At 45.0% G+C, this 274,682-nt stretch overlaps 22 protein-coding genes and 1 long non-coding RNA gene across 40 annotated transcripts; 8 read left to right on the forward strand and 15 right to left on the reverse strand.

Annotated features, from left to right (window-relative positions):
* Nucleotides 1-44,930: 44,930 nt before the first annotated feature.
* On the reverse strand, nt 44,931-70,270 carry pi4kab (phosphatidylinositol 4-kinase, catalytic, alpha b). 2 transcript variants are annotated; one of them, XM_076033274.1, is made up of 54 exons: nt 70,087-70,270; nt 68,888-69,004; nt 68,246-68,339; nt 68,028-68,116; nt 67,867-67,939; nt 67,517-67,779; nt 67,368-67,431; nt 66,957-67,093; nt 66,756-66,821; nt 66,571-66,667; nt 65,779-65,970; nt 65,559-65,659; nt 64,931-65,060; nt 64,395-64,524; nt 64,202-64,297; nt 63,930-64,113; nt 63,210-63,313; nt 62,639-62,807; nt 62,506-62,556; nt 58,507-58,615; nt 58,161-58,297; nt 57,938-58,071; nt 57,476-57,558; nt 57,313-57,383; nt 57,088-57,212; nt 56,909-56,990; nt 56,638-56,721; nt 56,319-56,408; nt 55,720-55,839; nt 54,037-54,120; nt 53,806-53,962; nt 53,554-53,681; nt 53,302-53,460; nt 52,981-53,132; nt 52,604-52,711; nt 52,384-52,511; nt 52,049-52,207; nt 51,875-51,954; nt 51,564-51,763; nt 51,098-51,188; nt 50,110-50,277; nt 49,678-49,731; nt 49,465-49,585; nt 49,238-49,367; nt 48,324-48,467; nt 48,169-48,239; nt 47,962-48,068; nt 47,755-47,859; nt 47,177-47,302; nt 46,940-47,060; nt 46,404-46,563; nt 46,224-46,313; nt 46,055-46,138; nt 44,931-45,960 (listed from the first exon to the last, which is right to left on the reverse strand). In XM_076033274.1, exons 1-54 carry the CDS (start codon nt 70,183-70,185, stop codon nt 45,909-45,911), a joined length of 6,270 nt encoding a protein of 2,089 aa, XP_075889389.1. In that variant the 5' UTR covers nt 70,186-70,270; the 3' UTR covers nt 44,931-45,908. The 2 variants fall into 2 exon arrangements, with proteins under 2 accessions (XP_075889389.1, XP_075889388.1); XM_076033273.1 differs by having other exon boundaries at nt 54,037-54,129.
* serpind1 (serpin peptidase inhibitor, clade D (heparin cofactor), member 1) lies at nt 58,917-62,097 on the forward strand. Its single transcript, XM_076033275.1, has 7 exons — nt 58,917-59,017; nt 59,187-59,457; nt 60,126-60,769; nt 60,933-61,081; nt 61,383-61,507; nt 61,586-61,730; nt 61,819-62,097. Exons 2-7 carry the CDS (start codon nt 59,195-59,197, stop codon nt 62,008-62,010), a joined length of 1,518 nt encoding a protein of 505 aa, XP_075889390.1. The 5' UTR covers nt 58,917-59,017; nt 59,187-59,194; the 3' UTR covers nt 62,011-62,097.
* A 181-nt stretch (nt 70,271-70,451) lies between the features above and the next one.
* On the forward strand, nt 70,452-73,683 carry snap29 (synaptosome associated protein 29). 2 transcript variants are annotated; one of them, XM_076033276.1, is made up of 6 exons: nt 70,452-70,578; nt 71,212-71,451; nt 71,589-71,785; nt 72,139-72,224; nt 72,321-72,422; nt 72,801-73,683. In XM_076033276.1, exons 2-6 carry the CDS (start codon nt 71,212-71,214, stop codon nt 72,956-72,958), a joined length of 783 nt encoding a protein of 260 aa, XP_075889391.1. In that variant the 5' UTR covers nt 70,452-70,578; the 3' UTR covers nt 72,959-73,683. The 2 variants fall into 2 exon arrangements, with proteins under 2 accessions (XP_075889391.1, XP_075889392.1); XM_076033277.1 differs by lacking the exon at nt 70,452-70,578 and adding an exon at nt 70,715-70,866.
* Nucleotides 73,684-76,639: 2,956 nt separating this feature from the next.
* LOC142893047 (somatomedin-B and thrombospondin type-1 domain-containing protein) lies at nt 76,640-88,785 on the reverse strand. Of its 2 annotated transcripts, none has more exons than XM_076033279.1 (5): nt 88,280-88,785; nt 81,105-81,287; nt 80,544-80,634; nt 78,630-78,788; nt 76,640-77,968 (listed from the first exon to the last, which is right to left on the reverse strand). In XM_076033279.1, the coding sequence occupies exons 1-5, from the start codon at nt 88,527-88,529 to the stop codon at nt 77,863-77,865; spliced, it is 789 nt and encodes a 262-aa protein (XP_075889394.1). In that variant the 5' UTR covers nt 88,530-88,785; the 3' UTR covers nt 76,640-77,862. The 2 variants fall into 2 exon arrangements, with proteins under 2 accessions (XP_075889394.1, XP_075889393.1); XM_076033278.1 differs by having other exon boundaries at nt 81,105-81,290; nt 88,280-88,783.
* Nucleotides 88,786-91,301: 2,516 nt separating this feature from the next.
* On the reverse strand, nt 91,302-107,227 carry LOC142893048 (tricarboxylate transport protein B, mitochondrial). Its single transcript, XM_076033281.1, has 9 exons — nt 106,646-107,227; nt 98,527-98,634; nt 97,375-97,474; nt 93,545-93,683; nt 92,856-92,940; nt 92,645-92,749; nt 92,407-92,522; nt 92,206-92,279; nt 91,302-92,040 (listed from the first exon to the last, which is right to left on the reverse strand). Exons 1-9 carry the CDS (start codon nt 106,758-106,760, stop codon nt 91,926-91,928), a joined length of 957 nt encoding a protein of 318 aa, XP_075889396.1. The 5' UTR covers nt 106,761-107,227; the 3' UTR covers nt 91,302-91,925.
* Nucleotides 107,228-108,082: 855 nt separating this feature from the next.
* cltcl1 (clathrin, heavy chain-like 1) lies at nt 108,083-135,293 on the reverse strand. 2 transcript variants are annotated; one of them, XM_076033282.1, is made up of 33 exons: nt 134,834-135,293; nt 126,374-126,581; nt 123,409-123,677; nt 122,886-123,047; nt 122,687-122,800; nt 122,417-122,590; nt 122,110-122,307; nt 121,265-121,465; nt 121,036-121,188; nt 120,822-120,944; nt 120,312-120,449; nt 120,062-120,226; nt 119,760-119,940; nt 119,472-119,635; nt 119,255-119,380; nt 119,001-119,143; nt 117,811-118,045; nt 117,590-117,712; nt 117,350-117,495; nt 117,055-117,238; nt 116,498-116,690; nt 116,233-116,390; nt 115,538-115,702; nt 115,116-115,391; nt 114,534-114,683; nt 114,315-114,446; nt 114,112-114,222; nt 112,985-113,155; nt 112,632-112,853; nt 112,391-112,417; nt 110,321-110,396; nt 109,206-109,777; nt 108,083-109,114 (listed from the first exon to the last, which is right to left on the reverse strand). In XM_076033282.1, exons 1-32 carry the CDS (start codon nt 134,873-134,875, stop codon nt 109,593-109,595), a joined length of 5,115 nt encoding a protein of 1,704 aa, XP_075889397.1. In that variant the 5' UTR covers nt 134,876-135,293; the 3' UTR covers nt 108,083-109,114; nt 109,206-109,592. The 2 variants fall into 2 exon arrangements, with proteins under 2 accessions (XP_075889397.1, XP_075889398.1); XM_076033283.1 differs by lacking the exon at nt 112,391-112,417 and having other exon boundaries at nt 134,834-135,292.
* A 980-nt stretch (nt 135,294-136,273) lies between these two features.
* LOC142893051 (SH2 domain-containing protein 6) lies at nt 136,274-143,509 on the reverse strand. 5 transcript variants are annotated; one of them, XM_076033288.1, is made up of 18 exons: nt 143,337-143,506; nt 142,059-142,084; nt 141,925-141,959; nt 141,753-141,817; nt 141,587-141,680; nt 141,394-141,486; nt 141,027-141,131; nt 140,247-140,275; nt 139,907-139,943; nt 139,708-139,789; nt 139,499-139,529; nt 139,365-139,401; nt 139,150-139,255; nt 138,830-138,867; nt 138,695-138,738; nt 138,541-138,609; nt 137,322-137,480; nt 136,274-137,211 (listed from the first exon to the last, which is right to left on the reverse strand). In XM_076033288.1, exons 1-18 carry the CDS (start codon nt 143,343-143,345, stop codon nt 137,095-137,097), a joined length of 1,176 nt encoding a protein of 391 aa, XP_075889403.1. In that variant the 5' UTR covers nt 143,346-143,506; the 3' UTR covers nt 136,274-137,094. The 5 variants fall into 5 exon arrangements, with proteins under 5 accessions (XP_075889403.1, XP_075889404.1, XP_075889407.1 ...); XM_076033289.1 differs by having other exon boundaries at nt 141,753-141,784; nt 143,337-143,504; XM_076033292.1 differs by lacking the exon at nt 141,394-141,486 and having other exon boundaries at nt 143,337-143,509.
* Nucleotides 143,510-144,219: 710 nt separating this feature from the next.
* Nucleotides 144,220-156,202, reverse strand: plat (plasminogen activator, tissue). Of its 3 annotated transcripts, none has more exons than XM_076033286.1 (15): nt 155,829-156,202; nt 150,931-151,015; nt 150,643-150,685; nt 150,213-150,347; nt 149,359-149,469; nt 148,522-148,696; nt 148,055-148,146; nt 147,779-147,953; nt 147,604-147,689; nt 147,130-147,195; nt 146,840-147,044; nt 146,562-146,710; nt 146,136-146,276; nt 145,810-145,958; nt 144,220-145,641 (listed from the first exon to the last, which is right to left on the reverse strand). In XM_076033286.1, the coding sequence occupies exons 1-15, from the start codon at nt 156,173-156,175 to the stop codon at nt 145,474-145,476; spliced, it is 2,127 nt and encodes a 708-aa protein (XP_075889401.1). In that variant the 5' UTR covers nt 156,176-156,202; the 3' UTR covers nt 144,220-145,473. The 3 variants fall into 3 exon arrangements, with proteins under 3 accessions (XP_075889401.1, XP_075889400.1, XP_075889402.1); XM_076033285.1 differs by having other exon boundaries at nt 150,559-150,685; XM_076033287.1 differs by lacking the exon at nt 155,829-156,202 and adding an exon at nt 152,552-152,828 and having other exon boundaries at nt 150,559-150,685.
* A 3,666-nt stretch (nt 156,203-159,868) lies between these two features.
* Nucleotides 159,869-176,817, forward strand: ikbkb (inhibitor of nuclear factor kappa B kinase subunit beta). 2 transcript variants are annotated; one of them, XM_076033296.1, is made up of 22 exons: nt 159,869-160,054; nt 161,912-162,036; nt 164,568-164,662; nt 167,104-167,224; nt 168,040-168,109; nt 169,585-169,673; nt 170,169-170,258; nt 170,353-170,477; nt 170,822-170,929; nt 171,034-171,163; nt 171,639-171,833; nt 171,915-172,029; nt 172,148-172,271; nt 172,381-172,532; nt 172,658-172,719; nt 172,821-172,921; nt 173,714-173,763; nt 173,871-173,970; nt 174,989-175,136; nt 175,534-175,610; nt 175,700-175,793; nt 175,899-176,817. In XM_076033296.1, the coding sequence occupies exons 2-22, from the start codon at nt 161,929-161,931 to the stop codon at nt 175,956-175,958; spliced, it is 2,214 nt and encodes a 737-aa protein (XP_075889411.1). In that variant the 5' UTR covers nt 159,869-160,054; nt 161,912-161,928; the 3' UTR covers nt 175,959-176,817. The 2 variants fall into 2 exon arrangements, with proteins under 2 accessions (XP_075889411.1, XP_075889412.1); XM_076033297.1 differs by lacking the exons at nt 159,869-160,054; nt 174,989-175,136; nt 175,534-175,610; nt 175,700-175,793; nt 175,899-176,817 and adding an exon at nt 174,425-174,982 and having other exon boundaries at nt 161,918-162,036.
* A 104-nt stretch (nt 176,818-176,921) lies between these two features.
* On the reverse strand, nt 176,922-186,418 carry vdac3 (voltage-dependent anion channel 3). 2 transcript variants are annotated; one of them, XM_076033298.1, is made up of 10 exons: nt 186,284-186,402; nt 183,269-183,400; nt 181,889-181,960; nt 180,704-180,753; nt 179,160-179,312; nt 178,995-179,047; nt 178,586-178,813; nt 178,319-178,469; nt 177,769-177,826; nt 176,922-177,668 (listed from the first exon to the last, which is right to left on the reverse strand). In XM_076033298.1, exons 2-10 carry the CDS (start codon nt 183,393-183,395, stop codon nt 177,577-177,579), a joined length of 984 nt encoding a protein of 327 aa, XP_075889413.1. In that variant the 5' UTR covers nt 183,396-183,400; nt 186,284-186,402; the 3' UTR covers nt 176,922-177,576. The 2 variants fall into 2 exon arrangements, with proteins under 2 accessions (XP_075889413.1, XP_075889414.1); XM_076033299.1 differs by lacking the exon at nt 183,269-183,400 and having other exon boundaries at nt 186,284-186,418.
* A 702-nt stretch (nt 186,419-187,120) lies between these two features.
* enkd1 (enkurin domain containing 1) lies at nt 187,121-190,334 on the forward strand. The gene is made up of 8 exons (XM_076033294.1): nt 187,121-187,256; nt 187,717-187,801; nt 187,969-188,193; nt 188,333-188,505; nt 188,592-188,732; nt 188,878-189,014; nt 189,322-189,458; nt 189,587-190,334. The coding sequence occupies exons 2-8, from the start codon at nt 187,717-187,719 to the stop codon at nt 189,745-189,747; spliced, it is 1,059 nt and encodes a 352-aa protein (XP_075889409.1). The 5' UTR covers nt 187,121-187,256; the 3' UTR covers nt 189,748-190,334.
* Nucleotides 190,335-190,726: 392 nt separating this feature from the next.
* Nucleotides 190,727-195,325, forward strand: polb (polymerase (DNA directed), beta). The gene is made up of 14 exons (XM_076033295.1): nt 190,727-190,928; nt 191,241-191,298; nt 191,467-191,533; nt 191,622-191,696; nt 191,779-191,837; nt 191,943-191,992; nt 192,092-192,143; nt 192,249-192,303; nt 192,405-192,477; nt 192,564-192,634; nt 192,796-192,882; nt 193,155-193,222; nt 194,106-194,245; nt 194,357-195,325. The coding sequence occupies exons 1-14, from the start codon at nt 190,868-190,870 to the stop codon at nt 194,449-194,451; spliced, it is 1,011 nt and encodes a 336-aa protein (XP_075889410.1). The 5' UTR covers nt 190,727-190,867; the 3' UTR covers nt 194,452-195,325.
* A 908-nt stretch (nt 195,326-196,233) lies between these two features.
* Nucleotides 196,234-198,522, forward strand: dynll1 (dynein, light chain, LC8-type 1). Its single transcript, XM_076033301.1, has 3 exons — nt 196,234-196,391; nt 197,340-197,478; nt 198,132-198,522. Exons 2-3 carry the CDS (start codon nt 197,347-197,349, stop codon nt 198,267-198,269), a joined length of 270 nt encoding a protein of 89 aa, XP_075889416.1. The 5' UTR covers nt 196,234-196,391; nt 197,340-197,346; the 3' UTR covers nt 198,270-198,522.
* A 713-nt stretch (nt 198,523-199,235) lies between these two features.
* rpl6 (ribosomal protein L6) lies at nt 199,236-201,949 on the reverse strand. The gene is made up of 6 exons (XM_076033300.1): nt 201,782-201,949; nt 201,452-201,550; nt 201,221-201,364; nt 199,833-199,881; nt 199,544-199,728; nt 199,236-199,421 (listed from the first exon to the last, which is right to left on the reverse strand). The coding sequence occupies exons 1-6, from the start codon at nt 201,926-201,928 to the stop codon at nt 199,269-199,271; spliced, it is 777 nt and encodes a 258-aa protein (XP_075889415.1). The 5' UTR covers nt 201,929-201,949; the 3' UTR covers nt 199,236-199,268.
* A 1,397-nt stretch (nt 201,950-203,346) lies between these two features.
* Nucleotides 203,347-207,795, reverse strand: acaa2 (acetyl-CoA acyltransferase 2). Its single transcript, XM_076033305.1, has 10 exons — nt 207,522-207,795; nt 206,721-206,887; nt 206,477-206,605; nt 206,150-206,266; nt 205,488-205,635; nt 205,216-205,391; nt 204,879-205,008; nt 204,714-204,784; nt 203,953-204,107; nt 203,347-203,866 (listed from the first exon to the last, which is right to left on the reverse strand). Exons 1-10 carry the CDS (start codon nt 207,535-207,537, stop codon nt 203,785-203,787), a joined length of 1,191 nt encoding a protein of 396 aa, XP_075889420.1. The 5' UTR covers nt 207,538-207,795; the 3' UTR covers nt 203,347-203,784.
* A 360-nt stretch (nt 207,796-208,155) lies between these two features.
* On the forward strand, nt 208,156-210,230 carry mrpl40 (mitochondrial ribosomal protein L40). The gene is made up of 5 exons (XM_076033309.1): nt 208,156-208,328; nt 208,499-208,585; nt 209,000-209,155; nt 209,500-209,581; nt 209,748-210,230. The coding sequence occupies exons 1-5, from the start codon at nt 208,267-208,269 to the stop codon at nt 209,973-209,975; spliced, it is 615 nt and encodes a 204-aa protein (XP_075889424.1). The 5' UTR covers nt 208,156-208,266; the 3' UTR covers nt 209,976-210,230.
* Nucleotides 210,141-210,675, reverse strand: LOC142893066 (uncharacterized). The gene is made up of 2 exons (XR_012927639.1): nt 210,501-210,675; nt 210,141-210,430 (listed from the first exon to the last, which is right to left on the reverse strand). It is a non-coding gene; the product is annotated as an uncharacterized LOC142893066 (long non-coding RNA).
* A 3,422-nt stretch (nt 210,676-214,097) lies between these two features.
* On the reverse strand, nt 214,098-217,043 carry ufd1l (ubiquitin recognition factor in ER associated degradation 1). Its single transcript, XM_076033308.1, has 12 exons — nt 216,891-217,043; nt 216,536-216,668; nt 216,222-216,254; nt 216,011-216,132; nt 215,724-215,854; nt 215,568-215,640; nt 215,413-215,481; nt 215,262-215,330; nt 215,138-215,188; nt 214,943-215,031; nt 214,765-214,849; nt 214,098-214,654 (listed from the first exon to the last, which is right to left on the reverse strand). Exons 1-12 carry the CDS (start codon nt 216,891-216,893, stop codon nt 214,580-214,582), a joined length of 933 nt encoding a protein of 310 aa, XP_075889423.1. The 5' UTR covers nt 216,894-217,043; the 3' UTR covers nt 214,098-214,579.
* A 934-nt stretch (nt 217,044-217,977) lies between these two features.
* dhx37 (DEAH (Asp-Glu-Ala-His) box polypeptide 37) lies at nt 217,978-226,488 on the reverse strand. Of its 2 annotated transcripts, none has more exons than XM_076033304.1 (26): nt 225,840-226,488; nt 225,588-225,757; nt 225,022-225,134; nt 224,565-224,940; nt 224,303-224,451; nt 224,091-224,183; nt 223,866-223,962; nt 223,533-223,646; nt 223,235-223,451; nt 223,026-223,124; nt 222,669-222,733; nt 222,423-222,564; nt 222,253-222,329; nt 221,903-222,135; nt 221,709-221,820; nt 221,187-221,293; nt 220,891-221,079; nt 220,674-220,798; nt 220,019-220,135; nt 219,748-219,920; nt 219,542-219,656; nt 219,077-219,214; nt 218,899-218,993; nt 218,611-218,684; nt 218,404-218,501; nt 217,978-218,320 (listed from the first exon to the last, which is right to left on the reverse strand). In XM_076033304.1, exons 1-26 carry the CDS (start codon nt 225,940-225,942, stop codon nt 218,244-218,246), a joined length of 3,468 nt encoding a protein of 1,155 aa, XP_075889419.1. In that variant the 5' UTR covers nt 225,943-226,488; the 3' UTR covers nt 217,978-218,243. The 2 variants fall into 2 exon arrangements, with proteins under 2 accessions (XP_075889419.1, XP_075889418.1); XM_076033303.1 differs by having other exon boundaries at nt 222,669-222,736.
* Nucleotides 226,489-226,632: 144 nt separating this feature from the next.
* gp1bb (glycoprotein Ib platelet subunit beta) lies at nt 226,633-227,934 on the reverse strand. The gene is made up of 2 exons (XM_076033310.1): nt 227,829-227,934; nt 226,633-227,439 (listed from the first exon to the last, which is right to left on the reverse strand). Exon 2 carries the CDS (start codon nt 227,435-227,437, stop codon nt 226,829-226,831), a length of 609 nt encoding a protein of 202 aa, XP_075889425.1. The 5' UTR covers nt 227,438-227,439; nt 227,829-227,934; the 3' UTR covers nt 226,633-226,828.
* A 684-nt stretch (nt 227,935-228,618) lies between these two features.
* Nucleotides 228,619-242,395, reverse strand: septin5a (septin 5a). Of its 2 annotated transcripts, XM_076033307.1 has the most exons (12): nt 242,267-242,395; nt 242,017-242,030; nt 232,921-233,011; nt 232,428-232,514; nt 231,786-231,909; nt 231,544-231,678; nt 231,288-231,405; nt 231,054-231,155; nt 230,456-230,552; nt 230,227-230,362; nt 230,039-230,141; nt 228,619-229,833 (listed from the first exon to the last, which is right to left on the reverse strand). In XM_076033307.1, exons 1-12 carry the CDS (start codon nt 242,310-242,312, stop codon nt 229,771-229,773), a joined length of 1,116 nt encoding a protein of 371 aa, XP_075889422.1. In that variant the 5' UTR covers nt 242,313-242,395; the 3' UTR covers nt 228,619-229,770. The 2 variants fall into 2 exon arrangements, with proteins under 2 accessions (XP_075889422.1, XP_075889421.1); XM_076033306.1 differs by lacking the exons at nt 242,017-242,030; nt 242,267-242,395 and adding an exon at nt 234,013-234,525.
* Nucleotides 242,396-243,417: 1,022 nt separating this feature from the next.
* LOC142893067 (septin-2) lies at nt 243,418-264,022 on the reverse strand. 4 transcript variants are annotated; one of them, XR_012927641.1, is made up of 13 exons: nt 263,894-264,022; nt 259,645-259,699; nt 259,412-259,511; nt 259,242-259,328; nt 258,699-258,822; nt 258,020-258,154; nt 257,421-257,538; nt 246,369-246,470; nt 246,070-246,215; nt 245,840-245,923; nt 245,678-245,735; nt 245,315-245,523; nt 243,418-244,791 (listed from the first exon to the last, which is right to left on the reverse strand). XR_012927641.1 is itself a non-coding variant. In XM_076033311.1 (12 exons), exons 2-12 carry the CDS (start codon nt 259,669-259,671, stop codon nt 244,726-244,728), a joined length of 1,047 nt encoding a protein of 348 aa, XP_075889426.1. In that variant the 5' UTR covers nt 259,672-259,699; nt 263,894-264,022; the 3' UTR covers nt 243,418-244,725. The 4 variants fall into 4 exon arrangements, 1 of the variants encoding a protein (XP_075889426.1); XR_012927642.1 differs by having other exon boundaries at nt 245,282-245,523; XR_012927640.1 differs by having other exon boundaries at nt 245,261-245,523.
* A 1,243-nt stretch (nt 264,023-265,265) lies between these two features.
* Nucleotides 265,266-267,178, forward strand: cldn5a (claudin 5a). The gene has a single exon (XM_076033313.1). It carries the CDS (start codon nt 265,508-265,510, stop codon nt 266,153-266,155), a length of 648 nt encoding a protein of 215 aa, XP_075889428.1. The 5' UTR covers nt 265,266-265,507; the 3' UTR covers nt 266,156-267,178.
* The last annotated feature ends 7,504 nt before the right edge of the window (nt 267,179-274,682 follow it).

Below are 274,682 nucleotides of genomic sequence, written 5' to 3' on the forward strand. Positions count from 1 at the left end.
AAGAAAAAGAAAGAAACATATGTATTTATCTCATTGTTTACATGAACTTTTACAGTTTTACAGACCTCAGTCAAGGCTCGGCCAGTCAGAGAGGTGGCTTTGTGTATTTTTTCATTTTATTTTTTTATTTTATTTTGAAAGATGCTTGATCCACAGAGGTTGCTGCCAAATCACCGTGAATCGTCAAGACGTGGGCTGGGGAGGGGGGGGACGAATTCTACATATTCATTGGAGGGGTGGGGTGTATATGGTTTAGGGGCCCACCCCCTCTGCCAGCTGGCTTTGGAGTGACCCTGTGGCCCGGTCCCCCTGCCCTCTGGCCTGTCTTCAGATGGGACTGCGACAATGGGCGGGGGGAGGGGGTGTTGCGCAGTTCGTCCTTGATGTATTAATCAGAAGGCATTGTTAAGCAGGGCTCTCCTTAGCTCGGCGTTGTCTCCGTGTTTACCCAGATCCACTTGAGGACTACCTTTGCCATTTGGGTCTTTTGATAAGGAGGAGTGGGTGGCTGATGCCAGTCTCCTCCTCCTCCTTCTTCTTCTTCTTCTTCTTCTTCTTCTTTAAACATGGTACATCTGTAATGCTGGTGGTTCCTGAAACCTTACTGGAGAATGTAGCTTTTTGTTCACTGCATGTAAACAGGCTTATCCGCTAGTCTTAACTGTGAATGTTATAGCCGTATTTCTGGTTTTATGATGTTTTTTTTTGTTTTTTGTTTTTTTAGCTGCTTGTATTCTGTGGGTAAAACCGACACAAACCTCTGGCTGGCCGGGCCTCATACAAAAGTTGTTGCAAACACTTATTGACAGTGTTCTTTTTTTTTTCTTTTTTTTTTTTTTCTTTTTTTTTTATCAAAATGTCTATTGTCAGTGATGAATGTATTTATTTCTGGTCCTGCCCTCACCTCTGCAGAGAATAATGCTCAGTGTGTGAGACTGAGGTGGTGGCAGGACCCCCTTTTTTTTCTGTTTTTGTTTTAAAGGATTTGAAGCTGAGAATCAAAAAAAAAAAAAAAAAAAAAAAGACACAAAACATAGCCATTAACCACAATCTGTGAAGGTGACATTTTTTTTTTTTTTTTTTTTTAAAGAGCAGAATTGATTTTTTTTCTCCTTTTCCCAACTTTCAGAAAATGGTCAATGGCATTTGGTATTTTTTTTCTCAGTTATACCCAAAAACTCTGTATATTTTTATTTCATGTAATTCTCTATGGGTGTTTTTGTTTTCTCCTGTGTCTTCTTGAGTTCTCACTAAATGACCACACACTAGAGGAAGTGAACTTTGACCTCATGTGTGTCTGTGGACAGGGGCTGGATGCTGTGACCTGCCTACTGTACTTTTTTCTTTTTTTTTAAGTTTTATTTGAAGCTCGCTCCGCCTGGGTGCTGCCACGCTGCTGCCATTCAGAAACACAAAGCAGAAACACGCACATCGCCAACATCTCCGCGCGCACAACAGCGTCCCCTCCGTGAGCTGTGTCGCATTATCGTCTCGAACCATCACCATTTCATCTCTTCTTGTCCTCTTTGTTCACGGCACTCAGTCCTGTGAAGGGTTTTTTAGAAACATTGGGTGAGATAGCTTTACTAAGTGCACTTTGTATGTTTTTTCGAAGCCTCTAGAAAGACCCAGGCGCTCTCATATCAGTTCCCGTTTCGGCTGATAGTTTACTCTTTGTCTTTCTCTTCTTACCTCATCACCACTTCCACGTGTGTCTCTGGAGTCTCATATCATTATGCAGTGTTACAAAAGCTTTAAAAATGAAATATACAAAAGCAGGAAACGCGACCGAGAGACTGTAGTCACTCCTACGCTGACCGCCTGCTGTATTTTGTTGGCATTTTGTACGGTGAAGGGGCTGGTCTGTCTAGTTATTACGAACATGCTCCTCCAGACCTCGGCAGACGAAACCAAAGCCAGTTTTAAATTGGCCTCCCTGGCCATTAAAGTGTGTCTAAGCTTTATCGTCCCTCGCTTTATCTCAGATGCACCAGACCCCCTGCTTTAGCCTTTTGACCCCTGTGTAATTATATTGTGCAGGCAACTGTATTCCATCTCACGTCAGTATTTACTGTACCGCCAGTGACGTTGGTCAGTAGTGAAATAAAAACATTTTTTACGAGAAAACACACACACAAACACACACACACACACACACACACACACACACACACACACACACACAATTACCTCAAACCTATCAGTGTTTACAGAAATGTTCTATCTTGCCATTACTTCCTACCAGTTGCACCTCCTCTCTGCCGTCCATCTGTAAGCGAATAACGTCTGAAATGGAGTCGGAAGCGTCACGTTTGTGACTTTGTTGTTGTTACTTTTTTCATTCCCATCTCTCGGCGAGTCACGGCCACCCGCTGTCGCGGCCACGTGCGCTGCACTCTTGCAAAGACTTAACTGCTAAAATGAAAAGTAGTGCTCGCAGAGTTGATTAGTGGGCTCGGTCCAGCTTCCTCTTTGGTTTGGCTCCCTTCAGGAAGAGCCTCTCAATAATGTATCAGGATCTGCGAGGGGCTCCGGAATGGACGTGTAGGGTCTTTACTGTTGAATAATTAAAAGGTCGACGACCCCTCCTCTTTTGCAAATACACTACACACGCTAAGGTGTACACACCCCAGGTGCAGTTTTGCCGCGATGTGTGTCTCCAGTTGTGCAAACGCCGCCGTCTAGACTCGGGAACCAAACTCTCCCCCACCTCGTGTGTTTCGGTGACCCTTTACGTGGCTTTGGGCAGCACCCGGGCTGGGCTTTCTCCTCTCTTTTTTTTTTTTTTTTTTTTTTAATCTCCACTCTGAGAACTCGAATTCAGGTCGGAGCCACCGCCGTGCATAGCAGAGGGGCTCGCAAACTCAAAGTGTCATAAAAGTGTAATACAGCTGACCTCAGCACTCACAACCTTGCAGTCTTAATGTACAGCAGTGAGGAAAAAAATAAACTGTTATTTTATGATCTTTTCATTAAAAGCTTGATTGAAAACCATGACTTTGTTTGACTCTCTTCTGTTGCCGCCCTAGAAACCAGCAGATGCAACTGGTATTTTTGCGCCGGGGATCCTGCTTACAGATAACCACTAATGCCAAGCCCGTCTCTTTTCTGGTATTACCACTCTTGCACAGTTCGCCTCCGGGCTTATTTGTGTGCATTCCATAAGCATGGCACATGCTATTTGCATTGCGGCTCTGTAAAATGAGGGGCCGTTGACAGTCGAAGCCAGCATGCAGGCAAGCTGCAGAAGAATAGACTTAAAGGTTGTTTGGTGGGTCTTTGTGAAATCTGTTAACCAGAAAGTATCAAAGCATAGTTGTAATGTATGAACACTACTGTATGTGATGTGTTATTGATTACTGAGGGCAAAGCAGTTAGCTGATAACTCTTTAGCTCTCTTTAAATCAATGAACCTGCTTGTAATGCCTCCAAAACATCTCCTTCGAGACCAAGTTTTTATGTCACAGAGTTTTGCAGGGCTGACGACTTACCAGCATTTACAATATGAAATTGTCATGGTTTTTATTTGAATTGGAATTTGCCGCCATTGCAGCTGTAGACTGATTGCGTTTGCCAAAGTAAGAAGATTAACGCCTTTTCAAAAAGTAAATCCAGTGAAAATCAGAGTCATTCGAATTTCTCAGTGCTTAAATTACAAAGTACTATTGAGCTTCATTACTTGAGTCAAATGATTTTCCCATTACCAACCACAGCAACTCATTGAGGGTTTTTTTTCCGAGCATATTCTCAGTTTAAAAGCTGGTCTTCACCTAAACGCTGCAGCGGCGACGGAAAGCAATTTCAGACTTTGATGTAAAAACCCACACGTGCAAAGGAATAGCGGATTTGGGTTAAATGAATTAAATATATATCCTGATGAGCTTTTCGCCCAGCTGTGTTATAATGGATTTCCTCTGCGGTCTCCACCTCCTGCAATTAGGGACAGACTCAGCTGTGGGAGTTGCAGGACCATCTTTTTTTCTTCCCTCCCTTCCTCCCTCCCAGCCTCTTTACAGTCCCCACCCCCCTCCGTCTCTTTCTCATATTCCTTTTGATGCCCAGGCTGGAATGCCCATGGCTACGGCCTCTCGAAGCTCCGGCCATCATTTCAAGTAAAAACACACGCTTGCACAGGTCTCGCATACTTGTGTTTAGACGCTCCTCGGGTAGATTGGTCCCACCCCGACCAGTTTTGGTGGCGTTCCTATACGTCAGCCCCCACCTACCCTCCGATAACCATTCGCAGATAACGCAATGACTTCTGCGTCTTTTCCTCTTGGACAGATTTTTTTAATCCGTTCAGTCCGTCCTGTCTCGTCCCCGTCACCGTGCCCTCCCTTCGGCCCCGGCTCCGGCCCCCGGCTCAGGGGTAAACTGGCACTCGGTGCCATTAGCGATGCACTGTGCCCCCAGAGGTGTCACATGCTAAACGACCCTGAATGGGGGGGAGGGAGGGTCAGCGAGAAAACAATGGCCGTGGTGCCGATAGCCCTACCCTGGCTGCTGCTGCTGCTGCCTTCCCCCACCCGAGCCCTGCTCCCCCCTCCACCATCAGCGCCACATCAACACAATGGCAGGAGAGTATGGGTGGGTCGGTACAGCGTGGTCAAAGATCTGCCCTGGTTGTGTGTGTGTGTGTGTGTGTGTGTGTGTGTGTGTCTACTCGTTTCAGGGAGGGACTCCTCCTTTATTGACGGTAAAGGGTTTGTTTTTGGTTCCAGCAGAAGAGCCACATTTAAATTCTTGGTGAAGAGCACAAAGGGGAGTGGGGGTGGAGGGGGGGACCTGCTCCCTGCTTTCTCCTCTTTCTTATTCCACTGGGTCTGAGAGCATGAGAGGAATTCACCAGGATCTGCCCAGGTGGGTCCAGGCTTGCCCCTGCTCGTCTCAGATAGCCCTCCATAATCTGAGGAATGTAGACGAGAGATGCCTGGCCTGCCCACGGTGGGCGAGGGAGATGGACAACGTCTGTTAGAAGCAAGCACGGTGTGCGCGTGCACACACACACACACACACACACACACACACACACACACACACACACACAGGCACGGACCCACGCCCACTTTTATCTTCAATGCCAGATGACCCTTCTTGTCTTTGTGATATTGAGCAGAGGAACGCTCGTCGCTGGCTCTGCTGTCCTATAGTTCGACATCTTTCTCACTGCACTTTTTGAACTTTAGAATGTTTCACATTCATGTACTCAGACTTTTACTGCCAAAGAAAATGTTGCACCTCTTGCATCTCTCTCTCTTGCACCAACATATTTGGATGAGATTTGTTCAAAGAATTGCAGTGGCCATAAACAAGGGTTGATCATACGGATACAGCGACCAATAGCACACATGCATCTTTCTGTCCAAAGCTTTCGGCACACGGACAGAAAGAAGTGTTTCTACTCGCACAAGACAAAATAAGCAGCAAAGTTTGACCTCATTTTCATTTGTTTGCAGTCAGCCAACCTGTTTGGCTGCTCTCCTCAGAAATCTTTATGGTCTTAGTTCCACCTTTCTGACTTTATCACTTTTTTTTTTCTTATAATCTTATTTTTCATTGAGCACTGGAATTAAACCAGATTTCGTTTCCTCAGTTTTAATTCGATTTAATTCAAGCTTCTTTTTTTTTTTTTTTTTTTAACACATTTTCACCCTCACAAACGTCTTGGGAGAACTGTTTCTCTTGGCACTGCCATTAGTGTGTGTGTGTGTGTGTGTGTGTGTGTGTGTGTGTGTGTGTGTGTGTGTGTGTTTATCCCTTCCACGCTCTCATCTTACTGCAGTGTACTTTACTGGTCCTGTGAAATATTCATGATCTGTGGCTTTGAGCACCGCTTGCCAACACGGTTTTATTAAGACCGAGACGCGAGGGGGTTGAGGAGATATGTGTAGTAGTAACAACCGAGAGCCCTGCTGTATTCTTTATGCTAACATTACACATGTTCGATGCTCATGTTGAGTTAAGAGTGGTAAATCTTTTTTAAAAAAGATTATAAAATGAACCGTAAAGATTTTTCTATTGGTCCAAAGTTTGCTGCAGGTTGATAAGCCCCTCCCTCCACCCAATCCTCCACCCCTGCCTCCCCCCAAGAGAGATCGAATCAGCCACAGGTGGAATTTTGCATTCTGACCATGTGTGCATATATCTTCAATGTTTTGATGCACATTAATTATTAACAATGTATTGCATTAATTCCTCAGAGCCCAAGGTTGTGCGTAACAAACCTTTATCCGATGCTGCTCCTGCTGGAGCGAGGAGGAGATCCGGGGGAAATGTTGATTCACTGCTGCAACCTCCTCCCCCCCTCCCTCAACACCCACCTCCCCCACCCCCCACCACCACCATGTGAAGCTCCGTCCTGTCCGTGCCCGGTCCCTGCACTTCATCTCGTCTTCATGCTTGCGTCGTTTCATCTCCCCGGTTCTGCCTGTGGGGGCTGCTCCTTCTATCCACATAGTTAACCGTGCGCACCCCACACACACACACACACACACACACACACACACACACACACACACACACTCACACTCCTTCTGCTTCTTCCTCGGCAAAGGGTGGGAAGGAGGATCCCATCCCACTGGGAAGACACGTGTGTTGGCACAAAAGTGGAACGCTCCAGGCAATGTGCATACTGAATCTCCATTTGTGGAGCATTTCATTGATTTTCTCTTTTTCCTCCCTTTTTTCGCCTTATGAGTGTATAGACGTATATATGTGACGCCTCGCTCTCACCTAGTTTCATAATTTTACCCCCCTGTGTGTGCGCACACACACACACACTGATGTAACCCTGACAGTACTCGTCTCATGATGGTGCAGTACAAGGATTCATCCACTTCATCAATAACCCATCAGTATTGATGGGGGAGAGGGAACACTCTGACCGTCAATACCTGATCTTAAATTCACAGGGTCTGCTCGTGGCGTGCAGGGAGTGGGATAGAGGGGCGGGGGGTGTGTGGAGGGAGTTGGAGGTTCTGTGTTTCGGAACAGCAACCCGGCAAGGCCAGAATCAACACGGGTGGAATTAATGTAAAACAAGCTGAATAACCTTGAGGTGCTCGGCCCGTTTTGCCTCTCTCTCTCTGAGGCGGAGCCCGACGAACCTTCTTCGTTCTTCTTCGCCACCCCTGAACATTTCGGTTTACACGGAGACAGATTTATTTTTTTGAAATCACACATTTTCGAAAACTCTCTCTCTCAAAAAACAATAACACGTTTACACGAAAAAAAAAAACCCAAAAAAACGCTGGTAACAACTGAAAACGATGTAGTACCTATGCCAGGCCTGGTGTGGCGCTGTAAGTTCACCCCCTGAAGGCGGAGGAAGAAGAACCCCTGGAGCACGCCGTGTTTAAAGAAGCAGCAGCTCGCTAACAGCATTAGCACCACAGAGAACATAGAGAAAGATAGCTCATGAACAGACGGTGTGGGTAAACAACAGAGTTGAACTTCTGCGTCAAATTATTTTAGAAAACAAGGCCCTAAAAGTTCAGGTTGCCTTGGAGTCGTGCCAGTAAAAGTTTTGCTAACATTTCAGTCGTTCAGGTTCCCTGCCTCAATATTCCAGTCCGACGACTCAAAAGAAAATGAATAAAAAATTAAAACAGTAGAAGAAAAGCAAAACTCCTGACCCCTCCTGCAGCCAGGTGCAGCTACCCCCCCCCCACACACACACACACACACAACCCTCTCAGTGCTCAGCAAGATACACTACCTATGTTTCCATCGTCTTCTTTCACTCTCCCACTCAAGAAATTAATCTTTTTTTTTTCCACCCGTCTTTTGTGCGCGTCTGTTTTATGCTTTCACTCGGCGAGGCCTCCAGCCTGAATTGAACCCAGACTGCTGAGTCACTCAGAGCGCTGCTGACAGTGAAAGGCAGAGAGAGAGAGAGAGAGAGAGAGAGAGAGAGAGAGAAAAGGAGAGCAGGCAGCCAAGAGGGAGAGATGAAGGAGAAAGGACTCGGCAGGTGGTGGGCACCGCTGCGGCTTCAGCCCGCGGAGCCTTTTCAGCTGGCACACAACCGCTCGGCTGCCACGGAGGCCCTGCTTTCCATCAGAATATTCCCCCTCTCTTCCCCCTCTTTAAACGATAAACGAGGAGAACAGGCTTGAGCCGGGATAATAGGATCTTTTCTCTCCGCCTCTGCCATGTGTGAGGGGGGCAACAATGGCGGCGGAGCGGGAGGAGAAATGATTCAAAGTGAGATTTTCACCTGCTCCCCTCGGCCCGGCGCTCCCCTCCTTTCAGAGCATGCTAATGCCAGTTCATTTACAAACTAGTACTGTAAGCTGCAGCGCACTGTTCTCGCGCTAAAGAGAGGGGAAAAAAAAGTGCCCTGTTTCTTTTCCCCCCTCCTTTGTGACGGACAGTTTGGATTATTGTGCTCCAGGAAATCCATTTCACTAATAATGCTCATTATCACCATTATCCCAATTTAAACACTAAATACGAACGAGGGACTGTGTGACTGGCTGTGTTTTGGGCAGTTGAAGGGGAGGATGGAGCGGTGGCGGCGGTGTGGGTTGGTATTCAGTTCGGGTGGCAGTTTCGAGGCTTTCTTGTCTATTCTGCAGGAATCAGAGCAGCTTTCGGGTAACTTTCCCTGTCATCTGGAAAGCACAATGCATTATTTATGAGTGCGTCCACTGATGCTCGGCTAGGGAAGACCCTTTTCTTTAGTACCAACTGTAGTCCACTAGTTTCACATGGGGCTGAAAAATTTAAATCTGAAAATACTTTTAAACAGGAAGTAAAGATTCATCTGTCTGTCTGTCTGTCTGTCTGTCTGTCTGTCTGTCTGTCTGATTAATTCAAGTTCTGTTCAAACAAGAATGTAATTCTCCTCTCCTGCTCCTCTCGTACTGCTTATTTTCACAGTGCTGTTATTACTTCGCCACTTCACCACTTCCCACATTGCCAGTCCTTGTATTTGCTGGATGCTTTAACGCTTTTCTTTTCTAGCGTTTCACTTGAATAGTTTTCGAGTGTTCAAAACTGCTGCTACTTGAGGATTGTGTGCGCGTTCTGCAGAGTTCCACCAGACCTCCACCCAGCCGTTTGAGAGCATCGTGATTATCACTGGGTTTAACGTTGTGGCAAAAAGTAAAATATTTTCTCACCTCAAATAAATGTTGTTTTTTTTTCTCTTGTTTTCCACTTTGTCGTCCAGTTCAGACCGAAGCATTTTGTGAAAACGCTTGAGGATTTTAGGTGTCTGTAAGATGAAAGCAAACAAGACGGGGACATTGTCACCTTAGAGGTGTTGTTCAAGGCCTTTCCTGTAGCATTTATGCTAATGGGGAGAAAACACTAACAGATCAAGGGATAATAATAACAAGTGCTACCTCACAACAGGCTGGAGACGCGGAGCCACTTTGTCGACACTCTGTCCTCTGAGCTGGAGGTCATTTTTTTCTGTTTGTTGTTGCCGTTTGTTATTTGGTGGCAACACACATCACAAGCCGAGTGAAAAGGAAGGTATCTGTCTGGGAGTAATCAGCGTCGTGGTGTATGGCTAACCTCATTTACTCTCTAATCTCCTCCTCCTTTGTACTAATTTGTTTATCTCGCTCTGTCTGTGTCTGTGTGTGTGTGTGTGTGTGTGTGTGTGCGCGCGCGCGTGTGCCTGTGTGCGGGTGCGTTGTGGTTTTAATTCCCCTCTGTGGTGGGCGAATTACGACTTGCGGGTAATTCATCATTCACCGGCCGACTCTGGGTGTTAATCAGAGTGTGCATATTAACGCTGGTGCGCGCTGAAACGTGCGCTTGGCGCTACGGCTACAGTCGCGCTGACTATCTACCGGGGGGGGCGGGTGGGGGTGGGGTGGGGGGGGCACAGCAATTAAATTAGCGACCGCTTCGCTGCCGCTGCTGCTGCTGCTGCTGCTGCGGCTGCGGCCTTCCTCAACGGGGGAACAAACATGTTCATTTAATGGCATGAGTGTGACAGTCATTACGCACTGCCGTGCGCATTCACAATCGGGAAGAAATATATATATATATATATATGTAAGCAGCACAATGTGCTTTGTGTGGCTCTGCCTGTGTCCCCCCGGTGCAACCGGCTCTCTCTGCCCTCTGACACCACACCTCGCTATCAAAGGGGAGGAGAAATAATGATGGGATTAAAGATAGCTGGAAGGTCCGACCCGGCCAGATGATCAAGAACCGGGAGTGGAGAGACGCAGGCCTTTCACTCCCAGAGAGTCGCTCTTCCTCTTCCCTTTCCCGCTAATTAGACGGCGGGTCGGCTAGCGACACGGGCGGCCGCCGCCGCCACTGATGAGACGAGAGATGAAACAAAGACTTTTTTTTTGCATTCTTCTCTCTCTCACCTGCAAACAAAGGTGACGGTTCCCTCCTGTAATTTGGAACGGCGCGGTGCAAAGTGTTGAACTGTTGCGGCAGGTTGGTTCCACGCCAACAGTCTTTACTTGATGTTAGCAGCAGACGCAGCGCGCTAATCGACCCCCCACCCCCACCCCCCACCCCTTCCTGACTGGCCGGCGTGCGGTTAAATGGCCAGCGAACGCCCTCCCTTTGCTCACTGTGTCAATGCACGCATCACTCCCTGTTGTAATTGGACAGAATTGAATCCCTTGAATCCTTGCCTTCCCCTCTGTATTTTGCTCTCACTCACTCTTAAAATCTGCCTGTTCTTCTGCTTTTATTTCTCAGCTGCTCTGTTCTGTTTGCTCGAAGACACAAGAGAATCTGGGGCAGGCAGGGCAGTGGCGACCTGCGCAATAAAGGTGAGGGCTTTGACACGACAGGATGAAAGCTACACCCCCCCGCTCCCCCCAGCCACCGCAGTGCATTGTGGGAGTGGTGGTGGATGGTCGCTTCTTGCCTTATTATCAATAAATGTTTTGTCGACCCAGGATTTGTGACGAGACATAGACAAAGTTCTCCAGCACGTGTATTAGTTAAAGTGCTTAATGTCCCCACTTGCTGTTACCTTAAACATTTTCTTGAAATTGTTTTCCAGCAAATTACCTTGAGGAGAACCGTTCCTGCGTCCGAACGCTCAGCGACCCGTGGCACATTTATCCTGATGGCTCTCAAAGTGTTCACAATTCATGAGCGCCACCGAACCTTCGGGGGTGGAAGCAAATCCACACGGACACATTAAATGGGGGCATTTTTCAGATTAAAAGCACCGGGAGTGGATTTCCTAAGCCGAGAGCCGTGCCAGACCGCCTTGATGAAGGCGCCATTACCATGCTGATGCTCACGCAGCAATTTTGCCTGCATTGTTAAGTACGGCCTTCCTTAAGAATGCATGCTTTTAAGAGGAAGGCTGGGCGGATGGGCGGGGTGTGAAGAAGCTGTGTGTAATGAATGCACTCGTGTGTGTGTGTGTGTGTGTGTGTGTGTGTGTGTGTGTACCATCCCCAGCTGGTGCCTTGTGGAATCAGATCTGTCCATGTCTGGTGCCTTCCAGGAGATAATGGAAGCCGCAGTGAGTGGATGAGTTGGCTGGAGCTTCTTGAGGAGGCCACGTTACCCGGACCCCCCCCCCCTCTCCCCGCCTACCCCCACCCCCTCACCACCTTCATATACATTAAGACAATAATCCTTATAAGGCGTTTACATTCGCAGCAGCTATAAGCCTGAGACGTGTCCTGCTGATGGTAGAGGTGAAACGCCGGTTGTTTGTTTTTCCGTTGCAAACTCCGCCTCCCTGCAAGACAATGAGAAAGTCTTTATTTTGTCTTGACGTCACCTCGCCCCATTTTTTGGGGGCCGTTCACGCAAATGCTCGACGATGGAAGATGAGGACATGGCAAGTAGAGGCATGAAACTTGCTTAACACACGCTACAGACACCCTAGTGCAACAGCCTTAAACCCGCGTCGGAAAATGTGCCACACGCTGAATGTGAAAGCCCCAGCAGGAATATTCCTCATGCGTTTCGGGAATTCCGAGTCCAGTTTGGGGAGCCTCCGCACGTGTACCTGCGGTTATTGCTGGTTGAGGTGGGTACAGAGTGCTGTTTACACGCCGTTGTCCCAACTGTAATATGATCTCAATCGAGTTCATATTGGAAATTTGCCCTGCATGTGAAGGTGGTCACAGGCTCCGAGGCCTGGGAGGATGTAACAGTGTATGAATAATGAAGGAGAAGGAGGGGAGAGAGACGTGTAAACTGACCCTCAGCCGTCTCCACTGCGGTGGTGGTGGTGGTGGTGGTGGTGGTGTGTGTGTGTGTGTGTGTGGGGGGGGGGGGGGGGGGGGGCACTGCAGGGTTAATGGAGATTCAGCAGCCATGGGAGTGAAGCTACAGATAAATGGAGTTGGACGGCGGTGGTGGCAGGAATAAAGGGCCTGAACGTCTATCATCTGTGTTGGTTGCTTGGTTGGTGGGTTGCTTGGTGGGCACCTTAACTCAATGGAAGGTCAGCTCGGGGTTGCGTTGCACTTACCCTTCCACTCCCCCCCCCACCCCCACCCCTCCCCCGAGAGCGTGCGAGCGTGTGTGAGACAGTGAATGAGTTTTATGCCCTCCTGGTTCCTTTTAAGGATCCCGCAGAGCCACAAAGGAAGAGGAGATTGTTGCCATGCAGGGTTGACCCTATTCATCTCCTGGAGGATGTGGAGTGGCTCCAGCGAGGGCAAGTGCAGTCAGTCAGGCTCTGTGCCGGCTGATGGGCACTGGAGATATTTAAAAGGCAGCAAAACACACTTCTTCTCTCTCTCTCTCACTTCTCACACACACACACACACACACACACACACACACACGCATGCAACAAGCGCACACTCGTTATAGCGGGTTGGGGTTGGTGGGGGGTTGCCATGGTTTCTGGGGAATGTTGTTGGGCAAGTTGAAGCACATCTCTGGTAATTCCTCCCTGCCTGGCAGCAATACACTGCGAGCAAGTAAAGGTGTGAGGACGTATGGCAGGGAGGCGGGACGAGGTGAAATAACAAACTGGTTTTTCACGCAAGCGACGGCCGTTGAGCTCTCTTTTGCGATCTAAGTGTCAATGCAAAGGCAGCAGCGGCGGAGCGCAGACGCAGGAAACGTCACGTGCGATCGATTAGGCCGAAAATTCCAACTTCTCCCCTTTTGTGACTCAGGGCCTCTCTTTGAAATGCTTCGTGTGTAATCAGCATTACATAGCCACGGTGTTAATGATTATTGATTTGGCGTGGCAGGGAGGTTGTCGGTCACCAGATCCTCTCCTGTGGCATTTCATTGTGTCGTGTCGTCGGTCCGGTCCCCCCCCCACCCACCTGAATGGCCCCTTATGACTCCTGTTCTCCGAGGCAGCCGTTTGCACAACATATAACGAGTGACCTTTATCCCACAGCTCATTACCTCCACTGACATGATTATTCCCTTTTCATATTGTAGCGTTTCAATGATGTCAATGGGGTTTCTGATATTCCAGACAGCTTTTCTCTTCCCAGGTAATCCGGTTTTTACAAACGCGTCGCTTGAAACCTGCCTGATTCGTCCCGTCGACGAGGCAAAGTTCTGACTCACCCGACACAAAGGCAGCGTTTGACATTCAAAAGGATCTGTTGGCAGGAAACAGAAATACAGTAATTACAATTATTTGCACACTTTTGTTCTGTTTTGTTTATACAGAAGGTAATTCCAAGAACTTCTGAAACAAAAGCAAAATTGAGAAAGAAAGAAGTTCCGATGGCAAGTAATAGAAAATAATAAATGCAAAGATAAGCAGAAATGGAAAGGGGGAAGAAAAAAAAAGTTTTTGGCAAATCAAGCGTTTATTTTCAGTGTACATAAAAAGACTCCATGCTAATGATGTGAATACAGTACAGAGAACACCGGCGTAGTCCTGCAAAGTTATATTCCAACACAGTGACCTCTTCCTGCTCTTATACAGCGCAACCCTCCCCCCTGTCACACACACACACACACACACACACACACACACACACACACACACACACACACCTCTTGGCCTTTTGACTTTGACTGTTAAACCAATAAAAGGCAACTTCATTATGGTCTCACCCCGAGCGATTGGACAGTTACGCCACAACAATAAGTACGGCGGGCAATAAAACCCGCCAGCCTCCTCGGGGGGACAGCGGAGGAGCAGCGCAACATGCACACCAAATGGATTTAATAACAGAGTAGATGCGCATCTGATAGAAGGTAAACTCAGCATTTTCCCCTCCCGTGTTTTCTTGACCAAAGCACATTTTCATTTGTTTTCTTCCCCCCCCCCCAACCCTCCATGACTGCGAACAACCCTCCTCCTCCCCCGACCGAGGAGTGAATCACTCCTGACACAGCGGCAGGACTCACTCCTGCCGTCTCCCGACGTTTTATAAAACAAGGTCGGACTTGGGTGCGAGCGACTGGCACTCTCGGCGAGCCCTTTCCACGACACGTTTCCTCAAAGACAAAGTGGGCCGTTTCCCTAATGAGCCTCCCTCTGTGGGCGTGCAGGGTCCGGCCAACGATTTAGCCTGGAATGGCTCCACTCGGCCCACCTCAGCAGTTCTCCCCTCTGGGGGGGGGCGCGGAGGGGGGTGGGGGGGCGCGGAGGGGGCGTCTCAGCGGCCCTCTCACTGCCGTCACTCTCCAATCCTCGACACCCACCTTTACTTTCCCTTAATCATAGTGACCCAGCCCACCTTGAGCCCCGTGTGCTTTAGCATGCTCAGCAGTCCTGCGGTAATCAGTAATCAGCCTATGGCTCTAAGCTTCTCTCCACAGCAGCAGCAGCCGGCGCTCCTCAGGCACCTCATCCCCGCAGGCCGAGCGACGCCGTGCCCACCCGCCCGCCCGCCCGCCTGCACGCCCACCCTGCCGCCGCCGGCTCTGGTAGCGGCAGCTACAATGCGACGACGTGGAGGAGCGTTTGATTGGCTTTCAAGCATTTTCACAATGGGGACAACAACAACATCCTTTACAGGATGTGAAATTGATTGGAATTCTATTCACTCAAGTGCCGTACGCAATTGACATAAAATGACGCACACAAACACACACACACACACACACACAAGGCATTTAATTAATGTCATGCATATGTATGAAATATATATATATATATATATAAAAAAGACTTTCTTTGTGTTTTGAAAACATGAGTTTTTGCGTGAGGACTAAACAGTAGCTTCACGCTCACGGGCGCTACTGTCTCTTTAATGCTATCACCAAACATACACAGTCACAGGGGCAAGATAGCACAAAACCACTCCGCAGCAAACTACACCTGTGAGTGACAATAACAAACAAATGAGGATAAAAGAAATGTAATCAAAAAAATAGAAAATGGTCAACTCATCATCCAGCTTGTTCGCTGCGTCAACGAGTAATTCAATCCAAAACACGTGGATTTCCACCTAAAAATCATATTGTAGGCGACATCTTTATCGTTTCTTCCAATATGTTTTGATGCTGTAAGTGTTCAACGCCAAACGGCTTGCCACCTTATTGCTGCCTTGACACGAATCACTGTCAGAGACATCAAACATTTGACCTCACAACACAGCAAAAGCGACAGATCAGAGGTTTTATTTTTGTTCACTTGCTTCGGCACTCGTAACTTCAAAAGGGCCAGGACGAACAGGACATGGGGCGGTGTCATTAGTGCTGCCATGGCAACACCAACCCCCCTCCACCCATCCCGCAGGCCCCAGCCCCCCTCACTAATCTAGCCCAGATACGGGGAAGCAGCAGCAAATGATTTATTAACAGGGTGATGGAATTATTTTGATCATCATTCATAGACATTAATCCTCAAGGTGCTCAAATGTGACACAGTACATGCATTCATTTGCTGCACAAATAGCAATTTACTGGCCAGGCATTGACCAGGGGTTATCATTATCATCTTATGCCTTGGTTCTCTTTCATTACAATGCTGGGTAAAGGAGCAGAACATTTGCAGCGGCTATCACATTTAATAATCTTGTCTTCACTTTTCTCAGTCAAGGCTGATCGGATCTCTGCCGTCGAGGGCTTTCCCACTAGATGGAACGAATCTGTGACCGTCTAACATTTACAGGGCAATTGCATTTTTTAACCTTTTATCCTAAAAAAAGAGAAATTGCGTAGATGTCATGTACACAGCGTCTGACCACCATTTTCTTCTCTCCCCATACCGCAGATAAGAGAGTATTGAGAAGCAAATGAAAACAGAAAAACACTTATATTGAGGAATAGTGACCGCCTCCCTAAATAAATGAATAAATAAATAAATAGGATGAGGGTTGAGGTTGGAGTTACGTTTGGGGTCAGTGTTGGCATTAGGATTAGGACAAGGGTTTTGGGGTTCCTTATGTACCAGAGGCCCCAAATTTGGCGTGGGCTTGGGGGCTCCTGATGAAAAAGCAAGTGGCCCCATGTCTCTAGGACAAAGCTGAAATTTGACCCCATTGACTTGTATGGCATTAGGGTTAGGGTTAAGTCTGAAACTAGGGTTAGGGTTAGGGTTAGGGTTAGGGTTAGGGTTTCAGGGTTCCTAGTGCTAGAAGCCCCAAATTTGGCGTGGGCGCTTCTTGGGGGCTCCTGATGAAAAAGCAAGTGGCCCCATGTCTCTAGGACAAAGCTGAAATTTGACCCCATTGACTTGTATGGCATTAGGGTTAGGGTTAAGTCTGAAACTAGGGTTAGGGTTAGGGTTAGGGTTAGGGTTTCAGGGTTCCTCATGTGCTAGAAGCCCCAAATTTGGCATGGGCGCTTCTTGGGGGCTCCTGATGAAAAAGCAAATGGCCCCATGTCTCTAGGACAAAGCTGAAATTTGACCCCATTGACTTGTATGGCATTAGGGTTAGGGTTAAGTCTGAAACTAGGGTTAGGGTTAGGGTTAGGGTTAGGGTTCCTCAAGTACTAGAAGCCCCAAATTTGCTGTGGGCGCTTCTTGGGGGCTCCTGATGAAAGAGCAAGTGGCCCCATGTCTCTAGGACAAAGCTGAAATTTGACCCCATTGACTTGTATGGCATTAGGGTTAGGGTTAAGTCTGAAACTAGGGTTAGGGTTAGGGTTAGGGTTTCAGGGTTCCTCATGTGCTAGAAGCCCCAAATTTGGCATGGGCGCTTCTTGGGGGCTCCTGATGAAAAAGCAAATGGCCCCATGTCTCTAGGACAAAGCTGAAATTTGACCCCATTGACTTGTATGGCATTAGGGTTAGGGTTAAGTCTGAAACTAGGGTTAGGGTTAGGGTTAGGGTTAGGGTTCCTCAAGTACTAGAAGCCCCAAATTTGCTGTGGGCGCTTCTTGGGGGCTCCTGATGAAAGAGCAAGTGGCCCCATGTCTCTAGGACAAAGTTGAAATTTCACCCCATAGACTTGCATTGAAATAAGGCTGAAGCTAGGGTTAGGGTTAGGGTTAGGGTTAGGGTTCCTCAAGGACTAGAAGCCCCAAATTTGGCGTGGGCGCTTCTTGGGGGCTCCTGATGAAAAAGCAAGTGGCCCCATGTCTCTAGGACAAAGCTGAAATTTGACCCCATTGACTTGTATGGCATTAGGGTTAGGGTTAAGTCTGAAACTAGGGTTAGGGTTAGGGTTAGGGTTTGGGTTCCTCAAGTACTAGAAGCCCCAAATTTGCTGTGGGCGCTTCTTGGGGGCTCCTGATGAAAGAGCAAGTGGCCCCATGTCTCTAGGACAAAGTTGAAATTTCACCCCATAGACTTGCATTGAAATAAGGCTGAAGCTAGGGTTAGGGTTAGGGTTAGGGTTAGGGTTCCTCAAGGACTAGAAGCCCCAAATTTGGCGTGGGCGCTTCTTGGGGGCTCCTAATGAAAAAGCAAGTGGCCCCATGTCTCTAGGACAAAGTTGAAATTTCACCCCATAGACTTGCATTGAAATAAGGCTGAAGCTATGGTTAGGGTTAGGGTTAGGGTTCCTCAAGGACTAGAAGCCCCAAATTTGCTGTGAGCGCTTCTTGGGGGCTCCTGATGAAAAAGCAAGTGGCCCCATGTCTCTAGGACAAAGCTGAAATTTGACCCCATTGACTTGTATGGCATTAGGGTTAGGGTTAAGTCTGAAACTAGGGTTAGGGTTAGGGTTAGGGTTAGGGTTTCAGGGTTCCTCATGTGCTAGAAGCCCCAAATTTGGCATGGGCGCTTCTTGGGGGCTCCTGATGAAAAAGCAAATGGCCCCATGTCTCTAGGACAAAGCTGAAATTTGACCCCATTGACTTGTATGGCATTAGGGTTAGGGTTAAGTCTGAAACTAGGGTTAGGGTTAGGGTTAGGGTTAGGGTTCCTCAAGTACTAGAAGCCCCAAATTTGCTGTGGGCGCTTCTTGGGGGCTCCTGATGAAAGAGCAAGTGGCCCCATGTCTCTAGGACAAAGTTGAAATTTCACCCCATAGACTTGCATTGAAATAAGGCTGAAGCTAGGGTTAGGGTTAGGGTTAGGGTTCCTCAAGGACTAGAAGCCCCAAATTTGGCGTGGGCGCTTCTTGGGGGCTCCTAATGAAAAAGCAAGTGGCCCCATGTCTCTAGGACAAAGTTGAAATTTCACCCCATAGACTTGCATTGAAATAAGGCTGAAGCTATGGTTAGGGTTAGGGTTAGGCTTAAGGTTCCTCAAGTACTAGAAGCCCCAAATTTGCTGTGAGCGCTTCTTGGGGGCTCCTGATGAAAAAGCAAGTGGCCCCATGTCTCTAGGACAAAGCTGAAATTTGACCCCATTGACTTGTATGGCATTAGGGTTAGGGTTAAGTCTGAAACTAGGGTTAGGGTTAGGGTTAGGGTTAGGGTTCCTCAAGTACTAGAAGCCCCAAATTTGCTGTGGGCGCTTCTTGGGGGCTCCTGATGAAAGAGCAAGTGGCCCCATGTCTCTAGGACAAAGTTGAAATTTCACCCCATAGACTTGCATTGAAATAAGGCTGAAGCTAGGGTTAGGGTTAGGGTTAGGGTTAGGGTTCCTCAAGGACTAGAAGCCCCAAATTTGGCGTGGGCGCTTCTTGGGGGCTCCTGATGAAAAAGCAAGTGGCCCCATGTCTCTAGGACAAAGCTGAAATTTGACCCCATTGACTTGTATGGCATTAGGGTTAGGGTTAAGTCTGAAACTAGGGTTAGGGTTAGGGTTAGGGTTAGGGTTCCTCAAGTACTAGAAGCCCCAAATTTGCTGTGGGCGCTTCTTGGGGGCTCCTGATGAAAGAGCAAGTGGCCCCATGTCTCTAGGACAAAGTTGAAATTTCACCCCATAGACTTGCATTGAAATAAGGCTGAAGCTAGGGTTAGGGTTAGGGTTAGGGTTAGGGTTCCTCAAGGACTAGAAGCCCCAAATTTGGCGTGGGCGCTTCTTGGGGGCTCCTAATGAAAAAGCAAGTGGCCCCATGTCTCTAGGACAAAGTTGAAATTTCACCCCATAGACTTGCATTGAAATAAGGCTGAAGCTATGGTTAGGGTTAGGGTTAGGGTTAGGGTTCCTCAAGTACTAGAAGCCCCAAATTTGCTGTGAGCGCTTCTTGGGGGCTCCTGATGAAAAAGCAAGTGGCCCCATGTCTCTAGGACAAAGCTGAAATTTGACCCCATTGACTTGTATGGCATTAGGGTTAGGGTTAAGTCTGAAACTAGGGTTAGGGTTAGGGTTAGGGTTAGGGTTTCAGGGTTCCTCATGTGCTAGAAGCCCCAAATTTGGCCTGGGCGCTTCTTGGGGGCTCCTGATGAAAAAGCAAATGGCCCCATGTCTCTAGGACAAAGCTGAAATTTGACCCCATTGACTTGTATGGCATTAGGGTTAGGGTTAAGTCTGAAACTAGGGTTAGGGTTAGGGTTAGGGTTAGGGTTCCTCAAGTACTAGAAGCCCCAAATTTGCTGTGGGCGCTTCTTGGGGGCTCCTGATGAAAGAGCAAGTGGCCCCATGTCTCTAGGACAAAGTTGAAATTTCACCCCATAGACTTGCATTGAAATAAGGCTGAAGCTAGGGTTAGGGTTAGGGTTAGGGTTAGGGTTCCTCAAGGACTAGAAGCCCCAAATTTGGCGTGGGCGCTTCTTGGGGGCTCCTGATGAAAAAGCAAGTGGCCCCATGTCTCTAGGACAAAGCTGAAATTTGACCCCATTGACTTGTATGGCATTAGGGTTAGGGTTAAGTCTGAAACTAGGGTTAGGGTTAGGGTTAGGGTTAGGGTTCCTCAAGTACTAGAAGCCCCAAATTTGCTGTGGGCGCTTCTTGGGGGCTCCTGATGAAAGAGCAAGTGGCCCCATGTCTCTAGGACAAAGTTGAAATTTCACCCCATAGACTTGCATTGAAATAAGGCTGAAGCTAGGGTTAGGGTTAGGGTTAGGGTTAGGGTTCCTCAAGGACTAGAAGCCCCAAATTTGGCGTGGGCGCTTCTTGGGGGCTCCTAATGAAAAAGCAAGTGGCCCCATGTCTCTAGGACAAAGTTGAAATTTCACCCCATAGACTTGCATTGAAATAAGGCTGAAGCTATGGTTAGGGTTAGGGTTAGGGTTAGGGTTCCTCAAGTACTAGAAGCCCCAAATTTGCTGTGAGCGCTTCTTGGGGGCTCCTGATGAAAAAGCAAGTGGCCCCATGTCTCTAGGACAAAGCTGAAATTTGACCCCATTGACTTGTATGGCATTAGGGTTAGGGTTAAGTCTGAAACTAGGGTTAGGGTTAGGGTTAGGGTTAGGGTTTCAGGGTTCCTCATGTGCTAGAAGCCCCAAATTTGGCCTGGGCGCTTCTTGGGGGCTCCTGATGAAAAAGCAAATGGCCCCATGTCTCTAGGACAAAGCTGAAATTTGACCCCATTGACTTGTATGGCATTAGGGTTAGGGTTAAGTCTGAAACTAGGGTTAGGGTTAGGGTTAGGGTTCCTCATGTACTAGAAGCCCCAAATTTGCTGTGGGCGCTTCTTGGGGGCTCCTGATGAAAGAGCAAGTGGCCCCATGTCTCTAGGACAAAGTTGAAATTTCACCCCATAGACTTGCATTGAAATAAGGCTGAAGCTAGGGTTAGGGTTAGGGTTAGGGTTAGGGTTCCTCAAGGACTAGAAGCCCCAAATTTGGCGTGGGCGCTTCTTGGGGGCTCCTGATGAAAAAGCAAGTGGCCCCATGTCTCTAGGACAAAGCTGAAATTTGACCCCATTGACTTGTATGGCATTAGGGTTAGGGTTAAGTCTGAAACTAGGGTTAGGGTTAGGGTTAGGGTTAGGGTTCCTCAAGTACTAGAAGCCCCAAATTTGCTGTGGGCGCTTCTTGGGGGCTCCTGATGAAAGAGCAAGTGGCCCCATGTCTCTAGGACAAAGTTGAAATTTCACCCCATAGACTTGCATTGAAATAAGGCTGAAGCTAGGGTTAGGGTTAGGGTTAGGGTTAGGGTTCCTCAAGGACTAGAAGCCCCAAATTTGGCGTGGGCGCTTCTTGGGGGCTCCTGATGAAAAAGCAAGTGGCCCCATGTCTCTAGGACAAAGCTGAAATTTGACCCCATTGACTTGTATGGCATTAGGGTTAGGGTTAAGTCTGAAACTAGGGTTAGGGTTAGGGTTAGGGTTTGGGTTCCTCAAGTACTAGAAGCCCCAAATTTGCTGTGGGCGCTTCTTGGGGGCTCCTGATGAAAGAGCAAGTGGCCCCATGTCTCTAGGACAAAGTTGAAATTTCACCCCATAGACTTGCATTGAAATAAGGCTGAAGCTAGGGTTAGGGTTAGGGTTAGGGTTAGGGTTCCTCAAGGACTAGAAGCCCCAAATTTGGCGTGGGCGCTTCTTGGGGGCTCCTAATGAAAAAGCAAGTGGCCCCATGTCTCTAGGACAAAGTTGAAATTTCACCCCATAGACTTGCATTGAAATAAGGCTGAAGCTATGGTTAGGGTTAGGGTTAGGGTTAGGGTTCCTCAAGTACTAGAAGCCCCAAATTTGCTGTGAGCGCTTCTTGGGGGCTCCTGATGAAAAAGCAAGTGGCCCCATGTCTCTAGGACAAAGCTGAAATTTGACCCCATTGACTTGTATGGCATTAGGGTTAGGGTTAAGTCTGAAACTAGGGTTAGGGTTAGGGTTAGGGTTAGGGTTTCAGGGTTCCTCATGTGCTAGAAGCCCCAAATTTGGCCTGGGCGCTTCTTGGGGGCTCCTGATGAAAAAGCAAATGGCCCCATGTCTCTAGGACAAAGCTGAAATTTGACCCCATTGACTTGTATGGCATTAGGGTTAGGGTTAAGTCTGAAACTAGGGTTAGGGTTAGGGTTAGGGTTCCTCAAGTACTAGAAGCCCCAAATTTGCTGTGGGCGCTTCTTGGGGGCTCCTGATGAAAGAGCAAGTGGCCCCATGTCTCTAGGACAAAGTTGAAATTTCACCCCATAGACTTGCATTGAAATAAGGCTGAAGCTAGGGTTAGGGTTAGGGTTAGGGTTAGGGTTCCTCAAGGACTAGAAGCCCCAAATTTGGCGTGGGCGCTTCTTGGGGGCTCCTGATGAAAAAGCAAGTGGCCCCATGTCTCTAGGACAAAGCTGAAATTTGACCCCATTGACTTGTATGGCATTAGGGTTAGGGTTAAGTCTGAAACTAGGGTTAGGGTTAGGGTTAGGGTTAGGGTTCCTCAAGTACTAGAAGCCCCAAATTTGCTGTGGGCGCTTCTTGGGGGCTCCTGATGAAAGAGCAAGTGGCCCCATGTCTCTAGGACAAAGTTGAAATTTCACCCCATAGACTTGCATTGAAATAAGGCTGAAGCTAGGGTTAGGGTTAGGGTTAGGGTTAGGGTTCCTCAAGGACTAGAAGCCCCAAATTTGGCGTGGGCGCTTCTTGGGGGCTCCTAATGAAAAAGCAAGTGGCCCCATGTCTCTAGGACAAAGTTGAAATTTCACCCCATAGACTTGCATTGAAATAAGGCTGAAGCTATGGTTAGGGTTAGGGTTAGGGTTAGGGTTCCTCAAGTACTAGAAGCCCCAAATTTGCTGTGAGCGCTTCTTGGGGGCTCCTGATGAAAAAGCAAGTGGCCCCATGTCTCTAGGACAAAGCTGAAATTTGACCCCATTGACTTGTATGGCATTAGGGTTAGGGTTAAGTCTGAAACTAGGGTTAGGGTTAGGGTTAGGGTTAGGGTTTCAGGGTTCCTCATGTGCTAGAAGCCCCAAATTTGGCCTGGGCGCTTCTTGGGGGCTCCTGATGAAAAAGCAAATGGCCCCATGTCTCTAGGACAAAGCTGAAATTTGACCCCATTGACTTGTATGGCATTAGGGTTAGGGTTAAGTCTGAAACTAGGGTTAGGGTTAGGGTTAGGGTTAGGGTTCCTCAAGTACTAGAAGCCCCAAATTTGCTGTGGGCGCTTCTTGGGGGCTCCTGATGAAAGAGCAAGTGGCCCCATGTCTCTAGGACAAAGTTGAAATTTCACCCCATAGACTTGCATTGAAATAAGGCTGAAGCTAGGGTTAGGGTTAGGGTTAGGGTTAGGGTTCCTCAAGGACTAGAAGCCCCAAATTTGGCGTGGGCGCTTCTTGGGGGCTCCTGATGAAAAAGCAAGTGGCCCCATGTCTCTAGGACAAAGCTGAAATTTGACCCCATTGACTTGTATGGCATTAGGGTTAGGGTTAAGTCTGAAACTAGGGTTAGGGTTAGGGTTAGGGTTTGGGTTCCTCAAGTACTAGAAGCCCCAAATTTGCTGTGGGCGCTTCTTGGGGGCTCCTGATGAAAGAGCAAGTGGCCCCATGTCTCTAGGACAAAGTTGAAATTTCACCCCATAGACTTGCATTGAAATAAGGCTGAAGCTAGGGTTAGGGTTAGGGTTAGGGTTAGGGTTCCTCAAGGACTAGAAGCCCCAAATTTGGCGTGGGCGCTTCTTGGGGGCTCCTAATGAAAAAGCAAGTGGCCCCATGTCTCTAGGACAAAGTTGAAATTTCACCCCATAGACTTGCATTGAAATAAGGCTGAAGCTATGGTTAGGGTTAGGGTTAGGGTTAGGGTTCCTCAAGTACTAGAAGCCCCAAATTTGCTGTGAGCGCTTCTTGGGGGCTCCTGATGAAAAAGCAAGTGGCCCCATGTCTCTAGGACAAAGCTGAAATTTGACCCCATTGACTTGTATGGCATTAGGGTTAGGGTTAAGTCTGAAACTAGGGTTAGGGTTAGGGTTAGGGTTAGGGTTTCAGGGTTCCTCATGTGCTAGAAGCCCCAAATTTGGCGTGGGCGCTTCTTGGGGGCTCCTGATGAAAAAGCAAGTGGCCCCATGTCTCTAGGACAAAGCTGAAATTTGACCCCATTGACTTGTATGGCATTAGGGTTAGGGTTAAGTCTGAAACTAGGGTTAGGGTTAGGGTTAGGGTTAGGGTTCCTCAAGTACTAGAAGCCCCAAATTTGCTGTGGGCGCTTCTTGGGGGCTCCTGATGAAAGAGCAAGTGGCCCCATGTCTCTAGGACAAAGTTGAAATTTCACCCCATAGACTTGCATTGAAATAAGGCTGAAGCTAGGGTTAGGGTTAGGGTTAGGGTTAGGGTTCCTCAAGGACTAGAAGCCCCAAATTTGGCGTGGGCGCTTCTTGGGGGCTCCTGATGAAAAAGCAAGTGGCCCCATGTCTCTAGGACAAAGCTGAAATTTGACCCCATTGACTTGTATGGCATTAGGGTTAGGGTTAAGTCTGAAACTAGGGTTAGGGTTAGGGTTAGGGTTTCAGGGTTCCTCATGTGCTAGAAGCCCCAAATTTGGCGTGGGCGCTTCTTGGGGGCTCCTGATGAAAAAGCAAGTGGCCCCATGTCTCTAGGACAAAGCTGAAATTTGACCCCATTGACTTGTATGGCATTAGGGTTAGGGTTAAGTCTGAAACTAGGGTTAGGGTTAGGGTTAGGGTTAGGGTTTCAGGGTTCCTCATGTGCTAGAAGCCCCAAATTTGGCCTGGGCGCTTCTTGGGGGCTCCTGATGAAAAAGCAAGTGGCCCCATGTCTCTAGGACAAAGCTGAAATTTGACCCCATTGACTTGTATGGCATTAGGGTTAGGGTTAAGTCTGAAACTAGGGTTAGGGTTAGGGTTAGGGTTAGGGTTTCAGGATTCCTCATGTGCTAGAAGCCCCAAATTTGCTGTGGGCGCTTCTTGGGGGCTCCTGATGAAAAAGCAAGTGACCCCATGTCTCTAGGACAAAGCTGAAATTTGACCCCATTGACATGTATGGCATTAGGGTTAGGGTTAAGTCTGAAACTAGGGTTAGGGTTAGGGTTAGGGTTTCAGGGTTCCTCATGTGCTAGAAGCCCCAAATTTGGCGTGGGCGCTTCTTGGGGGCTCCTGATGAAAAAGCAAGTGGCCCCATGTCTCTAGGACAAAGCTGAAATTTGACCCCATTGACTTGTATGGCATTAGGGTTAGGGTTAAGTCTGAAACTAGGGTTAGGGTTAGGGTTACAGGGTTCCTCATGTGCTAGAAGCCCCAAATTTGGCGTGGGCGCTTCTTGGGGGCTCCTGATGAAAAAGCAAGTGGCCCCATGTCTCTAGGACAAAGCTGAAATTTGACCCCATTGACTTGTATGGCATTAGGGTTAGGGTTAAGTCTGAAACTAGGGTTAGGGTTAGGGTTAGGGTTTCAGGGTTCCTCATGCGCTAGAAGCCCCAAATTTGGCGTGGGTGCTTCTTGGGGGCTCCTGATGAAAAAGCAAGTGGCCCCATGTCTCTAGGACAAAGCTGAAATTTGACCCAATAGACTTCATGCTAAACTCTCATACAACAGTTATCCCAGTTAGGGTTGGGGTTAGGGTTGGGGTTAGCGCTGCGGTTGGGCTTGGATTTGGGGTTACGGTTGGCTTAGGATGCTCCTGTCCTCACCCCAGGCCAACTTCTTCTGTCCCCTTGAATAAAAATGATTCTGATTGTTATAGAAATTGTCCTTGTGGTAGCAGCCATCACAGACTGTAGTCCACTGTTGTAGATCCACATACTAAAAAAAAAAAAAAAATCAAATACATTTCTATCAACCTTCAATAGCAACGTTGCAGTCCTCCATACACCTTCCCAGCTATCAAAAAACACCTCATCCCTTTTTAGCCCTTACAGCAAAAGTCAACCTGTACGTGTCCGATTCGAACACGTGGAGGAAAGACGAGAGTGTAATAAGTCTGGAATGCACAGCGTTTGATCCCGTCTGCGACTGCCTGTGGGGCACCTCATCATGTTTTCCTCGCAGGAAGGGCACCGCTTGATCATGTTTTATCTCCACAAGGGGCCAAAGTGGACCCATCGTCCACTGTCATAATAAAGCCTGGTGCACAGATCTGATAGCTGACTGTGTAAAATGACTTCCTCTCTGATCAGCCCTTTCTTCTGCAGCCCTCTGCCTCACTTGATTTCCTTATTAATATCCTCTCTTCTATCTTCACATCTGTCTCATTCCCCATCTTTCATAACGACCCCCTCATCCCCCCCCAACCCCCCACACCCCCACTCCTCGCCCCTTCCCTCAAGCTTTTCTGGCAGGTTCATTAGTGTGACGGCAGAGTGCTGTTAATCGTGGTAAACAAACAGAGGAGGGAGAATCTGGTGCACATGTGATTCACAAGCGCACGAGCACAGATTGCAAAAACAGTCCAGATTAATGACAGCATCAAGTGAGTGCCCTCCAAGACTATGAGGTGCATGACAGCAGATTCTGTTGTTTTGTTTTTTACCTCCAGGTTTGCCTTTTGTTTGCGGCTATTTTCAGTGCATTCCTGCTGCAGGTGATGCCCGGAGGAAGCTGCTGGAGATAGCTTCACATTGAGTTTCTAACTCCGAATGAATAACTCATCTTGGCCACTGAGGGAATCGCAGTTGTTTGTTTCATTATTTATAGACAACCTGAAGAATTTCTTAGGTGTTTACAAAGGGAAGCAGCCAGCGTCACAGGTGTTTTAACTACAGAGGATGTAGAGATGTTTTTGCAGAAAGCAGTAGACTCCTTTGACTTTCTTTTTTTTTTTTCTTTTTTTTTTTTTTTACTGCTTGGGACATGGAACTATAACATAACATAAGATAACATCTGCCAATCTGTGTTGGCAGCAATGATGAAGAACTTTGACGAAGGGATGCTGAGACGGAGCAGATTCAATCTGAGTGAAACCAGGCCCTCTGACTCTCGCCTGCTCGGGTGACAATCACGAGGACGACCCTTCTTATGAGGCCATCATTTGGAGGATTTGTCAGGACTGTTTGATTAACATGGATGGGCCCCGCCCCCGTTTCTCAACCCTGCACGCCATCTCCCCTCTTTGTCCTCTCCTTCATTTCCTGCCCATCACCACTATCTCTGCCCCATCTTCCTCCCGCCCCAGCCCCTCCCTGCCGTCATCGCCATCATCGTCGTCTCCCTTGTCTTTAGCCACCTTAACAATCACTTCATCATAAAGGAAGGGCTCCTGCCCTCCTCCCCCTCCTCCCCCTCCTCCCCCTCCTCTCCAGAGCTCCTTTGTCCCCCATCCAACACCTGCAAACCGCAACCCTGCAACTCTAGCGCCCCCTGTTTCCCTGGGCTCTGCTGATCTCTAGCAGGCTTGCCGGAGCTCCTCTCCTCTTCCTCCTCCTCCTCCGCTGCTCACCTGCAGCTTCTCCGTCTCCTCCCTGGTTGCCTTTTTATGCAGATAAGTGCTTCTGCTTGCTACTCTCAGGACTCCTCGCTGCTGAAACAGTGTGGTCCAGCTCCATTCATCTCTGTCACAGTGCATTAGTGCCACGAGGAGCAAGCACGCACACATGTGCACACACGCGCATGCACGCGCGCGCACACACACACACACACACACACACACAGACACAGACACACACACACACACACACACACGCACACTCAGGTCCCTGGTCTGCTCTTCCAATGGGGGGTAGGAAGGCCATGACAGCAGGCCTCTCCAAAGCTGGCCAATGAATATAGATCACCTTCCTATTCTCAACAACTGGGGCCCCGAGACCCTCACTGGCCCTCAGGGATTCAGAGCCCTCAGACTGGGTCAGACCAGCTCTATGTGGACTTGCAGATAGAGTTTAAAGCAGTGCCCGCTGTATGTCACACTTGAATTAGTGTATATATATTTTTTTCTTCCACAAGTATACCATTTAATTGAGTCGTATTTCTCAGAGAAGACTGAGGTGTTGCTGATCGTGTAGAGAACCAGAACAGACCTGGGAATAATGAAGGCAATAATAGCCAACAGCTATGTTTGTTTTGTTCCACTCAGCAGAGGGAATAATAGGAAGCGGTGGAAAACACTGAGAGGTGCTTTTCTCTTTTGGATGGATTCCATTAAGAAGCATATGGCCACTGCTAACGCTAAAAACCACAGTTTTGGCATGATAATGATAATAATAGAAATTCAAAGCTTATACTGCATCTTGAGTATGAATATGCAACTTTCATAAGCATTATTTGGTAACAAAATATAACCAATTTGTAATAAATTAAAACAATTTTCTGTCTTGAAAACTGAAGAAAATGAGAAAAATAACAATGGCAACAGTTTGATTCAGCAGGACAATATGTCAGAAATACAGAGGATTAACTCAATTGAGTTACTTCACGTTGACATTAATTGCAACATTTCAGTTTTATTCACAAAATTTCGCCTGGTTTACGTCAACTTTGTTCTTGAAATTTCGACTTTAATCTCGAAATTTCAACTTTATTTTTGAATTAATTGAGAATTGACACTTCTAAAAAAAAATTTAAAAAATTCTATCTCTTCCGTAGTTAAAACTGTTGCTGAACATTGTTGTCATTTGTGACTCCTCTTTCAGTGGCTGAACAGACACGGCCGTAAATGAGTCAGCCAGAGTTTCCTGTCGTTGCAAGTGCACCGCAGGGAGAGCATGTTTTGATTTAGAAGTGCTGTTGTGCTCAACTGTCTGATGGACCCTTCCGCTATTATTACCTTCCACATGTGGAACACGCACAGCTGACAGGCACTCTCAAGGACTCCCATTCAAAACACACTTTGAGCAGCGCTCAGAGCGCCACTGCACCCAAACTTTCACTCTGCTTGAACGCGTTTCCACTGTGCCTCCATAGGTGTTCTGGGAACTCTTCAGTGGAAATAAGGGCCTTGGGCTGCATTCATAGCAAATCACGCAAATACACACGCTGTTCAAAAATGTATGAACATTTGACACCGTATTCGTACACCCAGACGTGACGTGACCTTGTATTTCTGACAAATAATCATCACAATTTCAACCTTGTTTTGCATCTTTTTTTTCCTTTTTTTTTTTAAGTCTGACAAAAGTCACCTTTAGAGCAAGTTTGCTTTTTGCTGGGAATCACCAAACTTGCAGTTCAGTTGTTCTCAAGGCCTAATGATGGTCCTGTTGAATGAGATCTACTTAATCCTTTTGCCCCAAGTTAAATCAAGCAACACTTTAAAGTTTAAAAAAAATCTGTCCACTTACAACCAATGTGTCAAACCTGGGTTTACAGTTTATACATAAATGCGTCGAACCTTTGGAGCAAATATTTGGTAAATAGATACAAATTTATGACCTGCCGTTTTTTATGATTCAAAGATTTAAAGTAAAAAACAGAAGAAAACTTTCATATACACGAGAACTCATACTACTCCCAGTAAAAGGAGCCTAACACACTGAACCTTTCGCTGTGTCTTGGCCTGATAAGGAGTGATTTTGAGACATATCAGTGATTCATATCAGTGAATCAAGAAAAAAGGACTTAAAAAAATAGGGGGCGCTGTGGAGTCACCTTGACGTTTGCACTTTAATTTTTTTTTTTTTTTTTTAACATGTCATAATAATCTGAGTAGTTTTAAAATGATTCAAATTACATTTGCGTTGGTTTCCAAATATGCATATTTTTTAAATTCACTCTGAAATAACAAGACTCTTTTTTTCTTTTACCTTCAAATGAACAAATCAGATTATGTATCTGGCAGGAGGCCTTGTTGCATGCTTGTGGGCCCTAACATAATTGTTTTTGCAGATAATACCACGGCGAGGGATATAACATGACCTCTGCACAAACACCAGAGATCAGCGGCAGGTGATCAGGCTCAGTGTGCTGGTGTGTACAGGGTGTGCGCACAAGTGTGTTGCCGTCGGTATGTGTGCTGGCATGCCTGCTTTAGCACATGGGAGTTACGTGGCGTGCATGTGCGGCATATCTGAACGCTGCGCTGCGTGGCAATGTGTGCGTCTGTGTGTGTGTGTGTGTGTGCGAGCTTGCGTGCGTGTGAGCACAGATGCCTGAGTGGTTTTAAGTATAAGGCTGCAGCGGAAGACCTCAGCAGTAATAAGTCTTTCCTGGTGATGTGGCACTGCAGAAAGGTAATCTGTCTTGCGGTATTGTTGGACTCTGCGCTTGTGTGCCCAATCCCCTGCAAGCATGCAGTAGGCATCCTAATCTGCTTGGAGATTTACTAAACCAGCTCTGAGCTCAATTCTGCTGGTTCTTGAAAAACAACTCAGGGGGGAAATAAGGAGAGACGTGTTTCAGACCTAATTATAGTCATTTCTGGCCAATAACAACTCGGAACGCGGCCCGCCTGCAGCCTCGGAATACAAAACTTTCTACCCAGGAAAATGTCTGCATCAGATCACGGTACTTGAATATTTCACTTGAAGAAATGTTAACGTCCCTTGTTGGGGTAAAATGTGTCAACAAACATAAAATGTTGCAGGTGTGATCTCAAGCTCAAGATATTGGCTCACCTGCCCTTGATCTTATTAGGTTCAAATGACCCACTTCATGTAAGCAGATTGCTCTTGCATGGGTCACTTCCAGACTGCCTTTCAAGCCGTGTTGAAAAACACTGATATAGACACTGGACATGGGCTAAATGAGAAAAATTCTTCTTTGTTCCGCAGCTCAGTCACTATCTCTCACACGATAAAACATGACGAACATCAAAATGAAGATCACGCCGGCCAAGTTGTTCAGCAGCATTTTTTTTGAGAGCAAACCTCAACCATAAGGTCATAGTGGTCAAAGTCACAGCATTTGAGCGACATTAGTAGTAACGGGAGATCTTTTGCTCCCGTTACAGGGATCGTTGCTCTGTGCAGGCGGAGCTTCTATCACTCTCCTCACCCAATCAATCTCTCACTCTATCTACTCTGTCCAACCTAGCTCTCATTATGCGTTGTACAGTATGCTGGATATGCATGATACTGCCGCAGTCTCTGTGTCCCCGGCAGGTGATGACCACTGCGCCAGGAGCTGGATTGTGCTGTCCTGGGGGTCTTGGTGTCATCGCTTCGTCCCACCACCACGCCTAGGACCTGGACCTGTCCTATCGGCAGACTGTTCATCGAGCTAGGCTCTTGCCTTCCAAAGCATGGACACTTACACTCACAGGCCACACGGACAGCAGCCTTGAATTATTTCCTATTCTTTGTGTCTATATCCATTTTGTGAATGGCTGGTTGGTGTATCTGTTTTTCACTCTGTCCTGTCTGCCACCCTGGCTTTCTCTCTTTCTCTGTCTCTCCTCTATTATTGTATTTCACCCCAACTACTCATAGGCAGATGATGGCCCTCTGGAGTGTGGTTCTGCCCTAGGTTTCTTCCCACTGGGGAGTTTTTCCCAGCCACTTTCGCATCTTGCTTGCTCCGGGGGCCCGGTTGGTTCTCTCTGATTGTGTAAAGCGCTTTGAGACGCCATTGGTTGTGATTTAGCGCTGTACAAATAGAGTTTATTATATTATATTATATTATTTTGAGAAAAGTTCTGGCTTCATCTGACACATTTATCCGTGCCAAGAACATACTCTTTTTAAATGTTCCAATATTTCTAAAAGGTTTGAAAACATTTGGAGTCAGCTGGAGATTTTTTTTTTTTTTTTTTTTTTTTTAAAGGACATATGTTGACAGACAGGTTGTGTGTAAAAATCAGGTATTGGGGTTACATTTCAGTCACTGACTGGCTACGGATGACTTCATGTTGAAAATAACATTTATTTGCGAATTGGTTCCACAGGTTTCAGACATGAAAAACACAACTTACCCGCAGGTTTTTGAATATTGATTGTCTTTTAAAAGTATGTTTTTTGGAGAAATAAAGTATTTGTCTACTTGATGGTACAAATTCATGAATGTCTGAACTGATTCTTTTTTTGAAAGGTTCCTGCCACATATGAGTGTTATGTGTCATGGCTTTAAGAAGCCTTTAAAATGCAACTATGTGTGTCATGTGGTCAGCAAGGTTTTTTTTTTTTTTGGAGGAGAAAAAAACTCCAAACCACCAACACAGCCTGAGGGTTCAGAAGTTAAAATGACACAAGTTGACGTTCTGCCAGACACCAGGTGGCTGGGAAACAACAGGGCGTCGAGACACTCAATTGTGCACAACTATAAGTCAGTGTAGTGAAAGCAAGGTTGTTGTTTTTATCATTAGGACAAGGATTAGGACAATGAACACTAATCTACATGTCAGCAGAAGCATCAATGTAAATATCCCCGAGTTAGCATAAATGCTAGTTTTAATTTGTTGCCCCAAAGCCAGATGTTTAAAAACATAGAAACAATACATTATATACATACACACAATACACTGACAAATGGACAAAACACACAAAGGTCTTAGTTCCAATTCACATAGAAAAGATAAGAAGATTACTCATGAAAGCAGGTCTGATTTATTAATAACCACTAAATCTAATAAGCAATCAATTGTTATTAGAGGTGTGAGGAAGAGAGGGATCACTACTTTTATTTCTACCGTAAAGTTTGAACACCTGCGTGGCTTGTGTGCAGGTGAGATTGGGTGCCAACCTCAAAAGCGTAGCGTTTCTTCCCCCACCGCCATCGATATGAACGCACACCGTCATATAGACACAGACAAATACCCAGAAGGAGTGTATACACACACATAACCCCTTGAATAAAAGGCACTGCTGGTCCTGCAGCATTTCAGCGAGCACACAATAAGATTCCCAATATTAAATCCCACATGCTAATTGTGTTTGCACAGTTGAGGGCGTTTTATGAATTCTTCCTTGAGGGACAGTCACCGTGGCACGATGAGTCACACATCCCTGGGCTGTTTGACACTCTAAACAGACAGTTCAACTGCTCACACACCCTCACCTTACATGCAAATACAGAGCGAATGGCCTGCAGGCCCCCCTGGGTGTGGTGGGGTGGAGGAGGGGGTGGGGGTGGGTGATTGCAGGCAGGTGGCTTCAGAGGGCGGCTATTAGAGAGAAGACAAAAAAGAAATAACTGATTGCACGCTGGAAAGAGACAGAACGAGAGAGGGCATAATCCACATTCCTCCGTTCCAGCCGCTCGGCACCAGGAAGCCAAAGAAAACCTGTGGCGCAGGTTCGTCCGCTGGCTCTCATTGGTTGGCGGGAAGCTCGCTGGCATCACAGCTCAGCGCCTCTGCGCTCATTAAGCCGGTGTGTTATTCCACAGCTATGTGAGTGTTTCTTTTAATTGTGTGTGTGTGTGTGTGTGTGTGTGTGTGTGTGTGTGCATGTGTGCCTGGCTGGCGCGCTTGCTCATGTGTGTTTGTGTGCGTGCGAGAAAGCGCGTGCACGTTTCTGTGTGCGTGTACGTGTACGTGTGTCAGCATGCTTTTGTGTGAGAATGCGCGCGCGTGCACGCTCGTGTATGTGTGTGCGCGCGTGTGCACGCACACACAAAATTGTGCACAAAAGTGGACGCAAACACACGCGCGCACACACATACACAAGCGTGCACGCGCACGCATTCTCACACAAAAGCGTGCTCGCATGCACGTGTGTGCGTGCACGTGTGTGCCTGCCGCGCTTGCTCGTGTGTTTGTATGCGTGAGTGTGTGCGCTCGCACGCATGCGCGTACGTGTGTGTGTGTGTGAAAATGTGTGCGTGTGTGTCCGTGTGTGCCTGGCGAGCACGCTTTTGTGTGCACGTGTGCATGCGTGCATGGTTCTGTGTGTGTGTGTATGTCTTTGAAAATGTGTGTGTGTGTTTGTGCGTGTGCGTGTGTGTGTGTGTGTGTGTGTGTGTGTGTGTGTGTGTGTGTGTGTGAAAATGTGTGCGTGTGCTTGAAGTAAAAGTGAGAGAGTTCCTGCCTGCTCCCTGACCCCTCTCATGTAAACACGGACACACTCTGGCGAGGTGCTGAATGGCAGTGATTATGAGAGAGCTCTGTAACACACACACACACACACACACACACACACACACACACACACACACACACACACACACACACACACACACGATCTGGGAGCTCTGCCAAGGAGGGAAGACCTAGCGAGCAAGGCTTCCCCTGGCAGGCTGCCAGCGGTCCATTAACAAACAGAGGAGGAGAAGGGGAGCAGGGAGGAGGAGCAGAGGGGGACAGGAGGCTCGGCGGGAGGAAACGGGGGAGTTTAGGGGGGTGGGGGAGATTCGGGAGGAGGGGGGGAAATATTTGTCAATGGGAAATGGAGGACAGAATAAACTCTGGTGGTGATTGTACATTCCTGTTTAATCTGAGGATTAGAGCTGAGCAGACAGGATGAAGCTGACGGAGCAAACGACTTTAACAAGATTAAAGCACATTTGAAAACTTTTACCGCCGCCGCCGCTGTTGTCTTACATTACAGTAATCAGATTATCCGCAATTCATTTTATCCAAAGCCGACGTGACCTGCGGGTAATTGCTTCGAGCACGACTGAGAGAAAAAGAAACAACGTCCGCGGAATAACGTGACGAGCATTTTGTGTCGTCAAAGCAAGAGGAAAAAAGTTTCCAAAAAGTGTGGGGTTGATTCTCCGTGGTTTTCTTTTTAAATCAAGGATTCAAAAAAATTGAGATACAGGAAGCAAAGTGGGTGACAGTGTTTGATGTTGAAGACATATTTGTAGTTCCCCATGACGATGGATCTCTTCCTCAACCCTCGTCCAAGGTGATTGGACGAAACCATTCTACCAGACTTCTCGGTTTAGCTACGTCGCTACATCCGCTTCCTGCTCGGTGCAATTAGCCACGCGTCACGTGACCGGCTGCCGGGTTATTCTACGTGTAAAGCGAAACGCATCCAATCCATCCAGATCTGAGGAAACTGACGCAACGGAAACTCAACGATCAACAATCGGTCTTTGGGGGCGGCTCAGCAGCCGTTGCCTCCCGGTGTCATCACGGCCGAGGGGAAGCCCGCCGCTCGCCACATCCATACGATTTTTCTTACGGAGGGGTTGACGTTGTTTTTTTGGGTTGGCAAAGATGGACGATCGGCACTTTGGTCCGAATGATCCGGACGATCCCGTCTGCGTCAGCACTCCTGTAAGATTGCGCAATGTGAATGACGTAAGAAAAAAAAAAAGATAATGCGCGTCAAGAAAAGCAAACAAACAGCGTCCCAGTAGCGGGAAGAGCAGAGAGTAGAGAGCAGAGCAGAGAGTAGAGAGTAGAGAGCGGAGAGTAGAGAGTAGAGAGCGGAGAGTAGAGAGCGGAGAGTAGAGAGTAGAGAGCGGAGAGCAGAGAGCGGAGAGTAGAGCAGAGAGCAGAGAGCAGAGCAGAGAGTAGAGAGCGGAGAGTAGAGTAGAGAGCGGAGAGTAGAGAGCAGAGTAGAGAGCGGAGAGTAGAGAGTAGAGAGTAGAGAGCAGAGTAGAGAGCGGAGAGTAGAGAGCAGAGAGTAGAGAGCAGAGTAGAGAGCAGAGTAGAGAGCAGAGAGTAGACAGTAGAGAGTAGAGAGCAGAGAGTAGAGTAGAGAGCAGAGAGTAGACAGTAGAGAGTAGAGTAGAGAGCAGAGTAGAGAGCAGAGAGTAGAGTAGAGAGCAGAGAGTAGAGAGCAGAGTAGAGAGCAGAGTAGAGAGCAGAGAGTAGAGTAGAGAGCAGAGTAGAGAGCAGAGAGCAGGGCCTAGGGTTCTTCAAAACAGGCGGAGAGCAAAATGGATAAACAAGAACAAACAGATCAAGATAGATTGTGGGGGGTGGGGGTGGGGGGTGCAGGATGGGGGCGTCATGTGTTGTTTGCCAAGTCATGCTCTCCCTGTCCTTTGCCCGTCTGGCCTCTTATCACCGTGCAGCTCGGCCGGTCAGCTGACTGCAGATGGCCATGTGTTGACCCAGACAACCTTCAATCAAATCACAGGATGGCAGCTCCGGGCCGCAGACCCACAGGCAGCAGCGTCTCCACTCACCCCCCAGTGTAACAGGAGAACCTTTGAAAAAATAAAACCCTCCTCCAGGCGGAGACGCTCTCCTCTCTGCAGGCGCGAAAGTCCTCACTTCAGCCTCGACGCTTCGGCCAACACATAGAAACCTCAAAGTCTGGACGGAGTCGACTGATCGGCTCTGGTTCTGGTTCTGGTTCTGGTTCTGGCTCTGGCTCTGGCTCTGGCTCTGGTGGGACGTGATTGAGTGGCCCAGGAGTTCTGACAGGAAGTGACTGACTGCCCTCGGAAACATTGTTTGATTTGATTTACGTGTGCTGTGTGCAAGGAGTGAGTGGGCGATATATTGATCAGTGTTCCAGGTCTTTGTCCCAGTATTGATTATGGATCGCCTGCCTGCCCTTTTCGCCAACAGAGACGTGAGGGAGGTGTTTGGGAGGAATTTTACGCTTTCAAACTTTGAAAATGCCCCCAAATGAATTTTGCCTTAACTTTATACGTACAAATGATATAACAAATATATGTATGAATGTGTGCAATGTGTATATACACATGCAATAAATATATGTATGTATGTACATATATATGTTTATGTATATACACATACATATTCATATACATTCAGATGTATATATATATATACATACATCCATAGATGTATGCTGTATAAACACTGTGTATACTGCTGGAACCAATCCTGGCCTGCAATTCACGCTTCACATAGGTTTAAAATAAAATCAGACAAAAAAAAAAAGGTGGTGTTCACTTTTCTTCTTGATGATTTCTGAGCAGAACTGTTTTGCTCTGATGAAGCGCGTCTCCTCGCACAAACACACTCTTTGTTTTCTGCGACATCGTCGCAGCCGTTCTGTAATGCAAAACTAATACAACGCACGCCGTGACGCATGTGTTGTTTACAGCATTGTCTTGTGCTCGTCAAAACAACGGGAGGGGAACATGAGACGGGGAAATTCCCGTGTTATTATCAGCGAGCCTCCCACGTGCTTACAGTTGGGAAACGAAATGATTTGCACTGTAGCACCGTCTGCTCCGATAGCATCTCTTTTAGATTAGCATCACTTTTAAGTTGAGGACTGTTGCAAATGAAACACACTGCAGATCATCGCTTTCAATTGTGAAACGTGAACGGTGAATTAAAAAAAATAAAATTAAAAAAATCACTTCCACAAAAGGAAATGCATCGTGACACAGTTGTGGAGCACGATAACGCAAGCGCACACTGGCAGCGTCGTTTCCATGACGCCTAGAATTGTGCAAAACCTAAAGATCGTAATAAAAAAAGAGGCAATGAAAACGCCTACACTTGGAAAAACCTCTTTCATGTGGCTAATAAGGTTTTTACGCTCTCCTTTTTGCATTTACGCGTACGGGGTCACGTGACCAGTTCACGCCAAGAGAAAATGCCGTGTTATGTATGGACGGAGGAGACGGAATATTTTGTCCAAGTCATCAAAGAGGAAAATATAACAACCATTCTCGAAAGCAAAGAAACATAAACAAATAAAAGTAAAAAGTAATTCTTTTAAATCCCACGGGACGAGATTTTACGAGAAGTACAGCTTATAACGTTCCCCACCATCCAACGCAAACACCTGCAAATGGCAATTGTGCTTTGTCGAAATTTTCAAAATGTCGCTTTTATTCTACGAAAAAGTGCAATGGAAACACAACAACTGACAAAAATATAAGACTGAACCACAAACTAACAAGATACACGCTAGTGAACACATTTAGCCCTCTGTTTGAAGCCTCCTGCTGAAACTGACTTTGTCGGACCTTCCGTATGTATCTGTAGAAAACCAGGCCACTGCAGGTCGATCTCAGGAGAGCTCGGTAGGTAGCTGAAAGTTTTCTATTCCATTTCAACACAAAGACTTTGGGAATCTTGCTGGGGTTTTTTTTTTTTTTTTTTTCTCCTTCTGCTCGTTAAAAAGCGAGCGGCCTCCCTCTCCTGTCAGCCCCTCCGACAGTTCTGTGAGAACTTTGTGCCACTGGACGGTTCAATTAATATACAGTAACCAGTCTCTCTCTCTCTCTCTCTCTCTTTTTACCCTCCATTCTCCCTCCCTCCCCTGCTGAGGGGAAAAATGTGTCTCATTCCAATTTAATGCATGGCCAATTCCCACCTCGACCGAGCAGTAATTAAAATCCACACGCAAAGCCACACTCATCAGCAGCGACCACGGAGACACGGCGGCTGCCGAGAGACGGACAGACGGACAGACAGGTACAGGAACCAGGAGCTGAACCCATGAATTTAAGAACCCCCCAAAAAAAAGAAAAAGAACAACAGAGTAAATTTGAAACTGATTGGTTCCCGGGCGGATTTTTGTTTTAAACGAATAAAAAAGACCAGAAGTGAAAAATCGACAACAGAAAAAATTGCTCTGAATCGCGTTTCAGGTCACAGCCGTCCTGTCAGCCCTTTAAAGGCATTTATTTTTTTATATTGCGGTCTATGGGAAAAATGCTTTTTGGGCCTCATTGGATTTTTTTTTTGGCTGCAGTACCTCGAGTGGCCACTGGGGAAAACCGGCACGCCGCCACATTGCCAGTTCGGTATCAAGTTCTTATAATCCATGGCGCAGCCTTATCATTAGCATAAGCGTAGCAGCCACCCCATCAGGCTCCGCCCCTCTATTAGTCATTCTTGCCCTGCCTTATTGCCGGGACCCCCACCTTTTGCACCCCAGTGGCAGATTTTATGTTTTGACAGCAGGCCTGCTGTGAGCTCCGGGCTCCGTGCACGCGTGTGCATAACTAACACATGCACGCACTCACACACACACACACACACACAAACCCAGAGAGACACATGCACAAACTTCAAGACCCTCAGACGGCCCCTTGGGGTGTGTGTGTGTGTGTGTGTGTGTGTGTGCTGGGGTTGGGGGGGGGGGGTCAGGCTGGACACCAGAGGGGCTGTGGGAGGTTGACGGGTGTGTTGCGTGTCATTGTTTGCTGTCTGTGATTACGCGTGTTGCCACCCGGCAGCTGTTTGCATTTTAATCCCGCTGTCCATCCGCACAGGGCCGGGGGGGTGGATGTCTGGACATCGCCTCACTTGCATATATTTTTTTTTTTTCGTCTTTTTGTGGTCCAGTGTGTAAAATCTTTCAGGAAGGACAGCATTTAAGGGGGCGCCCGTCTCGGAGGGCGTTTCATATTTAGGGCACCGTCAAGGTGGGCTTCCTTAAAAATGGCGGCGCGTGATGGCAGCTAATTAATGCGCAAGACGTTATTGCTCTTTGTACCCTGGCGGTCCAACGTTTCCACACCTTCTAATGCAATCCTTTTTTTTTTTTTAAATCTTTACAACTTTCTAAACTTGCAGACAGATACTGGAGATATATGTAATGTTGCAGCAAAGAAAAACACGTTAAACAAATAACTCTAAAATGTGTGGTTGTTTTTTTTTTTTTATCCTGAAGATGGCCGGCCGCTCAAAGCCAAGGCCAGACTCTGCATTGCGGCCCGCAGGAACGTACGACGGCAGCATCATATGTCCAGGGCCTCTGTCTGTCTGTCTGTCTGTCTGTCTGTCTGCATGTTTTTTTTTCTTCTGTCCAGCAGCGGCCTGCACTTGAGCTTGAATGGAGGCCGAGCGGACAGGCAGCTGCTGTGGTCCCCGGGCTCCGCCGAGAGAAAAGAGGGGAGGCGAGAGTGGGGTGGGGTTGGGGGTGGGGGTGAGGTGAGGTGGGGGTGGGGGGTGAGCCGGAGAGACGCACAGATCTTAATGAGATGCGCAGTGTCAATGGCCACTCTCTCTGAAGAGGGCAAGAAGAAAAGGGTGCTCTCCCTGGCTGCCCCCCGCTCGCTCCTCTGTGCCCCTTCCTCCGGCTCCCGCTGCCCTCCTCCCCAGCTGGCGAGGCCCTTTGTTAGGCGCCAGATGATACCCCAGATGCCCCGGACCAGCCGCCCTTTTCAGCTACATTCACCAGCCTCCCCTCGGGTCAGAGGTCACCACCGGGCATCTGAATGGGTCTCCGTGGCAACAGTGGCCAATGGCGGTCGGAGAGAGAGTGGCAGAGGGCTTCTTTTTTCCTCCCTTTCTTTTCTTTTTTTTTTTTTTTTATTTTGTTTGTGTTGTCGTGGCTACAGAGTGGATCTGCAGCGTTGGGTTTTAGGTAGAGGTGGGGAGCAACAAATACTTTGTTACTCGACTTAAGTAGATTTGTCAGGTATCTGGACTTGATCTATTTTTCTGACAACTCTACTTTCTACTTCTTGCAAAATGGACAAGTGTTCAAAAGATACAAATCCTGTTCCATTTAATTCACATATAATTTATTGTAGTCGTTGCTTGTGGAGTGGAGCCATTGAACTCTGCTGTTTGTGGTTCAATATAAAAGTGCATCATATTTTAGAGGGAGATTACTTACCTCAGCTTTGTGGTCACAGTTTAGTGAGTTTTCAGTACAGAGAAGAAAAAAAAAACATGTAGAAAGTAACATTGGCCACTATTATTAAAAGTGTAAACACCCAATGAATGCAAAGCAAAACTGGAATGACTTCTGACCTCTGACTTCTGGTCAGTTCAGTTCAGATTCAGACACAACTTTTGTCAATCAATAAATGTGTTGCTTCATTAATGCCAAAAAATAATAATTTTTACTTTTTCCTAAAGTACATTTCAGAGCATGTACTTCCTTACATATACTACAGTGTAGTAGAGTTAAGGGCTTAAATAAGTACTTAGACCATTTTTTCTGTTTGTTATTTTACTCAGGCAGCCATACTTTTACTGTATGGAATGGTTAAGAATTTTAAGTACACAATTTGAATAACAACTCTAAATTTAGGTAGGAAACCCCACAGCATTGTGGCCTAAAGTGGTCATTACACCGTGAGAAACTACTGTCGTTTAGATGACAAAAGAAAGAATTTTAAACCGACAGAGCACTCGAAGAATTTTTACCCAAAAGGTTTTCACTTCCAGTTTGCTTCGGGTTTGGACGGTTTGCCCTCCTCTTCAGGTTTGTCACAGGTACAGCCCTCTGCTGGCCAAACACACCAACTGCACTCAAACTACCAGTGCTGCGCCTGCCAATGTACTGTGGTACAATGCTGAACGCACCAGATCCAATTTTACATTTGGAATTGGACAGTGTCTGTTGTCAATCGCTGGTGAGACTCTTTGAACAAAGACATCCCAAGTGTTCTTCACTCAAAAACAAAAACAGAAAAACAGAAATATGTATTTAAAGACATCAGAGAATGGTTGTTTAAGAGCCAGCAGAGGGCAAAGACATTACGCAGAAAACTGCGCACTCAGTGTTACTGTTGAATCAACGCTAACGAGCACAGGGTGAAAACAAAGCAGGATCCCACTTACTGGCCTGGATGAGCGACTGTGAAGTGAATGAAATTCATGTAATGACGACATTCTCTGGCTATAAACACGTACATTAAAACGAAAACACTTTTCAAAGTGCAACAGAAGGGGAAGAAAACTCCTTCAGTGTGTACAGAAGTGTTTGTGTCTCCTATGAATCACGCATTTGCTTCATTCGGAGGTCAATGCAGATTTTACAGCTCGCGGTGACGTTCGTGGCAGACAGACAACAGAACGGCGTGGATGGATCAAATTTTCATCTGTATGCCTGTTACATGCTCGCACTGGGCTTTACAGCCTGAACAATGGAATTGTGCCCGGTCTTTCCTCCGACGGGACTGAGATCCCTCCTGGCTTTCCTCTCTCTCCGGCGTCTGTTGGTCACGCTGTCCAAACAGATCAAAGGTCACATGATAAGGAGAGGGTGAACACTGGGGCCCTTTCAGCCGCCTCGACCAACAGCCAAACAGCACGCGGGCACCAAGAAACGCCCGAGAAAAGAAAAAAAGGGCGCTGGAAGAAAAAGTCTGGAAGCCGTTTTTTTTTTTTTTTGGCTTCGGCCGTCTGAGAAAAGAAAGAAAAAAAAAAAAAGAAAAAAAAGACGCGACAGCAAATTGTACCTCACCAGACGACATTGTGTATTGGGAGTCGTTTGAGTCGAGGAGCCGCCGTCCTCCCTTCTGTGAGTTTGCATACATTTGTTTTGTGTGTTTGACGGCGACTGCGGCCCAGTGGCCTTTAGCTCTCGGGCAAACAGTGAAACAAATGACAGCGGCTCCTCTGCGGCCCCTCCCTTCAGTCATCACAACATCAGATAACGCAACCGATCAACACAGGGGTCGAGCGGCTGGAGCCCACCGACACCCCGCCCACCGCATGCACACTGCAGCCGCCAGTCACCACATCAGCAGGAGCTCGGCAAAACGTGGCGTTGTGTGTATGTTTGAACATTTTGTTGCTTGTATTTGCATGAAAAGCGGGGCAACTTGCAAGGAGCAACTGCAGTGAACCCAGGATGTGGATCTGCTCATTGTTTCGACGCTGACCTCACAGCTGGCATGAGGAAGATCGCAAAACAGGGATAAACATTAAGGTTGCTTTGCAATACGTGACTCAGCCATTATATGGCACCAGAGCTTCTATACTTGGCTTTTAATGAAATGTAGATTTTTTTTGTTTTCTACTTCTCCAGGTATCAAAAGGAGACCGTTGGAGCAAAAAAAATGACACTGACTGCTGTCTACTTACCAATACTAACATTTTAAACACTGAGCTAAATCCAGCGGGCTGCAAACGCACGTTCCAACACAGTCATTTTCAAAAACCCACAGAAAATGTGTGCAGCAGCACAAATTCAAAACTGAAATCCGTCCTCTACCGTTTCACAGATGTGCTTTACTGCTCTAATGAGGTTTTCTGTCACTAACTTGCAAAGACAATCAGGTGATCAGACGCAGGTGAGACCTTCTGACGGAGAGCAAACTCCAGACTTTTGGTGACGCCCCACAAATAAAAGCACGCAGACTTGTTGCTCTGGTGCATCCAGAATCAAGATTCGCCATCGAAGAAATGTTTGTTGACGATAATCCATTGCAGCTGCGGTTGAACCAGATATGGACTTGCGTGTGTGTGTGTGTGTGTGTGCAGTTTCCATCCCCTAAGAAACACGTCAACACTGGTATTCGGAGCACAGTGGCCACTATTCCTGATTAGCCTCACAGCATATCATCAATAGGCCCGGCTGTCTGGCCTTTGGACAAATAGCCCTTTCAACTGCAGTCCTCTCGTCACAGCTTCTTAATGACTGCGACCGGCCGGAGAGGAGTTAATTATTGCACAGCACACTGCTGGCATACAGCAGCCGGGCCGCGCCACTTCACCCCCCGTTTGGTCCGCGTGTCACGTGACAGCACCGGCGCAGGCAGCAAAGCACACGGCGTGAACCAAAGTGTGTAAAGGAGTTGTGTGGGTGGGGGTGGGAGAGGGGGGGATTGATGAGGTAGTTTTCAATCAGTTACACAATTCACGCAGGAGCTGACACACAAACACAAACAGCAGAGTGTGCACATGGTGATTTATCAGTCATGTGTGATGATGATTGCCACACCACTGTCACACACATGCACACACGCATGGGCATGCTGCAAACGATGACGCCACTATTAGGTATTATAAACAGAGGACTAATTAGGTTCTGTTTTAACATTCTTGTGACATTATCTCACTATTTGATCGAATTAATGTGCACACTTAATCTTCATGTGCCGCTTTAAGCATGAAACACATTTGTACTTTTTGTTGAGCTTGTCACGACTGTTTTATTATCCAGATGACCAAATCACTGCAGGTGTCTTGGATATTTTCCAAAGAAAAGTCAAATATATCATTTGAAAAAACTTTCCAGGAATATTTTTTCTCTTCTAGTGACTTGTAGGCGCGTTATGTGACCTCCTTTCTTACATTTGTCCACCTGAAAGTATTTCAACACAATTTTTTTTTTTTTTTTTTTAGAAAAATGAAAGGTTTTTTGAGGTAATATTCATCGTGCAGCCCTAGTAGAACAGCCAAGTACGTGAAAAACACACCAGTGGGAAATGGTGATCAACAAAAGGCAAACATTTGAAATTTTAGACCCCGACTCCGTGGTCACGTTTTCAATTTGGCTACATTGGCTGGAGTCTCCCCTTCTACTGTGTGTGTGTGTGTGTGTGTGTGTGTGTGTGTGTGTGTGTGTGTGTGTGTGTGTGTGTGTGTGTGTGTGTGTGTGTGTGTGTGTGTGTGTGTGTGTGTGTGTGTGTGGCTATATGGATTAGACGAGGACACCTGCAGCACCACGGGGAGCAGCCGAGAACAGCCAGTGATCTGGTCTCGTCAAAAATACATCAAGGTGTTTCCCCCTCTGGGCAATCTGTATGCGCTGAAAAATTAATTAAAACAGTGTCTCGAAAATGTATCCACAGACAAGTAGCAGCATTTTTTTTTTTTTTTTTTTTTGTTCCCACTCTCGGCTGAGGTCTTTCCATCAAAAACCACCTCAGCCGAGAGGCGCGTGCGTGTTCTCCATGTGGCTGCGCTCCTCTCAGACGTCCGCTCCACGCCACTCATCTCCGGCCTTGAACACGCTCAGCTGGAGCTGTGGACGCTCTTCCCTCAAACTCTCACCAACTCTTTTCTTCTGGGTTGTTTTTCCTCCCCCGAGCCATTTCCCTGCATTAGCATACACTATTGAAAGTAACCTGCTTTTTCGAGGATACGTGTGCCACGAGGTCGCGGGTCAGGTTCGCGTGCTCAAGGTTTCGTTATTTTTGTTCTTATGATAATGTCTCAGAGCAACACAAACCTCCAAGAACCACAGTGACGGTCCGCCGAGGCCACCTTGAGTGACTGGCAGCTGGATCTCATGACCCGTGCTTCCGTGTGATGAGTTCCCTGCTGTTTCTCCGTGCTGGACACACGACGGAGGCTGCGTTCGTTTCACCACTTTAATTCACTTTGAACGATCTAAACTGGCAACCCGACTCCTGCGGCCAAATGAAAAGAAAAGCGGTGGATGCTGCCCTCTGGTGGATGATGCGAGACAATTTGCTCTCCGACGAACGCGCGCGCGCACACACACACGCGCACACACACACACGAAGTCTTTTTTTTTTTTTTTTTAAAGATCTTTATCCGAGTTCATATAACATTCTCTTTCAAAATGGCATAATAATAGAAAAGGGGACAGAAAATGGATTCATGAATATAAATATACAAATAGGCTTTACAATCAGTAACATTACATTTATGCTTAAGCTAGCCATAGGGACACTGGCCACAGCACTTTGGATTACTTAAATAACTTCCACCAAAAGCCACATTATGAGCATTCCCCACCTCCATTCATCAACGATAGAAAAAGAAAAAGAAAAAAAAAAATCTAAATTATAACAATAAAAATAATAATGCACATTGTCGTCATTGCCTAACCCCTTGGTAATGCTAAATATACAGCACTCGGGCCTGGTGTGTTCCACAGGTGCGAGCATGGTTCCAATATGAGGGGAGTACCATGCAACAGATGAAAGAGATGTGGTCAGTCTGGGAAAGGCTGCACAGTGTGGAAAACTGAGATTATAGTGGAGAACGTTGCCCTCATGCAGGAGCCTGGGATCCACTGTTGCACCGTATCGTGCCCATCAGGTTAGAACAGTCGAGTACGTGATCACACACACACACACATAGTAGGCCACATTGGTCTGAACTGAAACTTGTCTACTTTGTCCACTTCAAGTATCCAACCACGTTTCAGCCTCCGCCAGAAAGGAAAAGCTCAAACAATCCACATGCACAAACACTTGACGATATTTTTTTTTAAATTTGGCACAAAAACAATCGGCAATTACGTACTGAACGTGCAGATGATCAAGGTTTCGTTTTTCTGCTAAGTGCACTGAAGTCAAGATGCCTGTGCAATCATAAGTGTAATAAATAAAGAAACGGATACCGGCGCAAAGGAAACTTTGGGAGAGAGGAAGCAGGCGGCGGGTTGCAAACACAAAACAACGACATTCCAACAAAAAAAACAATCAGCCGCCACAATCTTCAATTTAAAAGCTGGCATTTGCACACGTAAAACCCGCACATGCTGAGGTACAGATGTTTAGTATGGGATCTGGTTCTGATAATACTGGATCATGTCATAGGTCTTGCTCCTGTAAGACAAAAAAAAGGGACAAATGTGTGTTTTGTGGAAGGCCAAGAGGGAGGTGGGGGGGGGCGTAGGACGGGCTTTGCTCTGCCACTCACCTGTTGCTGAGGAAACAATTCTGGATCACTTTGATGATGAAGGAAGCAGCGTCTTTTTCGCTCAAACCGGGGTTGAAGCGCTGCCTGAGTGGGAAAACGGATCGTCAGCAAGCGAGGGAGGGCCGACTGCGACGCTCATTTCTAATTACTCGCAACGCGCCACACTCACTTGAGCAGCTTAATCGTCTGTCCTCTGAAGCAGGGGAGGCCTGTGTCCAGCATGAGCGTCACCAAGGAGACCACAGCGTCCATGTAGGGTCTGCGGAGCCGCAGAAGGACAATCTCAATGTTTCGGGTCATTTCCCCCGAGGCCTCCGGCCATCAAGTGGGCGCTTTAAAAAGTACTTGCCTGACCGCCAAATATCCCCTCACACACATCTCCATGAACCATTTGAAGGGCGTCGCTTCCATTTTGCCGCCCATGATCATCACCATCTCATCGGTCAGCTTGATGTCCGGCTCCCAGCCCAGGTTGCCTCCGGGGGAGCTCTCGAACATGAAGCCAAAATCTGCATTTGCAACCACAGATGCGTCAGAATGTGCTGTATTATGCAAAAGACAATTTCAATTAAAATCTCTAAAAAATTATTTCTACCATTGAGTCCCTTGAGACCTGCTCTACTTTTCATTGAGCACTAAAAAAAAAAAACACACTGTGATGTCACAAAGGGCACCATCAAGACTTTTAAAGAGGCTTCAACAGACAAATGTAGATAGTGAACTGCTTACTTGGTTTGCATGATATCAAATCAAGCATGCAAGGTCTGCACGCACACACACACACACACACACACACACACACACACACACACACACACACACACACACACACACACACACACACACACACACACACACACACACACACACACACAGAGTGTTTACCGATGTGGATGAGGTGACCCTGGCTGTCCAGCATGATGTTGCCGTTGTGTCTGTCTTTAATCTGCAGCAGGAAGAGCAGCAGGCTGTACGCTGCCATGCTGCGGATGAAGTTGTAGCGCGCCTGCAGCGACGGGCGATGGAGGGAACACGGCGACTCCGTCAGTAGGAAACACGTGCACATTTTCAAAAAGAACTGCAGGGTTTTTTTTCTCTCTCTCTTTCTTTCTTTCTTCCCACCTTCTGGAAGGCCAGCGTGGATTCGTCGCCGTACTGGTTCCTGAAGTAGTCGTACATGCCAAAGTCCGTCTGTCTGCCCAGCTGGTCACGTGACTTGCAGTCTGGGATGCACTCGATCACTCCGCACTGGGACGGGAGAAAAAAAATGAAAACTTTTAGTTCATCATTTTATCCATCGATTCATGCATTTTCAATAGACGCCTCCTCCTGCACTGAGGGTCCTGGGGGTCTGCTGGAGCCTCTCCCAGCTGTCACAGGGCGAAAGCAGGCTGACACCCTGGACAAGTCGCCACTTCATCACAGGGCCACATGGAGACAAACAACCATTCACACTCACTCACACACAACGAGGTTCAATTTAGAGTCTTCAATTGACCTCACATGCATGTTTTTGGACTGTGGGAGGAAGCCGGAGAACCCGGAGAGAACCCACGCAGACACAGGGAGAACATGCAACCTCCACACAGAAAGACTCCAGGCTGGGAGTCGAACCCACAACCTTCACGCTGTGAGGCGGCAGCGCCACATCATTTTATCGCTGTTGTTAAAAAAAGAGAAAACCCTCAGAGTGAACCTACCCCCGGCGCTGTGGCCACCACCCTGTAAGGGAAGACGTAAAGGTCCAGGCCCACCATCTGGAAGATGTTTTTAAAGAGGCTGATGATCTGGAGAGCCAACATGTCCTGCAGTCACACAAAGCAGAGAGTGAGCGGACACGGGGAGGAGAAACGCTGGCGAGATGGAGGAGGACGAGGAGGAGGAGGAGGAGAAGGCGAGGCTCTCACCTGTCTGCAGTCGTCGCCCACTTTGAAGATGGCCGCCTGCCAGCAGATCCTCCTGGCCTCCTCCTCACTCTTGGCCTCGTCCAGGGAGTCCGAGCGACACCGCAGACCTGGCGGGGATCACACGTGGCCACACGCCGTTTGTCCCAGAACCACAGCGGTCGGCGAGCGCAATTTTTTAAAGATTTTATTTAGAGTTGCGTGCGGTACCTTCTTTCTCCAGCTCGCTGACGCCGCACCGCCGCACTTTGAACTTGGCCAGGTAGGGAGCTTTGGCGGCGCTGGGAGACGGACGCAACACATTGTTTGTCTTTCTCAGTTTTTATTTTAGCCCACAAACGGCGCTCCAGACTTTAGACACCAACCTTTGCATGGGGGTCCCAGACTTGTAGTCTATATCTAGAACAATGGCCTCAGGGTTGCTGGGGAGATAGCAGCCCGGCTGGACCTTGATCTGGGACATGGCTTCCAGGCAGGCCTTCTTCCTCTCCTCCCCTTTGGGAAAAGGCCTGACAAGAAGGACGGAGAAAAACAGAGTTGACTGACGTTCCGAGGGAGTATTGTGCGTCGGTATCTCACCGAATGACTTTGGATGCAAAGTGACACTCGGTCTCTGCTGTTATTCACAGAGGAGAGTCACCAGGGTGGAAAGTAATAGAGTGGAAAGCCTGGGGAGCTGCTCAAGTTTCTCCCGCGGAAAGTCGCAATTAGCGCTCTAATGAGAGCTGAGGGGAGCAGCGTCTTCCTCCAGTGGGCGGAGGAGCAAGAAATAATTGGGAGCTGTCAGAGGTGCGTCGGCAGATCCTTTGGACCGGGACGTAATCAGAGCGACGTTAGAAGAAACAAAAGGGCCAATGAGCAAACAACAAAGGGACCGTGGGAGTTGATGGCAGGAGGTCTGGGCCAGGGTTCGGAAAAGAAAGAGAAAACACATCAACAACATGCCGGCTCTGGAGGAAACTTGTTATCACTTCATCGACACTTCAAAGATCACCCAGAGGTTTCGGTCCGGCAGAAAAGTTCAGCTGTGGTCTCCTTTGGCACAGTTCAGTTCAGGCTGCGTAGAGGTTTCACTTTACTTTTGATGTTCCTACGAAACCTCTTTTTAAAACACATTTTTGGGTGATTTGTCACCATTTTAAAAGGGAGTGATTGAGCAAAAATGGTGAACAGACTGTGAACAGAACAAAAAATAAAGATGTATACTCTGAAATATACATATAGTAAAAGCAGCACATTTTGGCGCCATTGATGCAGAAGGGTGGAGCTGGGTTCATACTTGATGAGGGCCGAGACATTGGTGATCTTGTTGAAGAAGTCAAACTCTCGCTGGTAAAAGCCTTTGGCCGGGCCAGAGAGCGAGCCGGTGATCTCCTCCACCATCTGCTCCAGCAGCTCGCCGATGTCGGCTGCACACACAGACAGCAATTTGTGTGCATTTGTGAAATCAGCGCACGCGTTAAAATCCGAGAGGCAGGACGGAGCCGAGATGAAACTGCGTCTCACGATCTTTCTGATTTCCCTCCTCATCCAGGTACACGTTGGTCTTCATGTTCCAGATGAACTGATGCGCCAGGAGCTGAGACTTCTGAGCAGCCCACAGGATGTATTCTCTCACATAGCCCATCTACACAACAGTGTGACAGACACATGTCGGCAGCGGTCCAACAGATGTTGTGTCGACAACGCATCAACGAACCACAATGTGCTGATTATCACCTTGTCGTAACGAAGCGCCTGGACAATCTGAGGGATATAAAACAGGATGGCGTCCTAGAACAGGAGAGAAGAAGACTTGTGAGGAACAAAAGAGCAAATGCCATGAATGTGTGTGTTTTTAACGCTCCCAAACAACTGGTATCTATTCTATAAACCCTTTCATCACAGTATCTGAACCATAGGTGTCAAACTCACAGCTAGAGCTGGCCCACTGGCATTATGCAGCACATGTACTGTTAATACAACAAACCCCAGATTGCCCACAGAAAAAGATTACTGTTGAAATTCAAATTAGCTGGCTGGAAACAAAAAAGAGGCATATAATTATAATTTACATTTTGTTTATTTAGATCTTCTTTTTTTTTGTTGAAATTTGATTTTGCATGTGTGCAATATTCATTTATTTTTAGGCCTAAAGAATTTGGATCATACCGGAGGAAAGGAGCGCAGAACTTTGACCCCGTACTGGGCTGTGAGAGGGTGTGGGGGGTACAGCGAGGAGAAGTAGGAGAGTCCAGTGGGAGGGTCTGCTGGTGCCCAGGACAGGATGTAACTCAGCTCTGGAGAGTCGGCATCGATGGTGTGCCACGTCACCAGAAACTGCAGAAAAGAAATAATAGTACAACTTAAAAAAACGGATGACCTCCGTTTGCTTTGTTCAAATCACGTGATCCACATAGCCGCATCAAACAACAAGGAGATCTGATGCAAGCTTCATCAATCAATGGAAGGTGAGCTAACTAGGCTCCAGAGTGCGCTGTGTTTACTGGTTGCTAAAGTGACTGGAATTGACGAGGATCCTGTTCGGAACCGTGCCGGCCTTTGGGGAAACCCCCGTCAGCCCCCCGTGGTTCTTTATTAGAAAGATATTAAAGAGTAAATAGGGAGGGAACAAGAAAACATGTCAGATCATATGATACCTTTGAAAAGTTGAAGGGGGGTGGGGAGCGGGCGGAGGGGGAATAGGAGAACTTCTAGCCAATGAGAAAGCAAGTGTGTTAAATAGCAGCATCTAGTGGTAGGACCATAGAGGTATTATAAGAACTGGATACCGAACAGGCAATGTGAGGGCTAGCCGATTTTTCCAAGTGGCCACTCAAAGTACTGCAGCAATGTCACAACGTCGTACGCGCTGCTGTGTCTCAGCTCGTTCTGATTGGCTGCGTCCTGGCGTGTCTGTAAGTGACGTTCTCCAGGATCGTTCTGATTGGCCAAATAGATCATGTGAGTTACAGAGGCATGATGGGAAGTGACACTACTGCACGTGCTCTAAGGGCCAATTAGTGTGGAAGTCCAAAACCTTTTCAGCATATGCGCTGGGAGAGCAACTCCATTCAAATCAATGGGCCGCCATCTAGGACTCTGAGGGCCTGGTGCAGGGCCAGTGCAAAAATAATGAACACCCAGCAGAGGAACCAACCTTGACGGCTTCTGGAACGTCACACACAGCGGCAGGATCCATCCGCACCAGACGAGTCACCTCGGAGACGATGGCCTCTGTGTTTTTAAACCTGAAAGACAGGAAAGTCCAGACTGAGTTCACTATTTTATACAGTAGTTTGTGCAAAGTGCACTGTTAAAAAAATGAAGCGCAGCAAAAGTCCTTTACTTTAGACAGCGTTCGTGACTATTATATGTATGAGTTTTTCACATTTCAACACCTGCAGCGAACAGAAAACTAAGAATGGGATCACAAGCCACAAGAACCCAATGTTTACATTAACTAAATTACTAACTTATCACAAAGGACCATATTGTGCTATATTTTGGGATGTATTTAGAAAATGACCCCAGTGCCATTAATTGACACAGAGGAAGTAAATGGACAATATTTGTGGAAGCATCCCTTTAGCGATGTAAGCAGCCTGGTGGGGGTTTCTGAGTACCTGGCAGGCAGCTGCAGAGCCAGGTACGGTGCGATGGTCCAGGCCAGGTTGATGTGGTCCTTCCACTGTTTCTCCGACATGCTGCTGTACTTGGACCTCCAGTTTGCGATGCTGGTCTCCAGCGACGGCTCCGTGGCGATGGCGAGCTCTGGAGCGGACAGCGGGTTGTACCATATGGTCAGCCGCTCGATCTCGTTGGCCTGCGGAGAGACAAACAGAGAGAGGGACTTAGTTTGACGGGATTGGAGTCCAGACATTGGCATTTAAACCAGGAGTCGGTCCACATGAAGAAGAATTGAGGATGTAAATACCAGCATGGCCAGCAGGAGCGTCCGACGTTTCATGTAGTACTTGTGCAACTGAGAGCCTCTGTTGCTCTTTTTAGACAGTCCTGAAGGGGGTGGGAGGGGGGCATCCAAAATATGTTCAACTTTCAGCCGCAGCACAGTTCACGAGCGACATGAGGTGCAGTGTGTCTAAGTTACCTGACTTCTTGGATATAGTGGACATCCCAGAGGACAGAGGGTAGGTGTTGATCCATCCCTGAGCCACCTGCTGTCTCTGGCCCACAGCTGCGTCCAGGCTGCTCCGGCTGTCCGTCACTGTCACCACTGACAGGCTGTTGACTGACATGTCCTGGGGGTCTGGTCAAAAACAGCATCAATCAGTCCCAATAATCAGGTTTTGGTCATGAATTCTGTAAAAAAAAATCCAGCATCCGCCGACTGTGGAAGCAAAATGCAACCCAGCAGACTTGATGGTTGCTACTTCAGGACATGTTGCTGAGAAATCAGGCACTACTTGTGGTTTTAAACTCCACCTGGGGGAACCAGCTGGTCGGCAGCAAGATATTTCTTATCAGACTGCAGACTGGCATAAAACTTGATCATGATGCTGATGTCTTCTCTCAGCCTCTTGTCAGTCTGACTGGGAAACTTTGGAGTGACACTAAGCGGGACAAAAAGCAAGATGTGTTAAAACCAAGATTTCTTCAAAATAAACCGGTAGTTTGCGTTTCTTCCGAAACAGCAGAGACGTACCTGAAGTAGTCAAAGGCGGTGGAGTAGATCTTCTCTCGAAGCACATTTCTGATGGTTGAGTTTGTCACAACATCGGCATGTAGGAGGGTCAGACCGAGAGTCAACAGTCTAAAAACAAAAGCAGACAAAACACCTTCAAGAGTCTGCATTAGTACAGTAAAATTAGCACAATTTAACATAACTACACACTATTAAAATAGTAGTTTTTCATTAAGTATATCAGAAAACAGCCCATAACTGTACCAAATCACGATGAGAAGGTGATTTGGGTAAAACAATAAAACATTTTTTTCAAAAAAATGACTTTTTCAGGACTGTGACAAAATAAGATAGAAACCGTTTTGCTGTGACAACAGCTGAGTACTAACACAAAGTACCTAAATCTCGGTCCAACTGCAGCTACATGCCGATTCAGGCTGCTCTTGGGTCCTCCTACATTCAACGACAGAGATCTCTGCAGAATGGCAGTAAAAATCTCCACCTGGTCAGCACTGCTGTACTTGGCAATCTCAAACCTTTGCACCAGAAACTGAAGGCAGAAATGATGACAGAAGAAGACAAGATTTTACGAGAATTACGGCTTATGCTCCTCACACCATTCAATGGAAACACCTGCAAATCGCAAGAGCAACTGTCGAAATTTTTAGAAATATCGCTTTTATTTTGTGAGAAACTGTGATGGAAACGCAGCTACTGACCTCAATCCAGAGGAAATGTGGGATGACTTCGGGGGCGCAGGGGGTGGGCTGGCTCTCCTCTGACACGGCCAGAGGTCCGGCCCCCACCTGGGCCTCAGAAAACAGCCCCATCTTCAGCTCCACAGTCATCTGCCAGGCTCCTGCCATCTCACGCATGAACTGGGAAGCAGCAAAACAAACGGAACCGTCATCGCGCCGCCGGAATATTCCAAAAACTGTGTTTTCCAAACGGTCATGGGTCGAGTGACGTACCGGCACTTCCACCACATTGTGCGCCGCCAGGAGCCACTCCCAGCAGGCGATGGCGGTTTCCATGCCGTGCTCTGTGAACATCTTGAGAGGGGACCAGCACAGGTGGTGCAGGAGAAGAGGATCGCAGTCTGCCAGACAACACAGCAGAGGAAATGACTGCAAAACCCTCTTCGCATTTACAACAGTGGCCACCAGACTTGTGGAGCTGCCAAAAAACAATCAAACGGATGAATAAATGAAAAAAATTCTGACTTTTGGTGGTGATGAGCAGGGCGGCCATCTTGAACATGGTCTGAGTGAAGGCCTCGGGGTCTTTCTTGTCCAGCGCGCTGCTCATCTGATAGGTCATCAGCTTGGTGAGGTCCGACTGAGTCTGAGTCGCCTCGGAGAAGTGGATCATCCCAGCCACCTGCACACACACTCACCGGCATGAAGGCACCGCATGGGGAAAACCTTTGGACCAATATGCAATCAACATGTCACCTCTCCTGTGTAGCGGTTGCGCAGGTTGAGCGACGCCATGAAGTTGGAGTAGTCTTTCTTCACGCACGCTGGCCTCTCCGTCAGCTGGGTGGTCTGAGGGAGACACACAGTTTGAAAGGCAACGAGCGGTCACACTAGTGTTGTAGTAGTGGAGGTTGGTCTTGGTCTCAAGACCACTTTTTAAGGGTCTCGGTCTCGTCTTGGACTCAAAGGCATTTTTACTCGGTCTTGTCTTTGTGTCGGACTGTACGGGCCCAGGATTTTATTTTGGTCAAGACTCAGCAAACACTACAATGACAGATAATAACAAAATAATCCAGCTGTTGCTTGTTGTTGTTTGTGACACCCAGAGTGACACAGCCCCTTATTCTTGATTAATTGATTTTGTAAATTTATGAAGCAAAGTTGGTTTTTTTTTATTAAAAAGAAAAATAAGTTTCAAAACAGTTGGCAAAGCAACAACATCTTCAAAACATCATGAAAATTATTAAAAGATGCCTTGCTGAAAAGAGACGTTGCTGTTCAATTTAGAAGCAAACTTGAATTTAAAAAAAGATACTAGCCATTTTTTCTGTTATGTTGTTTTTTTTTTCTTTGACATCTAAAGTCGTGGTCTTGTCTCAATCTCGATACTCTCTGGTCTTGATAAGGTCTTGGTCTCGGTTGATGTGGTCTTGACTACAACACCGAGTCACACAAATCTCAGGTCGGGGGGGTGTTGGAATATGTACTGTAGTTTGAAGGTTGTGATGCCGCCATCCCTGAGCACTACTCTGGCTGTTCACGGGTTAGACAAGGCATGGGCAAACTACGGCCCGGGGGCCATGTGCGGCCCGTTAAGCTTTTCAATCCGGGCGGCCCAACTTGAAAGAATCATATCAATAGTAAGTGAGTCATAAAATAGCATTTTCAATTGACATTAAAGCACCTTTTCTACATATCCCTTGATATATTTTTTTTCTCCTATGAGGTGGGTCACCAAAGCACTCCACCCATCTGCTTCTGGCTCGGTCCCTCCATCAAATTTTAAAACCCACTGTGGCCCAGCAGTCAAAAAGTTTTGCCCACCCCTGGTTTCGACCAATCTGAGGGAACGCAGCCTACCGTTGGCCACACGAAGGCGAAGGTCACCACCAGCGTTACCAGTTAGCCAAAATGGGGAAAAACAGCAGCAGCCAACCAAGCCACCCGTCCAACGGTGAGCAGGTGGGCATGCAGGTTAATGACAACAAAACATAAAAAAAAAACTGAGCAAATGAAAACACAGACAGAGCAGAACACAGAGCCAGTGGCACACACAATGCATGGCGAGCAAATAAAAAGCATCTTCTACTGACTAGCAAGAACGCACACAGGGAGAAGCACAGCTATGAAGAGATAAACCTATAATGTAAAGCTTGGGAAACACAATAAAACAGAAGTGTAGGGTGGACAGAGGATGCAGGTCACTTCTGCACGAGGTTGACAAAGCCGCTAAAAGATGGATGTAAAATAGGACTAATACTAGGGAAGGATTATTAAAGACTACCAACATGGCCTAAAAATTGGTTTTAACCAATGTTTGTACTGAAAACTTTAATAGGTGTTTTACTTGCATATTTACACATGACTTGATGCCCCAGGGCTTATCGCTAAAACAAAGAGTGAGAGACATCCAACCAGTCGGCTCCATGCGAGACTCACGCCGAGTGTTGTGCTCTGTCTGTTGTAGCCAGCAAAGTGCAGGATGCTCTCTGTGGCCATGGCCAGGCCAGTGTGCTGCGACAGTCCCGAGACCCAGATCTGGTGCTTGTTCAGGTACTCCTGCAGCAAAACGCAACACAAAGTTAAAAAAAAAAAAGAAACAAACTTAGACAAATTTAAGTTATTCTTATTCTGAGCTGTGGGCTACAAAAGTGCAGATATTCTTATTTTAAAGCAAACCTGCAGAGTTTCTGCCGTACCAAGTGATTTTCAGAATCCCTTTTATAACTCATTGGTTACCGAAGGGAAGAAAGGCACCTGTAACCTGTATTGAAATGGTGCCCCCTGCTGGTTGGATAAAGGACTACAACTGTTTGCCTGCCTGACATCCTCTCTTTAGAATTGTTCAGACAAACGTCCCGACCTCTTGCCTCACTATGGCACGATAACTCACCACCGTTAGTGTAATATATAGAAATTATGTCATAGACAGATATGTAGTATAAATATTTGTGGGGACAAAAGGCAGAGAGAGGAAAGAGAAATTGAACAAGCAAAGGATAAGTCAGTCAGAGTCAGTGACAGGGCGGATGTCTCACCTGCAGGTGTGACTTGGTGACTGAAGGGGCCCATTTCATTGCCTCTTTCAGGATCTCACCACAGCGAGCGGCAAAGTCCTTTACGATGCTCTACAGCGGCAGCGGGGAAAACCAAGATCAGTCCTTATTATTGTTCAATAACAAAAGATTAGTACACAGTTTGAATAAAAAAAATATTCACATTCATTAAGAGCAACAAACGGGTAAATCTTTACTCTAAAAACATACATTAACATTAAGGGGCGAGTGGTTCCAAAAGTAAAGCAATGCTACGCTGCCCTCTTGTGGTCCTTGTAATACAACACAATTCCAAACTCACCTCTCGAGCCTCGTAGGTGTCGGGGACGGTGATCCTGTACGGGGTGTCTGGAATGTCGTAGTACGGCTGATCCTTGTGAATGTCCTTATGGAAAAATAACATATTTAATATTATTTCAAAATAATGAACAAATAATGTACAAATGCAAACTGCTTCACTGGATGCGAAAGCACTAACAAGGAACTGCCGTCACCTTGTCTGACGCATGAATATCTCACGTCATTTACTTTCTTATGTTCACACTCTGCACCTGCTCCCCACTGACACTTACAGCACACAGTGAGAGCGAGAGCGTCTGTAAGATGTCCAGCATGGTCTTCAACACGCGGCCACTCCACAGCAGATGGGGAAACCTGGCAGAGATGAACCAACAGGGGGGGGGGAGAGTTAGGCTGCCACGAGTCTTCTGTCACAGCAGGGCGCAGTGCGGCTCTGATGGTCGATACTAACGTCTCAGCCAAGCCAGAGAGATATTTGTCAGCCACTCGGCGAATCCTTTTGTGCGTGTGATTAAAGTTGACCAGCAAAAACTGGGCGTGCCGTTCCAGTTCTTCCTCGTGCTCTTTGGTTTTTGGCTGAAAAAGAAAAAGCCAATCGAAAATAGCAACACTGAAAAAGCACAGCGGCCAAACGTCCAAGTTCTCTTCAGGTTGCTTGAGTTGCGAAGCAGCTCACCTTTTCTGCCATCATCTGCAGAAAGACTTCAAACACCTTGTCGCCCACACAGATAATGCACTGCATCATGCCTGCAGAGGTCACAAGGGGGTGAATGAGGAAAACAATTCAGGCCCAATGTGTGAGATGACGCTCGGTGATCGGGCAGGAATTCAAGTCGCACCAGATTTGTCTTTCTGGATGGCTTTGTCCTCAAAGTATCGAAACATGACCTGGAACCTGTCGGGATCGTTGGAGCGCAGCATCCTGGGAGAAAGCCAGCAGCAAAACTTTCATTTCCATCATGTTTAATAGCTGCATACAATAACTTGTTCAAATGCATTTAGATGAAGATTGCAATATGATGCAGGTGAAATGTGAAGTAAATAGGAGTAGGCTTGAATACATTTTGTACTTCTTCCTTCCTCCTTTCTCAGCATATTTAAGCGTCTGGATATTTTTTTCCTTTGAGTATTAGGCTTGCATTTTTTTTTTTTTTTTTTTTTTTTTACGGTATTTGTGTTTTTTTTTATGCTCGAATAAAGAATTCAATTCCAAATGTGAAGACCTGACCCCAAAGTCGTCGCAATTTACAAGTGGCACTCGAGACTGGCGACACCGACGTGGCGTCAAACTTGGTGCTGACCTCATGTACTCGAGCCTGTAGACTGACAGCAGGTATGTGGACATGGCAAAGTCGAGCTTGTTAATGAGGGCGGAGCCTTCGGGAGGCGGGTCGAGGAGGTTGCTGATGGTGGCCCTCAGCTCACTCAACTCAGCCTGCAGGAGGGAAATTCACCTCAGTCATGATTGGTACTGCTTCCGCTGTGTCCCCAAGCAGCTGTTATGTGCATACGTATATAACTTACTGGTGTGACTGTATCATTCTTGAGGGCAGAGTTGTATTGCAACTCGGAGCGAAGAGGTTCCCCACTTGGGAAGGTGAGAAGAGGAGATGTGGTCGCGATCTCACAAACACCTTCATACCACTCTTCAGGCCAAAGTCCTAGGGGAAAAAATGTGATTGAAATATTTTGGCTTGCCCAATTCCTTCTAATACAAAGAAGGAATATTTCTTTCCCACTTCAATTTTGGATAAATAAAGTTTTACCATAAAGACACTGATTTCAAGAGTACTGTGAAAGTAAGATCACATCAAGTACAGGGAAGCATCATGACCTGCTTTATGTTACATGACTATTATCTCCAACTCACCAGATCCTTCCACAGCAAAACCCATGACCACAGAATACAGCCAGAAATCCCTGAACAGCTTCTGGAGGCGGGGCTTGGCCTCTTTGATTGGCGGAAGCCTTCTGGTCAACTTGTGAGTGAAAAAATAAAGAGAAACCAAAGACTTAGAAATGTGTGCACAACTTGATGTTTGATTACCAATTGTGTTAAAATCCATGAAAACTATAAGGTTGATTATTTTATTATGAAAAAAATTACATAACACTTTTGGATAAAACTATGCTCCTCATTTAAAACAAATTGTATGCAAAATGTCGCACAATTAACCCTTCCACACACATTTAATATCAGCAGCAAAGCGGCCGAGTTGTGACCAGCTGAGGATTTTACTCTGTCAAAGCACATTTTGGTCTGTTTGATTTGGCCTGTTTGTTCAGGCGGAGACACATCAAAGTTCAGTTTTGTATTCAATTCTTTGCTCTCTGTCCAACAGACAGCATAACACAGCACTTCCTGGCAGCGCGGAGTGAAGGTAAGGCATTTCACAGCCTCAAACTGCAATGGAGGAAAACTTCCTGTAAAGTTCTTATTAGTTCTTATTACTGTTGAAGCAATTTACGCCGACTGCAGCTGATCCAATGAAATTAACGCTCTCCGGACACTTAATGAGGCCCAGCCAAATATCACTTCATCTTCCGCAGGCTTCATAATGTGGGTCATCACCATCATCTGTGTGGCCAGCGTGATGGTCAGTCCGTCCCTGGGCGGAATCAAAGACTTGGATTCTCACTTCAGCACCCCAAACCCGAACAGAAGCCAAGAAGTGGAGGCTCGTGCGTCAGACATGGAGGCCATCCCGCTGGAGTTCCATAAAGAAAACACCGTCACCAACGACCTCATCTTCGACGGCTTTGAGGATGAAGACTATATTGATTTCGATAGGATCCTGGAGGCCGGCAGTGATGACTACATGTGAGTGCCAACTGCTGTCACGTTTTATATATGATGATTTGGTGCAATCAAATTTGCTATTTGTTAAAAAAAAAAACAATCTAACGGGGGGAAAAACAACTATGAGGCAACCACAGCGATTGTGGCGAAAGAGGATTACGCCTAGAAGAAAAGAATATTACAGGGTGGAGTTTTCTTTAAAGTTTCCGTTTCATGTTGAAATTTCATAAATAAAGTCAAAGTAAACAGGAAACTGCAGAAAACAGAAGAACTCCACTAGGCTCATGCGCAGAGCCTCTTTATTCTCAGGACTTTATTCTCGACATTTCGACTTAAATCTTAAAATTTCAACTTTATTCTTAAAATTTCCAACTCTATTCTTGATATTTCAACTTTATTTACATTGACTTTAATCTAAAAATGTTGTCAATTTTATTCTTGAAATTTCCATTTTTTTTTAAATTTCTACTTTAATCATGAAATGTTGACTTTATTATCGATTTTTCAACTTTATTCGAGAAATTTCCAATTTAATCTTGAAATTTCCAATTTAATCTTGAAATTTCCACTTTAATCTCGAAATTTTGACTTCATTCTTGAAATTCCCTGAGTGCAGGAGGAAGCGGCATAGAAGATGGACGTATGCATAGATAACAGATAAATAGAAGTTGACCTGCTACATTTTGCAGCGAAGGAGACGAGATCGACGAGATAGCGACGCCAGCCCCGGACATCGACATCTTCGCCGAGCCCACAGACCCCAAGATCCGCCGCGCCAGGCTCCTGCGCCTCTTCCACGGCCGCACGCGCCTGCAGCGCCTCAACATCATCAACGCCAACTTCGGCTTCGGCCTCTACCGGAGCCTCCGCAACGACCTCAACCAGACCGACAACATCCTGCTGGCGCCCGCCGGCATCTCCATCGCCATGGGGATGATGTCGCTGGCCGCCGGGCCCGAGACGCGCGCTCAGGTCTTCGGGGGGATGGGCTTCGCCGAGTTCGTCAACGCCAGCCACCACTACGACAACACCACGGTGCACAAGCTCTTCCGGAAGCTGACGCACAGGCTCTTCCGCAGGAACTTTGGCTACACGCTGCGCTCGGTCAACGACGTCTACGTGCGGACGGACGTCCGGGTGAGGGACGCCTTCCGCACCCAGACCAAGGCCTTTTACTTCGCCGAGGCGCAGTCGGTGGACTTCAGCGACCCCAACTTCTTGAGGCGAGCCAACCGCCGCATCCTCAAGCTGACCAAGGGGCTGATCAGGGAGCCGCTGAAGAGCGTGGACCCCAACATGGTGCTGATGCTGCTCAACTACTTGTACTTTAAAGGTGCGTCGGGAGGGGGAAAAAAAAAAGAGGAAGGAGCGCCGCTTGCGACTCAAACGGCGCGGAGAGCCGTTACGCAAGGCAACTCGGCGGCCGTGTTGTGTCCTTTTGAGTCACAGAGTAAACACGAGTGTGACAATATTTGTTGCCTTTTTCACCCTCGCAGGTACATGGGAGCAAAAGTTCCCCAAGGAGATGACTCACTACCGCAATTTCAGGGTCAATGAGAGAAGCAGCGTGCGCGTGCCAATGATGTCCAACAAGGGGAACTACCTGGCCGCCGCAGACCACGAGCTGGAGTGCGACGTCCTGCAGGTGGGTAGCGGGAACTTTTCTGAACTTTCTAGCCTAATAATGACAATGCAGTTTTTTAATGTATTCAGAGCCAGTCGGTGTGAAACTTGGGCCTGTTTAGATGTACACAGAGCTGATTTCCTGGGAGGGATCGAGGGAAGAAACTAAGCTAACGTTCCATTTCAAAGATTTACAGTCACTACACAATGAAAAGTTGTAGTTTGTTTTAGACCAATTCAGTGAAATGTCATCATTTTTCATGGCACACTAGACATTAGTCACAGTGGTTGAAAAACACGGGTCTAACGCAAAACTCTTCCAGCTCCCGTACAGAGGAAACATCAGCATGCTCATCGCCCTGCCGAGGAAGTTGACCGGCATGAGGACCCTGGAGCAGCAGATCTCCCCCACCGTGGTCAACAAGTGGCTCCAGAACATGACAAACAGGTCGGCAGGCAGCGCCGGGATCGGCGAAAAGCTCGCTGATCAAATGCCGATAGTAACCCCCCCCTCCTCTCCTCGCAGGACTCGAGAGGTGGTGCTGCCTCGGTTCAAGTTGGAGCAGAACTACGACTTGATTGAAAACCTGAAGGAGATGGGCCTGACCGACTTGTTCAAGCAGACTGGAGATTTCTCCGAGATGACCTCGGAAAGAGTCGTCATCAACTGGGTAAGAAGGCCGCCGTAGGCCGAGCCAGAGCTCTTTGTGCTTATTATGACCACGCGAGTCGTGCTTTCTGACTGCCCTCGTGCCGTAGCTGAAGCACCAGGGAATCATCACCGTGAACGAGGAGGGGACGGAGGCCGCCGCCCTGACCCAGGTGGGCTTCATGCCCCTCTCCTCACAGATGCGCTTCACCGTGGACCATCCCTTCCTCTTCCTGGTCTACGAGCACCGCACAGACTGCCTCCTGTTCGTTGGCCGGGTGGTCAATCCCTCGCAGAGCTAAACTCTTATCTAAAGCCTCCGATTAAAAAAAGATTCCAACTAAAAGCTACTTTCATTTCAAGAAGCGGAGCAGTTGCTACTTATTTTAGTACAACATGTTTATCCTGTGTTGAACCTTCTGGAAATATTGGACTAAAACTATAACTGCAAAATGCAGATGAAGATTACAGCAGATTTAATTAGATGTATCCCTGCATATAACATATTTTGGAGAGATGCCTGTGACCTGGAATCGAAATATGTGTAGGTCAAGCTCCTCCCACTGAAGGCATAAAATGGCCCAACTGAATCCACAGCTGAATGTTTTGGAAGCTCACAAAGTCCTGAACTGGTGACACAGGTGTTTGTACTGCAGCAGGGTAAATATTTGTAGATAAAGTCAAATGATAAGTGGCCACTCAAGTCGCCTATTGCACCACCCTGCATTTAGTGTCTTCAAAACCAAATGAACAGCATGATGAAAACCCTGTGGCTGGTGCAGACTTGACAGACTTACCACAGCGATGACTGGAATGAGGACTCCTAGATTCCCGGCACTACTCGACGCCTGTGTGAAACAAAGAGAAAAATAAAGATGAATTTACCAACGTTGCGATCGTCTTGCTTGTTTTTTTTGTGACTGGACGTACCTTCAGAGCTGGCCCCTTGTCTGATGCCCGCTCACTGGCCCTCTTTCCCTCCAGGCCCAGTTGGACAAACAGTTCTAAAAGGTTCACCATCAGTTCATCCACCAGCTGCTCCCCCTGCAGGTTGGCTGCAATGTTGGCCAGCGCATTTATCACAGCCAGAGAGCAATGCCTGACACACACACACACACACACACACACACACACACACACACACACACACACACACACACACACACACACACACACACACACACACACACACACACACACACACACACACACACAAAAGAATAATAAACTTTCTTTGTATAGCACTTTTCAAAACAAAGTTACAAAGTGCTCTACAGTACAGAACCAAAAGATACATATAAAACAGCATCATGGTAAAAAAACAAATGGAATGAAACCTGATCTGTTTTACTGAGCCGGAAAACAGAGACACCGGAAACCACATCACCATAAATAACATAAATTAGGACATAGAAACACTGAGACAATAAACGTTAATACTTTTACTGAAGACTGAAAGCGTTCATTGGTGAGGGGTTTCCATTAATGACCACAAACTGACCTGTAGCCGTGATCTCTGTAGTCTTTGGTGGCCGAGTAGACCACTGAGCTGGCCTTCACACTGATCTGCTGGAACAGGTTCCACACTTCCTGGTAGATGTATTGCTTTAAAAGAGGCAGAGAGACGTGACTGTGACTAACAGTGTGGTATCAGCAGTTGTTTTTTTTATTGCTTGTCGTTTGCTTCTGACTGGGGGGACAGTTTTAGAATTGATCAGGTTACTGAAATAAGAATATTCCCCAGATCTCTTGGGGACTTGGTCCAATGTAATTTCCTTGTTAATTAGAAGCTACTGCGCTTTAGTGTTGTCAGAGAGACCCAATTACTATCCAGTGAAACGTGAACTACAATCATGGATCCTACATTTAGATTCATTGTAGCGAGCAATTAGACGGTTGATTTCCAATAATTACTTGTTCAGCTTGTCAGATAGTGAAAAAGCAGGTCTGGCCTCTTTGTTTCTGCCTTGCAACACCGCACGCGCACACACACAGACACACACGCGCATGCGTCTGCAAGATTTGATTTAGTTTCAGTCTTTTGACTAAAATGTTACTGAGTTTTAGTCAGAATTGAATCATCTAAATTGTTTTGTTTTAGTTGACAAAATATCTTAATCATTTTAAGTCGACTAAAATCACAGTAGATTTAGTCGATTCCGGATATCTTCGCCCCACAGTTTTTACAAAGTGTTTATTTACTCTGGCTGAGCGAACTCACATTCCCAGTGATGACCATGCAGCCCAGCTGGTCCACGATGAGCACGTCCAGCTGTGACGGAGGCTGACAGAACTTCTGCTGCAGGATTTGCAGGATGTGCTCCATGACTTTGGGAGTGTCTCTCAGAGCTACTGCGATGTGGCCCAGCGCTCGAATGGTGTGATCTGGAATCAAGTGGGCATCCCTAGGCAGGAAAAAAAAGATTATTTGAGGAGAGAGTCGTCAGTGCCACTGCCGAGGACTACCAATAGGTCAGGAACGGGGTTGCTAACTTTTCGTTTTCCTGTGAAATGTACAGGCGATTGGACAGACTGGCCAAAAAGGCCTCCACTATCACATGATCCATGGTCAGACCAGCTTTAAGACATCTGAAATAGAAAAATGATATGGATGATTAGCAATCAAAATGCTAAGAGAGGTTTTTCTTTTCCTTCATTTCCAATTACAGACGTGCTGGTGTCTGACCTGCAGATGTTATCGATGGAAATGTCTCGGAGTTGCTCGTACATGGACGGCTGGTCTTTTTTGCCCGACAGGAGATTGAAGGTGGACTGGGAGTGCTCATTGGTGACATTTATCCGAATTTCTCCCGTGCCTTGAAAATAGCGGGACAGATATTACCAGAAAAGAACATTCTTCACAAGCTGAAAAAACACACAGAGGCATAACTGAGCAAGTATAGTACGAGGGGAAATGTTGCATGATCAATAACTTTAAATGCAATTCAACACAGCACATTTCTAGCAGAGGATCAATCAACACACTGTGGGGATCAATACAGACTGAGAGGAAAAGAGGTGAATGTCACTACCAGCCACAACTGCTACTGCTCACTGTCCACTTTACTCAGGCTGAGAACAGAAAACTACTATTTCAGAGTTTCAGTTTCAGAAATTCTATTGATGAGAGTTCTGCTAATGTGCACATGTTTTCACGTTGACTTGACAAGAGAAGGGAGGACGTGAGAGAGCATTAAAGCACAGTGAGCAAGTGCTTCATACCTGTGCTGTACTGGCTGTGATACTTGTAGAGTTTGATGAGAACGGGGGAGGGAACCACCAAGAAATCTCTCAGAGAGGTTGTGGCCGAGTGAGCCACGACCGGAAACCTCTCGCACAGGCGACCGAAGCCCTGAAACACAGCAAAAGACAACTCACATAGATAATAAACAAGGTTTGATATATTCGAGGACACTGAAAAATACATAAAAAGCCTTGATTAGATCGTGGCTTTATAGTAAAAAATACAAACATGTTTTGGCCACGTAGGCCTTCAAGGCGGATAACAGAGAAAGGGATCTCCTTCATACAGCTCTTTGAACAGAGGTAAACGAAGGCTAAGTTTGAATTTTTAACTATAAAGCCATGACATAATAAAGGCTTTTTATATATTTTTGAATCTCCTCGAGTGCCTCGATCTTTTTGAAATGTTTTTCTAACTTTTTGAGTTAGTTAGAAGAGTACCAGGAGTGCACTTTTTGGTTCCCAAACCCAGCAGCACTCCATGTACTTATAGTTTGGCTTAAGGTTTGATATATACAGCGTAGCCCTGCCAAGTGAAGTGAATCACCACAATATCTGACGACCGTCAGGAATCTTGCGTAACACCTCTATATTGCACTCTTTTTACCTGTAGGCAGCAGATCAGCAAGGGCATGTGAGCAATGATGACTTTGCTGGAAGTTTTGGACTGCAGCTTCTCCGACAGTTTGGTGCACAGATTCTCAGCTCCTGAAAATAGAACGCGGCAGCGAGTCAGATTTGCAAACCACAGCAACCCGACCAGAGCCGGCACGTGACGACGGCTCCCGACTTTGCAGCGGCGGTCACGTTGCGCCACAATTGATTACCTTGCTCATCTTTGACGGCCCACACCATGAGGTCCACGCAGGCGGCATTGGCTTGGCAACGAAGCTTGAGGGGGCTCTGTTCCCCTGACAACCCCCCCGTGTCATTGAGCACCCGCTGCAGCTCCGACTGACTGCTGCTGAACTGCTCCAGCACAAAGTCGTGCACCTCGCGCACAAACGCCGGCTGCAAGGCTGCGGAAAAGAATAGCAGGAGAGAAAGACGCATTGAAAAAACAAAACATTTCTAGGTGTGTGTGTGGGTGTGTGTGTTGGACTGAAGCAAAAAGAAGCCAAAGGAGACGACTCGTCCACCATGGCTAACCAAATTAGCATGCCTGCTGGAGGACCATCACCAGTCAATATCATCAGCAGTAACTGCTGAACTCAGGTCAGCGTTTGCCTCTCTTGAAGGTAAAATTGACACAGCGCAGGCAACGGTGACTGACTTTGGTGAGCCAATTGCAAGTCTGGAGTCTAATGCCAATTTAACTGCAGAACGCATTCTGGCTCTCGAAGCGTCTCGTCCCACCTTATCAGAGGCTTGAGCCAAACTCAAAGCCAAGTCCACAGACCTGGAGGGTCCAAGCCGACGTAACAATTGAGGATTATCGGCCTGCCGGAGTCCATAGAAGTTCCACGACCCACAAAATATTTTCTCCAATATTTTGATAGAGATATTCGGGGACCAGGTGCTACAAACCCAAGTGGTGTTAGACTGAGCCTATCGTTCCCTGGCTGCTAAACTGTGTGTGTGTTTGTGCGTATACAATAAATGCACAGTAAATGAATTACCTTTGATGTAGTATAATGTGTCCCGCAGCATTTTGAACACGCACACATAGAGGGGATCGCTGAATGTTTTGTAATAGAGGTTGATCCCAGGGTTCGACTGATGTGCAGACAAAAGAAGAGAAGACACACTTACTACATTTTACTTTGAATATTCCTTTTCTTAAGGATACTGATTTTGTACAAACCTCCGTCACATCTGTTATTGTTGCATCCAGACTTTTCAAAAACGAATCGGAAACAAACTTCTTCACCTACAAATCAACACAGCAAATGCAACAAAGGTGTAAAATACGGCTGTGCTCAAGAGAGCCAGTGTACATGTTCATAGTTTATCTGGCTTGAATAAATACCAACGATGGCTCTGAAAGGGTAATGGACTAATGTACCATGCCGAGGAGCTGTCGGAGCTGATCAACTTCATATTCTCCAGCTCCCAGGAGCAGAGGAGACACTGAGAAACTGGAGCTGACCGTTGAGAAGTAGTAGTCGGGATCTAGCGCGCTGCTGTCGAGAAGGTAGGCACCTTAGAATGAAGGAGAGAGAGGCAGCATCGTGTAAATCCAACAAAAATATAAAATGTTTAGTTGCTACAATATTTGTTACTTTAAGTTGCAATTTGGAAGTCAAGCTTTGTGAAAAAAATTATTATTGCGGATGATTATGAGAGCAAAACAGCAGAAGGGGAGAGGAGTCGTTTGACAGTCACTACATTCTTCTCAAGAGTGCTGTGATGCAGTCAGGCCTAGTTAAACTAGAGCCCATCCATCTAAAATGTGGAAATGGAGAGGGAGGTTTACCTTCAAAATAATGTGGACCAGGCGCAGTGGGCGAACAGGGTGAATGACCTGCATCTCCGCACACCTTTCAACAACATGACACACATCAAAACTGCTCTATTCTTTTATTCGCTCAACAAAATCAAAGTGTGCGTGAAGTACGAGCCCACCTGAGCCGAGGGATCCAGGCTGGTTCCGCCGCCTCTGCGCAGACTGTCACTCTGGCAGACGGTGAGCAGCGAGGACGGCATAATGGAGCGAAAGTCATTGAAGGACCTGCGTCGCACTCCCTCCGTTTCCTCTGTGACGCACTGGACCTGCGGTGAGTCTTTGGGGAACAACTTGGACAGCATGGCCTCATCTGTGTTGCTGTAGCGGCCAAAAGCGCGAGTCATTCCAAGGAGGCTGGGGACAATGTACCTGCACAGGTAGACTGCGGTACAGAGAAGACAAACCCCGATGAAGGTCCTGGCATTGCACACTCGGTAGTTCTCCTGTGTCGTTGTGCGTATGCGTGTACCTTTATCTTGATTATCAGGTGTTTGGCACATGTCCTGCAAAGCTTGCATGACCTCCATTATAGTGTTTAAGATCTGGAAGGTGAACGGTAAAATCATTAAGCTAATGGCTGCACTGCACCACAAGCTAAATGTTGTATTTTATCACTGCTATGAAAGCCACCTCTTGACGGCAGTCCAGGTCCCTCTGAGCCACGTCAGCCAAAAGAGTCACTAGACAGAAGCTGAAGTTTTCTGCAACTGGGAGAAGCTCTGGGCAGCAGAAGAGAAGAAAAACCTTTACTGTGGAGACGACGAGTATAATGAATCTAAACAAACGAATGGATTAGTGGGCTTATGCAAAAAAATAAAATTGCACCACTGTGAGGGGATTGTTCTCACCCTTTCCCTTTTTTCCGGTGCTCTCTTCGATCCATTGGACTCGTGGTAAACCTCTCAATAGGCTCAGCAAGTAGGAGACAAGCATGTCTTTGTGCTGCCACAACACATTAAGTCATTAAGCACCAAACAAAAGTGCACATTTGCACCAAAGAGCGTTGCTGTTTCAAGGGCAAATGGTACACAAGAAATAAGAGCTCATCCTTTAAAATGTCATCAAATTACCAATAACATAACTACTGGATCTATTTAATCAAAAGGCTCCCACACTACACCTCAGTGTAAGGAGGTTAAAGGCTTATACGGCCAGCTGCATGTCTAATCGCCAGCTTAATGAGATTATGAGAACAATCTTTTCAAAGTGATATAAAGAACCTTGGAGAGAGGCCATTAGTAGAAACAGACCAAAAGAGCTTCTATACCAATTCTTACAAAATAAAAGACCACTTTGTTTCTGTTCTGTGCATATATTGGTCTTTAGCCCAGTTTATGACATCATGAAAGTGCCTACCTGTAAGCTTACTTCCTTAAAGCGATGATAAGACACACACACACACACACACACACACACACACACACACACACACACACACACACACACACACACACACACACACACACACACACACACACACACACACACACCTGTAAACCAGATTCCAGCAGAAACACAGCCAGAGCAATAACTGCATCTCTCCGACGGACATCCAGAGTGAACACACCCCGGACTTCCACTGGACACATACATTGTAGTTTCTGGACCTGACGGGAAGAACAAATGTGAAGTATACACTGAGGCTCATGAAATTTCCCCTCACATTATGTAGTATTTTGGCAGGACACAATAATCAGACCGGCTTGACCTTTACTTGGTTACTCCGGGCAACACACACAGGCAGTACAGGTACCGTTTTGGCTCAATTAACGCACACCCAAGAATATGTTGGCCAACCAAAACATAACATGGTAAACTGTTAACTCAGCACACGAAACTCTTTCTATCAACATTTCTAATCTATTACACATTAGATATATTTTTTTCCAGAGGAAGAGCAACAAGTGAAATCACAATTTGAAGTGGCAACAAAAGGTTATTGTGCTGCTACCTACGTGGGGGGGGAACTATCCAAATGCCTCAGTATATATGATGACGTCTGTTTCTAATTAAGCATCATAGGAAACACATCCTCACTGGAAGTTTTCAACCACACACACACACCAATCATGGATTTAACAGCAATTCAAAGTATTTATTCAAAGAGTAAAGATGTCTGCCTGTATGTTTACGAATTAAACATCCCATCATGAATGTATGCGGTGCCGCGATTTATTTTTCTCTCTCTCTCCTCCAAACATGATATTCTTGTTAAAGGCCATCCAACATTTGCCTAAGACCACACCATCGTCGCAACAATAGCAGCCTATTAGTCAACTTGCATCAATCAGAAACTATGTAAAGCCTACCCAAACACCCTCTTTCTCGCCTTCTGCCGCGCAAACCTGTTTGACCGCAGTGCGAATCAAGCCTCACTCCTCCTGCCTGTACGATGCGATGCACTGGCAGGCACCGCGCGAGCAGTGACGCCACTTTTTCCTGCATTGCCTCCCTCTTCTCAATGAACTGTTTGGTTAAAACGTTACGAAATTGATACATTCGGAATTACGAGTACGAGCAAACACACACCTGTGTGATATCAGGTGGGCATTGCTGTCAAGCCGCGTGATTAACAGACAGTTGCGGAAGCGAATTGACACCCTGAACAACCCTGTTGCTCTCGGCGTCCCTAACGCAGCTAATTAATGCAAATGTGTCTCGGGGAGAGCAATCGCGACGTCTTCCTCACCTTTTCGGTTGGCGCGGGACGATGTGCGGCTAAGGAGCGGGCCAGCGACAACACTGTGTTGAAGTAAAACCCCCTCGTACCACCTCCTCTGACAGACATGTTTGTCCCGACATCAAACAGGCTAATTTCTGTGACTAGGGGAGGAAACAACCAAGCGCTGCAATCGACGAGGCTGGGATACGGCAGCGCAACAGGGACAATCTTCCCAGCAACAGTTTGCAATGCATTCTTTCCTTTATTTATTTATTTATTTATTTATGTATTTATTTTTACCGCGACGACACTATACGGTTCTGGTGATTTTAAAAGAAGACATTCTACCTGCATATACTTTTTAATTTATTTATTTTACAAAGTGACTGTGTTTCTGCGTTTTGTGCTGCGCAGGATTAGCCGTCGAGATAACATGCACTGACGTCACTGACCGTGACCGGAAGTGTTGTAGTCGTTAGCAGTCAGCTGAGGGTGCAACGTCGTTGATTGTGGTCAAAGGTTTGTCTCTTTTATAATTTCCTCTGTTGATCTTTACACTTTCATCAGAGAAAGAGAAGCCGGTTTTCACTCGCTGCCTTGCTTTGGGTCCGATTGTTTTGACTTCCTTTAGTTTATTCAAGCTTGAAGAGCTAGGCAACACCCAAGCTAGCTTTAACATTCCGGACGGGATTCTTCGTCCACTGGTATTGTTGTGCAATATTAACTTATCTCGAAAGGAAGTTCCTTTTATCTAAATGGTGGTGATTAAGCACAGTCCCTCTTCGGAAAAGTTTCACAGGATAATGAGTAGGTACACTGAGATCACGCTGCCAAATATTCAAAACACTTGTTCGATAAATAAGGTTGTTTTCTTTCAACTATGATTCTTGAAACAGGCGACTAAACAGTGTGTCAAATTTGTTTGTTTGTTTGTTTTTAAAAATCGATCAAGCAGATTAATCAGTAGTTGGGATGTTTGTTCACTTGACAATCGTCCTATTTATGTATGTGTAATAATTAAGCGACCGTTACCCATTTTCTAAGTCCACAACTGGAATGCAAATTGTCTCGCTGTGTATACAAAAGGAAATATGTCAAATTAAAATCTGATCTTAATGACTGTGAAAAACACTTTGTGCTTGGGTTTTACAGATGGCTTTCCCCAAATCCCACAACCCATTTGCAGATGATGATGACGATGATGAGCAAGATTATAAGCCTAAGAACACAGGGTATGGCGATGACCCTGACAGCGGCTTGAGTGAAGCGGAGAGGAAGCAGCGGTACCTCCAGCAGGAAGTGATGCGTACAGCCCAGTCGGCTGTGGACAGTAGTTACCGCTCCCTTGGCCTGATCTATGAATCAGAAAAGATGGGTGTGGAAACTGCGGAGGTATGTTCATTGGAAATGTCCTGTTTTCCAAGAGGATGAAATGCCAATTAAATAAATAAACAGAAGAGTCTGGTTTTATCTCCTATCTTGTATCTGTGACATCCTGTCTCTAAATCTCTCTCTCTTTGCTTCGTTAGGAGCTGATGCGACAGGGTGAGGCTTTAAAGAGGGCCGACAAAATGCTTGACAACATGGATCAGAACCTGAATACCAGCCAGAGGCACATTAACGGTATCAAGAGTGTGTGGGGCGGCCTTGTCAATTACTTTAAGGGAAAACCAGAGGCAAAGCCTCAACCGGAGCCACAGAAAGAAGCCTATCTGGCTAGTGACAAGTAAGACTCGCTGCTGTAAAGTTCATTCATTAACAATGAAATGATAATATAGACACTGCGAGAGAAGCAGAGAAATAATGTCTTCGTTTAAAAAAAAAAAAAAAACTTTTCTCAGATTGTTTTTCCACATTGCCTTGTTAAACTTCATTAAGTGTATCTAAACTGTAATAAATACACTTAAGACTCAATGTAACAGAAATGTGCTATTGCTGTAAATGTTGCCGAGTATGAGATTCGTTTTTCACAATAACCCCCTGATGCTGACGTAGGCTGAGCTCACCACTCCACAATAATTGCTTGTTTGTTGGCAATTGTAATTCACTTAATGTTTAAACAAGGCTTATCTGGATCAGATTACAGAGTGCCATGTCTAGCAGCAGAGAGCAGGAAGACAAGTATCAAGCCAGTCACCCCAACCTGAGGAAGTTGGATACAGGAGGTGCGATTGTGCCACGCAAATGCAACGCAGCATGACTTTTCGTTACGCCGCTGAACTCTCACCAACACTTAACCGCTTGTTATGTTCATGTTTCAGCGTTTGGAGCTGCCTCGATGGACGATAACTCATCCAGACAGAATGGCTACTCGCAGAACAAACACCTCAAGCAGGCGAACAAGGTCCTCGACAACAACTTAGGTACTAAGAAAAACTGTGAACCTCTTGGACTTTATTTAAGTGGGTTTTTTTGGAACATGACCACAAATCCACTTATACGTCTGCCTTGAGCCTAAATGAGTTTCACTCAATCGACATAACAAATCAACTCATTTAGTTATAGGCTGGGATGACCCTCAGCACATCATCTACAAATAGAAAAAAAATCTACAAATTACCAAAAAACAAGTCCAGTTGCTAAGCTAAACTCTTTTAAGACCTTAAGTTTGGTCGTCATACATGGATAACCTACAATAGCGTAAATGTGTGTTAACATCAATATGTCTTCATGGTGATCTATTGGTGTGTTCGGAGTAAAATTCCAAACTACAGTCACATGATCCTTTTTGACTCACCCAGATGAGATGTGCAGCGGCTTGTCCAGACTGAAGAGCCTCGGCCTCGGCCTCCAGTCTGAGATCGAAAGCCAGGACGACTCCATCGACGCTCTGCTCAACAAAACCGACAAGATGGACTCCAGGATCCACAACACAAACCAACAGATGAAAAAACTTTAAATGAAACAAAAATACCGGGACTCACTTTACTCAGATAGTCGGCTGCAATAGGTCATACTGCCAGATTTCAAGCCAATCGTTTTGTTTGCTCTGGTGCTTGAATACTTTTTATTCAAATTGTTTTGTCTGTGTCTGTGTATAAATTATCATTTCCCAATTGTTTCAGCTTAACCTGTCTTCACTTCCATGTAAAAACACTCAGAATCACTTTTGCCTTACAGACTGTTTATATGTCCACAAGATGAGCTGTTGGTCTTGTGCCAGCTTGTGTGTCTGCTTGCATTCCTCAACATTTTAATGCTTTCATTTGTATGATTTGTGTGTATTTTCCCCTTGCTTTGAATTGGTTCTTTTATCGATAAATGTTTTATGAGTGGAGGACAGAATGTGATTGAGTGATTTTTAAAGTTTGAACAACAGTATAAAATGTAAAAAGCTGTGAGTATTAAAAATTAGAGTAGAAGGAATATACAGGAGCGTATCCCATTATGTTACTTACCGTATGGTTTGCACTCAAGTTCACTACACAACGTTTTTATTGTCACAGTCTAAAGCCAATTAAATAAGATTAAGGAGCACAATTTAATATACAAATGAATATATATATGTAGATATGGTATATAAATGGTATATCTCATATATATGTACTGTTGAGCCATGCATATTTTTATATGTTCATCAAGAGTGTCTGCTACATAAAACCAATAAAACTCAGCTCACAGGTGCTCTACGTCATGATCTTGGGTTTCTGCTCTTGCAGAGCAGAATTCTAAAGCGCCAGAAGATGGCGCCATTTTTACAGAAGAGGATTTTTGTGCCTCACCCAAGATTTTTTTTTTCTTTTTTTAAATATGTAGATAGTGTATGATCTCAAAAATCCGTATGCAGACAGTAATGAAAAGACTGAAGAAAAATATCAACTTGATGTCTTATGTACTTTTACTATTTCTGTCTCACACTTATGAACAATTTCTACAAAGCAGATACTGATCACGTTTTTTTTTTTATGTTGTTGCATTCAATTTGCTATCCCAGTATAAATGTGCCTGTATTTACAGCTGAGGCTCTGCTGCGCTCCAGCTGTGTTGCCGTGTGCCGCTTGGGCTCTCGCGTTAAAGTGTCCATTCATTATCATTCCACTGCGCTGGACCAGCTGCCGCCACAGAGGCCCTCATTAGGGTGACTTAATAATTACAGCACACACTTCTCAGAAACACATAAATACACAACTATGGGGCAGCACGGGAGGGGAAATAGGGGGCACTGGCTGAGGATGCCCCCCCGAACACACACACACACACACACACACACAGCCTGCATGTCTGAACCAGGAGATGTTGTTTGAACTTCAATAAATATTTTATAGAAATATATTATTATACCATTCCTGGTGTAGATGGATGGTATTGAAGTTGAAGGTGTGCATAACAAAGAGGTCATACACAGAATCTCCAGAGGTCCATCACACAGATGTGTGTGCCTGAACAACTATAGCCAACAGCAAGGATGGGCAAACTACGGCCCGGGGGCCATATGTGGCCCGTTAAGCTTTTTAGTCCGGCCTGCCGAGCTTGAAGACATTCAATTGATAGTGAGTAAGTCATAAAATAGTTGTATTTCATCTATTTTTTAAGTGTTTTTAGAATCATTTCAATAAAGAGGTAATTACCGCGGGGCTTCAAAGACAAGACATTTTGTTGTAGCTTTGCTTTGGTTCATTTTCAATTGACATTAAAGCAACATGTTTTCTGCATACACTATGATATTTTTCTCCTATGAGGTGGGTCACCAAAACACTCCATGTATCTGCTGCTGCTCCGGCCCCTCTGTCAAATCTCAGAAGCCATTGTGGCCCACCAGTCAAAAAAAAATGTGCCCACCTTGGTCTTCAGTCATGATCTTGAAGGCGCAAAAAAAAATACAAGTAAATAGACAACATTTGCAGCAGTGTTTACAAAGCATTTAACGTTAAAAAAAAATAAAAAAAAATGTCAATGATTATTTTGTGTATGGGACTGAAAGCATTTGACTCTTCCGGTCATCTGGAGAGAAGCAGTGTCGTCCACCGAGAGGGATCCACTGTCGCTCATGATCTCAGGTGAAGGTGGCGATGACAACACCGTTAAGCGGAAATCACCCCTGGGTTCTTTCCCTTAACGCCACCCGTGGGGGCCGGGAGGCCTTTGAACAGCTGTCTTGTCAAAAGCTAACAGTGGCTGCACTGAGACAAAGGGTGCCGGTGCTGGAATGCCCCCCTTTTCAGCGGGTGTAATCCCAGAACACACTGCTGTCGGAGCCCATCAGGCACCGGGCCAGAGACGGGCCTTCCTGCCCTTTGGAAAGCAGGTTAGCGGCAGAGGCAGAGGCAGGCCAGGGGGAGGGCGAGGCCCGTTTCAGAGGGGTCAGCCTGACAGCGCTCTATTGCCACTGTTGTAGTAAGAGCAAATAAAGAGTTGTGCTGACGGAGGGCAGTTTGGTAGGGAGCTGCTGAGAGTGAGGGAGGAGTGCAGGGAGAGGATGAGGGGGCTGCAGAGGCTGCCAGAGGAGCGGGAGTTCAAGTGCCTCCAAGACAAAACACACCAGGCTCATATGAATGCCTTGAAGTGCTGATCTGGCCGGTGTCCAGGTGTTGGGACTGGGGGTGGGGGGGGAGAATACACTCAACCGGAGGTTTTATATTGGTACCTTTAATCTAGACTTAACTGTGTCTCATAGGGAGGAGACAAACCCCCAGACTCCAAGATGGCGAACCATTCATTGCAATGAAGTTGCTCACCTAGCGCATACGGCGAAAAGGTTTTTGACTTCCGCATGCTGGGAATAAACTGTTTTCTGGTGACTTTCTGGCCTGTATCATTTTTTTAAACAACTGAAAGACCATAAGTGAAAAATCTACAATAGAAAGCTTTGCTCTGAATTGCATTTCAGGTCACAGTTGTCCTGTCAGGAGTTTTAAAGGTGCTTGTTTTTGTATTGCAGTCTATGGGAAAAATGCTTTTTGGGCCCATGCGATTTCTTTTGCTGCCGTTCCTCGAGTGGCCACTGGGAAAGATCGTTAATTAAATCTTCCTGAGGACGTGGACTATGCACAGTTTAGAAGAAACACACCACAAAATCTTTTTTGTGTGTTTTTTTTTTAAGGAGACTTTTACAAGCTTCTGTAAAAAGATTTAAATGGCTTTTCAGGGTTTGGACATATTTTCACTCAACTGTAAAAGATGTTATATCAAATAAAAGAAGAGTGGAATGGTTTTTCAATGTCACGCTACACTGTTCTCTGTCCACAACAAACATCCAAGTGACAGATGCGTTTCTAGATGATGCCAACCGTCCAGAGTCCCGAGCCTGGTGTTTAACCTGTCCTCACGTCGACTCTTTGGGGTTACGTCACGGCAAGACAAACCCACAAATTGTGAAAGAATGTGGCGTAAAAGCGGGATTATACACATTAGTTGACTTTTTGCTGGTGGTCTTTTAAGAGAAACGCCAAGCATCCAGCAAAAATGCGTCGACGGCCACATGTTTGCATGAAGTTACGTTTGTTTCACCGCCGAACCTCCATTTAGTGGGGAGGTGCTGCATGTAGGCACTGGTTAAACTGCAGAGAGTGAAACGAGACGGGCTCGTAAAAAAATCAACAATTCTGAAGGCCAGCAGAGAAGAAAACATGGAGAGGAAAAATGGTAGTACATTTTTCTTTTTATTATCGGTATTCCCACTAATTGATAGTGAACATAGTATGCTGTGCTGCACTAATGAAATCAGCGCCGTTTTGTAATAAATAAACACACAAACACAGACATGGGAATGAAAAACGCAGGCGGAGGCCATCTGATCGGGCCGCACTCGTCCTCCTCAACCAGCAATACGAGAGATGAGGGGTCGACGCCAATCGACCGACGCAAGTCCTGTTCTTTAAATTCAACGTGTAGCGGGAGAAGCAGAAGAAGACGATGAGAAGCAGGAGAAGAAAAGGAGAAAGTAACGTACAAGTGCAAATTTGGCTGTGCAGACAGTGATTCTGTTTGAAGTTGTTTGAACATTTGTCGTCGTCCTCGTGATTATTCTTATTACTTTTACAAGACTACGCTGTATTTTTCTCCAATGGTCCCATCTCCTCTCTGCCAATATTGGGTTAGGAACACCGGGGCCCATTTTTTTTTTTTGCTTTAAATCAGCAAAGACTTGCATGTAGTCGGCGATGGAGCACCAACAGACTGTGACATGAAAACAGAATCGTGATGCGAGACTGAGACCCAAATCTCTGAAAAATCTCAAAAAATGTTGGTGTCTTTGGGTGGCATCTCTCTTCTAATTCAGAAATAATATTCAGTTGGACAAAAAAAAAAAATTGTAAAACACGGATAAATCAACTCAAGAATTTTGTTTTTCAGCATCGGCCGTTCAAGTCCGGACTGAAACCGCGACTCCTGTTTGGCGTTTCAACTGCTGCGCGGCTCCACAGACACATAGACGCAAAACACAGACACAAAAGTAGAAAATGTATAAAGCAAAATAATATATTTTTATATATATTTATACATTATGAATTAACAAATACACTCGGATTGATGGAGGTAGATAGCAAAGATTCAGAGGTATAAAGGCATATACATGTCGCTGTGCTTTGGAGAAGAAATACATACATAAGGTGGCAGTATAATCTGCAATCAAACGCAATAACTTGTGTTTCGCTTAGCATTAGGGTATACAGTACAGATTATGAGATGAAAGAAACAAACAAAAAAAAAAGTGGCAGGATGCTGCTTATCTCCTTGAGTTACCCGTCCGGTAATCTGAGTCGGAAGGGTCTAGTGTTGGCCGGCAGGGTTCCCCGCGGTGAGCAGGAGGCGGCGAGGGAACTCTGGTCCCTGCGTGCGAGGCTGTGGAGCGTTCATGTGGGCTCATACGAAGAGCACAGAGTAAGAGGGACACCGGCAGCCCTGGGAGGACGACTCCCGCACCCAGGAGCCGTGACAGCCGGGGACTGACGCCGCTGACCAGAATGTCCTGTAATGATGAAAAACAGCTTTAAGGCTTCAAATTTTCTGGTGGCAAGTAAAGAAAAGCCTCCTCTACTCTGGATGACTGGTTTGGAACCAGTGCTGTTTGCGGTTTTCCGAGGATTGCAGGACTTAAACAATAAAATGGAAGGAATCTGTATTACCTTTATTTCTGTGGTACTGTGTTATTTGCCTGTCCGTTCCAAATAAACGTACAATTAAAAAAAAAAAAAAAAAAAAAAGACTTAACATATCATTTCAATGAGACAGCTAGTCGGGATAATAGTAGCCATTATTATGGAGTTGGGTAAACTTGAAGGGACCACGTTTAACCACTGTAACCTTGCAGCCAGGAGCTGCGACTCGACACACTCATTAAGGTCACATGACTGGCGAATGAGAGGCTACCCCGCGTCATTTAGCTGGGAAACCTGAGGTTAACAAATTGGACGACCTCGTCTGCACAAGCAGCAACAGTAAAGTTGTTTCCTCTATTTGTTTTCAGCCCGTGGCTGCCACAGGCGTCCATTTAATTATTTAATTTAATTGTCCATAGTACAAATAATCAAAGAGTTTGTTTAAAAAAAAAATGCAGTTTTTAAAAATGTATTTTTTTTTAGATAAACACAGTTCAACGTCCAGATTTGTGTTTGGGTTTCAAGGCTCACCTGGTGCTCTCCAGGCCTTCTCCTCCACAGCGGTCCTTCTTTGACATGGCGTCGCTCTGACACTCGGCACAAACCAGTCGCTCTCTCACCAAATGTGCACTCCACAGTTTGAGTTTGCACGCCGCGCTGGCCTGTTTCACTCGCAGGTACACACAGTAGCTGTCGAAAAGGACGAAAGGAGGAGGAATGAAAGGAGGAAAAAAGGGTCAGTGGCCGTCTACAGAAATCAGAGACACGAGAGCAAGGCCGGGTGACGCTTCCAAAGTTCTCAGTGTTTTTCTTCTTTGGACTGCTCTCCGGATTCTTATCATTCAGTCAAGTGTGCCAGAACAACGGGCAAATAAAAAACACATGAGGCTTGGTTGGGTGACAACGAAAAGGAATCTCCCCTCAGACTGAGTTCAGAGACCAAAAAGTCCTCCCGCAGAGCTTTCAAGTGCTTGTTATGAGCTGTGATGTTGGGCATCAGACAACTTAAACAAGAGGTTTGTCCATTTGAAGGCGGTCCAGCAGTGCGAACATCACCTGCTGTATCCCAGTAACTCTGTGCGGCTCCCTTCCGTGCACTGGAAACAATAACAAGGTCCTGTTTTTGGCTCACTGTGTTCTCTGACGAGCCCCTTTGAACCGCTGCACTATTTATTTTGTCTCCGACTCAGTCGGCTGTGACAAAGCAGCATCCCCAGCGGGCTGCTTTGTCAAAGAAAACACTAAGCCGCACTTTCTGTTGGCGAGCCTGTGCGCCAGTTGCAATTAAAAGGACCCGCTGCTTGGTTTTGACTGTGATTCCAGTTCAGACTGCTTAATCTCAGGCATGAAACTGCAAAATGTCTCACTGAAATCTGGATTCACTTACAGCAGATTTTCTTGTTTTGCTTCATACCTTAAAAAAAAAAAAAAAAAACTATCATAAAATTTGTAACCCATCCCAAAACTAAAACGAAAAAAGTTTCACTACAAAGCACCAGGGAGAAAAAAAATAAATAAATCACAGAACCTGATGTCCGTGTGAGATCATCCCCCCCAATTTTAATCCATGTTGAATTCCTTACAATTGTCATTGTTATGTCTGTGAGTAACGTCTCTGCTACTCCCTGATGTTCCTCCGTCGTTCAGCCAAAACAAAAGTATCCAATGTCCATTTTTTTATGGATGTGAAAGGCCGCAGGCTGTCAGATGGCCAGCTGTGATTTGATCCAGCTCCAGTGAGTTCTGGGAACATCTGCAATCAGCAAATCAGGGACGACGTCCATGCAAGGGAAGATTTACCTTTAGCACGCATTACAGCTGCCTTATCAGCTAAGGTCAACCTCCTGACGCAAAAACGGTCACTGACAACTGTCGTGTTACGTAGTCAGAGTGATCTCAAGGCGCGGCGGGAGCTCGGATCGGTCTGTTCTTGTTGATCGAATGAAGCACAAGGTTGATCTTCCAGTGAACCTTCACATTCAACTTGGTGAACGTTCAAAAATGGTGGAAAGTTCCCGGAAGCTGAGACCCATTTAGCATCAAGAAAGAAAAAAAATGAAAAAGTACAGAATGTTTTGCCAGTAAGCCGTAACACATGCCTTCTTTATTCTTAGTTTTATGTGCTGGTCTGATTACTGATTTAATTCCATCTTATTATGCAGCGGAAATCACTTTTGTGACCTTCAGGATGGTCGTCTGAATACATTTTGACTGAGAAATACACACTGAAATCGTGTATTCTTTTAAAAAAAAAAAAGTTTTTTGACCTCCATCTCCTATCCGCCAGTTCTCCAGTCCTCCTCTCAGTGCTAATTACCCCCTCGCGACGTCGGCGGCACATGAAAGCCGCCTCCGCAGACAGAAACAAAGTGGCTGGGTGGGTCAGTGGCGACGGGCGAAGCGGTCCCGTGTGTTTGTTTGCCGTGCCGATAATAAAGGTCCTACCTGGCCTTCTCCTCCTTCATCATCATGTGTGGTCGCCTCCACGGGTCCTTGAAGTTCCTCTTGAAAGAGTCGGGCAGGATCTTTGCCACCTCTGCAGGTCAGGTGAGAGGAGGTTATCATACATGGCTGTTTCCTCTGAGGAGGCAAATGTATAAACACGTATCCTATTTGTTGCAGCCGAATCAAAGAACTCGAAGTGAAGTGGGCGTGAGGTGCAAGTGGTCCTCGACACCCACGTGTTTGGCTGATTTATTTCTTTTTAATGTTTCAAAGCAGTTGCTTTTTTTGAACTCATGTTCCAGGACGCACTGGATAGAAAGGGATTAACATTAGCAAGGAGAGCTGCAGCTATCTATTACCGATCGATGATTTTCTTTTTATATTATTCTATTAAACACTTTAAAAAAAACACTTTAAAACACTAAAAAATTGTAAAGATGTGAAAGAGACATGTCTGACCATGACAAAAACGTTTTTTTCTGGAACCATCTGGACCATTGGACTACTCAGACACAGAATCATGCAACAGGGCTCGGACCGGCGTGCCTGTGCCGCTCTCACCTTTGGCACTGCTGCAGACGGCGTCGTTCCCAAAGCATCCTCGACGCTGCTTGAGGTCAGGACAGGGCGTGCCGCCGTTTCTGGGGGGAACGGACACCAGGCGACTCCTCTCCGTGCTGCCAACTCCGCACGGAGATGTGCAAGAGGACCACGGACCCCACGACCCCACCACGCAGTCAATGGCTGCTGGGGAGGCAGGGAGACAGAGCGAACTTTAGGAGGAAAACCGGAAGGAGTCGCAAACATCAGGCGGTTGAATCTGAACTGCTTGAAAGAACCCCAGAAATCTTTATTTGTGTGTGCTTTGGCTGGTGTATGAGGTGCTGCTAGTGCCACAAGTAGTGACAGTCAGTCGTCGAGAAACTCGTTCAAAGTGTGTTTTAGACGTGTGTCTTGATTTGAAAGGAAGGCTGTGAGATTACACTGGGCCCAAACTCAGGTAGGTGGGCAGCAGAGGCTCATTACCGTCTGCTAATCTCAAATCAGCCAGACCCCAGACTCAGGAAGTCTGTGACCCCAGTTGGACTTGCCGACCATTTGATAAAGTGGCTTATTTTTGCATCCTGTTCGCTGTGATTTCCCTCTCAAGCCCCGAGCCCTCCCACCCAAACCATCCACGCCCATGCAACACACACACACACACACACACACACACACACACACACACACACAGCAGTAGCAGCAGCAATCAGGCTTCAGTGAGATGATTTAGCCAATTACATCAGGCCAGAGGAAGCCGTATTAGTGAGATGGCTGCTCTGATCAAAGCCCCGAGTCTCTGGCCGTAATCAAGGCCGCATTTAACACAGACTTTTAATAGCAACAGACGCTTTACAGCTCTGTTTGCGGACGGAAGAGGCTGTTCCAGAGACACAGAAGCAAACTGGCGGAGGGGCTCACTCCCAAATTAATAAGTGTAAACAAAACCCGTCTGTACGTCAGAGGGCCTGGACGTCGTCGGGGCGGCGCTCTGTCGCTGTGCAGAGGGAGCAGGTGCACACACTCTGCAATGTCCTTAGTGGACCTGCTGAAAGGGATAAATATACCATAACTGAGTCAAATCCTCCCTTGTCATCTACACTCTGCCTCTATAACACACACTTGGCCTGCAGCACAGCGCCGCAAGTGTGTGTGTGCGTCTGTGTGTGTAAGCTGGAGAAAGAGAGAGAGCTTTCAAGGTGCCGCCGTTTGGGTTCATTCCCATGGTCTTGTTGGGCTTTTGGTGGGCAAGAGGGGGGGGGTCGGTGGGGGTGGGGGGGGTGGGGGGGGGGTGTCTCAGTGACACGGCCGATCCAACAAAGCCACTGTGGAATCTCTGCATTCCTGCACATTAGTGCTGCCCACCTGACACCGGCTTTTCCCAGATCAGCGCGCACACACACACACACACACACGCACGCACGTCGATCACACACCGATCCATCGCGACTTATGTCAGATTACACCCTCCCGCTCATTCCAACCCCCAGACTTTGCAGAGTGACAGGGGCCTCTTAAGAGAATAAAATAAATCACAGAGCAGCACCGCAACCACATCAGCTTCCCCTCCTCTCCTCCTCTCCTCCTCCCCTCCTCCCCTCCTCTCCTTCTCTTTCTTCCCCCCGCTGCTGCATCCTCTGACGCCGGCAGGGGCCACTTGTTAACTTGCCGTTCGTCTCCCTTGTAAAGTCAACTGCACTTTACTGCCGAGGGGTTGAGCGTTAGACACCCAGTACAAGTCAGCAGGGTCAGCAGGTCCCCCCCCCCACCCCCCCACCACCACCACCATCACCTACCCCGAGTTCCTCCCATCCACCACCACCATCTAGTCCAAGTTCCCCCCATCCATCACCACCACCACCACCATCTGCCCCAAGAAGGAGGAACCAGGATTGTCACCCCCTCTGGCTGACACCCCAGCAGGACTCAGGGCCTGTCTGGAGGCCCCCACACACACACTGCTGGTCTCAAGCCACCAGAGGTCAAAAGGCAATGACTAATAGCAGCGGACCCCCCCCCACTTCCCCCCTCCCCCCAGCTCCCTCTTTGGTACCAGCAGTGTTCCAAGCCCACCACCCACACGATAACCCCGCTGACAGGCTGACCCACAGAGCTCCCAGCCACTGTTGGACCCCGCCACCATTGTTAGGGAAGGAAAACCCCACTTAAAGAGCATATCACCAGTGACCCATGATGCTAGCACAGGAAACTAGCGGTGGTGTTGTTATCATTGTTGCCCACACAGGCGTTTTAAAGAAAGACCCTGAAAGACCAATCTTTCCCCTTTATTTTTAATTGTGACTCTAACACTTTAATCTCTGGGAGGACGAGTTTAAGAACAAGAGAAATGAGCACCGGCTTAAGTTGCCTGCCAAACTTTAAGACCATGAAAATCCATCACCTCGGTCAGAGCTGTGACTGATTTATTGGAGGTATTAAACGTGGATGTTCTGTCAAGCGTGCAGAGTAATTGTTAACTTTTTTGCTGTTTTGAGTTTTAGGGGAGGGAATCTGTGGTCACTGCTGCCAAGAACCGGCCGAAACAAATACTCAGCCTAGAAGGAAGGGTTATTCAAGTGCACTGGAGCGCCAGGAGAAGTTAAAAAAAAAAAAAGAAAAAAATATATAATTAAAGATTCCAGATAAGAGTAAGAGGAGTTTATCCAGGGGTTGCCGCGGCAGCTGTATCACCATCTTTATCTCCTTGTGTGTCAGCCCACTTCTGCTCGCATTTGCGAACTCTGATTACACAACATGTTATCTGGCTTTTCGGATCCCCTCTGCTACTGACGTCCTGCCTGTCAAACATCTTTTATCTCCCTCTCCTTTATCACTTTGTCTCACTCTGTCTCTTGTCCCCTCCATCTGTCGTCCTTTTTCTGGGTCCTCCTCTTCGCCCTCCCACCCCCTGGCCGGACCGCCACCCCCGTCTCCTCTCTGATAGGACCCAGATGTCAAACTGCTGCGAGGGACCGCCGCCGCACCTCCAAAGGCCGCCGGGCCAACTTCCCTCCCATGTAGAGAGCTGGGCCGCGGTCCCATCAGACAAGCCTCAGAATGTTTTGCAACACGGAGAAACATAAGCCAGCTAATAGGGGTGAGGAACACAGCTGAGCCCTAATAACAGGCTGGCTCATAAATGTTTCCTGGAGACACCCTCAAAAAGAGGAGCCAGGCAAACTGACTAATAAAAGGATTCATTACAAACAGAAACCCGGAAGAAAGGCCCGTTGTGGCTTTTAATGGCAGCAGCAGGATGTTGATGACCGACTGGAGAACACAATTAGTAGACCAACAACGGTTGTGAGTTGCATATCCAGTAAAGAAAATTGAAATTGAAATTGTCAAGTTGAGACTGGTGAGTTACATGGTGGACCTTAATCTTAAACTGAAATCCTAAATCAAACACACCGAGTCAAAAGAAAATCGGTCAGTCAGGAATGAAACACAAACCAGTTTGGTGTTCCTTGCTCACAACTCTTGCCAAAACAACAAGCATTGCCAACATCCTTGTTTTTCATTTTGTGAAGGCGTGCCGCGACGCGTTGGCAAACATTTAGCAAATGTGCTTGTCGTCCATTAGAAAACAACAAACACTTGTTTGACAAAACAAGAAGTTGTTCTTGATTTAGTCATTATGTCATATGACTAAAAGTAACTTCACGAAAAAAAAATTAAAAAAAAATGAATCAACTCTTTATTTGCTTGTTTTGATAATCACATAGAGGCCAGGTGGAGAAATATGACATTGTGCCAACAGAAGCATCCCCACAGTCAGCTCAGTGGCAATTTGGCAGCTGGCTCTTTTCAAGCAAACATCACAAACAGTCAGGGAGCTTGGAAAAACAGCGAAGGGGAGGAAGGAGTGGTTGCCAGGGAAATGTTGGTGCAGCAGCGACCTGCAGACGAGAGGGAGGGGGAGTGTCTGCAGGAGTGACATGTGATGAGCAAACCTCCGGTGCGCGTTGAGCCGACACGACGCGTCTTCCTGTTGTGAGTGAGAAGAAACAGACTGAGGAGAGGAGAGGAGAGGATGTGGCTCCGCAATCTGCCAAATTTAATCTGAGCAGTCAGAAAGGTATGAGCAATTAGAGACGTGCAGCAGGGCTGACAGGGTAATGATGTGACGTTCCGCCACTACTCCCACAACAGGAAGCGGCTCCCCAGCTGGGTCACCGGTGATGTTATGACACCATCGTCCATCCATGATGCTTATTTATGTGGGGAAGTTGCTCTCTGCTTCTCACCATTAGTGGATGTCAGCCAAGCAAACCTGGGACCAATGTATCGCTGCCTCCTAACTTTGTTCCCATCAACTACTGCTGTGAAAAATAATAGGCCAAGAGTTGTCTCGTTGTTTGAGGGCCAAACTTGGTGGTGGTGTATGAAAACATCACATCCAGGTGCTGTTTATCTAACCGGGACACTGCCAGGTCACAAATGCTCATCTCCTCAAGCTGCACCACCAACTCTCTCTCAACAGCAGTACAACAATATTAAAGTTGCATGGATAATAATTTGTCACTAATAAATTATTATTTTTTTTTTTTTAAAGAAAAGTATACAATCTCTGAACTGAAGTAAATATTCTGTTTTCCTCTTTAAAAATGTTTCAGTTCAATCACATGGTGCAAGTTCAAAGATGGAAATATTAACAGTGCCTGTCTCCACAGGTCTACGCAATGGGAACAACTAACAACTGCAGTCTGTACTTTTTGTCTGATTTGTCATAATCACAGCAATGTCTCATTTCAGCTGCATCCAACTGCATGTTGTCATTTGCTAAAAAATATCTCATCGGTCTAATATTTTCATATTTATATCACCAAAGATGATGCATGAAAATGATTTTTTTTTTTTTTTTAAGAATTCGGTTCCATGAAAATTCTTGGCTTGACATTCCAAGTATGATAACATGCAGTGAGTTTTGTCAGCCTGGCACAACTCACTGCATGTAGAATAGTAGAATAGAGTAGTAAGGCCAGAAGGAAGGCAACCCCTACAGACTGGGAGGTACAAATGTTGTCTATATGGAACCACCACCACACTGCAGACAATCTAAGTCTACAATCTCAAACAATGGCGGAGAACTTGTCCCGACACTTCTTGTGTCTGGCTGTGAAGAGTGCTGCAAACAGTGTGACGTCACCCACCCCGGGCTCTCTGCGAGGCCACAGCTGACACCGCCAAATTACAGACCGTGTCAAGATGGACAGACAGACAGTACACACACAAGGTCTGTGATGCGTTGCTGAGGTGCGGGACTGGGACTGGGATCAGCCAGGGTGGGAAAACATCAGGGCGCTTTGATGAAACTCAAGCAAAGACTTTGCACATTGTGTTTATACAGTGCGTTTTCCTCCACGCAGCTCCTTCTACCGCACTGCTTCTGACTGTTTACGGTGAAGTCGACGGTTTTCACACCTACCACTCATTAAAATTGCATCGCGCATAAATATGTTGAACCATTTCTTTCTACACCTCTCTAAACTCCACACAGCTCGTGGACTCACACCAACATCAATATTCGTCAAATCAATAAACATCTCAGGCCTGAAGGACCTGCATCTCTCCGTCATCTGATTCCCTCTGTGGGTCCTCTGTGTCAGGAGTGGAGGAAAAGAAATTCTCATCTGACAAGCGGGTGAGCCCACGCAGATGACGACAATCTTCCGAGCAGCGACGCTGATAACTAAGCACTGAGCCGAGCTGCTGGCCGATGCTCATCCTCCTCAGTTTTAGCTTGGCGGGCTCACAGGATGGATGGAGTGATGCCTGAGCTCTCAGCTGGAGCATACAGGCTGCGTTAACATACCTCTTTGAGAACTTAGTGGTGAATTTCAGAAGGGAGACGGCAATACAAGACTTCTTTTTGTGTTCTATGTCGCTAAACTGAAGGAAAACCTGCAAGTATAATTAAAAACAATTAAATTTGGCACTTTTACGTTGCTGCTGGGTTTTGGCATTGCTCAAGAAGACGATCTTTTAAATGCGTTTGCATGTTTAGCTGTCTAGACATCTCACTTCACAGCTTAAAACACACTGGATCTTCAATTGCGAGCTCGCTTTGACGAGCCGCAGAATGCAGCCACTTGATAACTCCCAACATTCTCAGCAAATAAAAGTCAGATGTGAAGCTGGTATACGGGCCAATTCACACTCACTTTACTTATGAAACCACAAACCGCACTGTTGTAAAACTGCACTTAAAATAAAATGACTGTAAGCCAGTAAACAACCCTCTGAAATTGTTGGGAAAATGAAGGTGTTGTTTTTTTTTTGTCTTTTCAAAACTCTGCAGCAGCGACATGTTGCAAGCGAGCTGACCAGCAGGTGGTTTGTCTCTGTGCAGCCTAACAGCGTCCTCTCTTAAAGCTCGCTCCATCACTGGCCCAAGACACGAGCCTTTGGAGCGATTAACTCAAGTTTAGACGGGGGCAGCCGGCGCACATCACAGCGCAGATAGCGCTCAAACAAACACTTACTGTACGTGTTTTCAGACGTTACTAAATAGAGGGACGGCGGTGGCGGCGTCTGGAGTGCTCTTTGACCCAAAGGGGCCGACCGACCCCGCAGGTGCTCGTTAGAGTGCACTTAGGGCCGGGGTCGCACTCGGAGTCTATCTGCACACAGATAATCGCTCCTTGTGAAACTGAGACGTTTCAGCGTAACTGTACGAGCTGCTCCTGTCACACGTCAGACGCGGCCGCTCGGTTATCCCCGACCATCTTTGGCTGTGCGTTCCCATGGTGTCAGGACACCTCATTTGTCCATATATAGCAGCAGGCAGGCGGCCGGATGAGGGAAGGAGCCCCCTGATGCTGCTTTAGGAGAGTTTGGAGGCAAACAATCCTTCGCTGTGCAGCCCGCACCTGCAAAAAAAAGACGCTGTTGCGCTGCTTTCTGACTTGCTCCGGGCACACTCCATTTTTGCAACCCCTCAACGGTCAGGTCAAAGGTCAACTGAGGAAATTTGAATTCATCAATCACAAGACAACCAATTAGGGCGATTGGCTGCACACTTGATATAAACGCTTTCAACAGGCGCACAGGGAGACATCCAATGTGTGTGCTCACTGTTGCGCCCCCCGGCGTCACTCCGCGGTCGTGCACGCGTCGACACCGAATTTCCCCGTCCCTTCACGATCAGCTTGCAGAAACCTGCAAGCCGGGAAGCAGAGAATTGATCAACTCACCGGATACTTGGCACACGCTCTGGTAGTCCTCGCAGCAGTCTCTGGTTTTCTGACAGTAGGTGTCACAGTAGCACACCGTTTTCCTGTTGCTGTACTCAAAGCACTCGTTGTTGCGGCCGGTGCAGCAGTTGGGGCTCTCCCTCTGCCTGCAGCCCGCCTCGGCCGGCGGGACCAGCTCTCCGCAGAAAAACGCCAAATATCCACAAACGACAAAGCCGAGGCGCGCCGAACTCCATCCACGCGCACCCATGACGGAAACTTTTTTTTTTTTTTTTTTTTTTTGTCCACTTGCTCCACGCGCCCCCTTGCTGCTTTGTTGTGCCTGCGTCACAACGGATGCCGAGGAAAGCCAATTTATTCTGAGCAGAAATCTAAGTTGCGATAGTTTCCGATCCACAAGTTCGGCATTGACTCCCCGGAGAAGCGCCGATGCGTAAAAGTGGAGCCTGTGCGCGCAGCAGACCTCCTCTACCCCTTGCTGTCGGACACCGCCCCTCAGAGCTGCTGCTAGTTATTGGGAAAGACGTGCAGTTCCACCACCACCACCTCTTCCTAGACCACCACCCCCTTTTGCACGCTTCCTTGCGCAATTTGAACCTTAACAAACGTGTGTTGTTGCAAAATGCCGTTTTGGACCATCACTGCTGCTGAGTTCATGTATACAAATCAGGACGATGGTTGATGAGACAGCACATTTATTTAAAAAAAAAAAAAAAAAAGAAGAAGAAAGAAAGCTCTGAATGTTGGACCTTACGGATTGACAACTGCTGCAGCAAAGCCTGAAGTAGTGATGGCAAAGGCGAAGTCCAAACCCTTTTTTATGTCAGTTTGATTTGAAAACACGAGGCTAAACATACACATACAGATAAGCATCTTTATCAGTTATCTTTCAATCAGAAAATCAAAATCAGCACCAAGGACAGCGGCTTTGCCCGCGTGCTGTATGTCTGCAAAACGTTCTTGTTGCTGTTTTTCAAGTTTACCTGACTCTCAGTTCAACAGTACACATGAAACTTGGAAGGGACCATTTTTTTTATTTCTTCAGAGCTGTGGTCACAAATGATCTCACTGACTCGGGAGCATCCCCAGTTTGAGAGGGAGAGAGCGGAGAACAATGACATTACTTCCCCTCCACTGGGCCGGAGTGAAGGTTGGAGGCTCTTCAGGGGAGGGGGGCGGGGAAGACACGCTGAGCAACGGCGGTACTGTAAAAGCACATGAGAACAAGGAGGACCAACACGTGGAATAGATGTACAGAATACAGTTCAGATAGTGTCACAAAGCATAGCAGAGATTATTAGAATATTAGAAACATATTGTATAGGAAAATACTGACTGCATGTGTCCAGATCATCATCAGTGCATTTGATTATGTGTTTGTGTTGAAGAGAAAGTTTGTTTTTTTTCTTTTTTCTTTTTCTGTTTTTTTGCCAAGATGATCTTGAGGCTGAAGTTGGGTGAAGTTTTTGGGGATTTCATTCACGGGAGACAGGAGGAGGTGGAGGAAGAGGACGGTAAGGAGCGATGATGTTAGGATGAAGGCCACTCGTTGGGCCCTTTGACTCTTCTCATAAAGCTCTTTTGTACAGTACAGGCCTCTTCCATCACCAGTCTGTGTGTGTGTGTGTGTGTGTGTGTGTGTGTGTGTGTGTGTCTTGCAGAGGAGTAGGCAGACATTTAGCCATTACTCTTAGGCCAACAGCGCCACCTACTGTTTGTGATTGCCTAGCATTAAAGGTTGTGCTTCAGCACTAAGTGCGGCTTAACCCCTAATATAAGAGTGGGCACAAACATAATTCTGACGCAAACTGTTTTGATTTGGCAGACATTTACATCTATTTAAATTGATTGATCGTGTGTCACTGTTACAACCTGGTATATGACTGTGCCCAAATAAATAAACTTGCCTTCCTTTCTTGTGTTTTAAAGTGCAAATTTCATACTAATTTATGTCTTTGTTCAGGCTAGAACATCCACATGCTTCTGCAAACCCCTGTGTTCTTCTTTCTCATGAGAAAGAACCAAAGAAAGGACAAAAAAAAAAAAAAAAAAAGAAAGCCGGTTCAATCATTGCACCTGAGCATCGGCCAAAGGTGGAACAAAGGCCTTCCTGTTCAGAACCCCCACCTGCCCTAAATGATTTGTCCAAATGAAAAAAAATAGGTAGCGCGGCGGTAAAGCACGCTTTCAAGTCTTTTTGATGCCTCATTTCAAAACTCCTCTGCAACAACAGCTTTTCCATGAAGGACAATGTTTATTGCACAAACTCCGTGTAAAGGAGCACAAAGCTGACAGACGAAACAAAGCACTGATTTTTCTTTTTTTTTTTTAACAATAATGTTTTCTATGTTATTTAGCAGCAGATGACACAAGTAATTTAGATTTGTGAGACAAAAACAACAAAAATGATTCACATTACTTCATGATGAAAAAAAAATAATTTGGGTTAGATATTTGCTGTAGTGCACATTGAATGTTTGTTTGTTTTGTTTTTTTCAAACTGTCATCATCAAACAGCAATCATTTTAAAATTAAGCCATTTTTCAAGTAGCGGTTAACACAACAGTTAAAGGCACGTAAGTGAGAAGTAAAAACAAACCCTGACTGAAAACACATGAGCAGAACAGAACAGAGAACTTCACAGCAACCTCAACACAGATGGTCCACTGACTGAATGACACATTCTGATGAGGAACAGCTTCCAATGTAAACAGAAGATAAATATCAACCCAGTGTTAAGATGTGACCCGGTGAACGCCACTGCTTCCATGAAGAGGAGTTCTGGAGTTTCTGACAGGCTCGGTGAAATCTTTCAGATAAACAGGTCACAAACACTCAGAATCGTTCACAGACAGAAAAACTTGACGTTGGCACATGAAGAACAGCTCCTCCCATTGAGGCAACATTCACCATTCAATAACTACATCTACGAAGTCACAATATAGGCTGTAATACCTTTGTCAACATTGTCAGGCTACTTCTCCATGTGCTGAACACATATACATGGATTAACAGGTCTGGGCATTTGGCACAGGAATAAAATATATTTCATCTACCCAATAAAAATAAAATGCATGGAATGAATAAAATCAGAATCTAAGTTGTATAAAAATAATTACAATATATTAATTCTCTGAACCTTTGCTGCGTTGCGTTAGCTGCGCATAGCCGTTGCTAACTCTAAGAACGTGTAGTGTGACTCCTGCATACTCACAGTAAACATCGGCAAATGATGGCTTAAAATTAGGTTTCTTGCTACATGGGGACATTTCATAAAATCAGCGGCGACACAAAGCGAGCCAGGTAACGTGGAAAAGAAGTCATTTCAGCAAAATTTCAGCAAAACTACACACTGATTGTTGACTCGGAGGGTTTTTGGAACCAGGAAGTGGCGAGGCATCTCTGAAATCAGTTCTTTTCCCACATTATTTGGCATGACTTTAGGTTCCGACACTCGGCATACACTCCAGCTGTCAGGGTAGTTGTGGGCAACAGTGAGACACTTCCTTCATCCCTGCAGCATCCGTCTGTGGCACTGATCTGAGCTCAAGTGGCCAGTTCCAGGATGAAGGAGACCCCGCAGCAGAGATCAGAGCTGTGTGTGATGGCTGGGAAGCAGGAAGCAGCTGCCTGCCCACCTGCCACCTCATTCTGTCTTCCAGACCTTGTTGAGGGCCTTCACCACCTCCTCGTAGATGATGAAAACTATGGCCACGTCCAGACACACTCGGCCCAGTCGAGGAACTGTCCCTTTATAGAAACTACCGGCGGGCACCAAGAGGAGAAGCACATTGTGAGTGCAGAGATAGTCATCATGGTCTACTGTAATGTCATTTATGGGTGTGACACATGAAATGAAGCGATTGAGAACCGCTGGTTTAGTGTCAGGTAACCTTAGGACATCAAATGAAATGAAATGCACTTACGCTGCCACGCCCTCGTGTCTCATGATCTTCACAGCACAGTCAAGGGTGCTTTTATACTTGTGTGCTTCCAGACCCTTCAGAGAGAATGACAGACAGGACTTTGACGTATGAATGTCAGAAGGATGCAACTTGATAAGATTCTGCTGAGTGGGAGGAGAGCAAGGAGCTCCCCGAACCCCCTGCTTGTAACGTCCAGCACACCTGCATTCTGGTCTTGATGACGTCGAGAGGAGTGTTTCCAAACACGCTGGCGGCGCCGGCGATCGCTCCGAAGGTGCCGGTCAGCAAGGGGTTGATCGCTTTGTCGGGGTTGTCACCTAATGGAGGCAGGCGCATCATCACAGGAGAGAGATCAGCTGACAGACGGTGTGGGGTGGGGGGGGGGGGGGGGGGGACACCTCTCAGGCCGTTGTTCCTCTCGGAGTGATTCCACACTGACCTTTGTACCAGTTCTTCAGGGAGGTCATCACATAGAAGCGGATGGCCTGGTTGGAGCCCTGCTTCAGGACGGTGGCGGTGAGACCCTGGTACGTCCCTCTCAGTCCTGAGGGCAGCCGAGACATGGGGGAGGGGTGTGAGTTTAGTCGCACTACCTTCACCCGCCACTAGATGTCAGCAGCTGAATACGCGCGTGTGAGCGCGGCGTTCACCTTGAGCCCTGATGATCTCCTTGACTCCGTGGAAGAAGCCCCTGTATTTGGGGTTGGCAGATGTTTGGTCGTGAATGAATTTAACCTTGGGAGATATAAAAAAAAAAAAAAAGAAAAGAAAACTGTTACTTCTCTGCTGCAGAGACGGAAGAAATACGACGTTGTGACGTCTGCACAAATGTTTTGTCTCCAATTGTTTTTCTCTCTCTGCGATGCTTTAAAATGAGATCAGTGGAATGTGTGGAGACGCAGCGTCATGGGACAACTTTAGCAAGACTGTAATGAGTGGAGGAGGAAGCTATGTTAAGAACAAAAACAAATCATTTTTTAACTCTACTTTAGAACATGAACACAGGCCAACAGATAAGACCCTGTGAAAAAGTGGATCTCAACTCAAACATTATTTATAGAGCACTTTAAATAGAACCACAGCTGACACAAAGTGCTATACATAATAACATAAAAACACAAGAGAAACAATAAAACAATAAAAGCAATAAAACAAATGCGGTCTCATGCTGGGTCAAAAGCCATGGAATAAAAGTGAGTTTTTAGTCGGGTTTTAACAATCGACAGTGAGGGGGCTTGTAGTATAAAGTAGACATCATTTCATTTTGCTAATCTAATTCTGAGTGCACTCACACTTGAGTGCAATTAAAGGGAAATTCCAATTCCATTTTTTTTTGTACCTTAACGGTCTCCATGGGACACACCACCAGAACAGCTTCCATCACCCCGGCACCGAGCCCGCACAGCAGGCCTCTGGTGCTGTCCAGGCGACCCGACTCATCCCTGGCACGGTTACTGAGGAACTCAAACACACCAAACCTGAAGAAGAAGAGAGCGGAACACAGATGAATTTGCATCAGTTAAAATGTGCCATTACGGAGACTCGCGTTGCTAAGTGTCGGTGGTCTCCACAGACAATTAGCCTTTACAGTCTGCAGCAATGTGAAATCAATCCAAGCACAGTAAGCTGAACGCTGACAGTATATCATTATAATCATGGTCCTATTTATTATGTTGTTTTTTTTTCTAGTAGGCTAGAGCTCCATTTGAGACAAAATTATACAAACGTATGAAAAAATAGAGAGTTGTACACACTCCACAGGAAGTCAAAGTAACAGCCAGGGAACAAAATTGGAAAAAAGACAAACAGATGAATTGGTCATCCACCTAATGCAAAGGGACTGAGTGCATTTCGTTATTGCCCAAGCAAAAATCAGCTACAACTAAAAGCAGCCTTAAGACAAGACACAGATGGGTTTTTTTTATTTTTTTATTTCTTAACTGGAGACAAAGTGCTGAAAGCGCAGAAAGTGCTCAAAGGTAGCGAACGCATCATCGTTGCGGCCGCATCATCATTAAAGACTCACCAATAAACCGTCTCAGGAAGCGGCAACAGCTGCCACGAAAAGATTCACTGTGTTTGTGTGCGTGTGCGCGTGCGTGTGCGCGTGTGTGTTTTACAATAAGAAAATGTCATGCCAGCGAGTCCTTTATGAGGGGGGTTATTTATAGGCGCAATTGCATTGTGGACGCAAGCAGGACGCCAGCCGGCGGTAAATGGGGCGAGGACGGCGGAGGAGAGCCGACGCTCGGCCTCTGATGAACGAGTCCTTTCCCTCTGAGAGTCTTTCCTCAAACGTGGTCCAGCCACTGGCTGCACCTGCTGGCACCACAGAACCAACAGAAACCCCCGGCCGCCTTGAGCCTAGCAAACATCCGTTTAGCTTCAGGTCGAACGGAAAAACTGAAGTGTATTAAAAGAGTGTTTTTTTCAGGCTCCTCGGCTGCACTTGGAGGACCAAGCTGGGACTTGAAGCAAGTTCAAGTCTCGAGCTGGACAACTAATATACTGAGTAGATACTAGAATAGCGTTAATTGTTATATTGCAGTTAACTTAATGTAAAGTATATATTTCCAGGGATGGTTTTGTATGTTTGTGTATGTTATGTATTTATATGCTATCTGCATAGTATGTGCATATGCATTGTTCTATATCATGTTATGTTATGTAATATGGTGTTATATTATATTTATATTTATAAGGATATGTATGTAGTACATTTTTATTTTATAATTAAATGCATATATAGATATTTATGTAGTGTTTTTATGTTATATATTATGTATTTAGATGGATGGAGATCTGTGTATAATAATATCGCAATACTAAAGAATAGGTTAAAAAGGGGAAGGAAATTTAAAAACATTGTTACTTCTCCCGACTCCTTTTTCAAACTATTTGTTATGTTTTCGCTTTTTTATTTTATTTCTATTGTTTGTATTATTATTTATTTTTTCTTGCTTTTGGATGTATAAATAGTTACATATGTTATACATGTTCAAAAATAAAATTCATTCATTCATTCATTTATTTATATGTTCCGTCATACTTGGCCGACCTCCACAAACAGAGATCCAGAGTCATTGGGCCCTGTAGAGTGCAGCCCAATCTTCATTACCTGACTTTTACACAAGGTCAGCCCAGCTGATGAGCAGAGGAGATGGAGGGGGAAGGAAGAAGGAGGGCGTGGTCGATGGGAGAACGAGAAGGAGGGAAAGAAGGGCCGGGATGTAAATCTGGATAAAGGGTTGAGTGGAGAAAAAAGGTCAGAGGCTCTCTCTCCTCTTTTCTGTCCCTCTCGTTCCCCTTCCGGCACAGTCAATCAGCTAATGGAAGTGGGGGTTTGGGGGTGAGGCGAGGCGCAGTGAGAGGGGGAGGAGGAGGAGGAGGAAGACCGTGGGTTCAGAAGAAGAATGTCCCGATAAAAACATTGCAGCCAGTGGAGAGGAGCCAAGCTGGTATCCATTCCAAATATTTCAAACCCTTCCATCCTTTTTTTTTTTTTTTAATGTCCATTTACTCAGACATGCCTTCTCAATCTGATTTATTTTCTTTTAATTAGTCAGAATCAAATCATCCACAAAACTGATGAGCAGATAGATCACGACAACTAGAAAGTCCTCACAAAATCCTCTCTACTCTGCCCAAGTCGAGCTGTCAAACTTCCATCCTTTGCTCCGTTTTCCAGGCGACTGTCAGTGAAAAGCCTCATTGTAACTGACAATCTTACTTTGCATGTTATTTTCTTATATATCCTGTTTTTATTCAGCTTTTCCCTCTAACCATTCTTGCCACCTACCATGTCAGTGTTCTGACTGTTGAATTCTATCTACAGGTATAAACAGTTCCCCTGCCTGGCTGTGGCTAAAACTCAACTTGCATGTGAACTGAATGAAGGAGGTTTCATGCAATATGACACAAGCAATAAATGAATTTCATCGCTGTTCCTGCGGGCCGTACTTCCCATGACAACACCAGTCAGGCTCCCCCCCCTGGGAAGGTGGCGCTGTAGGCAGACAGGCACATTTAGATTTACACACACACACACACACACACACACACACACACACACACACACACACACACACACACACACACACACACACACACACACACACACAATAGCAACAGTGAACTCCCTCTCTGTACCCGTGTGGAGACCCAGCCCGAGTTTGACTGACATCTTTGCTCCGCCTGGCTGGACCTGTCGCTCCATTGTACAGACAGCCTCTACCCTCTACCCTCTACCCCCGAGCATCAGCACACAAAGACAGACAGAAAGAAAGAAAGAAAGAAAGAAAGAAAGAAAGAAAGAAAAAAAAGAGAGTGTGTGCGTGAGGGTGTAGGTGCGTGTGTTCATATCATGGGTGTATTATAAGAACTGGATACCGGACTAGCAAAATGGTGCGCTGATTTTTCCCAGTGGCCACTCGAGGTACTGCAGCAAAAAAAAAATCCCATGGGTCCCAAAAAGCATTTTCCCCACAGACCGCAATACAAAAATAAATGTCTTTAAACGGCTGATAGGACGACTGTGACCTGAAATGCGATTCATAGCAAATCTTTCTATTGTAGATTTTTCACTTATGGTTTTTTTTAATCGTTTAACAACTTCATTGAAATGATCGGGCCGCCATCTTGGGAGTCTGGCGGTGTGTTTCACGTGCATGTGTCTGTGTGTGTGGACTCGCCTGGGTAGGCAAATGTCATCGCTCCAAAAGAATAATGTAATTACAGTGGAGGCACGCGTGGCATTTACGCCTTTTCATAGAGGGTAACAAACAGGCTTGGATGACTGATGTGTGTGAGTTTTAGTGGCTCGAGGTTTAGATGGACAAAAGTATGCATTTAGTCCCAGTTTATACAGAATTTTTATAGAACACATTTCATGTTCATTCTTGTATGTTAGTGGCAAAGCACAATGGAGGAGGCGACTGGTAAAGTGGCTGCAGCCCATTTTACACCCAATTCTCCTGTTGAAAGGAGTCTGTCTGCAGCAGTGGACTATTGAAGGTAGATACTTTTTTATGTATTAACAGCGAGTGCAATTTGGAGATTGAAAAGAGCTCAACAGATTTTTGTTTTGTAAATGAAATAAAAAGCAAACGTGGCGCCCCATAAGTGCAATGACTTTCCGAGCAAAGTGGCTTTCACACGTCTTGCACTGACCTGACGGCAGATTTGGGGATGGATCCGTACAGCAGGGAGCTGAGTCCTCTGTACAGCCCTTTGACGCCGTGACTCTGCACCGTCTGTTTTACACAGTCACCTGGAGGACGACGACACACTTTTATTAATTACATGCAAATCTTGACTGACACACCTTGAAACACCTGCCTTTCACTTTTATCTCAGCCGTATCACAAAAACAAAAAATGTGACAAGTCAAACCAGACGGCTGACGTTCCCCAGAAACTTCAGCTGTTTTGGCCAAATGCACATCCAGGCAACAGCTGTGCTGGGCTCATTAGCAGAGCATCTTTAGAAGTGTGCGACTGTGTGTGTGTGTGTGTGTGTGTGTGTGTGTGTGTGTGTGTTTGGGTGTGCTTATGCATGGATGGTGGCTGTGCACTGGTCTGTTCTAAGTCATATAAACAAGCACGGTGACAGGCTGCCAGAATCCCTAATGTAACCGGGGAACGACGGATAATTAGATAACGAGCTCCTGCGAGAGGCAGACAGACGAACAGATAAGCAAAGCTAACGTTGAGCAGGTACGACTGGAAATTAGCGTCCGAACGTGAGCGCTCCACCTGAAGTAGCCAATGTGTTTTTTTACATGTAGTTCAAATATGTGATATGTATCATTTTATTTTATGTTAAGCTAGGGATGTTAACAATTAATTGATTAATTATCGATTAAGAATTAAAATAATTAAAAGAATTAAAAAAATTTAATTAGTCGCAATTCATTTCACATTTTTTACATGGGTAGTTAATATCATTTTGACAGTGTAGTGGCAGGAAAGAGCAATTCACCTGTAGATACTGCGATGTTCATAATGTAAAGTGTGACCCATTAGAAGTCAACTTAAAGTCATAGGATAAATATTTAGGCTGTTTTTACTGTTCACTAATGTAAAAATGGGCCACATTGGACCCTCAACATTATTCAAGGGTTAAATAATGTGTTCCTTACACATTTTCTATTGTGAAAATTAGGTTCTCAGGAAAGATCGCCGCTTATCAATTAATCGTTAATCGATCGATAAGGTCAATCAACTAACGGCGAATGAATGAATTGATAATTTTGCTTCCCTATGTTAAACGCAGGCAACATTTACGATCAGCTCAAAGATAAGTACACATCATCATCCTCACCGATCCCTCTGTATTTGGGTGGGTTGGCTCTCTCATCCAGCTGCAACTGGGTTTTCACATACTCAGTGGGGAAGGTGATGCAGATTTCTATGCCGCCTGCAATTCCACCTACAACAAAAAAACAATCAAAAACACAGCACATGTTAATTGTTGATGAAGACATAAAAGGAATACATTGCAACATTTAAGTGTCACTTGGTAAAAAGGGGGAAATTCTGCCATCTCCTTGAATGGATGGCCTGGCAACACTTTTCCCTCGCCGTGCACCTGGCAGCCTTGGGGGAGCATATTTCAGCGCACCGTCACTGTTATGAATTTGAAGAAGGTACCATTACGTCACGGATCGTTACAGTGACTCCACAAATGGGCCCCCACCCCTCCCCCACCGACAAACATTAAAAGCCCCGCTGGCAGGGAGGGGAAGAATAACGAGCATGCTGAGGATAAATCAACCGCTTCCGCTCGCAGCTGAAGCACAAACAGTGTCTGCCGGCGAAGGAAGGCAGCGAGCGGGCAGGCGAGCGGGATTTTTTTTTTTTTTTTGAGATTAAATCGTGAAGGGGATAAAAAATAGCGGGTAAAAATCAGAGTTTAGGAAGGGTACCAAGGGCCAGTGGCTAAACGCTCACGTTAGACGGCAGTGACAAAGAGAGGGAGGAGAGGATGGAGTAAGGAGCCTGACATTAATTAAATTAAATGCTCAGGCTGCAGGCACGGGCTCCATTACCCGGGCCAAGACCCTCCATTAGCTCAATGACACAAGACACACACACAATGTGCGAGAGAGGCCCACACATCCATCCTGAAACAACTGGACAAATCCAGGACCATGTTGTCCCTTTGGGCCGTGACGTTGATGTTAAGTCAAATATTGCAACAAACTGTGTTTCTGAATGTTTGTTCACTAATTATCATTATTATTATCTGATTATTTCCGTTGCACAATCCAAATATAATTGATTGCGTTTGGCAAAAATAATATGATTCTTGTTGGGGTTTTTTTTAGTTAAACCATAAAAAAAACATAAATTCAATTCAATGATTTAAGAATGTTACATGTTAAGTACTGCTTGAAACCAATCAAAGTTCTTATTGGCTTCAAGATGAATTTTAAAGGCTTTTTTTGTATTTTCCTTTTATCTTACACAGAGACGGAACACAACCGTAATCACTGTGGCCCACAGTATCAGATAAAGACACATATATATAGCCCAGTGCATCCACACTGCTACGATAAGTCAAGGATGGTTGAGACTCAGCGTCAATGCCTGGAATTCCTCTTCTGATACGCAGAATCACAAAGGGAAAAAAACTACTCGTGAGACCGTAAATGCAGTCTTAAAAATGACTAAACTGAGATTTACATCAATTACATGTGAGCTAAAGACAACTTAACAAGGCTTTAATAGGTCTTTTTCACCATCAGATGTGGTAGTTTTGCACTGCGAGTTCACCAAAACAAACGGGCGTCCTGCAAGTCCTAAAGCAACATTTGGGGCGGTGCAGGGAACTTCCATTGAACATATTATTGATGATTACCAAAAGCTGGTAGAAATAGCAGATTCACATAAACCAATGTCAAAAAAAAAAGTTAAAATATAATTTCGAAAGTTCATTTTATCTGGCCTATCACTACAGCTCATTCAGGGATGTAATTAATAATATACAACGTAACCTTGTGACTCCTCATTGCGATAGCGCATATTGCATGAAGAGCAAAGTGCAGATGCTACAGTGACAAGAAAATGATGTATTGATTCAATCTCTTAAATTCATAAGATCGGCACCATTGCTAAGAGCTGTGATCGCCAGTGGACGGCCGAGTCATGACTTCTCATGTGATTCCACACACAATGTGAGCCGTTGGGACCGGAGCTCCTCTAACGTTCCTGAGACGTATTAAAGTCCCACTGAGCTGTAAGTCCCTGCGTTCCATTGGCCCTGATCCGGGATCAGTGGGTCAGTGTGCGTTGTGGAGGAGGAGAAACAATGAAACCCATTCATCTGTTTTTCAGCCTCGACGGTCTGGCGTGAGCAAACAAGCCAGCAGCTACTCAGCATTAACGCACGCACACACACACACACACACACACACCAAAAACAAATATCCTCAATCCTCATCAGACACACAGCAGCTCCTGCTGGCGCTTCATCTTCTCCTCCATTTTACTGCCCACCTCCAAACACACACACACACACACACACACACACACACACACACACACACACACACACACACACACACACACACACACACACTCAGACTTTATTGGCGCACTCACACACACTAGACACCCTAAGTGACTCTGGTGTAGCTGTCAAACGTGGCTTCCTGGAGCACAACGGCCATTAATCTTGATGGAGCCAGCCTCGCTCGGCTCTCCTGTTGATCATTTTTCTCCGGGCGCTATATTCCTTCCACCGTCCCGGTACCGCTTCTCCTCGCAAGTGGCATCGAATCGATGCAACCCCATCCATTTTTTGACATCCACCATTACAGCGGGAGAAGGGAAATGGCGCAGGAGTGATGTTTGGGTGGCTTAAAGTGCAGGAGCAGGTGGATATCTGGCAACGCCCATCTCTTCAGCGTTTTTCGCCTGGGACGCTTTTCACAGAGTGAACCAGAGGCGCTCTGTTCTAGAAACCAACCCTTTGTGATGTCACTCTCTTAGGCTGTCATTTTCAAAACTTCATTTTCGATTTTGATTTCAATTTTTTTGGTAAAACTACAAAAGACAATGGAATAAATGATTACAAATATTTCATCTTTATTTTTAAAGAAAAATAGCAAACAAGTGTCCCTATTGGGAATGAAGTGCAAGTGAAAGATTCTGTAAATCCTCCTTGGGTTTAATAACGCGAAAACATTCACAGTCTTCTTGACCAAACAAAGACGAATCCCTTGGGATTAATGAAGTGAGAATCTCACTTTCACCAAACTTCACTTGAAAGTGAACAGGTTCTTCATAAACAAAGATGAAGTTCCTTTATTTGGGAATAAAGTGAAAACTTAAGAACCAAACACAAAGGAATCCCCCTGTGGACAAAATGATAACCTTAACTGAAAATGTTTTTCTTGACCAATGATGAATGAATGAAGTGCAAACCTTTCACATTTTGTAAAATAAATAAGGCGCACAGCCCGGAAGCATGCGAGAGGAAAAAAAAAAATCGATTTTAAGATTTTCCTTTTTTTTTTTAACATCGTCTTGACTAATAAATCTGATTTCGATTTAAGAAGTCCAGAGGAAATGACTGTACGGTGACCTTACAACAACAAATAGCTTCAGTTTTACCTCGAAGCTAAAACTGACGCCGGTCGCCATTGACATTTAGCAAAATAATATCAAACATTTAAAACGGCGACAACCTGCAATTTCCAATTGGCGCGTGCTTTTGCTAAATGAACGTACCGATGGATATCACTCAGAGTTTTGCTTTTGTAGAACTGATGTATAAAGCCAATTATTTTTGCCGTTGCAATTATTTGCGATATAATTGGCTCGGGGGAACAGAGGGAGACAGGTGAGCAGGCAGCTAGGCAGCCGGCAGAGACACACACTGATCGCTTCGGTGACTCTAATGAGCAGCTGGAACATCTGGTCCACTAGGATGGAGGAGGAACTGAGGAAATCGAATGTCTGCCGCTGTTTTTAATGTCACTCTCCCACAAACCAACTCTTCTCTCTCCACCGCTAACTTTCAAAGATTGCTCTGCATAGTTTTATATTACTGTATTATTCAGTCACCGTTCAATCCTCTTACTGGGTGATTCTCTTTCAATACAGTACACGGCATCGTGGTGTGTCTGTGTGTGCGTGTGCGTTTGCAAGGAAATGAATAAGCATTTTTTTGTCGCCACACAACCTATTTATTATTCATACAGACGATCCGTGTTTAGATTGTTATCTCCCAATTTCAATTCTCTGGAGTGAAAAGTGGGGATGTTGTTATGTCAATATCTTCACACCAAACAGAGAACGTAGCCAGAGGGGCCCGTGTACTTCAAACATGAGGTGTCCCATTAATAGATCAGTAATAATTCTTTTTGACTCAGGCCAAACATGAAAAGAATTTTTCATCTGAGATTTGGCCTTCAAGGCTTCCTCTGTCCCGGGCAACACTCCCTCCTATGCCACGCTGACGCTTAATTACAAGACGGATGCTTATTAATCTTACATGTGAACTGTTAGCACTAGCTGGAACCCCACGGCATGCAAAATTTACACTGATATACATGAGCGGGACTGAGTTCAAGATGTTTTGACAGCCAGGAGCTCTTCAGAGGACAGCATTACAGAGTCTATACATGTTAAATACATGCACAATACTGTAGCTGATCACTGCAGAAAGGTCCGCTTGCGTCTCTTAAAACTGTTGTGAAGTGTTTCTGTCTGCTGAAGTCATCCAGTTCAATCCAGTTGAGCATAACATACCTTCTTCATCTTCTTCAGATGCATTCAATGTTGCTTTGCTCTGCTAAAAACAAATAAACAAAACAAAACATGCTGCATACATGTCCTTAAAATCACCTGGACAGTTTAGAGGAGTGGTGGGGGGCAAACTGTTAGACTGGTGGGGCCACAGTGGGTTCTAAAATATGACCGAGGGGCCAGAGCAGCAGCAGATGAATGGAGTGTTTTGGTGACTCACGTCAAAGGAGAAAAAAATATATCACATGGAATATGTAGAAAACATGCTTTAATGTTTAATGTAAATAGACTTGAGGCCCAACAGTATTCAGCTCTTTATTGAAATGATTCTTAAAACACTGAAAAATGGATGGAATACAGCTATTTTATTACTTACTTACTGTTAATATAATTTATTCCAAGTTTGGTGGGCCGCATAAAAAAGCTCAACGGGACGCATATGGGCCCCCGGGCCGTAGTTTGCCCATGCCTGGTTTAGAGGCACGATACGGCAGAAGTAGCAGACAACTTCAATGACCGTTTCACAGCCATTCGTTACGCCCCGAGTGTGAGACAAGAGAGCTTTTGACAGCCAATTAGCCGAGCTAATGGCTTCAGAATTAATTACAGCGCTTTGCTTACACAACTGATGAATAATGAAGACAACCAGAGGCTCACTTTGACTGATTTCCTCCTACTCCTTTTCAGGAGCGACAAGCAGGTTTCTGAAATAGTCGTCAAAATGTTCGGTCTGCCGGATATGTGACGTGATGACAAATGTGATTTTACACAACGGAACAATCCATGCGAGTCCACTGTGGGTTAAACGTCGGCAATCGTTTCTTTTCTCGCTTCTGTCGGCGTCGCACTGTACCAACACACGACTGACAGAGCGCCGCCGGGAGGCTGGCCGGGAGGCGGCGAGCGTATCGGAGAGCACTGAGATTTATTATCTGGCCTCCTGCTACTTGGGGCCCTGAGAGCAGCAGAGGCGGCGGAGGAGGAGGAAGACGAGGTGGAGGAGGAGGAGGAGGAGGAGGAAGAGGAGGGCGACTGCCTGCGTCACCTGTGACGCGGGGGAGACGGCCAGCGAGCTCACACTTTGACAAGCCCCTCCGCGACTGGGAGGAGACAGCCACTCGGGGAAGCGAACTGGCCGCCCTGAGGCTGGAGGGAGTGGGACAGAGGAGAAGGGGAAGGGAAGTTGGGGGTCGAGGGGGAGGGCTTGAGAGCGAGCCAAACTGTCAAGAAATGAAAGAGCATTTGTTTTCCTTTCAAATTCAGCCTCAGAAAAGGTTCTGAATGAACTATTTTAGATTTAGAGTTTAGATTTATTTATTATTATGATTAACAGACTCAAGGTCCAGTTCACAAGATTAAAAAACAAAAAAACAAACGCAGTAAATCCGACCAGTGCGACGTTTAGACCGCACTCAGACCCTGGCTGAGGCCTCACGTGGTTAAAAATCCCACTTGTGTCTGAACCAGCGACCGAGCCAGCGCTTCCCACTTCCCTCTTGAAAAGCTTTGGACCTCCTTCCAAACACACATCTAGCACAGTGCTCCGACCCATTAAGCTTTGACCTTACGTACTTCTCGCTTTGTCTGCTCAAAGGCTTCAGGGCATGGGCGCGTGGCTCACTCTCGCCAAACCAGGACGGACAAATAGCTTGTGTGTTGGCATTTCACACTGGAGAACGAGTGTGTTTCAACGCACCCAAGGAGCAGAGACCCCAGTGACGGCAGCAATCGGCCGTGCCACTTTAATCTCGGCAGTCATCCGAGCGCGCTCCCCCTCGTTGTCAAGACGCTCGGAGTTTAATTTCCAGGCTCCCTCGAACGAAATGGCGATACATTGACGTTAATGTGGCAGCGGGGCGGGAGGCCCTGGAGGAGAGAGCGAAGTCGCGCTGCTGTTGTAAAAAACTGGACGGACAGGGTTGGGGCGAGTTAAGCGGCACAGGGAGCGGAAAAAAAGGGAGCAACACCAGGCCACATCCAGTCAATCAGGCTGCACGGGACCGACGGGGGAGGGGAGGAGAGGAGGAGGCGAGGAGGAGGCGCCTCACCACGGGACACGCAATCGTTTCTCAGCAGCTGACAGGGCGACAAGAGTCAGGAGATGCGAGTGTTTCTCGCTCACCTTAGCGCCCCTTAAGTCAAGCGAAGAGACGCAGAGCGTCTAAATCTCAGCTTCGTCACAGGCTCGACACCCAGCTAGGTGGCACTTCAACGACACGGTGCGATCTCTGTTCAGAGACGAGCGTCTGCTTTTGTTGGAAACAAAGGAGGATGTTGATTACACGGCCGTCTAATTGAAATGTTTCAACGGATGTAAACACACGACGTGATTTCAATGTAGATTTTGAAGGATTTAGTTAGAATTTTCTTTAAAAAGCTGGCTGAGTGTTGTGTTTTTCTTTCTGGTCATTTTTTTTTATTGTTTTTTTTTTTTGTTTTGTTGCTGTATTACCTTGCTGGTCAGGCAACTTAATAACATGGCAATAACTGCGCAAATATTTGCTAATGCAACCCAAGGCTTAAAGTGAACAGCAAGTCATCTGCAAAATCAGCAAGACAATTGAAAAAAAAAAAAAAAAATCACTTGCATCGAGTCCTTTTGATCAAAAGGAATTTGCGCAGAGATTTTCAGCTGGTTTCCGCCAGCAGACCAAGCTGAAATCAACAGAAGGCTGCCAAACAAATCGCAGCGTGTCGCCTTAATAGCGGCGCCTCACCGAGAGGCTCTTCATCACCGCTGGAGCTGCAGCAGCCTCATCATCATCAACACACACAAGAGGCATGGAGGGGTTTTTTTTTGTTGTTTTTTTTCCGGAAGGCTGATTTTCTTAGGCACTGAACCTCCATATGGAGGCCTTTCTTAATATATATATATATGTCTGTGTGTGTGTGTGTGTGTAGTAGTAGTAGTAGCTTTTGAGATGATGACAAAGTCTAATTATTAACTTCTATCACGTTTATTTATCTGTCAATCATTCACATTAAAAAACCCTTTGAGGTGAAATCTTTAATATGAATAGTATGTGTGTGGGAAAATATGGGACATATAGTACATGACCACAGAAAAGAAAATGTGGGGTCATTCCGGTCATCTCTGGGAGCTGCAGTGGAAGATTCCAAGGTGCAATTCATCAGCTAATGGCATCGTTGGAAGTGCAGTCGATGTAATATTCAGACCAAGACAATCAGATGACAGAAAACAGGAATAAAAGATAAATCTAATAAAGGAGTATCTTATATCATATACTATCCTATCTTATGTTAAAGAGGAGGGGGGGGGGTGTCGAGTCGAGGTATTTGAAGTGAAATCTCTTCAAATACCTCGTTTCATGCTTATTTATAGTGACACTGCGTTCCAAACACTTTGTCCAGTTATCCAGTGTAAACACAGGGCTGAAACAGGTGTGGCAGTCAGCCGCCGTCTACCTGGTTGCAACGCTTTTCATTTTCAGAGCTGATCCAGAATCGAGACAACAGACGGTTCCGTCCACACTGGTCCACTGCCGCCGGATCTCTAAGAACTCTCTCCTCTAAGCACGTCACTCAAGTGCAAGAAGCACTTTTAAAGGTTTCCCCGAAGTCAACTTAAGGAGCATTCGGCAACACTGGCCACTTTTAACAAACCAAAGGCAGAATTTTCTTAAATCCCCACCACCACCACCACCAGCCGAATCAAAAGAACTCACCGGCCAGGATCGCCTTCCCCGGGTGGGTCAACTTGGTTTTCCCCGCCGGCGCCGCCGCTGCCAGACACCGAGGTCTGAGGAAAGGAAAGCTGGGAAATGTTCCTCTGTCCTGCATGTTTGCGCGTGGCGGGGCTCCCTTCTTCAACTGTTTCTCCTCTTCCAGTTAACCAAATGTTCCGTCCTCGGGAACACGCTTTGGCGCGCACTCGCACACGCACACGCACACGCACTCGCACTCGCACTCGCACTCGCAGCCACGCCGGTGCGCTTCCGTGGACGCGGCTGATGTCAGAGCTGCGAGACTCCGGTATGTCAATCTGTTGACAGTGGGCGGTCCCACTAACCAAGTTGGGCTGCTGCTGCTGCCGCCGCCGCCGCTCCGTATGGAATATATTGCCATTGTTACCATAGCGACGCCATGTCGCGACACTATCGTAAGAGAGAGTACAAAATACAGGGGTGGGGTTAACACGGACGCGGCTGGTGCCGTTTGTCGGGTTCAGCCCCGCGGCCGCCAGCAGCAGGCGAAACTACGGGCTTGTTTTACGTGGAACCCGGAAGTGAGGAGAGCGAAGGGCGTGGGTGCGCGCGCGGCCGCTGCCAACGTTACCATACGAATAAAATCTGCCCAGCTGAAAGGGCAGAAGGTGTGTAAGAGCAGAAACCGTCCGTCAGGTGTGGCCAGCTCGGTTGCCAGAGTCAGAGGGAGATGAAAGGGCTGAGTCTGGCAACCCCGAGATAGAACGTTGGGTTTTCCACCCCCCCCCCCCCCCCCCCCAATAGTTCGTGGCCTGTCAGTAAACTTCATTTTATTTGCTTGCTCGGCCTTTGTGCTAAAACACACAACTCAAGATGTTATCTTGTTGTGATGTCACAAAGGGTAACCTGCTTGGGGAAGGTTACCCTTCCCCAAGCAGAAAAAAAACAGATCTGTCACTCTAATTTCACATTTAAGTTTTTATGTATCCTATCAGCAGTGTTCTTTGTTACTTTGTTAGTGTCAGTTGTCCCGTTATTCTTTATGTATTTTTCATTAGTATTTGTCATTGTATTGTTATTTCTTCTGACCTGCTAGGATTTGCAGATGAAAAGTAGCCTTTGGCTAATTATGGCATATTTACATTTACATGTTCATTAATATACACTGTCCCTTTTAAACAAATAAATAAATAAATAAAGGTCACAACTTCATCCAGGTTGGTTGCCTAAACCTCCTATTTTGTAACCCTTCCAAACACGCAACGCTTCCAATAAAGCAGCAGAGAGAACAAATAGATTATCTTTTTGCAGGAGGCTACAAACAGAGGGCTAAATATGCTGTGTTCCATACGTCATTAGAGTTCTGGGGGACATTTTAACAAATGAGGTTTCTAACCTGAAGATTTAAAAAACCACACAATATGGGACTTGAAAAAAAAATTGTGTTTCCAGACAACAATGTGTGTAAACTTTATTCCTCTTTCCGTTTGCATGACCTGTGCAGACCCGTGGAGTTACTGGTGATACAGCTGAGTTTGTTGCAACAGGGACCCAGCGGGATCACACAGGTTTTCAACTGTCCAGCCTTTATAATTTATTCACCTGCATTTTTACATTTTGTCCACTTTTCTTTTTTAATACAAAATCATTTTTTTAAGACTACGACACACTATAGACAATACATATGTTAATCCATAATATCTGCCTTATTGGATTAGTAAGGTAATTCAACATGTCTTAAATTACACACTTTTCAGTAGAGTGAGGGTCTGCTTTGACCTGCGGGCACCAGGGCTTCTTCTCATGTCCCTCCCCCTGCGCTTCTCCACAGTGGTCTACATGAGTATCATCACGGCTTTGTTGTTAGTTCCGGTGAGAACATTTCACTGAACACCTCTTTTGTTTATAGCACATTAGTAATACATGATATACTTGAGTGTAACATGGAAATTGTGCTCCTGTTTGCAGCTTTTATAGTTCGGCAGCACATGCACAGACAGCATATAGCATTTTTTTTTAATTATTATTCTTCTTTAGCTCCTTCTCCTCCCTTTTCTTTTTTGTCTCATGACCGAGAGTCATCCTGAAACTCCTTGGCGTCGGCCCGAAGAGTCGAGTCGCCCCGCTCCGACCCGGAGGCGGGACGCGGCCAGGGAGTGGGAATTTCATTAAGAGTTTCTTGCATTTGACGACGGCTCTCTCCAAGGCTTTATAAGGCTACACATGCACGCGCGCACACACACTCACACACACACTCACACACACACACACACCTACACAGACAGTATTGTGAGCTCAGAAACAAATGTTTGTTTTTCGTTTTGTTCTTTCGGCCCGTAACACTTGGTACCTGTGGCGAGGGGCACGAACAAGACTATTGAACAGTCATTCAAATGAGAGCATGAGACACTTGTGAAATGAAACGTTGAACACAGGAGCCCATTTCTTCTTTGACTCAACTTTGAGTAGAGGTGCGGAGTCGCGGAGGGGCTTGTCGCGCAACACACACACACACACACACACACACACACACACACACACACACACACACACACACACACACACACACACACACACACACACACACACACACACACACGAGCCACCGCTTCCTCCTCCGGAACAAAGTTTCTTCTTCATTAGTGCTGAATCTTGAGGAAGGAACAGGGGGAAAAAGCTGCTCTCACGTTGAATAATCTCTACACTGAACAGCGACAGGAGACGGTGGTTTGGGGCCACTAATGCTATTCTCTAAGGGCTGAGATGTGAATTCATGCTGAGAGGGTCGACAATGTCCGAGTGGAAAAGAAGGGAGGCTCCAGCGGCCTTGACGCCATCTGATAAACTGTTTTCTTTTTTTTGTTTTTTGTTTTGGAGGGGGGAGTGAGAGGCTTGGGTGATATTTAGTTGGGAATGCAGGCCCAGGATTGTTTCAGCCGTCTCCACAGAGGAAGCGGAGGACACCCGTCTACATGGAGTAGCCGTACGCTGCAGGCTGGGCCGGGTATCCGGCAGCGCCGGCGGCGTTGGCGGGGTTGGCAGCAGTGGCGTTGGGTGGAGCCGAGTAGCCTGCCGCGGGGTAACCGTAGCCTGGGTAGGCCTGCTGGGGGGCCACTGGAGCAGCAGCAGGGGCGGTCAACATAAGTTGCTGGCCTGGTTGCACAAACACAAGAACACACAGGAGGTGATCTTCTCATGATGGCCACAAGCAGCACTGAAATGTACGGAAGAGTATTAGGGCCACAAGAAGAGACACTTTTTTTTTTTTTTCAAGAATAAAGTTGACATTTCGAGATTGAAGTTGATGTAAAAAAATTCCCACTTTATTTGCGTCGAGTTTATTCACGAAATTTTGGCTTTTTCACAAAATTTCAACTTAAAATTCGAAATGAAATCTTAATTAAAAATCTCCTTCCTGTAATATTATTTTCTCTTCTTGTGACTCCAATCCTCTTTCGTAGAAATGTCACAGAGAATTATGATGGGGATTTTTTTCCCCTCTAATTTACAAGACAAATATGCTCAGACTGACTAATTGTTCTGTCTGAGCGGAAAATTAGGCTACCAATCTGTAGACGTGGGTTCACTTTTAAACACAGCAGACGTTTTCACATTAAACAAGGGAGCGAGGCAGCGTACAAAGACTAAAACGTTCGCTCAAAGTCAACAAATGGTTTTGTCCCCTGGTGAACCTACCAAACACCATCGTCTGAGGCTCCGTCACCTCGTCCTCCGTTTTCCTTTGGCTTTCTGCCTCCTCCAGTTTGTCCACCTGAGTGGAAACAAAGGAAAAGCAGAGATTATCTGAGGATAATTGCACGCTGAGCACCTCTCAAAATGCAAAAGCCAATTCCACACACTGCAGGTGCCCCCCTGAAAATAAGCGTGCTTTTCAAATGCTACTGATATTTGACCGAAAACGGTCTTTAGTCTTAGACCTACACAGTAATCGTTCCTGTCGACTAAACCATAACTTCTTTTTCATTTACATTTGAGCTGCTGACAAATAAAAATATTAACAAATAAAAGATTTTGTAAAAGGACAGAACTACACCGAGTTCCTCACATTGTGGCTAGGTTTACCTAATAGAAGATGCTGTGCATGCTTGGTGAGAGTTTACACAGCTTTAAGGAAAAATGTTAGGTCCAAAATTAAAGGATCTGTTCACCCAAATGACAAACAACAAGAAAAGACTGAACTCCCAGAAGCCTACTGCCCTGGAAGAGACGACTAGAGAGGCCAGTTGAATAAACTCCTCTCAGAGATGGGGATACGGTCTAAAATTATTCTCAAGAATTATTTTAAGTAAACATTTTGACTACAAACCGAATACTGAATATCATGGCTATGTAGGACTGGGGGGAGATGTTTGGTGTGAACTGACCCTTTAACAAGAGGGGAAACCAAGAGGGACTCAAAGTTATGGAAACACAGCACAGTGAGTTATTACAAAAAAAACAAGCTAAACGTGTTCGGCCACTCACAGCTAAACAAATGACACTCACAGCATCGACATGCATCCCAGTCAACAATGTAAGTGAGCAGACTTCCACAAATATTAGGAATTCTGACTTTTTCTTTCTCGCACACTGGGTTGGTCAAGCCACACAGTTACTCGTCAAGGAAATCAGAGGGAAATCAGCATGTAAATAATAATAATAATAATAATTACTTTGAGAGAAACTGAGTTTATTTGCACCCAAGAGGACCTTTTCACTCAATTTAAAACATCATTTAGTAAGTGAGTAAAAATAGTTTGTGATATGAGCAGAGACCTCCTCTACAGGTACAGGAAGGGGACTCGTCTTTGTATTTTCCAGGTTAGTGTTTTAGCACAATTGACAGTTAAACTATTAAAAGATAAAAAAACGTGTTACCTACAGTAAGAAACATGGGAATGCATCCAAACAGTAACACCTTGTTGAACAGAAACTTCATTTTTAGTGCCATTGCTTCAGATCTGTCTTCTTTTTTTCTAAGCTTGACCAAAGCTAAAAAAAAAAAAAAAAAAAATCAAAGACTAGATGCAGTCCCAAGTGAGATTAGTTAGAAAGTGTGATGAGTGTTTTAGGCCCAGACAGATTGATCCTGAAGACCAGGACTGTGCACAGGCTTTGGCTCCAGACATCAACACTGCACTTAAAATGAGTGATCTTGAAACCGCCTGAAGTCGGTCCTAATTAGACTAATTATCAAATGCCAAGAAGATAAACATTTATACAAATAAATGCACTAATGCCATTTTTGTAATTTCTTGTCATTTAATTTCCATCGTTTTAATTATCTTTCTCAAGACATTTAATTTTTCACATAGAAATAGTTCTCAATTTAGAAAACTTTATCATTAAGCTTTTTCTGCATGTAGTCTGTGGCTTTATTCACTTGCACTAGCACTCATTCAATGCCATTCCATTGTTTCTATACATTTGACTCGTTTTACTTCACTGATCTTAATGTTCTATGGGAAGATAAAACTTCATTCATCTACACATGACGATGGAGACTCACACTGGGCTTGTCTTGCTTGTAGCAATTCCAATTGAACGTGTTTTTTAGTTTTGTTTTCTACAATGTAATGTGTTGAGGCTAAGTTGGAACAAAAGCCTGCCCACGTCAAACACCACAGCTCTCCAGGGCCAGAGCGCGTTAGACCTCACTCAGTCTACAGTCCATGCTACATCAGAAACCTATAGGAGACAGGTAACAACAAGTACGACACAGGGAAGAGAACACGTAGAAGGAGTAAAAAAAAGAGGGCCAGAGACCGTCACCTTCGCCGCATACTCATCAACCTGGAAAAGAACCCAAAGAGATGACCCCAGGTGACCTCACATGTCCACAGGTCAACATTTTAGGATAACACAAACGACAGCAGGTTGACAGACAGTGTCAACCAGCGCCACAACTCTCTTTTTGCCAGCACGTCTGCATGAATCTTACTGCTGGTAAATTCTTCACAGCACAAGCGCGGAGGCGGCATCCCACGTTGTGTTGTGGGTCACTGACCTTGGCGAGGTACTCTCTCATGACCTGGATAAAGTACGGCATGGCAAAGTCCACGATGTTGTGCCTCCAGGCCAGTTCCAGCACCACATCGGGGTGCAACAGGTCGTAGGAGGCAAAGAGGCAGGCGGCGAAGCACTCCTTCCTGTCCTCCTCCAGGAACCACTGCAGCAGGGATTCTGCCAGCTCAGCCTCCTTGGACTCTGCTGCGTACAGCATGGCATCCTGCAAAGGGCAAAGACCATGACTTGCATGATTTACTTTCATCTAAAGTTTCACAGACCAAAGAAAACGCAATACATGAACAAGCAGCGCCACCTATAGGTGGATCTCCATGTTTTGGTAAGCTTTCTCACCTTGTAGAGCTTGTCCTTCTTGCAGAGCTCGACGCTCTGTCTCCAGCGGTTGTTGCCCTTGTACAGGTAAGCGGCGATGCGTCTGAACTCGATCAGCTGGTGTTTCTCTAACCTCTGCGCCAAGCCGATGGTGTCGAAGTTGTCATAGGCGTCGATAGATGCTCTCAGGCCCTGTCAAGTGCAGGCAGCCGACAATCAGTGAAATCGCAGAAGGCAAAACAGTTTCAAGTGTGAGTGTTGAGGTTGGAATGGACACGTGTTTAAAACACTGTTAGAAGGTTAGAAGCCCCCCCAAACCCCACAATATATTGAATGTCACAAGATTATGCCGCGTTGTATGCTCACGTGTTCCCCTCGCGTTCTCTCCCCTGTACGCTGTAAGTTCAGAAACTATTTTCCTCCACAATAGCAGGCGGTAGTAGTTTAGGATTAACCTAGTTGGTTCTTGACAACACGTAAGTTCACTATGCTTACTATGTTCTATAATTAAATCGACACATACGTGTCTCTGCTAGTTTAGCTTAGCGCAGTGCTTCTCAAACTCTCTCTGTCACGCCCCACCTTGGAGGGAGAAAACGTTTTAATGCCCCGTGTTCGTTGTACTTACGTCGCTTTGTAGTGTCATCTTTACGCCGCTAGATGGCGACAATGACCATGTTATAAGAAAGTCGTTGCGTTAACATTAGAGTAGTTCTGAATGCCATACCAATGAGTGATTTAAATCTATAACGAACGTTTTTCAAGATGGATTTGTACATTTAATTAAGCATTCCTTTAACTGTTGTAGATTTGAATCTTATTGTATTGTGTTTATCCTTTCAGACTCATTTTGAATCATTCTTTGCAATCAATTCAACATGATCAACTGGAATACACAATCCTAAATTCATCTCTCCTCTGTGTATTCTTGCCGCTAACCCTAACCTTAAAGAAATAGCGCAAACCAGTCACCTCGGCCAATATAATGCAAAGAAAAGATAGAACTGAATTAGTGTAGTCAGTGACGTGAGTTCACGTTGAAGCAAAAACCAATACTTGCACCCAAAATAAACCCCTAAATTGCCTTCCCTTTTCTGCGTATGTGTCCACGTTTTGTCTACTTTTGTTGATCGACGTCAGCAACACACCTGGTAGTCTTCCTCCTCTGTCAGCAGATTGTTGAGAGCCTCGTTGACAGACTTGTTGTTGTGACTCTGGACGGACCTCAGGTAGGGCTTCACCAACTTCAGCTGGTCCACCTGGTCGACAACAAGTAAACGGTCACGTCGTATCGACCTATGCTTATCACCGGACGTTAGGACTTAGTGCCGAGCCGGCCGTCCGTCATTACCTTGCTGAAGTAGGAGACCGCCCTGCTGTGGTCGAGCCGCGGGGACAGGATGGTGAGCAGGTCATTCAGCAGGAGAGGTTTGAAATCCAGGTAAAAGGACAGAGATTTGTAGTACAGCTCAACATTTGCAACCTAGGGACATGAAAAGGTTCCGTGTTAGGATCTCTGAAAGTGAAGAGGCGTGAAGAGGGAATCGCTAAAAAACTGTATTTTTTTCACCTTAGCGATGATGTCTTTGAACAGGCCTTCTTTCCAGGCGTCTGTTGGGTGAGACATCATGGTGAGGATGGCATTGTCGTACTCTTCGTACTTGTCGTAGAGGAAAACAAGCTCCGCCCATAAATGGGACTGCTCGGCTGCTCGAAGGACCTGTTGGTCAGAAGAAATGCAGTCACGAGTATCATTCCACATCAAAACAGCTAACAACTTTTATTTCATGCCAGCATCTGGCGTGTCTGATCTGACAGTAAGGAAGGAAGAATTTATTCAGAGCTTTTTCTCATTCGCTCACTGAAATCACAAATCACAAATACCTGTTTTAAATTCCCTTTTTTTTTCTGTAATCCCGTCTTTAAACGGTCAGGAATGTTTTAGCATTGTTGTAACAATGTTTTGTTATCAAAGAAGAAAGTACAAGAGGAGAGTCTAAGTCAGAGTAATGTAATGACACCCTTTGACCACTCTGAGGTGCTGTTGGATTGTAACACCTTTACACAAACGCAGCTGATTCTCAATTCTTTCTATTGCAAGATTCCAAAGGGTTCGCTTTGACAACGAGGTGGACGTTGGGCTACAACCCACCTTTGGGATGTTGACTCGGGACCAGAAGAGCTCCAGATGCTCCCTCATCTTCTGCGGTTTGAACTTGGAATAGAGAATGGCGAGCTCGGTGAACATGCCCATGTGGGCGCGCTCCAGGCCCAGCGCGGCCTCCAGCAGGGCGATGAGCTCCTCGAAGTAGCCTCGGTCCTGGTAGTAGCTGATCAGGTCCTCCAGCTCGTCGGCGTGGATCACGATGTGAAGGCCGCAGATTTGTGCAAGACGGAATTCCTCGCCGTCCACGCACGCAAAGCACACCTGAGCGTTAGAGGGAAGACGATCACAAGACGAAGAAGTCCTTGCACTCTTGTTTGCACCTTTTCAATACTGAGGCCCGGCAGTGGCAAAGGAGAAATAAATAAATAAAACTTGGTGAAGGTGTATCCCGCCCATGTGCCCGTTACCTCCTTCCACGTCCGTGTGCTGTTGGCTTTCCTGGCGCTGTCCACGGCTGCCTGGTACTCTCCCAGGTGGACGAGAGTCGACGCCAGGCGAGCAAAGTTTGATACGTTGTTGTACAGGAGCTTAGCGGCCTCGTACATGCCTTCCTCATAACACCTGTCCCCCACCTGGAGAGAAAAGAGAAAGTCAAATGTTAAAAAAGAAACAGGTGGCAGTTAACAGGGAAAACAACACGACTGCAACTGCATTTATACCTCCCGGTCAGTAGGTGTCGCACTCTTGTTTCAAATATTAACTACGAACCAGTTTGACACAAGTAAGCACATACCAGCTTCCTTTTCATGTGAGCGTAAAAACCTTTTAGCAACATTACCAGTTCTTTATTGCGATATTTAGGTTTTGCATAATTCCAGGGGTCACGGAAACGCAGCTAGTGTCACTGTTAGAACAGGACTAAGAGGACAGATGATTTTTTTTTTTTTGATAAAGTAGTAATTAGGTCGATGACGTTCATTTTTGAGAAACTTGTCTTTGATAAAAACATAATTGTGTCTGTGTGTGGAGATGGATGGCAAAGTCTAATGTCTAACATTTACACCTTTACTGAAAACCGCAGACCAAATATTTGTAAATTTGTATTCCTCCAACTGCCGCTTGAAACCACCCTGGACGACTCGACCTGTGACGATTTCACTACCTGCTGTATGTGAGCATTGTTGGGCCCACTGACAAACTCCTCCAGCTCAGCCAGACGGTTCGTTTTGGCCAAGGCGAATATCAGCTCCGTCTCCACGTAGGACTCCCTTGCCTTCTTCCGAGCCATCTGCAGGAATTTAACCAGGTCCTCCCAGTTATCTGCAAAGACACACAACACTTTTCAGTCTGAACTCAGACCGGTTGCACCACTAGACTGCGCGCGTGCTGTTGGCCCATGGCTGTGTTTGCATCTGCGGCGTGCTCACTGTTCTTGCTGGCGGCGTTGACCACCTCCATGTATGCCGAGGGGTCAACAGCTTTGATGTAGGAGTCAATGGCCTCCTTAACCAGGTCTCTCTGCAGCTGGGCTCTGCCCAGCTGGCTCCACACGGCCGCCTCGTTACAGCGCTCTGCAAACTCGTAGGCGCGATCCAAGTTCCCGATGTGTTCAATCAGGACCTGCGGGCGGAAAAAGAGTCGTTATGTAACCTGGCTTGTGTGCGTGCTGCGAAACGAGCGAAACGCCGGGATTGTAACGGTCCAAGTTTATAGAAGTTACTTTTAATAGGCAGGAGTGGGGCGAAAATATAAATACTGAGAAGAAGAATCGAAAAAGTAAATCAGAGTTCACATCACTATGATCGCAGAAGTTTTCGGTTCACAGCGGTCGACATTTGGAACAAGCTGAACTTTAAGATTTTAAAATTCACTTTCAAACATCTGTGGGGTTGACACGATAAGTAAAACATAATCCCGGAGAAAAGGAACGTCAGAATGTCAGAGTGTTAGCACTACCGCATTAAAATGGTATAAATAACGTCACCTGTATGGCCGAGGTGTTGACATCAAACTTTTTAAAGATGGCAAACGCCTCTTCGTAGAGCTCGTTGCTGATTGCGATGTTTGCAATGTCGGGAGCGTCATAGTTGTCCAGCCTGTTGATGTACTCCATGACACGAGTCCGGTCTGCCTTGATGGCCGTCAGAATGAGTAGGTTCTGGAGGTTCCTGTCAAATGACACCCCCACAACACAGAGAAGCAGGATTCATCAAAACAATGACAACTTTAGAGGCCAGACCGTCGCCGCTTCCTCCTGGCTGCGAGGTCCGTTTCACAACCTGTGCTCGCTGAAGACGGAGTTGTCCAGCACGATCTTCTCCAGCAGCTCGATCAGCTCGTTGGGAAGGTCCGCAGTCATGAAGGCCTTGACTGTGACCGACACCTCCTCTGGGTCCTGGGTCTCTGACAGAGCCGTCTGCACCACCTGCGAAGGAGTGCGATACAAGGGGGAGGAAGATAGAAAACCTGAGAAGACGTCTCTCAGCAGCTGATGCTGCCAGAGTTGAGGGACACGTTACCTGGTCTATGAGTTGCCTTCTGAACGGGTTGTTTTCTTCCAACACGTTAGCCCAGAGCTCCGGGTCTTTCCGCCGAACCAGATATCGAGCCTCACTCTTGAATAGCGAGTTCTCGTTACACACCTAAGAAAAAGTTATGAAGAGTTTGATCCTCATCCAAAAACTATTTGGAAGTTAAAGTTATTCACACCCTGCATGCTCGACTGTTTCCATTCACGCACTTTGATGAGCTCCAGGTCACACTGTCCTCTCTCGTAGGCCACGCAGGCCAGGTGAGGGTCCCTCTTCTCGCAGTACTTGCCGACGACCGCGCTGTCATAGAACGGGTTCTCCTTCAGGAAGCGCTCCGGCGTGTTGTTGCTGTCGATGTAGATCTTGGCCAGTGCATTGTGCGTAGCCGGCTCCTCGCAGCCCTCGTGGATGCGGGACTCCAGCCATGGCAAGAGCAGCTTTAACCTGAGGAGACGCTCGAGTGAGTCAGTGAGAAACTGCAACGTCAATAGTCATGAGAATGAAGGAAAAGACTTTAAATTCATCGGGTGGGTCCAAACTTTTGACTGGTCATGTAAGTCTTGGAAGGAAGCCTGCAGTGGTTATCTAAGCTGTTTTGACAGAAGTTGGACAGCAGATTCTTTCAGACACTTAGCAATGTGGCTGAGAAAATGTCAACAGCCTCTATCAGCATTGTGGTGTGTAGAAAACTGATTAAACTTAAGGCAGCATTAACTTCATTTTAAAATAAAATTGTACATTTAATGAATGCAATCACTAACATACACTAACCTGTTTGATTTAATACATACACAAAAAAAGTAATGGACACTGTTGTGTATTCCTCTGTGCATTTATTATTCAATTGTTATTGTCGGAAGGTCGGTGTTGATGGTTACAGCGTTAAATATGGAGCTGAGGTGTGTGCTCAGACATGCACACACATATCTGGGCTTGGTTCAGGCTCAGCACTGTTGATTCCAGATGAGGCTGCCTGCGGCTTGGGCCTTGACTCGAGCGGGCCCGGACAGCCGGACGGCTCGTGTTTTAATTTCAGGGCCTCGTCTGAGCTCTCACCCACAGTGAGGGCGGCAAGATACAAAGACTTTCCCACTCAGTACCACTCACTTCATCAGAAGCAACTATGTGAGACTATGATAGTGAGTATAATAGGAAATAGTGAAACTGTAGCTTAAGAGGTAGAGGGGATTGTCCAATGACCGAAAGGTTGGCGGTTCAAATCCCGCTCCAGCCAGTCTATCGTTGTGTCCTTGGGCAAGACACTTCACCTGAAATTGCTCCCAATGGGGCTGGCAGCACCTTCCATGGCAAGAGCTACCCATTAGTGTAAGAGTGTGCGAGTGAATGGGTGAAAATGGATTGGAAAGCACCGTATCAGTGCAGTCCATTCACCATTTACCTGTTTCTCTTCTCAACCTCATCCACCAGCTCATCGGTGGAAAACTGGCCCCGCACCACCATGATCAGGTTCTTGATAACGTCCTCGGCGCAGTCCACATCCAGCAGACCACCGATCACCACTGGCAGACGACTGGGGTTCACCTGAAAACCAGTTGAACGCTTTCTAAATGGAAGTGTCACAGCCACAGCCAAAATCCAACTTAGACAACTCACAAGATGATGTTAAAAGTCGCAGAGCAGCATTGATCTTACTTTCTGTACGTATATCTCGATGTATTTCTGCAGGTTGTTGCGGTAGAGGTAGAGCACCAGGTCGTGAACAAAGTCAAAGCGATCGCACACAATGATGAGGGGAAGCTGGTCTGTCAGCTTGGCCTCCTGCGAAGGGAGAAGGAAGGATGATTAACGCATGTCTGACTGCACTGAAAAGAACAAGTTCTGACATTTAGGCAGCGCGGAGCAACGTTACCTTGAGGAAGTTCTTAACCCTCTCGGGGTCGTAGCAGTTGCTCTCCCTGCAGATTCTCTCCACTTCCTTGATCTGACCCGTTTTGCACGCGGCCTGGATGTACTTGAAGTGAACGTCGGGCTCCTGGCTGAAATTGACGATGGAGCCCAGGAAGTAGAACAAGCCTTGGATGGAGACGGCAAGGCAGAGCGACAGGGTCAGCGAGCGGCTCAGCTGATTTACTCCTCGGCTTTAATACAACACGCCGTAAATCTGCCCCGAGAGCCCGGCCGGCCGGTGGCAACCTACCCTCGTAACTCTTGAAGGACTCAAAGAGCTCCACTAAGGACTGAGTCCCCAGCTGCTCGTGATACTTGGACGCTACCTGGACGCAGAGCTGGAGGTTCTGCCTGATGTTGGCCGACAACATGGCCCTCAGACACTCCAGAGAGTCGTCGACGGACAGAGAGCCGAAGAAGTTGACCAGCCACTGGAAATAGGATCAGAGAGACGACACGCGCAGGAAATGAATGAGACTGCAGCGGGGTTAAAAAAGGATTCTAAAAAGGAGGCAATGTTCACGGGGCGTAACGGCGCCTCCGGAGGCGCACCTCGGGGTTGAGCAGATGCGTGTGCACCACGGCTCGCTTGATGTCGTACAGGTCGGTGTAGTGCTCCAGCGCTCTCTGCAGCAGACCCGCCTTCTCGCACAGCTGAGCGACGTGGGCCCGGTCGTAGTGGGTGAACATCTGGTTCCCCAGGATCGCATCTGCTACCTTGAAAAAGAAACACACAAAGGTGAGCGTGCAAAAACCATTTCTTATTGTTCCAGGTGAGTGACGCTCCAGCGTGAACATCAACCTGCGGGGCGTGTATGAGGTTCATCTCAAGCAGACGGGTCTGCAAATGTCCCTCGGCGGGCCGGTTGTTCTTCAGAGCGTCCAGCAGGAAGGAGGTGCACTGCTGGATCAGGTTGCCCTCCATGAACACGTCTACGATCTGCGAGGAATGAAGGACCAGAGAGCAGAGAGCAGGTGATGGACATGACAGAATTTGAATCCCTGCCATCGGTCGACCAGCAGGTGGAGTAGTTTAGATCTGCAGTTTGAGCAGAAAGTTGTCTTGCACCATTCACGATGTGTGTGGAGGTACGACGTCTGTGCGCAATGATGTGGCTTTAAGAAGGAAGAGGGAGTCACTGATTCAGTGAATTCTTTGCATTGCTGGCACATCTGGAATAACACAGATGGAGGCTCCCACATTGGCCAGTGTGACTGTGAGTGCAGGAGCTGTCGTGCAGAATGTAGCGGCATGTATGTCGACGCCATCATCTGTCTCAGGCGAGTGTCGCTTTTGGTGTGTTTGCGCTACCTGGTTGATGTTGGCCAGCGGCTCCTCATCCTGGATCAGCATCTGAGCGAACTGCAGGCCCTGGTCCGGATTGACGCGCATCATGTTCCTCAGCAGGAAGACCCAGTCGGGGGTGTAGCCCACCTGCCGCAGGGCACAGCGTGACTTCAGACAAGCACGCCGGGGGGGAAAAAAAAACCAGAGCGGACTTTCTCCTTTTGAGACGTGACTTCACCTTCTTAGCGTAGAGCACGATCTTCTGGAACTGCCCCGTCTCGGCGAAGCACTGGATGACCTTGTTGGGGACGTTGGCTCTGAGGTAGACGCTCAGAGCCAGGGTGGGGTCGGACGCCTTCACCAGATCGCCCAGCTCCTCCGAGCACTCCAGCTGGAAAAACATCCACCGTCACGTTCAGTACCACCTTGGCCTTCGCCCGTGTATTGAACCGAGCCTCCAGCTCTACCTTGTCCTCCTTCAGCCATTTCTCCAGCAGCTGCTTGCGACCCTGCTGCAGGACCGGTCTGCACAGCTCCAGAGACTCAAACTTGTTGAGCTGGCCCTGGTCCAGGAGAATACCAAAGTATTGTAAGAGCGGAGAGGCCTGGCCGGGCTGGGCGGGGACGCTCTGGAACTTACGGATGGTCTCGGCCGTGCGCAGGATGCCCTGAGGGAGGAGCATGTGGCAAGACAGGATCACAGTCCATGATTAGTCTGTACATTCTGTTTACAGTGCATTATCTATACTGTATATGTTGTATTATAATCCAGGGTAAAGACTCTTCTTTTCTCTTATGCTTAGAATTGAGTGCTTTTTATTTCTATTCTCCTTTATTACTGCTCTATTGATGCATTTGAGTCTTTTTTTCTCTGCATTTTGTCTTTGAAGACTGTATTCTTTGTTTTTTGAATGCTTTTAATATGTGCTTTAATATGATCATACATACAGAATCATGCTCATCATATCTGCTGTTTTCTCAGAACACATTTCCAAAACAGGTAATGTTAATGATGACTAGAATTCAACAGAAGCAGCCACAAACTATAATAGCAGCAAAAAAAAACATGTATTAAGAAAGAACCATAAAAAATAAAGCACAATTATTAGTAATACGTAACTCAATGTTATTGTATGCTCACAGCTCTTCCTTCTAATAAATGGGTTCGTTTGAAGTCTCAGAGAATAAATTATTTTCTCTATCAGATATATTTCCTTTATTCCTCACAATCAACATATTGTCGTCATTATGAGATCATTTCAGAGTATTGACAGCATCCTTGAGACTTTGAGGGACATTTCACGAGACATACCTTGGGCGCTGATGCAGCCACCTTTGCCGCCTCTGAATAACTTCCCTGTGCAAACAGCGTGTTGAACTTCCTGGCAAAGATCTCCTCGGCTCCGGCCAGGTTGGACCTCACCGCCATCCTCAAGGCCAGGTCGGGGTTTTGCAAGACATTGGTGGCGTAGTTGACGATGTTTTCCTCCTCAACGCACACTGACAGGACCTGGAAATGAAAAGGAGACGTCCATGTGCGAAGAGGTCGGGCTCGGAGGAGAGTCCTGCTTCTCGTCTCCAGATGATGACCACGCCCACGCTCGGCGCCAGTTCCTCACCTGTCCCTTCTTGTTGACCCCGATGATTCCGGAGGAGGCCTCGTGCGGCGCCGTCACAAAGATGGTCTCTGCACTGATTCGATTCATGTAGATGCACACTCCGGACTCCAGGTCGTACAGGTGAATGTAGCCGTACTTTGTGATCAGATAAATGACGCCGTGCTTGCTACCAATCTGAGGGGAGAGAGAAAACCATTTCCACTCAGCCAACATTTTCAACACTTTCAGTTGAATGAAAACTAGCGAGTATCTGGTCTGGTCGAGACCCACCTGCATCGCTACGGGAAAGTCTGTCTGAGCCTCAGGCGGGAAAAACACATCCACTGCTTTCTTAGTAAATGGCTGGTTTCCTGTCGCTGGCTGACCGACTTCAATGATGTGCAACTGCAAGAGTGAAAAACAAACAATTAAGCCGTTTCTTAATCGAGGACTCCATCGTAGGCGACGCTGTTGAAGAGGAGGTCGTCACCTTTCCGCCTGCCTGTGAGCGCACAGCGAAGCAGAAGAGGGTGGAGGAGTTGGTGTTTCCCTCCATTTTGAACTCCCCGAAGGCGGCGGCGTGGCCCTCGATGGGTTGGGAAACTTTCCTGTCCACAGAATACAGCTGCATCGCCCCGACAACACGGTTTTGCTGCAGGGCAGAGGCAAAACACAACAAAACAGTGTTGTTTCCAGTGGGCCAATTATTGGTTATATGTTGTTGTTTTTTTTTGGCACATGTACACAGAGGGGGAAAGAAACAAAGTACAAATACTTTGTGAGTAGATTTTTCACATACCTGCATGGCACTTGAGAGTTTATTTTTCTGATGACTTTTTACTTTTACTCCCTACATTTGTACCCAAATATCTGTACTTTCTTATTTTTGCTTGAGTACCGGTGTTGAGTCAGTACTTTTACTTTTACCACTGTATTTTCTTTTCTCAAGTATCCTCACTTTAACTTAAGCACACACACTAAAGTACAGCAGCCGTACGAGACGCGTGGGATACCTGCGCTGAGATCCCGATCAGCAGCAGCCACTTCTGCTGCAGGTCAGTTCTGTAGTTGATGATCTGACAGCCCACCAGACTGGCGTGGCGATCAAACACTTTGGTCGGCTGGGAATCTCCCTCCATGCTCCAGTGGTAGACGGCCGAGTCCGTCACCAGGGCGACGGTGTTTACTGAGATCCACTTCCAGAACATGACGTCCTCCGTCATGGTGTGAGCCTTCACCTTGCTCTTCATCTCAATGTTAAAGATCTGCAGCGTCTTCGCAGCTGCGGGGCGGCAGGGAAACGGGGATGGGGCGCACGAGAACATTGGAGCAGATTTAGAGGTCTTGAGGAAGGGCACGGTCAAGACGAGGACGATGACTCATGGATGATAAAATCATTGTTGTTATTTGACACTTTGGTTGAACTCCCCTGTATTTTACTGCCTGCAGTTATAACAACTTCCTATGAAAAAAACTGAGGGGCGTTTACAGTGACCAATAAATTGGAAAAATTGGCCCAATAAAAAGATGCAAGATGTATGAAATGACTAAGACATTTTATTTCCCTGTTCAACCAGGCAAATAATCATACATGGCAACTTCTACAAAATGTTTTTGTATGTCGAACATTGTTATATCCTTCAATGGCAACAGTACAAGTATTTCAATGAGTGCCCCTATTACAAGATAAACCACATGTGTTCTAATCGTGGTTCTCCTTTTAGTATCAGTGGGCTGCATTAATCCTAACATTTATCTGAGTTTGACACTTGAGCTCACAAGCGGTTTTGGGCAAATATTTTGCTTCGTTCAGTAAGCAGAAAACAACCTTGAGGGGTTCAGACTGAAAAACATTCAATCATAAAATGCTGTGGAATTCAGTTCAAACATACAGTGTTCTGTATGTTTGGCCAGGACTAAAAGCCTCCTCTAAGGCATAGAGGATAAATATACATACATATATTTATATATATTTATGTTATTTAAAAATAAAAAGCCGTACTGGCACAGCGTAGCATGTTCTCTAGAAACACTTCCTGCAGCAGTATTGTGCTGCTGTGTTTGCCTTTGTGTTGCCAGTGGAGTGGAAATGCTTTAAATCTTGCGTCGATAAAAGAAATATTTAAAGACCTCCAGAGAAGGAAAATGTGCAGCTGATAAGCCACACGCAGAGACAAAGACTTTTTTGTCATTCTGGTTAATGTGGGGTGGCTGTGCCAAAACGCTGTGTACACAAGAAACTGACCAACACTTCCTGTCAACAGAGAGCAGGTGGCAGTAATAAATGATTGGCTGTGGGTCTCTGTGAGCAGTGTAAAGTAGGAACAATCCCTATTTGTCACTAGGGAAGTTCAAATATCAAATAAATTGTGTCTCAAATATGATGACATACACATGACAGGCTTGATGTACAGAATCAAAAAAAGAACTAGAGGTTGATATGATATAGGTTGGCGTTTGTGGTCTCACACAAGCCTTCAGCAGCGTTAAGGTCCTTACACACCGGGAGCGAATTCACGAGCCGAATGATTCGCCTTTTTTAAAACCTATTCAAGTCAATGCAACTTCACACGCTGGCAGCTAATTTCCACGGAGCGAAAAAGCAGCTGTTATTTCTTCGCTCTTGTGTTGAATTTTGCGGAGGTGACCTGGGCGGGACCTGTGACCAATCAAAACGATGTTGGCATGTCGATGACGTCGCATCAAAACTTGGGTAATTTGTTCTCTCCCTCTGCAAACATGGAGCCAGTTGACGGGGCAGTCCTTCAAATTGTCCGACGGACGTTCTAAAGTACTGGCCAAATTTCACTGGGCAAATCTTGAGATCCTTGATCGTCGTGTTGTAAAAGATGTGGTGTAAAAAGCGGTGGTTTGTATTTTCGCATCGCTTATTGGCATCGCTTCGCCTATTGCCCGGTATTTAAGAACCTTTCGAGTGGCCCACCTGATGACACACACACACACTCTCTACCGGAATACAGCGAGTCATGCTAACACATGTATAGTTCTCATAAAAGGCCGATGTGTTCCAGCAGGTTGGAGTCGGAGTGCGGGTGTGGATGCAAGCTAAGGGGCCGTCACTGGAAGTCATGGCCGAGCATTAATCTGCCTTTTTGAAACTGATCAGTGGCGGGAATGGCTGTGTGTGCTGGTGGAAGCTTTTATGAGAGAGAGACATGGATACTACTCGGTCACCACAACAGAGCGCCAGGCGGGCGGACAGACAGAGAGCAACTCACCGTCTGAGAAAAGGACAAGAAGCAAAAAGGGGAGAAAAAGCAAAGTGTCAGTCGGGGAGAGTGAGGGGAGAAGAGCAGAGGAGGAAGCCGGGGTCGCACCAGGAGGGAGACAGAGCAGGATCATTAGAGCAGATCATCAGCACGAGCCGTGTTGGTGCAGCAGATCTAAAACCAATTCTTATTATTGTTGTAATAAGTACGTATTGTTATGTAGTAAGCAGTTTAGTCTTAAGTGTTTTCAATGGGCATTAGGTTTGCACTGGATTCAAAGAAAACGACAGTGCGTGTGATTAACGTCGACGCATTGACTGATTCCTTCTTTTGTTTCAAAAAACAGAGGCATCTTTAGAATGAAGGAAGAATAAACATCACTGAATTCTTTGGAAAGAATTTAGTGATGTCCAAAGTGGTCAGTGTGTTTTGGCCTCACGACTGGCTCTGGTGAGTCTCTGTGGTGTACCACAGGTGTACTACAGGTGTACTACTGGTGGCTACCTGCCTCCACCTCCATTCATGATCCAATTGGTCCACTTAAAAGTGACAAACGCTAGATTTATCCAATATTCTGAGGGTGTTTCTTGAATGATCTTCCCAAACGCTTTCTACGGACTCCTTTCCAAACAGATATACACACCAAGGCCTTCCAGGTTAATAGAGTCATTATCAACGCAAAGCCAGCACGACATTGTCTAGCAGCCAAACCAGGAGTGCGGCCGACTGTGTCACTCTCCTCACGTACCTTTCAGAGCGATGACTTTGCTGGCAGGATTCATGATGGCACTGTCGGCAGAGATGGGCCTCCTGATTGGGTTGGTGGGGTCGGACATGTCGACGATCACCACCTGGTTCTGTTCCCCCACCTTCTCCCTGACGCAGATGAACTTGTCTGACTCCATGGTGAGGTAGCTGAACCCAATGTTGGCTGGGTTCACGCCCATGTTCTGCAACTGGAAACCAGAGGCAGGGTGGAAGGTTTAGAATTTGACAACTTTTAGCTTTTCCTACCCTTGAACTGTTTGGACATTCTGGCATAAAGTGAGATGGATTGTAGCTGTATGCTGTATACAGAACGGATGAATTGGAAAATATGCACATTTTGCTGCTGACAACAGCAATTTGCATGTTAGTATCCGTGTGGTGCAACACTGTTGCATCAAAGCAGGAAGGTTGCGGGTTCGATTCCTGTGGCCAGGGCCTTTCTGTGTGGAGTTTGCATGTTCTCCCTGTGATGAGACAGTCACAGTAACCCTTCAAGAGCAGATATGCTCATATTCTTGCATAAAAATTGTTAATGTTCATTCTGTGTACTCTCTGACAAGTTTACAGTAACAGTATTTTCAAAATTGTTATCTAGGCATACTTGCCTATTTTTCTAACCAGAGGACTTGTCACCGTTTTATATCATTTATAAGAAAAGGAGATTTTAACTATTGACTCACATTTAGTTTAAGCTTATAAATTAAAGTCACAATATTTGCATTATTGTTTTGAATGTTACAAGACTCAAACACTGTTAAATCACTGTTTAAGCTAAACATTTCCATGTTGTCTTGTGCAGAAATTTTGGAAAAAATGAAATGGTTGCATTTGGTGCCAAAGACTGTGTAGAAGTACTTTTTCCCCCCTCAAAAAACTACTCGGGAATCATTTGGAGAACTGATAAGGAATTGGATTGATAAGCAGAATCGACAATAGCATTAATATTGATAAAATCTTATCAATTCCCACTCCAAGAGTGAGTGGTCCTGTCCAGATACTCTGGATTCTTATCCCAAAATAACAGCACCATCAGTTTTGTCACTTGTCTCTCTGTGTGTGGGCCTGTGATAAAGTGACCACTGGCTCAGGGTGTAACCCCGCCCTCACAATGAGACAGCCAGGACACAATTGATGGATTGATGGATGGTTTTGGGAAGTGACTGTGTATTTATTAACTAGGCAAAGGCATCACTGTTGGCCATTTTCACAAGAATATATACACATTTGTCACATGTTGCTGCTCTGCTTTTGATTCAACAGCAGTCACCACAAAGGTACAGGAAAAAAGCTCTTTCTTGGCACAGTTGAAGGACAACTGACTTCTTTGAAAGCAGAAAAAAGGGCAACAGGAAAACACAACAGCAGTCTGCCATTTGTCCCGAGGTGGAAAAACGTAGCAGAGTGAAAACAGTCCTGCAATAGCAGCAGGTCGGATCTAATTTTCCAGTGATATTCTTGAGGGTTGTTTTCCAGACAGGAGGTCTGCTGGTGCGTGGAGCCAGGGAACAAGCGTGGGCACAGCACAGTCAACAGCTTGTTAACTTGCAAAGCATCATTTTACACTCTCATAGTTGCTTTTTAGTCTGCCGCATTCACTGCAGCGGTCTAATCTTCAGCGGCACATCCGAGATGAACTGGTCGTAACTGGGACAATCATCCCAACTTAAACACACCATCAATAAACACAGCGGCGCGTTTTATTTTGGAAAGCCCAAACCCCGAGCTCTCACACTGTATTTGATCCTCGTGAGGAGTGAGGAGACGGCTGAGGGGATGTTTAATCACCGCTGGATTCTTTGGTATAAACCATTCAGGGAAAACTGTTTGGGAAACCCCAGACAGAGTTCACATGAGACGCAAAAGTAAATCAGACTTGTTTTAATAAGTCGGATTTACCCGCGACCCAAGCCAGTGTATAACTCAGCAGAATTGCTTTTCTAAATGGGAAGGATTGCTGAACTGATGTCACCTTCTGCCATGTGTGAAATCTCAACTGAGCAACAAAACAGGAAAAATGCAAGAGGAAGCTTAAAGGCGGCAAACAGAGGATTTGTTGTACACGGCGTCAAACTAACTGAAGAGGGAAGACGGACCATAACAAACACACACACACACACACACACACACACACACACACACACACACACACACAGTCTGTCCTCTGATGGCTGTGTGAGGGCAGAGGAAAGGAATTCTGAGGCTCATCACAAGGGCATCACTATCTTGCAGTTGACTGGCAGAGCCCAGTGACAAATCACGACCTCGGCACTTAAATCATGTCCAAACAGGAAGGAGGCGAGTTTTCTTCAGTCAAAGGTTAACTGACCAGCTGTTTTCTCTTAAGTCCCCTTTCCAACTAATGATTGCTATGAAGGCAGACTGAGCCTTAAACTGTGACACTAATTATAGGCAAAAATAAAAAGCTAATCAATATGGTTTTTTTTAAACTTATTATAATCAAATTGGAAGAAAAAAAAGAATTTCTCTCTTTGCATTGAGGGCTTAAACCTCCCCAATTTAGTTAACTCTGTCCTAAATGTTGCCTCTGTCAATGTTCTCTGAAGCTGCTTTTGTGTTAGACGTGAACTTTTAACTTTTGATTCCAAGTGATGGACCACCAACATGAAAGGAATTGCCCTTTGTGACCGTGGACGAAGCTCACAATATACCAAACAGAAACATGCTGGCTTCTGACTCTTGACATTTGTCTAGTGATTCAGTCAAGAGGGAAGGTTATCGCTGAACTTGGTGACACGATTCAAGACAACGGAGGGCACCGAAGACCAGGACGACAGCCGTTGAAGGCACCACACTGGTTGCAGATACGCACACAGTATGCAATCAGAACTCCAGCTGCGTCAACAGGAAACAGTCATTGATGACTGACGGATAAAATGGGTAGTGATGAACTGTAGCGGTGACAGTTTGTGTTATGAAGCGGGGCTGGCCTAAATGCTGAATTAGTCTTTCTGCTTTGTCTCACCGGATGACTGAGAGGCACGTTGACCGTCACAACCCTGTGACTTTGAATGGAGTCGATTCGACTCAGTTGTTCATTTAAAGCCGAAGGTTGTTGGAACATTCCATCCATCTTCTACCGCTTTATGTGGAGTCGGGTCGCGGGGGCAACAGTCTCAGCAGAGACACCCAGACTTCCCTGGCCCCAGTCACCTCCTCCTGCACATACAGCGGGACCCTAAGACGTTCCCAGGCCAGCCGAGATACGCAGGCCCCCCAGCGTGTCCTGGTTCTTCCTCGGGATCTCCTCCTGGTGGGACATGCCCGGAATACCTCTCCAGGAAGGCCTCCATGAGGCATCCAAAATAGATGTCGGAGCCACCTCAGCTGGCTCCTCTCGATGTGGAGGAGCAACAGCTCTACTTCAAGGCAGGGTGCACCCTACGGAGGAAATTCACTTCTTCCATGTGCGATCTCGTTCTTTTGGTCATTACCCAAAGCTTATGACCATAGGTGAGGGTAGGAACATAGATTGACCGATAAATCAAGAGCTTCGTCTTTCGGCCTAGCTCCTTCTTCACCATGACAGATCGGTATAGCGACCGCATCACTGCAGATGCCGCACCAATCCGCCTGTTGATCTCGCGCTCTCTTTACCACATTCGTGGACAAGATCCCGAGATACTTGAACTCCTCCACCTGAGGCAGGGTCTCTCCACTGAGTATTAGCTTCGATGAGTCAAGAAACACAGTTAAAACTATATATTTCATTGCATTTGCATGTGTTTCCCAGGGTCTAAGTCCAAATTCTGTTCGTTCATTTCAATTTCAAACATATGGGTAGGTCAGCTAACACTGCGTTGAATTGCGGTGGGCCAGTGCAAGATAACGGCTTGTTAAGAAGAGGCTGGAGAGAAGACCTGAGGGAGGGCTGGAGCCATATGCTGCACTTCCTCAAGGCTGCCAAAACTCTCTCCGGGGGCTCGAGGGGACGATAAGCAGGATAGAGGCAGTGTGGGTGAAGATAAGGAGGAGGAGTGAAAGGAAGAGCTGGAGACACGCTGAAACCCAGATCAGAGGCAAGCCAGGGGGGCTGTTAGAGAACAGCCCGTGTGGTGTGGGAAGGAGAGGGCAAGGCGGAGTGATAAATGTGCGCTTTTTATGAGGAGGACTAGAGAAAACTTTTAAGTCTGCTGTACACCGAGCGGTTCCAGGAACACTGGCCTCGCTTTGGCAATGAGTAGCTCAGGGAGGGGCGACTGACTCAGACTTGCACCACAACCGCCTTCCTCCCGAGACCAACTAACTACCTCCAGTTCCACATCAGACTGCTGCCCCCCCCCATCCTCTCTGAACAGCTGAGAGGAACAATCAGGCCAGAAAAACCAGCAGAGACAAAAGCAACCGAACTTTGATGGTGACGATGACGGCGACCATAGAGCGCTCAACTGTTTTTGGTGAGTCACTGGGCGGACGGACGCACTGCTGAAGAGCCGACCGGCAGCATCAACAGCTGTGGCTTTTGGGGCTGCGAAGGACATTGGACCAGACAAATAAAAGCGAGATACGCAGCTGTGGAGAGACTGACGGCCATAGCTGAGCTACGTAGCCCGTCTACATGTTGGCAGAAGGCAGCTGAGGCACACTTGAGAAGGCTTAAAGAACTCTTCCTATCAGCGTTTCATCTAAACAGTGATTAGAACAGATTGTTGGGCTGTTCTGTCCCTTTGAGCAACAGTGAAGATTGATGGTGTCCTCCAGCTCACCATTCCTGTGTCTCCTAAGTTAACGTGGCGGCCTCTCTCTTCAAAATCCGCTGTCTGTTCTTAGCTAGGGTCAAAATATTTTGGAGTCAGTCTCATATCAACAGAATGACGAGCGCTCAGGAAGACTGACGTGCCTTGAAAAGATTCAAAGGCGAAAAAAAGGAATATTCCCTGTTTTAACTGATTTTTAGAATGGAATCAACCAAAACACAATGGAAGAAATTCATCTGCAAATGAATTCCAGACGTGAAACAAATGTAAATGAGCCATTTCCGACTAATCCGTGAGTCATTTTGCATGTCACTAAAGGACACACTGTGTGCATGCAAATGAATGAACGCTCTTTCATTATGTCCATGATTGAGCTGCGGTGACCTAACACAGATGGGTTCTCTCTTAGTCCCCCTCGTTCGGCTTCCTATGCTGATGTAATTTGCGGGCCAGAAATAGGGCCCGCTGGTCTCATCCGCCCGTCACATCCGCTGGCTGGAAGCGGCGGCATGGTTTCACTGGTGCAGACACCAGGACGGCACTCACAGCCGCAGAGCTGCAGGTCGGGCTCTCCCGACTTCAAACGGCGGGGCCATTTGTTTTCCAGACGCTTTCAGGGATGCAGAGCATTGTTCCGTTAGCACGGGCTGCTGCAGATCGCAGGCTCTGACGGTCCAACAGCCCCGAAAGGCATCTACTTTTTAGACCTTTTAGACTTCCAACCAAACAGTCACAGTCCTAGACTTCCCTTATCTCGTTTTGTACATGAATCGCACGATTTAAAGACCATTTGCAGGCTGAGAGGACGCAGCCACACTTTCTTTTTGGGCACAGATCCATCTGGTCGATTAATGAGACGCTTTGACGTGCTTGTGTACACAGCCTGGACCCCGCGACCGTAAATCAAAGTGAAGGTTAACAAGCAGGGAGGACAGGAAGAAATGACGGAGGGGAGACTTGAGCACGCAGCTCAGTGGTAATGACGGTGCGAGGTACGGCAGGCTCCTGCAGGGACGTCAGAAAACCAACAGGATGTACATGACGGTCTCACAGCTAAAGCAACGGCTCTGATGCGAAGACTTCAAGCCCCACAGGTCTCAACACGAAAAATGTTCCAAGTCCCATTGAGCAATTCATTATCTTTGGAGCTCCTGGGATCATATTTAGCCTCCAACATGTAGGTTAAATTTTAGCTTCCTGCTAACGCCGACGCCTTGACGGACCTTCCACAGGTTGTAGTGAGACTGTGGCTGTGTTGCCATTACCCCTAGAATTGCACAAAACCTAAGGAGGGGACTGAATATTTTTTTACTAGTAATCAAAGAGAAAAATATAACAACCATTCTTGACAGCAAACAATGTATGAGAATTAAATCCCGCGAGAATTACAATAATGCTTGCGGGACGAAATTTTATGAGAATTACGGCTTGTGCACTTCACACTATTCAATGGACACACCTGCAAATTGCAAATGTATTTCGTGAAATTTTTAGAAATATCACTTTTATTTTGCGAAAGACTGTAATGGAAACGCAGCCAGCGTGACATCACAAAGAGTTGATTCCCTGAGGTGGGCACACACTTTCTGAAAATTAGGTCAACCAAAATACGTCAAGGATACAAAGACACTATTGTGAGAAAATACCGCCGACGTGCGTTTTGCGTAACACGAACACCACGTGATTCAAGAACAAGAAGTCGAACAACCTGGACACCTCTCTCCCTCCCTCCCCGCTATCATGTAGCTGGATCAGTGTTATGCTCCTGAACCTGAGCCCAGACTACAAACACAAGAGCTGTAAATACCAGACCAAGGGGGAGGAAGGAGAAAAAAAAAAAAAACCTAAACAACTTGAGGCCCGAAGTCCTGGGATTGCAAATTCCAAGCATTTTTTGCTTGGCTGGAGCCACCTAGATTCACAGAGGGATACGACTGGGGCAGAGCTGGGATTTCACGCTGGAGGCGGAACGTAAAGCCTGTCTGCTGCTGATCGACGCCTCGCTGCGGGAACTGACTCAGGAAGTGCACATGGGAAAAGGCACGCACCGCCGAGCGCCATCTGAACTAATAACGCAGGGCGCCGCTGTGCTTCCAGGTAGCGATCGGGCCCGACGAGAGCCATTCGGATACTGTCCAGAGAGGAGAGGGGAGCTCTCTTGGCCCTGTCGCAGTTAGGGCGAAATAAAAGGCCCTTTGGCTGACAAAAGTGGGGCTACTGGCCAGAGGAAGGGAGCAGAAAGAAGGGGAGAGCGGGCGGGTGGGGGGTGGGCTTCTCCCCCAAAGTGAAAGGCCATTTCCCTGCCCCACTCGCTGTTGCCATGACGACAAGCGGCCGACCGAGAGGAGGTGGAGGGGTGTGTCACAAAGTTTTCCCTTGCAGGCTGCAGCGGGACAAAGATTATTAAAGTCAAACACCCAAAAAAGGAAGAGGGCTGAAGGGGGGAAGTGTGTGTGGGCGGGGGGGTCCCCTGCACAGCCGACCACATACTGTAGCTGCCTGTTTGTTTTTCCGTTTTAGACACAGGCTGAAAAAGGGCATTTTTGTGCTGCCAACCAACAACCACAGGGCCTTTTTTTTTTTTTTTTTTTTTGCTTCTCGCTCATGTTGATCATTCCAAGGCTTCCCATGAGCTGCTGGAATAAACAATTCAATACACTAACGCTTGTAATATGAGACCGGCCTTCACATGGGGATTATGATATTGAGGACTTTATGTTCAAGGTTTTTTATTTCTTTCCCCCCAGTATGAATAAAAGCTCCCATGTGGCGCAAAACTGCCAGTGCAGTTATTGACAATATCACATTAAGTTTAGCGTGCATTCGGACGTGCAGTTTAGCAAACAGCCCTTTCTGATGTCACAAAGGGCCAGAGCAAAGGCTGACAACACCCCGTAGCCAGGCCCTCTCTGAGACCACCCTCCTCAGGCCAGGCCTTGTTTTTGCCCCCCCATTCCAAACATGTGGAAGTTGCATTAAGTAAAAAAAATAATAATAATAAAAATTGCAAGAGGCTGCAAACAGAGGGCTAAACACGCTGACTAAAAAAAAAAGAGAAGATATAACATGGGGGACTATATTCCCCTGCAGGGTAGGTGGGGTTTCTGCGGAGAAGGGCAGCGGTTTGCAAAACATTTCCAGGCCGTATGTGTCGTATTCGTGTTCGGCCAGTGAGGCTGCTGCTGCTGCTGCTGCTGCTGCAGGGAACAACATTTGACAACAGCATGGCAGCCGCAAAAAGCACCACCGCATAGGAGCAGATAGTGCGCGGCTTCCTTGCGGCTCGCACAGTCCGGCCAGCCGGCGTCTCAGCTGTGTGCACAAAAACAAAGTGCAGGGGACGAGCGCAGTTTTGCTCCAGGGTGGTGGTGGTGGTGGTGGGGGGGAAACGCACACAAGCACACCGTGACAGCGCCGCTTTGTGTATCGTTCCGGATGGGCTCGAAAACTGCGGCGCCCCGTGGCTGCGTCCCAATCTGACGAGTCATGTATTATAATTATATTTTTCACAAGTCATCATCTGGCCGGCAGGAGAAAACTAGGCCTGTGGCTATATTGAGCACCACCACCCCGCAGCCGTGTTTCAGTTGCCCGTTTGTATGCGACATGTGCCGGCTCGCCAGCGCTGCGCCACAAAACGATGAGCTAGGATTCGTGTATTTTTCTTCCTCCCTTTCTTTCCTTCATTTCTCCTCTTTTGTTTTTTAAACTGCGGTTCGGCTTACCTGCAGATGTTCCTGGAACCGTATCGGTAGTATCTGAGCCATTTCGGGAGGTCTTCAGTCTGTGGAGGAGCCCGTGAGGTGGGAGAAAAGGGGGAAAGGGGGACTGCGGCAGGAATAGAGGTGGGCTAGTTGTGTTTGCGCCTTAAATTGTCCCCCCCCCAAAAAAAGTCGAATAGGATGGGCAGGACTGGTTAGTCTGGCCGGCTGGTGTTGATATCGCACGAATCCAGTGAGTGGCTCTCATTCAGTGCCTCCCCCCCACCTCTTTACGCCAATCCTGAATTAAAGAGGAAAAAAATCCGCACCTCCGCTAAGAAAAGTAGTCCACTAGAACTACTACGCAGCCCTCTGTGTGAACCGTTTCCTCTCCCGGTCGCCCCAGGGCCTCCTGGGCTTTCCCGAAAATTGAGTATTTGAGAAGTTGATTGCAGGGAACGAGCCGGCGGCTTTTTAGTTTGTTTTTTTCCTCTCTCTCCCCCCCCCGCCCCCCCCTTGTCTTTCCTTCCCGTAGCTGTCAGTGCAAGCGTCAGTGTACCCCTCCGCCGCAGCCCCTTCCCCCCTCCCCCAGCAACTTAGAAATCTGGGCTCGTGACAGCCGCCCCACCTTTGCATGTTCCTCGCAGGATCTCTAGCACACACACACACACACACACACACACACACACACACACACACACACACACACACACACATTTCATACTGGCCTTACAATCAGCACCATGTGCATCATTTAGCCAGTATGCAAGCACAATGTGCCAACAAACTAGATGAAGGAAGTTCTACAATCAAAAGGTGCCTTTGTGAAATGCAATGGCCAATTTTCAACATTCTCTGCCTTTATTACATGCGTGTTATACCAACAGTACAACGTTGGACCATTTTCTTTTTTTTTTCTTCTTTTTTTTGCATACATCAAAACAAAAAGCAAATAATAGCGTCATTGAATAGAGCATCATTAACATTTACTGCTTGCACAAGTACATCACAAATATTAAAAGTTGTGTATGTACCTTTCCTATACCAGATGTGTCAGTGTTTGTGATCATAACCTGACATCACAGCTGTAGTTACCTGGTGGAACTCTATCGCTACTTCCCTGCAATTGGTGAATATAAAAGCTTGTTATTATGTAATAAAAACAGCAAGTACCTCAGTCACTTTATCTAACTAAAAACATACCTCTGTGTTTTTTTCTTCCATTTAATCACAACTGACCCCTGTGTATTATTGTTACAATGCTGGAGGTCTGTGCATGGAATGGTTAAAAGCAAAGCCACCTTTAAAATATTTCTCTTCCAGTTAATCTGACTCATATGGCATTTCTGTAACTCACACAACCCCACTGACAGTTCCAAGAAGTTGTGTGATGTAAGATAATTGCACACTGAAGTAGAAATGGCTCACAAACTTGTGAATTAAAACACATTCTTGACATATTCAGATGGTGTTTTCAGTACTATTTATTCTTAGCTTTACATTTAATTCCGCCCCGTCACATCCTGACCTGCTCAGTGTTTGTGGTTCGGCTAAAGAGATCGTGGTTTTGTTGGCAGGAAGCAGGTGGAACCAGGAGCAGCATCTGGTTAGTGGTCACAAGACAGCTCATGTACATGCACACATACACACAGGGCTTTCTGGGGAAGTCACAGCTAACCACGCTAACCCTAATTGACAAGGATGGAGCCTACTGTATCCAAGGAGGAGGAGTGCAGATTTTCCACAATGGACTAAATCCTCTTAAATGACAAGACACATTAGATCAGCTGGAGTTTAAACTTACTGTACATAACTCAAGATATTTTACACACTGTTGAAGAGAGAGAGCTCTCTTCAACAGTGTGTTAAATTAGAAAAACAAACAGGGAAACAATCGACAATACCAGTGACTTAGCTAGTCACTGGTTTGCTGGGAAAAATCCAAGCAAATAAAGGGCAGCAAATTAGAGGGTACTTCAAGGGAACCGTGTAGAATTTGTGTTTAAATGTCAGTTGTATGCTGTGCAGTCACAGCCGAGTCATTTCCTTATTCATCAAAGAAACTGTAACTGACATACTTACACATACTACTCTTCACATGAAATGTTGCTCAATAGTTTCTTAGATCCTGACACAGCAAGAAAAATACATCGTCAGGCATCAGTGTTTTAAAACTGCCTCCGTTTCTGATGAATTAGTCATAACTGGACACGCTGGATTTACAAAGATAAAACTTTTCAATTGTGCAGTCAAATCATAGTTCAAACTGCAGTGGTCCTCAGTGTCTAAGGGTGTGCAGGGTGGGTTAAGTACGCCCTGTGCTTGGCCTGGCTCTTGCTGTCTATGAGGAGCAACTGATTGTGCTTATGATGGGAAATCATCTCGTCCAAGTTGCTGAAAACCTGAGGAGACCATAAAAAAGAGAAAAAAGTCAATTGATGATGAAAAAAAAATCATCCTGCAACCCCACTGCCAACTCATGATTTGCATATCCTTTCTTTTTTTCCCTTACCTCCTCAGTCTTTTTGCCCTCTTTTCCGAGGGCGTAACCCTGCATCTCCTCCAGGAAGCGGATGGGAATGTTGTAGACCTTCTGCTGGTAGAGCACGGCCAGAGTGTACGGCTGCCGGGGGCTCTGGTTCGAGCTGTGTCGGATGAGGAAGGCGCCATCCTGCAGCAAAAAGAATGGACGTGATGGGTCTGATCGGAGTAAAAATAAGGAGGAGAATATAGAGAAGAAGAGACAGAGACTGAAAGGCAAAGGAGGAAAGAGAATGAAAACAAAACAAAATCATGCCATGTTTTGTCGCATTATTGCGCAAATTGCACAGTAGAGCAGAATTAAAAGTAATAGAGATTAAAGTCCTTCCATTTTTTTAAGTCCTGGTGTCCTGCACTCCTCGGAAATAAGCCAACTTCCTCCTCCTTAAGCATGTACCAGATAGATGTATTGGATACTCACTTTGGATACAAACTTTGATACAACTTAAATTATAAGTGAGTCAAACAGTTCACAAGAACAGTGAACAAACAAATAAGAACCTGGGGGTCACCTGCTGTCGCTACCACAAAGAAACATATATACATAATAACCATACAGAAAATAAATCAGTACATTTAAAAGAGAAAAAAAGTAATACCAGTAAGTATCATTAAAAAAAAATCTGCTCTAATGGGGTTATCAATAAATATCCATTTGTTCCAGATTTGGTAACATTTGTCTTGTTGGGTTCTCAGTTGGAAGGTCAATTTTTCCATCCTAAATATCTCTGGAATGGTTCCAAACCAGTCATCTAGAGTAGGTTGGGTCTGAGCTAAGCATCTCCTGGTAATGATCGTTTTACTTGCCGCCACAAGAAATTGCATGAACTTTATCTCAAAAAAAAGAAAAAATAAGAAGAAGTAATGTGACCTAAATACAGGGCCTCAAAATTCAGAGGTATTTGGGCGTTAGAAACTGAGCTTAATGAGGACTGAATACCCCTCCAGAACATTTCAGTTTGGGCCAGTCCCAAAAGATGTGCTAGTGGTTAGCTAGCTACCGCCGATCCACATTGCCTCCAGCATGGCATATTTGTGCCTTGATATTTCTCTTGATGTGTTGTCGTGAATGAACTGATAATGTTCTTCCAGCCATGCTCTCTCCCATCCATGGAGTTTGATGTTGACCACTGAAAGGACCATGTTTTGTCTCGTTAGCTAAACATCTTTTTTTTTCAAAATGTGTTTACCTTGTTGACTCTCAGTAAGAACTCCTCAGCCGTTTTTCTGTTGCAGTCTCCGGCAAACCACACTTTGTCCTGTCACATGACATGAACATCATTGACGGGGAGACACACATTGACAGTAAAATGTGTGAGATTTCACTGCCGTTCCACAACATACCTCATGGCCAGAGCGCCTGGCTGGCCTCACACAGCTGGATGAAGCTTTGAAAACAATGTATCCACCGTGTATATTAGAGATGAAAAATGATTCCAGAGGATGTAAAAAGCTTTTTAAAAACAAGTGTAAGCTCACCCACAGCCCTGCTGTCTGTTATTGGAGGATTTGGTGGGCTGGAATAAAAACAAAATGTTTTGAATATACCTCTGATATCAATTGTGACACATTTGCTCACTTACCTAAGTAGGTTAGCCATAAAATAGCTTTATTTCATCCATTTTTCTTTTAAGAGTAACTTCAGTAAATCCATTCCTTTCCACCAGCTCATATCAAAGGCCTAGTATTTGCTACAGACAGTGTTCTTTGATAATAAACAATTTCCAGCCATGTGGCGTTGACGATACTGAAAACAAGAACTATTTGTACTCGTCCCCGTCACATTTCCCACCACCTACTTGGTTTTGGCCTCCCTCAGGTTTGCAGGCAGGGGGGGCTTATAGCTGGGGGTGGGAGGGGGGATTTTGACGGGAAGCGTAGCCTGTCTTGCTTCAAGCGGAGGAGCTGTTCAAAGACAAGGCGGGCAAAGGTCGTCATCAGAGTGTTTTCGCCTCGGATGTGGTTCCAATTGAGACGTGGTATAAACATTTAGTCAAATTAGGCAGGTCTGTACCTGGTTTTATTTCGTTCACCGAAGGTAAAAAGGAATTCTAATGGAGGAAATGAGAGCTCAGTGTCAGTCAAGCTCAGAGTGAACCCTCGCTGAGGGAACCATGAGACCGAGCGTCAAGATCGATAGACACTCACAGATTTAGCTCTGGGAACTGGAGGCTTCGCCCTGCACATGGGGGGAATGTTACATTTTGTCGTATTAGCAGGAATCGAATTCATTTCCTCAGCACTTTTATCTGCTGCATTTGCATTCGACCGCTTGCACATAGACAGGTGACTTTGGGTCAGCGCATATTGCTTTGCCAGGCAAAAAAAAAAAGCCGCTCAGTGCTAAGAGCACTTACATGGGTGTAGGAGAGGGTGCCATTATAGGCTTGGGACACGGAGGAATCCTCGTCTGCTGCCCCCGGGGGGCCGGAGGGCAAGCTGAGGAGAAAAACAGGCAATGTTTAGATCAAAAGTAAATAAATGCATATATGGGTAAATTGAAATCAAAGGTTTCAGTTACAGTCCGAGGTTCTGTGTTGGCGTGCCACAACTCACCAGCTGTGGGCTCCAAATACAGGTCATCATTATCCTCCTGCAACACAAAGTGCAAATGTTGCCATGTTTTCTCAATAAACATTAAACAACATATTTTTAAGATTAAAGTAACAATTACAGTTCTGGCCCAACTCTTTTTTTTTTTTTTCTTTTCTTTTTTTCAGCAGTACATTGACAGGAATGTCAATCACTCCTGTCAATGTGCTTTGTCCTCTTCTAAGAAATAAACAAAACAAAACAAAAAAACAAAAACAAAAACAGCACGACCAGAAGGACTTATGACTTGTAAAATACTTAAAGAATTTCTTCCGAAGCGGGGAACAGTTTAAGTGACAGTTACCTGCTCCTCGTTGGGATCCAGGTAGACGTCTGAAAAGCAAACAGCTTGTTTAATACGGGTGTATTCTGCGTTGTACTTGTGTAATAGAGGCCCCTGCTGGTAGGCTGCTAACAGTACACAGAACCAGACAGTTCAACAATTTCCCTGACACGAGATGCTGCGGTGCCAGGGGACAAAATGTAAAAGTAAATTCAAAGAAAAAAGAAAAAAAAAAAGATCTTCTAAAAGAACAGAACTAAATAACTGAACGCACTGACTGCCATGACAGCAGAAATGTGTCCTGCATTTCACCACGACCACCTTTGGTCACGTTGATTTCTTTTGTTGGCCTCTCATGTACATTTTTATTTTTATTTTTAATTTTTTTTTTCGTACAGTTAATATGTAAAGCTGATTTATGGACAATCATACATGACAACGTGAAAATAATCTGTCAGCGTCTGTCTCGACTTTTAAACTTGTCATACACGCTTTCAAAGCAAGCCGCGGCACTGACAGTGTCATCACAGCAGGTGGCAGTCTCCCCTGTTTACCCAGCCACAGCTGCTGTCGCAGTTTGATCCGCATTGCACAGCTCGGTTGAGTTTTTTGTGAGGTCAGATCAAACTGCACTCGCTGCTGGAGAAGTGCAATGCATCAATGTTGGGGATTTGGTTCCTTGGGCGGAAAAATCTAATGAAATGTGTTTAACGGACAGCAATATTTAGCTCCACCTCAGTCAGACATCAAACGCGTTACAGTCTGAGCCTGGTGTGTAGAAGTACTGGTAGGTGACTTTACCTTCTTCCACATTGGACGCTAGTGATGGAGCAGACACAGAGCAGGGTGGTGGTGGAGGCATCAGCTTCTTCCTCCCAGGCTTCTCACTTCTGTCAATCTCCGGTGCTAAGAGGAGAAAAGATGGAGGGGATGGTTTAAGGCAACTGCTCTCAGTTCATTTGAGGGATGGATTCATTTTTCAAAAACAAGCATAAGACACAAAAAAGAAATACAGAAAATGAATTCCATGAGCATTCCTGTTTGCTGCATTTTAGTCACTGAGTCCCGTACTGGCATGTGGCTTTGATTTGTGTTTGGATGGCTTGTGTCCGTGTTGAAACTGTGTCATTCAAATGAGTGTAGCAGTTCAGAGGACACAGTAACAGACCTCCGGCACTCTGAGCTGTTGTCCCTGCAGGCTTTCCCGGTCTGGGAGGAGGAGCAGCCTGCCTCTGAGGAGCAGCTGGGCTGGACATCCTCTCTGAGAGAAGTCACGTATCAGGTCAGACTTTTAGACAGTAGGTCGGGTGTTTGACCTCTCCAGGGCTTTCAGCTCAGGCTGTAGCGCTCTGTGTTCTTACCCAGATAAACATTCTCCTGCACTTGCCGCTGTGGGACTTTGACTGCGGGGCGCTCGCAGGGAGGAGCTTCGTACATGTCTCCTTCCTCATCGTCCTGCCATGAACCATCACCATGCATGTTGAATGATGTGTGTCAAAGAGTGAGATGTGCTGAGGTTCTACTTACAAATTCATCCTGTGGCCATCCTGTGTTGTCGTCTGTAAATGAAGGCATTGAAAGGCTGTGAACGTCTGATCCAGTTTTTTTATTTTTTTTTTGGGGTGGGGGGGGCACAGAAAAACAGTCAGCTGGTATAAAGACAAGCGTCCCTGTGATGACTGAGGTTTCTTTCTTGTACCTGTCCTTCTGGGTGGAGCCGGAGGTCCACTGTGCCTGCCAGAGAGGGACAATCAAAGAGATACTTTTTTCAGACAAAAGGGTTAGGGTTAGGGTTAGACTAATAATAATTTGCTCATAGATGAAAAAACGTACAGGTTCTTCAGTTTTCCAAAGAAGCTCTAAAAACACAAAAAACAATGAATCGAGATGAGATTTCAGAGTGAGCGTCAGCAAAATAAACATGACCGCAATCCTGGCTGGCAATTATTTACTCTTAGTTTCCTAGTAGACACATCACCTTTGAGACTACAGGTGGAACAGAGAGAAGTGCTTTGTTAAGGACCTGGTACTTGGTTCTTCTCATGTAGTTATAGCTTGATATAAACCATTTCATCTAATCAAAGACAATAATTATAAGGTGAATTGTAGAGATGTGTATATTTGGCCTCTGATAACTTTAAGTGACCTTAGAATGTAATACAAAAAAAATCAAATAATAAGAAATAAAAACACTTCCACAAGTTTCCATTCACAAATGAGAAATGGAATGGAGAAGGACGAAGCCAGTAGCTTCATTTATTGCACTTTGTCACAAAGATCCCACTCAACAAAAAGTGCACCGTGGGTGTTGACAGTGGTCTTGTTGGGTTAACGTTACAGCTTTGTGTAGCACTGGACTTCCCCCTCTGACTTCCCTCTGAAGGGGACATTTCAAAGCCCTCTGAAAAGGCTCAGGAGGAAAAGGGAAAAAGTCACTGAACCGTGACATGAAAATTTGATGCAAACAAGCACAAGACTCACAGAGGATCATTCAAATGTTCCACTGTCAGACAACGGAAACAGTGTTGTGTTGAAATAGTTGAGTCTAAAAGAAGTCTTTCTTTCTTTAGAAAATAATCTACATAAGATATCAAGTGATGTAGTTATGCACACACTGCATCAGGATTTTCTTAAAGCTCCATCCTACAAACTATGCCATGTTTTCACTCCTTTATTAAACTTTGCAGATTTACCATCACTATTTGTTACAAGCCTAATGTTCGTCCTTCATATTTTTTTGTAGTAACATAGTACTTCATTCGGTGGGGAAATCGAAAAAAAAAATAAGCATGGTTTTAGTTTATTATATGTAAATAACACAATATTGTGAAACTTAGCAACCAAGCAATCAATACTTCAAGTACCAATAGATGTCGAGTGTTTACATTCCTTCCTAAGTTCTTGTGTCGCCTTTACAGTCCTCAACAACTTTGATAATGTCTTCATCAATCCCACATTCAGAACTCTAAAAGGAAAATCACTGAAATGAATAACGACCGACGAGTGTCGTTTCAGTTGCTGCCGCAAAAATAACACAACAGCATAACAACACAGACAGCCTGTCCACTTCCCTCTCACTCTCACCAAAAGTGCTATAAATCTCTACCTTACCATTGTCATGACTTCACGGCGAGTGTCGCGGCTCAAATCATCAGGAAATGTTTTTGGACGATCGAGCTGATGATCGAAAGAGAGCCATGCAGAGAAAAGAGCAATAGTCAGCTCAGGGCTGGTCTCATTTGCATTTCCCACCTGTGTCAGAGCACACGGCCTCACCTACTGCTGCTCCCTGCGCACACCAGCTGCAGCCACCAAACAACTAAAAACAACCTCTGAATGTCCTTTTAGCCCTTAATGGCCGCCTCTGTTTAATCCACTTGCTTTTTGTTACAATCGTTAAACTTTCCATCTTAACAGCAATTGTGCAATATTTGATTTTAACGACGTTACTCACGTAACAAATCAGCACAGAAGATTAGTTTGCAGATGGGATACCAGCTGATTATACAGAAACATTTCAGGTTTGTTTGGGGATAGAATCAGTGTCTCGGTGAAACCTTTTGTTTTGCAGCAGGTTGATTTCTAACTGTTAAGATAAATAACTTTAACCTTGCACTTTCCGTGCTTCAAAACATAACATTAAAACCAGAATAAAACTGGACACAGAAATTCTCTATCTCAGAGGTATGTGCTCTTTGACACCTGTGCAATATTTCACAAACGTGGAGGACAGCCAGTAGTATTCTGACACAGTAGGATTGAATGAGTGTTAAAACAAAATGTTATTACAGTAATAAAAACAAATTCTCAGACTCTTCTGCCTTATCTCCCACATGCTGACAGAACTCAGTTCAGAGTTTCTGCTGTCACGCAGCAGGAATGTGTTGGGTGAAACTCAAGCCGACTAACCGAGTTTTTTCATTATGCCTTGGCAATGTTTAGCCCTGCTCTAATTAATTAATCAGTGACCAGAAAAGTTGACACATGAAAAAGATTAATTCCAAATGTTATTTATTTAAAAGGTAGTATATTGATATATAAACATGAATAATGTCAGCCACAAATAAATTATGAAACTAGAGTACAAAAGTAGTTGCTCCAAAACAACAGAAAATACACATAAATATTAACTTAGAAACATTTGGACACAGAAGAAAGTGATGTTGTTGTGGGCATAAGCTTTGAATTGAACACGCATTTGGTTTAAAACAGAGACATTTCATTAAGATCTGTATAAAATCAACATACATACAATATTTATGTTATGTATTGTAAATGTTGGGCTCAACCCAGTCGTCTGAAAAGTACATTAAAAAAATAAAGTGAAGAACAAGTGACATTGTGCTTCCTCGATAGCAAAGCGAGAGAAAAAGGACACATTGACTTCTATTTGCTTACTGCTAGTGTCTGTTCCTAGCATTAACTCTTACATTGTGCTAAGCCTCAAGAAAGCAAACAAAGAAACAAAACTGGCAGAATCTGAACCAGCAGATACATTTTTGCACCGTGGGGTCTGGACTCCTTCAAACTCCTCAGTAAACTGAAGTAAGGCTAAAGTCTTATATCACGTGAGCTATTGCCAAGATGACCTCACACGAAGAGAATGTGTTTGTAACACAGTCCTCTCACAAGGAACTCACAAAGGCGCCTACATTCATATTCTGCTCATTAGACCAAGCAAAATCAAAAGCTTGTGGTCGCTTGCGGTGTTTGTTTTGCGTTGCAAGTGCCGCTGACCTGAAGTCTACCTGCGTGACCTTTGCATAACCCGGCAACTTGCCTGGTGGAATTGAGCTGAGAAGCCCGACGCTGGTTTTTCCTCTCACCCAGCCAGAACCTCGCACACGTAAAACATTTTCCCGTAAAAATGTCGCTGGTGCAATAAGACAAAACACAAAAAAGCGACCGGATGATGAGGAGTGTTTCCTACGTTCACATTCAACACCTCCAATGGTGGAGCGACATTTAAAAAGTCACATCTGAGGTCTTTGTGTGTGTGTGTGTGTGTGTGTGTGTGTGTGTGTGTGTGTGTGTGTGTGTGTGTGTGTCTTTGTGTCTTTGGTTGTGGTCCACCTTGTACAAAATCTCCATCAGATTAGACTCAGATCAACAGAGGGACAGAACCACAGCCCTGTGGATCTCCCAATCATCCACCTCCTCAAGGGTAAACACGTCTGTCTGTGTTTGCTGTTGCACCCACTGTTCTTATGGGTGTGGTCATCCCACGACATCTATAGTCTCTCCAGTCTTACACCGGGTTCGCCCTCATTTTCTCATTGATCCAGTCGATGTAATGTGTGACGCGGGTGTACACTCCAGGCTTGTCCTTCTTTCCGCAGCCGTCGCCCCAGCTGATCACGCCCATCAGAGTCATCCTGCCACTGCTGGGACAGACCAGTGGGCCGCCAGAGTCTCCCTGCGAGGTCACGGAAAGAACATTGAGGCAGAGATAAAAAACGAGACACCCTGTGATTGTCCCACGTTGTCTGCGCACCAGAGGAGGTGTGTTGGAGGAGTTGTCGCAAATCTTGGAGAAGTATCAGAACAATTAACAAAGCATACAAAACTATAGGTATATTCTCACCTTGCAGGCATCATCCAGGCCTCGTGTGTCACCAGCACACAGCATGTTGGAAGTCACGGTCCGTCCAGACAGCACCTCTGGGGTGCAGCGCGCTTCGGGCCACAGTCGCACGTAACCTCTCTTGATGCGCTTGGAGAACTCTGGAGAAACTGAGTAGAGGGGGGAGGGGGGGGGGGTTCTTAATGTGCTTCCCATTCGTTTTCAAAACCATTTCTGGATGAGTTTACAGTGGCCTCTGCTGGTTAGTCAAGCGATGTCCAACATCTGCCACAATTACAGCCGTATTATATGCACCATCAGACAATGAGCGAATTCCATATGCTTACATTCTGCGTCTTTTCCATAGCCTGAGATCTCACACTCAGTCCAGTCAGGCAGAACCAAGCCACGTTCCGGCAGACACGCTGGGAGAACCTCCGGGGAGTATATAGCACAGATGCCAATGTCCGTCTTCAGCTTCAAGAGGGCTGCAAGTGGAAATAGACCAGAGGAAAGTCAGGGAAATGTGACAGGAAAATGTGGGAAGGAGGTTGAGGGATGATCTAACTTCTAAAAACAAGCATTTGCTGTCTACTTCAGTTTTAATGCCATTGCTGCCTGCAGAAATATAGTTTATAAAATGTCACGCTCATCCTTGGATCATTTCGGAAACGTTTAATTCTGGCTTTCTCCGGTCGAATAAAACCTGACATAATGTCTAAAGGTTGCCACGTGAGTCATTTAAAAGGCCCGGCGGTGACACGATCACTTACCAATGTCGTTGTCGTACGTTTCGCTGTCAAAGTTCTCGTGGATCCAGTACTTCTCCACTTTAAAGATCTGCTCGCTGCTGGAATTCTCCTTACGAAATGTTCTTCCCAAAATCACCTCCAGCTTTTCAACTTTCACTAAATTCACGTCGCTAAATAAAAGAAATTGGGGGAGGGAGGGTACAAAAAAAGAATATGACTCATGCAATAAGACCTCTTTAAAAATATGTTTTTACACTCAGCACTCTGCGTGCTTCTGTTATAGACAGCGAGGGACTCACCCCTCATCGAAGCAGTGTGCGGCAGACAGCACCCAGCAGGAGTCAATCAGCACTCCTCCGCACTTGTGATGGTACTGCTTGTGTCTCGGCTGGTACACGTTGATGAGCGCCTGCCACGGCTGCTCTGTGATGTCGCTCTCCCGACCCCCGAACATGCGGTACGAGGGCCGATTCAGCGAGTTGTCCAGCCGCTGACCGCACGTCGCTGCAGACACGACAACAACGACAACAACGATTGAACCCTCCATGGTGGCTGTAGTCCGAAGGAAGAGAAACAGATCCGGACTTACCTCTGCCGTTGCCATTAGTGGTGGGGGCACGAGGGCCAAACGTGGTTGGGATGGCGGGGGATCTCGCTGGGAAAGGAGAAAAAAAAGCAGCCGCAAGTAAGTAGGTGTTTTATCATTATTATTATTATTATCATTATTATTATTATTATTATTATTACTATTATTATTATTATTATTTAGGGCTATCAGCGTTAACACATTAATCACGATAAGTTAAATATAATCCATAACGCGTTAATTTGCAACCCGTAGTCGCACTCTGGCCGATTTCTGGCAAGAAATACTTCACATTATGGGCTTAAAACTGCCTTGAAATGCAAAATAACAGAATTTTACACATGCAATTCAAATTGAGATTAATCGCAGTTAACTATGAAGGTTCTGCGATTAATCACGATTAAAAAAAAATGATCGTTTGACAGCCCTATTGTTATTCTAAAAATAATAATAATGTTTCGAGATGAGGTGACTTACAGCATTTAGGCATGTCGCACAGCTCCCAGGTCAATCGCATGTTCTTGTAGATGTGACACCACGGACCTGCATCACCGTCAGGATTCCTGTTGGGAAGAAAGACCAATGAGCAGCTGAAGTGTGAACGTTTTCTGTGTGAACGTTTGATCATTTCTGCCCGTGCTGGCGTGCCGACCTGCAGAAACTGTGACTGCCGAGCCCCAGGTCCAGGGCATCAGGTCTCCAGGCATTGTACAGCTTGCGTCTAAGTTCCGGGATGTCCCACGGAAGGCAGTGGGAGCCGCTCTTAGTGACGGACTTTGTTCCCCGGTATGACTGACCAGAGTCCTTCACGCACTCTTGGTACTTGTCTGCTCAAAAAAAGGACAAGCAGAGGAAACACACGTGTCAGAGCAATCGCTCATCTGTCGATCCAGCTTGACTCTGGGGTCTGTTTTTTTAAAAGCTGTACCTTCGGTGCATTTGGGCACGGAGCAGAACTCCCAGGCGACCTGGGTGCCTCTGTAAATGTAGCACCAAGGATTGCTGTCGTTGTCAGGGTTCCTGAATTTTCAAAAGAAACACACAACCACATTTTCATCATGTATATAAAATGTCTGGTAAGCTTCAGATATCTGACAATAGATTGTTATTGAACTGGGAGGCTGAACACTCCACCCTGCAGAGTGATTTCAACGTCACTCTGCAAATATTTTTTCTCATCAATATCCCTCAGGCTGATCTCATTTTTCCAATGTCCCCCTTGAGCTCACATCTGTCAGCCTTTGTATTTGTGTCATGCACTCCCATATGTGTGCTCTTCAGTTGAATATAATCATAAAACAGTAGTTTTGTTTGAAATGTGCTCTACCAATAAAGGTCCTTTGCCTTGATCAGCCTTATTTGTGCTTGTGTGTCTGCACCCCTGTGGTCACCTACCTGCAGAAGTTGTGGTTGCCCAGGCCGAGACTGCTGGCGTCCACTTTTCTAGCCGTGAACCTCCTCCCTCTCAGTGAGGTGGAGTTCCAGTTGATGCACTGGGCTCCAGAGTGGCTGAGGCTCCATGTGCCTCGGTAGCCCTCACCCTGTCCCACCGCACACTTCTCATCCGTGTCTGTTGGGGAGACGGACTGAGCTTTAGAGAGGCTGGCTATAGAGTCACGCCTTTTACCACCCAAATTAATATCACTGGAATAAATCCTCAATAAACATGTAATTCAACTTTATTACATTTTTATTAGGCTGAAATTCCCCTCTGAGGTTTTTGGTTTTGTGCTGTCGTGTCCTCATATAGCATTTTTCAATTTGGCTGTTTTAAACTATTGCCAAACATGAAGTATGTTTGCATAATGCAATCAACTTTATTGAGTCTGGCTGTGTGGCGACTCTCATTACCTCACTGAAATATGGAGTTGTGAATAATTGTCCCACTAGGAGGGTGGGGCGCCCCAAACCCTCAGGCGTAGAAACAAAAACATTCACATCCCAAAAATGTGTTTCCATGGTTTACAACAAGTTATTCTACCATGCAAACCGCAGAGCAGTGACACCAGCGCTTTAGGTCACATGCTCAGACTGTGACTTTATCTACAGTCATGACCTGTTTCAGATCTTCACTGTGACACTTGAAAGAGGAAATGTTTGTTTCTTTCTGTTACTGAATAGTAAGATTTTCATTGCCATGAGACAAAATAAGCTTGACTAATACAATGATTTATTTCACTCATCTTTGGTCTTTATCAATCAATCGAGCAAACAAGCGAATGGGTGACTTACTGATCTCACAGCGAGTTCCAGAGAAGCCTGGTGGACACTGGCAGATGTAGTCTGAGCTGTAAACGGCCTCCTTGCAGGTTCCTCCGTTGTAGCACTGAGACGTGAAGCAGTCTGTGAGAGGCAGACAGAGATGCAGGAGGTCAGACGTCTTCCACTTCCTCCGTGCGTGGAAATACATGGATAATTGTAACATAATTCATGTTTGGGTTTAGCCTCGTATATGCTTTGGCCTCGCGGCAGTATGGAAAACTTAATTTGCCTGGTTCAGCCGGTCTCCGAACGTCATGAGGGCAAAACTGGGGATCGTCTCCGCAAAAATACGACGTCGAGAGCCAAAGCAGAGCTGGTTTTTATCTCCAGTCCAGTTTTACAACAGTTTTTTTTTTTTTTTTTTCAACGTTGGGGTGAAGGCTGGTGTTCAGAACAAACAGTGGCTCCCACTAATGATGAGCTCACAGTCTGTGGAGTTTGGCAGACTGAAAATGTGGTGGCAGTTTGTTCGGAGGGAAGTGCAGTCAAGCGTCACGCAATCCGTCAATGGGGGGGTATGAACGTACGGGGCGGATGAGTACTTTGAATAACCTCAGACTAAACTACGCCCGCGCAAAGACGCAGGAATACACCATATTCTTCATTTGCCCGCGCTGGGATAACAGGGGCTTTGGACAGATGAGTGAGACGAGGCGGCAGGAAAACAATCAAATGAGGCGGAAAGTCAAAACCGCCGGGAGATTTGGGCGATTTGGCAGAGCGTGAGACAAATTACAAATCCAGAGCGTATTTACGGGTGAGAATCAACCAAGTTGAGGTCACACGAGTTAGTGAGTCCAGGTGTGCTTGTGTGTCCCACTCACTCATGACAGGCACAATATGACAAAGCTCTCGTCCTCTCAGTGCACAACGGCAATACTCCACACGCGGTCCTCGCCACCGCAGCCAAGTGTCGCCATACACACGCACTGCTGACGTCTTACTGTCCACACAGTGCGCTAAGGAAACACACACAAACACACAAACACATGCACAAACACACAGATTAACTCACACAGAGAATTTGACTGAATCAAATTACAAAAAAACGCCGTGATCACAAAAACAGGAAACAACGACAAAAAAAAGACATGATTGACAAAAGTGAATTAATAGAGAGTGAATGATGGTGATGTGTGTTAGTGGAAGTGGGAGTGTGATGGGGCTCACAGGAGGAGGGGGCAAAAGAAGATGGGGACTTCTGGACATGAACAACCACAAGCGTCCGTCTAGATGGCCGCCTGTCAGGCTCACCTCTGTAAAAACGAGTGCCTCTTTTAGAGCGGACCAGTTCCACCTGCAACAGACAGACAGGATTCAATGAAGAGAGACTAAAACCCCCAGAGATATAAAATTCTCATGGCACAGACCTACAAGTTTTACACAACAAATCTGGTCTGCATCATCACTTCATACTGACATTTTTTTTTTTTTTTTTACCTTTTGTTTTATGTGACTGTTTTACACTCAACCTTTAAGAAATGAATAGATGTATGCAAGAAAACAAAAAAAGGGCAAAACGACAAACAAATATGCACTTACATTTGCCGCTAGAGAGCAGCAGAGAGCAGATAGGAATATGATTAGTCCTGTTCTAGTCATGGCTCGCCAAGATCCTAAATTCCACCTGTGTAGATGACAAAACATAGAAAATGAATATAGCCTCAGTAATTCTACTTTGGATGAATTAGTTGAGCAGGTCATTTTTTTTTCAAGGCATTAAAACAAAACAACAAAAAATAAATCAATAGCAATAGGAATCATCAGTAGCAACATTTGGTTTCAAGCACATTTTACAAATAAAAGCACATGTAAAGTTTTACCATGTGTTACCTATGGATAAATACATGCAATAGAATCCTAAATAATTGTGATGGTGTCGCAGAGACAACAAGGACCTCCCGCTGACTCCATCGCAACATGAGAAAAGCCACTTGAGGCGTGGTCCCACTACACGTGTAAGTCTTTTGACATAAATTTGTCAATGATGGTGAGTTGACAATAGCAGGAAGGTGATCAACAGCAGTCGCCTCGGGCTACTGCATTGCCTCAGCTTCCTCCCTCCACCCTCTAGTGCTTACTGGAGAGGAAGGGAGGGCCAGGTGTGAGAGTTGTGGGAAACTGCAAGCCTTTCGAGGTATTTCAAGTTGTGTTGACTTCTTGACTCACACAGACAGGATGTTGACAGCCCATGTAAGGCCTTTGTGTCAGGGGACAGAGTTACGTGTGCTTCCAAACTAATCACCCTTTTTATCAGTCATATTTCATTTATGACTTCCAGGAAAGTAACAAACAGGAAGTAGATAATGTTAATTCAATGAAATAAAATAAAATTACAACAACCAACAACTTCCTACAACCCAATCTGAACATCCCCGGAGCAATTAGAGGAAGCGGGAACAACAGATAGTTTCTGTACTGTGTGAACAGCATTCCGTTATAAACACAGGAAAGGAGCAGCTGTTGTAGCGACTCAGGAAGTAGGAAAAAAACAGGAGGGGAAACCCAGAGAGATCCTCGTCCGATTTTTGTTCTGCACTTTCAAATTGGATGTTTAATTATAGAACGGCGGATTCATTTTCTTTTTCCCTCACGTTTAAAAGTTGTTCCTCTCAAGAACAGAAATATAGCACAGCGTGGCAGTTGCTCTCCAGTGGAGAGTGAGTAAAAATGAGTCACAGGCTGAATGAGTGATTGCAGAGGCCAGAACAGAGAGAAAACATGAAGAGGAAAAAGTGGCACACAACTGGCGCTTAAAAGTCAAAACAGACGGGGGTCACATTTATCAAGCTGACTGAGCGGATTTTTTCAAAGATTTGCATGCCATGAGGCAGACACAAGACGAGCGAGGGCCGTGTGCATCCACGGCGGGCCGCTTTTAAACTCGGCTCTGCTCTGATTCACCGTCTGTGGTTGACTGAGCTAATAGAAAACAGCGCTGTGTTTTCACGTATCGGCGAGGGACGTCAAAAAGCTAAGCTGGCAACCACACACACACACACACACACACACACACACACACACACACACACACACACAGGCACAAAGTGCCCAGGAACGTGGAGCTAATCGTCATCTTGCTCATTGTCCAGTCCAACAAAGATGCCCCCCTGAGGATTCCACTTTTTAAAACACTCGCACACTTGCACTCACACACACTCACCATTAACAGCACAGGTCCCTTCAACGCTCTCCCTCCATCGGGCAAATAAAAACCTGGTTGACCTTCACGTCCGACCCCGCCGCCCCCTCAGCTGAGCCTCTCTGGCAAGGCGACAACAACGCACCAGTTTCTTCTTTGTTTCCTTTGTGCAGCTGTTGCTCCCTGCTCGCTCGCCCTGACCCTGTCAGCTAAAAACATGTGTTTCCTGCTGTGGTGGAGGCCGCGTGAACATAGGAAACGTGCATACATATCAACACATGAACACACAAGAGCGTGCGGCAACGTGCACGCATCAGATATGAACGTGTGTCTGTCCCGCCCTCTTTCACAGGCTGCCGTGTCTGTTCTGGGGGGCCATCGGTCACAGGTCCGAGTTTTAGACGTTTGTGAGGCTCGTCTGTGTCGCAACAAGACATAAGCACAGAAAATATATTGCAAATATGAAAAAGTGGATAAAAAACTGAACCTTGGCTTCTTTGAGTTTTAGAATCTTATAAGGTACTCCTTGCTAATAATACAATAATGCTTTTAGGAAAGTGTGAACAATTAAAAATGGAGACAAACTTTAAGTCAGTTTTGGGAAAAAAAAATTTCAAGCAACCAAATGAAGTTCAGACAACACCTGCCTAGTCAGGTCAGGAACTAGTTCCTCCCATTACAGGCCAGTGCACTTAGTCAGCAGCACAGCTGCAGTTTGCCCTGTTGAGCAACAATAAATTCTAAAAATTGCTTTTGAACCATTTACAAGTAGGCACACCAAGCAGTGTTTGCTTGAAAACAGAAAAAGTAAATTAAAGCCCACTTGCAATTTAACTACTTTAACTGCCTTTGGGTTTAAACCTTGAAAGGAAATATATTTCCCTTGTCTTCTTCTTCCTTTATACGTTTGACTTTCCTTTACGTGTCAGAAGTGATTAAAACCCATAATGTTCCTTTAAAAAACCAGAGCAATGGCTAATCCTTCTGTGAGCGAGTGACATTGCCACAGGCCTGTGAGCAATCCCCCACGTAAAAACGTGAGTGGCATACCAGTGCCCTGCTGGCTCTGGCGAGGCTAAAGCCCTTTGTCTGAGGAACCAAATAAGTCTTTAGCATGCAGCGTGCAGCCTCCTTAGTAGGTCAAATATGAGTGGAAGAAATGAAACCACCACAGCAGCCAGACTGTGAGTCAGCCGCAGTTTCGAGACGCGGTGCTTTGCTCATGCAACAGATGCAAGAGAAGACGAGCATTAAGTGGCTGCAGTGCAGAGCCGCTCACCACTAATCGCTTCCCACTGACGTGCAGCATCGGCACACTAGGGGAATATCTCCTCGGTCGAAACTCCTGCCCCGAAATCACTGACATGCTGATGGCGAATTCGTCGGAACCCTTAGCGGAGATGTGCAGCGGTGATTCAGCAGCGAGGTTCAAGGTCACGCGTTGCCGTCTTCCCGTAACAAGGCGGTAACGTCAGGGAGTCGAGCGGTGAGAGTCGTTCGAGGGCAGGTAAGAAAGAGAGTCACATCTAAACGTGAAACTCAAGTCACGGTTCACGGTGCTCTTCGGAGCATTTCTGAGGTTTCTTTTTTTGGGTTTCCTCTGAAGTTCAAGTCAGAGCTGGTGTAAGATGTGAGCTGGTGTGTTTTCAACAATGTTACTTGCTGGTGAGTCAGCGCAATATCCATGCGGTTCATGTCATTAAAAGCTGTCATGTCGAAGCAGGTTGGAGGCGCCGTTGCCGACAAATCCGAACCCGTTTTAGAACTGGTCTGACCCGCTGGCAATCAGCTCGTGCACAGGATTCAACTGAGACGCACGTGATTGGTGCGATTCTGATGATGTGTTCTGATGTACAACGTCGTGTCTGAGGGCCCATTCACAAGGCGCACAAGCATTCTTGGGGGTTTCCGGCCGGGCCACAATAAACTGGCTGTAATTAAATGAACACAGGGGCTCCATTGTTGCCGTGCAGCTGGCTTGTGTTCATTGGAAGACCTGAAAGTCTTATCGAAAAGCTGACAGGGGGCAACAGGAGCAGGCAGAAGGTGGGAGCAGTGTTGACAGGAGAGCTGAGTTCAAACATGAACGGACACTGGCACAGTGAGGTGGACGGAGATGAGAGGATGGAGAGACTGGGGGAAAGGAGGAGAGAGGGGAGTGGGAGGACAGGGAGGTGAAACCAAACCCCAGAGGTCAGCAGGAAGACAATGAGTAGTCCTGAGTCACCCCAGCTTCCAGGATGGAACAAGGAGGAGACACAGATGGAAGCATTGATAGGATCTCCAGGCACCGCTGACATCTTTACACCCTGATATGATTCAATGCTTTTGTTTAAATTGTGAAAGGGAGGTTTTGTCCACATGGAGGCCGCAGCCACGGCTTTCAACCGCTGACTCTTAGAGGTATTCCGCTGTAGGTTCCCACAGTCTGACCTTATCCTCTGTCTGACCTACTACTAACTCAGAGCTTGACCACCCAACCGCCCGATACTGTGAGTCACAAATGGCAGAGCGAGACACAAAACAGATGTTTACAACTCATCTCACTCTTCTCTAATCAATGCAGTGCGATAAAATGTATCGGGAGGGCGGTTTCCCAAACTGCTCACACGCAAGCACAGCCCAATTGCTGTCCAGATAGGAGCTGACGCATCAGTACTCCCTGCACGGGTTTCGGCTCCCAGTGGTGCGGAGGAGCTACGATAGCAAATGCACAGTGCAGCGTGGGAACAGCAAAGGCAAGTTTGCAACAGTGAGACTTGAACGCCGGGAGGGAGTGAACGTGCCAGGCTGAGGGTTCCTGTGCAACAGATCTGACAGGCACGTGAGGAATCAGGAGGGTGTTGAAATGCCAAATTGGTGAGTGAACAGGGTGTCGTCAAAAAAAACAAAAAACAGCAAACACCAATAATACAGCAGCTTCACACAGCGCAGTTCACAGGTGAAGGGATTCCAACATCAGGACAATTGTGAACTGTGAGTGAGTCCCCTTCGAAAAGGTGATCACACCAAATGTAATAACTGGGTTATAAGAAATACGTCTTGAAAAAAAAAACAAAAAAAACACAGCTGTTTGTGAATTAATAAATAATGTTTTCTTAAAAAGTCTTGAATGACAAGACAACAACTAGGATGCTTGATCTTACAGTTATGCACACCATATGCTCGCTTTGTGCGCAGCAAAACAAAAAGAAAAAATTGCACGCCGGATAAAGTTGCAGCACCGAGTCCTCCGGGTTAAAAAAAAAAAACAAACAAACAAACAAAAACGCAAAGAGGAGAATGAACATTTTCTTACCAAGTCGGTATCTTCTCCTGCGTGCTCGATTCTCTGTGTCTCTCTGCAGAGGCGTGAGTTCGTCTTCGGCGTTGGTCGCTCGGACTGATCTGCTCGCCGCTCCGCTCCGCTGCCGGCTTATATCGGGGAGCTCCGGTGCTGTCGGTGCTGCAGAGGGGAAGAGGGAGGAGGGGGAGGGGGGTTGTGGGAGGAGGGGAGGGGTGAGAGGAGGGGAGGAGGTCTTGCGGGATCAAAGCTGGCCGGATGATGATGATGATGATGATGATGCAGCGCGCTGGGCGGTGCCACATCCAGCGGGACAGTCCCGAGAGCTCCAGGAAGGCGGGCAGCACCGAGATGTTCCTCATGCTTTGGATTGTGCTCTGCTCATGCGTTTATGCACTTACCACAAGGAACGGCGCCTCCAACTATTCTGTCTAATAAGACTCAGTGTTGACATGCGGGCGTCAACCCTGTCCTTGTCCATTGTGCAATAGTAATTGCATTGTTGACACATTAAACTGGGATATGTCGCACGCTCCGAAATCACCTGGCACCATGTCTCTGTCTGTTGAGAAGGCGATGGCGTTGAACGCGCCGTCGTTTTTTCCACTCTGACATTCTTTCTGATTTTGCTGCTTTTTACGTTTAAACTGTCTCAAGCAATGGAAGGCAACAGCGCCTTCACTGTGACACTTTGACCTGTGGCGCTACGTGATGGGTAGCACATTTCCACTGTATGTAAGTGACTCTCAGGAAAAAGGCCGTTGTGAACCTATAGCCCTTTCCCAGGAAAAGTGTCACTCACTGGTTAGTTGCAACATCGATATTGGGTATTGTTATTTAACGATTAATGTTCATTGTTTCAACATGAAGTTTAAGTCCTCAGTAAACAGTCTTCAGGTCCTGAATGTGACAGATTTAGCCTCCTTGACTGTCTATTTGTGAGTGAACTCCCACTTCTTGATGGTAAGAATTTAGAAATGAGTTCTTACGTTAAGTCTTGGCTCAATCAAAGGTGAAAGTTGTGGCAGGTTCCTTTTTTTTTTAACACAACCACAGTTTCAAACTCATTAAAAAGTACCACTCCTGAATTACTCCTGTCTTGGACGAGGTAATTTGAAAATTTCCCAGATTTCACTGCCTATTATTTACGTAATGCAGTGCCAGACAATAAAGGATATTTGGATATTTTGTGGATAACTTGATGATACAAGGCAAACCACTGTTTTAAACAATTTGTTTTAAAAACTTCAATGTGTGGGTGAGCGTCTCCAAGACTCACCAAACCAATAAACAGCGTACAAAAGTGTCACATAAAATGAGGAAAACTCTGTCTGCATCAAGTGCAAGAAGAGTCCCACGTAAGGTTTTTGTGTCTTATATAAGAATACAAATACAGACCGTTTGAAGCATCATATAACACATATTTTCAAATCAGTCCACTCAAACAATTAAATGTTATCAGAAAAAAATATGTTCTGCTACGGAAACTACTTCCATATTTGTGCTTTTTGTATTTGTCTTCAGTGAGCAAGATGTCTAAAAAAAATTATAATAATTTGACCATTAAAGGTTTTTACATTTAGCACATGTGAAAATTTGAAAAGGGTAGATACACACTGAACAACACCTATTTTAAATTCTGAAATCATGGCCTACAAAACAAAAACACAGAAAAAATTATGTTGAATGAGATGAATGAACTGCACTTTTAGACAATAACATGTAATTTGGAAGTACATTTATTTCTACACACAAGGATTATTTGACTACACAAAGATACAAACAACAGTCATTTATTCTGACGGTATTTAACGTCACTGCTCACCCAGTTCTGTATATCCGGCCTGGGAAAACAATCGGAAGCAGCACCATATTGGACTAGAGTAAACAGAGGAGGTCGGCCTCTAAACATTGCGATTCTAGCAAAGTTTTGGCGCACACACCCACGCATCACATCAGAGCTACGTCAGAGCCTCGCTCGGCACGTGTGTTACGATAACATTTGCATAACAGCGAGATATGCTCTAACTTTTCATCCAAGCAGTAACATCCGAAAATAACCCTTGACGAAATCAAAACATTGTTGCACTTTGGAAAGTCTTAAGCGCTTCTGGAGAAAACAACCTCCTGTGACAACAGCTACTCACAGAGTCCAATAATGCTCATTAAAAGCCTCTGAACGTTGGATTGATGGTTTGGTTTGATTAAGGTGAAAGTTTAGCCGGTGTTTACACCAAACTGAGAAAGATCTGTTGGATGATGACCTGGCCAGGCACACCTGAATTATGGTGAAGACAAGTAATATTAAACTATTCAAAACTGTTACGCCTGGAAAATAAACAATAAAGTTCTGTAGGCCTTACAATGTATTGTTATGCTGATAATTACGAGGCAAAGTAAAATAAAAGATTTGCAGAAAAGAAAGCAAAACAACTGCAGGGGACAAGTGTACTTGCGGTAAGATGAGTTCTTATGTAACCAGAGTAGGGGGGCCTCGCATGGGCTTTTTTTGGAAGATGATCCAGTCATGAGCGAGAAGTTGTAAAAGTCAGGCTTCATGTGAATTTTGACCCCCACCCCAAGACAGTCATAGAGGCTCTGTAACACATTCAATTTGGTTTTGGGTTAGCAAAAGTTTAATCAAATATTGCGTCAGCTCTGGTAGGGTATGATCATCTCGCTATTGCAACCCACCCTGCTGATCTTATATCTTCTTCATCATCTGGCAAGTCACATATAGTGTACAGTATCAAAGCTGTTTTTTTCCTTGGTTAGCCTTCAGAGTGCTACACAAAGCGATTTTTGTTTAGTTGAAGTCCTGTCTGGTGTTAATGCTCGCTGTATTCTGTGCTTGGATGAGGTCACATGGAAGAAAACGAGGAAGACAAGCTTATCTTATCGACATGAGACATTAGTGACATGAACGAGTATGTAGCTCCAACAACAGAAACATCAAATCTCATATCAATTATCTTTCAAAGACCACACATGTTAAGTAATTGTGGTCCAATAGTAGGAGACAATGGGCCCTTAAATGGTCAAGTACAACTTAAAATCTGAGCCTTTTTGTGCCATAACACCAAAATACAACACAATGGCACATATGGACAGCTGATGGAATAATAAACTGGTTTTATTTGCACCACTTTTATGGAACATTCAAAAGATAACATTTCCTTTGATAATGTAGCTAATAAACATTACCGTGAGGCACACCGAGGGAGCTGAACCTTTCTGGAATGTCGCAGCTTATCTGGGCCATTCTTACTGGATAAAGTTGAAAAGAACAGAGGATCACAGAGGATCCTGCATCTGGTGTTTAGTTCCACTGTAAAACAGTGGTGGAAAATACATTAATACGGTTGCAAAGTAAAAAAACAAATAATAAATCGTGGCTTTTGCTTATCAAGTTTCAACCCTCAGCCTCTTGCAGGAGTAGGAAAAAAGAACATTTAAAAAGACATTAATAATTAAATTTTAAAAAATTATTTAATTAAATTAAATTAAATTTAATTTAATTTAATTTAATTTAATTTAATCAAAAAAAATAACGTGCACGCACCTCTACACCATGACACATTAGCCATACATAAAATTGCATTTGTGTTGTTGGAAGATAAACAGTTTCCCTTATTTAAGCAACAGAGCAAGGGGCTCAAAACGCAACCCTGTGGGGCCCCTGTACTGAGTGAAGGGTGAAGAGGAGCGGCGGGAGGGCGCGGGGGGCGTGACTCTCTGTGGCCAACTGGTGAGTGAAGAGTAGCTGCTGTTCAAGGAGACACGTCATTTGTAGTTACAAAATAATATACAAATTATTTAGCAATGCTGCTGAAATTGATCACTGCGTGACGCTCTGGGTGCAATCTTACACATCGAAAAACAAATCCCAATCTCAAAAAATATTTATCAATGATTTATTTTATCTGTGCCTTACACTTTGACAAGAGCATGTTAAATGAACGTGAGCCTAATAACAGCTAGAATGGCAACAGCTCCCACTGCCACAGCAGTGGCCGAGGAATCCGCCTCCCTCCCTGTGGGCGGGGCCTCTGCAGGTTTACAGGAAACACGACAAATCAGGAAGTTGAAAGTTTTTCGTCTCGCCACAAAACAAAAAACAAAAAAAGAACTCAGGCTGCCGTGATTACCTCATGAACTCAAGAGAATACTCGCAGAGAGAGAAGCCCAGACTTTAAAAAGTAATAGAAAAAAGGCGAGCGACGCTGCCTTCACAGTGCCAGGTAGGATTATTTCTGTCTTCCTGAGCCGCACCGCACCGCACCGCACCGCACCGCACCAACACACAAACAAGGACCCGAGTGAAACAACTCAGTGTCACTACACTACACGACACTACAATGAGACGAGACGCCGGGATAACGACACGCACACACGTTGGCAGTTGTCGTGTCGTCTTCGCTCCATTTTTACCCTCACGCGTTGTATTTTGAACGCATCGTTTTAGTGGCTCCGGTCCGAGGGGAGAGCAGCAGCAAGCAGCAGATGAGGAGCTGATTGATGAATGTGAAGCTGCTGCTGCTGCTGCTGCTGCTGCTGCTGCTCCTGTGTTTGTAGCGATCAGGCCTGTAACAACATGGTAATACCTTCACACAGGGACGCTGCTGTGCTCCCTCATGCTGTGTGTGACGGACAACCAGTTTCATGACAGCAGGCCGTGAACGAAACATTGAGCCTTTTTTTTACTCCACATGAGCAAAGTGCTTTACACTAAAATCAAAAGAAAATAGCTTTAGAACAGTCCATAGAGTGAAGGTGCTTATTATTACACTAAAAACAGAAGTGAAATGCCCCAGAACTGCTCAATGTTCAGACATTTTGAATGAGTGTCTATGAAAAAGGATGTGAGTCGGTTTGACTTCCTGTGACGGCTCAGTCCCTTCATGTTTGCATCATTCTACGTGTGATGCACAATTATTTCTCCATTGCTCCAACAAAATCAAACTTAAGCTCAACAGTTTATAAGTATGTAGTTTATAACTTTGTAAGTCACGGAACTGACGCAAGCTTTGCAACCACGTACAACATTTTCACTGATGCTGCAAGCGATTCAGCGCCAAGACTTTTGTCTCATTCATGGGCTTATTTTCCAACAAAGTCTAGTGTATAAAGAGCTGACACAGCAGATGACGCAGTTCAAGATACCCTAAAGCAGACACAACTACTGATAATAGAAAAAGAACTCAGGCTGCCGTGATTACCTCACGAACTCAAGAGAATACTCGCAGAGAGAGAAGCCCAGACTTTAAAAAAGAAAAGAAAAAAGGCGAGCAACGCTGCCTTCACAGTGCCAGGCAGGATTATTTCTGTCTTCCTGAGCCGCGGAAAAAGTGTTTCCATGACACTTTTGCTGTACAAAAGGTGACATAGAGGCTATACCTCTATACCGATCAGTCTGATGAACCACCTCATGAGAGCGTCAAAACCTTTTAGCCGTATTTGAGAGGTTTTTCAAAGTTTAGGTGCTTCCATCACCAGTTTTTTTATTGCGATATTTCGGTTTTGCGCAATTCTAGGGGTCACGGAAACGCAGCTATTGTCCACAATATACTTTCTTGCCTTTAAATTCGACAACCAGAGGCCTTTAGTGGACTAGGCAAAAAAAGTGATGATAATGCACATCAAAGTTAAGCCTTCCAAAGCTTTAAATGATATCGTATCTCGTCAGTGTTCAAATTTGACGTGGTTCTGACTTTGGAGAAGAAATATAAAGTTAACCTAAACTGCACCGCTTACTGTTTCCCTTAAACATACGTTAATGAATTAACACAACCTCATCTTTTTAACGAGTGAATTAGAAAAGTGAACTTCTTAGCGGAGTAAATAGACGGCAGGAGAAAACGGGAAGAACTGACACAGCAGGTGACGCAGTTCAAGATATACCCTAAAGCAGACGCAACTACTGATAATAGAGCTTTTATATATCGGTGACAAAAATAATTCTGTCTTCTGACACTCTGAGGCCAAATGAAATCACAGTCATTCCTAATCAAGTTCTTCCTCCTGTTTCGACACGTCTGCTCGACAACCCTCATGGCTGCAGACTCAGTCTCACTGCTTACTTGTCGTATGTTGTGCAGGACCAGCGGAGGAGGCCATGAATCGAGTCCCCCTGCAGCAGCAGCAGCAAAGCTGCGGGGCCTGGGAGCGGAGGGAGCGTCTTGGAACCGGAGGCTTTGGAAATGTCACGAGGTGGCATAACAAGGTGCCACACTGTCTAAAATCTTTCACACCACTGTCTTTCGGTAAAATGTTGGCTCTTGTTGCCTGGTTGTGAAACGCTTCATTGAGTTGCCAGTGTGCCATGAGGTACAACATATTTTCAGAATTTGAATGACTTTAAAGTTGTTGGGGTATTTTTGAAAAATAAGCCTTTGCTTTAAATAAGCTTAGTTGAAAAATATGAAAATTAAAGGCACTGTGTGTAACATTTAAGCTGATCTAGTAGCATGGAATGGAATTTAAAAAATATTTATGAATGTTTTGTGCTAGACAAAGTACAAAAAGCCCATAAATGTTGCAGTTGTGTTTTCATTTGCTAATAATAAGCACTTGTAGTTTGTAAAGAGTGGTTGTGTTTGCAAGGAAGCGGCACTATTGTGTGATCAGTGGGCCAAAATGTGGATCCACCTGCAGTGTCACAATTTCACCTGCGATCACGATGTGGTATCAAGTGGGTCACCAGATAATGTTAACATTAGCTGCGTTTCCATTGCAGTTTTTGCAAAACAAAAGCAATATTTCTGAAAATTTCCACAAATTGCGATTTGCAGGTGTTTCCATGGAATGGTGTGAAGCTCATGAGCCGTAAATCTCGTAAAATCTCGTCCCACAAGACTTTATGAGAATTTTGTTTGTTTACGTTTGTTTCCTGTCAAGAGTCGTTGTTATATTTTTCTATTTGATTACTTGTAAAAAAAAAATAAAAATATTCCGTCTCCTCCTCCGTCCAAACATAACGCGCCATTTTCACTTGAAGTGAACTGGTCAGGTGACCACGTACGTCACGTCCAGTGACGTGTAAATGCGAAAAAAAGTGTTTCCATGACACTTTTGCTGTACAAAAGGTGATATAGAGGCTATACCTCTATACCGATAAGTCTGATGAACCACCTCATGAGAGCGTCAAAACCTTTTAGCCGTATTTGAGAGGTTTTTCAAAGTTAAGGTGCTTCCATCACCAGTTTTTTATTGCGATATTTGGGTTTTGCGCAATTCTACGGGTCACGGAAATGCAGCTTTTGTCCGCAATATACTTTCTTGCCTTTACATACGACTTCATGTGTGACTAGGCAAAAAAGTGATGATAATGCACATCAAAGTTAAGCCTTCCAAAGCTTTAAATGATATCGTATCTCGTCAGTGTTCAAATTTGACGTGGTTCTGACTTTGGAGAAGAAATATAAAGTTAACCTAAACTGCACCGCTCACTGTTTCCCTTAAACATACGTTAATGAATTAACACAACCTCATCTTTTTAACAAGTGAATTAGAAAAGTGAACTTATTAGCGGAGTAAATAGACGGCAGGAGAAAACGGGAAGAAGTGTGATTCACAAGCGCAGTTTTTCTACAAAGCTGACATCAGCGCAGGGTTTTACTCTTTCGTGGTGCCAGTCCAACAATGACCGTTGCTATTGTAATGATATCACACTAAGTCACTGGATGAAAGCATTGTTGGGTTACATCATTAGTAGCAGAACTCTGTGGGGAGATGAACACGCTCTACCTACCAGCTCCGCTCTTCCTCTTTTTACTGAGTGCAATTAGTCACATCCACTTCTCAGGTACTTTTGCGAGCTGGCTCAAAGCCAGAAAGCAGCATCCTGTGAGTGTTGGTGGGGACTGAGGAACTCCACCCAAGTTTACTAAAGAGGAAGAACACTGTTATAAAATTCTAAGAATCAAATAACTGTATTGTTAATATTGGGGGGGAGGGGTAATGAATTAATGTAGCGGGAAACGTCTGTTTGTGTCGTTTTCCTTACTTTTGTTTGCATTTCCTAATATTGAATATAACATTTCTGTTTAAAACAACGTCATTATTGGCATTATTTTGCTGATGAAGTCAGCATATAATAGTCATGTTTCTTTCACGTACTTATTTAGCAGTGAAGACTAAGCGTTCGGTAAATTTAAAAAAATAGGGCACCGGTTGCATTGCCACACGGTCATCATGATGAGTAACATCCTGTTGAGGAAATGTCCTCTATTCCTGTTGTACCCACAATGTAGTGGGTTATTTTTACTTTATTGATTAAGTTGTGGGAAGTTGGATGGGTGGCGTTTCCTTGATGATGGCATGAGAAACGGCTAGCGAGAGAGGTAAATGTGTTGCTCATCACATTTGGAAGTGGTGTTTGGCAACACAGTGTCTGTCAGTAATAAAGTGTATATCAGCTTTCTTCATTTCGGTCTTAAATTGTCTTAAATTGTGTCAATGGTTTAAACGTGAAAATACAATTTGGAGGGGGACATGATTTCGACAGTTTTAGTTGAGATGAAATATTGATCTCAGAAAAAATAAATGTATATAATTTTAAAATTTTATAGTAAGGGGGGAAAAAATATAATTGCTGCTGCTAATTTATTTGTCAAACAGACAAAAAGTTATAGTGATTTTGGGTGGATTTGTTTAATGAAAAAAACTTTGTTGTTGGTTTAAAAATTCGACAAAAATTCTGGCATCTCTGCTGTTATTTATTAGGAACGACTCTTTTTTTTTCTTTTTTTTCAGGAAACAGACGAGCAGGTCGCAATCAAACAGTGTCGCCAGGAGCTGAGTGAGAGAAGCAAGGAGAGATGGTGCCTGGAGATCCAGATCATGAAGAGGTCAGCGCCGCTCATACTCGCCCATCTCGTCTGCAGCTGTGTCGCTTTTTCCCAACTGTCTGACATCAAGCTCAGCGTCCAGCGCTTCTGTCAAACCGATCAAATCAGAAGGCTGAAGGACAGAAGAGGGAAACGTGTGGATTGTCTGTGTGTCTTTCAGCTGTCTGCTCAGTCAACACACTGATATGCATCAAAGACCAAAGATATGAAATGCAAAGAACGCCATCAGTGATAGAAAATGGATGTGCTGTACGTCCATGAATCTTTCCAGGTGCTGGCGAACATACATGTCGCTTCATGTTTGCGCCAACATTCCACCGAAGCACTGCTGTGCTTTGTGATTAGAGACGAATGCGACACACGTGAACAGAATAATATTTTTTTAAATTGAAAGGCCGGACGGTGAGTCACACATTTAGGCCCCGGAGGAGGTGTGTCAGGCAGCCATGGCCAGCAGGTGAAGACCTACCTGCAGAATCTCTCCTTGCAGAAGCCCAGAGGCGGAGGTTCCCGTGTCCATGGAGACCAGACTTTTCTCGACCCGCGCCTAAAATGATTTCACTCTTTTTTTTTTTGCCGTTGTGATGCCATCTGTGAATTCCCAGTTTCGTTTTGATTTGTTTTGGTGTTTTTTTTTGTTACCACCAAAACTCTTTGATGCTTCACCATCAGACTCCCTGTTTTGGTTCAAGGATTCCGTGACTCAACTGGTGGTGCATTCCACGACGAGCTCACCGGGCCAGTTTGACATTGGGGCTTTTGGAGCGCTCGTGCGCGTCACGCCGGCTACATTCTTGCCCTCAAACAGCCGAGAGACGGGACGTTAAATCATTTAAAACTGAACACACTTATTTTTGGTCCGTCGGGGGTTATTTTTGAAACAAATAAGGCGACGCCTCCTCCTTTTCTTGCTGCGTTTGCGGCAGGAGTTTCATTTCCCCCACGTCTGAGCGGGCTATTAAAAGGTTTCGCGTTGGCGTTTGTGCCCATGGCTCATATTGGTTTTGATTAAGGCGTGTGTGCGTGTGTGTGTGTGTGTGTGTGTGTGTGTGTGTGTGTGTGTTGTCCACCGGTGCAAACACGAGCACAAAAACGTTCCTTTGCGTTGTCCCACTTTAACAAGCGACTTGTTTTCAGACAGGCAGGCAGGGTCACAGCCACAACCCTGGCGCGTGCCCACGCGCCACTTGTGGTGAACAAACCACAGGGGAGGGGACGCACGCGTAGCGGCCTATCATTATATTATTACAGCGACACAACACAGTCGTACGCATGCATAAAATCTAATATGTTTTGGATTCACGATGTCTTTTCATGACGCCTCGCCTCGTTTCTCGTCTCTGTCCCCCTCCTTTTACCAATTATTTTTTGATGATGTTTTCAAATTGGGCGAGGCCACTCACGGAGCAGAGAGATGTTTTCGACACGGGATCGTGTGTTTGGCGCGTGCCTCCCCGTCGAGTGAGTGCGTTTGCAGTGAAAATCCCTGTATCTGCCGCATCTGGAACCTATTGGAGTCCGTTTGCTTTGTATTACACACAGATTGAGTCTGTAACCTGAGGCACATTGTTTCCAACACAGTTACCAAACAGCAGAGAGAGCGACACGACTGCTTTAACCCAGATTGACTGGTGATTTTTTTGGGGGGGAGAATGAACTGCTCAGGTACGTGGTCACCTGACCAGTTCACTTCAGGTGAAAATGGCGCGTTATGTTTGGACGGAGGAGGAGACGGAATTTTTTTTTTTTTTTTTACAAGTAATCAAAGAGAAAAATATAACAACCGTTCTTGACAGCAAACAAACGCAAACAAACAAAATTCTCATAAAGTCTTGTGGGACGAGATTTTACGAGATTCATTCATTTTTATGCATCACTAGAAGGTGAAATGTTTTGTTTTTTCTTGTTCAAATACTACGCAGCATGCAGCGACATTTTTTCTATTACTCAGAAATAACAGAGATTATGAAATAAATGAGTGCAGGTGTTTACTCTGGACATAATGTACTATCTACAATACATTTTCCAGTATAATAGATCAACTCCAAGCGCTGAATGGGCGTTTTGATGATAAATTAGAAAAGGGAGGCCGTGAAACCAACAGGAAAAATAACATTTCTCTTGCACTGACACCTCTTGTGAAATGCTGGACACTAGATAGTTTCCCTTCATTAATTTTGCAACCGGTTAAACCTTCTCAAGAATGAAGCGGACAAAGGTTCACAAGTTTGACGTAAAGCTGTGAAACGTAGAAAAAAAAAAATAATCAAGAACCGCTGGTCCTGATTGATGGTGGGCGCTTTCTCCGCATCTCTGACAGAATGAAGCCCAGCTGCACGTATCAAGACGCCATTGTCTTGGCGTTGAAAAGTGTACTGCAGCGCAGCTAAAGACTGATGCAATGAAAGCCCTCTAACTGCTGGATCTGTGGCCCTGCTCAGGTTGGATCACGTCAACGTGGTGGCAGCCAGAGAAGTTCCCGAGGGAATGGAGAAGCTGGTGGCCACCAACGACCTGCCTCTGCTGGCCATGGAGTACTGTCAGGGTGGCGATCTGAGGAAGGTAATCAGCAGTGTGCCAAATACAGGGGGATCCGGGTGGGTCGCCCCCCCCCCCGATTAGAAAGCGTCATTTAAGAGGGTCTCCTATTTTTTCAAAAAGCTATATATATATACAGTACATATACATATATAGACATATATATATGTATACATACTGTATATAGACATATAGACGTATATATACATCCACATATATACTTACACATCTTCTATACCTTCAAAAACGTTTTTTGTCTCGATTCTCACGTGAAGGCAAAATTTATTCTGCTAAAAAAAAAAAAAAAAGTCAGTACCGTCGCAGCCACAGCGAAACCACATTGTCATCAAGGATTTCAAAGGTTCGCCGATGGGGGCGGATGGATGTGGTTCGCGGGGACGTAGAGCGGAAAAATGCCATCCTCATTTTGCCAGAGTTGCTGCAAGTTTCCAGCGAGAGCGCTCTCTTTATTGTTCTTACAGCCACCATGTTATACCCGTCTTCAGATGTTTGTTTTTCATCCTAGACTCCATTAATTATCCAAAACCCTTCATGTGATCTCCAGAAAACACATTAGGGGGGGGGGGGGGGGGGGGGGCGCATTTCTAAAGAAACCTTTGATCTCAAACTTCGATGATTTGGCTCATTTTGGACTTGAGCTCGAGTCCGTTAATCCCCTCCAAGTTATTCGTGTGCCTAATGGACGGAAACGTTTCTTTTATGCAAGGGGACAACAGTAATACGTGAATAAAGAAGAGCAGCCAGTGGATCCCTTCTGTCCACGTATCAAGAGTATCAGGTGTCTTGTGTTTGTGTGTGTTTGTGTGCATGTTCCGCAGTATCTGAACCTCCTGGAGAACTGCTGCGGCAACAGGGAGGGCTCCGTTTTGATTCTGCTGTGCGACATTTGTGAGTATCTCTCCGATACGTTTGATGGGGCGAGCTGGCGGCGCAATCGCTTTCCAGCAGCCCGGCCCGGCAGCAAAATTACAGCTCCGATCGCTGATGTCATGTGTGACCCCGAACCGCAGAACCCTTTAGTCACCCTGGCGACAGCGCACACTCACACAGAGGTTTACGTCAAAGGGGCCGGAAAGTAAACGCACCACAGTGGGACTCAGCTACGCGTCTGTATATCACATGCTGTGTAAAGTGCTTTGAGACGACACACGTGGTGTGTGAGTCCCACTGGACAACACACACACACACACACACACACACACACACACACACACAGAAACTCCTTTTCCTCTTACACACCGGTTAACATTTCCTGATAATGAGTGATCCCACTAAAATGACCTCACAGGGCAGGTCAAACCTGGACACATACACACACACACACACACACACATACACACACACACACACACACACACACACGTATACGCAGGTGTTATGAGTTCCACTTCATTGGACGCACTTTGCCAGCACACATTCTAGTCACCCTTTGACGCAGAAGTACAGAAAAGTACGTTTTTGTTGCCAAATTGAGGCCAAAGCTACAGACGCAGTTCTTGCAACAAAGAAATCTGTAAAAACACTCTTATCACCACCCGGGCATCATTAAAAAAAACACAAACCATCAGTCTTCAAAGCAGTGGGAGAGTCCAGGGTTCTGGCTCCAATCTAAAGTGATATGACCCTAATTTCCCTGGAGATGCTTTGTTTCAACACAGAACAAACAACCAGACATTATGCAAACTTTGAAGTGAAAATGTTGTTTCGACTGACATAAATGAATACAGGTGGAAAATTCGGCGTGGAACATTTCAGAGTATGCCGATTATATTCACTTGTGAGACTGAAAACTCAACCAAAACTTGTAAGCACCTTAAAATAGGCTCAACCAATAAGTTACCTGTCCAAATAACTTAGCCGTAGCTTCAGTGCACCTCTATCTTATTTCTACGGAAGAGCATTAGGGCCACAAGACGAGAAAAAAAATCAGGAAAAAAGACGAAATTTCATGAATAAAATCACAATTTTGCAATTAATGTCAACGTGAAGAAAGTCAAAATGTCGAGAATAAAGTCGAAAGGCTCTGCACACAAGTCTAGTGGAGTACTTCCATTTTCGCCAGATTCCTGATTACTGTCGTTGAACCTTGTGGAATACACCTCTGTTTTTTTTACCCCTGTTTTTGGCAGTTTACGTTTAACTTTGGGCAACTGGGTTAATCCACCATCCATCCAGTCTACTCGGCAATTTCCACTTTATTCACAAAATTTTGACTTTATTCACGAAATTTCAACTTAGAACTCTAAAAACCTAAATAAAATCTCCTTCCTGTAATATTTTTTTTCTCTTCTTGTAGCCCTAATCCTTTATCGTATATTTCAAACGAGGGCCAGTCTGTGACTCCCTGTCCTCCCTCCTGCCAGCCTCAGCCCTCACATACCTCCACAAGAAGAGGATCATCCACAGGGACCTGAAACCAGAGAACATCGTGCTGCAACAGGGAGAGAAAAGAGTGAGTGAAAGGCGCGTCGTGGCAACGGCATCAGCAAACCAAAGCCAAACCACAACAAAGTGCTGCCCCCCCCACCCTTTACCCTCCACACCCTCAACACCACCCATCTGTCAACCACAACTCTGCTGCATTCAATTGTTTTGTGTTGTTTTTTTAATGTGCGAATACGGAGCGCTTTCTTTTTCCCCTAAAAAAACAGGAGAACAATGCTAATGAACCTGTCTATTATGTAAAATGCATGTTATTTCCTGTCATCTTCCAGCTTGGAGAAGAACACATGAGAGGCAAACAAGGCCAGACATATTAAAGAGGCTTTATGCCCTTTCCTTTCAAAACTGCTGCATTTATAGAAAGGCTCCTACTCTCCCTCCTTCCCTCTCTCTGATGATTATGGCTAAACTGCACACACTTGTTTTTGCCCGCAGTAGCAGAGAAACAGTAGAAGGAGCACCCCTATGAATAAAGGTAACATTTTTCTCTTCTTCCTAACCTTAGTTGATCCACAAGATAATAGACCTGGGCTATGCAAAAGAACTGGACCAGAGCAGCCTTTGCACCTCCTTCGTGGGCACACTTCAGTACTTGGTAACTGTCGCAAACACACCCGAACACCTGCCGATTGGCTGAATGCTTCCTCATGCAGCGGGAGCTGAACACGCTTCTCCCTCCTGTCTGACAGGCCCCAGAGCTCATCGAGAGACAGAAGTACACGGTGGCCGTGGACTACTGGAGCTTTGGCACTTTGGTGTTTGAGTGTATCACAGGCTTTCGTCCTTTCCTACCGACCTGGCAACCCGTCCCTTGGTAGTATGAGCTTTTATACATTTTGAAGTTAAGGGATTGACTGAAGTCAAGTCCTGTTTTTTTTTTTTTATTGTTTTTTTTGTTTGTTTTTTAAACCCTTCAAGCGTTGAAGCTGGAACATTCCTTGTTATCCCACGATAAGCTCAGTTCCCAAGCAAATATTATCCCATGCGGGATTGGACTGAAATGCACAGGGCGTATATAAATAAACTGAAGGTGCCAGGTTCTCTTTTATCTTCTGTTGTAGCCAGGCCACCTGCTGTCCGTTAGAAATCTACTGTGCATGGACAGAGAAACATAGCAAACACCATTCAGTTTATCCCCCCATTATAATCCACCTCTAGGCACAACAAACTGAGGATGAAGCAGGACGACGACATTGTCGTGTACGAGGACCTCTCGGGCGAAGTGCGATTCTCCAAACACCTGCCGCAGCCCAACAATCTCAACAGGTGATTTTTTTTTTTTTTTTTTTTTTTTTTTTTTTTTTTGTCTGTTATCAATGTTAAAACGCAGCCTCCGCTCCGCCTCACGTTGCTCTCTTGTGTTTTGCCAGCCTGCTGTCAGAGAAGCTGGAGCGGTGGCTGCAGCTGATGCTCAAGTGGTCTCCTAAGGAAAGAGGCAAAGACCCCGGGGCCACGCCCAGCGACTGCTTCTCCCAGCTGGAGCTCCTGCTGCAGCTGAAGGTCATTTGTCCTCCGTCCCGCCTCGCCATCCCTCCCTCCCCCTTCTATTGCAAGTAGGGATGTCGATTAAGAATTTAATCGATTAAATTAAATTAGTCGCAATTAATTGAACATTTTTTACATGGGTAGTTAACATAATACACTGTTATAACAGTGTAGTAGGAAAGAGCAATTCGCCTGTAGATACTGTGATGGTCATAATATACCTAGAACAAGTTACTTTGAAATGTGACCCATTATAAGTCAACTTAAAGTTGGAGGATAAATGGTGTTTTTACTGTTCTAACATTATTTAAGGGTTAAATGATGTGTTCCTTACACATTTTTCCTTGTGAAATTTAAGTTCTCAGGAATGACACCAGGTCAGTTAACTAACGATTAATGAATTCACCGATAATTTGGAACCCTAATTGCAAGTATTACAAGAAGCCCCTTTAACCCAACTTTCCCTGGTCTTTCGTCGCTCCTCCCTCAGCTGGTTCACGTCCTCAACATGATGTCCGCCAAGATCCTCACGTACTCGGTGTCGGATGACGAGACGGTGGCCGAGCTGCAGCAGAGGATCGAGAAGGACACCGACATCCCGGCGGCCAGCCAGGAGCTGCTGCTGGAGGCGGGCTTGGCGCTGGAGGCCCACGGCCCGGCCGCGCAGTGCGCCGTGGATTACTCGGTAATGCCCCGGAGATGATGACTTCACAAAGAGCAATTTCCTTTTGCACAACTGGCAGCTGACACCGGTCACATTTTGCAGGAGATCGACGGGCGACGGACCGACCTGCCTCTGGTCTTCCTGTTCGACCGCTCTTCCTGCAGCTACAAGCCTCAGCTGGCTCCTCGCACGTTCCCGGAAAACATCCGCTTTGTCCGTGAGTGCGCAGCAATGAGCGAGCACAAGGACTTCCTCACAGCTCTTTTTTTAGTCTTTTTTTTTTTTTTTTTTTTTTTTTTTAATCTTTCCTCTCCCGCTCCTCTGTGTCTCCAAAGAATCGGACCCCAAGCGCGTCCTGGCCTACAGCCCGCTGAGGAGGACCTGCGGCCAGGCATGGCACACCATCCGCACCCTGAAGGAGGACTGGCAGCGGCTGCAGCAGGGACAGAAGGCTGCCATGTAGGACGCTCGAAGAGAATGCACAGACACGCCTGCCCACCGGCGCCAGCTCCCGTGGCACTGTATTGATCCGCTGCTCGTCCTCGTGCCGCCCCTGTTTGTTTTTTAGCATGAGCCTGCTGAGGCACAACTCCTCGCTGTCCAAGCAGAAGAACGAGATGGTGTCCATGTACCAGAGGCTCATGGCCAAGCTGGACTTCTTCAACACCAGCCTGCACATAGACGTGGACAAATACCAGGAGCAGACAGCCACGGGCATCGGCAAGAATCACCAGTGAAAATGTCCAAATTGCATTGAATGTTTTCTTCAATTCTTAGTGCGAGTTAAATTCAGTCGTCCCTTCACTAAAAGCTCGTCGGACTCTCTGTGTTTTGGCATTTTCTAGCGTCAGAAAAACTCCTGGCTGTGTGGAGGGAGATGGAGCAGACCGCCGCCACCTGTAGTCAGGTGCAGAATGCCGCTTTTCTTTCTGTTCTCAGGATATGTGTGTGTCTTTTTTGAAGAAAAAAAAACAAAATCCAGAAAACCTTCCTGTTCTGCCGTTCTAGGCCAAGGTGAGCGAGCTGGAGGACGAGATGATGCAGCTGCAGCCGGACATCGTGGACGTACAGAGGCAGCCGTGGAGGAGCGGGGAAACCCTGGACACGCTGTACGTCTCAACCAAACCTCTCGCTTGAAGCTCCCACATTGTGCGACATTCACTTCAGCAGCGGTCTCGTCTGGCAACCCGTGTCTCTGGTTTATCAGAGCGATATTGCAGCTAAACTGGCAACCACAAAAAAAAAGGTGCTGCTGCTGTGGGCTAAACACCAGGCCCTAGCAACTTTTTTATTCCCAGCGTGACGTTGCGGCGTCATCTGTGTCGCTGTGTCTCGCCCTGTTCTGACGTACGGCGGGAGTTACAATGCCATGGCGCTCTATGCGCCCTCTAATGCAGAAGTCTCCAACTTTTTCGGCACACGCGCCGGGTGAGCAACTTCACTCAAATGAATGGAGCCTTCATGTTGGCGTCTGGGGGGCAAAAGTTCATAAACTTTTGATTTTGACTTTTGGCTCCTACAACTGAGCTGAGAAAACCTGCAATATGCAGTTCTGGAAATTTGTGATGTCACAAAGGGCACTGATACCACTCCCAGGTTGAGGAGATTGCCTCCAGCCAGGTGTTGGCGTCACCCTATGAGACCCCCTCAAGGTCAAACGTGGAATTTCCCACCGAGCGTGACTTCCAGCAGGAAGCTGTAAACAGAGGTCTGGATGAACTCATTCCTGAGGATGTGCAAGGGATTCTTTTATATACAGATATCATTTGTCATTGTATTTGTCATTCCACTGTAGTTTAAGATCTGAATAGATGAAATTTGAGACATTAAAAAAACCCAACATAAAACGAGCTGATGTGCGATCTCGGACCTTACCCCTCTTCCCGTCTTTGTTCCCCCAGTGAAGGAAAGGCCATGGAGTTGTTTCGCAAACTTCGAGAGAAGCCCAGAGGTTTGGATGGCATGCATGTGTGCTCGCTTCGCTCATAACACTGTGTTTTCTTGTGAAAATAAACGTGGCCGTTCCCCTGGTTTTCCATTTCCTTCCCGCCGGCCCAGACCAGCGGTGCCCTGGCGACAGTCAGGAGGTGGTGAAGCTGGTGCTCCAGGCCGTGCAGTGCTACGAGAGGAAGCTCAAAGACTTCTACACACACCTGAGGTACTCGCCTTAGATACCCACTCTTTGATCTTTCATATGCATCACTATAGCAGCTCTCTGGCCATAATACGCAATGTTTGGCTCTATGCATCTTCATAAAAATCAAGCAGGACATTGGCCATTATTTTTTACACTTTAACTTTTGTTTCACCTTAATTTGTGACTTTGCATCTTCTGCAAGCATGGGATGCGGTCTTTCAGAGTCCAGTAATCTAAACGCTCGCGTGACGGAAACACTGATCAGAATGTATAAAACATTTTTACAAGGAGCAATCAAAACAAACCGATAGAGAAGCAATTTCAATGATAATTGTTTGTAAAAATGACTTTAGTCTTAAAACATCAGCAAACAAACTGGCAGCCTTTTTGAGAGCCTTCGCATCTGCTCCTGTGCTGTCGCAATAACACCCACATTGCTTTGATTATTCTTGCCGTTGTTCATGTTTGTGTGCAGTTGCAGCTCTCTGGAAGACTCAAAATAGAAAAGGGGAAATGATCATTGTTCCATGGAGCCCCTGCAGAATGAAACGGGCATCTCTGCGGTCAAATAAAAAGAGAAGGGCCAATTTGGTTTGTGGAAGACAGCGCGATCGCCTCTCAGATTGTTCTGATCACCATTAATGGCCTGTGGAAAAATGGATGCTATGAGATAGTGTGTCGTCCAGGATGACACTAGTGGACCGTCGATAGTAAAAGACCCCACAGCCTGATGTTGCACTTCGGGATCGTAGAGAAAATGAATTGACCATTTGAAGAAGACATCATAAAGCTTAAGTGAAGGCAACTTGACTGATTTTTGGTGACAAACTGATGGAGCCTTTTGAGCGTGAGGTGAAACCTCTTCAAGCCACCCCAAAAAAAAAAAAAATCCCAGTCGCCTCGCTTCAACCTTCCAGACTACGATGACCTGGACGACCGAGAACCTTCGCAGGCGTGCCGCTGCTGAAGGAAGCTCGCGTTTACGGCCCATCCCTGGAACCATTGCTCATTGTTCTCGCCTATTGTGCTCCCCATGTAGTAAGACAGCGCTGTGCCGCCAGCGCGTGATGGAGCTCCTGCCGAAGGTGGAGGGTGTGGTCCAGAAGATGGCCGAGAGCGAGCAGGTCTTGATGGGCCTGCAGGAGAAGCGGCAGAGGGAGCTGTGGAACCTGCTCAAAGTCGCCTGTGTGAGGACACATGAAGATGATGAATCAGTGTATATTATCAATAGGGATGCACCCATACCATACGAGTAGAGTACAAGTACTTGCATTTCATTACTCACCGATACAGAGTACTATGATAACAATAATAATAATAACAATAATAATAATAATAATAAAGTAGAATTACTTTGATTTTTTTTTTCCACAGATGTTCTGTTATTTTGACAGATTGGTACAGGATACCCGGCACTGATATTAGTATCGATCGGTGCATCCCTAATTATTAATCTGCAGGTCGTTTGTTCCAAAAAATCTACACAGTTTGTTGTTTTTTTTAGTTTTTCTTTATGAAAATAATTTTGGTGGTCGGTCTCTAACCGACACGTTCTCACTTGCATCGTCGTGCTGTCTCATGCAGAGCAAAGTTCGCAGCCCAATGAGTGGGAGTCCCGACGTGCCGCAGCTGCTGACCCCCCGACACAGCCTGCAACAGTTGTGAGTGCCCGCACGCTAATGCAACTCCTGACCTCGCGCACAAACAGATATCAGAGTAACGCGAGCGAGAATCGTGTTGTCATCACCAGTGATGAATCTCTGGTGGAGGAGAGCAGGACGTTCGAGAGCCGGCTCCAGAGTCTGCTGCACGACACCATCCACGAGTCGGAGAACAGCGTGGAGGTCCGTCCCACGAGCACTCTGAAGGCCAAGCAGCGCCCCCTGTTGTTGTTCTCTGAATACTTTATAACTATTATGTTGTTGCCCTCCCCTGCTCTGCTCTCCTAGATGTTGAGTGAGTGGACGTGGCTGCAAGGAAGCCAGAATTTCTCCAGTGACCTTTCCTGAGAGGGCCGTTAGTCTTCGCGTACATGTGGTACTCTACTGCCTCCGTGTGGCTGGGATGTCAAACTACATGCGGTACCAGATTACAGATGATGTCGTCAACTCCACTGTCTGACATGACCTAATGGAGAATCTATGCCAACAAAGATTAATGCAAAGCAAAGTATAATGTTTTTAATCTACTTAAAAAAATAAAAAAAAAATAAAAAACAATTTTTAAAAAAAGTCTTGTTTAGCAAACTGAATGCAATATTTCGTTACGAAAAAATATTTTTGATAAAATTAATTTTTTCAATGAACTATGTTTGAGCCAACTGTACAGTAGGGTTTTATTTGCTGTGCTTTGGCCTAAATTTGTTCTCTGTTTCTGTAAAGTGTCATTTTAATACAGAAATCATTGTACATGAAACATTTTAATTATTAAAAAAAAATCAGTGTGGAATGTCCGTACAAATGAAATTGCTAATTGCTAAATTCTATTTTAGTTTAATTGTTGGACCTTGATTGCTTTACCCTTTTAAAAAAGTTTTAAAAATTTTCTATGGGGAAAATCAAATCAATCAACTATGATTGTTCTTTATTTTACACCCATGACCCTGAGTGCAGGAAGAAGCTGGTATTGAAAATGGTTGGATGTTAGTGTGACTACCAAAGTAAAATATTATATTTTTTATGTACGTCCTCACATGCTGCTTGAAAGCTGCCACTGCTGCATCCATTCTGGTATAATTATCAGAAGTTGTACATGTATGATAAGAAAAAAAAATGTGGAAAAAAAAAACATTTTTAAGGGTTGTATTCGCTTCTTCTGTTAAGAATTTCTGTTTAAAAATAAGAATAAATACTTTTTGTACTTTAAAAACAGTAATTTTGTGTTATCCTATTGATATTTCTATGCACACAAGCAAGAGTTCAACTTTTACTCCAGTTCTTCTATTTTAAGAATTCTTTTAAGACACAAAAACCTCAGTGTTTAACAGACTTTATTCAAATATTTAAACAAAATCAGTTTGAGGTGCTTGCTGATGACTAACTCTTTACATGGCACAGCACAAATACTGGTTGAACAGGCACGGGACACGCAGTGACACAACACAAGAAGACAACTTCAAGCTGATGGGGCCTGAAATTTCAACATTAGGCAACCAAAGGTCCTGTGTTTACATGTTACTAAGGTCAAAGGATGGAGCCAACATCAGTCCACACTGTTTAACTGTGTTTGTTTCAAACCCAGAGGATATCTGAACAAAAAAAAAGAGCTGATCACACATCCAAATAAAAACATGCAGGAATATGGATATGACACAAAATACCTCATTGAAAGTGCACTTTGTCGGAAAGTCCTGAAAGGTAGCACTGTATTGTAGAAGAGGAGGTTTAGTACAAATTGTATTTTTTTTTTTAAAGTAATCAGGAGAATAATGCTTGATTCCACCAGTACAGTACAGGAGATCTGTGAGGCTGCTAATGGTTTCAGGTTTAAGGCCGAAGGACGTGTGCATGTGTGTGAGGACCAGGAGGGAAGATGTGTCGGTGAGTCACCGAGTTGGCTTTGGCGACGTTCTCACATTTGGGCTCTTTCTCTTTTTACGATATTGCTTGTTCTCTATTCTTGGCCTTTTTATGCCTCCAGCTCGAAACCCAAGCCGACTTTGTGTCCGCCGCCGTTCATGTTCTTCCCATCGAGCAGACCAGAGAGGGTGAGCTTCACTCCTGGGAGGGGAGGAGAGTGAACACAAGACTTTGGAGTGAGTAAATGCAACTACGACGATGAGGCTGCTGTTGTTGGAAGTGAGATATTTAACCAGCTGACCTGGCCTGAGGGTCTGTGTGTATCCCACTCCAACGAGGCAGGCGTTGTCAACTTTAGCCTGTGAGAAGAAACAAAAACACAAATGAGAAATTAAAACAATATTTTGTGAAGGGTTGGATAAAGATTCACTTCGATACGTGGCTTTGAGCAAATTAATCTAGATTTTTGTCTTTCAGGCCAAGAAATTTAATTATGTGTTCGTCTTCAAAATCCAATATTTTTTCATTACTATCGTGATTAAATATGAACAATGTCAAAAAAAAAAAAAGAAGTTGATCCAACGTTTGCAAAGAAATGTTTAGAAGCAAGACGTTTCTCTCTGCCAGGGATAAGACAATACAATCAATACAGTAAGTTTAAGAACGGGTATTGAGAAGAAATTAACATTTGGATTTACCTCAGAACCAAGTCAGGGAGGCTTAAACGGATCTGAATCTGAAATCTAAATGGCTAAAAAAAATAGAATTTTTCCCTAAAATCTAATTTTAAAATCTTTGTGCGCTAGAAATCGATGTATTTCGTGTGAGATGCGTGAAAGGTCAACTCTTACAGACAGGGAGGAGTCCTTATCCAATTGGTATTTGGCACCGATTCCAAAGCGTGTGTTATTGCTGCCAGCTGTCCATGCCAGTTGCACCGCCGTCTCCAAGTTGCTGTTCACCTTCTGGTAGATGGAGCCACCAAACTCTGTGCTGTCATTCCTGCAATACAAGAGCAAAACGTCAGACAGTGCCTGGGTACAATCAGCCTTCAATAATCCTGGGAAAATACTCTTCTCCACTTCCTGGCCCCTCTTCACTGCGTGGCGGCTACTCACACGCTGGTGTGAAGCTGGAAGTCTCCGGCCTTGTATCCAAGGGCAAAGTTGTTCTTCGTCAGTTTCGATTTGGAGGTGTCAAATGCCAGCTGGTAGCCGGCCAGCCAGCCCTCATAGCCCAGCACGGCAGCTGCGTTGATGGTGGGACCCGCCATGTCGAAGTCCAGGTCGCAGCCCATGTTGACAAAGTCACGCTTGTAGCCAGTCTTCAGCTTGGCGCTCTTCTTGCTGTGAATGTGTGAGAAGGTAGCTGCGTTTCCATGACAGTCTTTTGCAAAATAAAAGTTATATTTCTAAAATTTCGACAAAGTACAATTGCGATTTGCAGGTGCAATTCTAGCAGCAGCTAGTGAGAATCTGGTTCCTTCCACAGGAGCGTGGTGAAAGTCGAGGTCTGGACTGTTCTTACCCAGTGTTGGGCACAAAGGAAGTGTCCAGACTGAGCTTCAAGCCCTTGGCCAGCTGAGTAAAGACACAATGGACAGGCGATAAAACAGATGTTCTGAATTGAAAATATTCAATAGAACAAGTTATTCGGACCCAAATGGCCATAATCATGGTTGTGTGACTCCACCTGGTCCTCCATGGTGACTTCTGTGGTGAGAGTGTTGTCAGTGTTCCACTTCTGGGTGAAGTTGAGGCCCAGGTCGCTCATTTTGTACTTGGTCTCCAGGTGACCCGATGACTTCCCTGAGTCGGTGTTGTTGGAGCCTGAGGTGGCAAACTCCTGCGAGGGCAAACATGGGACAGCGTGATGAGGAGGGACGTGGAAACGAAGCGGGAAGAGAGGCAGAAACACACAGTGAGCCAAGACGAGGCGACTAATGGGAGAAAAAACATCAATCGGGGGAGGAGGGACATGGGCGATGAAAGTAGGGGTGTTGATTTTTTTTACGTCTGCCACTCAGTCCGTGTTCTGTTCGTGCATTTGGAGCTACATCTTTAAGGTGAAGGAATGGGCAGGGAAGGAAAGCTGACACTCTGGAGTACTGCTGGGGTGCTCATGTCACTAATATATGGAAGCACACTTTTAAATAAGAGGAAAAAGCTGTAATCATGAGATTAAAAAGTCAGATTTATGGGAGAGGATGACGTGGCAGTAAAGATAGCAGTGCAGTGCTTCATCTGTAGCACCACAATAAAGTTATTAATTAGTTAATAATCAAGCATGTTAAGCCTTTGTTTGTACACACACCACAATCTGCATATTTGGTCTAGAAAAACATTCAAACCTATGCAGAGCGTGTGCACAAAGAATACATAAATGTGACTTTCATCTCATAATATTGACTTCTTATATTCCGTTTGGGATTTACGGTGAGTTTTATTGTCTCTTTAAATCAAGGCTTTGTTTCCTCTCTTTGCTGAATGGATGAAATGGGCTTCCATAGTAAATGAGCTACTGCTGCTGCTATAAAAAAAAAAAGAAAAAAAAAGTTGCAGTTACAGAGGAGGCAAACACACATCACTGAGGCAAAGTGGTATCACTGGTTTACTTTGCAGTGTACCCCCGTTTAATCATTACATACACACTCCTTCTCTCTCTCTCTCTCTCTCTCACTCTCTATCTCTCTTTCTCTCTCTCTCTCTTACCATCTGACAGCGACATCCAAAGAAGAAAGCAGAAAAGGAAGAAAAGGGAGAAGGTCAGGGCGAACCACACCAAGTTCACATGCAGCAGTTTACCAAAGAAGAATTAAAAGCAGTGCAGGAAAGAAAACGAAAAACACCTGAACGAAAACACCCACACTGTTTGTTTGTTTTTTTTTGTCATTGGTTTTGTGGCGTCTGTGGTTTTCTAAAAATGGCATCAAATCATTTCTAGCGCCACGCTGCACCACGCAAACACAGAGAGAGAGAGTCACTGTATCCGTGACGCAACATGCCGCTGGAGAGGCAAGCGGCAAAGAGCAGGCTGGTCGGCGGTCGGAGTGGGAGCGATGACGCTGTACGGTGCGTTAGACTGTCAGGGAGCAAATACACTCTTGACATATTCAATGCAGCGATGGGCCATGAACTGGCCTGGACTCTCTGGGTCCACGAAGACCACGCGGTGCAAAGAGGGAGGCGCCTGAATGTGAAGGAAGAAGCGCACAACAAGACGGCAGCAGTACTTACAACGCCATTCTGGGACTTGGTTTTAACGTCCAGCTTCAGAATTCCATAGCCTGGGGAGGAAAGGACTCATTAGGTGGAAAATAAAAGCATCTTCACCATGTGACTTCAATGCAAGAAAAGAGTTTCCATGTATTGCAACAGAGAGAATGAGTTACTGTCGTTTAGCACAGTTCTACTTTAGCAGTTAAGGTAGTAGTTAGTAACAAAAACTGTTACGGAAATTGTGTTTGTGTGTGCGTGTTACATGCTACCCCTCCCTCTTGCTGATCAGTCTTACCCTGTGTTCACTATCCCAGTTTACCTGCAGCTGAGGAAATCGATTTGTTGTTTTGCTTTTGTTTTTTACGGGAAAGCGTCCACCTCCCCTACGCTAGGGGGCGTTTATGAGTCTTTTCAGCGTAGTGTGTACACAAATATGATCACATTTGTCTATTGCGGTATTTTTATTTTTATTTTTTTATTTTATTATTTTAAAGTGCTATTCATTTGGAAAATTAACCGGATATTCTCGTGTTTCTTTGAGTGATTTCCTGTCCAGCTAGACGCCATAGCTCGCGGCTCGCGCGCAAAATAGACCAGACGCCGAAACGATCGCTGTACGTCGCTTCGAGTCTGGCGTGAGCGACACAATCTGTTAACAAGGGCGCCGAAAGGAAGCGGGCTTCGTTCCGCGGCCACATGCACTTCCGTCACGTAAACGTAGTGACTACTGCCCGTTCCCTTTGCGCCAGGTGTGGCAGCTGCACAGTAATTAAGCGCTATAAAGAGGGGGCGGGGCCTGCAGCTCAGGTCTCTCACTTCCTGTTCCTCAGTCTGGCTGGCAGGAGGAGCTGCTGCAGCAGAAATCATCTTGACGTGACCTTGTGAAGTTGTTTTTGTGTTCTTTTACCTCCTCTTTTCTTTCGTTTCGGGTTTAGTTGGTCCGGTTCAGGTAGCGGGGAGAACCCTGTTCCGACAGCCCCATGTTTATTCTTTTTGGCTGGCCCACCACCAGTATTTATTTAGTTCTGGGTTTTCACATGTTTTAGTCTTTTGAGTTGGTAACATTATTTACCTTGCCTCACAATAAGAGAACGCGTTTTATTTGCAACTCTGGACTTTTAATTGTGTCCGATCTCATTAGGGTGCGAGCTGTTCCAGGGGGTCGTAACAGTGCACATGCATTGTGAGTATTCGCTCCCTTACCAAAGCCCTTGCTGAAGATGTCCTTGGCAGATTTTCCCAAATCTGCGTACGCGGGAGGGACGGCCATTGTGCCTGCGGGGGGGGGGGGGGGGGGGGGGGGGAGAGACATGCAGGGTTTTGTTTGATGACTATGCAATAAAACCAAATGACACATCTGATTGACATCATTCTGTCTAAACGCATGGCCCGCAGGTACACGAATGTATCTGAATGCGAACGAGCTATTACATAAAACTGGTGTTATGTAATCAAACTGGTCTTTCAGTCAAATAATTCCTCTTGCCCCCCCTGCGGCCAGTCACCACGTGCCGCAGCAGCTGCAATGGCAACATTCAACAAAATAAAATTCAGAAATCTGCTTTTTTCATGAGGAAACGCTTTCATCCACATGCAAAGTGCTTTACAGATTTTAGTGACAACAACCAACAGAGAGTCCACCACTGAATGAGCCAGTTACCACTCGACCATACCACACGCATCGAGACAGAGTGTTTACTTGCGCAGACCACTCAGCCACAGGGAATATTGGTGAGTAAAGCCGCCCTGCGTAAAATATGGGACCTTGGAAATCTGCATGCAGAAAAACAAATGCTACGAGCAAACACAAACCACGACCACTTCCCAACACTGGGACATTTGCACCTTCACAGAACCTCTACAGATGGCACATATTCATCATACATGGATCATTCCATTATAACTGGCGAGCGTCCACCATGATTCATTTGAATTCCATTCAATTCTATCGATCAGTCGCGGCAGGAGTCCATTTGCAGCAGGCAGCGGAGGCTTTTACTGTGGAAGGGAGCGACGTCAAACGTCCGAGCTTCTGCAGTAAAGATTGACATATTTTTTTATATTTATCTATTTGCCGCGAGGCGGAACTGTTTGGGTGTCCACAGAGTGGACCCATGATGTTTGACAGCAGACTTGCCAGCGGAGAGCAGGAGAGCCAGCCAGCAGCAGAGGCACGTTTGGTTAGTCAGCAGCAACTGCCACCCAGATAGAGTGGTGCACTGCAGCAGGCTTCAGACAGTCATCAGGGTCCCCTGGGCAAAGGTGTGTGTGTGTGTGTGTGTGTGTGTGTGTGTGTGTGTGTGTGTGTGTGTGTGTGTGTGTGTGTGTGTGTGAGCGTCCGTTTTTATCAGGGCGTGTGACTCAAAATGTGACATTAATATATCATAGACGAACTCACATTCACAAGAAACTGGCTGAGTGGCTTTGTGTCACGTTCAACCTCTGACCCGCTTCTTCCGCAGCGACTATTTACGCCAGTCCGGCCTTGTACGCAAAAAAGGACAGCTGAGCCGCACTAAAGGGACCCCGATGATTTATTAGCTAGCCGCCTCTGCAAACAGCCCTACCCCTCCCCCGACTCACCGGCTCCCTTGGGTGTGTGCTGGTGACATGTCACGCAGTGGCCTTTCCTCTCGGCCTGTTTGGCCTGGTGTGTCTCCTGCTGCCGCTGCTGCTGCTGCGCCACACTGCTCTCTCCTTTTTCCTCCATGTCTTCTTCAGCAGAGGACAAGTGCAAGGAGAGACAGTGGGACACACAGTGGGCAGGCAGTCCAGGCAGTGTGTCGGAGACAACAGCGGGGTTACACGCGGCCTGGTCTGCGACAGACCTCGTTTCGCATGGCATGGAATACGCGTAGGTAACTCGTGGGCAGATTGTGAACCTGATAAGGCCGGAGCGGTCGCGCTCTCGTTGGTTGACAGCAGGCGCTTTCGCCAGACACAGACGGCCGCACGCACGGCTCACCGTGAAAGGTAGACGTCCGCCTGCTTGAATTAAATCAACGGCAGGCGAAAAACCTGTGACGCAACTCGATGCCACTGTGTCATCGCCGACCTCTCCAATGTCATTTGTGCAGTGTTCGGAGACTTCTTAGCACAGTAATCTCCAGTAATCTTAACTGTGCCTTTTTGGAAGGTTTAGCCAGCAAGAGAAGACTTCTACCAGCGTTTCTTTAGTCCCAAGGCCAAAGAAATGAATCATTTGACAGCCCTAACTGATATTATTACTTATTTTTATTATGTGTCGGGGGGGCACTGATGATAGGGCCAGGACAGCTAAACACTTAGCAGGAATTTGTCTGCAGCCAGTACAATCCGATATTCTTTTTAAAATATCTTTTCAATTCGCTGTTCAATTTGCAGCCTCTTTAGGACTGAACACAGTTTAAATAAGCACCATAAACACTGTGTTGTTGGATTATACAATAGTTCACTTTACAGATGTGCCTCTCAACTTCCTTGAGAGAAAAAGTGTTATGAGGCTCCTTAAAAATCTCCATCCTCCTCACACACTAACACCACCTGACCATGGAATCCCTGCCCACGTGTCTGTCACCACCGTCTCAATATTGCTCTTAATTCCTCTTGGCATGCGTGCAATGGCCGAGCTGCATTTTGCTGACACCTTGCAAACCTTTGACTCTCCGCTACTTTCCTTTAGAAAGACGAGGCTTCTCCACGCTGTGCCCCCTCTCACCTCGTCCTCCACCATGAGGCTCACGCTTTCCCTCATACCCTCCATTTCTCAACGTTAAATATAGCTCAGGTGAACCCAACACTAGAAGAGCACATGTGACTTGATGTTACAACGTGTGGCTTCCTCCCCGGTGAGCCAGTATAACCCCCATGAAAGTGAGTCCATTTATTGTGCCTGTAGCATGTATTTATCTGCAAATACGCTTCGGTCATTAATGGGCTCTTGCGGCGACCGGATGAAAAACCTTGACTGTGCTCAAAGGTCAAAATGGCACCCGCGTACGACTGATGTGTCACAATCAGCTGCAGCCAGAGGACAGGTTTACGGCAAATAGTGAAAGAAGTTCTGCCTTCACTGCAACATATAGTCTTTCATGTACTTCCTTATTTTTTTTATGCAGGTCTAACACTGTTCTGCTTTGGCTGACGGTTATTTATAGTCTAATGTCCACAAGAAAAACAGCATGTGTAAGATTTCTTGACATATTTTCCCCCAGAGTTATTTAAAACCTTTCCCTAAACATGTTATGCTGCTGTTGGTCTGTCACTTTTACAAAGCAAAATAAGAACAAGGTTGGTCCTATTTCTATTTGTTGTGCAGTTCTTTTGAGTCTACTAATAAGCACATTGTCTTTTCCTTGGTACATAACACAGATTGATGTCAACAGAACGCCACTCTCTGTCAATAAACTTTCACTATTAGGTTGACAACTATCAAATATAAGCTGAAGTACATACATCAAATTACCCCCCCCCCCTCCAAAAAAGAAATAAATAAAAATAAAAATAAAAACTTACTACATGTTAAAATTACTCACTAGATACTAGGAGTACTATTACCATCACCAAAGCTGTGACTTTGCTATTTATCCAATGATTCAATATTTTTTTTCAAACAGTTTAATGATTACAGACCCTGGGTAATAAACACACTGTAATGGGGAGGATGGGCAGTTACCCAACCACTGGCCGACCTTTAGATAAGACGAGCCTAAACAACAGCAGCAATGTATGGTGGGGGGGGTGATAAGGTCAGCAGTCATGTTACAAACTGAGACTCTTTTTTTTTTTTTCACACACTGGATGTGATCCTGGGGTGGTGATGTGAATGTTCCATGACCTGGATTGTTCTCTGTCAAGGACACACTGGCCGGAGCTCAACACACAAGAACTGGATACGAGTTCAATTAGCGCACTTGCAATTTGTATCATTTAATGCAAGCTGTGTCTTCTAAAGTAGAGTTGCTAGTCGTGATGGTAATACTCCAGGCTGTCTGGGGGCGTTCCGCTCCTTGACACACGGTTAGATGAGTGGCAGCTAGGCTCGTCTCCCTTTCCGAGAGCATTTTGCTTTTTTTTATTTGCCAGATGTGTCCTCCTCTGGCTTCCATTGTTCGTGCGTCGGACAATAAGATTTTGACGCAAAATGCTGCGAAACTTCCCAGCGACGTTTTTCTTACACAAGAACAATTTTCCGCGTTGCAAAACCATTCCCGTTTTTCTCCTTGAACGCCAAAAAAAAAAGACCAATAAGGAAAAGTCACTCCGACACGGAATGACTCTTCCTGTCCTCGGTGACGCTCACATTTCGCAAAACACAAGTCCGTGGTTAGAACTTCGTTTATGGAAATATGATTCCGTGTACCTAAATTAGGTTATTAAGTACATGGTCAAGTATGTTTAAGCAAAGTAGTACAGTTGTTAGAGGCGTGGACCGACACTAAAACTTCAGACAAGAACAACGGTCCCTCAGCTCCCCCAACACTCTAATTGTTTAAGGTATCGCAAAAGTATTTGAGCACCAGTTGACGATAAATATGTATTTTTAAAAAAAACAACAACAACAACAACATAATGTTACTCTGAAACATATTTTCAGAAAAGAGGTGGGTTATTTCTTACCTTTATTAGTGGGGCGGAGCGTGCTGAGTGTGACGACGCTGTTTGCTGCAGCGGAGGACTGTGAAGGAGAACACAGGCAGGCGGCACTACGCCTGCGCACAGCCGACCTCTGACCGAGGGCGGGGCCGTTGTGCGGAGCCCCTGAAAAAACAAACAAGTCAAAAGTGTGAAACTCAAGACTCCGGCGCTTGTCACATTTTCGGGAAAATATACGATTGCCAGTTTTCCCTAATAAATGGATTTTTAATGGAAAGTCTACATTAAATCTCATATGTTTTCGTTACATAAGGTCATATGGAAAATGATGTTTTGTAACTGGAACAGTGTGTACGAGGACATAATGTTTTTCAATCCCGATAAAAACCGTGTGTGGGGGGGGGAGATCCTTGTTGTATTTTGATTTTATTCTTGGTACTGGAACACAAATTAGATGATAATAACAATAATAATAATAATAATAATAATAATAATAAGAAGAAGAAGAAGAAGAAGAAGAAGAAGAAGAAGAAGAAAGCGCTTGTTGCATTAAAAAAATTTTGGATCAAATGGATTTAATAAAAATGTAAAACACAAGCTAGATTTGCTTTTAAATATAGATTTACTACAAAGGCACGTGGAAACAAATGATTGAGAGACAGAGCCATAGAAGTGGCTTGCGTATTTTTTTATATGCTGTATATCCAAATAGTTTATTATTTTTACAAATGGCAATCGTACTTTGTGACATAACACTGTTAACTGATAACTCTTTTAAAATGTTTTTAAATCTATCTCTGTACTAATCATAACTCACAGTCCAATTAGACCGTTCTGTAGGAAGACGCTTTCGCTTCAACGTGACGTTGGTTTGGTCTCCTTTTGTGTACGCATGCGCCGTTGCCATGGTGAACAGTATCGAGAGGAGCGTTGATACTTTGGCGTCACTGCTCTGAATGGATAAAACCCCGAGCTAATAAACAAGTGGATTTTGACGGTAAAGGAGAGACTGCGGTTACCTCACCGATTTCATGTATTTGACGACGTTATCTTTAAAACATTTTTTATCGTGTTTATATTGTTTATTATAAGGAAGTAGCTGTCAGACCGTGTCGCTGGATTGTGCTAAATTTAATAGCTAGCGCTGCAGATAAGGGCGCTCAAAGCAGCTTTATTATTATATGAGTGGTAAAGCTTATTTTTGTTTCCATCTGACGTCAACATTACTGTATTCTTGCTGAATTTATGATTGTGTTATAAACTTGGAGGACTAGGATTTTGCTTATAGGTGCTGTAAATATCTATAATTTAAAATAAATAAATACATAAATAAATACATAAATAAAAATAAAATGACCTAAGCCTGACTTTGGCTGACTAAAATTGTATACCTCTAACCCCACCTACCCAAAAATATTTATATTCAATCTTCTGATTTTTATTTTTATTTTTTTCAGATGTGTGAGGGTCCCTCATCAATATCTGGACCAATACCCTCTGATATGTCTCTGTTTCCAAAGTACTACAAGAGACCTTCTTCAGGTTAGAAGCTCAAATTTTTATTCTGTGTTACAACTAGTAGTTAATTGTTTTCATGTACTGTTGTTTTTTTTGTGTAGTTTCAAATCAGGATTATTCCAATTTTAAATGATGATAAATATTGAGGATTTGAACATTGGGAACACTCATATTTAGTTTCTCTTCTTCAGCTCGTGGCCGGTTAGAAGGAAACCTTGACGGGACTTTGGGCCTGTTGTCAGGACCTGTTGCTCCAGATCCTGTCTTGTACCCAGAATGCTACAGTGCTCGTACCCCAGCACAGCGTCCCCGTATAGGCCACAATGCCAAACATATTCTGGAAAGAGGCCAGAGAGGTGTTGTGGGAGATCTTCTGAAACTGGAAACTATCTGTCTGACTCCTGCTCCACATCAGAGTAGGTACAATTCATGTTTCAAATCTGCAAATTTCCCTGTCTGTCACTGTTACCATTATGTGTGCCGACTATATTGTTAAAAAACTTTTACATTTTAAAATTGATTTTGAAAATGTTGTTCCTCTTCTTAACACCTTAGAGCAACAGGTGCATGACTTTGGTAAACAAAATGTAAGACGGCTCAGGGAGATCCAGAGACGTTGCAAAGAGCAAGAAGCTGTGAAAGCACATTCGCGACCACTTCCTGTCAAAGGTCTTTGGACCTCTTCCAAATACCAGAATGTTCCATCCAGATTCATGGTCCAGCTTCAAGTGAGGAAACATGTCTCCAGAAGGTGAAATCCTTGAAGTGTAAATGTATGTTTCCTAAAACTCTCTCAATCCAATCTTTAACGCAGGCTTCTAGTCCAGCTGCTAAACCACAGTGCCAAAACTTTCTTAAGGCTCACACCAAAGGTGGATCTTCTGCACCCTCGAGGCCACACTTCAGTTCTTCTGAAGCCTTGCACTGTGCAGCTTCTGGTGACCACAACTTGCAAGTAAGATCAGCAAATTAATCTTTCATGTTCAAATGTTTCACTGTATTCAAGAGGTTGCTTTGCATTTTGTCCACATTGGAATGTAGCTTCATAAACACCATCTGTATTTAATTTACATATTGTCATATTTGGGTGCTGTTAAAAGGTGCAAGGCCATTCGATAGACTTCATAAAACATAATGCCCGGGCTGCAGGAAGAACAGAGCTTCGTCGATCTCAGTCACTGACAGACCTCAGGGAAAAAACAATACCCAGTGCAGTCAAGGGACAGGTGCCTCGATAGTGAGTATCTTCACACTGTATTTGCTCTGCACTTAAAAAACAGTCCATGTTTGTTTACTGTTTTATGTATGCTCTTGTAAAACAAGTTCACGCAGTGCAGAATAAGATAAATAATGTTTTGTCAGGGTTTTTTTCCTTTGCGTGTTTTCATACTTGCAATAACCTACGATGAAAAAGATTCATGATTTTCTGTATATTGTCTCATCTCACCCATCAATACTTTAGCAGTGAGTTAGACACTTGTGTGTAAATGAAAAATGTTGATACATTTTCTGCTGTTGCTCATTTACATTATCTTAACATTCAGTCTAGAAGAAAGGAAAAAGCAGTGGAATAAAGAGAAAGAAGAGAGGAGGAGAAACGCCCCTGATCCGGCAGCCCCAGCTGGTCACACGTTGATGTCTGAGAGAGAGAGACAGGAGACACTCAATTCCCTCAAAGAAAGTACGTTGCTCTTTGTTTCTGCCCACACTTTATTGATAATATTATTCAATGAATAGACCCACATGAAATGCGTGAATAGTTGCCTTTCGCTAAATTCTGATTATGTTGTTTCTGATTGTTTCTCTCAGCGCATCGTTCCCTGGTGACTGAGCTGCTCTCCCTCCCACTCAAGGCTGACAATCTTAGTGTTCGTTCGCGCCGTGCTCATCTTGAATATAGGCTCTCTGAAATAGAGGAGGCCATTAAAATATTCTCCAGGGACAAAGTTTATGTAAAGATAGATTCTTAACCCATGGGAACAGCTGCAGTTTCCGTACAATGTTTTGTTTTTATACTGCCATTGTATTTACTAAGCTGTGTGTTTGTTGTTATTTTTTAAATATATATATAATGTCACTATAGAATAAGATAATCAAAGCTAACAATTAGCCAATGAAATAGAAGATGTGCTGAATTACTGCTGCTTCAATGCCCTTCACTGTAGCGTAATCCTTTTTGTCAATATTTTGGATGTTTTTTTATTGAATGAAGTACTCATATTTTACTATAAAATAAAAATATTTTGAGAACTTAAAATGTACTGAATTTTGGGTCTCTTGGGATACCTAATTGTGAACATATATTTCAGTTGATGGGGTGTTGTGTTCTCATTGTGTACAGTGGAATTGATCTATTAATTTGTTTTAACATTTTTTTGACGCACTGTTAATTGGGTCAATTCTTGTACTCATGGCTCCAGTGTTTGGCATTCCTTCTGCAGAAAACAGAAGTATAATCTAATAGTTTAATGTATAATCAATTAAAAATAATCCAAAAAGACGTATCCTAAAATCAGATATGTCAATCCAAGTGTTCTTGCAACAATGTGAAATGATGACAGGATTAATCAAACCTGGCCCTCCCTCTAAGGAGGAGCTGATTATGGCTATTCACAAGCACCCCACCAGCAGCTACTTGTTAGTCAATATGACATAGAATGGGGACGAAATAATAATAAAGCAGCATAAATTAAAACAGTCACGTACGCCATAATATTTCCTGACCATTATGGTAAAATTGTGAAAGAAAACAAGAAATAGCACTAACAAACCAAATGATAGATTTGGGCGGGAAAATTGCTTCAACATTTTATCGCTGTGAAAGTCCACATTTTTAAATGTATATATGCATATCTGGACGTAGGGGGGCAGTAATACGCCACCGAAACACCGACGACTGCCAGGAAGAAGAAGTAGAAGAAGACGGACCCGCCTCACCCCTCCCCCTTTACGTCTACTGGTTCTATTCATTGTTCAGGGCTAGTCTATGTTAGCATCGGCGCTAGCAGTCATCAGGATCGTCTAACGCTTTCTGTGCTTACAAGGCCGTTTAAATATCTTGTGCAAAGTTTAGTGTTTACCAAGGCAGCCATGAGCAAAAGAAAGGCGCCCCAGGAATCCCCGAACGAGGGAATAACAGACTTTCTTGTCGGTACGTGATCACAAATTAGGGGTTTCAATGGAGTAGCTAACAACAGCTAGCATCACAACTTAGGGCATTTAAATATAATGTCACAGTAGTCCTTCTCTCCAGTAGTTGAAGTTTGCTAAATAAATGCAGTTGAACGTGTGCTGTTTTTCTTGTGTGAAATGATGTTTACAATATCGTACTTGATGTGCTTGTGATGTGTAGATACTTTCAGACTCACTGCAGCTGACCCTGCCGCTTTTGTCCCTGGGACTTTAAGGAACGCCAAAATGGGCAAATATTTGTCATAAATGCAAACTTTCATTCTTTTTCCAGAGCTGGCTAACTACGAGAAAAACGTCAACAGGGCAATACACAAGTATAACGCTTATAGGTAAGCGTCAGAAGGCGAGAGACGGATCTTTGTTTAAATAATGGGGCTGCGAATATATACCAAAATGAATGGTGTCTTTCACCACCCACGTTGATCTATGCCTAATTTGTGTTTTATGTGGCATTATTTATACAGTAAATGCGTTTTGTTTGTCTTTGCTTCTTGTAGGAAAGCTGCATCTACTATTTCAAAATACCCAAGCAAGATTAAAAACGGTGAAGAGGCAAAGAAACTGGTTTGTGCTTCGAAATTAGTTTTTCGCATGAAGCTGGCATGCTGATTAACTTGAAATTCACCTCAGCCTTCCTTTCCTCTTTTGACAGGATGGTGTTGGAGCTAAAATAGCAGAAAAGATTGACGAGTTTCTACAAACTGGCAAACTACGGAAATTGGAAAAGGTAAATCAATTGTATTTAATGACTGATTCATCTTAGTTGTTAAAGACAAAACACTAAATAACATGCTTTTTCTAAATTTTAGATTCGAAATGATGACACCAGCACTTCCATCAATTTACTTACCAGAGTTACTGGTATTGGGTGAGTATTTCAATATTGCAACGTAATCTGTGTATGTTTCATCACGTAGATTGACTGTAATTATATATATATAAAAAAAAAACTCTCTCTCTCTCTTGACTTTAGGCCTGCTGCTGCCAGAAAGTTTTTTGAGGAAGGGGTGAAGACATTAGACGGTCTGATTAATGCTGTTCTTCTTTTGCAAGACACTTATGCACAATAATGAATTATTTTAGGTTAAATAAGCAGCGTTGTTTTACTTTCTTTTGTTTTAGATCTAAAAAAGATTGAGGATAAGTTGAACCATCATCAGCAGATTGGACTTAAGTAAGTTGGCTTGAGTGATTTTATTTGTGTGTCTATGTGTATGTATGTGATTAAGTTTCTCAAAGTGGCTGATTTTCATTAATCTGGTATTTTTGCTGTTTATAGGTACTTTGAGGAATTTGAGAAGAGGATTCCACGAGCTGAAATGGAAAAGATGGAGGTGATTAAGCATTTACATTTTTTCTCACCTCAAAAGGAGTTGGTATTTTGGGTCATGTCTGTATCTTGGTGCAAGTTCTTAAGCCATTTCCTCTCATTTAGAGTCTCATCCACGGAGAGTTGGAGCAGGTTGAAGAAGAATACATTGGTACAATCTGTGGAAGCTACAGAAGAGGTTTGTTTTTCTCTCCAACTTTATTATTAATGATGTTCAGCTGATTGTAGTTTTAAGTCTGGAACTCCACGCTATTAATTTGTCAGGTGCTGCGTCGAGTGGTGATATTGATATATTGCTGACCCACCCCAGCTACACCTCTGAGACTGAGAAGCAGGTATCACTTTATGAGTTGGTTTTGCAAAAGTCCTGTGTTGTGTTTCTGTGAAGTTAGCTTCTTCTTTAGATTTTATTTATTTGACTAGTTTTGCATTGAAAAGTTAATAGACACACACACACAATAATGTATTTGATTGTGTTTTATTTTTGCCTTAACAGCCCAAGCTTCTCCATGCAGTGGTTGACCATTTGGAGTCTATTGGGTTTATCACTGAGACCCTGTCCAAAGGGGACACAAAGTTCATGGTTAGAAATGTTTTTTATTTTCTCTGCTGTTCATTTTCAGTCTTGTGATTGCAAACGCTGCCGGCCCATTTATGTTGGGTTCTGCTCTCTGTTTATTTTTCTTAAGTGCTAAAAACTAAGTTGGATGAAAGAAATAGTTTCTACAGTCGGATGAAACAGTCTTTTGTTTGGTGCCTTCTGTTTTGTAAGCTTCCACTGTCTTTTTGGTTCCTACCTGTACGAAACTCGTGATGTGCTTGACTGCGATGACCTATTGGATCTTGTTTCCTTAGGGCGTCTGCCAGTTGCAAGCAAGTGATGAAGATGAGGAGGAAAATTGTCACAGGCGTATTGATATCAGGTGCCTAGATTTATGTTGTTCTCATGTTGTAGCTACAGAGTGATAATCCTGATAAAATGTGTATTTTCCCCCATTTGCAACTCATCACTCTGTTGATGGAGGCTATTTTAAAATGTTCTAATCCACATACCCATCTTAAAAATAGAAACATTTTACCCAACCTGCAGTGCATTTGCTGTAGCTATGGACACCTGTTACAAAACAAAACAAAAAGTCCTGCTTGATCTGGGAACTCGGCGTTAACACTGTTTTTCATGACTTCATGTGAGTATGTGTGAGCTGCGCAGGGCCACGACACAGCAGAGCAGGTTTTTATTGTGTTTCTTGAAAGTTGCCGTGCACAAGTTACTTCAGACAGGGACAAAAGTTATTTCAAACTTTTGCTTGCACACAAAAAGTAAGAAATCCTCTCAAACATTTCAACATACAGGCACTTGCTGTTGTCACATTCTGGTTGGCCATGTTTGTGCTCACATGAGTGTGCTACCACAGATATTTTGGCTGAACACTCGGTGTTAATGGCACCATTTCATGCCAGTTTAGACAGCTGCATCCTCCGTACATTCGGGAGAAATGTTTTGCACGGTTTTCTCGACTGCAGTAAATAGATGAGAAAATAATTCCAGGTGATTACCATTCATCTAAGACATTTAAAACAAAAGCCAAGTGTTAGTATTTTTTTTTTTGTAACACTACGGAAATCTAATTTAAAGACTCAATTTAAAAGAAAATCCATAATTGTGTTGCTAAAACTGTGTTGAACAAATCATAACTACAGGGGGCGGGGGGGTGAAATCTTATTTTCTGCCATAACCGTGTTGCCATAAGATAAATAGGAATGTTTTTCTTTTTGACGGTGTCTTTCCTTTATTTCTTCTTCTAGGCTCATCCCCAAAGACCAGTACTACTGTGGTGTTCTGTATTTCACCGGCAGCGACATCTTCAATAAAAACATGAGAGCTCACGCTCTGGAGAAGGGCTTCACTCTCAACGAGTACACCATCCGACCAATAGGCGTCACTGGTGAGCAACCATGAACATGAACTCCACGCAGCGTCGTCTGCTGTTGTCGGTCACAAACAGATGATTTGTCCCACTGGTTATTCACACCAGCTGCTTGTGTGTCTGTTGTAGGTGTGGCAGGGGAGCCCATGCTGGTGGACAGCGAGAGAGACATCTTTGACTACATTGAGTACAAATACAGGGAGCCAAAAGACCGTAGCCAATAAAGTACTGTATAAAGTACTGCTGTTAATTACACAGGAATGTGTAGTGATCTGCATATTAGTCACGTGGGACATTCAGCCATCTTTACCGACAAGACAACGAAAGTCGGTAACCGGGTTTCTTTTTTTGTCCCCCAATTCCGAGGGTTGAATTACTATGTTGTTGTTGTTGTTTTGTTTTTGTTTTTTTTTTACCTTTTTTAATTATTTGTGGCAGTTCAAAGTGATTCAGATTATGTGGAACAGTTTTCTTTGTCATACTTTATTATTTGATACAGGAGAAAGGGAGGATAAATCAGTATTTGCTGTCTTCAGCTTTATCATTTGCTTATCTTCAGTGATATGCTTTAACTTTGCCTTAAATTATTATGAGGTTGTGGGTGTGGACTTGTTGTGCATGCAGACAAGACATCATTGTTAAAAAAAAAAAAAAATTCACAACAGTATCATTTACAGTTCAAACAATTGCTTTTAGGTTTTTCCGAGAGAATGAATTTGTATTTCTGTTCTTGTACACTTATTTTGAACAAAACAATCCTGTTTAATCAAGAGAAACTACTTAATTCTTGTACCTATATTTGACTGTTACATTTCTTGATTTGTTGGATCCTCATGCTTGTATGAAAATGATGACAGTATTGATCTACACTGTTCCTCTCGAGGGGGCATTTCAGAGCAGTAGATCAAGTAATTTTTAAAAGGTAACTTAAAAACGTTATTTTCTACCCCTTTTGACTCGTAACCGCGTCGAGCTTAGACTTGTTTAGGAATTGTGTATGCTATTTCAAAAACTATTTAAATATAGGGGAAAGGAATTGGAAGTGGCTTTTCTTTTAAGTGTTTGTCTTAAATAAAATAGAGGAGTGGTTTAAAAGAATTGTCTGATTTTACTGTTGAATCCAATTTTAGTAAAAGTAACAAGATGCATGTTGTACCCATTAATAAAGAGTCAACTCAAGGGAAAAGCAATTAAAAGGCGCTTTTCATTTGGATGAAAATAATCAGAGGTCCGTCATTATCTTAACACAATGTGTTGATGTGATTTGAATTATTAGAACAGTAAATGTGTTCAATATTATATTTTAAATTATGATTTTACATCAATTACCAAAATATTTAAAAGGGTGTCCCAAGTAGAAATGTGTTTTAACCATACAAACAAAAATGTGCGTATAAACAACAACAAAAAAACTAAACAAGTCTGTAAAATGTAAGGCCTCTGTTGAAAGTCTTCTTCTTCTTCTTCTTCTTCTTCTTCTTCTTCTTCTTCTTCTTCTTCTTCTTCTTCTTCTTCTTCTTCTTCTTCTTCTTCTTCTTCATGTTTTACAGGAGGGCAGGGGACTTGGAGCTTTTCTGTGACATGTGGACTTTTAACAGTGCAGTGACAGAGGGGGAACTATTTTTTAGCGACGTGCTTGTGTAAAAAACAAGAAAATTATTTATTTATTTATTTATTTAGTTTGATTGATTGAATGTAAATGAGAGCGGCAAATAAATGTTATTTTTCAATAATCAAAAAAAATCTTCTTCTTCTTCTTCTTCTTCTTCTTCTCTCCAAGGGAGGCGTCCAGGAGGCATCCGAAACAGATGCCCGAGCCACCTCCGCTGGCCCCTCTCCAGCTTTCTCCCAGACCTGAGTACTCTCAGGTGCGCATGTCACGAGAAAGTTATTTACAATGGTTGCCCTGGTGACGGTCGTCGCGCAAAGCATGTTGGTCTGAAATAAAATGCGGACAGAAACACCGGAAAGACTGGGCAAAGCGAACCAATCGCAGCTCGCCGTGCCGTCAGCCTGGCGAATAGGAGGAGATGAAAGCCACATTAGAGCTGCAGTCTGTTCTTATGCCCAATTACTTTCATGTGAAGCACTCCGCGGGAGTTGGCGCTGTCGTTCGGTAGTTTGTTTTTTAAAGCGAGATAAAACGCTAACGGGAAGCTGCGAGGTGAGTTGATATTCTCGAATACGCCGTCAAAAAAAACAAACAACAACACTGTTTCGTACGCATTTGTAGACGTCAGACTTAAAATACGCTCATTCTCGACCGATGGGGCATTTCAAGTACGTATGAATGAGTGGCTAGTTATCGCGCTTGCTAATGAATCAACAGCGTATCGTCATTGATTATACATGTGGTGTCGGGTTGTTCCGCAAATTCGCTTACATCACCTCTGTTGGTAAACCAATTTTTTTGTGTGCTGTGGGCAGTGTATATCAGCGCCGTTTCGTTATCGCGCGCGTTTAAAAAAAAAATAAAAAAAAATCTTCGATTGCTTTTGCACCCCGTCGAAGCTCTATTTAGTAATATGTTTGTAGGTTGTTGTTTTTTTTTTTTGTTGTTTTTTTTTTTTTTTACGGTATTACATTTCGCGGCGCGCATTCTCGGTCAAATTGGAGTCTCTGCCACAGCCAAGATGCGTTGCGTATCCATATCACCGCAAAGCGCGCATCTAGCGAGCTTGCAGCTCATGGAAGTTGTTATGCAACACATAGAGAAATGGCTAATTCCGATTATGTCCCTGTAATGACGTAATGACGGCCTCGTCCCCATCAGTTCATTTAAAAAAAATAAAAAAATAAATAAAAATGTAATTTTTATTATTTTATTTGTATTTTAATTGTCTCCCGGTGCGCTTTTTTATGCTTTCCATGAAAGTGACGATGCCGTCGAATCGATATCAGCGGTGGGGTTCGCTGTTGGTATGGCCGAAGGGGGGAGGCAGGCGGTCAAGAGTCGATTGCAATTGTGGTGTTTTGCCGATGCAGCTAATGAATCCACCGGTGTGTGTGTGTGTGTGTGTGTGTGTGTGTGTGTGTGTGTGTGTGTGTGTGTGTGTGTGTGTGTGTGTGTGTGTGTGTGTGTGTGTGTGTGTGTGTGTGTGTTCCTCGCCAGAGCAACCATGTCTGACAGGAAGGCAGTGATCAAGAACGCCGACATGTCGGAGGACATGCAGCAGGACGCCGTGGAGTGCGCCACACAGGCTCTGGAGAAGTACAACATCGAGAAAGACATCGCTGCGTTCATCAAGAAGGTGAACGACGCATCCTGAGATCAGGCCGTGTGTGTGTGTGTGTGTGTGTGTGTGTGTGTGTGTGTGTGTGTGTGTGTGTGTGTGTGTGTGTGTGTGTGTGTGTGTGTGTGTGTGTGTGTCGGGGGCGGGGAGTTGGTCTTGGAAAAGCGTTTTCCTCTTCCCAGCAGCCCTCCCAGTGCACTCATCGCTCACACACACACACACCCAGTCTGCTGTTCGCAATTGTTTCCACTGTTTCTAAGGAAACTGCTCGGTGTGGACACAAGCGGCGCGTCGACCGAGTGCCATGATTTTGTTGGGTTTTTAGAGAACTACGTCCAAGAATGCACAGCGCTTATTTCCCCTCTACTCCACCCACTAAATTCCACACGTGCTCAACACAAGTTTACAATTGAATATTTGTATGCATGCGGTGCAACTGCAGTTTTAGACGCGATAGCAATGTCAACGTCAGAACAAACGTTTTGGACCCCTGCGACACTCGAGTCACCCTGTGCTTTCCTCATTAGAGTAGCGTGTATTCCTGCCACTGCCTTGATGTTCTTGTAATTCATAGCAACTGAATTTTTTTTTTGATTTATTTTTTAATTGTCTTCCAAGATACTATGTCAGGCTGTGAACATGAATACCAAACATGTTTGTGTCCTCCACAGGAATTTGACAAGAAGTACAACCCGACCTGGCACTGCATCGTCGGGAGAAACTTCGGCAGCTACGTGACTCACGAGACCAAGCATTTCATCTACTTCTACCTGGGCCAGGTGGCCATTCTGCTCTTCAAGTCTGGCTGAAAGGAACACATTTCACCCAACATGATTTGACCATACACACAGTACTGACTGACTCGACAAAGGCACCCAATCATTCCTTTGGCAAGGGGCCTCTGCCTTTTTTCTGTGCTGCTTTCTACTATTGATTTTGAGGATAACACAAAACGTGGCCATGTTTAAAAAAAAAAAAGAAAAAAAAGAAACAGTTGTATTTATTTTTGTTGTTACATTAGACATGTCATTTTTTTAATTAAAGCCTAGCCTTTAATCGGTCTCTCTGCTTGTATTCTCTTCATTGTACTTTGGAGCTGATGTTTACTTTCCAAGGGCACTCTCTACATACCACTTACCCTGAAGTGCCTCTTCCAAGTTAAGATAGCAAGGTGAAAACTTTAATCCCCGTCGTGATGTTCCACCTTAACATTTCCAGTAGATAAGGGTGAATATTGCTCACCTGGCCTAAAGCTCAGTGCACTGTGATTAAAGAGCTGAACAGCATGTTAACGCACCTCATGTTTCCTTTTAATTATCAGTTTGAGTGCGGTCCCAGGACGATGAGGCATGAGTGCCAAACTGACTCAAGAGATTACTGAATACTGACATGATGCATATTCAGTGTACATGGACATGGAAGGCTTGCACGGAACTGTTCTGAAGGCGCATTCACGGCAAATGTAACAAGCATGACGAATGCCTCAAGAATACATTTAGTCAACATACACTCAGAACAACACGCAGTGTCACCTCGGGCAACGCGATGACGAGTCAGTTACTGTGACGCTGTGCCACAACACTGGCATTTCTTCTGATTAAATCGCGCTTGATACCAATGCACCAATACATAAAATTCAATTTTTAGGATTCTAAACTGCTCCTGACTTGCATTCAAGTTCCAGGTGAACCAGAAGAGCGGAACTTCAGTATGGAAAAATTGGGATTGACCAAAGAAGTGAATGTGCGTCAACCATGAAAGCACAAACAAGCGGGCAGAATATTGGTAGAACTGTTTATTGAGCACATTTAGAAAACCAGCTTGTGTGGGAAAACACCGTTGGACAGGCAGAAGGTGGAGCGCAGGTAGCCTTTCATCTGAGGTGTTTTCTTGATGAGCGGCAGGAGCTGAGCGTCCACAGCTTTCTGGTCCTTCTTCCTCTGCTCGGTCAGCTGGTACTTCTGCAGATGGATAAAGGAAAATACAGGAGGTCAGACACAAATTAATATGGGACACCACCCACGCTGCTCCAAAGGGAGGGGGAGGGGTCCAATTGCATTTCAAGAGAAGACGGACTGTTTACCTCTTTTTCTGTATCAAAGATCTCTCCCTCCTGGTGACGAGGCCTCCTCAGCTTCTTCTTCTTGAAGTAGGCGTCGTTCAGACTTTTGGGGACCTTCATGCCAGAAATGTCGATTTTGGTGTTTGTGGCAATGACAAACTTCTGGTGAGCCCGACGCAGAGGAACTCTGTTCAAAGCAAGGGGGCCTAATTTTGGAAAAAAGAAAATGCATGTTAAAAACACCAGGTCACAAACGACAATATTAAGTCTGAATGGTTTTGCAGCAGTTGATTAAATGAGTGATTCTTACCAGTGACAAGCAGGAGACCAGTGGAGAGCTGCTTCAGGAACACCACGCGCTAAAGACGGGGGGGGAAGAAGAGGTGCTTTAGCACATCATTTGAATACAAGGAAAGTCAAGCTACCAGCTTAACTGTCAACCACAATAAATATTTAATGGAAACCTGAACACACAAGCTGAGTAAGACAACCCAAGTAATAAGCTCAGCGAGACCAAAAACAGCTTCATGAGGACAAATTACCGAATCCTCTTCCAAGCTTTGACACGGACAGATTCAAACAACAGGACAAGCTCCCCGTCAAACTGATGGCGCTCCTGCCAGTTTCACAGCTGAGAAATTTAGGTCAGCTCCTGCTCCAAGTGTGTGTGGGCACACTCAGGCTTCCATAACTTGCCCATGTACCATTTGAGTGGGAGGGAGGAACAATGTGGTGTTGCTGAGGGTGTGATTGTAGTGATGCAGCCAGCTCACTTGTTATTTTCCAGCACAACAAGGATGCGCCAACCAATCTCTCAAAGCTCTGCTTTTCTGTGACTGCACAGCTCCATGGTGAGCAGCATTAACAATTGAGCTATTGAGCTTTCAATTTTAAGGGGACACATACAAGGGAAGAATGACGGTATGGTATAGTTTAAAAAAAAAAAATGGTTCCACTGATGCAACCATCAAACTAACATTTCTTGCAGGTTTTAGTCATGTACATGGCTAATGAAAGCACAGCCAAGGGGTGGGGGTGGGAGAGGTGGGGGGGGGGCTGCTTGTCACTCAACCCAAGTGCCCAAACCTTTAGTAGGAGTAAAATTTGTATGTCTGAGCTCTTTGAGGGTCCAAGCAAGTGCATTTGAAGATGATTTGGCACAAACTAAAGAAACCATAAACTCGACTTGAAGTCTGAGTGCATTATGTTAATGTTGTTCAGGTACCTCTCCAGGTTAGCATCATCTTAACACTCCCAACCTGCTATTTTCCAGTCAGCAGCATGTGCAGTGCATTAATGATCCACTGTTAGTTTTTATTTTCACAAGTCTATAGAGTCACGCATTTGGTTGTGTCTTACATTGTGTCTCTGAGCGACAAACTGCAAACAGTTCAATAAGTCCATTGCAGATAACTATGAATTTGCCACCAGATCAACCCAGCTTGAGACAAAACTCAAAAATCCCCCCCCCAACTTGGCCTGAACGATTATGGAAAATAATCCAATTGCGATTTTTGTTCCTCAATATTGCAATTGTGATTTAATTTGTGATTACTTTTTATCGGTTTCATGTATTTTTTTACAAACAGAAAATGAAGTGCATTATAATTAACATGTTTGAGAGAGCAGTGCTTGCAACTCCTGTTTGGCCCAGAGGATGTGCACACTTGTAAACAAGCATTTGTGACTGGCTCTCACCTTCCCGCGGTGGCGACCAGTGAGCAGGATGAGCACCGTCCCAGGGGTGATGGAGGAGCGCAGGTTCCTCTTGTGCTGGCTGAAGGGCTTCTTTCCATGATTCTTCAGTTTGCGGGGAACATCCTCCGTGGGGTAATAGCGGGGCTGCAGGAGGAGCACACACATTTATCGTCTTGCAACAGCAGAAATGACAGGGGTCACCTGCATTCATAGACTTAAAAAAATAATTACCATCTTGCGCAGCTTGACGACACGCGTGCCTCCGTTCTTGTCTCCTCCAACAGTCTTGACAACTGTTGCCTTGGGTCTCACCTTAATCTTTTTCTCAACCTTAGACAAAAACACAACAAGTACAAAAGTAAGAACACGTAGTCATTGAAAGATTTGAGTTGAGGTTCAGATTCAACTCCAATTGAGTGATCAAAATGCCGCAGGTTCTCAACCTTCACTCTCTGCTATGCAAAAAAACTGAACCCCTACACAGACAATGACTGTCATATGTAACGGAATGCATCCAACAGGATAGTGTGCCATAGTTGTTAATGACCATGAAACCCTTACCTTAGTCTCAGTGGTCTTAGTCTTTCGCTTGTACATGGCTCTACGGGCGTACATAGCAGAACGGGAGTAGCGGCCGATGCCCCGGGCCAAGACCGGGTTCCGGCTCCCATGCTTCTTCTTGGCAGCTTTCTTGTCTCCCTCTGCCATCTGAAATAAAGCATGACAACATCAGCAAATGATAATAAAAAACACAGGTAGCAACAGTTTTTATTCGTTTAATAACCGTAACTATAACTTTTCCAAGTTGCAAGCAGCTGCACCAAAAAATTCTATGGGGAATATCTGTCGTGATTTCGCGAGGAATTTCCTCAACTGAGACAATAAATTCTCCTAGTATTTTTTAGTTTGCACGATCAAGCACAGACTGCCTCTGCAATGTCATGACAACGTCACAATACGCAGACTGAAAATGAATTACATTTCAGTTTACGAGACTCCACAACCAGCTACTGCGCAGTGTGGACATGACAAGTAACGTTAGTTAGCATTAGCATTTAGCTACCCGGTAGGAAACCGTACCATTTTTGATCAGCTAAAGCACCGTATACGTCCAATTAAAAGTGACGTCTTACTGAGGACTACTCGTGTGATTTTGATCTCACATGTCCGAGAGACGGACTAATTAAATCCAATTATTGTTTCTCCAAAGCGGGGCTCTTACACACGCAGCATTAGCTAGCCGGGGTAGCTAAGCTATGCTGACATTCGTGGTACAACAAACTCGTCATTACTGGGATGCAATGGATTAATCATGGTAATACTCGCGTTTTAGACATCGTCCCAACATGCGTAACCATATAATGATAGTTAGAGACAGATAGTTTTATTCTGTGGCAGGGATGAAAGCAGATTTCATTTCTACAGTAACACGAAGGCGAGACAGCCTTACCTTTGCTATGAAAAAAAGACCGACATCCGGGCATATGACGTATATATGGACGCGGGTCTGGAGCGCTGACGTAATCACGCACAGCTTCAGGGACCTGACGGTCTTTGTAGTTCGGAGAAAATGTCAGCCTATAACTGTGTATCCTTGAACCGTCTCGAGTTGTTTGCGAACGAACAGATTCTTTAAAATAAAAGCAAGAAGGAGCCGGGTCTCGTCTCTCTCTCTCTCTCTCTCTCTCTCTCTCTCTCTCTCTCTCTCTGTCTCTCTCTCTCTGTCTTAAATAATCTTATGAGAGTCTCTGGAGTCACTGAAGATGATTCAAACTGAACCATAGCAGAATGGAAACAGCTCAAAATCCACTAATTACACATTCAGAAATAGTGTTTGTTGCAAAGGCCAACAGCCAACATATAAACCTACACTAATAGACAACGTTGCTGGCACAAATACATCACTTTGGTGAAAGAGGGCAATGCTGACTTTTTAATCGCAAACAGCAGACACCCTTGACCCTGAGCTCGAGAGAAGTGGGTATTGAATATGGATGGATGGATAAGAGTGCCAATATTAAATAAATACATAACCAAGAATCAGGCATCGTTCTGGTTAATCTCTACTTGTTCCATCACATCCAAACTTCTTTATAAGAAAAACACAACTTGAATGGACTCAAGGGGAACTTGTCACTTTGTTATTTATTTAGAAGCTTTTTTTTGCTCAAGTCAGCCCAAGTCAGACAAAATTTTACTGTACTTTTCATTTCTGAAACTGGAGTGATCACAGTGGCTAACGTTGAGGTCAGCCTAAATACAGTCAAAAGGAGATGTTCCAAAATGCAACAAAATACATATATATATATATATATTTTTTTTTAATGCTATCAAGGCATCGAGGAAACATATCTTTATTTTGTACAAAAACACTGAAACAGAAAACAGGAGTAGAGTAGTAGAACAATCATGTTTTTTTCAAGTTAAAGAAAAAGAAAAATCTACAATCACTTATCTGAATATTAATGAGAGGCTTATTGTGTGTTGGAAAGGCAGATGGCGCGATCTTCACTTGTCTGATCCTGTCTGCTATTTGTCGTCCGTTTCTTTTTTCCTCGTCTTCTTCAGCACTTTTCCAGGATGATGGCGATGCCCTGACCACCGCCGATGCAGGCAGAACCCACGGCGTACTTTCCTCCCCGGCGCCTGTTGAAATGAACGGTAGCTATTATTCAAAGCAACTTAGCAAGCAGAGCAGAGGTTTGCTCTGTTATTCTCCAGGTATAGGGCACCTGAGCTCATGAACCAGGTGGGCAGTGATGCGTGTTCCGGAGGCACCCAGAGGATGGCCGATGGCAATAGCTCCGCCGCTGACGTTGCTCTTCTCTGGGTCCAGGCCGAGAGCCTTGGCAACAGCCAGGTACTGAGGAGCAAACGCTTCGTTCACCTGGAAAATGTATGTATAAAAAAACATGAGCTGACAACACTGAACCCAACGGCATGAATCACTAAAAAGAAATTGCATCACATTTTGTAGTCAAGTGGGGAACATTTACTGAAAGAGAACTATGCTCTGTTTTTTCTCTTTCAAAGTGGGAAAAACAAAGCTTTACCTATTACTTGAAGGTAAGGCTTTACATGTTAAACTTGTAATTTTAAATATCATGACTTTGACACAGCAGTGTCTAATAATCATGGCATGCTGTCGGGATTCGGAGGTCTATAATGGATGTTCCAGTGTTTTTGAAATGGGATTTTTTTTTGGTAATTCTTTAATGAGCCACTTTTTCGTGGTGTCCTTCATGGACACTGACTGTCTTGCAATGTTTTCAAGCCACGAAGATGAAATGCTGCTTGAATGTAAGTAGATAAGCAGTTGGCAAATGGATTTGGTTCTAGGTTGGTTGTTCATCAGTAATCAATAACCAAGTCCAGTTGCCTAGTCCTCAACTCCTCTCTCAGACAATGTACACGTACACGGCTGCTGTACCTGTACATGCATGCATGGGACAAATAAATCTTGAAACCTTGAAACACAGTGCGTGTCACAAACCTCCACGAGATCCATGTCGTTGATGGTCAGACCGGCTTTCTTCAGAGCTTCAGTGACTGCAGGAACAGGACCTAGGAGCATTTAAGAAAACCAAACCGCTTAACATAAGCAGACCTTTTACTGAAATGCCGCACTGACTTAACTCCAGCTTTAAAAGTCGCTCACCAATTCCCATAATGCTCGGGTCACAGCCTGACACGTGATAGGCAACGATCCTGGCCAGTGGAGTGAGTTTGTGTTCTTTCACGGCATCCTCGCTCGCCACAATCACAGCGGCGGCGCCGTCTGACACACCCTGGGGATCAAAAATGCGTTTTGTCATTAGTGACGGAGGCCGTCGGAAACAAAGAGCTACGATGCTCTGAAAACACAACTGGGAGCGGAAAAACATACAAACTATTGCTAATAGAACAGACGCCTTGACGTCTTGTTCTGGCGCGGATTACAACAGGAAAAGTGTTGATGAGTGGAAAATGAGGCGACACCTCTGATGTCAACTCACCGAGGCGTTGGCAGCAGTGACGGTGCCTCCCTTCTTAAAGACTGTCGGCAGTTTGGCCATCTGTTCCAGTGTGGTCTGAGGACGCGGGTGTTCGTCCTGAGCCATGGACACTTTTCCCTTCCTGGCTTTCACATCAATGGGAGCAATTTCAGCCGTGTAGTGGCCGGCTTCTTGAGCTGTAAAGAAGTTGGGCTTTAGCACGAGGGCTTATTTATTGAAGGTGCAAATTAAAAAAAAAAAAAAGAAAAGAAAAAAGAGGCGTCGCACATTACCTGCCTTCCACCTTTGCTGTGTCTGATATGCATAGTTGTCACAGTCTTCTCGCGTGATCTTGTACATCTCTGCGAGGTTTTCTGCTGTGATGCCCATTGGGATTTTGATATGTAGGTCTGTCAAACCTGCCCACAAGGTGTCTTCAAGCTGGAGAGAAGGAGATTTTGTCAAACGCTATGTTGTTATGTTTCCTTTATGGCAAGGTCTTGATATGCGGGTTAAATGTTTGGAGTTACAGAATTAGTTCAGGGATTTTTTCAAAGACTTTTTTTTATAATAATTAAAAAATAAGATCAGAGAGCAATGTCACCATGGAGGTGTATATAGATTTTCCAATGGAAGTGATACATAAAAGAAAACTAAAATTAGCCTTGGCAGTGGTTAGCACTGTTGCCTGTGTTAAGGTCGGGCTCCCTGTGTTGACCCTGTGACAAAGTGGCAGCTTGACCAGGGTTTACTCTGCCCTCAGCTTAAGACTGTTGGGATTGGCGCCAGCAGTCCTGTGACCCTCAGTGTAGGGGACAGTGGCATTAATTAAACCTCTCAGCACCTTTTGCACTCTCTTGCATGTTAAGATTGTCATTTACAAAAGCAGGACGAAAACAGACACAACGTAAATGTACACGCCATGAACATGTGGCTACAAAAGAGAAGACAATACCTTCAGGTCAAATCCAAATTTGGTACCAAATCTTATGTTGCGAACAGCGTACGGGGCCTGGCTCATGCTCTCTGAGCCGCCACACAGAACCACCTCGGACTCCTTGAGGCAAATCTCCTGCAAAGGCATAAAGCAACAGGTTTTTGTCAATGAGCAAGATAAAAAAAAGAAGAGCTTATAAACGTTTTGACGCAAGCTTTAAAACACCAGTTCCACCACATTTATATTAATACACTCGAACATCTTGAAGGGGCTGGTGAGACTCTTTGCTCAATCATTAGTAACTGGGGTCACTGCATGTAATTTCCCACTTGCTGACGTGCTTACTTGAGCGCCGTTGATGATGGACTGGAACCCAGATCCACACAGTCTGTTGACGGTGAGCGCAGGCACTGGGACGGGGACGCCACACCGCAGACCCACATGGCGGGCGATGTAGGGCGCGTCGGCTGAGCTCTTCCATTCAGGGTAAAAAAAAAATAAAAAATACAAGACATTATAGATGATGTAGCAAGAAATGCATTTATAATTATTGTTTCATTTATTTATTTATTTATTCATTCATTTTTACCTGCATGACATTTCCAAAGATAACACTGTTGACAAGCTCGGGTGCGACACCCCCTGCAGCGAGGGCAGCTTTGGCTGCATGCTCAGCCAGGTCTGTGGCACTATGATCCCTCAAAACGCCACCATAAGTACCGAATGGAGTGCGCTTGGCAGCAACAATAAATACACCTGCGGAGAAACAGAGCACTTCAATACAGCAACAAGGACTTGACACCGAGCTGGAAGTTACACAGAGGTCGTTTTCCCGAAGAGAATCCCCAGTAAACAGACATCTTGTTAATTATCCTTCAGGTGTTGTTGCCTTGAAGGTTAAGTTAACAATTCGTTTTGATTGTGTTATAATGGCATATTGTTTGGCATTCCGAGTTGTGCTTAGTGGAGTGTAATCATTATCTTAAAAACAATGGCTAAACAGCAACAGCTGGAAAGATAAACAATAAATCTCTTCTGTTTCCTCAGAGAGAAGACGTCAATGTTGCGCAGCGTTTTCATAGACATGAGAGGGGGTTGTAGCCAATTGCTGGTAGACATGCAGTACAGGTCACCAGTGTTGAATACAACCCTATATACAACCCGACGTATCTCTTCCAGTTGCAATGAGACAATTCCCTTTTCTTTTCTTTTTTTTTCTTTTTTTTAAACCGTAGCAAACATTACAGTTTGGCTGTTTTTACAGTACTCTGTTCTGTTCTTTGTTTAAAAAAACCTTCAAGTAGTTCGAAGAAGCACCTCGATGTTAAACGCCCGAATTAGTTTCTTTGCAGCTTCCCACTGGACTAAAAAGGTCTTTATTTAACGTTACCTCTGAGGAGTGCCATGATGCCCTTCCAGCAAGCCTGTAACTTTTTAAATGGGACGTTATGGGCACAAATCTATCCACGGTGAGCAGATGACACAACTGCAACCTAACCTTTCCTCCAAATATTAGAAAACATATATAAACAAGATATGACACTGGCAGCTACGGATAAAGTATTGGCATGCGACAGACGCAGCAGCCGATTTTAGGTATTCCTGATTACATAAGTGGGAAACCGAGCGTCCAATTACTTTTTTTTTTAAAGGCTATGTTCTAAAACAATTAAAGTTTAATTTCTACTTTTCAAGATTTTGACAATTTAGACCATTTTCCGATCGGGTCGGGAGGCTGGTGCAAATGACAGAGGGCTCACTTGTCAGTGAACAATCTCGCTTTGAAAGGTCTCTGCAAGGAAATAACGCGACCATAGTCTTTTAGCTATCGGCGTACATTCGACACAGTGAGCCCTACTACCTCCAAACAAAATATTAAAACATTGTTGATAAAAAAATTTTTTGAACATTGTTGAGTTAAAATTGAATTCAAAATCATTGCGCTTACAAATTCTGAAGTTCAATAAGAAATTTGTAAACAGATTAAAATATTTGAAAGTGTTGAATGGAAATGTACAACGTCATCGGTGTGCGCCACGCCTGGTACTGTCAATCAAGCACGGGGACTCCTGTCCACATTTGTGACATTGTGGAACAGATTATGACTTCAGTGTGAAACAAAGCCCAGCGGAAACATGTCTGTGTCTTTATCTCGTTGTCTCTGCAGAGTTTTATCCCGAAACACTGCTCCGTCTAGGTGAGTCTTCTCGGAACTAAAGGGGATCTCAGAAGGTGATACGTAACTATGGCTAGCGAAGCTAAGGTTATCCGTTAAGGTTGCAGATGATATTGAATTGATATTGTGGTCGAATAAGACTTTTAGCAGCTCATGTTGATTCAGCCTATCTATCATGTGTTGTTTTGCAGCCTCGGGTTTGGAGAACATCACCATGTTGCACCAAGCCCATGGTTTGCAGCACAGGTGATGACACTGAAGACGTCTGCTCCCTTAAGGTACAGCAATGGCCTTTAATGTGTTTTTTTTTTTTCTTCCTCTCTTTTTAATCCTGAATTGTGCAAGTATGTCCATTGTTCAACAGTCTAAAATTATAAAATTAATTTCAAAATTTGGCTGAGAAAAGCTAAAACTAATCCTCAACGTAAAAATAAATACAGTCTTGCAAAAGAAAAAACAAAATATACAATTGCTGTCAGTGATTTGGTAACTTACAGATTTATTTATATACTTTATTTTGTATCGATAGACCAAGCTTAGTATACAGTCCATTGCTTTTTACCTTTAAGCCAAAAAGACAAAGTAGTGCTTTATTATGAATGCATCGCACACATTTGAAAATATATATTTCAATTGTGTTAACTAATCATCACATTTAACTCAACACAATTTCTGTTTTTTTTTTTTTTTAGAGCGGAGCCGAAAAAGAAGAAGAAAGTCGACCCAAGGAGGGAACAGATGCTGAGAGAGAGGCTGAAAAAGAAGTTGAAGAAGCTGGAAAAGGTTCCACCTGAGCTCATCCCAATAGAAGACTACATTACATCAGCTAAAAGCCTAGATGAAACAAGGTAAAGCTCATTCTGCATGTTCGGCACAGTCATTTTATTATAAACGTACACAAGTGTCTTAACTAGTGTGATGTATGTTACACAATGATTCTTCCAGAGCTTGGTCACCGAGTGTCAGGACATGTTCTTTGAGCTGAGGATCAACATTGTTCCACAATTATAATACTTTTTTAGATTGTTCACATTGTTAACCCTGCTTTTGCATCTGATGCTTCTTTATACTTTACTCTTTTTTTTTTTTTTAGAAAGTCTAAGATATCTCCAAAATCAGGGAAAACAAAAAAATTCTGAAGCAAAAAATAAATCTCAGTGTTTTAAATTGTTGTTTGATTTTTCCTCCAAAGGCAACGTTCTGCACCGCAGCTGCTATTTGAAGAGAGTGAGCGTCGAGCCTTGCTTTTGAAAGAATGGTCCATATACAAACAGGTGACCATTTCCTTTATCATTTTAGATCAACTGGGAATAAATATGCTTTCCATTGGCTGAGGCCCAGCACTCTCCATAATTACATATTATGCACTCTATAGTTACATTGAGTTTTCTGTTTATTTGCATCGTGTTTACCACTGACGTCTTGTAATTGTCTTTGCAGAAGCAGCATATGGCTGAAGCAAAGGCTATTGAACATGCATTGGAAGCCCAGAGGGAGGCACTGGAAGAACTGAAGTTAGAGTCTGAGGAGCTGTATGAGGCAGCACTCAAGCCAGATCCCTGTCTACTTCCGTTCACTTATGAAGGACCCACATACACACCCCCTAACGTGACCTATGAGGCTCCAGATGGGAAATACAACAACATAACCAAAGTTTATACGCAGTGATGGACAATGACTTCCTGTTCTACCATTTGTTCGCTGTCACCGATGTGTGTGCCTGTATGATATTATTAAAGCTAAGATGCAACAGTATAGAGAATATTTGACACATTTTTTTTTTTTTTAAACCATCATCAGTAGAAGTTAATTTTACATTTCCACTGACGCATGGAATTTCTGCATTGCTTTATTTCCATATTCAAATGTCTGTGTAGAATGTTGATAAATAACTCAATAAAAACATTTTGTATAATAATTGAATTTTGAACAAGAGTGCAGACTTTGCTCAAATTCCGGACATGTACAGTCATCAAAGAAGACAATGCACACAGCATTTTTGCCATGGTTGCTTCATTTCCTTCCTACTTTTCAAAAGACGTGAAAAAAGCAGCCCACTTTCATTTTTATACAACCATATTAATAAAAACAATTTGGTATCATTATGAATTTCATCCCTTCAACTGCCAACACAGCATAAACATACTCATTTCAACTCAGTCCATTCACTCATATTTCAGTGGCTAGTGCCACAACTACGTGATACACGTGTGTTCTCACACAGCTGGTAAGAAAAAAGGTGGCAATGAATGATCAGCCAGTGACTTCTTTTCCTTTTGAGTGCCTTAACAGTCAAACAACTGTAGTCTTCATTGGCTTTTTAACGTCCACCATGGTAAAGCAGACCGCTGGCTGTGGGAGACAGTTCACGAGTCCTGAGGCCTCTCCTGGTTTAGGGGAAGGTGCCAGTCTCTTGGAGGGTCTTGCCTCAGATTCCACACTGGAGTGAACTGTCTCTGCTCTTCCAGTCTGCACCGCTCACTCTTTACAAGGGCTTCCTGTAAATAGATGAATATCAACTCTATGATTTCATTTCAAGATCACCTCATCCCAAGTGCTCATATACCCTCTCCCTAAACAGACGGAACTGTACCTTGGCCTCTGCACTTCTGCGTTTCTCCCATTCTTTGCAGTTACGATAGTCCTCTTTCCACTGCTGACAGGACGGGGAGGTGCCGTAAGTGTAATAATGGTGAAAGCGATTCCACAAGCTTTTACAATGTATGAATTCACTACAGTAGTCATCACAGGAGCGTGGCGTCTGTTGGATCAAATAAATAAGATGAAGTTCATCAGGTGGCATTTGGACTTTTCAATCCTAGAGCTCAGAGCCACATGAGAGTCATTTAATGTCATGCAATGTGCACAGTGTTGACAAAGAAAACTAACATTCTCATTAACCTAGAACACCGGGGAAAAGGACAATGATATGGTGAGATGAATACCAGTGACACATTTTGATAATGTGGTTAACATTAGTGTGCAACATTACGGAATACCTAATTATAATAATAATAAAAAAAAACACCTGCACGCAGTCAACGCCTATGGAAAACTGGAGTTAACGTTTAAAAAGACAACGCAAATTTAGCAGTGCTAGCTAGCAATCCCGATTATGTGGCTCGAATTAATCAGCCTTCAATCATAATAATACGCAAGAAAATAGCCCAGGCGAAGTGATATCTGGCACACAAATATTACAACAGAATTAACACAGAGCTTAATTTATTACCCTCCAAATTCTTTCTGTGGAGCCGTCCATGACTGGCTGTGCTAACCTCCTCCGACAAGGTCCAATACAACCGAGAGAGTGCTACGGGGAAGGAAGGAAGTGGGATGGAGGCTTGACATCAAAATATGGTTTGTGGGCTGGTCCCGAGCGCTAAGATCACGCCCACACTGTGACGACACTTCCTTTACACTGGCCTGCAGCGTCGTTTTCGTTTGTTGACGATTGTTGTCGAGGCAAGATGGCAGCCCCCTCAGCACAGGTAAGAAAACGACTTGGACAGTCCAGTAAGTTGTTATGACCATATAGCTTTAAGGTTGTATTTGTACACCATAATGGACTGTTTCACATAATGTATGCTGACTTTTAGAGTAAGTGTGTGTGTATTGTGTCGTATTGTTTTCTCTTCTAGGCCCAACACAGCACAACTTTGAGAGATGGTACGCCCCCACAGCTAAAAAAAAAAAAAAAAAAAAAAGCTGAACTCTGACACTTTGAAGTATCCTTTTTGTATCACGACAGATCTCTTGTAAAATGTGCAAGAGACCTCTATTTCTATTTTGAATACACTTCGTCATGACAGTATATATATATATATATATATATATATATATATATATATATATATATATATATATATATATACAAGAGACCTCTATTTCTATTTTGAATACACTTCGTCATGACAGTATATATATATATATATATATATATATATATATATATATATATATATACAAGAGACCTCTATTTCTATTTTGAATACACTTCGTCATGACAGTATATATATATATATATATATATATATATATATATATATATACTGTCATGACGAAGTGTATTCAAAATAGAAATAGAGGTCTCTTGTATATATATATATATATATATATATATATATATATACATATATATATATATATATATATATATATATATGTATATATATATATATATGTATATATATATATATATATGTATATATATGTATATATATATATATATATGTATATATATATATATATATATATATATATATATATGTATATATATATATATATGTATATATATATATATATACAAGAGACCTCTATTTCTATTTTGAATACACTTCGTCATGACAGTATATATATATATATATATATATATATATATATATATATATATATCATCATGTCGTCATGACAGTATATATATATATATATATATATATATATATATATATATATACTGTCATGACGAAGTGTATTCAAAATAGAAATAGAGGTCTCTTGTATATATATATATATATAAATATATATATATATATACATATATATATATATATATATATATATATATATATATATACATATATACATATATATATATACATATATACATATATATATATATATATATATATATATATATATATACATATATATATACATATATATATACATATATATATATATATACATATATATATATATATATATATATGTATTTTTTTTTAAAAACAACAAACATTTATTTAGTATGCCATTACATTTGTAATGGGAACGGTTTATGAATGACTTATGATTGATTATGCATGCCTGTCAACATAATCAGAAGATCAAAGTATATCTTGTTATGTTTGTACTAAATGTATGAGGGAACTGATTGTTTTGTATATACGTTTCGCTTAGCTTAGACATGACCAATTTTAATTAAATGGATTTAGAAACCATATTAGTCTCCAAATGCCACATTGGTTGTGTGGCCAGCAGCCATTATCACCGTGGCTTTTGCCCCCGATCGTTGTGAGAAAGGAGCTGTTTCATAATCATTTTCAAAAATGCTGCGATCCACAATCATCCGCTGTGCTGATAGCGGGTCAGTCAGTGGCTATGCCATCATCCACCAGCGTTCCAGCCTCCGGGGGGAGTGATGCACTGACCGCCTCTGACGCTGCTGTAGCAAGTGCTCAGGCAACAATAGCCACAGCTGCGACGGCATCTCCACTTGCGTCAGCAGCAGTGACAACAACTCTGGGCCAATCATCATCATCAGCAGCGACGAAGCCGACGACTGTACTGGCAATGTCAACGGCGACAGAACCAGCCAGGACTGCAGAGACGGCTAGGATGGCTGCTGCAGTAAACCCACATGTGGGGGCAGCTCAGATAATCCAGACTTCTGCAACTTCAGGGGCGGCATCTCCGGTAAACCGCGCCTGAGAGGACAGCCTTTGTGTTTACAGTTCCAGCAGCAACAAAAAGCTACAGCAAAATATTGACCTTGCAAAACAACAAAATGACATGTTGTCTCTGTAACATGCAACTACTGAGGAAAAACCTGAAGACACGCATGCAGAGACGGCACCCGTCCAACATAAGGAGAGTGTTGATACATGTTCCAAAAGAGGTTCACGGTTTCTGACGGCCAAATAAGAAAACACATTTGATCTCATCAGTTGGAAACAAACTTGTTATTTAGCTTGGCAAGAGCTTTTAGACAAACTAATAACACATATAACTTGATATTCAATATGTTTCCCTTGTTTGGACAGGAGGAAATGAATGCCATGACATATGTAGCACCATTAAAAACAAACCTTTATTCATTTATAAATAAACCAGGATATTGGGGGGGAAAAAAAGAACAAATTATTCCTAGTTTCAAAAGAAATTCAAAAGATTCAAGATTCAAAAGAAAAACATTAAATTAAATTCTGCATAATTCAGGACATATTGTGAAATATGACTTGTCCCGTCTGAAAAATCGGATCCCTAACGAGACTTAAAGTGAATTGTAAAAATGTACTTTTGTATGATGTTGTTTTCTGTTTGGAACAAATCGCCCAGAACTTGGGACGACCAGATTTTTATAGACTTCTGTTGAGAGATAGTGAACTTTTGTAGTTCTCCCAAACCCACACAGCAAAACCCTCCCTCTCTTCAGAAGAGAGCGAGGAAAAACGATGCATCTGAGGAGCAGTGTTTTACTTGCCACTAATAACGTGAATATATTTAAATAGTCAGCCTGTGACTAGTAGCAAACGACTCCAAATGCTCATGCTTCAAGGCTTTCTACCCTTCTTGCGTAGTGACTGTCCTTGTCCGGAGAATGCAATGAATTTATTTAAGGCGTCATCCTATAAGAAAAAGACATTGGAAATATTATAAAGTGGACTATGTAAGATATATTCAAATAACTATAAGTAAATACGACACAAAACCATTCAAATTGCACTCATTTCCTTACATCGTCTACCAGTTTTCTGGGCTGAGGCCGGGAGTTCCTGATGAAGGTGATTCTTCCGATTTTGAAGTCAAAGTTGGGAATGCCTCTGTATGATCAAAAATAAGAGAAGGCAGTTATTTTCAAGAACTGCATCATAGAAGAGTGCCCTAAACGTCACATGATGCAAAAACATCTTCACCTTCGGATGTCATTGGGATCAAGGGGGGCGGGGCTGGGCTCAATGCCCTTTGTTTTACCATCCAAACGGTTGCCAGAACCAGTAAAAGCCTGAAATATAATAAAGAACAATAAGCAACAATAAATAGGTACATTGTTCAAATGCTATCCAGGCCCAAAAGTGCAAAAAATAATGAAAAAAATAAAATGCACCCACTCTGAACCTCATGTCCATGTCAGCATAACTGCTGGGATCCCCTTCGTCCTCCTGCAATGAAACTGATTTTATTGAACTTTTCAGGCTAAAATGTAATTTGTTTAACTCTGAAAACTTGATTTACCACTGGCTCTTCCTGGTGCTGAGGTCGTCTTTCAGGCTCCTTATAACCCAAAGGCGCATCAAAATCCACCTGAGAAAACAAACATGTTTTAAATGCAGAACACAACAGAATTGCATCCCGTCGTCTTAGTAATACAGCAGTTGGCTCTTACGTTCATGTCACACTCAATGATGGATACTGCTTTGTCTGGCTTGGTCTCCATAACTCGCAGCTCATATATCTGAAACAAAGACTCCATTTGATTCATAAAAAAAAAAAAGACAAGCAAACATTCACTGATTACTCCAATTTAATTAAGTAGTTCACCTTTTCGTTGTAGTTGATAGCTATGACATCACCAGTTGTCAAGCAGGCAAAGTTTCTCAACGCATTCTCCAGTCTGTGACAGAAAAACTCATTTTAGTTCAGGATGATAAACAATAGGAAAAGGATCAATAAAATATGTCTTTAAATATGCTGTACACGGCTTTGGGGTTTGTGATGTCCAGGAAGTCCGGGCTCTGTGGCTGAAACTTTGAGTAAGTGGCCACCATGAGGTTAACACTCTCAACTTGGACAAGACCACCCTCCTCCAGCAGAAGATTCTGCATCATCTGTAATAACACAATGCTAATCAGTGTTCACACACAAAGGCAACACACATGAATACACAATTACTTCGATACAACCTAAATGCAGATGATGTCTGTCTTTATTTAATTAAATATATATATAAAAAAGGTTAGCACAGTTCAAGTTGAATCCCCCACCCAGTGTGGAAGGTAGCAGATTCCCTCATCCGCCACAAACTCAAGAACACCACAGTGTGTCATTCTGTCTGAGTTCTTGTTGGTCAGTTTAAAAAGCATTGGATAGGTGATGTTGAGCCTGCCTGCAGGGGGTAGAGACAAAGAGCAAACTGATGATCTGAATTTTCACCAAGAACTTCAAGAGCAATTTGGTATGAAGGTCTATACTTACTGAGATGATCAAGAGCTGAAGGAGGCATTATTACTGCAAAGGAACGTGGACATCTGGTTATATATTCACTAAACCCGACTGAAGAGAGATTTCTTTTTTTTTTAAATTCACTTTTTCAGCCGTTCGTTGCTTTATGAGACTATGGCAGACAACAAGCTCTAATCCAAATGACAGTCCCAAACAGTGACACACTAACAAGCAATTCCAGTCTGTAAAGTCATGTATTTAGACAAACAAAAGTGGCAATATAACCAGACATTTCCGTCTGTGTAGAACAGACAGAGGCTACCAGTGGATACAGTAATGGTGCCTACTTTTGCCCCCCTTCTCCACGTCCGAGCGGTCGTTGGGACCTGCCAACATCGACACCGAGTAGCATCGGTACTGAGTGGAGAAACGGTTCTGAAACCCTCGCGACATCGGGTGGTCGAATACGTGAAAGGAAAACTGGGGGATAAAGAGAATCACAGCAATGGAAAAAAAAATGTCACATTTCACACATTTGCGTTCAATTCTGAATCCTAACACCCGTGTTCAACCATGACAGGGCATCTTTCTGTTGATGTCGTTTTGTTGTTAGCCGCTTTTAGCTCAAATCTTTCGCTACGAGGCGCGTTGAAGGGCAGTGAATGCATCGTCAGCGGGAAAGAAATCCAAAATACGACTCACCATGTTCAGAGTTAAGCGCTTTTGCCGTCAACCCGCTCGAACAAAACACTAGTTTATGTTTTAACTTTAATTCTTCGATAATTTGTGTAAGCCTCGAGTGTTCACTGTTGACTTCCGTTTCTTCCGGAAGTGTAAGCCTAGGAAATGACGAAGCGGCGGAAGTCAGATAAACATTCTTTTTATTTAATTATTTGGGATATTGCATTGCTCAAATAAAGTGCCCCGAATGTGTTACTAGTTGCTTGGAAGGGAAATATCGGTTCAACTCAATTAAATTGTACTGACTACAATACCCTGGTGTATGGAAGTATAAATATGTCCACAAAGCATAAATGGTCACTTCAGATTTTTCCCCATTGCAGCTTTAAAGAAGAGGAGTGGCTAAACCAAAAATGAATTCTCATGTGAATGACTTATCTGGCAATAATACTATTTTTTCAAAGAGATAATGACATTCAAAATCACGATGGGGTAATTTTAGATGGAATTGAGTTGAAGAGAAATTCAGTAATGAAAAATGCAACTCAATCGGCTTAGCCCTTTAACAAATATACGATTTTTCAGACATCTGTGTAGCACAAGTCAAGATCCAGGCTACTCACCGAATTACAGGAATTAAAGCGCTTGCACATTTGCCTCCACCTCCTCCTTATCAGAAACACTGACTTCAAAGGAGGGAGCGCAAACAGCGCTGTAACAGAGTCTCCTGCATTTACTTTAGATATGCGTGAGATAGAAGACTTCCATGTAAGATTAAAGAGACAGGTAGTACCGGGTTGAATAAAGATGCCTTGGAGTAAATTACTCACTAGAGACTCACAGAGTGGTTTCAGAACAGGTTGAGATAGTGGACCACAGGAATCAACTTACTTTTACATGAAATTTAAGGAACAAACTATCTCAAGGTCATATGGAGACTATTTGTTTTATGCAAAGAACAGGAACCTATTGCTATGTCATGTCATGGATAGACACTGCTAAAATGTTGTTTAAATGTTGTTGTTTATCTTTCCTAAAATATTCAATATTATATTATACATATAATCAAGGACCTTTAATACGGCAGAAATAAAAGCACACAACTACATTTAGTGAAACACAGTTTTACTAAGTCTTATGAAGACCAAAATAACACATTTTCACCTGATAAAAAGTCTCACCAAGGCCTTGCTAAAATATTTTTGGCTGGAAAATAACTGTACAAGTCATACATACAGAAAGTCAAATATAAAACCGAGAAAAGGCAATTTATCAGTTTATCTAAAACAGGCTTCTGATGATGGTCAACACAGTCGGAGGGTTCAGTTCTCTGTGCTAGTACAAAATACTGTTTGCCTCTTCCAAAGCTGTAAGTCAAACTGGAGGCCAGCTTTTGGCCACTTCCTGGTGCATGGATTCAGGTAACCACTGGCAGTATGCAGACAACAAAACTAGGAGGAGGAAAAAAATAATTAAACAGCTGGAAGGCAAATAAAATCAGACAAAAATCATGCTGAAAGCATTGCATCCTCACATTTCTCTTGAGTTTTCCAGACAGAGAGAAGGGCATTTTTGCAGTCAACTTGTTTTGACACCAACGCTCCCAGTAGAACTTCGGTCCTTGGCTGAAGTCTACAGCAGCACAAACACAACATAACACACATGTAAGAGGTTCTTCTTGAAACAATTCACTAAAAGGCATTTTTTGAGACTAGTAGAGAACATAAATGTGTGTACATACTTTGCCCATGTTTTCAGCATAATGGAGGGACTGGAGAGAAGGTGGCGAGCGTTTTTCTTTAGCTGAAGACAAACCTGGAAACAAACACAGAAACAACTTCAACCCAAACATTTCTCTGATGTTTTGCCAGATGCAGGAATAAAAAAAGCAAATATATTTTTATAAAAATGAATTAGAGAAGCTAATGTCTGATTTACTCTGAAGTCCGGAAGTGTTGAGGAAACAAACGACAAGACTAAACAGAGACATACGTACACGAGGAAAGCAACGTTTTAGCAAAAGTATTACCTGTCCTTCAAGGAGAAACTGAGCAAACAGTTTGTAGCGCTCCAGGCCTTCTGGATGCTCCATCTCTACCGCTGGAAGCTGCCAACCCACACGGACTGCAGGACAATGAGACGTTACATAAGTACAGGCAGAGGCGAGAAGTTTTTAATCAAACGCTGCTCACTACCGGAAAGCTTACAAAAGGTGCTGGATCGGTGGCATCTGATGGTGCCAGAGGATGAACAGAGCCACGGTGCCGGCGTCTCCAGAGGGGGGTCAAAGTGGCAGTATTGAGTAAGAAGCTCGGGGATCCACTCTGTTTCGACTGCAGACACACCTGCAGGAGAGATAGAAGGAGATGAGTCAGCTGATGGAGCCGTCCACCTGCAAATTACAACAGCAGGCGCTTGCTCCACCCTCAGAGACCAAACATGCAGTATGGAAGGTCAAACAAAGTATTAGATTTAGCAGGGAGATAAAATTCAACTTTTGCCTGCAAATTTGCAAACCAGACTTTGATTGTTTAGTGAAAACTTCTCTGCCACAACACAAATATGACAGGCACCAAGCCAACTGTGTACAAACTGTTTCAGGAAAAACTTGACTCCACCCTGACGGCTCTTTGAAGTCACTGCGATGTCCACATGCTAAATGTGGCACTCACCTTTCATGTACATCTTGGTGGTCTCCATGACCTCCTGGTAGACGACAAACTCAGGAAGTTTCTTGAAGAGTGCAGAGGTGGGATGGATGAACACTGGCTCATCCATGAGAGGAGTCTGTGAGAGAAGAACAGAAGGAGATGGAGCTGAGGAGGCGTGAGGACAGGGAGTCTCCTAATCCTGGTTGCCGTCCTGAACGAGAAAGCACCTTGTATGCATTCTTCCATTTCTGGTCCAAGATGTCTTCTGCCTGTGCGCGCCTGGCAAGATGATCCCCCAGCCCGGCCAGCACAATCTGCCGCAGGCAAACAACCTGGTGCTCAGTTGGTGGAGCCATCTTCGGGTTCACAAACGCTCCCACCTCCGGACACACTGTGTTCACTGAAGTTGGAGAACATAGATGAGCTTGTTTTTTTTTGTTGTTTTTTTAGCTATTTAAAAATTCTGCACCATGATATAGAGCCTGAGTGCTTGTGTACCTGCGTTGGTGAGTTGTCCTCTGAGCCTTCGGATCTCCACCATGGCTTTGTACCTCAGGCCGTTGTCCTCACAAAACTTTGGGGTGCAACCGGCAAATTCACAAGCGCCCACAGCACCTGCAGTCGAGTACGTAGAGGAGAAATACTGAATGCAAAACATGCAAAAGGGAAATTTAGAACCAAGAATTCGTCGGTCTAGCACTTTTATTTTACGAAAACACTGTTGCTGCTCCATATTAATGCACCCACTCTTTGTGCAAAGTGTGTTGCAACTACAGTCTTCACTAAAGTGTAAAGTGTTCCCATCATGCCTCTGAAACTCACATGATCTATTTGGCCAATCAGAATGATCCTGGTGAACGTCACTTACAGACACGTCAGGATGCAGCCAATCGGAACCAGCTGAGACACAACAGCACGTACGGCGTTGTGACATCATGCTGGGAATAAACTGTTTTCTGGTGATTTTCTAGCCTTTAACATTTTTTTTTACAACAACTAAAAGACCATAACTGAAAAAGCTAGAATATAAAGATTTGCTATGAATCGCATTTCAGGTCACAGTCGTCCCGTCAGTCGTTTTAAAGGCGTTTTTAGATTGCGGTATCCTGTTCTTATAATCCATGAGTGTAACCCAAACAAGAAGTAGGCTCACCCAGCATGACCATGAGGTCTCCAAGGAGAAGTGACGGGCCTTGCCCCGCCCACAACCTCCTCATTTGTGTCAGCCGAGCTCGACGCTGGGTGAGTCTGGTGTTCTCTTCTTCACTTCCTGCAGGTCTGGAGGGGAAACAAACCACTTTGTGAAGGTCCAGGTTGAACTTCTTTTCTGTTTGATGGCACCAGGAAAACCAGACCAAACTTGTCCCTACCTGTCGAGGTTTTCAAAGAGCTCCCGAACTGTCATGGCTGCCACCACTGCAATGACGTATGGCAGGCAATCCTGCTGTTTACCAAGAGCTAACATTTTAGCATAACGTGGCGACACAGGAAATGAAGCCATGGCTTTGCCCAGGGGGGTGATGGGACAGCTCAGTCGTGCGCGCGCCATCTGTTTCACCCTAAGAAAGAGAAAAAAAAACCCAAAACAATAAAAAACAAGGAAGCCCACCACAACCACCCCGGTGGATGTAAGCAAACAATTCCCAAAGTGTTTAGAAATAATTACCTTCCTGTGCGTGGCGGCTCCTGCAGAGCTCCCAGTGAGATCAACAACTCCTCTGCAGCGGCCAGTGCCTCGGTAGCGGGAGATGTGGGGAAGGGGAAATTGACCACCTGCAAGAAACAAAATGGCCAGACCCATTTCTCAGTGAAAATCCTTAAGAAAGAGGAATACTGTTGCTCTAATGCAGTGTTTCTCAACCACTGTGCCGCAGCACACTAGTGTGTCGTGAGATAATGTCAGGTGTGCCATGAAAAATTATCCAATTTCACTTAATTGGTCCCAAAAAAAAAAATTCAATTGTCAAGTGAGTGTGCTTTCAAAAGGAATTTAAGCCTATTTTCCTCCCAAAATATCAGCTTTGTGCATCTGAACAGGCCCAGGTTTCACACTGAGTGAGCATTAATAGGTTAAGAGACTATATGGTCATTATTATGCTTAAACATTTTTAAAAAAATGTGCAGTGGTTCATAAAAGATTGAAAAACACTGCTCTAATGCACCCTGGAATACAGTTGGTCTTACTGACCTTATCTATATTGAGATCCTTCATTTGTAAAACCAGGTCTTCCACGGGCCTGCGGGTAATCTCTGCCTCTGAGAACAAGCTGAAGTCTCCAAACACCGCCGAGGAGTACAGCCTGTGTCCAAAAGAGACCGATGTCAGACGATGGGATATTTTTGCGGAAAGTTATTTCAGTAATAAAGGTTTGAAGTCGTGACCTGTAGCAGTGGCCCGGCTCCGTCCTGCCGGCTCGACCTGCCCTCTGATTGGCCGAGGCCTGAGATATCCACATGACCTTGAAGGAGGAGACGCCGGTCACGCGGTCGTAGAAGCGTTTCTTCACCCTTCCGCAGTCGACCACGTACTTGATCCCGGGGATTGTCAGTGACGTCTCCGCCACGTTGGTGGCCACCACGCACAGACGGGTCCCTGGTGGAGGAGGCCTGAAGACCTGCACAAGAGCCACAAACACACGCAATTTATCAGCCTACTTCAAGCTGGACCGCTCGGTTGACCTGCTGGCTTGCTATTTTCTGTGTTGGGTGCAAACTTAAATGACTGATCTCACCTTGGCCTGCTTCTCTGGTGCCAACAAAGAGTACAGAGGGAGAACATAAAGGGGGATGGATGGGTCGGCCTTCTCCTCTGCAGAGTCAAAAACAAAACAAAACAGAATTGTAATCAGGCCACTCATGCCAAGTTAATTCACCAAGCTTAAAAGAAATGTTCCTGGCTTGCCTCCACCAGTGGGATCATCTCCAATTTCCAGGTCGGAGTCCCCCCCCTCATCTTCCTCATCTCCAATCCCAGCCTCTCTGTCTTCATCTCCTTCATCCACTGGGAGAGCAGAGTAGTTATCCAGGTCAATCCTGGGAAGAGACTGGAGGCAGAGGAAAATACTCAAAGTCTGTGCAAAAGATCTTTTTGATACTGCAACATTTTTTTAAAGGTGTGAAAGCTAAGGAAAGATTAAAAACAACTTACAACAGTCTTCTTCTGTTTGGCCTTCTTGAACTTCCTCATGGCCTCTGGTGTGTCCTCATCTTCCCCTGCTACGCACAAAAACATATCAGCATCCAAGGAGGATCTCAGGGATGAGACACTAGCTGCGTTTCCATGACAGTTTTTTTGCATAATAAAAGTTATCTTTCTAAAATTTTGACAATTTTCAATTGCAGGTGTTTCCACTGAATGGTGTGAAGCGCATAAGATGTAATTCTCGTCAAATCCCGCGAGATTTACGAGAATTAGGTTTGCTTTTGCTCGCTTGCTTTTGTTCATGTTTTCACAGTTCCAGGGGTGATGGAAACGCAGCTAGTGCGGAGATCAGCTGTATGTTACCAGTGGTTGTGTTGCCCCTCCGGAAGGGAAACGCCTTTCGCAGTCTTCTGCACACACTGTGCACCTCGGCCTGGCCGGTCAGGAACACCAGGATGCCACCTGAGTGACGGTGACATCACTGTGATTACCTCGTAAATGTTATTCAAATTGAACCTTTTTTAACGTTTTACTCAAATGGGAAAAAAGGAATGTGTTGCGCTCTTGTTCACCTGGAGGCAGCATTCGATGGATTTTGCAGGTTTTGAGGAAAACTTCCCCGGTGTAATCCTCCAGAGGGGTGCGTTTGTTGAAATGTATGGTGACCGGGAACTGGCGAGAGTCCACCTTGACAACCGGCGGGGGCACGCGGAACAGCTTCTGGTTCTCTGTGAAGTCCTCCACTCGCAGAGTGGCCGACATGACCAGCAGCTTCATCGGCATTCCTTTCTGTACAGACACGGCAATGTTGAACTGCGGACAAATTCACAATGAACAAGACGGTGAAATATAACGTGCATTCCTTTTTACCTTGTTTCTGAGCGGGACGATCCGAGACAGCAGCCCGATGAGGATGTCTGTGTAGACGCTCCTTTCATGAGCCTCGTCAATGATGATCGCGCTGTATCTCTGGAGCAGGAAGTCCTGAAAAAAAAAAAGAAAGAAACTTTGAAAAGCTGAAAAAGCACCAAGAAAATCTAAGCCTCAATGCAACCAACATTTTCATAGTCACGCCAAGTGTTGGTGAATTCACTTCCTTCAAGCCATATATTATCTATGTATATATAAAAGGCTTACAGTATACATAGGACCACTGAATTCTTATTTTTGTTTCATGGATTTTCCAGACAGTAAAAATGTTACCTGCTGAATCTCCTTCAGTAGAACACCATCTGTCATGAACTTGATCTTGGTGTCACTGGTCACATTCCCTTCATATCGAATCTGGTACGAAACAACCCTAAACACAGTCGTGCAAAAACACTTCACTTTCAAACTGTCAAATTTCCATTCACAGGCTTCCAAAACACAAATTCAAAAGCTCTTTTCATGTTTTGAATGCCCCGGGGTGCTGTCGTAATGTCTTACTGTGGGGGCAGGTTCATCTCTTTGGCCACTCGATGGGACATGCTCACAGCTGCCACTCTCCTCGGCTCAGTGATGCCGATGATTCCACTGCCGCTGGAAACACAGAATAAAGAGGAACACAAGTGAGAATGAATCAAACTTAAAGGTGACTCAACATCTACTGTGTGTCACATATTTGTCTAAATTTATTTGACCGGATTATCACATCCTACCTGGCATAGCCAGCTTCATACAGAAACTGAGGCACTTGGGTTGTTTTTCCACTTCCGGTCTCTCCACAGATGACCACGTAGGGATTTTCTCGAACTGCCTCCATGATGACCTGCTCCTCTGCCAGCACAGGCAGCTTCAGCCGAGCCGCCTACATCCACAGATCAAATGATACCAAAGTGCAAAGCAGCTTTTAGAAATGCCAGGGTACAGAGTTGTATCCTTTGTTTCGTTGTGTTTTTCTACCTTTACATGAACACACACCTGGATTTCTGGTAATCGGTCGACAGGGACAAAGACAACCGGCTGTGACGGCTTCCGGTTTTGGCTGGTCTGGATTTTACCCTGATCTGTTTTCTTCTCCTCGTTCTTCTCGCCGTTTTCTGTCTTCTCTTCTTCTTTCATCACTTCTGGTTTGTCCTCCTGACTTGAGCCGACAGGCTTCGTAAGCTGGTTCGCCTCCTCTTCATCCTCCTGCTCATCATCCCCATCGTCATCAGAGGACGCGTCGCTACTTTCCTCTGCCTTTTTCTCCTCTTCTTCTTCATCCTGCTCCTCTTTCCATTTTCTTTTTCTGTTTGCTCCACTGACACTGCTGATCTTGGCCTCCGACTCGCCATCCTTCACTTCATTTATAGACCTGAAAGGGAAATTTCAATTTATTCCAACTCCTTCCTGTCCTACATGGCATGTTTATCGGTTTGTATTTCACTTGACTTACTGCTTATTCTGGTAAAGTTTGTCTCCTGTTCCCAGTTTGGATGTGGTGTACAGCAGCTTTAATTCAGACTCTGACAGCTGCACCTCAGCCAGTTTGGCCAGGATATCTGCTCTCTGGTAGGGAGACACAGAGAAGATGGCCAGGTTGCAGTCACGTTTTCTGACATCAAAAAATCTTTGCAGTGTCGACATCACCCAATTAGAGTCATTTATCTCACAATGTTTTAAAACATCTCTGAAACAATGTTTGCACTGTAGATCAGGGAACTGCAAGAAGTTAGCGGGTTTAATTCAGAGTTAAGGCATTTCTGTGAGGAGGCTGCATGTTCTGTATCTGCAGGGTTCTTCAAAGTTCCACAAAGCACCCTATGCAACTTGCTTTGCTTGAATACTCTCTGCTATTCTTTCTTGGCTCCTCTGACAAGGTCAGAAGACAAAAAAAAAGTTGCATTGCAAACTTATGTCTGCTGTCAAACGTATTAAAGGGGTATTTCTCCAATACTACCAGAGATAACTGTAATTACATCAGCCCGCTTGAGCTGAAACATCGCCGGCCCCTGAACGCACCTGAGCTTTCTTTTCCTTGCGCTCCAGGACTTTTTGCAGCTCTTTCCTTTGCTTCTTGGTGAGGGGCTTTTTGGTGGACACGGGTTTCACCGAGTCTTTCTTTGTCTTTGCTTTGCTGGACGGCAGAACCAACGCGTTGCTCTCGTCAACACCTTTCAACCTGCCGTCATCTTCAGAAGGCCCGCGGGTTATAAACCAAAACGGAACAGCCACAAATAAGAGTGATGCCAAATTTTCAAATGTCATTCCTACCTCGGATCTCCACCACAACATCCGTCTTCTCCTTAACGGACGATTCTTGAGGGTCGCTTTGTTGTCTTCCCTTCCAGTTGTGCTTTCTCCTTACTTTACCCATTTCAAACTGGGATTTTGGATATTGATTTTTGACAAGCTATGTACATAAACTCAATAATTAAGTAATGAAACGTCTCACACGGCGACAAAACCAATATCTTTGCCTACTAGCCAAGATAAATACTCACTTTGGCGACAAATAATGAGCGAATCTAACTTGTCGTTTGTGTTTTCTTCATGACGGCAAAACTAATTTTATAAAATATAAAATGTATATATTTATAGCATTCTATTAATTCTTCACATAATGTCAACGCATGACGACTGAAAATATTCCCTGCACAACCCAACCTCACGTGTAAACAGAGTGCGGCAGTTAAAATGGTCCGCAAATGAACATCGTCTCCTCTGAAAGGTTCCGCGACAGACAAACTTTGAGCGAAACTGAAAGAAATAGACCACTTTTCTTTTTCTTTTTTTTCTTTTTTTAAATATTTATTTAAATTCCAGCTTTTTAATTAGTGAGTGTTTAAAAATGTAGGTACATTTTTTAACAAGGTAACATTATTAAACGAATGTGATTGGTGGCATGCTAAAAAACAACAACAACAATTTCGATACACAGATCAGTTAAACGTTCAAACTGAAAGGTTGAGAAAGGAAAGGTGAACATTGATACTAATACTAACAAAGTCATATACATTTATAATTATCTAGAGTGATCCTCAAACAAAAAACAAGTGAAATATAGTTATTACTTAATTAAGGGCATCGTCATTTATTGTGCTTCTAAATTAATTTTTACCAGGTCCTGGCATTCATTTGACACATCTTCAGGCAAAAGCTTTTGAATTTTGGTCCAATATAAAACAAAAATACAATTTCTGCTACTGCGTGCAAATAATACATCTCCTGTTTAATTTCAGACTGAAATATCAGCCTCATTTTCAGATCTCTGTGTCCTTAAAAGTAACAGACTCGCCCTCAGCAATGAGGCTCTCCCTTGTGGTTCTCCACACTTCCTTGGACAGCCTCTCGAACTTCCTCAGGAACACAAGAAGGGCCACCAGCAGGGCCACCTGCGCTATCACAAACACAAACAGACACACCTGTGCGGTAAAAGCCAGGTCACAGTACCAGTAGTGGCAGGAATCCAAGACCTCCTCCTCAGTTAAATATGCCACCAGTCGCCCTCTCAGACTGGAAGGCTGGCTGCAATTAACGCCTTGGTGCGCCCTGAGGTATGCGGGCTGGCGCAGTAGCCAGGCGCGCAGATAGAGAATGCCACAGTCACAAATCCAGGGGTTACCATGAAGGGAGACTGAGTGGAGGGAGGTTAAGCCATCCAGGAGCTGATTGGGGACGGTGGTGAGATGGTTGTTGTGGAGAAGGAGCTCGGTGGTCCCAGCCAGGAAGCTGGTGGGCAGTGAAGAGGACAGGAGGGATCTGCCGCTGCAGTTCACATGACTTCCTATGCAGGAGCAGTGGTTGGGGCATCCTGAAGACTCCTGACCTCCAAGCACGAGGACAAGTAGCAGAAACAGAGGTCCCTTCATCACTAGAGAGGAGGGAACAGATGTTAAATTAGCTGAGCTTTCTAAGTTATATTTGTATATAGTTATAAAGTAGGAACAAATGCAATCCAACAAAAACAGTGTTTACAGAAACCATTTGAGGGCATAGCCAGTGTTGTTGTAGTTAGTGATATTTGATAGAAATTATGCTGTAAGTGTTGCCAACTACTGAAAAGTACTGGATGTGCTCTCCTCTGCATTTGTGTAGAACCTCACTATGGTGACAGATGATCCTGCACTAGAAAATTCCTATTACTCCTTAAGTAAAAATCTTCAATTCTGTTTTAGAAATTTTACCAATGTATGGACAAACAAGTAAACAAACTCTTTCCACTGCTGCTATTGGATTCTAAATGTGATGTTGATTATTTACCTTCAGTGCAGCGAGTCTTCAGGATGGTACGGTCACTGTGCGTCTGCAAGAGTCTGTGTGTGTGCCCCCAGCTGGTGCTCACTGATAAAGAAAAGTGGTAAATACAAACACAGCAGGCAGGGCCAAGAAGTTGCTGTGTCGGTGCTATCTTATTGTTGTATTTTTTAAATGATAAAAGTCATGATCTAAACATTTTTGGTACATTTGGAAAAAGTATTAAGGCTTTGTTTCTAAATAATTTTATTGGGGCAAGTAAAATTTTATTATGCATATCATATATATGACCTCTGACTTAATTCTTAAGCTACTTTATTGTGTCCAAACAGTAATACTTAACAGTGGTCTAGTGAGAATGTAACATAAAATGCCATAATTTGAGTTTTACAAGCTAATAGATGAGAGTAGGTCATTATAACAAGCTTCATCAAACACCTGCTGTATAAATGTGACAACAGCTTAGATGTCAATGGACCTTTTTGATGTTTATTGCTTCATTTGTAACTTCTTTTTTTTTTTCAACTTAAATATTAATTTCTTCAAGTACAATGGGTTTATTGTAAAACACAACGACAATGTTTGCTTAATCTTCTATCTTCGCCTGTGACTGTTGCGGGGAATTCAGCATGTGCACAGCAGGAAGAGCGGCTGCAGAAGATAAGCGCGAGGCAGCGGATGAGGTTCCCGCAGCTCTGAGCTCTGCTGCTCAGACATGACAGTCAGATGTGACAGAGGATGTCGACGCTGTGCACCGTCGACCTTCGTGCTTAGAACAAGGCAAACACAACAGGACTGACGAGAAACATGACTTTATTTGTCACACCTGTATAAAGGGGGCACAGGCTGAGCTCACAGCATTCAGGCAAAAAATATGTGCTGTTCTTAAGCATCAGTCTACACGCACTCACACACACGTAAACACTCATGCGCGCACCCGCGCACACACTCACACACACACAGATGTATGCATACACTCAAGAGAACATATTTAAACTTGCAAAATGCAGCAGCTCACTCCCAAGAAGAGAAAACAGAAAAAAAGCATCTGCTTCCCATTGTTGATCTATTTTTACCAGCCCATAATGACAACCCATCATACTGTGGGTATGATGCATTTTGAATTAAGGACAGGGCATTGGCTATGGAGTGATAAAAATAGGCCCGCAGCGTTGAGCAGATATGAGTAGCGGCAGCAAGCTCACACATGCACGTGTGCTGCTCGGATCCCCTCATTATGTCAATGGTGCTCCATTCACAGTCAGCCACTGGCAATAAGTGCATTTTCAGCTCAGCCAGCACATAGAATAATGCTGGAAGAGGGTTTTTGACACAAGGTATGCGAAGTGAAGGTATTTATGAGGTTTGGAGAGAAAATTCACAGATTAAAATGTTAAGAGTTGAAAAGAGCAAAGAGGGAACGTCCTGGACGGATAACTGTCGATATGATAGAGGAGAATATCAAGACAAGACAGGAAAACACTCATTTACCCAAACATAAAAAAAAATATATCACAAACGTAATAAAAAAAATGCTCAAAATCAATTTTAAACAGCAATCACCAACATCCTAGTATTTGTCTTTTACAAAACATCCTGCAGCACACAAGTTCATACCCTGACAAAATTTTTCAAAGGTTTAGCATTGCATTTATAAATTAGATACACTGAGTAGTAATTTAAATAACGCATTTATATTATATACGATAAGACTGTTAAACCACAGCGAGGGGCTCAAAGTAGGCAAACGGAGAGTTAAAAAAACAAAACAACCAAAACAACGATTTCTCTGACGACCCTCCAGGCGGACAAACTATACAAAGCACCAAACCGAGGATAAATGTACAGCCAGAGTCGCCACTAACACGATATCCAAGTTTGTCGTCCGAAGGTCTCACTGTCGTTCAGAGGGGAGACAGCAGGTGGCGCTGCGGCACCAGCTCTGCCCTCATTGGTCTTTCTCGTGCATCTGCTGCTGCATCTTGTTCAGCATCTCCTGCATCTTCCTCAGCTGCAGACGGACAGAGAAACACTCAGTCAATCCAAGCACTGCGGTCAGCTTCAACAGTAAAATGTTCTTGGTTCACATGTGCAGTCAAATCTTCCAAATAAGTGCAGAAGATTTTAACATTAAAGGAAAAAGGTTTTTTTTTTCATTCTTGGGAAGGCAATTCCTATGCCATGATGCCACCAGTTGTATATGAAACGTGTTGTACCTCCTCATCTTTCATTTTAATAAGCTTCTCAGTCTCTAGGTCTGGGGTGGACAGTGGCAGGATGGGGATGGGACTCTCCATCCGGTTATCCTGAGCCAGTTTACTGCGAGGAAAAGAGGAAAACAGGAGAAAAAGTGAGGCAGGCAAAGTCTCTTCAGAGACTTTTTGCTCAATGCGCTGCTTCAAACCTGGTCATCTCCTGGATGCAGTTCGCTCTGTAGTTCTCGTAGTGCACGTCGCAGGTCACGTCTTTGAGGTCGTGCATGTGCGAGCGGATCAGCATGTTCCTCAGCTTCACAAAGTCGCAGTGAGACTGGTTCTCCACTGGGGGGACAGGGAGACGCAGCGTGAACCCCGCAGCCTGAACGGCTCAAAGTTCAAAACGTGCTTACAAAAGTTCTCTTTTTGCCGTCGTACCTTCAACGATTCCCCAGGGGTAGAGCCTCCCTCGCACCCTCTGGCCCCGAGCCTCCACCACCGTGTTGCTGCCGATCACGGCGAACGGCGTGCACTCCTGCACACAAACACGGATATGTCAGGGTGTGTGTCTGGTGGGGTGGGTGTGTGTGTAGGGTGAACGGTGTTAGGGGTGTGTGTAGGGGGGAAGGGTGTTTCTATACCTTGCTACTGCTTCGACCACTGCTCCATCCACGGTTCGGCTTATTTTATTATTATTTATTATTTATTTTATTATTATTATTATTATTATTATTATTATTTATTATTATATTATTGAAGATGAGTCGGTGCGTTTGTAGTCACTGTGACCCCTGCGCCCTCTTGTTTATTCTTTAAAAGTGCAGTACATGTCCACGACAGGGCAGAACATACTGAAAGTAGTTGGAGTTGGGCTTTGGGTTCAAGTTAGGGTTGGGGTTGGGGTTAGAGGTAGCTTTGGGGTTGGGCTTGGGGTGATGTTGGGGTTGGGCTTGGGCTTGGGCTTGGGTTTGGGCTTGGGGTTAGGATTGGAGTGAGGGTTGGGGTTGGGGCTTTGACACCTTGGACTCTGACTCACCTTCAGCTCTTTGTCCAGCTGTTTGAACTCCTCATCCTCGTCCGAGTCACATTCGGGGAACTGGTACACCTTGATCCCGAACTTGTCGATTTCCTCTCGTATCTAGACACACACACACACACACACACACACACACACACACACACACAAAACAGCAGGCAGGGATAATGAGCACAATCAACAAGAATGTGGGCACAGTCACAAATGTTCGCGGCGTGTCAGGTCGGGACTCACTCTGTCTTTGAGCTTCTTGATCTCGTTGGGTGTGAGGCAATCAGCTTTGGCAATGAGCGGGATGATGTTGACTTTCTCATGCAGAGCCTTCATGAACTCCACGTCCACGGGACGCAGTCTGGCCGACACAGACGCAAGTGGAAACAACTTTGTAAAACTCTCCTTCCGGGCTGCAGTTCCCTCGACAGCGTGCGTTGTTGTCATGTTGTGTGTGTGTGTGTACGGCGTGTGCATGTGCGTGTGCTTGTGTTCATACCCATGGCCAAATGGAGGGATGAAGTAGAGGCAGCAGTGGACTCGGTTGTCCTGGATGTTCTTCCTGTTCAGGCCGCTCTCGTCCCTGAAGTACTGCTCAAACTGCTGGTCTATGTAGTCGGTGATCGGCTTCCAACTGAGACACACACACACACACACACGCGCGCACACACACACACACATTAGCAGAGCGAAGTGAAGCGATCAGCCTGAATCAGGCAAGCGGGTTGTTTCCCAGCTCACCACTCGTTGTTGTTGACAGCGTCGCCAAAGCCCGGCGTGTCCACGATGGTCAGCTTGAGCTTCACTCCTTTCTCTTCAATGTCCACGGTGTGTTTGATGATCTCCACCGTTTGGTTTATACGCTCTGCAAGGCATTGACGGGACGACGGATTTAACAAATCTGAGGCTGTGTAGAAAATTTTCCTCTCGGATGTTTCATAATTTTGACATCCACTACGGTTGTTTAGTTAATGACAAAAAATAAGGTCTTACAGTCTGAAATTTATTTCAGGATACACATCAAACTCGCTGGATTTATCTTAAGCTTTAATGGAGCAGTCTGATTCAATACTCAGCCAGAGACACATAAATTCAGTGGATGATGTTAGAGTGAGTGCCAAAGGCCACTGCAGCTGCAGAAGTTATACGGCCGTAAGAGAACTTGTAAAAGTTTGTGATCTTGCTGCTTCTGCCTCCAGCTGGAGCCCCCAGAGGTCAGACGTGGCATTACAGGGTCAGATGGGCTAAACGTCTGAGTCATCAGCCAGATTTGAAACAAAATCTATAGAGATTACTCATTTGAATCGACGCTTCATTTTTCAGGCAAGGCACAAAGGGAACACAACAACATAGAAGTGAAGGACGGTCAGAATCACAACTCACCCTCGGCGTTCAGTAACTTCCTGTCTTTGTAGAGGTCAGTGAGGAACAGGCTGTTGACCAGGGTGGATTTTCCCATCCCGGACTCACCTGCAGCACACACGCAGTATTACAGCGATACTCCACACACTGCTGCACTAATGAACCGAAGGCATCGCATCGAAAACAGTTGAAAGGATGAGTACGTCACGACGACTGCACTGGCTGTTGTGTCTATGTCACAAGCATTCAGCTTTGTATCGACTTGTGTATACTTTTAATATTTTAGATTTTTTTTTTATTATTGTACTGGAATTGAATGGTGGAATGTTTTATGCCATGCATTGTAATGTGTTTTTTTTTATTGATCCCAAAGGGATGCAAATTAGCTTTACGCTAGAATTGGGTACATTTACATTTATTTTTTTTTTATTTTTTTTTTTAAAGAAAAGAATGTCGATTAAAGTACGTTTTCCCTCTTTATCAAATAAAATGAAATTTAAAGCTTTACACTGACCGGCCACCATCAACGTAAAGTCGAAGCCCTTCTTCACAGACTTCCTGTGGACCTGGTTGGGCAGAGTTGCGAAACCCACATACTGTTTCTCCTACGACACAGAGAAGGAATGCAGGGATGAGTTCAGTATCAAACAATAGAGGGAAGAGGTGGAAAGAACATCTGCTTTTGTTCCATCCGTTATTCACAAGTTACTATTTTAGCCATTAAAGAGTGAAAAAAAAAAAAACCCCAGCAAGATGAACTAAACACTAAGAGAACCCCCCCCCCCCATTAAAAACAGAAGCAGACACCAAACTGCAGGATGTGAGCTCAGAGGGTTTCTAAAGTTGGAATGAAAATGCATGTGCAGCCTACTGGAGCAATTAAGTGACCACAACAGAGGGCAACCTCCACGCAGCGCAGACGACCCTGCGACTGCGTGGAGAGACACGTGCACAGCATCTCTCTGTGAGCGAGCCGCCACAGAGCGCCGCCTCACATTTTCCACCCAAAAGTTCTCCAGTCCCGGACACAAAGGGAACCACGAGACACCAGACACCCGGCGTGCGCGCCGCACAAGCAGCCCCTCAGTGTGCCTCCCGACGCCTTTCTCCGCCGCATCTGGCAAGATCGTCACCCGTCGCAAGGGGGAAACGCGCGGCCAGGGTCCGTTGGGAGCTTTCACCCGCGCACAAAAAGCCTCTTTCTTCGGCCACGGCGAGCTCACAAAAGGAGCACACAGCGAGGGTCTGCAAACACTGTCATAACTTGTCATACGCGCTTCCGACGGCCGCCGCGGGGTTGAAGACTGCACTACTGAGAAACACTCTTGCTCGGTGTAAAAGAAATTCAATACGTAAAGTAGCCACGGGCGCGAGGAACAGTCTGCGGATGACACATTCGGAATGTGAAGGCAGTGGACAAAACGCAGAAATGAAAGAAGGAGAAAAGAAGGGAGGAAAAGATCCACAGGTGGATTTCAAGTTACTACGACTGGCTAGTTACTACAATCCTGACTTAATCCTGCCTTTTTCCAAGCTAATTTGTCTTCTCTTTTCGCCTTAATCCACTTCATCCTCAGAAAGAATTCCACATTTTTTTTCTTTTTACCTTCTGTCTGGCCGTTCGGACTCGTGGGCACAGCAGCCGTTCCACCAGTTTTTCTTGCAACATGATGGCATCCATCCCAAGCTGCTCCGACACTGAAGGACCGAAATAGCCGACGGCTCTCGGAAAAACAAACCCAGCGGGGAAAAAAAGCAAGTCTGAAAAGGCTGGCGACGATGATGAACACTCCGTCTTCGTGCGCCCCTCTCACTACGCCCCCTTTTCTTCCTTCTCCTCCTCCTCCTGATTGAGCTGTTTTGATCCACTATCCTTTTTGCCTCGTAACTTTCTTTTTTTTTCTTTCTTTCTGTCTTTCCTCTGGCCCTCAGCTGTCTGAGACGCCCTGTTCAGACAGGTACGGAGGAATTCTCACAGAGTGGGAGGGAGACGACGGAGGGAGGGAGGAGAAGAGGAGAGGTGGCAATTTGAGAGAGGAAGAGAACCAGGGATGGAAGAGAAGCTAAAAGAAAGTCATTCATTCGGACCAGTGTTCCCTCCCCCAGCGAGGCCAGAAAGAAAAACACAAGCCGGCACCAAGAGAGAGAGGGAGAGGGAGAGAGAGAGGGAGAGAGAGAGAGAGTGAGAGAGGGAGAGAGAGAGAGAGAGAGAGCGCCGGTGAGCAGACGGGGCAAAGTCAAGCCAAGTGTCGAAAGATGCGGGACAGACGGGAACCTGTTTGGTCTTGGCAGCGTCAAGAGGCCGCAGCGACACTCGGCAGCAGGCGGATCCAGACAGGAACTCGGCAGGTTGGGGCCTGTGCACTGACATTATCAGATTAACCAGGAAGTTGACCTGTCAATCAAATCGCTCAGGCACTGACATGACACCCAGTGACGTGTGACGAGTTCATCCAAGCCGACTCACTCCAGCAAGTGCACAAAAGTTCTTCCGATTGAGTCGGAGGCTTGATAACATGTGAGGGTTTTTAACAGCTGGGGGAGGGGGGGGGGATTTGACAACGCTGACGTTGCAAAATGTTCATTGCAGCGGCTGCGGTCGGTTTTCTTTGGGATCCTCTCTGCTATTATTACAGTTTTTAGGCATCCAGTCTTATCCTTTAATAGCAGCGTGTGGACGCTGGCTGCTCCGCTGCAACAATATTCACCATAATGAAGGCCTTTTCCATCCAGACCGGGCCAGTCACAAATGTGAAACGCATCACGACGTCATGGAGTGATTTTTGGTCAGAGGACAAACGTTGAGGATGCAAGTTTGGAACCAAAAAAGTGTTGGGACTTTAATCTGGAAATAAATCAGCAAATTCATTTTTTTTTTTTATTCTTGCATCTATTATCAAGTATTCTTATCTCAACATTTCTACTGCTAATTGAAGAGTATGCATTGAAGGCACCTTCTGAAGCACCATTGTTCTCTAAGAGTCATATATAAGATGCTTCATGACATTTCAGACAAACATTTTGTGATCATGAGAGGATTCAAACGATTTAAAAAGTTTCCCGAACACGGGCCTGAACAATATAAAGAGAATTTTATCTGTTTTTCTTGTGTGTGTGTGTGTGTGTGTGTGTGTGTGTGTTAGTAGGTGAACGGTGTACGTTCCACGAGAGAAATTGCAGCTGATGGCTTCCAGATGCGACAGTGGTGTGTGTGTGTGTGTGTGTGTGTGTGCGCGCGTATGTGTGCGCGCAAGCGGGTGTGTCCAACGCGATGTGGGCAACGGAGCCTAAAATGCGCTTTGAAAAAAACCCAGACATTTTTCTCTCCCTTCCTGAACCAAAGCGAAGACACACCCCAGAGTGATGCCACGTCCAAGATGGACAATACCACCCCAGGCCACAGGAGGGAGACAGATCACTCATCAACGTCGCAATGGTGAGGATATTAGTCACGCACAGTGCTGCAAGCCCTAATATTATAAATGTAAACCTGCTGGAAGAAGAGCTTAGCTTAGCTCACTTGCACCTGAGGGCAGATCAGCTCGCGTGTGCCATGAATTTATTCTCACTAATGAGCAAAATGCCTTTCAGATATAAAATAATGAGCTTTATTAATTACTATAAAAACAATGTTGTGTTTGCTTTTAATCTAATGTCCCATTTTGCCGTGGTACCACTGCTCCTGCCGCTCACTAGGTGGGAAGAGACTTCCCATCTCGTGTGCACAGACAGGCTAATGGCAGTGCGGAGGCACGGGTCCAGAGGCCAGCCACTCAAACAGCGGGCAGCACTCACTTTCTTCCTCTGGGTCAAATGTTGATGTGGCCTTTTAGGAAATGACTCTTTTAAAAAGCCCCAGGAGTGAACTGCACTGCCAGGGTTTCGGACACAAAAGCACAGCTACACACGAAACACAAAGTCTCTCAATCCAATCACAGCGAGTCTGTTCCGCTCACTGACCCGCCGGATCCTGCTGCCGCTCATCGCTTGGTGACAAACGGGCCGAACCGCAGACGTGGTCGACCCATCGTCCAACTGAATTATTCAGATTGCACTCAAAGACCCATATTGATTGATGTAATTACATGGATCTAACGACCTAGCGCAGGCGTGGGCAAGCTGTGGCTATTGACTGTAAGAAAAATTCATTAAAAAAAAAGTCTTTCAGGGATTTCTTTCAGTAAAGAACTAAATACCACAGGACTTCAAAAACACATATTTTGTTTTAACGTTTTTGTTTAGTTTTCTACATATCCCATGATACATTTTCTTCTCCTATGAGGTGGGTCACCAAAACACTCCGGCTCCTCTGTCAAATTTCAGAACCCATTGTGGCCGCCGAGTCAAAAGGTTTGCCCACCCCTGACCTCGCACTTCCCACAGCTGCACGAGTGCGTGCACGAGAGATCCTGCGGAACATCAAAGGTGCCGCGCTTTTATTTGCGTAAAATTTTAACAGCGTGGCCTCTATGGGAACAGCTGCCCTAAAGTCTGAGCAGGTGGAAACGGAAGTGAACGGTCGGTCAGAGGTGCGAGGCGTCTTCCCCTCTGAGCAGTAACACAGCAGATCTAATTCCAGCCGTCCTGCTCCAGTGTCACTTGCTTCAAAGAAAAAAAAAAAAAAAAGAAGGGTGGAGGCAGCCAGACGGCCTGCGAGGCGGCGGTGAAGAGCGCTGACCTTCACCGGCCGCCGCCTCTCTGCGCCCAGCTGACACCTTTCACACCATTAACCTTGACAGGTTTTAATTTAAGTTGCTGCCGGCCGGCAAGTGCAGGGGGGGGGGGGACAGTAGGTGGTGGGGGGGAGGGGGGGAGGAGGAGGGCAGGGGGGCACGAGGAGGAGAGAGGGCCGTAAAAACAAGCCCCGCCCCCGATAATCTTTAGCGGCTCACCCCTCACATTCAAAGGCCATCCGGCTCTCGGCTCTTAAACATGCAAATGAGGCCGCGTGCGATTATTCAAGGAACAATTGGAAGACTTCAGTGAAGAACGCTCCACCGCTCCACCGCTCCACCGGCGGAGCTGCCGTGAGCACCTGCCCTGATCAGCGACACTACAAACTATCAAGGGCCGCTGCTAATAACCCTAACCCTAACCTCTCCAGGCTTCTGGAGCACAAAACTGTAGATACTCAAGTAAAGCGCTGATTCCTTTATGAATATTCAGGGACGTACTCGCCCTACACACCAGATGGAATATTTCCCTAATCTGATTTATTACTCATATGCATCGGGGGAGAAGCACAAAAGGCAGATTTGAAAAAAAACAACGAAAAACATACACACACAAAACAGCAATAAAAGGTGAAACATCAACACAAAGAGTGACTAAAACCGCTTGAGATAAGAGGTTAGTAGTCAGACAGACGTAGGAGGGTTCAGACGTTCCGGTAATTAATAATTTACGAGAACTCACTGCTTAACCGAAAACTAACCACCTCCCTCCCTCCCTCCCGGGATCCTGATCAAGATCTGGATCACAGACTGCGAGAGCCATAAAACCACAACATTTTCTACACCGCAGCCGCAACCAATGAGCTCAGAACTGGAACAATTCCAGAACAGAAGCGAAGGCCTATTCTGATAAACAATAAATTACATTTGTATACAATGGTAAAATAATCTTATTATACATATATATATATAAAACTTCTAATCCCAAACATACGCAGGCAGATGAAATGCTTGAAGAGTTTTTTTTTCCTCCCCAAAGAAATCTCTCTTTCTGGGTCAGCCTGCAGTTACTTTCTGAAAGCTTCTCCAGACGCGGAGCTGAGCTGAGGCCCGAGCGGCGCTGCAGGATTTCATTTCGCCACACTGGTAATGAAGGCAGGGCAGAGCCGCCTCGGCGTCGACGTCAGAAGAATCCAAATATTGAACTGATGCTGGCACAAATTCAAGACACACTTTTGCTTTTTGTGTGGATACAAAATGATTTGTTTTATGGTGATTTTTAATTCTGCTTGATTTTTTTTCTAGAAGCCATGGGGGTCTCAATCAATGCCCAGTTTCCGGGACACACCCAACCCACCCCCGCCCAGAAGATACGCCTATTCCTGGTCTGCAGCTGGTCCACACAGGGAGCCACCGAGGATCCCATCTGTGCTGCCAGAGTGTGAGTGTGTGTGTGTGTGTGTGTGTGCTGTGGGGGGCACAGCTGATTAATTGAGTGAAGTGACACTAACGCATCTGACGTCACAGCACCTCTGAAACAGCTACACGTCACACAGCTTAAAAACGTTTTTGCAAAATTTGCTTTCAATTTTTTCGAGCGCGGCATCGACGCACATTTCAAATCCTGAAGTTGCAAACACGCCGTGGCCCCATGCAGTTTCAGCTTCAGTGGCTCTGATCATTTGGTGCCCATTAAATAATAAATGTCACTTACAATGTGTGTTGCTCCCAGAGGTTAAATTCGCTGACTACATCTCAATAAAAATCCATTAGAATAGAGGACTGGGTTATTTAAATATCGAAATGCAAAATCCTTCATGCTTATAAGGATAAATGTTTGAATTGTGAGTGAATTGTGAATAATAATGTAAAGCCTCTTGTGCTTCAACTCTGCCAGGCTGAATGATTCCAACAAACTGCAGAATAATAAGAAGTGTAATTGTAATTCAGTATCTGGGTTCCTGATCGAGGAAGAACAAACGCTGAGCGCCCACACGGACGCAGCAACCAGCAGCACGCAGAATGTGGGCAGCTCACGCGCTCTTGTCCACATTGCACCATTGGAGCGATGAAATCTGTTATTTGTTGCTTCTTTTTTTTTTTTTTTGGGACAGCTGTTGCCTGGGAACGTGATATCACAGCACCGACGTCCAGGCGTTGAGGAGCGGCAGTGAGGTGTGGAAACAGGAAAGACTAGAGGGCAGATTGAACATGATTTATAATGAACTCAGCAGCCAGTCATTCAAACTGAGCTCTTTCCAGCTCCTCCTCCTCCACAGCCTGGGTGAGATTTTCTCTCTCTCTCTCTCTCTCTCTCTCTCTCTTTTTTTTTCTTCGAAACAGCGCAACAGGGTCAGATGTAGTGAAGTGCTGTACGTGGGAGTAAAAAAAAAACAACTCACAAGGTGGAAAACCCGTAGAGTAATGAGTGACGAGTGAAAGAAATCACAGTGGACGGATTTCAACGGGATAAAAAAACGTGGCTGCTTTAAATTTAACTCAAGGTTGTATTTGTTATAATTCATACACCAAAAACAAAAATCCATTTATAAGCAACAATGATGCTAATCCAGGTTTTTTTTGCTGCAATCTCCCCATAAGCCTGTTTTTTGGTAGCTGTGCCATGTGATTACACCGACTTTGGCCCAGTCGCTTTGCTGCGAATGCGGAAATCGCGTCTGAAATGCAACCAGCTTTCCGTTGATGTTGCAGCAGGTTTTCCGGGGACAATACTGAGAGGCAGGTGAAAGGAACGAGAGCGGGCCGGAGGGAAAAAGAGGAAAAAAAAAAAAAAAAAAAAAAACCCTGGCTAACCCGCCGCACGGTCTGTGACCTACAAAAAGAAAACCTCAGCGCATTTCCAGCCCGCTCCACTTGGCTCCGTCAGGTCTGAATCAGGGTTGTCAGGAGGTCATTTTAAATTCTCGGCCGCTTCTCCAGTGTCGTTGACCGAGCAGCCTCATCGTCGCTTGCCACCACCACCACCACCACCACCCCCCAGGGCGTCCTGCGCTCATGGGGGGGCGGGGGTGGGTGGGGGGGGGGGATTAGCTTCATCTGCGCCTCTGCAAGAGCCGCCGTCCATATTACAGAGGGAAGCAGGATTCTCACACGCAGAACATTTCAACTCCGGACCATTGTGACGGTCAGTGCTAACCTTTAAAGAGCAGCTTGCGGCCGTGACGAAGCCACCGACCGGTAGAGAATGAATCTATTTTTGTGTATACGTATGCAGACAATATTTTCAAGACATGGTCTGCAGACGCACAAATACAGACCAATGTGAAACATGCGCTGCAAGACGCTCGCTGTAATTGTGCGAAGTTCTAAAAATAGAAGTAGGAAGCCTTGATCTGGTGCCGGGACTCAAACTGTCACTGGTGCGACTTGCGACTTGACCTCCGCAACAAAATTGTGTCTGTTGCCGTCGGCAGTGACGCACAACATTAGCCCCCCGCTAATGTGTCATAATTGTGTCAAATCAGCACAAAATGATGCACCTAAAAGTGTGTTAGTTGGGGAGGCGCAGGGAAGATTGATGGTGAAGCAAAAGCTCATCTCTAACCCCACTGAAAACTCACTGGCCATTCCACATTTACAGTGTGTACACTCACCGGCCACTTTATTAGGAACACCTTGTCAATTGCTTGTTAGCACAAACGGCTAGCCAGCCAATCGCACGACAGCGGGTGAATGCATCGAGGCATGTCGTAAAGGCAGCAAAGGCAACTATTTTTCCTGAACTCATGGCAAATGATGCTCTAATGGTTTTTAGAAAACCCTGCTTGTTTTTGCAACAACGGGAAAGTTTATTTTTTTGTGCTGTGTTTTAAGTGCTGCAACAGTAAAGTTTCCCAATTTGGGATCAACGAATTACATCTATCTGTCTGTCTGTCTGTCTGTCTGTCTGAAGTTCCAAGCGAGCATCAGAGTAAGGAAGAAAAAAGGTTAAAGTGACTTTGAGCCAGGTTCGGTTGTCGGTGTCAGACGGGCTGCGCAGAGTATTTGAGTCACAGCTGATATCTCACGCACAACCAACACAACAATCTCTGGGGCTCACAGGAGAATGGTAACAACAACAACAACAACAACAACAACAAAAAATCCAGTGAGCGGCTGGCGTGGGGACGGAAATGCCGTGAGAAGAGGTGCGAGGTGAACCTAATAAAGTGGCCGGTGAGTGTGCATCTTGCTGTTTTTTTTTTTTTTTTAATATAACCAGTATATGACACACGCCTGTTCTCAATCACTCCTAACGCGCCCAGCACGTGCACGCGACCCCCTCTACTACGTATGCGAGCAAAGAGGGGAGGGGGGGAAGGAGGAGGAGGAAGACGAGGAGGAGGCCCTGCCGGGTCACCAGAGATGCGACCTCCCCTGCAGGCTCGTGTGGCAGCTGGGTTTCTGAGCGGAACAATGGCGGGGCAGGGTTCACCGGAAGAGACCACTCAGAGCCTTTCAAAAACAAAACAAAAAAACAAACAAACAAAAAAACAACGACAGTGAGGTGGTGACAGTGTTGGACCCACCGCCGGTGCACTCTGGGATGGAGGGATGCAAGGAAGGATGCTGCTCGCCTGCCTCCCTCTCTCACTGTGACACCGGCCTATAATGCTCCACATCCGCAGATTAAAAAAAAAAAAAAGAAGGCAATTCTAAACCCCATAGTCTGCCGATCGCAGCTGCGTCCGTGCGTGATGGTACGGATAACACCCCCCCCCACACACACACACACACACACACCCCTCCTCCTCTCCCTACACGCGTAAACGGCGAAGAAACAGGAGCAAAGCGTGAGATGTAAAACAGTTTCGTAGCGAAGCCATTTTCTGGCTGCAGCACATCATGCTAAAGTGAGGGGGGGGGGGGGGGGGGGGAGAGAGAGAGAAACATGCAACCTCGTTATAAATAGATTTCCAATGAATAAATCGTCTTACCTCCGCGCTGTCCTCTGTTGGCCATTAGCGGTTGGATGGTTGGTTGGTTGGTTGGTTGGATGGATGTTGGAGACGCAGGTGCAGGGATGCGGAGCGACGCCCGTTGACAGTCCGAAGAGGAGTAGAGGAGATGGGGCATCATTGCATCACTCATCACCACCACCACCACCACCAACAGCAGCAGCAGCAGCAGCAGCAGCAGCAGCAGCAGCAACAACACAACGACGACAAACTGCGTCGCCACGCTCACCTGTTTTCACCGGGATCCGGCTCTTGTATCGGATGTTGCTCGTCATGCTCGCCGCTGTCCTCTCTCTCTCACACTCTCTCTCTCACTCTCTCTCTCTCTCTCACTCCGACTCGCTGCAACCGAGGCGACGGCTCAGACAGCGGCCCAACCTCCTCCCCCCACAGCCCCGCTCTCGCCTCCACACAGCCCGGACGGACGGCAGGCAAGGCAGGCAGGCAGGAGGTGCGGCTGCGCTGAGTGACAGGGGGATTAGCCCCGCCTCCTCGCCGCCGGTCGGCCAATCGCGAAGCAGCAGCAGCAGCGGTGGTTTCTCCCGCACTGGGCGACGAGAGGCGAGTCCCCGAATATCCCCCGATTTCAGCCGCGGTGCTGTGAGATGGAAAATGAACTTGCTGGAATATCTCAGCTAAGTTGTATTTCTAAAAACTACGGCAACAAATAACTTACTTGTCTGGCAAAACGCTAAATAAATGCTGACAATTAATGAGCAAATATGCCAGAGCATTTTGATTTGCTGGAGCCTCTCCCAACTGTCATATGGCGAAGGCAACAAGCCACCAGTTCATCACAGGGCCGCATAGAAACTAAACAAAGCATTCACTCTCTCTCTCTCTCTCTCTCTCACACACACACACACACACACACACACACACACACACACACACACACACCTACGGTCAATTTAGAGCTTCCAATTCACCTCACATGCCTGTCTTTTTGGGTTTTTTGGCTCTGAGAGGAAGCTGGAGAACCCGGAGAGAACCCGCACAGACACAGGGAGAACATGCAAACTCAGAAAAGCCCTTGGCTGGGGAATCGAACCCGTGACCTTCTTGCTGTGAGGCGACAAGCGCTAGCTCCTTCCTTGACCGTCGATAAGAGGACAATTTAATTGTGGACAGGTCCCTGTCAGTTGCATTCACTGAACTGTGTTGCTGTTTTTTTTTTTAAACATACATTTCCTTCATGGAACCAACCAGCAGAGACTCATTCATGCTAGAAAAGCACAATAAAGTGAGTTTTTCAAGCTGGATGTGATCAGCAGCGAGTGGCCCATACCAAGGATGAAGTGGGCCTTTTGTTGAACAATTATCCACATTTCAAGAACAAAGACTAAAACACACAGAAGAAAGTCAGCCAGTGCACAACCATTATGATAATTAGTCTCTTACAAACTTTATTTCAGAGATACACAACACTCACACTGCCGCCGCCTAACAAATCTTTACCGGCACAAGGTTATGAACTGTGTCCAAACGTGCTTTCATCTAATGACGGCCAGTTGGTTTGTGGCAGTTAAAAAATAATTAAGGCTGGTTAATCTGCAGCATACAGGACCCTGGAGCTTTACACAGACACACAAACAGACACACACACAAAACGTACCTAACAGTTAATCATGGCACAATATATGATTAAGGCAAAAGGCTGAAATACAAAATGAACACTGCAGATGCAGCAAGTCAACATCAAACAAGTTAAATAAAAAAAAAAAAAAAAAGCGAGTGCAGGCCAGGCAATAAAACACTGAAAACTGCTGATAGTTTTCAGTCTACTGCAGTTTATCACTAACAAAGTGTTCATGCAGCCTTTGAAAGTAAATGGAATTTGGCACTCCCATATCCCATCCCATACAATTATTTTAGGCCGTTTTTCAGGTTGGACTTGCATGTCAAAGCAACATAGAAAAACCAAACACAACAACAACAATCCCTCTATGTAGTGTTTGCTACAAAATTAGGTTAAGAACATTTTCAACAGTTGAGAAAAAAAGAAAAGAAAATTAGTCATTAGAAATGTTCTTATTTCTAAATTCTTCTCTGTAAACAGTTTATTCTGCTTCCAATCTTGTTCACCTTTCACTGCATTGTTTTTGTTATCAAACCAACAAGATAGAAACTGGAAGAAGTTGAAATGACCTAAATGTAGAAGTCAACAGAAACCCAGAACATGAAATGTCACCACACAAAGTTTGCACTTGTAAAAAAAAAAAAAAAAAAAGAGAGCACAATTTGCACATTTATTTCTGTAAACATGTTATTGTGACGGCCAAGCACCTCAGTACCGTCGATGCTGTGGCTACAGTTCAAATGGCAAATGAACCGATATGTCAACGGTTATGATGCAGTAAAGGAACAAGATGCTCTCTCTGCATGTTGCATGATTCTATTCTAAAACCTTTGGACCCACAAATTCCATGATTAGGAGGATTTCTGCGTGGATTGTCAGAGAAGACGACGGCAAACACAAACACCAGTGGTCGGCACGTGAAGAGTAGATGGATGGATGGATGTGAAGAAAGAAGTGAGGAGTGCAGGTGTGCAGATTAAGGATGAAGCAGTCCCGGTGCCATCATTTCCATTGGACCTGCAGGGTGGCCACGGGTTCAGGGTGCACAGACAAACGAGTGTGTTCAGGAGGTTAGAATCACCCCCCCTTCCTCTTCTAATGAGACTCTTTCACTCATCCGCCTTCATCTTCATCTGTGCCTGCATTTGAACAATCATCTCCTGCATGCGCCTCAACTACACAGGGAGAGAGAAAAGAAATTAATCGGGTTAATGAGAACAAAGCAATGAACTTTACAAGATGAAGAAGAAGAGGAAGGAAAGGAAGTGGCAACCCTTATGAGTCACTCTTAGGGAAATTGCACAGCAACAACATTCATTGTGAATTAAAAGCGAAGAGCAAATCAATATTCACAACGCATTCAAACTGCAGGACAAACTCCTTAAATGGTTAAAGAGGGAGCCGTGTATTGTTGGATTTAACTTTGGGAATCGATCCTGAGAATTCTTAACAGATTATTGCCACCTTGTGGCTGGGGATAGAACTGCACCTTGGTTATAAATGACTTATAACAACATTGCACCACCAAAAGTTAAAACTCAATACATATATTTTACTTTGCTCATCATAAGGTATATTATTAAAAAACTGCCATGATTGTAAGTGAAATGAATATTGTATATTGCAAATGGATTTCAAATTCACCCCAGTACTCTGGGAGTGTACCTCCTGCTTCATGCTCTTCATCACTTTACTCACTGCCACTCTAAAATGTCTCCCTGCTCCTTTGGTTCCTTGCGGGGGCCTGTCCTCAGCTCCTCCTCACTTCCTGCCTGACTCTGCCTGGCCCTGCAGGCTCGTCTCTATCGACTCATCTTCCTCCTCACTACATCGTTACTGTGTCTGATCTGGTCGCCATGTCACCACCACTTTTTATTTTGGAGTGCAGAGGGGAACCTGTATGCCATCTGCAGCATCAAGGCGTAACTTAGAATACATATACAGTATATGCAAATATATATACATAGAAAAAAATTGAAAAACAGCCTTATGAATCAATACTTAAATACTTAAAAAAAAAAACAACATTTATTTTAGATGCTCAGTTATTGGAAATCTTACCTCAGCCTCCTTCTGTAGCAGTATCTGGTCTTTATCCATCACATCCTCATCCACACCCCTGGGTGGGGAAAAAAAAGACGTGCAGAACATGAAGAAATATCTTGCAGAAGGCGAGAGGAGAGGTGAGGGAGGGGCACCAATCACTGAAACTGAATACATTACCTGCACGCTCTCTTCAGTCTCTCTGAGCGGAAGTTTTCATAATGCAGGTCCTGAGTCACCTCCTGGAGGTCTTGCATGTGGGTCCTGCAACGACAGTTCCTTCCTTTACACACTAGGAGGCAGTAGAGATTTGCTGCAAACGTCTCAAACTGACAGGAGTTTGACTTTTGGCCGCTTCCCCCTCGAAACCTTTCAGTCACTTGAGCACTTTACTGTCTGCTGAGACTCACACAAGCATGGTGCGTAGTTTGAGGAAGTCATTGTGCTCCGGATTCTCCACTTCAACCACTCCCCATGGGTACAAACGTCCGCGGATCTTCTTTCCCTTCACCTCGATCAGCTGGTTGGAGCCAATCACAGCAAAGGGAATACTCGCCTGGAAGGGAAAAGACAGAAATCAGTGGGCCGCTATAGGAGAAAAAGCAGGTAACGGAGGATATATAGAGGGCAAAGGCATAAAGGGGAGAGAGGGGAGACTGCTATCGGGTTCTAAACTGGTGTGAGCGGTCACAGCGTCTTCCACGCACACCTTCAAGACTCTGGTCTGCTCCTTGAACTCCTCATCCTCGTCAGAGTCGGCATCGGGGAGCTGGTAGATTTTGATCCCGCGCTCTGCGATCTCATCCAAGATCTGACAACGGAGGAAGAAAGAGACGGGATCAACTGGTGACCTCACTGTGACCTTTAGGATGTCCAGGAATGAGAGCTGCTGCCGCTACTGGAACACAAGTTTGAGCGTCTCTCTCGAGGTTCATCTGCCTTGAAATGGTTAAAAAAAAAAAGATGAATATGGAAAGTCGCTTCATAATCAGCAATCACTATCAATCAGCAATCACTATCACTTGTCTTGAAAGCGTTGCAACAAAAATGATTGGGATGGACCTGGCGTCTCCCAACGGTTCAAACAGATGTTGGCTAGCTTACCTTTGGAAAGAATAACATATATACATAGATCAAGGCAACAACAACTGGAAAATATTTGGGGGCCCTGTATTGACTTTATTAAGGACTCTGATGTTTCTGATTTATTGAATTTTTGAATCCCTTGCAGCCATGTACTGTATCTAGAGATGATGACCTCCTGAACTCCAACAGAGAAGCTGTGTTGTTGAAAGGCCCTTCTCGGGTTATTTTTTTATTTTATGTTATTGATTTTATTTCTATATTTGTACAAACCATGTGATACTGAACTGTTTTGCAAGTACAAGTATAATTGAAAATTGTTTCACTTTGAACTCGGAAAGGATGAACAAATTCTTGCACTTCCTTGGTTAAGAATATGATATTTCTTGAAGTTCAGTGAGACAAACAGGAGAAATCTGCGTTCCAAACTGAAGACCAGGCGCCTCTCTGAACCAAAAACAGAGAGTTTGACAGCTCTATAGACTAATAGGCGGGTATGAGTGAGTAGCTGCTGTTGCAGCAACACGTTTAATTAAACCCTCCCCCCCATGGAGGGAACGTCGAGGGTCCGAGTCAGAGAGGGTAGACAGGTGAAAGCTAATAAGGACCTGCGAGTGTTTAACTTCTGACTGAATCCCAGACAGAGTTCAACCGGCAGACCGGTGAAGAAACAAGTCCGACACAAAGGCGCTTTCTTCCCGGCTCCCCGGTGGGACAGATGCTGCTATTTATTATTCTAGACATCAAAGCTGCATTTTTCTTTTGTTTTGCCAGAGTAAGAATTTTTTAAGTTCACAATGCAATCTTATGTAACGGAGCCAAAAATGTCAAGTGTTGTTTTCCGGACTTTTTTTTTTTTTTTTTTCGTAATTTCTTTTGGGGCACTTTCATGTGTAATGAGACAGCGGTCAGTCAGCCAGGAGCCTGGGAAGTGAGCACAGGTTTTCCTACAGCGCACGGCTCCTGTTTAAGCCGTTGTTATGGTTGTCGCTTGTTTTCTCAGTGAGCTCGGAGCGCAGCGTGCGCAAGATGTGTGTGTGCGTGTGTGTGTGCGTGTGTGTGTGTGGGGAGAGCTGGGTATTGTTGTGGGGCGGCAAATCTAAAAACAAACAGGTTTTAGCCAGACGGAGAGGAGAGCGTGACACAGGACGAGAGCCTCCTTCCCCCCCCCGCCCCCAATCATTCGCCTGCGCAGACACACACACAATTTATAGCTCCATCCAACGTGGAGGCTGAATAAACAGCAGCGTGGTGGGGCGGCAGGGTGTAAAAGAATTTTGGGAAACTGAAGTCGGCGTGAAAACAAACATGCATCGCACAAAGGCAGGAAAACCGAAACAAACAACAAAATCATGCAAGTCCCGCAAGCAGATAAGGACGCAAATTCCTACAAAAAGAAGTGGACGTGGAAATGAAGGGACGCTGGACACTCACTCTCCAGCAGGGGTGTCAAACTCAAACACAACGTGGGGTCAAAATTTCAAACTTGGACAGGAAGTCGCTGGCCAACATGGATGTTTTTTGGAAAGAAATCTTATTAGTTACAAATTTGGCCCACGGGCCAGAGTTTGACTCCAATGTTCCACAGGTTAATATTTAACATAGCAACTGCAATTAAAGGGAACTAGTAGTGCACCACCTCACACAATTAACTGATTTAGCTCTTTGTTTACAGCCTTCCGTAAAAACTTTTTGTTTAAAAGACACTGTGGCAGTCTAACTAAACTGTCTATGCCCTCTTGTGACATCACAAAGGGTACTTGGTTTTCCAAAACAGCTTGTTTTAGCACATGCTTTTTTTCTGTTTTTTTTGTCTTTTGAGTGTCCAAGTCCAGCACCAGCACCAGCACCAGCACCAGCACCTCCCTGAAGAATTCTACCCACGGATGAGCGGTGGCCTTTTTGAAAAAGTGGAGCAAACGAGGAAAACGACTGACCCCCGTTTGCCTTCATTTCTCGGGACTTCACTGACAGGTTAGAACAGGGAGAGAGAAAAATCTCTTCCCAAGCGGGCCGCAGCGGTAGAATCATGGTATGGTGATGATAACGTAAAAATAACAACAACTTCCAGTTGTTTTCTTTGTTTTACTTCGTTTCTGTTCTTTGAGGACTCTGCACTCTGCATCAGTGTTGCCAACTCCTCAGTAAGGAAAGTCGCTATTGGCTGAAGTCGCCAAATGACACCATTGTCTAATTTGCATAATTGACAATTTGCACTTGATGGTAACACAATAACACCAGGAAAAGTTGCTAGATTTGTCGCTAGTCGCTTTTGACAAAAAAAAATATGGTCGTTGTGGAATGAGGGCAGCCAATAGGAGGCGTGAGTGGCTGTACTTGTGCCGATTTCCTCAGCCCCAGTATTGAGTTTGTTTGCGAAGCAGAAACGATATTGCGACACCAAGTGGACACATTTAGAACAGCACTTTCTTTCATTGAGAAATTGCAGTTTTTATATTTTGCAAAATCATCTCGCGGGCCCGGACAAAAAACAGTTTGCGGGCCTGATCCGGCCTGCGGGCCGTATGTTTGACACCCCTGGGTTAGAAGATGTCTATTATTGCAAACACGGGTCAAGCCAATGTTGCACAGTGAGGGACCGTTAAACATCTTAAAACAATATGCGTCCAACATTGCACGACTGCTGAGACCTGTCATCTGTTTCGCGGTCTCGTTTAAGCTCCGAGCTGCAAAATAGCAGTTTACATGTGAATTACGACGCTCCATAACATGTGCTTAGCGCAGCCCGACACCTATAATCAAGACCTGGAGGGGGCTCAGCAGGTGTCAACATCACGGCCTCTCCAAAACCCCTGTTGTCTCCTCCCAAGGCGTACAGTGCAGTTTACAGTTTGCAGGACGGTTGGACGCTCCGCTGCTCCTCCTCCACTCGGCTCCTTTTGTTTTTGTTGGCACTCAGACACTGGCAGCTACAGGCATTATGATTTTATGACCTTCCTGTGCAGCTATAATACGACCTGCGCCAGCTCCAGTGCCCCTTCCCACCCCACTCAACCACACACACACACACACACACACACACACACCTCCCGTGTGCTGTTATGGTTGGCTGTGCACGTCCACTCCACGCTGCCATGGCACTGGCGAACAATGCCCGCGCAAAGCTACGCAACGATTAGAGAGGAAACTGGAGATTTATCACCTCCAGCCGGCGATGTGAGAAGCATTGTTCCAATTATTCCATCGTGTCAGGCCACTTATCACAAGTGTGAAGGTGCGGTCGGACCCGTCTCAGAAGGAAAAAAAAAAAAACGAAAAAAAAAAAAAAAAACACACTTCTGGGAAAACAGCACGACAACCGCAGGTGAATCTTACGAAAGCTGCACCTCTTACCCGGGAATGTGGGTTTTTTTGCAACAGGTATTATAGGAGCAGAAAAGCAATTAAGCGGAGCCCAAATATAGAGCAGCCACAAGTCACTATGTCTATACATAGACATAATTACACAGAATGGAGTCATTATAGACGGCGCGCTGTGACTCAAACCTCCAATCACAAGGAAACAGAGTCCAGGGGCATCATCGCGGGGGGGATCAACGGCTGCATGGCGTCAACCCCCGCCAAAGAATAATATTTTCTTGTTTTGTTCAGTCGGAAAACTGAATGAGTCAAAAGGCATGTTTGGGGGGGGACGGGGGGGACGGGCGGGGGGTACAGCAAAGTAGTGAAGCCTAGTGCGTTAACCACACACACTGTGCGGTCAGAGGCGAGTCTTCCGACGCCTGGCACTGCTCTGTGTGTCTATTGAACTACGCCTCTGACAGGGAACAATACTTGGAAGTGGAGACATGTAACAGAGCCTTCTTGGGAAATCATTATCACAAATAATCAAAGTGCAACTGGACACTAATCAACAGCCCGTGACAAGACTGTCAGAGGTCAGCAGCACGTTTGCACGCGCTTTATGTAACGGTTTGTGCTTCTGCAGTTGCGGTGGAGATAAAAAGAAACACCTCGGCTGCCTGCAGCGGTGCACGCCATGCGTTCGGGCGTCAAGCGTCTGCGTATCTCCAGGTGGACGGTACCAGAACCGAGACTCCAGGTAGATTAGCAGCAATTAAAATAGCAGGTTTTTGAAGAAGTGAAAGAGCGTACTGAGGAAATCTTAGGGATACAATTACAATCAGAAGCAAAACTTTTTCTTTTGGGTATCTATCCACCTAACTGTGACATAATCAACAGCAACTCTGCCCTTTACATATGCAATTAGGGGTAAGACACCAGTGTTTGAAAGCATCTGGGGCCCTTTTGAAAATGTTCTTGCTAACACCCGGGAACGACCAATAAATCCTAATTCTGTGTGCGATAGAAGAATGGTGAAGTATATCAATGTACAGGTGGTTTTGTGTACAATTATTCCCCCATTTCTCTCTTTTTTTATTATTATTATTTTACTTATGTATTTAATTTATTTATTCATTTAGTTCATTTATTTATTCAGGTATATATATTTTTTTGTCTGTTGGGTCATTTGTCCTTTTTGTAGGTATGTCTTGGTCGTGAGTTCTGATTGGTTTGGGGCAGGAGTTTCAAGTGGCAGGACAAGAATCAAAAACAGCAAGTTTCATTTCATTATGGTGAGAATTCAAAGCTCTTCCTGCGGCACATGCACCGGGTGTGTTCCCATGGACTTGGTGAGTTATAGCGGTTGAACAAAAAGTGTGTTACATGTTATTTACAGAAGAGTAAATGTGCGCCCTAATCCTACATTAAACAGAGAACTAGCTCCGTCACTAGGATCCAGGCACCAGGATCCCCTGCCGTAAATCTTGGGAGCGCTTGAGAGCATTAAAATATGGAGAGCCAACAGCCTCATCTCAGTAAAAACACAAGGATGGCTGGTTGCTCCGCGATCTTCTCTTAACAAAACAAAAAGTTGTCATTTTAAAAAAATGCGAGTAATCATGGAAGGTCTTCAGAAAATCGGCCAACTGATAAAGAAAATATTTATACGGGGTGAACAGTGCAGAGCGGTAATTCACGGCAGTAAATATTTTCATCGTCGGACATTTATGACTGTAATTAGATGATCAAAAAAAAAATTGTCTGGCCAATTTTAAAGTGCTGGGCTTCGACGGCAATTACTCTTTTCTAGATTTCATTTCCTAATCTTGGGACGCGTGAGAACAAACGCATCCCTCTATTGCAAAGAAAACGCCTCTCTAGCGGCCTGGACTTTCCACCTGCAGGGAGTCTGAAGGGGTGAGGGAGCCCCGACAATACCTGAACCCAGGGGGGGATTGAAGGGATTTAGACTTCATACCAGCATCCCACACACACACACACACACACAAACACACACACACACACACACACACACACACACACACACACACACACACACACACACACACACACACACACACACACACACACATAGCTGACTGTTGCCTCACTTTGTGAACTGGAATAATCTGGCGTCAGGAAGGGGGGAGGTAGGGAGTTTACATGTTATGTGGACAGAGCAGCTCTGGGAGGCTGCTGGGTCGTCGGAGACGGAGGAGAAATATCCGACGGAGGCGAGAGCCGCGCCAATGTCAAATACGAGACACTAGTGTTGCAGTACTCAAGAGTGGTCTTGGTCTCAGGACCGGTCTCAAGACCACTTTTTAAGGGTCTCGGAGTCATTTTTACTTGGTCTTGTTTAGGAAATTGCAAAATTTTAGCTTTTATTTTGTGGAAAAACTGTACCGGAACTGTAGCTAGAGTCTCGGTCTTGGTTGGTTGCGGTCTTGACTACAACACTAAGCGACACACCTGCACCCCAGAGACCGGCATACAGCCGCAGTGGGACAACAACTTTTTTTTTTTGTCCGAGGGGATTAAAGACACTCCAGAAAAGCGCATTCCAGATATTTTCACTCAGGCGGGGGGCGCCGACTGTGGCCGATGCGTCCCGGCACAGATCTAATGAAAACAGCTGGATTTGTTCTGAGAGAAGGCACCGATGCACCGGAAAGCGTGCGCCAAGTCATGGCAAACCATGGAAACAAGCTAGTTATTGTGAACGACAGTGATCGTCCGTCGCTCGCTCCATCACTCGCTCCCGCCTCCACACACACCACCCACGGTACTATTGTCTGGGCCGAGTATTAGTATAGTTAGAGACCACCCACTTCCAACCCTGATCAAAGAGCGTGAGGGGGAACAAGCCAGCCTTTCACATAATCTTCTATCTAAGTCAGATTTACAAGGGGGGGGGGGGACAGTTTGCAAGTAAAGTAAAGGATTTCAGCTGCATGTCCAGTTCTAGTGACTCGGCCGGGTAATCACAAGGGTCTTAGCGGAGCGGGCAAAAAAAAAAAAAAAAAGGAACCCCGCCTCATTAGGAGCCTGACAAAGTCCGGAAGGGCCACCTTTTCAGGTTGACCCTCAAACAAGGAAATTTGCCATTTCGCACTGTTGGCGCTTTGTGCTTCTTTTCAGCCCAGGACATTGTGAGCATGTCAAAGAGACCTGCCAATCCATACGGGGGGGAAAGAAATGCATATTTATTGTTTTAAAATCTACCGGGACCGGGGGGGCAAGTCAGGCATGATGATCGCTTAGGGAGCAGAAACATAAATATGTCCGCGTGTTTTAAACACCGGCAGGAAAGGGACTGGGTGAAAGCCGACCAAGGGGGTCAAACATATATAAAGAAACACACAGTGAAGTGAGTAGGGCCAGGGGTAACAGCCAATCAGGTGTAATCAAGGGGCACCAGCCAAAACATGCAAAAAAAAACCAACAAGAGAAATATTTAAACATTGACGTGAAAAATGAAACTTCACGTCTTAATTGGCTTCCATGCAGCGCTTTGCCACAATGAATCACGGCCTAAACGTTAAATGGTTTCATTTTCTGATCGGGGCCAGGCGGTCCGGTCCTGACAATGCGTCCCGACGGGGCCGCAAAATTGGCACACAACACACACGGCGGCACTTTGGTGCTCTGGCTGCAGGGGAGCGAGTCGCACAATGAGAGGGAAACTGTGACCCTACCCACTTTGAGTCATTGTTTCAGATCTCTTATTAACTGATTGACTGTTTTTTTTTTCAAATTTCCTATTAATGAATGTATTTATTCTCTGGGTTTCAACGGTTTTTACCTTGTTTGTCTTTTGAATTTTATTTTATTTTTTCTTTTTCGTTATTTTGAGGATTGTGTATTGCCATTGTGCTGTATTGTAGTGTGAACTGCTTTTTACTGTTGCTCTTTATGGCTGTTGTTGACCTCATTTTAAAGGTACTGCGCCTACAACTAGTGGCAGGGGGACAACCAATGGAAAGCAGCCCCTGGCCGCTATTTTGGGTAAAATCGCATTCCTGCTAAATGGGCAGCTGTACACTGTACACTGTCCTCTTGAAAAATAAATACATTGAAATTGAGGAACAAGTGGAGGTCACGCATTGCATTCGGGGGGTGAAGCTGAGCGAGGGACAGGGCGGGGGGGGGGGGTTGGGAGGGACAGGCCAGCTGGGAGAGGACAAAGATGAGGGAAGCGCTGCGTGGGGAGAAGACGCACCTGCAAATGGAAAAACCTGCAAATCGCAATTTTAGAAATATCGCTTTTATTTCGCAAAAAGCTGTCATGGCAACGCAGCTATAGACCGTTCATTTCTTAATGATAGGACTCTGTATTCATGCTTTCAAATCCTCTGTGGGATAAAAACACGCAGGAAGAAAGCTTTTTTTTTGTTGTAGTTTGCTTTCATGAGGACTCCGGTCTAAACCAGCTATCTGCCGTCCTCTGCCTTCAAACAGAAAACTACGAGGGAGGCAGTTTTAGACTAAAGCCCTAAACAGGATATGAGCGCGAGGTCCCAGACTGAGAAGATAAGTCCCTCAATATACCCTCCTCAGGGCAATTTATGAGTCAGTGACCAAAGCAACCCCGCTGAAGGAAATTGGCATGAGAGCAAATTAAAAAAGAAAGAAAAAAACAGGGCACAAAGAGGGAGAAGAAGAAAGCGGTCAGGGCTAAATGCTGGGAGGAATTGGTTTGGTTAAATATTAACATGGGCTGCCCTTCTTCCAAGTAAAACACACTGCAGAAAACCTAAAAATGTGCCGATTGACTGGACCAGTTGGATTCCACAAAAGACCAAATGCCTCCTAGTTGAGAAAGTAACCCGCATAAAAAACAAATGAGTCCTGTGAGAGAAACGCTGGAGGTCATTAATCACCCAGCAGCACTTTGTTTTCCGTCAGATTCTTGGCCGCTGGCACAATGACCTCAAAGGAGCTGCACTGTACTGCACCGTAAGGCTGGACCCGAGACACGTACACCTAAGAGCCACTCCAGCTAATCTGATCGAACAAACAAATACTCGGGCTGGATTTGTTTGTTCTCCTAAGAGACACTCTCGGACTAGAATGAGCATTATTCTGACACTTCTCCTTTCTCGGAACACAACCAACGAGCCAGATAACTGTGACAAGTCAGCAAAGACAGGAAATCTGGCTCGGAATGAAAATCAGATTGGAGCGCAATTAAAGGAGCTCAATGTAAAACATGTACAGTCAGGTCCATAAATATTAGGACATTGACAGAACCCAGGGGGGGTTGATCTTTTTGGCTCTGAACACCGCCCTGGTGATTTTAAAATGAAACAAACAAGATGTGCTTTAACTGCAACTGCAGTAGAGGCCTGGCAGAGCTTCACCAGGGATGAACCCCAGTCTGGTGATGTCTATGCATTCCAGACTTCAGGCTGTAATTAACTGCAAAGGTGAAAGTTTGATTTACGATTGTTAATTTTTGTCCCATCACTTTTGGTCCCTTAAAAAGTGGGAGGCACATATACAAACTGTTACAAATACCCGCAAATTAAAGCTGAAAGTTCATTGCATTTCAAATCCACTGTGGTGTTTAGAGCCAAAAAGATGAGAATTGTGTCAATGTCCCAATATTTATGGACCTGACTGCATGACTGGATTTAGAGTGAGAGATATTTTATTTACGGGAAAATGTGGGCAAACATATCAAGGGCCGAGTAGATTTGAAAAAAGGACACAAGCTGTGATGAGACCTCCGTGAACTCTTTTGTTTCCTGTCAATCACGACTCTGACGCCAAAATAACCCATCAAGAGAAACAGTCTAAACAGCTCTAGCAACCTTCTGTGCTTTAGGAGACGGACGTACGTATAACTATAATTTAGTGACTGACCTTTCTGCGGGTTGTCCAAATATAGTGGTGGTGGAGCAACAGCAATAGGAAATGTCTGTTTCGGGGAACACTTAGTGGAGAATGTGGACAGACTGGACAGATAATGATGTAAACAGCCATAGGGCCGATCAAAACGATAGGGCGCCAAGCACTGCTTGTACTGCCCCACCTTTATAAATGCTTATTATATAATATTAATAAGGCTCTAATATTATATAAAAAAAGAAGCTGTGAAGTGGATGAAAAGCAAATGTGAACTGCAAGACAAGTCAGAACTGCAATCAAGATGGAAAACAGTGTTAAGTTTGGGGCGTGAAGGGTCCAGTCATAGCAGGAAGTCCTTTTTTTGTTCATGCTAAGTGCCAGGGGAACGCCAAAAGGCTCAAAGGAGGTCAAAACACCAAACAGCTCAGCAAAAGCATGATTGAAATGGAAGGGTACTTGAGGACAAGCGCTGGTGGAATTTCACCTTTGACGCTTTCATCTTTGCCCACTAAAGAAAAGCGCAGAATAATAGTAGCTACTCTCGCAGCCGTGTGTCTGTTTTGTCCTCCGACCGAGACTCGGACATCCTGACGTGACGCTTCGGCAATTCCAAGCAATGCGGCGGCGGGAGCCCGCGACAAATCGGGACGGCTGGCGGAGAGGACCGGCGCTGAGGCGAACCACGGCGGCCAGCCTGAAGGCCTGCCAGACCACCGGCTCCGCAACCTGAATGGGAGGCAGGTGGGAGGTCTTGGCACGCATGGGCAGGGAGGGAGACGGACCAACTTCCAATTAAAAACGCGTGTGAAGAACTCGGTGATTGTTGCAGCACAGCCACAGCAATGCACTCACTGGCCGGGCTGTGAAGGTAAACTAAAACTAATGAGTTTCCATTAATAAGACGTGATTTCTTTGAGCTTGCCGTCAAGTGTGCAGAAAGCAACACCTTTTGGTGGTTTTCAGCAGGAACCGCCTGGGATGGGATAAACAAGATGAGATGTGCTGCTTGCATTTCATATACACAGTCTTTTCCTACATTTGTCCCTCCTACTGTTCCCTTTTGTATATCGTCCCTCCCTGCACTTCTGAACAATCTGGCGCCGGCATCAAAAACACCAAATGTAAGCATTACATTACAAACAGTGCGAGGAAATACCAAGCGCGCGCATGCCGCTCCCTCCTCACACAAACCCACGAGCGTCTCATAAAGCAGGTCGCCACCGAGAGCAGGTAACTGATTACGTAATGTTTAAGGGATTAGTCAATGGGCTGCCGTAATGGCTAAAACACGCAGCCGTTGATAGGACGACACACATAGATCATGGCACTGTGGAGACGCTCAACGTCCTGGAGTCAAGTGCGCCGCAGGCATTCTGGCCATGTCCTTCTTGCCAAAAAACAAATCTGGGCTGGAAGATTAATGCATAGAAAACAAGCAGCTGGCTGCAGATCAAAAGTGTGAGCAAGAGAGGGAGCGCACGTGTGTGTGTGTGTGTGCGCGCGCATGCATGAGACTCACCCTCCTCTTCAGACGCTCCCTCTCCCTCAGTGTCAGTGTGTCAGCCTTGGCGATCACCGGGACAATGTTGACTTTGCTGTGGATGGCCTTCATAAATTCCACGTCCAGAGGCTTCAGACTAATAATGTCAATGACAATGAAGGGAAAAACACTGATCAGAATACCGACATTCAGGGAGATGGCTGCTTTTCATATTCCTCATTGTGTTGTGCATTTTCAAATATAGCACTGGGTAGGACAATATTCTTTAGGATATCTAATTGGCAATATTTCTTGGCTTATTTGAAATAGATCTAATACACACATTAGGACATGAAAACAAGCTGAATAAGTTGTGCTTGTAGTAGGGATGTCAACAATTGATTGATTGTCGATTAAGAATTTAATCGATTAAAATTAGTCACAATTAAAAAAAAAATTTTCAGTTGAATTGTGACCCATTAGGAGTCAACTTAAAGTCAGAGGATAAATGTTTAGGCTGTTTTTACTGTTCTCATTTAATGTAAACATGTTCACGTTGGGCACACAACATTATTTATGGGTTAAATAATGTCGTCGATGAAATTGAATAAATTGAGACAAAATACACAAGTGGTTACCCGTGTCCGAATGGCGATATGAAGTAGAAGCAGCAGTGCACCCTGTTGTCCACAATGTGTCGTCTGTTCAGTCCACTCTCGTCGCGGAGGTAGCGCTCAAATTGATTATCGATGTACTTGATGATAGTCTTAAAGCTTATATGAGCAAGAAAAAGAAACAGAATGACAATCAAACACCGGTTCACCAGCATACATGTTCCAACATAAAAATGTAAAGTTCTTAGGAACAAAGTAAATGTTCATCTGCAGGGGGGGCTTGCACTAATCTGTAAAATAATTTTGTACGCCCACAAAAGTCATTTCATGAGATATGCGTAAAGAGATACATACATTTCTGTATCAACACTTATGAAATAGAAAGGACAGTCCTTTAAGTTAAGGGGTTCTTACAACCAGAGAGGTTCTTTAGCAAAATCCCAGGGTACATTCATTCTACTTGCATTAAGACTGGAGGACACAGACGCAGACACAGAACCACTTTAAACGACCTTTCAGACAATTTGGACGTAGGGAATGTGGTGGGAGGAGAGGTGGAAAAGGGGAGTTTGAGATGAAAGTTGAGACAGAGTTGTGAAGTAAAAAAAAAAAAAAAAAAAAAGAGTGAACAGTGCTGTGAACAGGACACTTGCTCCAAGTTATTATCACTCCCTTCCTCGAACTTCATGGCACGTAAACATACCAGTCCTGGCTATTAATGGCGTCCCCGTATCCGGGGGTGTCGACCACGGTGAGGCGAAGCTTTACACCCCTCTCCTCAATCTCCACTGTTGATGCCTCAATCTGCACCGTCCTTTCAATCTTTTCTATGAAGAACAGACAAAAATGTTGAAGGGGTGTATTTAGAGCATCGGCACCCCTAATACTCAACTGTGTTCTTGGGTGCGAATACGCGATTCATTGTCATGCAAAAATGACTGGAAAAGGTCAATGATAACGTTTTTAAACAAATTAAAAGTAAATCTTGGCATCTGTGAGAGACACTTTTGCAATAAGTGTTTTTTTTTTCAATGCCAAAACTAGTTGTAATCTAAGTCAAGTCATAAGGGCACGTTAATATACTGAGACTAAGGCATTCTCAGCATTCCTTTTAAATAATGCCCTGTTGGAGATAATGCTGCAGACATTTCACTTTTATTAAAATGCATGTGTGTGTGTGTGTGTGTGTGTGTGTGTGTGTGTGTGTGTGTGTGTCTGTGTGTGTGTTCGCGTGCTGGGAGAATACCTGCAGCACCAGGGATGTAGCGTTCAGGATAGAGATCAGTGAGAAACAGGCTATTAATCAGAGTCGATTTGCCAAGACCAGATTCCCCTGAAAAACAAAGGTGGAAATGAGAACGGCATCCACTAAAAACCACGTTCAACATTCCGAACAAGAGTTTTCGGGTCACTTACCGACAACCATCAGGGTAAACTCAAAGCCTTTCTTGACTGACTTGCGATGAACTTGGTTAGGGAGGTTTGCAAATCCCACATAACCAGCAGCATCGGGGAACTGAAGTTCAAGCAAATACATGAGTAATAGTGAGGCTGTAATCACCTTTAATTAATGACAAACTTATCCCGCAGGTTCAAGAAGTCAGTGAGTCATAGACGGTATGTGATTAGGCGGTGTTTCTGTTATTTACCTTCCCTTTTTCGCCAGACTGAGCCATTGCTAATGTTCACTGATGTGGAATGAACCTGGTGGTGTAAGAAAAGGAGGAAAAGAAAGAAGGGGGGGGGAAGAGGGGACAGAAGAAAAGGGAAAGAAAGGGAAACGAAACAGGTGTGAAAGGAGAAAGCTGAAAAACTTAAGTCGGAAAAAAAACAGAATTAAAAAGAAAAAAAGAAAAACAGAATTCTGAGTTCAAAGTCAGAATTCTGCAAAAATTCTGACTCTGAGAATTCTAAGTGAATTCTTCAAATTTTAAAGTCAGAATTCTGAGAGAATAGAGAGAATGATCAAAAAGATCTACATTCCTGACTTTGATGTAGTTAAAAGTCAGAATTCTGAGTTCACAGTCCGTTTTCGCATAAAGAATTCAGCCTTGGCTCTGAAGTCAAAGTCTGGCAAATCAATTCACTGAATTTAGATCTTTTCATCTCAAAATTCTGAGTATGTGTTCAGAACTTCATGTACGTAGAACTCTTACAGAATTCAGATTTTTTTTAAAGAAGATTTGATTTTTGTCAATTTTAATTCTGAGATTTCAAAATGTCACACTCTGAAGTTAATTACAAGATTCCCAGATAACTATTTCAAGTAGCGTTTGAGATAAACACAAAAACAGCTGGCTCCAAGTATTGTTCATACAGTCTATTTGTCAACAGTCAGCCAACTTTGCCATTGAACATTAATAGTGAGTATTAGTCTTTCAATTGTTGAATCCATGTTGGGTTTTTTTAACACACGAGTGAATAAAATGACTTAATTTCTGTACTTCAAAACACATTTGCTTCTTCGTTGGTCTTTCTCAAAACAGTAACAAGACATAAAATGTACGCTGCATAATAGTAAATATTAAGTATACACAAAAAAACATGAAACTACTCAAAAGTAAGGCCGCTAGTCAATGAGTTTGTTCCGGGACCCTCATAAAACACTCCTTGCCTTGTGCACCTCCCGTTCCTGGCCCACTGTATGACCCTGCACAGACGACAGAGCAACACGTCTGCTTGATAAATTAGCTTCGTAATGAGTGAGCAGGAAGAACGGGCTTGGTCTTTATCGCCAACACACAGGCTCGTGACAGATCCAGAGTGATAAGCATCGCAAAGCGGGAAGCTGCACGGCACGGTCAAACCGAGGGATGCTCCCTGCTTGTATAAAGTTAGGTGAGACTGCGGGGGGAATGTGAATGAGCCCTTCTCCATTTGCATGCGGAAAACACGGCCGGACATTTGGAGGAACCTTTGCCCACTTCTCACTTCAGTCGGAGGGGGGGGGGCCTCTGCACTGACAACATGAAAGTGGGGAAAGATCTGTCACACTGACAGGGTGGTTTCAACAAGCCTCCAGAGAGAACAATAGCTGTTTATCCCCGCCGGTTCCCGGAGCCTTTCCTATCCACGGCAGCTGAGCTGAAGCAGGAGGGAGAACACGTGCCTCACCTCTGACCACGTTCAGCAACAACCACGCGTCACCACAGCAAGCGCAGCACCCAGGAGTTTGAAATGTACATGTGGCAGGAAAATGACACTGGGACAAATAGGGGGTCACCCAATCTCATTCTTTGACCCGGTGATGCTTTGTATGTTAAAATAATGAAAAGGTTTTTAGTATGCGTCAGATGTAAGAAATTAGGATTGGAAAAGGACATCAAGAGTTAATGGGCGTGAGATATTGGATCAATAAAAACATTTAATTCATAATGAATTTAGACCAGGCATGGGCAAACTGCGGCCCATTAAGCTTTTTAATCGGGCCCGTCAGACTTGAAGAAATGACATTAACAGTAAGTAAATCCCTTTCCTCCTCTGAGGTGGGTCACCAAAGCACTCCATCCATCTGCTCCTGCTTTGGCCCCTCTGGCAAATTTTAGAACCCATTGCGGCCTCACCAGTCAAGAACTTTGCCCTCCCCTGATCTAGACCAATTTACGTTTGTGTGGCAGAACCTTTTCTTTTCATTTTAGCAGAAGCAAAAATATTCTCATTCATGAAATAAAATAAAAAACTAATTTTGCCTGCGGTTTCTGAGCCAGGCACCTAATAAAGTCAATTTAAAACAGTGCTTTCATTGCTAATGAATGTACATTAATGTTCACGCCCACACAGAGGCATAATATGCGCGCGAGTGGGCGCGCACACACACACACACACACACACACACACACACACACACACACACACACACACACACACACACACACACACACACACACACACACTTTCCAAGTGTTATTACTTGACAAGCTCTGTGGGAACCGGCAGCAGATTAATTAAAGCGTTCCAAGATCGCAGTTGTATAATCACAAAGACAACACGACAGGACGGACAAGCAGGAGGCACTTCAATAATACTCTGGTAATAATGGCCATTTAATCAGCCGTCTGCTGAGCTACACACAAACACACAGAGCTTTTAGCGCGCTATATCTGGGGGAGACCGAAGAGTTTGCGCCAAAAAGGAAAAATGCCGTTTTAGTTAAGCCAATGTTCTTGGCATGTAGTGCATTTACAGTTGATTTATTGCTTGGACTTAAGCCATGAACGGCCAAGCAGCAATAGGAGAACTTTTCACCTTCCTGACAGGCAACGTCAAGGGTCCACACACCCGCACTCTATGGATTAAAGACTTTTCTCTTTTGTTGCAAACACTGAAACAATCATTTTACACCATGGAGATTTAGTGAACTCGGTGGCACAACAACAAAAATGTAATTTGCTGGCAGCAGATCACAGTAGCCAGGACAAAAGAACTATGATGTACAAAAAAAAAACCTTTCACAGGACTGCAAAAAAATAACAAGATGGAGACAACATATGGTGCCACTGTAACTTTTTAGTTCACTAATGGGGCTTGAATATCACCAGGTCCTGCTTTAGATTACTTTTCTGTTATTGACAGATCAAAAAAGGCTTCAACTTTTTTCTATACATTTTCCAAAGCCACACCCCTCCCAAAAGATTCCTAAGTGGGTAGCAACATCAATGTGCAGCCTCTCGTAAAATAACTGAGGTCCACTCAGGTCTGTCGGTGTAAATCATGTTTTGTGTTTCCATTTACACCACAGAGTAAAGCGGCAGGAAGCATCCCCTCGTGTTAGACAGATGGCACTCTTTTAGCCAGTGTTTATGAGATGAGGTTACAGGAAGGGGAAAGGTCAGAGAGCGGTGAAGGTACCAGATCATAGACCATCTTTCATTACTGAGATACATTACGCTTCTGATTACGCTCAGATCAGTCAGGCGGCGGAACAAGTTTGCTTGTTTCTGAAGTAAAGCTCAGCTGCTGACCGGAAATTACGTGCATTTTATGTGGTCGGCCATCGCAGGGAAAGGAAGTTTAAAAAAAAGGCATGTTTTCATTGAGGCAAAACAACACAAGTGATGGATGATAATTCCTCAATAGTGGCCCTCAGCCACATCTTAGGCTGACACATAATGAGACTGTGTTATTGCTTCCTACAGTTATTGTGAAGTTGCCCAAACATGACATTTGTTTTGTGTGAATATCTGGTTTACACTTCAATGGTCAAGAATTAATCGGATGTTAGATAGTTCAGGAATGTTATACAAGATTTACAGGAACTCAAAAGTCAATGTTGTGAATGGTCTTGGCGGATTTCTTCTGGGTGATGTTTACAGAGTTCAAGTCCATCAAGTTGAAAACCAGGGGGGAAATGCTAAATGACTCACTTTTTTTTTTTTTAAATCCACGGAGACCTGTTTTCATGAATTAACTTCGGGAGCTATGAAAAGTAGGACTTTGTCCACATTGCTCTCCCAACTAATGCGGCTAATGAAAGAGGATTCATTGTCTGGACAAGGGCGCTCGAACCGTGCGTGACGGCCCGTCGAACATTTGGATGTTCACCACACCCAGTCTGTCAGACGCTGACCGACTACAGCAGACGTCAACGGGGGACAATGACAGTCTAACGTCTCCACACGCAGCCTGCCTTGAACACACACACACACATATGCACACTTAAACTCTGTACTCTACATTCCCAAATACGTATTATGAGTTTAATTGTGGTGTGGCCCAGCCCCGAAACGTTGTTCATTACACATGTCAAACTTCCCCAACAGTTGTTACGGCAGTGGGTGTCATGTTGCCCGCTAGGTTCAAGCTAACTTTCCGCCGAGTCCTCCACCTACTTCCCCTCACTCACACTTTTCCCTTGAAAAAGGCACTCGTTTAACGTGAAAACTCCCACCGGAGCCTTACCTCGTCGTAACTTTGTGGAATTGTTCACCACAGTGGGCTTTTTCCCCTCTTGCCGCTGTCCCAGCCCAGGAAGGAAACCCCGGAAAGCGTCCCAGTGAGTCCGCCCCCCTCCTCCCCGTCCCTTGAAGCGTTTCATGAACCAACGGCTTTCCTGCTGCGCCACTGACGCCATTACGGCTCAACCGGGAAGACTCCCCCGCATAACATAACCCCCATTCCCGGATCCAACATGGTGACCCACGCGTAGCAGTTCCACGAAGTGGAGCCCTTATGGCCAAGTCCCATCATTCATAACTTTTACAATCACGTAGCCTTCTTTGTAAGTACTCACGATACGGACCGTCCAAATCGCAGTCCAACTTTTTTTGAATGAAAATTGTGAATGCAACTTGCAAGAAATGTGAAGGCACTACATTTGATATTTGAGTAATCTTTAACTTCTAATTGTAATTCGTATTTTTAAAAATAATAATAAAATAAATAAAAATCCTGGCAATATTTTTAATCCAGCGTCCACAGCAGAGTTGTAAACACTAAGCATTCTTAATAAAGAAACCTCGATGTTTCTTCAGGCCTCACGTCTGTATATTCATCATTTTGTGTAGGGGGTTTGGGACAACTTTCATTCTCTGCAACTTGTCTTGAAAATAAATGACTGTCATTCTGTGTACCTTAAGCAGTTTATAGATTGAGATTATGTATAGATTGTGATACGATTTTACATCATATTTTTAAAGATATCAAAAAGATAATAGCACTAAATGGAATCCAAAATTGCACGTGCAGCAAATTCTCTTGATTATTGTCTTGATTTTTCATTTTTCCATTTTAGTGGACTGGATATTTTCTAGGCTTTCAAATGACTAATAAAGAGCAACATATCTTACATTTAGTCGTGCTCTTGTTTTGATTGGTGGATTTAAGAAGAATTTCAACTTAAGCAGATTTTCTACTTTTTCATCTAAATGGTAAATAGCTACACTAGCAAAAAATACGTTATGCAAATTTCACATTTTGATTGCATGAAAAGAAATCCAAATACTAATTGGTTTATGAGTGGAAAATGGAATCTACACTTACATAATACATGAAATACATTCTAACATATAGGGAAAGAGGGAGCCAGGCAGGCATTCACAAGACCAAATACACATGTAACACACCCTCGTGCCTCTGAAGCCCCTCTCCAGCTCCCCTCTATTCATCCAAATAACTGTTCAAACACACAATGCGCTCCGAACAGCTTTGTTCAGCCTCACAACTTCACTGCTTTCTCATTGGTGAGTTAAGGATGCGGTCGCAGCTGATTGGAGGAAAGTTTCTCTCCCCCCCCCCCCCTCGAGCTCTCAAACCCACCCCACAGATATTCGTGGTCCGGTGCCAGTGTGGTTCCAGTTGTTTTCACATCCCCCTGGTCAACAAAGAACGACTCCGCGCTGCAGTGTCTTTCACATTTGACTGAACGCTGAGTGATGCGCAGCTGAAGACCCCTGACGATCCCGCCGAGGATAACGACGAAAAAAAGAGCTGAAAACTCTGAAAAAGAACTGAAAATCTAACTTGGAGAGACATTGAAGATCTTTCAGAGCGCTGATCTGAACGCATAGAGCAAAAATGGTGTCAGCTGGACTGGAAATCCTGGGACTATCGCTGTGCGTAATCGGCTCCCTCCTGGTGATGGTGTCGTGCGGGCTGCCCATGTGGAAGGTGACCGCTTTCATCGAGGCGAACATCGTGGTGGCTCAGACGATCTGGGACGGCTTGTGGATGTCGTGCGTGGTGCAGAGCACGGGCCAGATGCAGTGCAAGGTGCACGACTCCGTGCTCGCCCTCACCCACGACCTGCAGGCGGCCAGGGCGCTCACCATCATCTCCTCGGTGATGGGCGTGCTGGGGCTCATGGTGGTCATAGCCGGGGCGCAGTGCACCAACTGCATCCGCGCCGAGTACGTCAAGGCCCGCGTGGTGAACTCCGGCGGCGTCATCTACATCATCAGCGGTCTGTTCGTCCTGGTGCCCCTCTGCTGGATGGCCAACAACATCATATCGGACTTCTACAACCCGCAGGTGCCCGCGTCCAAGAAGAGGGAGATCGGCGCCGCGCTCTACATCGGCTGGGCGGCCTCGGCGCTGCTGCTGATCGGTGGAACGCTGCTCTGCTGCTCATGTCCCTCCGGTGGGAACTCTGGATACTCGGTAAAATACTCGCCGACCAAGAGAGCCACGCAGAACGGGGACTACGACAAGAGGAATTATGTGTAGCGGCGTTGGCTCGAAAGCAGGCGGTGCGTAAAAGTTGCGCCGCGCAGCTTCCAGGAACTGTTCAGTTGATGGACGATATCCTTGCACCTGCAATATTTTTTATTTTTTATTATTTTATTTTATTTTTTTTAAGAAATCTGAACTTCTTAAAAACGAAGCGTCTGCTGTTTTGTTTTTGTTTTTTGTTTTTTTGTTTTTTTTGACCATACAACAACGCGCTTGGAGCGCAAACTATCAAAACAGTATTTTTTTTTTTTCTTCAAAGGACTATCGTCAGAAAGAGGTAGCTCGCGACAAAAAAAAAGGAGTATCTTTGTAGGTACCTGCTTTTGTAAGTCTTCGAAATTATTAGTCAATGTGTTTGAATTTGTTTACTGCCGTTGCAGCTTTGCAACATTTTTTTTTTTTTTTTTTTTTGCTTTCTAGCGGAACTCTCGCCACCGAACAGGCTGCATCATGGCTCCACACTCTCCTTTGTCTTGACATGCATTGTCAGCACAAAACTTGTACAGTTGTTCCAAACGATTGCACTCCCAGCCGAAGACCCGCATTTCTCTCAGTGGAGCTATACGCCGACACGTTGGAGCAGCAGCAGCAGCAGCAGCAGCAGCAGCAGCGGTGCCCCCACAGCAATAAAGAGCAGTGAAGAAAAGCGGAGACCTGTTAAAGCCCAAATAAATCTCGGACAGGTTTCTTTGTGCCCTGTGGGGGTTGATGGCCTGCACTTTGAAGTTTGCAGGCTAATTTTAGACCTGTTGAATGAAGCACCACAGTCTGGACTGCAGAGGTCACCACACCAAGAGTTACTGGCCACCTGCAATGTTTCCCCATCACTGTCCCAGCAACAGGTTGTTTCTTTTCCAGAGCACCATAGACAAGAACAACAACAACAAAAAAACATATTTTCTTGCCTTTTTAACTGTTTGTTTTTTTGTGTTTTATGATTCATTCATTCATGTATATGAAGATGCAATATTGTGTTGTTTTTGTTAAAAAAAAAAAAATTAAAGTGAATATACAGGCTGAAGGTGTCAGTTGCAGTGTGTTATTGGACATAATAACTGCCAAGTGAGTTGAGGTGGTGCGCATGCAGTTCCCATAAACCCCCACGGCGGGAGAAAGTATTTTGGTTTGCCATAGAAATCCAGATGACAATGCCCATTCAGCCAGAGTGGGGCTCCGCTGTTCAACGCACAATACTGCAAACCCACCCCCAACGCATACATACACACTCGCACACACCCCAGCCGGCATCACCCCCTTCCCCCTCTCGCCCCCTCCCCCCCCCTTCTTGTCCGCGGTGAATGAAAGGCGTTCAAATTAGCCGAGGAGAAGTTACTGGAAGCATCTTCTCCAAGTCACTGCAGCCGGGCGGCGCTCTTATAGGCGGCCCTCACAACACAAAGGACTACACCGACCATCCCTTTCTGCCAATTAGTTCATCCGCAGCTGCTCCAGGACTTTTCTTTCTCTTACAAGACACATGACACATTACATGTCGAAAAGATGGACCGACGGCCATTGAAATGCTGGTGGTGCGGTGAAGGAATGTTTAAACGTGCGACAAGAACAACAACTTAACAAAAAAGACATTTTAAATCCTCTAGATTTCATACTGGATTATGGAAGCTTATCCATACTTGTTTTGCCGGTCACTTAAGGATCTTTGCAGGTCATATGTTTAAGTAAAGGTTGAACATGTGGCCACATAGATATTCTGCGTGATTGTGCAACTCTTTTTTTTTTTTGGAGAGGTTGGAACAGGTTGTGCAAATAAAGCCTAAATTCTGACCGAAACAATAAAAAGGCACGCTCCTGCACATGTAAAAGAAACTCTACTTTGAGCAAAGTGTATAATGTGACTCTTGGACTGTCTCAGTCAACACAAAACAATGTGGTCATAAAACATAAATCGGCCTCATGAGAGCTTTTCGCCGCCTTTGGTTCCACTCTCTGAGTCACCGCACAGAGGGTGACGAAGCGAAGGGCGTGTGTGGGAGAAAGCGTGAGCAAGGGGGTTAAATGTGTGTGTGTGTGTGTGTGTGTGTAAAGTTGTGCGTGTGTGGGGGTGCACCTTATAAAAGCCCTCAATTCCATGGAGGAGGGGAGCAAATAGGGTCGGCGACGTCACTCAATGGGCGCTCACATGGTAACCAGCCAGAACCTGCAGTTGCCTGGCGACAAGCGCCTATAATGTGGTGGTATGGATGAGCCTAATAAAAGGGCCTGGTCGGCAGAAATTCCTGCCGGACACACACACACACACACACACACACACACACACACACACACACACACACACACACACACACACTGAGGATGCACACCAGTCTGACAAATGATGAGGGGTTGACATGAAGCCCCAAATGATCACAGCAAAATGACATTGGGCAGGAGAATTACATTTGTTTCACTTTCGCGTGAGTTTAAGAGATCGCGTGGGCTTTGGCAGAAATGCTGCGCGCTAAAAATACAAAACTCAACACACAAACACGGATATAGTGGGTATAATGTGACCCGTCGTGTTAGGAACACCGTTAAGTTCTCATGTGCACGACCACTTGGAATTTTGAAATATTTTACAATAAGGGTGGCTAGAGGACTTCCCTCTTTCCATTTCTTGTGTGGTGTCCCTGTACATTACAATTCTAGTCAGGTTTTCAGCAGGGTTGGTTATCATAAGTCTCAACGTTGTGTCCATTGACCACTATTTCTGGTTTGTTGTCATGAGCCCAGCTCTATAAGTAATAACAATATTCTGTATGATGGTTCTTTAGTATATGAAATAAATGCCACGAACGCAGATGATATCATCGACACAGGCATCTGAACTTGACCTCCCGTGGCCAGCGATGAGAGGTCCACGCGGTTAAGGTCATGTTGGTCTGATTTCACATTCTTTCTTCCATCACCAAAGACCACGCACCACTAGTGGGTCGAGATCAGACTGAGCCATGACTCATTTCTGCTGCCATGAACTCTGAACTCTGATTCCGGCCTCTTGGGTCAGACAAGTTGAAAAGTCACCTTCCTTGACCGAGCAGGCGGGATCTCAACCGAGCAGAATCCAGCGCATTTGATGCGGGTCACGACACACAGCACCTCTGCCGACCTCCTCGCAACATCATGTATTGGCTGCGCGTTTGGCTTTTTTGGTTTGTTCGACTTGGTGTCAGAAAAGAAAACAATCCATGCAGCAGTGTGTATGAGTCATGATACAATTGATTTCTTCAATAGACATTGCCGTCAAAATCAGGGCCAGCAGGTGCATACCTTCCACCGAAGGCCCTGCTGGGCACAGCTTACTCATACACGCCAAAGCCAAGAGTCAGCAGGTGGTTAAACGTGGAGACAAAAGTGGCTTTGTGTGAGACCCACAAGCTGTTTGTGTGAGAAACAATTAAAAGACACGGTTAGAGGGGGAAAAAAAACACACACGCAATGTTATTTTCTCCTGTTTGGTCCGAAAGTTTACAGTCTCATGGGTTTTAGTCATAGCCCAGTAACATGACCAGGCCTGCAGTGCAGTGGACAGCGGAACAGGAAACAGGAAGGAACAAAGAGGGTGTGTGGGAGGAGGAGGAGGAGGAAAAGGAGGAGGTAAAGGAAGAGAAGGGTTGTGTGTAATTTTGTGTAAATGAAGTGTGGTGGTTTGGTTTCACAAAGATATACACTTAGTTTAGGCCATTAAAAGGTGAAATGCGACTTTGCACTTTGTGAGACATACGGCCGATCTATGAAGGCCTGCCACAGGATTGAAGCTTGTGTTTTTAAGGTGTATAAAAGGCATTACTCCATTCCATTGTTAGGCAGTACGTACAGGGTACACAAAGGTTTTAAACTATGAGGATTCAGTAAAAGCCAATTCCCATATTATGCAAAAAAAAGAAAAGAAAAAGAGAACATTTTCTAATCATATCTCTATTGTCCCTATTTGGTGTATTTCGTGTTGAGAGAAAAGTCCATCATTTACTTCTTTTTTTCTTGCTTATGAAAATACTTTAATCCTACATGCCTGGTCTTTGGTGAGTTTCACTTAAAAAGAAATAAGAGGAGATCCAGATCAAGAACAGCTCAGTTTGAGTAATAATGAAGTATTTCAATGCAACACATAATCAGTAATCAGGGATCAGACAAAAAGTAGTGAGTGACGACCCTCTGCTGAGATAAAAGGGGAGCCCGACACCCAGCCAGACACTTGCCTGAGAAGTGTCTGGCTAGGAGCAGGAGACATTTCTGATTTGACATGCTCTGCAAAATGTATGCAATCTCACTCACTCCCTTTTTAGATGAAAGTAAAAATAACATGTAGGTTTGCAGCCGACCATTACTTAACTGCTGTTGCAACACACCACTTTTTGCAATCAGTGAAGCGCTGAACGGGGTGATGGTGTTTTTCTCTTTTGCAATACAACTGGAAGTGTTATTTTTAAGCTCGATTAGATTTGAAATAAATGTTGGCTACATCAATCATCACCACCGTTAGAGCAGTCACACAGGTGTTCCAACATGCACAAAACGAGATAACATGACTTTGCACTGTTTGAACGAAGCGCACCTTGCAGGGAAACTGTAGAACAATAATAATCAGACAAGTATTTTTTCCGTCTGAGTTCCTTCCCCTGTAATTGCTGTTGGGACATTAGTGCGCCAATGAAGAATTTAAATTGCGGAGCGACTTATTGACGAAGCGGGAACAGCGTGACTGATCCACCGTGCAGAAACTGGCTGCGTTGTGCTCTCGGCCAGGCCTCCTCCTGTTTTCTCGCCGGCCCCTCGGTGCGTTAAACTGGATTCAATGGGACTGACTGACCTCCCAGCTGAGCGCCTGCCCACTGCGACTGGAGAGCAAACAGTGGGAGGTGTATTTACTCTCAGTCTTAAATTAGAAAGCTGCAGCCTCTCGCGTCTGCACATCACCTGCAGTTTGTCAAGGTGGATTACAAAAGTCCGCAATGGCAAAAACCCAAAGGAGCACCAGTTGCTGTTTGTTACTTTTGACGGTCATTTTCATAAACAATACTCAAAAGAGTGTGAAATTTCATAACAGAGGACGACAGTATTATTTTTTTTATATATATGATAAAATTAATAAATACATGGTACACCAAAAAATAAAAAATAGAAAATGGATCCTCAATCACAAAAAGCCACTTGTGCTTTTAATACTTTTACTTCTGGGCAGCACAGTTTAGACACGTGGACGCTAATGTTTTCCAGGTAGTCCTCATTCCTTTTGCCTGAAAGCATTTAAAAACAATAAGCGAGGGGCCTGAATACAGAGAAACACCCCAACTGTGACAGGTTAAAGATCACAGCGGCTGAGATCATTAAGGGCATCTGTGAGATGACAGGCTGACGTGAGGCTGCCAGCAGCACCAACAAGGCACAAAATTACAGATTGGGAGTGAGAAAAATATCACGGCTTTGGCCGAGTCCCAGTTTCTTTGTGCTGTTTGGACGGTACATAGTATAAATTGATGGGTGCGTGTGTGTGTGTGTGTGTGTGTGTGCGAGTGCGTGTGAGAGCATCCTCACACCACATGGTGAGGACACAGACAGAGACACTCAGCTGTGGGCTGTATTGTCTCTGTCCGGCCACTCAAACTAATCCTATGTGAGTGTTCGAGCCAGACGGAGAAAAACAAGTGAAACCGACCAGCGCGCGTTTCATTATTTACAGGACATGCGCTGGCACCTACGCACGCGGATTAGACTCTACTGCATCTTCAAAATAGCAAAAACAGATTCATCATCAGCATAATTTTCTTTTTTTTTTCTTTTTTTTTACACATTTTAGAAAAATATGTTTCTAAGATTGTGGTTGTGTGTAATAAATAGTTGGAAGTTGATGAATTGAATGAAAACCAGTACAACCCGCACAACCAGTGAAATCAAAACAGACATCACAACGTGTGAATAATTGCAATTATAATTGAGAGATGCAGCCCCACTGAAAAAAATACTTATTGGCAAAATGACTATTTTTCCTCTTCATTACTTCATTGTAAGTAAATCACCTGTAAAAACCACTATGAAAGAGCTACTGTATTTCACAGCCAGCAGGTCAGTGTCAGCCAATATTACCATCTGTGGATGTGTGCAACAGTGCATGTATGCGACAACTCTCATCGAATGAGACGTTTCAACATCGATTGTGGTTAAATGAATCTGTTAACTTTAACGATTTCCAAATTCAAGTCCATCAAACATGTTTCATTGATCCTTTTTTTTTTTAAACGAGATACATAATATTCTGTTATTTAAAAAAAAAAAAAAAAACAGCCTTAAGCATAAACACATTCATATTGTCCGTGGACTAAAACCAATTGCGAAGATCACAAAAGTATTTTTGTCATCGTGCGACAAAAAAGGTTTCATCCAGCAGCTCACTCAGACCATTCTAGTAAAAAGGCCTTCAAAAATTCCACTCTGTACATCAAAATACGTGCGTGTGTGCGCGCGCCTGTGTGTGTTGGGTCGGTTGCTCGCCGCATTCCTCAGAAGCAGAGCGGCAGAAAGGGCAGTGGCCCCACTTCACTAGAGGTGCAAGTGGGGGGATGCAGAGCAGAGTGATTGATAGCGGAGGGGAGGAGGCTCAGCCAGCGGGCCAGCCGTGGTTCTGGCAGGTGGATCTCACAGGAGAAGCAGAACACTGACGTCACGGCCGACTCTGTCCAACCACCAGGATTGTGTGTCGGGTGATCAAACAGCTCAGAGTCGCTGTTGTGCCTGGATTGTGTTGGGACAACACGAGACTTTGGTGGGAACAGAAGCCGAGAAAAACAAATTCGCCCAAGAGTTCGTTTAGTAAATATGAGCTTTGCAACTGACGCATACACATAATTATGCCTGGTGCATGACAGTACAGAAAACAACACAGTCTGAGCATCCTCAGCTCCTCGCTGCTATCGGCAAAAAAGGTTCCTTTCAGCACAGTTTGGCTGGAATAAAACCAGGAAAACAATCTATATATATGAAACAACAACAAATAGCACCAGCAGAGCAGCAGAAAAGAGAAAACTTCGCCTCAAACTCTGAGAGCTTACTTTTGAGATTGAATTTTGAGATTTCAACAATTCTGTTTCTGTTTCAAAGTGGAATACTGCTATCTGAAATACCAGTCGGTCTCGGCTTGGCACAGAACATATATATATATATGGACAAACTACAGAACTCTTGCAATCTCACTGCCGAGGACATCGCAGAGGACTGAAGGTCAGAAAATGACAAGAAAAACAAGCCGGAATAACTTTTGCCATCGCTGTGAATGCTGCACAGTGTTTGAGAGAGGGGATGAGACTGTTACAGTCAGTGTTCAAGATAGATGGGCAGGACTGAGGGAAACAAGTCACAGTGTCATTATTTCCGCTAAGCTAAGCTAAGTTTAGCCTCAGGCTTCCTGGCTGGAACCTGTACAGGAACAGGGATCAGATCAGATCAGAACCGTACGTCTATGTTTCGCCTGAGGTTGAGCAACTTTCAGCACACACAAAAATTTGGCGGGGGGGGGGGAAGATGTGATATTTTCACAGCTCCAAAAAAGTGACAATCACTGCATACTGACAATTATAATTCAAAGTCTCTTAGGGACAGAGGGCAATGATGGAACTGTTTCAGAAGCGAGAGGGGAAAAAACACAGGCTGCCATCAAGATGACGACAAACATCAGAGAAACAGTTTGTACAAGCTAATTGCTTCCTTAACAAGCGGTGTTTACCCTCGACATGACCGTTGACTGTAAACAACATGATGACGTAAGTTAGTAAGCTCTTAACCAGTCGCTGACGTGAGGCAGCGAGACATTCTTTAGACCAGGGGTCACCAACACGCGGCCCGTGGACACCAGGTGGCCCCCAGGGACCACGAGTAGCCCGCAGGCCTGTTCTAAATATAGCACAATTCATTGAGCTGCGTAGAATACCCAGTTTTATACAACAGTTCTGAGCGAGTGATGATAATTGTTGAGAACTCATTAATATGATCAGTGTCTTCACATAGAGCCGTATCACTACTAATAATTAATAAGTGAGAAAGCTCCTGATTTCAGTAGAGTGTAGCAAACTGGTAGCTCTTCATGTGACTCAGTCGCCATGAAGAAGCTCTCGGGTTCAAAAAGGTTGGTGACCGTTGCTTCCGAACCTTTGGCGCACAAACGCACGAGTTGTTCTGTCACGTTTTGATGGAGCAGGAGAAACCTCAGCGCGTCTCTGCACCTTGAAACAGCCGTTTGTTCAGCTCAGCAGAGAATGTCCATAGTTTCGTCTCGGTGCTAAGTTTGGATCTTCCTGTACAGACCAGCGACACACACGTCCTCTCCGAGGGCCACGATCTCATCCTGATCCTGCAGCGATAGTGATCTCGATGACTCCCCCGAGGGCACTTCAGGGCCTCACGTGTCCAGGTTGTCTCTGTGCCACCACCGGGGGGGGCCTGGCCCAGATTCTACCAATGTGGGCCAGGGTCCCAGGACTGACCTTTAACCCGCTGCTGCTGGCAGAGCTCCAGGTGAAGGATGTTAAATTCA

The sequence above is a fragment of the Nelusetta ayraudi genome, unplaced genomic scaffold (genome assembly GCF_046127955.1).
Source record: "Nelusetta ayraudi isolate G7.1 ecotype Tasmania unplaced genomic scaffold, CSIRO-AGI_Nayr_v1 ptg000041l, whole genome shotgun sequence".
Classification (NCBI taxonomy): domain Eukaryota; kingdom Metazoa; phylum Chordata; class Actinopteri; order Tetraodontiformes; family Monacanthidae; genus Nelusetta; species Nelusetta ayraudi.

Excerpts from the sequence above, each read along its gene's own strand:
- dhx37 (XM_076033303.1), bottom strand. The coding sequence starts at position 225,942 with ATGGGTAAAGTAAGGAGAAAGCACAACTGGAAGGGAAGACAACAAAGC. Across the intron at positions 224,941-225,021 it reads AAACTTTACCAGAATAAGCA|GTCTATAAATGAAGTGAAGG; the intron begins GTAAGTCAAGTG and ends TTTCCCTTTCAG. Across the intron at positions 218,685-218,898 it reads AGTTTCTCCTTGAAGGACAG|GTTTGTCTTCAGCTAAAGAA; the intron begins GTAATACTTTTG and ends GTTTGTTTCCAG.
- LOC142893067 (XM_076033311.1), bottom strand. The coding sequence starts at position 259,671 with ATGGCTCAGTCTGGCGAAAAAGGGAAG. Across the intron at positions 259,329-259,411 it reads GTTTACCCTGATGGTTGTCG|GGGAATCTGGTCTTGGCAAA; the intron begins GTAAGTGACCCG and ends TTTGTTTTTCAG. Across the intron at positions 245,924-246,069 it reads AAACTACGCACCATGCTTGT|GACCCACATGCAAGACCTCC; the intron begins GTGAGTCTCAGC and ends CTGTCGTTGCAG.
- ikbkb (XM_076033296.1), top strand. The coding sequence starts at position 161,929 with ATGAATCGAGTCCCCCTGCAGCAGCAGCAGCAAAGCTGCGGGGCCTGG. Across the intron at positions 167,225-168,039 it reads AGGGTGGCGATCTGAGGAAG|TATCTGAACCTCCTGGAGAA; the intron begins GTAATCAGCAGT and ends CATGTTCCGCAG. Across the intron at positions 172,030-172,147 it reads GGAAAACATCCGCTTTGTCC|AATCGGACCCCAAGCGCGTC; the intron begins GTGAGTGCGCAG and ends GTGTCTCCAAAG.
- vdac3 (XM_076033298.1), bottom strand. The coding sequence starts at position 183,395 with ATGGAGGAAAAAGGAGAGAGCAGTGTGGCGCAGCAGCAGCAGCGGCAG. Across the intron at positions 180,754-181,888 it reads CATCTTCAGCAAGGGCTTTG|GCTATGGAATTCTGAAGCTG; the intron begins GTAAGGGAGCGA and ends TTTCCTCCCCAG. Across the intron at positions 178,814-178,994 it reads TCCTTTGTGCCCAACACTGG|CAAGAAGAGCGCCAAGCTGA; the intron begins GTAAGAACAGTC and ends ACACATTCACAG.
- serpind1 (XM_076033275.1), top strand. The coding sequence starts at position 59,195 with ATGTGGGTCATCACCATCATCTGTGTGGCCAGCGTGATGGTCAGTCCG. Across the intron at positions 59,458-60,125 it reads GCCGGCAGTGATGACTACAT|CGAAGGAGACGAGATCGACG; the intron begins GTGAGTGCCAAC and ends TACATTTTGCAG. Across the intron at positions 61,731-61,818 it reads AAAGAGTCGTCATCAACTGG|CTGAAGCACCAGGGAATCAT; the intron begins GTAAGAAGGCCG and ends CTCGTGCCGTAG.
- enkd1 (XM_076033294.1), top strand. The coding sequence starts at position 187,717 with ATGTGTGAGGGTCCCTCATCAATATCTGGACCAATACCCTCTGATATG. Across the intron at positions 188,194-188,332 it reads GACTCCTGCTCCACATCAGA|AGCAACAGGTGCATGACTTT; the intron begins GTAGGTACAATT and ends TTAACACCTTAG. Across the intron at positions 189,015-189,321 it reads AAGGGACAGGTGCCTCGATA|TCTAGAAGAAAGGAAAAAGC; the intron begins GTGAGTATCTTC and ends CTTAACATTCAG.
- ufd1l (XM_076033308.1), bottom strand. Across the intron at positions 216,255-216,535 it reads CGTGGAGAAGGGGGGCAAAA|TAATAATGCCTCCTTCAGCT; the intron begins GTAGGCACCATT and ends GTTCCTTTGCAG. Across the intron at positions 215,331-215,412 it reads TCATTGAGTGTGACATGAAC|GTGGATTTTGATGCGCCTTT; the intron begins GTAAGAGCCAAC and ends TTGTTTTCTCAG.
- septin5a (XM_076033306.1), bottom strand. The coding sequence starts at position 234,087 with ATGGATGCCATCATGTTGCAAGAAAAACTGGTGGAACGGCTGCTGTGC. Across the intron at positions 232,515-232,920 it reads CTTTACGTTGATGGTGGCCG|GTGAGTCCGGGATGGGAAAA; the intron begins GTCAGTGTAAAG and ends TGTGTGCTGCAG. Across the intron at positions 231,406-231,543 it reads ATCCCTCCATTTGGCCATGG|ACTGCGTCCCGTGGACGTGG; the intron begins GTATGAACACAA and ends TGTGTCGGCCAG.
- gp1bb (XM_076033310.1), bottom strand. The coding sequence starts at position 227,437 with ATGAAGGGACCTCTGTTTCTGCTACTTGTCCTCGTGCTTGGAGGTCAG.
- plat (XM_076033285.1), bottom strand. The coding sequence starts at position 156,175 with ATGAGGAACATCTCGGTGCTGCCCGCCTTCCTGGAGCTCTCGGGACTG. Across the intron at positions 151,016-155,828 it reads CAGGAGAAGATACCGACTTG|GTGGAATTTAGGATCTTGGC; the intron begins GTAAGAAAATGT and ends TCATCTACACAG. Across the intron at positions 145,642-145,809 it reads GCCTGGATGATGCCTGCAAG|GGAGACTCTGGCGGCCCACT; the intron begins GTGAGAATATAC and ends GTGACCTCGCAG.
- rpl6 (XM_076033300.1), bottom strand. The coding sequence starts at position 201,928 with ATGGCAGAGGGAGACAAGAAAGCTGCCAAGAAGAAGCATGGGAGCCGG. Across the intron at positions 201,365-201,451 it reads TCGTCAAGCTGCGCAAGATG|CCCCGCTATTACCCCACGGA; the intron begins GTAATTATTTTT and ends CTCCTCCTGCAG. Across the intron at positions 199,729-199,832 it reads TGGTCTCCTGCTTGTCACTG|GCCCCCTTGCTTTGAACAGA; the intron begins GTAAGAATCACT and ends TTCCAAAATTAG.
- LOC142893051 (XM_076033288.1), bottom strand. Across the intron at positions 138,610-138,694 it reads CCAGGCGCTCTGGCCATGAG|GACAAAGTGTGGTTTGCCGG; the intron begins GTATGTTGTGGA and ends GTCATGTGACAG. Across the intron at positions 137,481-138,540 it reads TCTTACTGAGAGTCAACAAG|GATGGCGCCTTCCTCATCCG; the intron begins GTAAACACATTT and ends TTTTTGCTGCAG.
- LOC142893047 (XM_076033278.1), bottom strand. The coding sequence starts at position 88,529 with ATGGGTGCGCGTGGATGGAGTTCGGCGCGCCTCGGCTTTGTCGTTTGT. Across the intron at positions 80,635-81,104 it reads CGTCTGCAGCAGTGCCAAAG|AGGTGGCAAAGATCCTGCCC; the intron begins GTGAGAGCGGCA and ends CCTGACCTGCAG. Across the intron at positions 77,969-78,629 it reads GAAGGCCTGGAGAGCACCAG|GACATTCTGGTCAGCGGCGT; the intron begins GTGAGCCTTGAA and ends TCATCATTACAG.
- mrpl40 (XM_076033309.1), top strand. The coding sequence starts at position 208,267 with ATGTCTGTGTCTTTATCTCGTTGTCTCTGCAGAGTTTTATCCCGAAAC. Across the intron at positions 208,329-208,498 it reads CGAAACACTGCTCCGTCTAG|CCTCGGGTTTGGAGAACATC; the intron begins GTGAGTCTTCTC and ends GTTGTTTTGCAG. Across the intron at positions 209,582-209,747 it reads AATGGTCCATATACAAACAG|AAGCAGCATATGGCTGAAGC; the intron begins GTGACCATTTCC and ends TTGTCTTTGCAG.
- polb (XM_076033295.1), top strand. The coding sequence starts at position 190,868 with ATGAGCAAAAGAAAGGCGCCCCAGGAATCCCCGAACGAGGGAATAACA. Across the intron at positions 192,304-192,404 it reads CTGAAATGGAAAAGATGGAG|AGTCTCATCCACGGAGAGTT; the intron begins GTGATTAAGCAT and ends CCTCTCATTTAG. Across the intron at positions 192,478-192,563 it reads CTGTGGAAGCTACAGAAGAG|GTGCTGCGTCGAGTGGTGAT; the intron begins GTTTGTTTTTCT and ends TTAATTTGTCAG.
- pi4kab (XM_076033273.1), bottom strand. The coding sequence starts at position 70,185 with ATGTCTGTCAGAGGAGGTGGTACGAGGGGGTTTTACTTCAACACAGTG. Across the intron at positions 67,094-67,367 it reads TGGTCCACATTATTTTGAAG|GTGCCTACCTTCTCGACAGC; the intron begins GTAAACCTCCCT and ends CTTCATTCTAAG. Across the intron at positions 52,208-52,383 it reads CGACCAGCTGGTTCCCCCAG|ACCCCCAGGACATGTCAGTC; the intron begins GTGGAGTTTAAA and ends GTTTTTGACCAG.
- dynll1 (XM_076033301.1), top strand. The coding sequence starts at position 197,347 with ATGTCTGACAGGAAGGCAGTGATCAAGAACGCCGACATGTCGGAGGAC. Across the intron at positions 197,479-198,131 it reads TCGCTGCGTTCATCAAGAAG|GAATTTGACAAGAAGTACAA; the intron begins GTGAACGACGCA and ends TGTCCTCCACAG.
- cldn5a (XM_076033313.1), top strand. The coding sequence starts at position 265,508 with ATGGTGTCAGCTGGACTGGAAATCCTGGGACTATCGCTGTGCGTAATC.
- snap29 (XM_076033276.1), top strand. The coding sequence starts at position 71,212 with ATGGCTTTCCCCAAATCCCACAACCCATTTGCAGATGATGATGACGAT. Across the intron at positions 71,452-71,588 it reads TGGGTGTGGAAACTGCGGAG|GAGCTGATGCGACAGGGTGA; the intron begins GTATGTTCATTG and ends TTGCTTCGTTAG. Across the intron at positions 72,423-72,800 it reads GGTCCTCGACAACAACTTAG|ATGAGATGTGCAGCGGCTTG; the intron begins GTACTAAGAAAA and ends TGACTCACCCAG.
- acaa2 (XM_076033305.1), bottom strand. Across the intron at positions 205,392-205,487 it reads ACAGCAAAGGTGGAAGGCAG|CTCAAGAAGCCGGCCACTAC; the intron begins GTAATGTGCGAC and ends ACTTCTTTACAG. Across the intron at positions 204,108-204,713 it reads ACGACATGGATCTCGTGGAG|GTGAACGAAGCGTTTGCTCC; the intron begins GTTTGTGACACG and ends TACATTTTCCAG.
- LOC142893048 (XM_076033281.1), bottom strand. The coding sequence starts at position 106,760 with ATGCAGGACAGAGGAACATTTCCCAGCTTTCCTTTCCTCAGACCTCGG. Across the intron at positions 92,523-92,644 it reads CCTGAAGAACTGGTACAAAG|GTGACAACCCCGACAAAGCG; the intron begins GTCAGTGTGGAA and ends TGCCTCCATTAG. Across the intron at positions 92,041-92,205 it reads AGACACGAGGGCGTGGCAGC|TTTCTATAAAGGGACAGTTC; the intron begins GTAAGTGCATTT and ends GCCCGCCGGTAG.
- cltcl1 (XM_076033282.1), bottom strand. The coding sequence starts at position 134,875 with ATGGCTCAGATACTACCGATACGGTTCCAGGAACATCTGCAG. Across the intron at positions 123,048-123,408 it reads TGATCGGGATCTCAGCGCAG|CAAAACCGTGTTGTCGGGGC; the intron begins GTATCCCACGCG and ends TCTGCCCTGCAG. Across the intron at positions 113,156-114,111 it reads CAGAGGAGGAAGACTACCAG|GGCCTGAGAGCATCTATCGA; the intron begins GTGTGTTGCTGA and ends TGCACTTGACAG.